Source organism: Podarcis cretensis (assembly GCF_951804945.1).
Source record: "Podarcis cretensis genome assembly, chromosome: 8".
Lineage (NCBI taxonomy): Eukaryota > Metazoa > Chordata > Lepidosauria > Squamata > Lacertidae > Podarcis > Podarcis cretensis.
Window position 1 is genome coordinate 34,768,425 of NC_137177.1, and position 224,775 is coordinate 34,993,199.

Sequence of the window (224,775 nt, forward strand, 5' to 3'; positions counted from 1 at the left end):
TTCCGTATCATGCTTGGTTGCTTAATTTTATTTTTTTATTCTTATGATCCCTTGCATTTATATCCTACCTTTTTCTCAAAGGAGCTCTAATGTAGCATACAGTACATGGTTCACCTCCTCATTTAACCCCCATAACCACCCTGTGAGGTAGACTCGACCCAAAGCCACCAGAGAGCTTCATGGCCTATTGGGGATTTGAACCTTGGTTTCTCCCAGGTCCTAGTCTGATATAAGCATTATGCCACACTAACCCTCAAGTGCCTCAAAGTAATAAACAACAGCATTAAAGTAGATAAGAAAGGGCAATAAGGTCACCCCAAAATACGTACAGTACATTTCAAAGCCCTTCCCACTAAACTTAATGTCTGTGCCCTTTGCTTTGTTCATCCTTTATCTACCTGCCCTCCCAATAAAAACAAATCCTGGGTAAATAATAATGTGTTCCCTCATGGATAGGCTGAGTGAGCCAGATTCACTCCATCTGTTCTTTCAAGTTTGTCTTATTTATTACATTTATACAGTTTACCAACTTTTCCTCCACGTTGTTCAAGGTAGTGTATATGGTGCTCTCCCTCCACATTTTATCCTCACAACAACTCTGTGTAGTAGGTTAGGCTGAGAGGCAGTGACTGGCCTGAGGTCATCCAGTGAGTTGCATGACTGAGTGGGGTTTATGAAGCCTGTTATCCCATACCTTAGGTTTTTCTTTCATAGGTCAGCACTCATAAGCACTACACTATACTGGCTCTAAAAAGAGGCATGGACAAAAATGTGGACAAAAGTGCCATACAAATCCATAGCAGCAATGACCAGAGAAAATTGCACAGAGCTGGAACCTAATACCTAGAAGCCTAGGCTATATAAAACCGATGAGTTCTCCCATGTGTTGGAGAGGATGTCCTACTATAAGGACATACAGTATCAGCAAATGTGGTGGAGTGTCCAAAAACTGAAAAGTTATGGGAAAAAGTATTTACAAAAATATATTTGATTACAGAAACATCTTTAATTACAATTACAAGGCGACAGTCCCCATGACCCCAGGACTAGCTCTACTTAACTCATGTCATCACAATGCAATATGTATTGTATTGTAAAAGAACTCATAACACATCTGTTAACTGCAGCAACAACAACTATTGCCAGGACGTGGGAATCATTACAATTAACTATGGACCAATGGTATAATGCAATTTGACAAACTACATTATTGGAAATAACATATTATTTAATTAATTAAAAATTAAAAGTTGTAAGAGGCCAAAAGAAAGTCAACAATTTTTATTTTTATGCATTCTGGTGTGACTTTACTGATTACACAAATAATGAGGCATATGGTAAAACACCCATATTTTATAGCAGTCTGTACATGAAGTACATATTTTTCCCTCCCCCGCTTGATGTTTTACAAACAGTTTTTCTTTATATATAGATATATGAACTGCAAAGAGATGCAGCACATAGAATAACCCAATTTATTAGAATCAAGTTGGTCATATTAGTTCATGCTGATTTTAGTAACGTTTTGTACCGTAATTAAATCTGTTTACAGTGGTTTTCAAACTGTACAATGGTTTGTGTATATTTTTGGAAACCACTTTTGGAAACAATTTCTTCAAAGGAGAAACTTCAAAAAGGAGTCTATACACATTTTAAATAAATAGAATAGTGAGACTGCAAATTGCACTGTTAGTGGTCACCATGTTGGGACTTCACATCCTTGATCTGCTATAAAGCTCAGTAGGTGACATTGAGCTAGTCAGTGCCTGAATGCAGTCTACTTCACAATTTATTATGAGGATAAAGTGAGGTAGCCCACATACTTGTGTATGCCATGCTAAGCTCAATAGAGAAAGGATGTAACACAAAGGCAAACAACAGTAGACCATATAGGAATCAATGCCAGCTTCCGTTTGATGGTGGTTTGGGGAGGGAGTGCTTGTAAAAATTATGAGGATCCATGAAGGTCCTGGTCCAGTGCCCTAACTGCTGCACCACACTGACTCTCATTTTGGCAACACATTGGAGCAGTATTGTTGTTGTTGTTTCGTCGTGTCCGACTCTTCGTGACCCCATGGACCAGAGCACACCAGGCACTCCTGTCTTCCACTGCCTCCCGCAGTTTGGTCAAACTCATGCTGGTAAGAAGAAGAAGAAGAAGAAGAGTTTGGATTTGATATCCCGCCTTTCACTCCCCTTCAGGAGTCTCAAAGCGGCCAACATTCTCCTTTCCCTTCCTCCCCCACAACAAACACTCTGTGAGGTAAGTGGGGCTGAGAGACTTCAAAGAAGTGTGACTAGCCCAAGGTCACCCAGCAGCTGCATGTGGAGGAGTAGAGACTCGAACCTGGTTCCCCAGATTACAAGACTACCGCTCTTAACCACTACACCACACTGGTAGCTTTGAGAACACTGTCCAACCATCTCGTCCTCTGTTGTCCCCTTCTCCTTGTGCCCTCAATCTTTCCCAGCGTCAGGGTCTTTTCCAGGAAGTCTTCTCTTCTCATGAGGTGGCCAAAGTATTGGAGTCTCAGCTTCAGGATCTGTCCTTCCAGTGAGCACTCAGGGCTGATTTCCTTCAGAATGGGTAGGTTTGATCTTCTTGCAGTCCATGGGACTCTCAAGAGTCTCCTCCAGCACCATAATTCAAAAGCATCAATTCTTCAGCGATCAGCCTTCTTTATGGTCCAGCTCTCACATCCATACATTACTACTGGGAAAACCATAGCTTTAACTATACAGGCCTTTGTTGGCAAGGTAATGTCTCTGCGGCATTTTAGAAGCTAGCCTACAGTGCCATTCTGGGCAGCAAAAACAATTGAGTGCAGCCTATTACTAGCAACTACTTTGCAAGGAGTTTGGCTCCCCCATCCCCTTTGAGTTTGAAGCTTCCAATGTAGAAAATTTTCCCAATGCAATGCCATCAAGTCACCAGACGATGGCAGCATTGAACAGTGAGTTAAACTTAAGCACCCTAAACAATTCATTGGCACCCATTGACATGCTAGTGCTGATCAAACCGAATCAAAACTATTGTTATTTTGGGGTGAGATTTAATCACATACCCGCAATGCATGTAGTACAATTAAAGCTGATCTGGAGCTCCTGCGAAAGAAACCTGCTTTACTTTAAAACTGGGCTTTTTACAATAAGGAAAGTGGTTGGGAAATGTGCTGGAAAGTTTGGGATAACACTTGCTCAATGCAACTTCATCTAATTTCCTCACGAACAAATCAGGATGAATGTTCATTATATAGCCAAGATCCTCTAAGCTCTCTGCAAACAAATAAATCTATAGATTCATTAAACAACTCTGTTGTTGTTGTTTTAAAACACACACAACAACAACAACCCTGCTTAGGGAAGTTTTTAATATTTAATGCTGTATTGTTTTTAACATCTGATTGGGAGCTGCCTAGAGTGGCTGGGGAGACTCAGCCAGATGGGTGGGGTATAAATAAATTATTATTATTATTATTATTATTATTATTATTAACAGGAACAACAGGAACATTAAGAATACTATCTCACATTTAAGACCAAGACTCCCTGGGTTGTGAGTGAGCTTATAAGTTACTCAGAATCTTTTATCAGACAGTATGCTAAAAATAAAAGCAAAATAATAAGACGAAAGCAAACACCAGTTTGGGGTGGGATGGGATTCGGCACTGCCTGCAGTTTGTTTGAAGTCTGAGATGCTGTTGGAGGAAGTTTGTGCAGATGAAGAGGATCAAAATCATGCCTTACCAAGTTACAGTTAAGTTCAAAAACATGGGTGTCTTATGATTCCTATTCTTATTCTGCATAACATGGTATTAAATAATGGTTGAGTATTTCTCCATGATCCTAGTGCAGCCTAGTTATATGCTTGTAAGGTCACAGGAAGGAGCAGTGCTGCCAATCAGGTAGAGAAGGGCAACTACCTGGGGGTAGGGCCAGGACCTGATTGGCAGGCAACTGACCAATCAGACTGGCACAGTTTGGAGCCCCCAGAAGCAGCCAGACCAATGGGAATGCTATATCAGGAACCTTAGAAGCACCACTCTCTGCCTCACCTGCTCAGGAAGTCTAATTTCCCCTGGCAGTATTTGAACCAGTGCTCCTGGGAGTATGTCTGCATCCTTGTTTTAGTGTATCCACAACTTAACTGACTATCCCCTTTTCAATTAATGATGCCTTGCGGGAAAGAAAGAATTGAATTGGCAGCCTCCTGTATATATTTATGTGGCTGTTCTGCAAACTGTACATGGTGTCACATGAACCAGTAACTTCCCCAAGGTGTTGATGGCTGCTTTAACAGACAACACCACAGGGCTCCTTTGGCTGTGCTGGTGGTTGCGTGTAGTTCTGTGTTTCTTGTCTGTTGTAGGTGTGGTGACTTGACAGACATGGCCACAGGGTGGCCTCTGTTAGTTGGTTGGTTGGCTCCCTCCATCCATGTGTGGCATAAGCGACACAGTCCCTAATTGGTGGGCATGTATGCTATCTTTACACAACTTGTGTACTTTCTGGTGGTGTTGTTTTTCCTGATCTGCCTGCGCTGAGCATGCATTGGATTTAGCAGCTGTCCTGGTGTGGTATAGCTTTGGTTATAGAGTAATATGAATACTAGAGCTTAATTTCTGTCCTAGAACATGTAAATAACAGTACCACTGAGTATGTGCAGAGTCTTGCTTCCTGGTTATGCCTAAACTGCTCCCAATAGGAACGAGGGAAGCTGTCTTTTACTGGTCCATCTTGTTCAGCATCTTCCACACTGACTGGTAGCAGCTCTGCAGAATTTCAGGAAGGGAATTTCTCCCAGCCCTACCTGGAGATGTCAGGGATTGAACCTGGGACCTTTTGCATGTAAAGAAGATGCTCTACCACTGAGCTACTGCTTTCCCCCAAGAATGGGGCATACTTTGCAAATACTTTGTTGAGCTATTGCAAAGGGGCCACTAAGATAGCAACAGGTTTGTTTTTGCCCAACGGCTTTTTACTGGAAAGGATAAATATGGATTAAACAGGCTGGTATTTTGATGCCAGGTATGTGTATGGGCGTTGCACTTTTATTCTTCTTGTTTGTCTGCATGCAGAGCGCCGATTTCACGATAAACACCTGTCTAGAAGCCCTGGCACTTGTGCCCCAGCAGCAGCAGCTCTGCACCTCCAGCTGGGCTCGCCCGCTCCCTTGGCAGCAAGGTGGGCTAACGCGAGCAGCTCCCGCGGAGCGAGCTGCCGTCTGCCCCCGCCCCCTTGTGCAAATCCAGCGCTCCTAATTGGTTCGGCTTGTGGCACGGGCGGGGCTCGGGGCGCCAGACGCGATATAAGGGAGCGAGCGAACAATGCGCCTCGATCCCGACTGGGTCGCTTTGGGGGGGCGGGGAAGCGGGAAAAGCCGCGATTTCGGGAGCGGAGTGGGCGAGCGAGCGCAGAAAGGCTAAGCTACCAAACCAGGCGGCGGCACCGCCTTCTTAGTTGAAAGAGCCCGGAGCTTGCACTTTTCCAGGCGGAGGAGCGCGCCCGCCCGCCCGCGCGCTGCGCTCAGGTGAGCTCCGGTCGCAGGTGGGACGCGGAGAAGCCATGGAGCTCGACCCGCCTCAACTGCCTCAGGCGCCGCCGGCGCCGCCCTACTTCTACGACCACCACGAGTCGCCCGGCGACGACTTCCACCGCTCGAGCGCGCCCAGCGAGGACATCTGGAAAAAGTTCGAGCTGCTGCCCAGTCCGCCGGCCTCGCCGCTGGCGCCGGGCCCCGCCGAGGACGCGGCCGCCGACTACCTGCTGGAGCCCGGCCGGCTGCTGGGCAACCTGAGCGCCTTCGTCCTCCGCGACTGCATGTGGAGCGGCTTCTCGGCCCGCGAGCGCCTGGAGAAAGCCAGGGGCGAGAAGCTGACTGCCAAGCCGCTCGCTCAGGGCCCGCCAGCCGCCGCCCCCACCGCCGCCCAAGCGCCGCACGACGCCGCGCTAGGCGGGCTGTGCGTGGCCCCCGGCGCCGTCTTCGCCTGGCCCGCCGACTGCAAGCTCCCGCCCTCCTCCGGCTCCGAGAGCCAAAGCGAATCAGGTAAGGCTGCCTCCGGGCCGGGGAGCGGGGCGGCGGAGCGCACGGCATCCCCCAGGGGCACCCAGTCCTGCAGCTCTGGCTGGGCGCCGAAAGTTTCTCTCCCGGGACAAAAGGCTCCTCTCGCTCTTAATTTCCCGTGGCGCCCCTTGGACTGCGCCCCCTGTCTTCCCAGGTCTCCGTGCAGAATTCTGCAGTCCCCTTGGAGGGATCTTTAACTGCAAACTTCTCCGAGCTCTTGTATTTACTCTGCCCCCCTCCCGGCCCACTTCTTCACCAGACGTTCTACTTTCAGGGGGAAGTGTGCATTGCCGTCCCGGCCCAGCTTCCCAAGGCTGCTGCTGGGACTTGCATAACGTGGTGAGCCCAACCCATCTGTCTTGCTTCCTCCTCCAACCTCTCCCAATTTAGCACCCTTTAGCACAGCCGGCGGGGGAGGGGGGTGCCTGCCTCAGGACCGAAAAGAGAAGAAAAGACGCCGCTTGCACAACTCCCTCCACCACTCCAGGAGGTTGGGTGGGGGGACCCAAGATAGAGAGCATTTCTTTGAGAGGTTGCATTTCAGCAGGACGGGCTTCTTCAGAGTTTCCTGGTTCAGGTTGTAAACGCTGTCTATAAACCTGTGTTTATTGAAAAAGTTTGGCTTGGTTGGTGTTGCAGGCTTCTTATGCTTGTGGCGTTTGGAGGGTTGCCACAGTGGACCTGTGATAGACAAAGGCTCTGGAAGGATTTAACCTGGGAAATACAAGAATTGTCTTGCAAATCCCCCTCCCACAAAATGTTGAATGCAGCCTCATGTCAGGTTCTGCAGCCAAGGGGAACCAGCCATATTACGCATGTTATAAAAGTTTTGTTGCGTAAGTGCCCACATCTATGCTTATAAGTGCATCAGTGGACATGTAACCACTACTTTGCTGAGTTTGCTAACCTAGATCAGTCCAAAACAGCATCTCCACTGGCTGGTGCTGGTGGGAGTTGTAATCCAAAACATCTGGAGGGCCCAAGGTTGGGGAAGCAAAGTCATTCCCATTTGATTATTGGCACAAGAGTTGCTGTTAAGCTACCCTCTGATGGAGGCATGCAGGGGCAGTGTGTGTGTGAATGGGATCACAGATCATAAAGACCACCTTTCAGTCTTTGAAGTGCTCTAGGATGTAGGAACATTAGGGCACAGAATCATAGTGTTGGGAGGGATCCAAAGAGTCATCTAGACCAACCCCTTGCAATGCAGGAATCAACATCAGTGGGGAAGAACTGTAATTCTTTGGTAGAGCATCACCTTTGTATGGAGAAGGTTTGAAATTCGATCTCTGGCATCTCCAAGTAGAACTGAGAATCTTCCTTTCAAATCCTAGTAAGCTGTTGCAAGTCAGTATAGAATCTAGACAATACTAACTTGGTACAGTATAAGGTAGCTTCCTATGCAGGATTGAACTACTCACAGCTAGAGGCCTGCCTCTGTCTTTTCAAGTCTCTAAGGAAGGAAATTTCACAACCTCTTCCTTCTCCCCCAGCCCAGTTTGTCTGGCTAATCTGATCTCAATGCTTTTAAATCTTAAGTTTTTAAAATGCTTTCATTTTGTTTGGATTGATGTACCGTACCTCGCTTGCACATCCAGTCCTCATTTGTAGGCAAACCACAGAATAATACCAGGGGTTTCTGTACACACCAACATATTTAGGGGGCAATCTTCTTTGTGAGCCTCTAGCAACCTTTGCCAAGCTGGTCCGTCGTCCCCCCCCCCCCCGCAAACTCTCACCTGCTTCAGGTTGTTTGGACTGCAACTCCCAACAGCCCCAACTAGAACACCACATGAATATTGTGTTCAGGGTTAACATTGCTATAAATAAACTTGTGGCATGTGTTATCCCTTGAAAAACTGACATAGCCTTGAAATGGGCACACTTTCTAATACTCTGGCCTTGTTAATCCTTGTAGGGCTGAGTCACTGAGTAAGCAGTGGCTGCTTATATGACTCACTACAGAGCTTGAATAAGGCTTGGGTTGAGAAACAAATTGGGTATAAGATTTAATTACATTAGGAGAAGCAGGTCTTAATCTCAATTAGCAGAAGGGGCGGGGAATGTTATTGATTTATTGTGCTTGCCCTTGCTGACCTGGACTTTTCACCCCCATCAGCATCTAGGCTCCTCCTTCAGATGCTGTTTTTTTTCCCAGCCAGTCACATGATTCCTGGGACAAAAAGCAACAGATGCAAGTGTTTGTGTGTGTGCACTCTCAATAGCTCACTATGCCAATGAGAGATGGAGGGTAGGTAACAGCAGTGTTTCAAGCACTGCTATTGGCTGATTGCCAGGATGCTTGGAGAAGGTTGTTCTCACTGAGTCACATTTTTTTATTAATGGGAAAGTGCTGATTGTTTGCCCAATGCAAGTTTTAGAAGGAAAGCACTTAAAAATGCAAAGCAAGTGGGGGGAAGGCAAAGTGGGGGCATAGCTGGCCTATGTTCTTTATTTATAAATTAATGGAGGCAGAAACAAGGCTTAAACAATGCAATTGGGGGCACCAGATAGTGTGCGCTGTGGATGAGAACTTATGTGGAGGGCTGGGAGGGTGTGGGGCACAAGCCCTGCTGAAACTGAGCCTGCTGCAGGAGACCTTTCCCTGTCCATAGAATTAAGCAGTGCCCACTGTATGCTCTGCTGCTACCACTGTCTGGCTGTGATTCTCCATTTGCCATGGACTTTAAGGGCTTGGAACCTCTGGCACAGAGATGGGGTAAAATAACACTGCTGACTTCCGCTATGCCATTCTTCCCCAGCCTTGTGCTCTCAAGGTCTTTTGGACTACAACTCCCATCAGTGCAGGCATGCCAACTCTAGGCGGCCAAGGTGTCTCATTATTGGTTGGAAGGAGGCCAGTTGCACACCTCAGCTTCAGTGGCTGGCTTCTGCAGACGACAACGTTGCATGTGTGACATCACACAAGCACAATGCGCATCTGCACCCTCAATCTTGGATGTGGGTGGGTGGGTGGGTGTGCAACTTGCTGCTTCTGCATCAGTGCTGGCCATCATGAGCTGACTTGATAGAAGCAATGAATTCCTTCCACCCATGTTTCTGAAGAGTATTAAAAATTTTGCACCATTCTCCACATGGGGTGGTTTTCTTCTGCATATGATGGTGCTTAAGCTTTTGAAAAAGGAGGACAAGAGTATCTTGCACTCTCCTGGGGGCCTCATGGTAGCGAGCTGTCACAGAAGCTTGTAAGAATGGTTTTTAGACATTTGTCCCACAGAAAACTGTCTATGTGCCTTGTTTCCTGAAAGCAAGCAAGAGGACCCTTAGTAGGTGACATGTGAAATGCTGGAGACATGCTTTGAATGACTCCAACTCTTAAGGAGGCACGACGCCACCTTCTGTGTAACTTGAAATCATTTTCATTGTGTATTTCTGTGAAAAATGTGCCTCCTGTAGTTTTCTCCACAAGAGCCCTTGGTCAGTTTCTAGGAAACATTGTCTATGTGCAACCTGTCACAGGCTGTCTTAGGCATACAAGTTCCATTGTCCTCAGCAGAACTTAATTCCAGCCAACACAGATAGGGAGAAGCTTTCCTCTGAAAGCTGTTGCTGCAGTAAACCAGATGGCTGATTTCTTGCTCATGCAGACTAGCGGGACTTCGCTTTGTGAGTTCAGAACCGATCTCTTTGTTTTCTGCTGTGATAACCTTTCCCCTTAAACTTCTTTCTTTAAAAAACTCTGACCACTTTGTCTGAAGGCTGTATAACTTGAATCTTTTGAAAGTCACTCAAGCCTTCTGTGCAAAGGCCTTTAAAGGACCTTCTCTTCCCACCCCCTTCCTGTATACTGGATGGGGAGGTGCAGAGATCCTTTCTGTGCATCTCTGGCTAAGTGGGGAGGGCTGCCCACTGTGTGTGTTGGGGAGGTTGTTTGTGCAGGGGAATGGAATCCTTTGAACAGGATTTACTACTTCTGAAAAGTAGCAAATCCCTCCTGAAGTGTGAAGCTGTAGGGGCAAAGGCCATCTCTCCCCATTCCCTGCTTCATTTACAATTCCAATGAGCAATGAAAGAGCCTTGGGGGGTGGAGGGTGGGGGAGAGATAGAGCTTTAGCAGTAAACTTTGTTCCAGGCCAATGGTGACTATTGCCCCCAGTCTTTTTAATTGGGGATGGGGAGCATAGGAATGCCTTGATGATGGCCTGGCCTTTTGTCCCTTACAACTGCCTTTGGTAAAGCCACCCCCTCCCCTCCAGGGACACAAAGACAAAAAACCTCCATTCCATTGCAATTGTTAACAGACCCTTGGGGACAGAAATGTTCATCCCTCCCCAGAATTGAAGCTCCTGGTACCACAGGATTCCTGCAGGAATTACATTTGCTCAGGACTTTGCAATAGCACCAAGTCAGACTGCTTGAGAGAAGGTAGATCAGACCGCTCATCCTTTCGGTAAATGCTAAAGGTTAAGAATCTAGTCTTTGCCCTCAAAATAAAGCAGCTTACAGGGTGAGATTTGAATCTGGAACCATGCCCAACACTTTATGGAGTGGGCAATAAGTACATTAGGATGCTCTAGTAGTAGATTGGGAAGGACTTTTCAGTTTGCCTTTTAAAAAAGAAATGAAAACCTTCTGGTTGGCCATGAGCTAATGACTTATCTTTCATCTTGGGTGTTCTTCATATGAAAATGAGCACTACTTGGTGGATTTTGATTTGTGTTTAGAGCTCTGTTTACCAGCTTCTGAGTTGTGTATCTTCAACGTTAATTTAAAAGCATACTTATTCTGCTCTTTAGGCAAAAAGATAAATGAAAACAAGGAGGGGAAAAGAAAACAAGTGAACTTGATAATCAGTTCTTAAAGCTAGTTTTCATCTCTATATATGGCTTATGAGGTGCAGAAGGAACCTGGCTCAGCAGGTGCATCTTAAATGACCCAATTGCCCTGCACGTCACCCCCTGGCTTGTGCATCTTCCTAGTCCTTTCCTACTTCAGCCTCTGCTGTATGTGGTAGCTTCAGGAACCAAAAGAGATGAAGAGACCCACCTGTCCCCAGTTGGCCTCAGTGCTCAGTCGTAAGACATCAGTAGACGGGCTCTTTGCTGATGCTGCAGAAACAGATTTCATAGAATCCCTGGAGCCAGGGATTAAAAGAAAGGTGGGGCTTTGCCTTGCCCTTTTGTTTTCAGTCCCCTCACCCACCCACCCTGTCCACAACATTTGGTGCAGGTCCCCATCTCTTCTTCATCATTCTCCACTGATATTTGAACAACCTTTGTCACCACCCTGTGTGTGTGCATGTGCAAGTTCTCCATTTGGGATTCAGGAAGGAGGAAAAGTAGAGAGGCTTCAGTAGAAATCTTTAGGAAGCCTTTGATAGCTCAGGTCTGGGAAGGTGATGACTTGCCCCAAATGTGCTGCTCCTTCTGTGATGCAGCTGATGTTGGTTACTGCTTCCCAGATTCTTATTTAAAATGGAGCTGCATGGTTTTATGCTCCTGAACACCTGCTCCCCTCAAAATGCTTGGACCACTACCTTGTTACATCTTGCAATGGCATAGAAAGATTGGTCCCTTTGTTAGACACCTCATGCAGTTCTGTTTAGAATAAGGAACTGGGAATCGGTCCCAGACCCTTTGAGGAATCCAGTTCCACTTGATGTACAGAGCTGGCTTTGAAGCAAAGCAGGTTGAGTCTAGTCAGTGAGGCTGCCTTGTAACCTCAGTACAGCTTGAATGTATGTATGCTGCCTTGATTTTCGTGGGGGTAAAAAAGTGGGGTGATAAAAAAGTGGGCTATAGTTCCCATCATCCCTGTCCATTGGCCAAGCTGGCTGAGGCTGATGGAAGCTGTGGTACAAAACATCTGGGGGGGCACCTGGTTGGCTGCATGAAACCCACCCTGGTGTGTTAACTTGTGTGTTACTGTCTGAAACAGCCTGTGGTGTTTGCCAAGGTTTAATGGCTTGTTTCTTCTTGTTTGTACACAGAAGGGGAAGAAATTGACGTGGTGACGGTTGAGAAGAGGCAGTCGCTGGGTATGAGGAAGCCGGTCACCATCACTGTGCGGGCTGACCCCTTGGACCCTTGCATGAAACGTTTCCACATATCCATCCACCAGCAGCAGCACAATTACGCAGCCCGCTCACCACCCGAGGCTTGTTCCTGCACGGCTGCCTTGGAGAAAAGCAGTCAAGAGGAAGAGGAGGAGGAGGAGGAGGATGGTGGTGCACAGTCCCTGAGGCAAGTGGCAGAGCCTTCCTCTCTTGAACCTTTCCTCCTGAAATCCGGGAGCGCTCCCAGTTCAGACAGTGAAGACGTGACCAAGCGGAAAAACCACAACTACTTGGAGCGCAAGCGGCGCAACGACCTCCGCTCGCGTTTCCTGGCGCTGAGGGACCAGGTCCCTGGTCTCGCCACCTGCCCCAAAACCCCCAAAGTGGTGGTATTGAGCAAAGCTTCAGAGTATCTGCAGTCACTACTCAAAGCAGAGCAGCAGATGGTTGCTGAGAAGAAGCTGCTAAAATTGCATCAGCTTCAGCTGTTGAAACGGATTTCGTACCTCAAGAGCGCGCATTAGCTGCCAGGAACTCCAAACTGCTTGTCAGCTTGATCTCTGCACTTTTTTGTGGGGAGGGGGGACCAAACAAAAACAAATTGGTTTGTTGACTTGCAGATCCCAGAATGCAATGCAGCTGGTGCACACAAATGGGGGCTTGCATTCCATACACTATTTTCCACCCTGGTCTTCTCTCTTAGCCAGTTATGGGTGCTGGAGAATCTCCTAAGTTGTGCAGGAGTGATGATGATCAGGGCAGTGGGGTTGAGCGGGGTTTAGCTACTCAGACTTCAGCTTCTACAGCAAAATGCTGACTTCTTCACAGGCTGAATGAACCTCCATTCCAGTTGGGATCAACAGAAGCCTGAGTGCTTCTCTGGAAAAGCATTTTGTGGAATACTTCACAATACTTTCTGACAGAGGGGCCTGAGTCAACATTTCTAAAGCTGGGGCAAAGATGGACCCTTCAGTTGTCTCTCTCAAGAGGCTTCTTCTGTTTCCCCCAGTCAAAGTTGGATTGTAAACACTGGCTATGGATAGTTCTACATACCCTCTTTTCTCCCCAGGCTCTGCTTCTTGCCACTGGCATTTAAGAAGACAGATAACTTGTGCAATTTGTTTCTTTTTTTACAATGGTCCTACGCAATAGACTTTTTCCCACCCCCAAGCACACTCCCCCGCCCTATTTTCCAATGTTGTTTAGGATTGACAGCTCTCTTCCCTTCTTGGAATTTATTATGGGTGAATTTTTAAATGTCGCCACCTCTGATGTCCTGGCTAGGGCTTATGGGAGTTATAGTCCAAAACATCTGGAGGTTACCAGGTGGAGAATGTCACATTATGTGAAGTTATTTCACAGCTGACACTAGATAACCCCTCAGGCTAAGATCAGTGCCTTTCATACTTGAGGTGGAAAAAAATATTGGGCAGATCTACACCATACACTTAAAGCACATGACTTCCCCCACCCAATCCCCAAAGAATCCTGGCATCTGTAGTTTCTCACAGAGCCAGAATTCCCAGCACCCTCAACAAACTAAAGTTCCCCGGATTCTTTGGGTGAAAACACGTGCTTTAAAATGTATGGTGTGATTCTGCCCTTAATGGCATCAGCATAATAGATTCCAAAGTGGATTGATTTCAATGGGATTAATTCAGGTGAACTTCTAATCAGTTGTGTCCAGTGATGAGACCTGACTGTTGTCTTGCTGTGTCAACCTTGAATCTGCCCCTCGGGGGTAATTCCTCTTTCTGAGATGGAGGGGTGCAGAACCTTCTCTCAAGAACTGTTAGAGGCTTGATGTGTACATTTAAGACATTCTCCCCCCCCCCCACAACTGCTCTTTCACTGGAAATGCACTGAGATCACCTTGGATTTCATTTACCTCATACTTATTTTTCCACTTGGGCAATGCAGCTGCTTGTCTTTGGTTTTGTATATCCTAGAATCCATTGTTGTGACTGCCTGATTCTTTATACTGGATGGCTTTTTTAAGATATACTATTTTTATACTTTTTTTAGAAATTATTTTGTAAAATACTTGTTCTTTCTTTCCTCCCAGCTTTTCAAAGATAAAACGGTGGGTAGAGGGCTCTCAGTACTGCTTTGTAGATGAGATCGTTCAAACTGAGATTCAGCAGGAAAAAAATACTTCTGTTTTGACTAGAAAATGATTTCCTAAGTCAGGGGTCTGGTCCCAAGTTTCAAGCACCAATAATGAGACTATTAGACATCTTAAGGGTGTTTGGGTAGAGAGGGTGGGTAAGGGAGTCCCTAGATGGGAACATTGTAATTTCAACTGCCCCCTATAGAGAAGTTTTCTACTGAAGGTGTCCTACTGATTCTTAAGACTAAGAGAAGCCTTTCCCCCTCCACCTTCCCTTTCTCTGGAAATAAAAGGGCTGCATGAATATATTTTGGGGAAAATGTGCAGTGTGGCGTTAATTGATGTTTACTCACAGCTAGGTTCCACTGTGTCGCCCCCAGAAAAGGGAGCACCTCAGTCCCATGCATAAAGAGAAAGAAAGCAATGATAATGTGGTGATGTGTTTTTTGCTCTGGTTTTGCCAGGTCCTTAACAGCTTTTGTTGAGCTGGCTGGGGCTACCCCCCTCTCCCTCCTTCCCTTTTATGCAGATCCCTCCCACCCATCCTCCTTTGTCTCTTGGGTAGGGAGAGGCCAGAGCTGGAGGTGATGGATGACCCTTTATCTTGGCTTGCACACAGTTTGGTGGGCGCAGACTGGTCTCCCACAATGCATTGGGGACTCCTTCAGGCATTCTTTGACTGGCCCGCTGGAGCCTCAACGCTGGGTGGTCAGACTTAGCACTTTCTTTGTTACCTCGCACTTCTTAAATAAACGGAATCTCAAAAAGGACAGGCTGAGTCTGCTTTTCCCCCCTCCCTTTTTGAGCCAAGGGATATATGTGAGACCCTTATCTGCAAAGATAAATCAGTTTTCGTGTTTGTAATTTAGTTGAATGCATGTTTGTTTAGTTATGTAGAGGAGGGGAAGAGGAGAAAGTTTGGACAATATCCTGGAAAAAGAGAACCAGGGGAGCATGGTTCTGGCATGGGATCCGAAGGAAGAGCATGGGAAACGGAGAAGTAGGAGAGCTGTCATAGCCCACAGCTGAATCAACCCATCCACATGCAGCTAATAAGAGAGAGTGTAGGCAGGAATTCTTTCTGTGCTGCTCTTGATGTGTGGTGATTCTTTTATGTTTATATAGGACCTGGGGGGATTTTACAGTATTCTATAGGCTTATGATGATCTTGGGATAAGAAAAAGACATAAATGGAAGACAATATTTCAGCAGCAGTAGTAGAAAATGTAAAAAGCTGTGTGTTTGAGGTGATTAACTGTATTTGCACATCATCTTTCCTCTGCTGGGAGATGGACCAGACCCTCTCTGAAGCATTGAGGCTAGATGAACTTTGGGATGCTTTCAGCTCTGATTCTGTCAGAGCTATCCTGGTTCTGCTTAGCTCAACAACCTCTAATAAAAAAGAAAAACCCATCACTATCAGAGGCAGGCTCTTTCACGGAGAATCAGCTTGCACCATTAGGAAGTTCATCCTTGTGTTTAGTCTATACAGTATTTCTCTACCAGGTCAGGTCCTATCATTGGAGCCAACAGATGGTGACCATTTGTTTCTATGACAGCCACCTTCACAGTTTTGAAAGGCTCTCCTGTCACATCTTTACTTCAGACTTCACCTACCCACTTCCTTCAACATTTCCTCACAGGACTGTCTCCAGGCCTCTCACCATCTTTGTTGATATTCTCTGGACACATTTAAGGTTGCTGATATCCTAAAACCATTGTATCCAGACAGAAAGCAGAAAAAGGTGGCTAACCAGGTGACCCGGAATCATAGCAGTCTTTAAATAGCTGTACTTGCATAGAAAATATGGTAAGATAAGAGGACTTTTACTCGAGAGGGGGTGTTTTTAAACAAGGCAAATGGGCCTAAGAACATTTGGGTTTTACTCATATCTTACCACAATGCATTAAAAAGCAAGTTTTCTTTCCCTCATTCTGAGAAGTTTTAGAACAAGCTGAACGGGTTGCACTTCTAGAACAGCAGCTGTATCAGTGTGTTGTACTAAAGGAAAATCCTCTCTGCATATGTAATTTGAGAATGGACCTGTCTAGGATTGAGCATTGCAATCTGAGGTGCCAGGATGAAAGAGTTTTTGGGCTGTATCCCACTAAGTCCTCTGTAGAATAGATCCATTGAAATAAATGGATCTGAGTCATGTTCATTATCTTCAGTGACTCTACTCTAAGTAGGAGTAGCATTAACTATACCCCTTCATGCCTGGCTCATTAAACTACACCCCTGCCCTCTCCTGGCATTTGGCCCTCAATCCTGAGGGAAGGTGGCCCTCAGCATGAAAACATTGCTTACCCTTGCAGTAGACGATGACTAAGCACTTTAGGAAAATCAAAGCATGAATCCTCCACAAGCAGATGGGAAAAGGTTTCTCTTTTATCGGGATTAAGGAGAGGCTGGGGCATGTCTGAGTCCCATTGCAAAATCAGGTATGTAGGTCAGGTGCCTCAGGACTTCAGTAGCTCTGTGGCTTCTAAAAATGGGCACCGCTGATGAAACAGACTTATTAATAAGTGCTTTACAATTCTGTTTGCTCTGTGTGAGGTAGATTACTGATATTCCCATTTTACAGGTGGTGTATTGGGTAGGAGGTTGTGATTTACCTGAGCCTCCCAGTGGCAGAGCTGGAATTTGGATCAAGGTCCAAAACAAAACAAAATGAAATATTGTCTTCTTAATGAAAACTGACAATTCATTTTACAATGGCACAATAAATGTCCATGCTAATATGTTGCATAGTGACTGCTAACTATAAATTATCTCAGTAGCATGGATTATACCTTGGGACCTATGAAGTACAAAGATGCCTTGCACCAAGTTAGGCTGGCCAACTGAACACTATGTTGCTGGCTCTGGTTAGCAGCTCATAAACTGAACATGCTGGGAACTGAACCTGAGACCTTCTGCATGTAAACCACATGTATCACTGAGCAAAAGAACCTTATACATCCAGCTCTTTGGTCATTCCATGGGCTTGTGTGGGTTTTCAGCTTGGGCAAATCATACCCTTATAGGAAGAAGAGAGCAACAGGATTCTCATGAAATGAAGTCTCTTAAAGTGGAGCTTTATTTGCAGGGTTTCTTCCTGCCTTTACATGCCAAAGTGGAGCACTTAAGGCTGTCAAACATGAAATAAAACCACACCTCTACTCATAACCAAAAACAGCATCATAATTCCAAAGGGAGGAAACTATAGATGGGTAGCCCTGCCAGGATCCTACCTAGCAGTCTTCACATGACAGGGTGGTAGTGTTGGATGTTGGAAGAAGACACCTCTATGTGGCAGGTAGGGAGAAAATGGCTTTGCATTGATCAGCCATTGGTAGGTGATCTAGCCAGGTGTTGGCCCTTCTGACTGGCAGCAACTTCCTAAGCTCTGGGGAAGAGGAAGGGTGGCGTTAAAAGTGTCAGACATGGTTAGACACCCACCACTGCCATGAGCCCCCCTCCCTTTGCCATTGTAACCAGCTTTTTCACCTGCCTCTTGCTCTAACCCAGAAGGGATGCACAAGCAAACAGGAGTGATGGTGAGGAAGAGGAGCTGCCAATACTTGCTCGCTCATTGATTTTGGCAAGCCAGCAAGCAGATTAAAAGCATGTATGCGGCAGATGCCACAATGGCGAGGGGCAGTGGAGGGATCCTTTCTAAGGGCCTTCCAAAACCTGGAGCCAGCACTGGGCACTGAAAGCTGGCTTATACCAAGCTGGGCCATTGACATCAGTGTTGTCTACACAGTGGTCATCCAGATGTTTCAAGGATGTTTGATAAACTCTGGAAGGCTGCAGGCTTCCTGTCCTTGGTCAACACTGACTAGTAGCAATCTCCAGAGTTTCAGAAGGGACCTTCTCAACCCTACCTGGAGATGTTGGGTACTGAAGTTGGGATCTTCTGCATGCAAAACAGGTAGCCTACCACTGAGATACAGTCCATTTTCTCAGTCCAGGTACCTGCCTTCCTAAAGTTTAACTGGACACACCAATGAGGATTGAACCTGGGAACTTTTGTGTGCCAAACCTATGCTCTACAAGGTAGTCTTTGAACCTCTTTTGTTTTGACTTCAAAGTGTAACCAGACCAGAAGCCCATTTAAAAAAATCTAGCACAGATCTTCCTTATAAAACTACCCCAAACATACTGCATGTATAGGCATATACACATAAACAAAGAAAGCCTGGTTCAAAGTCTTCCTCTATAACATCTTGAATGATTTTTCAGAAAGCATTGTTACTTATTTTCAGACATCAGTGTTATTTATTTTGGACACATGGGTGAGTAAAACTTCATGCATTTTTCATATCGCCTTGCATAAAGGGTGACGGGGAGGTGGGTTCGTGCCTGGGTTAGTAAATTATTGTGTCAGTTTGGCTGAGGCTGCTCTAATCCCATCTCTGCCAATGAGCTCTTCTGCTTTTGAAAAGGGATCCTTGCTCTCCCTCTGTTGCCATGGCAAGAGATGTGTGTTGCTAGGAGAAGAGCAGTCGCCTCCTCCCTCTGTTGTCATGGCAGAAAATCACAGAACCCCTTCTGTTACCCTGACGATAGCCTCCATCACCCTGGCAACTGTCTCCCTATCCTTTTTTTCTTCCTGACTCTGTTGCTACAGTAACAATTCCTTTTTCCCTGTCTTTGGTCACAAGTTCATCTCTTTATGCTTTTGCTTCCCACCCAGTTACCAATGTTAGATCCCCCACCTTCCAATATGGTTGCTATGGTAACATTTCCTCCCTCAACCTTCATTTTCATCACCTTGCATGTGGCTATAATCCCCATCAGCCCTCATCATAGACGTGACTAAAAAGAACCTTTTGGGTTTAATGCTGGGATGGGAAGCCTTTTGTTATCATTGATTTATTTGATTTACTGATATCCTACCTTTCCTCCAAGGAACTCAAGGTGGTATGCATGATTTCTCCCAGTCCCCATTTTATCCTCACAACAAACCTGTGAGGTCGGTTAGGCTGAAAGTGAGTGATTGTTCCAATATCATGCAACAAGCTTCATGGCTGAGTGGGGATCCAAACTCTGGCCCCCCGGATCACAGTCCAAGACTCTTAACCACTATCAAGGTTTCCCAAACTTGAGTCTCTAGCTCTTTGGACTACAATTCCTATCATCTATGACCACTGGTCCTGCTAGCTACGGATGATGGGAGTGGTAGTCCCAACAATAGCTGGCGACCCAAGTTTGGGAAACTCTGCATTACATCAAAGCTGTGGCCCTCCAGATGTTTTTGGATGACAGCTCCCCTCATTCCTAGCTATTGGCCATGTTGGCTGGGATTGATGGGACTTCAGTAACCCACAGAGGGCCACAGGTTCCTCATCCCTGGCTTAGCATATTGTTATGAGCTTTTCATATCCACTCAAGTGCCAAAATGCTGGGAAATCACAGATTTTAAGGGCCACAGCCTTAACAGGCACATTATTTAGACAATATTGGTAAGGTTCCCTATCCTGCAATTTGTTCCAGCTTCACCTCTGCATGCCTGTCCATGGCACAGTTGGACTGAGCCCAGATTTGCTTGTTCATCGGAACAGACAAATGGAGTCCATGCAACTGAAGCCATCGTTCAACAGGAGGTGCCATTCTATGTTACAAATAGCCAACTGGCAACCAATACCATCTGTAAACAATGATAAAGAGTTTAAGGGTGTCCTGAAGCTCACCCAGCCCACCCCCCTGCTCGGAGCAGGATACTGTAGTCACAGTGAATCCTTCCTTTGCAAAGGGTGTTAGCTTCTCTCCCCCCCCCCCCATTAATGCATCTGAGAGGAAAGCCGGTGTGGATTGATGGTTAGCGTGTCAGGATAGGACTTGGGAGATCAGGGTTCAAATCCCCACTCAGCCATGAGGCTCATTCGGTGGCCTTGGGGCAGTGGAACTATGTGCATCACCTTGAGCCTAAGTACATCAGAACAGCGGGCTGGATCAAGCCAAAGGAGGCCCACCTCGGCCAGCATCCTGTTCTCACAGAGCTCAATGGGAAGCCCGCAAGCAGGACCCAAGTACAAGAGCTCTCTTCACCCTCCAGCACCCTTGGCTTCATTTACTGCCTCCTCTGAGAAAAAGGCGGGATTTTAAAAATGCAATAAACAAGGGTTTTGCAAACTTGTATCTCCAGCTGTTTTTGGACTGCAAGTCCTACCATCCTCCCATAGCAGGGCCTGTGGTCAGGGATTATGGGAATTGTAGTCTTGAGACCCAAGTTGTGGAAATCCTGAAATAAACAGCCCGTTAGCCTCGACCACACAAGAAGACGCTTGCGCTGCTGCAGGCTATCGGAGAAGCGGCGCCCTGGACGCTGGGAATGTGCAGAGTATTATTATTATTATTGCAAAAGGAGGGCCCGTTTCTGCTGCTTTACGGAGGGCGACGCACATGCGCGGCCCTCCAGATCTTCCTGCTCCCCTCGGCAGGACCAGCGGCGATGGCCACGGATGCTCTCTGCACGCGCTGGGCCGGCTTGCCGCGAGGGAGGCGGGCACGGCGAAGGCACAGGCAGCAGCTGGTTGGGGCCCGGCAGGCGGGCGTCCCGGCCCCCTCGGCCGCGGCCCCGCCTCCTCGCGGCCTGCTTCTTCCTTCTTCTCCTCCGGCTACCGCAAAGCGGCCGAGGCCTTGCAGCGCATGGCGAGTTAGCCTCCCGCCTCGCTCGCCCGCCCGCCAGCCACAATGGCGTCTGCCGCGCGGCCGCTGCCCCTGGTGGTGATCCTGGGCGCGACGGGCACCGGCAAATCCCGCCTGGCGCTGCAGCTGGGCCGCCGCCTCGGCGGGGAGATCATCAGCGCCGACTCCATGCAGGTAGGGAGGGAGGGAGGCATCAGAGGGAAGGAGACCCCGTCCCTGCCTGGTACTAATTGGGAGGTGAGGGGGTCAGCAAGCGCGTGCAGAGCTCATTGCTCGCGGCAGACGGGCCAGCAAGAAGGAAGCGCCTCTGGTGGCAAGGGAAGAGGGGAGGCAGGGCTTAGCCTCGGAACCACATTTTTGTGCCAGGGCTCAACCCTGGGTCAGCAGCATTGCGATCCTTGGATGAAGGGATGTTATGACAGATAGATAGATAGATAAATTCTAATTTATCTATCTATCTGTCATGTGTAGTAATGGAGAGAGTGCTTCTGAGCATGCATGGAATGTGAAGGCCTGCACTGGCTCCTAATGCCAAGCATCACCTGCAGATTAAGTTGGGTTGAAGAGGTAAAGAGTTGTCATAGTAGGGAATTTGGGGCACTGGTTACCTTTGCCCCCAGTATCACATGCCAACAGGGCACAAACCTTCCCCGGGCTCTGAGATTTTTGTGGGAGGCCCTTCTCTCAGTCTTGTTTGGTGGGGAAAGATCCTTCTCAGTGGCTGCTCCGTGACTTTGAAACTACTTTCCTACAAAAGTTAGCACCTTCATTATACAGCTTCCAAAGGATGCTGAAGACACACCTCTTTACTCTGGCTTTTGACACACCAGCTGGTGAGCCTTAGGGCTGGGCTGTGGATTTGTGCAAGAGTGGACTAAGACAGTAAACTCTTCTTCAGTTCTTTGCACTTCCATAGTTTTGCCTTCTCTTTTTACATTTATGTCTCTCAATAATGGGGTCAAGGCGAAGGTTCCCCATTCCTACCTTGTACATGATGTCGTCTATAAGCTGGAGCATCTGGTAACAGTTAAAGATGGTCAGGTGAAATGTGCATATCTGCAAACTTGAAAATGTCAAAGTTGATCTCTCTGCTAATTTATAATTTCCGTTAGACAGTTTTTGTCCATTGAGATAGAGACTGTAACCATGAACCTTCTTCAGGCGTTGCAGTTAGGGCAGAGTAAAACATGGGGGGCGGGAGGGCAATAAGGCTCAGCACACTAACTCTGCGCCTGATCACTATTCTATTGTCTTCCAACTCCCTATGCTCTCATCTGCACACACACACAAAAAACCCTCCATGACCCTGATACTCCTCCTGTGCCCGCCAAACTTGCTGTTGAGTTTTCTTTACAGGTGATGCAGAAAATGATAAAGAAAGTCCTCACTCACTCCACACAAATAACAAAAACACGGTCACTATTGGTCAATTTTTAATGATGCTGGGGTTTTTAATAGCAAAAAATGGAAATTGGGCACAAGAAAAAGGAAACATGACACATGTACACCTCTAGAAAAAAATCGGCTCATAGTTTGTTAGAAGAGGGTCATGCAATGACAGAGAGGCAGGTGGTAGTGGAGGAGAAGCAAAGCCAGGATAGGTCAGGAAAGGTAAAGGGTAAAGGGACCCCTGACCATTAGGTCCAGTCATGACCGACTCTGGGGTTGCGGCACTCATCTCACTTTATTGGCCAAGGGAGCTGGAGCACAGCTTCCGGGTCATGTGGCCAGCATGACAAAGCCGCTTCTGGCGAACCAGAGCAGTGCACGGAAACACCGTTTACCTTCCTGCCGGAGCGGTAACTATTTATCTACTTGCACTTTGACGTGCTTTCGAACTGCTAGGTTGGCAGGAGCAGGGACTGAGCAACGGGAGCTCACCCCGTTGCAGGGATTCGTATCGCCCACCTTCTGATCGGCAAGTCCTAGGCTCTGTGGTTTAGCCCAAAGAGAAGAGAGCTAAATCTGCTTTAAGTTTTCTTCCTCTGCTTTTCTTTGTTTTGCTCTGATAATGTGTTCACCTCCTGCAGGAAAACACACCCTGTAAATTGCAGAAACCATCCTGTGTGCTAGCCATATCTGCCCCCTGCCCCAGGAGCCTCGAAGTTTCGCAGCAGAGCACAAGCCTGTCCCACACAAAGGAGGCCTCATCCTGTTCTCAGCTCTGACACCCACATTATGAGTGGACAGGCACCCTTTGCACATCATGTGCTTGGCTGGGTTTCCTGTGGAGGCTCCTTCTGACTTGCATTTTTCTCCGGGGACCTCTCAGAGCAGCCCTGGCAGATGCTGCCCGTTGTGCCCTGCCAGTGGCACCAGAGCCCTTTGTGCAAGGCCCTTAGTTTCAGGGACTATAGCACTAAAGAGATCTGTGTTGGTGAGAATGAATGCTGGGGCAAAGGCCTGTCGGTGGGACAATGGCGCTCTTTGGAAGAACTGCCTTGGTGGGTGTGGCAGAGAGCTGGCTGGCTTGTCCTTGCCAACTTCTCTTTCAGCCAGAGTAGATGGGGAGGGAAGGGGTCACGAGCACGACAACAGTGATGAAACAGGAGCAGCTGTTCCCCAAAATCTTTTGTAACTTATCAATGAATCCCTTTTCTTTCCCCTGTTTTACTTGCCTGACATAAATTGCAAGCTCTATGAACACAATGGGGCTGCCCCAGTGCCGTGCCCAGTGCTCCACAACTGGGGGCTACCTAAACCTCATGCAGTTTCCTCCCTTCTGTCCTAGGGAGTCTCTTATAGCTGAACTCATCCTTCTTCAGACTAAATTCTGGTTAACAACTGTATTTTAGCTGATAAAAGGGGGGAGTCTGGATCCAGAACGAGCATAATAAAACTGTCTCTTCAGTAGAGATGGAAGGTTCTGTCAATGTTGGTCCTCTCAATTTATCTTTATTCCAGTCATGAATTCACTTCTCCACATTGCTGCAGCAATTTGTAAAAAGTCTTGGGTATTTTAGTGTGGATTTCTTGGAATAAACACAAATCCTCCTAATGTAGTGCATTTTTTTCATGGATATATCCATTTTTATGCACTTTCCCCTAGTACATGCATGCACTGCATGCATTTTTTGTAAACATTCTTTAGTGAACTACATTGCAAAATTGGGATAAGAGAAAATTTTGATGGAGGGCTGCATTTCAGTTCTCATGTTGTTTCGGAAAGTGCATAATTGCTGGATTCAGCATCAAATGCAAACTGAGTGGCATTTATCCCCCACCCTCTACATCTCCAGCATCATTCCTCCCCCTCCCACATTGTCCTCTTATTGCTGATGTTTGGGAGCTCAAACTCCCGGCTGCCTTGTGCATGAAATGCCTACTGGCTTGCCCTGATGACATGCACAAATAGCGGCTTAAAAGTAAGCCTACCTTATTAGGTTCTATTATAAGGGCCTCTAATCTGCTGCGAGAATGTAAAGCCTTTTCCGAAAGGGGCTGTCCGGCCAGCCCTCTGAAGTGGCTCTCCCTTTCTTTGCTCTGCTGTGCCTGGCTGCCCAGAGGTGCCTTCCTGCTTGCTTTGCCTTCCTCCGTTCCTCTCCCTGCTGACTGTACCTGTTTGATCACCACAGTGAGAGTGGGTAGGACACCAAGCTCTCTGACAGACTCTGACCCACAATGGCACTCCCAAGCTCAGATAAGCACAACTTAGTTGTGGTTCCTTAATGGTGAGGGACTCTACAGGTATACATGCTCAGGATCACCATGTTTGTGTTTGCTGTGTTCTGAGGCTTGTGACTATTTTGAGGGCACACCCTCAGACATTGTAGGGGAGAATACCAGGTCTCAGTTAATTGCACCAGAAAGAGATTGTGAAAACAATTGTGGGTTTGGGGTGCCTGCCTGCTCATCTGTGTGGCTTGTGGCTCTGTCTGCAGACTCAACTCCAGATCGAACGCAGGGGCCACATGCCTCTTCTTCTAGGTCTGCCCCACCAAGCACCCAAGAAGATGCTGTTTTGACATGGTCAGAGGGAGAAAAGGAGAGCCGTGTTGCCCGAAAGGTGAACTTTGGGTCTTAAGCAGGGCAGGCTGACCCGGGCAAGCTGTGGTGTGTTGAAGCACTGGGTCATTAGGGCACATGTAAACTCATCATGAGCAGCAGTGCCAAGTCTTGCAGCTTGTGCTGTGATTGTCTCCAGTGTTGGCGCATCCCCCACTTGTGATGTCAAGAGACCCCCGCAGACAAAGATTTGACAGAGGAAATGTGGCTTCAGGCATTTCATAGTTTCTAGTGAGTCAAACCTCCTGCGGTGCAGGATTCACAACAAAAGCATCCCGGACAGATGGCCATCCAACCCTACAGTGAAGGATCGTCGGCCAGTTCCACTGCTGGACAGCTCTTACTGTCAGAAAGTTCTTCTTAATGCTTAGGAAGGGATCTGCTTTCTTGTGATTTGAATCTGTGGGTTCTGTGGGCCTGCCCTCTGGAGCAGCAGAAAACAAGCTTGGTTCTTTCTTCCTCTCTGGTTTCTCAGCCTGCAGAGCTTCCCTGCCTGCTTGCAAACAGCTGAGACCCCAGCCAGTGTGCCCCATGGCCAGGGATGATAGGAGTTGGAGTCCAACAACATCTGGAGGGACCCAGGGGTTGCTCACCCCAGAATTAGACCATAGGTGATGATTTTTCTCTTGGCACTTCCTGCCACTTTGCCTTCCTTTCTTGCCACCCTGCCACCCCAGGTGCCTCCAGACCATTTCCCCCATTTTACAGCCCAGTGTCATCTTCTCTGACTGCCAGCACCTCTCGAGGGTCTTGGGCATAAGAACACAAAAAGTGCCTGACTGCTGGATCAAGGCAAAGGGAGCTCCTCTAGTCCTGCATCCTGTTTGCATGGTGGCAGCTAGAAGACTGCAGCTGTGCTTTCCACACTTCTGACTCCCAGCAGCTGGTATACAGAGAGATACTGCCTCCAACAGTGAAGATGCAACATTGCTATCATGGCTTGCAGCTGTTGGGAGGGCCATTGCCTATCACTTATTATTATTTTATTTTATTTTAGAGGTGTAGGCAAGTGACCTGCTGTCACCTTCTGTAAATGTGTGCTGTGCTCCCCTAGGAACCCAGCCCTTCCTTCCTTCCTTCCTTCCTTCCTTCCTTCCTTCCTTCCTTCCTTCCTTCCAGTGGATCACAGTCCATCCTGTCCAGGAGCATCAGCAACCAACCCAAAGACCCCAAAGTCTTACTCACACATGAAGTCTGGTTCACAACCTGCATCTGGGCTGTGCCACTTCAGATTTCACATGAAGAAATGCTCCTCTTTAGGTACATGCAGGTTACCCCCCCCCCCCCGCAACACACACCTCCCCATCCATCGACCTCCAACTCCACACACCTGCCCACAGAGACACAGCAAGTCAGGATGCTGGCTTGGCTTGCTTCCTTCTTCCTGACATGCTAGTTTCCTGTGAAATGGATGTTTTATATTGGGGAGCCTTCAGCCCTGGGTGACCTGCAGCTCTGCAGTGGGATGGTCCAAACAGCAGCTGACCACCCCTTCTGTGAGAACTATTTACCATACTTTTCTGTGTATAACATGCCCCATGTATAACATGCCCCCTATTTGGGGGGATTTAAAATTAAGAAAATGGGGGGGGGAGAGATTCCCCAAAGCTTTTTGGGGGAGGATTGCCCAGAATTGCTGAGCTTTTTTGTAGAGTTTGGGGTGGGGGCAGAGCAAGCCCAGCCCACCCAATTGCTGTAGCAACAGCCAATCAACAACAGCCCTTGCCACAGCCACCAATAACAATCTCCAATTCGCTGCAGCAACCAGTCACACGTCCCCACAATACACTACCCATGTATAAGATGACCCCTAATTTTGAACATGATTTTTGAATTAAAAAAAAATCGTCTTATACAGAGAAAAGTATGGTACTTACTAGTCACTTCTTTTTTCTTTTCTTTTTTAGCAAAAGCAGCTTACAATAAGCAAGCAAACATATTCATTGAAAGCAGTATAAAACAAAACGGGGGGGATCTTATTTTATCTAGAAAACTAAGCCCGAAGTGAGTGTGAAAGTCTGCCTGTCTCTTTCTCTCCCTCTCTCAGGTGTACCAAGGCCTGGACATCATCACCAACAAAGCTTCTCCTCAGGAGCAGCGGTTGTGCAGACATCACATGATCAGCTTTGTGGACCCCTTGGTCACCAACTACACAGTGATCGACTTCCGCAACAAGGCCACGGCCCTCATATCCTTTCACAGGGGGAGTGTCTGTCTTGGGCGTGTGGCATCTGGGGTATAGTACAGGACAGAGACTAGGGGGTATCATCTGCCTTAGAGCAGGCAAGCGGAATTGGGGAACGATGAGATGTGAGGGGCTGATAATGGATGTAAGAGAACGGAAAGGAAAAAGCTGGAAAATGCTCATTTCCAGCTGAGATGGGCAGCTAATAGTCTGTGCTCTTCCTGGTGGATTCTTGTTAGGATTCTGTGAATCAGGGAAGTCAGCAGAGGAGGCAGAAATGCCTTTGATGAACCGTTTGTGGCCGGAAGCAGGATCTAGTAGGAAGGAGGTTGTAGAAAGATCTAACATCAGTATATACTGTCTGGTACAAATTGAAAAGTGAACTAAGTCACGCTAAGTCACCACTGACCTTGATCTTTTATAATGCAATACCAAGAGATCATGAGTCATGCTTTGTTTCTGGTCTAGATCAGCTGAGAAATTATGGAGAGAGAATGCCAAAATTACATGACCAGGAAGTTCTGGGAGATGAAATCTGCATATTCTAATACTTACAAATAAAAAATAACACTAATTAAGAAACATTAATTAAGCACTTAAAAAAGAAGTTTGGAAAATGACAGAAGCATTTAATGCATGCCTTTAGTAGTAGAGGAATCTCAGTCGGATGGCATGAAATCTAGACCAGACTGACTTTAAATTTGAAGAAGGATGGCAAGAATGATTCAGTTACTAAGAAGGAATGGACCTGGTTATATAAGAAGAATGCAAAAAAAAAGTTATCTCAATCACATTGAAGGAAAATGCCCATTAAATGCCCTTCAGATGATATCTTGTACCTGCTCTCCTGAAGAAGTAGAGTTTACAAGAGCATAATTGTAGAAGATTTTGAAATATGGGAGCAGGTATTATATATGTATTTTGGCCTGCCCCAAGGTTAGAACTCTTTGGCATGAAATATTGGAGATAACAGGAAATTAAGAGTATATAAAGTAAGCTAGGGTGGTCTGTTTGAAAGAAATGATGGAAGTAGATTTAGAACTTACAGTAGCCTTCTTGACTGCAGTTAGATTGGTGATTTTAAAATAAATGGAAATCTGAGAGCACACAGTTGTGCTGTGCACTTCCAGCTTCAACTGCCTGTTGTTCTTGTCCCAGTCTTGCTTATGGTACAGACTCTGCTCTGTCTGCACTGTTGTGAATACCACTTGCTGGGAAAACACAGGAAGGGAGAGGGCTCTTGTGCTCAGGTCCTGCTTTGGGTACTTCCCATTGGGGCATCTGATTGGCCACCATGAGAGCAGGATGCAGGACTAGGTGGGCCATTGACCTGACCCCACAGGGCTCTTCTTATATTCTTAGGCCCATGCAAAAGCACCATCATTTTTAGAGATGCAGAGGCTGGCACAAGGGTGCCAGCAAGTACCATGAGCAGCTGAGGATGACGAAGGCAGCTGCACTGAATGTGGGGAGAACAGAGAGGCTCACTGGCCTGTGTGAGGAGGAGAGGGCTCAAAAGACAAAGTGTGACTTTAGTTGTCAGGAATCTGCCATGCTCTGTTGCAAGGAATGTTCAATGCCTGCAGCTCAGAGATACAGCGTAGCTCATAGCCTCTGCTCTCAGGGCAGCCCTTGAGGGCAAGGCAAATTGCCCAGTTGTCCTCAGGGCTGCCTTTTTTCCTTGTTAAATGCAGCACTTGTTTTTCCTGGGGTTGTTCCTTGCCATTCTCACTTGTAATCCTCAATGGCCTACATTGAAGACATCTTCGCTTGCAAGAAGATCCCCATTGTGGTTGGAGGGACCAACTATTACATTGAGTCCCTGCTCTGGAAGATTCTGATTGACACCAAGGTATTTGTGGCTTCTTCTGCTGGCCCTGGGTTCAGGGGTTGATGCCACGCTCAGCAACAGCAGCAGGGGCTTTTTCAATAAGATGAGGGGTGTCAGATGGTATGGATGGAAGTGTGCTCAGTAAAATTATCACTTTATAGAAGGGCTTCTGGTCCACTCTTGGGGCCTCGCTGAGTGGCACATTTGGGACGAGAGAGGATTTTCACCAAGTGTCCTTTGGCTCTCAGATATTTGGCTTACTTGCTTGAGCCATTTATTCCACAAGCACCTTCTTGCAGGGCATTCTGTCATCAGCATACTGTGGCCTCTTGATGGGAGTTTTGACCCTTTCTGTTTTATTTTCGTAACATGCCCCCAGGTCCTATAAAATCTGCAGTTGCAGAATAATTTGCAAAATCCCTCAATTTTCTTGAATTCTTGCAGAATTCTGTGACTGCAGAATAACAAAATACTGATGCTGCAGTTCATTCTCCTCCAATGCAAGTTTTACCCCAGATTCTCCTATCTTAAAGAAGCGCTTTGTTCATTTGCTTGTGAGCCAATCAAATGTTCATTATTCATTCAGCTGTTCATAATACTTTCTGATTGCTGATGTTAAGCTCCTTTGTGAGCCTGTTGCTCAACTTCTGTCACAAGAAGAGGATGCAAGCTTCCAAGTTGCATGGACATTTTTGACAGCTCCATGTATTTAGAGAGATTTGCAGGGCCATGAGTGGTATTCAGTTAAGTCCTACTCAGAGCAGACCCATTGGAGAAGGGCCATAGCTCAGTGGTAGAGAGTCTGCCTTGCAAGCAGAAGGTCCCAGGTTCAATCCTGGGCACCTCCAGTAGGGTTGGGAGAGAGTCCTGCCTGAAATCCTGGAGAACCACTGCCAGTCAGGGTAGTCGATACTGAGCTAGATGGACCAAAGGTCTGACTCAGTATAAGGCAGCGTCTTATGTTCCCAATGAAATTCATGTTGGGTGCAACTCAGCTTGCAGAAAGGTGTTCACATGGTTTTTAAACAGATAGAGCATGGGACCTCCAGATTCCCAGACTATCCCTGTACCTTTAACCTCTCTGTTGACCTCTCTGTCCTTTAAAGTTTAGACTGATAATCTTAGGTTGCATCCTGTTTACAACTTCCTCCTCCTGCTCACACTTCCTCTGGACCTTGAGGCATGAGGTCATCTTGGATGTATTTTCTGAGAACAAAGGAGCAAGTAGGGCTTATTTATTTCTCCCGAGTTAGTTAGGAAAGAATTCTATAGTACTTCCTTGAATAAACTAGGCATTCTTTTTTCATACCAAGTCTCCTTCTGAATGCCTTTCAGTTATAAAGGAGTGCTCCAAGTAAGGATTCATTTCACTCAAGTTAACTTCAGCTATTGCATACCAACTCTATATGCTAACAATCAGCTTGAGTTAGTCGTGTCCGTTAACTTCACTGGGACAGTCCTGAGTAGCACCACTGCTTTTTTTCTGGGGGGACTCAGGGGTATGCATACCCCTAAACATTTTGTGAATCTAAGTTTGGCTTCATTGAGGGGCAGTATTTCAGTATGAGCAGGAAAATGAGAATACCCCTAAACATATTTTTTTAAGGGGAAAAAAAGCACAGTAGGAGCAACCTTGGAAACCATCCCATGCTGGTGACATTCTCTCACCTGGCTCTGGGGGCCCCTTTTGCCCAGCTATTGGCCCTTCAGCAGGACAGCCTGCTAATCCCTGAGGTGGGCGTAAGGAAGGGCCCTTTCCTTTTGGGTCAGCCGGCCCCCCTTGCCAAGAGTGGGAGGGCACCCCCTTGCAAGCTGCAGGTTACCTGGTTCTATAGTGATGTTCAGAAGCTTTGATGAACATGGTTTATAATCTTGCAGGAGGTGGCCAGGAGTTCAGGCCCGGCAGAGGGGATTATGGATCGGAAAATGGAGCTGGAGAAACTGGATGGCGAAGAGCTCCATCGCCGACTAAGCCAGGTGGACCCCAAAATGGCAGCCAAACTGCACCCCCATGATAAGCGCAAGATGGCCAGGTCTGTTTCTCCAGCTGGTAGCCACAGGTGCCAGGTAGACTTTGTTACCCCCTTCACCTGGTCACCTGTGGTCAGTGCAAAAGGGTGACTAATGGGCAGCTTTCTGTAAGAATGTAGCATCAGAAAGGCCTGCTGGTTGATACCCAAAGGTCCATTTCGCATTCTGTTCCCCAAACTGGTCAGTCAAAGGCCTCTGGGAAGCCCTTGCCCTCCACTGATGCTTTCCCCCAGCTTCTCTTATTCCCAGGTACACTGCCTCTGAGCATGGAGGCTCTGTTTCCTTGTTGCTATTAATAGCCATTTTAATCACGTAACTTATTCACCATGCCATGCAAGCCCGCAGCAATTATATGCTTTATGTTAATCCCTTGGTGTCTGCAAAAAAAACAGAGAGTTGCACACTCTGCCTTACATGTCTCCTCTCCTTTACAGGCTCTGGGGTTGAGCCTAAGTGGGAACCCCAGCTCCGCTCTCCCTGCCTGCACAGCCGTGACCACAAAGCCAGCTGTGGGGTTCTGCACTCTTCCTGCCTGGCCTACAGCGAATGCTCTTTCTTTTTTTACAGTCAGTTCTTCCTTCCCCGGTTGCAGATCCTCCTCCCTCCAGGGCTTCAAGCAGGCTGCCCTGGAGGTGAACTGCTTCCCCTCCCCTCCTGCCTTTTTGTTTCATGCACTGCAAAGCAGCCGCTGCACACACACACACACCCTTCCCGCGCCCCCCCTGCCAGCTGCTCTGCTCCTCTGCTGGTGTTGGCTGATGCTTTTCACTTCAGCAAGAGAGAAAGCCACCTTTCCGGCTGGACTGCGTGCCGCAGCTCTGTGGGAAATGGGGCAGCGATGAGCCTCAGCTTGCCGCCTTAGCCGGACCTGCCCTGCCATGCCCTGCCTGGGAGCCAGGCAGAGAGACACCCACCCCGTTCACATGGATCAGGGGTGCGTGTGGGATGGGACTGAGCCAGAGCCGTCCTGCATAGCCCTGGGACTTTTTGGCTGGCTGGCTGGCTGGCTGGCTGGCTGGTTGCTGGGGATGATTTTCTCCTGAGAATTTGGGAGAGCGGGGTGGAGCCGCCTTCCTCTTGCCTTACAAACTGAGCACAGAATCAAGGACTGGGGCTGTTTTATGCATGAGGCCAGAGTGACTTCTTTGTTCCCAGTTCCTTTTTTTTACAACAGCCTGAGTAAGGAACGGAAGTTTATATGCATATCCCAAATGAGCCTTGAGCTACCCTACGTTAGGGCTAGGCCACCCCCTGGAGACTGTCCCCTGTGAGATGCCAGAGCACACACTCTCTCTTTCTTGTGCAATAGGCCACACTTTAGGATCAGGGAACATGGGGAAGACGTCGTACCCTGTGCTCACCCCAAACGTCACACACCCACAACACCCACCATCAGAAGGCTGTGCAGCCTGTCTTGTGAGCTGCCCTGAGATCTTCAGATGAAGGACAGTATGTTAATTTAATAATTATTATTATTAAAGGCAAGATTCTTCACTCATCTTCGTGTCTGGGCCCAGCACTTAGCTTTTTGCCCAGCTGGGAACTAGGAGCTAATATCAACATCGACACAAACGCTGGGAATTTCACCGTAGCCGCTAAAGGCATCTCTGGTGACTTCACAAAAAGCTGGCTGGCTGTTCTGCTCCCTATGTTGGGGGTGGGGAAAGGCAGCAGCATCCGGCTGATTGAGATATCATGTTACTGGCCTGCTGGCCTCTGGCAGCAGTTTTTGTGTGGGCTCCTTGGGGCTTGTGTCACGTTGGACTGCCTTCCTTGGCGGTCTTGCTGTTCATGGTAATACCTGTTTTTTTATGTGAGTCCTGTTGCATGAACACTTGTCCACCAAGCTGCCTTCAGGGGTAGCAGTGTTCTCCATTGCTACAGCTCCAAAAAGCACCCCCCTGACTTGGGTACCGTGCTGCCCATCTGAGAGGAAGGCAGTCGTGTGAGCCCAGAAGGAGAATGGAGCTGAGTTGCTCCTCAGCTGAAAGGTGCTGCCTGCCCTTCTCAAGCAAAGGAATTTGCATATTTGAGAGAAGCTGTATGCATCCTAGGTGCCTTGTGGATTCCTGGGGCTCACAGTGGCCTGCTCAGCTAGCTTCCTTCTTCCCAGCGGTTGAGCACTTGATGCCCTCCAGATGTGGCTGGACTTCAGCTCCTGTCATCCCTGGATAGCATGGTCACTGGTCAGAGCAGATGGAAGCTGCATGCCAGCAACATCTGCAAGGGCCTCAGGGTTCCCCCCTGGGCCTCCCCTGGGCCAGCAGGTGGAGAATTTGTGCCCCCCCCGGCTGTTGCTGCCTGCAGTTCCCATCATCCCTGTTCAGTGGCCATGGTGGCTGGGGCTGATGGGAGTTGGAGTCCCACAACCCGCAAAGGCCTGCAGGTTTCCCTTCCTAGCAATTGTCAGGATTGGCTGTGGCAACAGGAAAGGAATGCTCTGAAGATATATTTTTGCATGTTCAAAAGCATCTCACTTGTGCCAGAGGGATGAGGGAGGGGATCTCTTCCTCGTGGAGGTCCTGTCTAAGGCAACCATGCCTGTCCCCCACCAGGCGTGAAGCTTGAGGGAGGGAGGCCAAATGCTCTTCTGCCCACTCAACCTGCCTGCCTGTCTTTCTCGCCTGCAGGAGTTTGCAAGTGTTTGAAAAAACGGGCATCCCCCACAGCGAACTACTGCAGCAGCAGCAGCAGGAAGAAGGGGGAGGGCCGCTGAGCGGCCCCCTGAAGTACCCCAACCCTTGCATCCTCTGGCTACATGCAGAGCAGGCAGGTAAAAAAGAGGGAGGGACTAAAGGACACAGCCCTTCGACTGAGTATTTCTTCCTGCTTTGCCTACACCTGTCCTCCACCCCCTGGGCAGTGGTGAAAATGTTGCTTTTCTGATCCTTTTACAAGACCCACTTAATCTGCATGAAAAATGTGAATATGCTTTTTTAGAAAATTACCTGGTCCATTTCAGGGGTTGGAGAGGTGGGCCACTTCCCCAGCCCCCAGTAAATTCCAAACCAACCAGATTATTCCAGAGAACGAATGGAGGAAATAGAAATGCTGCTTCCCTCTCACCCTCTGAGATCAGGTGGATGATGTGGCTTGGTGCCATGTGTGACCTGATTTTGCCCGTGGCATCCAGAGCGATATTTCCCAACCTGTTCCATGGGGTGGGGCGTCCCTTTGCATGGCTGCATCCCTAACCTTCTGGGTTCTCATCAGTTCTAGAAGAACGGCTGGACCAGCGGGTGGATGCGATGCTGGAGGCTGGGCTGCTGGGAGAGCTGCGGAACTTCCACCAGCGATATAACCAGGAGAGGGTAGATGAGAACAGGTGAGTTTCTTCCCATCTCCCCCCACAGCCCGCCTTGCCACTTCCTGTCCTGGCATTCATCCACCCAGGATGGGGATAGAGGTCAGAGACTGGGACTCAGTGTGGTTGCAGGATGCTGGGGGGGGGGAGTGGCAGAGAGCACCAAGCACCCATGCAGCGGTTTTCTTCTTCTGAAGTGCTGCGACTTGATCTGAAATGCACCCTGTGCATGGCTCATAACGGCTGGAACGGGTGTGCCTGTCGCCTGACGGACTGGCCAGCCTGGATCTCAGCCCCCAGTGCACAGAGGGGCTTGTGGTGTTTTGCAGATGGAGAACAGGCTGACCTGCCTGCTTCCCCCCCTTCTTCTGCCTCAGCCAGGATTATCAGCACGGCATTTTCCAGTCCATCGGCTTCAAGGAATTCCACCAGTTCCTGATTGCAGAGGGCAAGTGCTCAGAGGAGATGAGCCAGCAGCTCCTGAACCAAGGTAGGGAGCGGGCTGGCAGGAAAGGGGCCGCTTTTGCTGCAGGGAAGGGATGGGCAATGTTTTTCAACATTTGGCCAGCGAGTTTTGGGTTTCATGGCCATACATTTCGGATTTATGTATTGCAGATGGAACAAACGTTCTGCTGCTTTTGAAAACCCTACCTTGCATCTGTAGAGAACTGTTTTATACCAGGTCAGACCCTTGGCCCATCTAGGTCAGTGTAGCTAACACTGAGAAAAAATCAGAGAAGAATAATTGGACCTCTAGAAAAGAATTCCCAGCACCTGTGTGGCATGGGCAGGATTCTTTGAGGGAAGTGGCTGGCAGCTGGGCTGGTTTGAATTTGCAGTGTAAACGCTGCTTTGCAGTTTCAGACTCTTTGCGAGAGGGTGGTTCTTTTGGTGTTGTCTCCTCCCCAGTCTTGCTGAGAAGGATCTGTCCTTTGTCCCCTTGGGGCATCAGTTCTTGCAATATGTGAGCACTTCCCCTTTCCCAGGCTTGCTCCCTGCCCAGGGTCCTTGTCCTCTGTGACCTCTCCTCTGTTTATGATTTTAGGAATCCAGGCCCTGAAGATAGTGACCAAAAGGTACGCCCGGAAGCAGAACAAGTGGGTCCGGAACCGGTTCCTGAGACGTAAGTCCTTCTTTCCTGCCTCCATTCTCTCCCGCCGTTTTGCTCTCTGCCGGCTGTCCTCCCCTCCCTCTATTTCCTATTTCTGCCTCCTTGAAGTCTTTGCATTTCTCCCTCTTCCCTTGGCTCTTCAGTGGGGCCAATGCTCACCCGGATTCCTCTGCCCTCGCCTCAAAAACAGCCAGTGCTCAGTTTTGTGAAAATCTTCTGTTCCTTTGAGCATGTGCAGAGTGCCTTCTCCTCAAAGTGACATAGCCCTTACCCACAACCTACTCAAGAGGGTGTGGCTTTCCTTTCTGATTCAAGCCCCGCCTTTGATCTGATCCACTTCCCTGTCTCTCCCTATGCAGGCTGGGCCTGAGGCCATACCTAGGCCTGTGAATTGTAAGCAACTTGTTCCCTGTCAGTCACTGGCCAGGCAGAGAGAGAGAAATGTGTTGGGACCCTACGCAGACAACCCCCACACCCACACACTGTGCCCCCCCCACTGAATCATCCTGGAGTGAAAGACAGGGGGGCGGGGGGAGAGACAGCTGCCCTTCCCGATCTGATTGGCTCCTTCCTGGCTAGCTGCACAGCCTCCTCTGGCTGGGAGCCAACCGGACTTCCCTCCCTTTGCTCCAGGCTTGGAGGAGAGCCAAGATTGACAGCTGGGAGCCGAGCACTTGTTGAAAGGTCCTTGGGAGGTTTGCGAGGCAGGGTGAGGGGGGCAGGGGTGGGGAGGAGCCCTCAAGAAACCCAAGAAGGGAGGAGGAACAAGAAGAGGCTTTGGGTTGATGGCCCAGTCTTTTCCTGGCACAGGTGCAGCGCAGCCCACGCTCCCTCTCCAGCCAAAAAGCGGGCAGGTGCTCCCTGGGCTGGTGGTTTTTGTGGTCAGGGCATTAAGAGGCATCACCTGCTTAGGGTTTGGCACTTGGGAAGCCTTTTGTCTCATCTGGTGCCACTGAGCTTGCCCAGCCAGCTGGCAGTTGGACCTCAGAAGGGCAGGAGCTGGGGGGGGGGGGAAACCAGGAGTTGTTTTTTGGCTGGAGGCATCCTGCAGGAGGTGGAGGTAGGAAGTGGGGAGTGGGGTGGGGAAATCCACCTGGATTTCTCAGGTGGGATTTGAGGCTGCAGGCCCCATGGTACGAATTTGATGCAGGATTTGGAATTCCTACAGCAGAAGTTGTTTTGAAAAGAACAAGTTTCTAGATCTCATGGAAGAAAGCACAATGGTTTGCACCTTTCTTTAAATTGGGGTGCTGGGGGATCCTTTTCTTTTCTTTTCTGGGCAACATTCCAAGGGCCAGACTTCGGTGGTGGGTGGGGCCCTTGGTACCCATGTGGTGGTTTCCCCCCTTCCAAAAGATGCTTGACCACTCTCCTTTCCTTGAGCTTATGAATGTCCCTTAAAGGAATAATGTGAAGTTGTCCTCTCTGTTGCTTAGCCTTTTGCTTTTATGCCAGGCGGGGTGGGAGCAAATGGTCCTCTGCCAGACTGGCAAATGGGGTGAGCAGGCTGCTGACCCTCACTGCTGCCTTCCCTCCACCCCCCCCCCATTTCTTACCTTGGTCTCTCTAGGGCCCGGCCCAAACGTGCCCCCTGTTTATGGCTTGGAAGTCTCGGATCTCTCTCGGTGGGAGGAGAAAGTGCTGGAACCTGCCGTGCAGATTGTGGAGAGCTTTGTCCAGGTACGTGGTAGGCAAGGGAGCTAGAAACAGCATTTAAAAATGTGGAGGACCCTTTTTCAAATCAACAGAGACTAGGTGCTAGGAAAGTGGAAGCCACCTTTATGCTGAGTCAGCTCCCTGGTTTCTGTCTTGTTTGCTCTGACTGGCAGTTGCACTCTAAGGCCAGAGGACAAGAGAGATGCCTTTTTGCAGGACCTTGCCTGACCCAAACTCTGGGGAAGCCGTCTCTTATGAGTGGGGCTTGGAGTTCTGTGGAGAACCCTCAGGCAATTGAGGAGGACCTGCAGGAACCCACAGAAACCTCAAGGCAGCCAGAAGTGCCTCATCTCATGATTATGGATCGGTTTACATGGCAGGGGGTTGGGTTAGATGACCTATTGGGTGCCTTGCAAATCTACAATTCTGAGTTACAGTGAACTGCAGCTGCCATTTCAGTGCCCATTTGCCCAGTTTGGAGAGAGCCTTTGGGAATTCTTTGCAATCTGTTTTTTTGCCTTCTGAATCATTTGGTGTCATCCACAGAGTTGGCCACCTCACACCTCACCCCTAACTCTATAGATCATTAATGAAGAAATGAAAGAGCCCAGGCCTCATCTCTCCTACCCCTTTGAGAACTGCCCATTTATTCTTATTCTCTGCTACCTGTGTTTTTAACTATGGACAGATCCAGTAAAGGGCCTGTCCTCTTACCTCATGCAAACTGCTAAGTTTTCTCAGGAGCCTTTGCTGAGGTGTTTTTCATCCTGTCCATGGAGGGGCTGCATGTGCTGATGAGGGCAGACCCAAGTGCTCTCCCCTCCAAATGTCCCCTTGCTGCTGCTGAAAACCTTATTTCTGCTAAGCAAAGAAAGAAAATAACTAGCTGCTGACATTCTGTCTGGCTTCCTCCTTCACCTATACAGTATGGACTTTTCCAGGCTGAGAACCAGCAGCTCACAGATGCAACCTAGATGAGCTCTGATTGTATTTTTTTTAATCACCCCCAAGTGTTCTGCAGAGATTTGACCCTTTTGGCCTTCCATTTCAACTTCCTTTTTACCAGTTCTCTCATTTTCAAGAAGTTTCCTCTTTTGTGACTGTGGCAATCGTCCACTTCCACTTTATGCTGACTTTGGTAGCTCTCTGGCTACTGTTTCTATTCAGTTCAACAGCATGTCTCGCACAAGGTCCCGGGTGCTGGGTTCAATTCCTAGTGGCACTTCTAGAGACCCCTGTCAGAAATCCTGAAGAGTGACTGCCAGTCTAGACGATTTTGAGCTGGTTGACCAATGGTCTGACTCTGCATAAGGCAGTTTATTATGTGACTTGAAACATGCATTTGCCCATTTTATATGAGGGTACATAAATTTGCAAATAAATTGAAAGCAGTTGTCCAGGGGTTGTCGCACCTTAATGTGACCAAGAAATACCATTCAGGCTGGGGCTGCAGGGAGGCAGTGCAGATAGCAGCCAGCTTCTGGCTCCATTCTGTTCTATGGGGAAAGTAAACAGGCTACAGGCAAAAGATAGGATTTCCAGGGGCAGGCATCACCTCTTGGCCCTGGGTTACACACAGGGACTCCACAGGGCATGTGTGCAATGTCGCCTTCACCAAGCTGGTGCCCTCGGGATGTTTTCCACTGCAGCTTTCATCAGCCCCAGACAGTGCTGGAAGTTGTAGTCTGAAACATCTGGAAGGCACCAGGTTGGCAAAAGAAACCTGTGGAATGTTGAGTTCCTTCAGGGGTTCCTCTCTCGCTCTCTCTCCACACATATCCAGCCTGGCATTTTGCTAAAGAAGAGAGTGAGGCCTCTTGAGCCCTGCAGAGTCCAGTTTAGTTCACATGTAATGAGTTCCACTGACCATCTCTCCCCATATCTGGAACTGAGTTGTGGGGAAGCTTCACAGGGTGGGAAGAGGCCTGGCTTGCTTAAATTCTGAGGCCAGGGACCCGCTTGCCTTTTAAGGAATGGAGGGGCAGCCCCTCTGTCACCCTCTTCTTTTGCTGGACCTTTCTTCTAAGCCAGTGGTTCCCAAAGTAGATGGCACCACCTCCTGGGGGGTTGTGGGAATCCCTAGATGGGGTGCTTAAAGGCAAGGGGTGTAAATGACTATTAGGCTTTGAAAGCTAGTATCATGGGACCAAGTCCATTAATTCTGTTAAATTAATTAAACTAAATGCTTTTGATTCGGTTTTGAACAAATGCACCATTAAATGGTTCCTGTTTTGTATTTTACTGTGTGGTTCCCTTCCTTAGTGGGTCATACAAACCACTATTCTGAGCAATGCTTTTTAAAGGGGCATGGTAGGGGGCAGCTGGGGATGAGTCCGAGGGGACAGCTGGCAACCACTGATCCAAAATGTCATTTCCTCGCAAGGGGCGGCAGCCACCGGCCGAGCCCATCACGATGGCGGACGAGGCAGGGGAAGCCCAGGAGGGCAAGCGGAGGCGGCACATGTGTGAGCTGTGCAACAGAGTCATCATCGGGGATAGAGAGTGGAAAGGTGAAGGATTGCGCTTGCAGGAGGTTTTGGTTGGGGGGAGGGGGAAATCGTGGCCGGGGGGTGGGGTGGGAATGGGGAGGGAGCAAAAGGAACAAAGCTCTCCCAGTTCCCGGGAACAAAGCCCTTCTCCCCGCCCCCCAAATTTCCTCAACCTCTTCCTGCCTGCCGGAGTGATCAGCTCCTGGAGGGCTGTTTACAGCATTCTTATAAAAGGAGCCACTTTACAAGGGGGTGGGGAGAATCATAAACCCTTCCAGGAGCCGCCATCTGTCATTTTATCCTCCTCTCCCATCTCCCCCTCGCCCCCCGAACTTTCCACTACTGTAGCTGTAAAAGCAGTTTCCTCATTGGGTAAAGGGATCGTGAACCCAGCAATCGCATGCAAGGCAGGAGTGATCTACTTCTGTGTTAAATGTGGAGTGCGGGAGAGAAATTAGCATTTCTTCAGGGAGAAGCTACTTCCACCTGCTTAGAACAGCAGGAAGCTGGCCATTGAAGGTGAAAGGGATGCGCTTGGATTTTCTTGTCTGAGCTTGGCCTTCTCCAGGCGTTTTGGACTACGACTCCCATCAGCCTCAGCCAGCGGGACTGTGTGACGCTGGGGCTGATGGGAGTGGTAGTCTAAAACATCTGGAAGGCTGTCTGTAATTCAGTCCTTTATGAATGCAGTGGGAAGAGTTGAAAGTTTTTTTTTTTAGTGCAGCAGAAACAAAGAAGCCAAAGGCTTGTTTTGAAGGTAATGTCTGAAAGATTTATTTTTAAATGAGAGTCTGTTGTGGTTTGCACATGCCTCCAACTGGCTTGGTAGTGATATGATGGCATCCATCACTTCAAATCATGGTTCTCTTAAAGAACCCTCTTTTTGGAAAGATTTAAATATATGTATATACACACATGCCTCCCTACAAGAAGAAAACTGGCTCATGAGATGAGAACTGGCTGTGTTAGAACATTTCTACCTTTATTTGCAGGGATCCTTTCCAAAAGTGAAAATCATCTGGAAATGTCCTCCCCACCTGCTGTTTTACAATTCCCTCTACCAGCCCAGGAGTCTACTACCTTATTTCCATGCGTGTTCATAGGCCAGCCTAGAGCTGATAAACCTCTGAGGCCAGGCATAGGCAAACTCAGCCCTCCAGATGTTTTGGGACTACAACTCCCATCATCCCTAGCTAACAGGACCAGTGGTCAGGGATGATGGGAATTGTAGTCTCAAAACATCTGGAGGGTTGGGTTTGCCTATGCCTGCCTGAGGTAGTAGGTGGAAGTGGTGGAATCCTGGCATTTACCGTCTCAGATTGCCAGATTGAGTATTCAATGCTGTCCTTAATGGCCCCTTGTGTTTACTAGATGCTTATTCCATGAAGGAATATTACTTGGAACATTTTTTTAAAAAAAGGCAACCTCTGCAGTCTGAAGTGACTTTCTTAAGAATCACCTAACTCTTCATGTGGAGAATGCCATTCTTGAACGCTGCCCCATGTTAAAACAAAAACAAAAAACTTTCCTGCAAGTAAAGACAGACTAGGACCCCAGGCCTCTTTGTTCTGTGCCAGTTTTCTTCTTGCAAGGAGTTTTGTGTTTTTGTGTGTGTATGTTTTAAGTTGGAGAGCATTTAAAAAGTGCTATTCTTGCAGTGGGACTGTTAGCTCAGGATTCCTCTGTTATCTCAGACCTACCTGTGGCAGATGTGTAGACCTGGCCAAAATCATGATTGACCTTTACTGGACAGTGCCCAGTATATCCACACAATCATAGATTCAGAATAGAATTGAAATACAGGATGGAACTTCTGGTTAGCACTTTGCTTGGAGGATTTGGATAAGAGACTCTCAGACCACACCGATTTATCTGTAGTTTCCACCCCGAAAGGTACAAAACACATTCAGTGTGCGGAACGAGTGTGTGTTTATAATAAACAGTATTGTATTCTTATTTTTGCAATATTATATAAAAGCAGCACTGTTCATGGTTTTGTTTCCAAAATGACCTCCTGTTAACCTGTGTTGGCAGAGCACATAAAATCCAAAGGCCACCGTTTCCACCAGAAGCAGCAGCAACACCAGCGACACCTGACCGCAGATCCCCTTTCCACAAAGCGCCATGAAGAAAGTGCCACGACTGGTGGGAACGAGAGAGAGGAGGAGAAGGATGGGAGCGTGGAAGCCTGTGAAATGTAGACTCCATCTTTGGGAGGAGGTTGTTGGTGGGAACGCTGGCCCGGGAGGCAGGATCCTACCCTCACCAAGGATCTCTCATCTAGAAAATGCCGAGTCGCCTTTCTCCGGAGATGGACGGTTCCATTTTATGCAAATAATCGAGTTGATCCAGGCATGAATGCCAGCATGCTGCTCTACTTCCTGACTATTTTTTTATTTATATAAAAAGATAAAGGCTATATTTTTAAACATTCCAATACAGTGACTTTTTATTATTGGACCAGCGTGTCTGCAAAGTTCCACTGAGCATCCTCTTGGGGAATAGAGGAAGAAGACATGTGAGGAAACAGTCTGCTGCAAAACATCCCCAATCATTTTAAGCTGCTTCACCTTCTCATATTTTGTTCCATCTGTTTTTAACAGGGAAATATCACCATAAGGCAAGGTTCCCTAGTAACTTGGGGGTTGCTGCTAACCTGTTCTCCCTCCAGATATAGCTTGACTCCAGCACCCATCATCCTTGGCCATTGGCCATGCTGGTTGCAGCTCATGGGAGTTGTAGTCCAACAACATTTGGAGGACACCAGGTTGGCAAAGGCTGACTTAAAGGGTTTGAATGTGTCCCCATGAACTGAAACAAACACAAACATAGCTACAAGCTTCTGTAGTCAGTGTGTATTTCTCATTTAGTTGTATCTTTTTGTAGCATTGCATGTGGGAACAGCTTTCCTAAGTAACTACAAAATACTTTTTTGGGGCGGGGCCGTCACCTTCCTCTGTTCATCTCCTCATACAAGTTGAACACATAAATAGAGCCTTTTTTGGATGATATGATTTTTTAAAGGGTTTTCTTGGTACTACTTAGGATTTTTCCATGGCTGGAAGCTTACACAGCTGATGATGTTCCTCCCACAAAGTGTGTGCAGATTTTGGAGGGTATTTCATGTTTGGTCCTGACATCTGAATACCCTGTTGTGGTACTTGACTAGTATCTGGACTGGGTTCTGAATGGACTGATAGGAATTGCTTGAGAGAGCCAGTGTGGTGTGGTGGTTAAGAGCGGTAGTCTCGTAATCTGGGGAACCGGGTTCGCGTCTCCGCTCCTCCACATGCAGCTGCTGGGTGACCTTGGGCCAGTCACACTTCTTTGAAGTCTCTCAGCCCCACTCACCTCACAGAGTGTTTGTTGTGGGGGAGGAAGGGAAAGGAGAATGTTAGCCGCTTTGAGACTCCTTAAAGGGAGTGAAAGGCGGGATATCAAATCCAAACTCTTCTTCTTCATCCACCTGTATCTGAAACTTTAAAATGCAACCCTCTTCTTCTGGCCCTCTCCTCCAAACCCTCTGGCTGTAGAGGGAGATAAATCTCAGCCTGTGATAGGATTCCTTCTATGTGGGGTTTTCTGACTTTAAAAACCATGGTTCCCAAACTTTTTTGGGCCACTGCCCCTGTGGTTCCATAAACCCATCACCAGTGCCTCCCACCCAGTGCTATTTTTCTAGAAAAAGAGGTGCCAGAAGTCACCATGAATGCCTTCCTTGTTCCATTTGGAAATGGCGCCCACCTGAGAGGTGCCGGCACTGAGTTCTGGTGAGTTCCAGCTGAAAAAAAACCCTGCCCCTACCCTATAAAAAGTAAAGGTAAAGGACCCCAACTGTTAAATCCAGTCGCGAACAACTCTGGGGTTGCGGCGCTCATCTCGCTTTACTGGCCGAGGGAGTCAATGTTTGTCCGCAGTCAGTTTTTCCGGTCATGTGGCCAGCATGACTAAGCCGCTTCTGGTGAAACCAGAGCGGTGCACAGAAATGCCATTTACCTTCCCGCCGGAGCGGTACCTATTTATCTACTTGCACTTTGACGTGCTTTCGAACTGCTAGGTTGGCAGGAGCTGGGACCGAGCAACGGGAGCTCACCCTGTCGCGGGGATTCGAACCGCCAACCTTCCAATGGGCAAGCCCTAGGCTCAGTGGTTTAGACTACATTGCCACCCGCGTCCCCTATGCCCCTACCCTACAAAAAACATTATTCAGGGCAGCAGTTTACACGACCCACTAAAGAAGATAATCACACAATAAAGTTCAAAACAGCAACAGTTAATTGCACATTTATTCAAAACCCAATTAAATCTTTTTGGTTTAATTAATTCAACAAAAGCAATGAACTTGATCCAGTGATACTAGGTTTTCAAATTCTGATAGTCATTCCCACCTCCAGCACCCCCCTGCCGCCCCTTTGCCTCTTAGTGCCCCCCAGGGGCACTACTGCCCACAGTACTGCCCACTTTGGAGATCACTGCTTTGAAAGGTTTAGGCCTTCCTGTGGCTGCTGGAGAAATGCTTAATGGGGTCGAGAATGGAGAACTGCCCTCTTGGGAGCAGGCTTTGTTTCAAAGAGGCTTCCACCTGGGGACTGGGAGGGAGGGAAAGAGTTGTAGGTCTGTGGAGATGCAGGGAGCCCGTTGCTTTGCAGAGCAGTGCTGTGTCAAGGCTGGCACAGTGGCCTGGTGAGGGTAGTTTAGGCAAGCAGCTGTGCTGCAGCAGGACAAAGCTGTGTGAAATGGGAAGCCTGTTTGTGCCCAGACCAAAGACCAGAGCTGACTCTGTGCCCAGGCCAGGCCTGGCCCAGAGAGGGGGCAGATTCAGGGTGCCCTGACGAGAGAAGTGCCATGAACTGTGCAAATGTCCCCGTTGTGAGTTAATGGGAGCATTTGAGCTCCCTGCCTTAGGCACCCAAAAGTCTTGGAGTAGAGGAAGCTTCCTTTCACCTGTGGCCCATCTAGTCTCGCATTTACTTCTGTGACTGACAGGCAGGGAATTTCTCCCAGCCCTTTCTGGAGATGCCACTAGGGATAGACGCTGCATGGAGAATCAGTAGGTCTGCCTACTGAGCTCACAAAGGTAATATCCTTCCCTGCCCCTTACAGAAGAAGAAACAGCAAGGATCAAAAAGCCCTCTTGCATTTACTCCCATGGGCACAATCACCAGTTGTACTTTCTCAGGTTTGGGGCTGTTATCACTTGGAGTGCCTGTGTGTGTGGTGTGTGTGTGTGTGTGTGTGTGTGTGTGTGAGAGAGAGAGAGAGAGAGAGAGAGAGAGAGAGAGAGAGGGAGAGTAGCGAGGGGGTGGGGACTAGAAAGGCCACTTAGCTCCATCTGCCTACAGCTAATCCGCAGACAAATGCCAGCCTCCCATCTGGCCACCCTGTGCCCCCCCCTTTCTTTCCTCCAGCCACTTTAGCTAAATGGCTTGGGCCAAAGATAAGGTCATTAATTACAGTGGGATTAAAAGGCAGCGCAAGCCCACCATCACTGCCCCTCCCCTCTGTCTGTATCTTTTATGCAAACCCTGTTTTACACATGCACTGACCCCCAGCCATCCTCACTGCAGCCTCCCTTGTTGCAAATTGGGGGGGGGGGGGGGCGAGGTTTCAGTCTGAAAGTTCAGCTGCACAACCTGCCTTGAATTTTTAAAAAATGTGGCATAAAAGGAAGCAGAATGCCTCTGGGTGTGTGCAGAGTGGCCGTCCCTAAGTAGCCACTTTTAGTATGCGGAAGAAGGGAATTAAAGAGAGATGGGGGTCTCTGGCTAGCAGCAGCTTGAAGGCCTAGTGGCATTAAAATGAATGGGGTCGGGGGTTGGCTTTGTCTGTTTGTGTCTATTTTGTGACATTTATGCCTTGCTTTTCCTTAAAAAAAAAAAAAGTGCACTCAAAGCAGCATACAGAAGCACGTCTAAAAGGCGTGGGTTGTTTGCTAAGTTGAAAGAGGCAAAAGGTACCTGAGACAGGTCCCCAGATTAAATCTCAGGATGGTGTATAGGTGGTTGGACTGAACATTTGGGTAAGCAGAACAAAAAGCTCTGAAACTGTGGAAGGAGAGGTGGATAGTGGTTGTGAGAAGGAGGCCAGTGAAGTGGTCTAGGATAGATCTGCCACCCCAAGTCCCCAACCTGGTATTTGGGCACTACTTTTCTCCATCACTGCATTACTGTCCAAGGAGCTCCAAGTGGCACACACTGTTCTCTCCTGCTCCTTTTTTACCTCTCACAAACCTGTGAGGTAGGTTAGGCAGAGACTGATGGTCTTCAAACCCCGGCTTCACCGGTCTGGAGTGTTAGTAGTCCAAAGCATCTCGAGGGCACCAGCTTGGAGAAGGCAGGTCTATAGGAACCTCTCAGGGGTTGACACTAGAATAGGAACACTTTTATTTTTTTTACCCATTTACAGAAATTAGGCGCAATTCAGAATGACATTTCGAAAATGTTTTTAAGTGGAGGCGTTACAAATAATTCTTGCTGATTCTGTGTGCTTAGTATTAACTTCCAACGGCAGGAGTTGCCCCTGCAAACAGGTTGCAAAGTTTTGCAGCTGTGCAGCAATGGCTCACGTGCTATCTAGTGCTCTTTCTCTCCCCCCCCACAGCTGTTCTCCCCAAATGCTGCACTCCAGAGTGCAAAGCAAACACAGGCCCCTCCAGGAAGCATAAAGAGCAATTGTGTGCATTGTCTCAAGCCAGAAGTTTGAAAGCAAAACATTCCAGCTGTCTGACTGTAGAGCAGCTTTCTACAACCTAGTGCCCTAGCTGTTTTGGACTACAACTCCCATCAGCTCCGGGGAGGGGGTCAGGTCGGTGGGAGGAATATCAGGAATATCAGCACAAAGGAGCTATTGCAGGGGGAGGGGCTGAGTTGCTTATCAAGGAAGCTGCTGGTTTGAATCTGACTTCTGTGATTAACTCACAAGGTGGCCTGATGCCAACATCTCTCATTTCCTCCTTTCTCCCAGCCTACCTTTCAGGGTTGCTGTAAGGATTCTAAGCAGGTAAAGAATATTCAAGAATGGGAATTCAAAAGCATTATAGCCCTGCCTGGAGATGCCACTCAGGATTGAACATGGGACTTTCTGCATGCGAAACAGACGCTTTCCCCTGAGCCACGGCCCTTCCCTGTGTGCATGTATGGAGAATGTCCTGCCCTCCCCGGCTGCTGGCTCCAGGCCCAGCTCAACAGTTGGAGAAACCACCTGCAACAAAGAGTTCTCTCTCCCTTCTCCCTCCGCTCATGCTGGCCCACACCTGCCACGCTTTCCCGCCGTCTTCAATTTCCTATGGCTTTCCCTACCATTTGACGGAAGCTTCCCCCTTGCAGCCGTCACTCCCTCCCCCTGCCTGCCCTAACCCCCTCCACCAGTGGGGCAGGTCCAGTTCCCAATTGTTGCCAACTGACCTTCTGTCTGCTCCCAGCAGCCCAAGGGTCTCCTGGGGTGCTAGTGAAGGACCTAATGATCTGAGACCACCATGATCTGAGGCCGTTCTTGGGCTCTGGGTTGTTGCTTGGGCAAATGGGGCACTGCCCCGCCTAGTCCAACCTGCCCTCAGCCAGCCCCTACCTGCCTGCTTTTTGCCTTGCAACCTGGCCATGGGGAGGCTGTCAGCTTCCTTCTCCATTTCACAGCTGTCCTTGTAGAACTCAGCAGGGTGGAGGGAAAGCTGGGATAAGTTGGCTCTGCCTGTCATAGGTTCTGGTGCAACCTACTGTTGGGCTCCCTGCTTTCTGCCCTACCAGGCCCAACAGGCATGAGCCACCATTGCCTTGCAGTCCTGCCCTCTGCAGCTGGAAACTTTCAGATGGTCTGCTTGGCAATACCGTCTCTTAATCCTGGGAATCTGCAGTTTGGTCTGAGTTGAGGGAAAGGCAGTCTGCAGATGCCCAGGGTCATCCTTTGCCTTATTTAAGAGAGTTTGTGTACTGGTCCAGTAAACGCTTCCGCTGCGCAACCAGCAACAGTTCTCTTTGCAGAGCATTGATTAAGTCCAGTGCAGAGATTCTTGTTGCAGTACAAGCTTCAGAGTCTCAGCAGCAAGGAAATAACGACACAGGGAAGCCTGTCTTTCCAAAGACAGGTTTATTGCAGAAAGATAACAGAAACACCTCCGGAGCTTTCAGACATTTTTGCTTCACGCCCCACACAGGCAGAGAAAACAAACACTCTTTATATACTGAGCAACTTAACAACATAACGAGCTTGACTACTTAAAGTCACATAACATTGCTAACTTGCCAGCGTCTTAGGTTTCACACCCTAACACCCCCTCTCGCTGGCAATACAAAAACAAAATTACTTCAGACCCATTTCTTCACAAAAGTTTTCATGCCGCTGAAACCCAAGAGGTTTTGTAAAACCATCAGCTTGATTTTCATGACTGGGACAGTAATTTAATTTAACAATTCCTGCTTTTACCGTTTGACAAACATTTTGAAAGCGGATATCCAAATGTTTGGTACGACCTTTAAACTGCCCATTTTGTGCTAACTTAAGACACGGTTGATTATCACCCCATACAGTGATTGGAGTGATGGCCTTTTCATACATCTCTTGTGCCAAGCATTTGTAAAATTCTAGATCTCTACATAACTCAGATAAGGCACAGAACTCAGCTTCTGTTGACGACAAAGCAATCAGGTTCTGTTTCTTGGATCTCCACCCAATCAGAGAGTTACCAAATTTTATTACACAGCCAGACACTGATTTTCTATCCTTTAAATTTCCCCAATCACTATCTGCCCAAGAAGTAATCTGTGCTTGTCCTTCAGAAGATAATTCAAGGCAAAAATCTTTGGTGTATTGTAAATATCTTAACACTCTTTGAATTCCTTTCCATGCATTTACACTAGGTTTTGAAGCTTCTCTGCTGAGTAAGTTAACAGCGTAAGCAATGTCTGGTCTACTCCATTGCGAAAGATGAAGTAAGCTTCCCAGTGCTGACTGAAAGATTTCAGCACGCTTGAATTCAGCACTATCCTTGAACTCATTGTCTTTTACAAAACCTATTTCCATTGGCGTTCTAACACCTGCACACTCCGTCATGCCAAACTTTTTCAACATTTGCAATATCTTGCCTTTTTGATTCAGTAGAAAACTGCCATTTTTGGTCCTATCTATCTGAACACCAAGATAGACCTTTACATCACCAAGATTCTTAACTTTGAAGTGTTTATTTAACTCTTTGCCTAGTTTTTTTACTTGTTCTTGTGTCTTTGAAGTATAAATCAGGTCATCTACATAAACAAGCAAAGATTCTTGAGCATCTCCTGAACCTCTGAAATATAAGCAATTGTCAGCCTTGCTCCTGCTAAAACCAATGCCTACCAAAACGTCATTCAAACACTCATTCCAATTATGAGCAGATTGCTTGAGTCCATAAATAGATTTATGTAGTTTCCATACCTGATTTGATTTACCAACTTTCAATCCTGGCGGTAGCTCCATATAGAGCTCTTCAGCCAAGTCTGAATGAAGATAAGCTGTAGAGACATCAAATTGATTCACTTTGAACCCTTTCTGAGCAGCAACTGCTAATAGTGCCCGAAGGGTTTCACTCCTTGAAGTGGGTGCATAGACTTCGGAATAATGTAACCCCTCTCTTTGTGTAAAACCTCGAGCTACAAGCCTTGCTTTGTACTCTGGTTTCCCCATCGCTGTTGTCTTTATCCTGTACACCCACCTACAACTTACTGCCTTGGTACCTTCTGGCAGTTTGGTGATGGAAAACACACCCAGTTCTTTCATAGAATTCAACTCCTTTTGCATGGCCTCACGCCACCTACTGGCCTCCTCCTGGGGTAATTGCTCAACCTCTTCAAAACTTTCAGGTTCGCAATTTGCCAAACCAGCCCAAACACTAATAGCTTGGTACCTTTCAGGAGGTATACCTTTGTTGGTACGCTTGGAACGCCTTAACAGTTCCTGTGATGTTCCTTCAGTTTCCCCCTCTGACCCAGAATCACTAGTCGTCACCGGTTTATCACTAGTAGTTGAAGAACTTTCTGATTCTGACTTTACACGTCTCTCTTGCTGTACGGGTGAACTTTTAGAGCTAGAAGATTCTGACTTTACAGACTTGGGTGAACTAGGCGATTTCTCACCCTCGTCCTCAGACTCAAATTCCTCAGCCTGTTCTGGAACTAATACCTGCCCTGGGGCCTGAGTTTCATTGTTACTGTTCACCACATCAAATAGTATGTCAGGATTTCCATGAATTTTATTCCAACCATCCTGTTCACAAAATTCTGCACTTCTGCTGATTGTGATTTTTGTTTGATTGCCTTCTACATTCACAAATCTCCAACCTTTTGTGTTGGCTTGATAACCACAGAAAAGCATTTCTTTAGATCTAGGATCGCCTTTCCTACGTTGTGCCCTAGGCACCAGCACATAAGCACGACATCCAAAAACTCTTAGATGATCAATTTTTGGTTTTTTTCCAAGTAGCATGAAGTAAGGAGTGTTGCCTACTGTGCTATTGTACACTCTGTTAAAAGTATAATTCGCATACAGTGCAGCCTCAGCCCAAAACCGCTGTGGAAGTCCAGAATCAAACAGCAAAGCAGCAATGGCTTCCTGTAATGTTCGAAATTTTCTTTCGGCAACTGCATTCTCCTGTGGTGAATAGGGATTGGTAAGTCTATGAACTATACCTTTCCTTTTTAACCACGTCTCCAGCGTGTGGTTCACATATTCCCCACCACGATCTGATTGTATTTTACGCACCCTGGTGTCAAATTTACATTCGACTTCTTCAATCCAATCCATCAGGATGGAAGCTGCTTGTGATTTTTCTTTCAGAAAGAAAACCCAACTAGCCCTTGAAAAATCATCCACCAAAATTTGCATAAATCTCGCACCTCCAAGCGATTTGACTGGCATAGGGCCACACACATCTGTGTGCACAAGTTCAAAGGGTTTCTTGCTTACTCTATCAGATCTAGGATAGTTACATGTCTTAACCTTAGCATGTTTACAAGCACAACAATCCAGAAAATTTGGACAGGGTTTAATGTTACACTCCTCAGCTAAATCTGGCATCTTGCTTACATACTTAAAGCATATATGAGCTAACCTTCTGTGTAGTAGATGTGCACAACCTGTATGAGGAGCCTTATTTACACACTTAGCTTGCGCTTCACCTGTTGAACATCTACCTGCTGCTAACTGCTCTTCATCCAAAACAAAAAGCCCATCCTCACAGGGAATTTTAACTAGCTCCTTCCCCTGTTTCGAAATGGTGCACACATCATTTTCAAACTCAACCTTAAAACCACTTTTTACCAGGCATGACACACTCAAAAGCCCATTCTTCATTCCTGGAAGAACGAAAACAGGAAGGTTAGTTTGCAAACAATTAACATAAATTGTGCCTTTAAGGTTCATTTCTCGTTTACTATTGTCTGCTATAGTCACAGTTTTTGCAACTGGCAATGTCTTGCAGTTTATCAAGCTGCCACTAGATGTCGCTGGAACTAAACTGTGACTTGCTCCACTGTCAATAATCCACTTCAAGGTTTGTTGGCTCCTTTTAGGACCCTGTTGTGCTGCCATTGCAGATAGTCCCTTATCAGCACCTGCTCCCCCTCTGGATCGTTGATTCTTGTAGTTCTCACTTCGTCTTCCCCTGTAGCTCCGGAAACTGACCTTGGACTGTTGAAATTCCTGTTGCTTTTCTGGACACTTTGCTATCAAATGAAACCTGCTGCCACATCGAAAACATGACTTGCTGGCCATAGCAGACACTTGTGAGGCTTCCTTACAGCTCTGCCTGCTAGTTCCCCCACGCTCTATGGTGGCTCTATGGTGAATTCGCCTAAGAGCTTCCCAAATTTCAAATGCAGACCTTAAATTTTCCACATGAGGTAATTGGGAATCGTCTATCGATACCATCAACATGCATCTAGCTTTAGTGTCCATTTTATCATGTTCCCTGTTCTGAGCATGTGCAGCAGCCTGTTGCTCTGCTGTGGCATCTGCTGCAACAGCCACAAATGGCTTTCGCCTCTGGACATAGTCAGCCCACACTTCTTTGGCTTCCAACCAGACTTGAGCCCTCTTAGACCACTGCACGTAATTAGCAGAGTTCAACTTTGTAAAGGGAACCTGGAAATTTTCCACAGCCATTCTTGGGGTCGGCTGCTACTCCCTCTGTGTGCCCTTGCTTCTCTTTCCCCTTGGGATTTGTTTTACTCACTTTTCAGACGCCTCCAGCCTCCTCTGAAGCCTTTTAAACTTTTTTTTCCTCCGTCTCTTCACTAGCAACCTACCACCGTCCTCTGGTTTTATTAACAAAACAAAAACACAACGGGAGGTCAAGCTAGCCTTTTGCAGCTAATGAAGCTGTAAATCTTCACTTACGCAGCTCTCTCAACTTTCTGCAGCCTCTCAGTTCCTTTAAGAGCTGGATTTACGACCAAGCCGGTCTTCTCTCATCCGAAAGCTGCTTTCACTTTCTCTGCACACAATACAGCTGTAGAAACGTAGAAAACCCATAACCTAAGAGAGTTTGTGTACTGGTCCAGTAAACGCTTCCGCTGCGCAACCAGCAACAGTTCTCTTTGCAGAGCATTGATTAAGTCCAGTGCAGAGATTCTTGTTGCAGTACAAGCTTCAGAGTCTCAGCAGCAAGGAAATAACGACACAGGGAAGCCTGTCTTTCCAAAGACAGGTTTATTGCAGAAAGATAACAGAAACACCTCCGGAGCTTTCAGACATTTTTGCTTCACGCCCCACACAGGCAGAGAAAACAAACACTCTTTATATACTGAGCAACTTAACAACATAACGAGCTTGACTACTTAAAGTCACATAACATTGCTAACTTGCCAGCGTCTTAGGTTTCACACCCTAACATTATTAGCTATACAAATTGTCCTGGAGGGAAGGGGAAAGTGCAAGTGGGTCTGTCTTTTGAGGAGGGTTGGATGGTTTGTAGTCCCAGTTCTCCAACACCAAGTTCACAGGTTAAACCTAAGCACTCAAGGTAGGCTCTGGAGCCAAAACCTGGCGAGACCGGGCTCAAATGCTTTAGAAAAATAAATATTGATGTTCTTGTCCTCCTGGGACTTTTAATTAAAAATAGGTTCTGGGGCTAAGCCCACACTCTGGTTCAGACTTGCATAAAGATGCCCCCAGAGATGTTGGTGGCTTTGGTTTGGGGCAGTTCCAAGGCGAGGTGCTTGTTGTGTCAAACCAACGACAAAGATTCAAGAGAGCAGCTCCCTGGCGGGAAAGCCTTGGAGGTTTGGCGGCAAAACTCACCCACTGTATTTGTTTTGCATGCACGGTAAATGCAACCTCTCGGAATTTGGACTTTTGCCCTTCTTTGAAGCGGAGCGGGAGAGTGGCGGTTAGGAGAGCAAGCCGCCTGAGACCAGGAGGCAGCGCTTTGGGCTGGCTGCCTGGAAAAGTTTGCCGTTGTACACAGTGGAGTGTGTGCACTTTAAGGGAGTATCTTGCTTAGCTTCTCAGGGGAGAGGTGCTCAGGGCTCTGGGATCCCTGGAAACCAAGGCCTTGTTCCCTGGAAACCCTTCTCCCACATCCTGCTCATGCCCGGGAAGATGTCTGCGAGTGCCACCGATAAGCTTAGATCAGGGATTTTCCAAATACGTACTGTGGTACCCCAGAGAAGCTCAGTTATGGCAGGCAAACCTTTTGGAGAGTCAGCTCTCATCCCCTGCACTGCACAACCACAAGGGGGGCCTTGGGTGGGTGTAATCTGTCAGTTGGCTCAAGGCAGCAGGAAGGAGCTGAGCATGACTCAAATGCATACTATGGGTGGCCATGTCCCAGAATCCTTTGCAATGGGCAGAGGCCCCTCAGCAAAGAAATTGTCGTGGAAAGGTAGAAAATGTGGGAAAGATGAACATTCTTCATTGGGTGGTCCTTGAACTTTCATATGGTCCAACACAGTGGTGGGTCTTTCTCCTGTGTGATTGGAGAGGGGGCAGGGCACATTTTCACTTGTTTCTAGATCTGCCTACAATATGAACGAACAGTTGCACTGATTAGAATGCAATATTTTACTTTGGAGATCCATCCCACATTTTTAGTGTAGGATGTTGTTGTTGTTGGTGGTGGTATACCGGCCTTCATCCAAAGATCTCAGGGCAGTTTGGTAGTCCAAAACAGCTGGAGGGCACCAGGTTGTGGAAAGCTGGGCTTGTTTGTAAAAGTGGTGTAAGGGCCTTTTCACACATGACATGAAACCCAGGTTTGCACCAAGAATATATGGGTAAATACGCATGTTTGTGCAGGCCTAGAGCACAGCTCCAGTTTGGGCAAGAGAGTGCCACAGTCGAGGCAATTAACCAGCTGTTTGTGGTACCCAAGTGCCCCCTACCTGCCAAGGGAGGCAAGACAGGAGCCGGGCTGATTGAGCAAAACAGCGCTTGTAGCCATAAGCCACAAACCAGCATGGCGGCTGGTGCCCATTGGGACTGGTAGAACGGAAGGCAGGGATCCCAACAGGTGGCGCCAGAGCCAATAACAAGTAGAGCCAACTCATGCCAGTTTTGTCCCCATCCTCCTCCCAGCCATGTTCTACAAGGGCAGCACTGAGATGAAGGAGAAGGAGGAAACTGCCAGGCAGGACCACCCCCTGGACTAGTTGTAAGCGAGAAGGCAGGCAGGTATGGGCTGGCTGAAGGCAAGCTGAGGTTGGTGGGGCTGCCTCTACTACACCACAGTGTTGAGTTAACCATCACAACCTGATGGGTTCAGTTACAGATAGGTAGCCGTGTTGGTCTGCCATAGTCAAAACAAAAAAAATTCCTTCCAGTAGCACCTTAAAGACCAACTAAGTTAGTTCTTGGTATGAGCTTTCGTGTGCATGCACACTTCTTCAGATATCTGAAGAAGTGTGCATGCACACGAAAGCTCATACCAAGAACTAACTTAGTTGGTCTTTAAGGTGCTACTGGAAGGAATTTTTTTTGTTTTAACCTGATGGGTGTGAGGGTCCATCTTCTGACATATAGATGGCTCAAGCCACTGGGTTCTGCTGGTGGGGCCATTTTGACCATACCATGACCTATGGAGTCCTATCTGTGGGGGTGTGAAGGAGAGCCTTCTTCACTGTGGCACCTGTCATGCAAAAGGCTCTCCCTGTTGAGATCAGGCTGGCACCACCTGCAAGGTGTTTCCCCCATCCATTGGAGACATACATACTTGTTCACCCAGGTGTTCCCTGACCCTTTGTATTGTTAATACCAGGCATTTTGGCGATTATTGTTTATCAGCCATTGAGTTGCATTCTACTAAGTTTTACTCAGAGTAGTCCCATTCAAATGAACGGCCATGCATAACTTGGACCCGTCTGCTCTGAATAAAAGTTAGTTGACTGCAACCCTTTGTTGCTTTGTTATTGTGTCAATTACTTTGGCATTTCTTTCTGTAAATGAAAAGCAGTATAGAAACTTTTCAATAAATAAATAAATAGATCTCAAGGCAGAGGAAGCATCTTGCCCTTGTGCCCTGGATAACAATGGGATGTCAGTTAGTGGCTGTGGCTAATGGAGCCCAGTTGCTTTTGATTGGATTCAGTGTGATTGAGCTTTAGCCAGAAGAAAACTTAGCATCAACCAGTTTTACCAAAATATTGTCACTCTTTATTGACATAAATCAAGTGTCAGTGGAACAATGTGGCTGTGTGTTTTGTATCCAGAGGAAGCATTTGGAAATCCAGATTTTCCCCTCCCTCAAGTTGTGGCTCTAGCTTAAAACAACAAATAAATTACTTTTTTATTCATAGTCCAGTAGTCTCATATAGCCTCCCCCAACCAGGTACCTTCCACATGCTTTGAACTACAACCCGTTGGTCCCAGCCAGCACAGCAAAACATCTGGAGAGCACAATCTTGTTATTGATTAGTGGGTGAAAAGGGGTCTTTAAAGCCATTCATAGGCCATGATGGGCATTGAAAGAGGTGAATGGCCTTGAGATGCTAAACCCACTAATCAACAAAGGGACTGGTAATATTGTTTTGTTTTGTTTTTTAATCAAGAGTCAGAAATTAAGGAAATGTGGACCGTGCTCTGAAAGCTCTGAAGGATGAGTTTCCTGATTTGTAATAGCAGATGGTGAAGATAATATCGAAACACATCTACATTTTTAATCTTATTCAGGTGTGTGTGTATGCGCATACATTGCCCAGCTACATGAGCTATTAAGGCTTGATTTAAGTACTGACAATGTTTTGATTATGTATAATATCTCGATGTGAACCCTTTTTTCTGTTGTGCTATTATTTTGGATAAAGGAAAGAATGTGGCTTTTGTGCTCAGATCTGTGGGTCAGATTACACAACCACTTTAAATCTTGTCACTTTCTTCTCCCTATCCACCTAGATTACTCCCTACTCCTAACAAACATGTCTGAATAACGTGTTTGTGTGCACATGCACACAAATCTCACTTTTGATCACCTTTGCCCAAGCCTTGTTTGGAACATGAAATCATAATAAAAAGGGACCCCTCTGAGCATGTGCATTTTGCCAACATAGCAAAACAGACAACCAGGCAAGTCTCTCACACAACAGATTATTTTTTTCTTTTTATTTTATTTGACACAAAAATGTACAAAATAACAGGTGAGTGGATTTTAATTGTTTATATTAAAAATCTAAAAGGTGTGACTGAGCCATTTTGAATGGAATCAGTGTTGAAGATTTTAATGATGATGTCCACCATCATCATCATCCTGTATCAATCATCCTAGTCATTCCTGATCAACAGTCATTTCCAGACACATTATTTACATCTTAAACAGGAGAACATCTCTCCATCTTTCTCACTTAGCCCTCCACCCTCCTCTGGAGTCTGGGCTAGTTAAGGAGATCCATCTCTGGACCTCTCAAGAGTTTAGGAACAGACCATCCACCTGGTTCCAAGATGGTGGTTCAACCTCTTACCAGCTTGGGCCAAACCCTGCCCCCTTTGTCTCTCCTGAAGCTTGGTCAGACTCGATGTCAGCCTTTGAGGGCTGAGAACTAGACATGTCACATCAACATGGGTGGGACTGGGACTGGAACGGTGAAGAGGAATGGCCTTGGCAACATGGCACTTCTCTGGCAAAGCTGCACTTCTGCCAGAGTTGAACATGGAGTGTCTTGGGAGATGGGGCAGATTGGCACTGAGCTGGAAGGATTATCTCTCATAATTTTATATATATGTGTGTGTGTATGTATGTGTGCGCGCATATATATATATATATATTTATTTGTTTATATATATATATATTTATTTAAAATCTCCCCCCTTCTTTCTTTCTTTCTTTCTTTCTTTCTTTCTTTCTTTCTTTCTTTCTTTCTCTCTCCTTCTTCTTCTTCTTCTTCTTCTTCTTCTTCTTCTTCTTCTTTTACAAAATGACGAATATGATGGCCAATGGTTATTTATAGCAATATGTCAACATTAAAATTTCTGCTGAAGGTTCCATGGAGAAATCCCCTTCTTGGGTCTCTGGTGAATGCCACCCACCCCTCGACTGCAGGGGGTGCTCATTGCAGCAAGGCCCGGATCTGCTTGGATGTGGTGTCATCATTGAGGTGCCGGGTGGTGTACCTAGGAAGAAGCAGGGAGGCAGTGGGAAAGGGCATACCAGTTGTAGAGAAAAGGAGCCAATTGTGCTGGCCGCTGTGGGAACAGGTGCAATGCATGTCTAAGCCCCTGATCAAAGGTAAAAATGTGGGATTTCTTAGTAGGGACTAGTTTGGCAGAAAGGAAGCGTGGATATAGGGGGAGTTTGCCGGTGAGTAGAGGGTAGGAACCTGAATGCCCAGGTGTAGCCAATAGCTTAACCCCCAGGTGCTGTTGGACATCAACTCCCATTAGGCCCAGCCAACATAGCCAATAGTCAGGGTTGATGGTAGCTGTAGTCCAGCAACATCTGGATGGCCAAAGGCTGCCCACGCCTGGACTAAAAGGTAGGTTTCTGTGATGCTGGCCAAAGCAATTAAAGTGCCAGTTGTTGGGAATGGGGAAGACGCAGTGTCCCTGAACAGCATACAGTGGTCTGAGTGCTGAGAAACTGCAGCTCCCTTGATACCAAAGCACCGGCTGGTGGGCATGAGCTAGTTTGGAATCCAGGACTCAGGCCAGCCCCTCCTGTGTGATGCACACTGGAAGGGCTGCTGGCCTCAACTCCCCAGCTGTAAAATGGGAATAATGGTCTGCCCCACAGGATAATTGTGATGTGAGGGCAATGCACGAGGGAGTTCCTTCTGTGAAGCCAGGTCAATGGTCATTTAGTAACAGTCAACTTCTCCAGTTCCTGCCACAGCACTCCTTCAATAAGAACTGCTCATGTCTACAAAACCAATTTCAGTTTCTGAAAATCTTCCACGCTATCTATCTTCAACTCCAGCACATGCCTAGGCTGCCAAAGTCATCCCAGTGCAATCCTGGTGCTTGTGCAAGGTGTGTGTGTGTGTGCGTGTGTGTGTGCATATGCATGCGCTTGCAGTTCTTTTTTGAGAGTTGCAGCAGACGTTTTCTGGCTGCCAAAGCCCATTTCCTCAAAGGTGCCTCTTGGGCTGCCTTACCTCAGTGCATTCAGAAGGCCTTCTGTGCTGTTGGAAGGCTGGTCTTTCAAGACCTTGATACATCCTTTCATCTACCGGCATTAAAACAAACAAACAAAAAAACACCCTTGTTAGTCAAATTTCAAAGGGGGAAAATGTTGGAAAAGTGCACCCACTTATACTGACAACAGTCCCTTTGTCTGTGAGCAGATTCACGAGATTTGAGAAAGGCAAAATAGGGTCTTTCAGAACATGTGGATATGGGAGGTGCAGCAAGAGAGGGGGAAATCCCGCATTTAAACTGGAATGGAAAGTCCCACCCAGCGTGGTTCTTCTGATGCTTGGTTGCTCCTATGGATCTTTGCTCCTCCTTCCCTTTAAAAGCTAATTGAGGATCAATTGTCACTAAAAACACTGGAGGCTCCAGCCTTCCCCTACATGGTGCCCTCCAGGTGTTTTGCACTACAACACCCATCAGCCCCAGCCGTTAAGGCTATATTATTCTGAGGCTGCTGAGTTGTAGTCCAAAACATCAAGAAGGTCAAGGTCATCAAAGGCTGGCTTGTCAGCTCCCTGAGTTTCTCTGATTGATGTTTCTATATGAAGAGAGAAATGTCACTCACGTCAATTTTGGAGGTCTTGGCGAAAGCCCCCACAGGATGGACATGGTCATAAAGAATGATGACCCCCACCATCACCCGCATGCAGAAAAGAAGAGTTTCGGTGTTGGTGAAGCGGCTCCGATATTCCCTGTTGCAAACAAGAAAGAGCTTCATGAACAAGCCTCCTTGGACCAGCTGTCATGCCCCACATTTCCTTCCCAGCTTTCCTGGAGAGCTCATACCATGGTACTGCTTAACACAGCCTAAAGACTCTAAAAAGATGTGATTTCCGGTATGGGTCCCTTAAAGTCATCTAGTGGGTGGGGGCTTGCTACAGATGCCTGGGTCCAGAGGTCAAAATGCTGGTGACCAGGAACAGGGCCTTTGCAGTGGTTGCCCCTCTGATGTGGAATTCCATCCCTAGAGAGGCTCACCAGGTAAGTTGCTTTGCGGCATGTGGAAGGCTGACCAATCCCATTGTATGGTGGCCCTTGGTGACTCTTTGTTTACATTTTTGCACATTCATTTGATAATAATGATAATAATAAATGTGGTCCCAGTGGCCACTCCCAGTCATCAGTCTAGCAGCCACTTTCTGGATTAATTGTAGTTTCTGAGTACGGTAACCCCATATTTTTAACATGGGGTCTCAGTTTAGTCGGGTTTTAATTGTCAATTGTGTGGCTTTTTAGACTGCTGTACGTGTGCAACCCACTTATGCTCAGTCTTTGGAGCCTATAATCATGTAGGGCATTGTACTCACGGCGTTTCCAGCATCACCCGGCAGACACAGGCCATGGTGCTCAAACAGTCAGTCGTGTCCTCAATGGGAAGAGTTTTGTTCTGAAAGGAGACCCAGTTTGCATGCTGATTACCCCCTGCTCTTCCTCCCCAGGGAGAGAGCAAGCTGAATATCTGAAGGGAGAGAGGCAGCCCCAGTCCCTGTGCCACCACAGCACAGATTCCTTGGCGTGGGTTCTGCCCATCAACCCACCAGCCATTGTGCAGTGTTAACCTTGCATGAACAGCCAAGCAAGCCTGGACTTTGCAGCAGGCTGTCACTTTAAGGTGGTCTTGGCAACTCTTGCCTCTGTCTTCTCTGCGCCTTGGGAGGCATCACTCACCTCTGAAACAAATTTGGTCGTGGCATTGCTGAGAGTCTTCAGCATCGGGGTGGCCTCTGCGTAGAAGAGGGACATCCGGTTGGCCATTTCGTTGTTCACCTCACTCTCAGCGTCTAACTGCAGGGCAGGAATGGAGATCAGTTGCAGCAAAACGTTGCGGCATGGAGGGCTTCTGTTTAAGGTCCCAGCCACTCTACTCCATCAGTTTTTCATCGCCTCCCCACCAAAACCAGCCAACATTCCATGCCCACTGGGCATGCTCAGTCCTTACTAGGTTGTTACTGTTGTTACTTTTGTGTGGGTGGGTGGGTGGGTGGGTGGTAGAGGGTGGGCACCATGTTGCCCAGCCCCAGCTACCTTAAAATGTTGAATTTCTATGTTTATTTCTATGGACAGCTCTCATTTCCATCCCTGGGGACATTTAAAAATAACTTCTCAGTGTGAAACAGGAAACCACCTATCCAGACATGATAGTTCATTTTACTCTTTTTATATCTATATCTCTCTCCTTTTCCAGTCATTCCGTTCCATTCCCCCTCCCACTTGGCTTTCCGTTATTCTTTTTCTTGACAGTTAGAGCTCATCCACACTTTTGCTTGACCCCTAATTTGATTGTGTTGTGTGCTGATTAATTCTCCCAGATCCGAGAGCTTTTCTCACTGTGTCTTGCGAAAATCCGATCTTGCCTGCTGAATCGGATATGCAGAAAATCCAAAGAGTGATTTTGCTTAATTGAGCTTCAGTTCAGCAGGTAAATTTGGATTTTTGCAAGGTACAGCCATGGAAGAACAAGAAAAGCTCTTGGGCCAGAGGGAATTACAGTAATCAGTACCCAAGGCAATCAAAATATGGGTCAAGAGGAAGTGCGGATGAGCCCTGGCTCTCAAGTGAACATACTCTGTTTGCTCTGGCATCTCTGCACATTTACACTTGCATTGCAGCTTCGAGTTCCCACCATTCCTTTGCCATTAGAATTTCCATTCATTTTGCCCAGCCTGGGTTTTTACTCTGCCTCCCAGCGAAAGGAAGGCACCGTTCCTTACCTGCAGGTTGTTGATCCGGTTTCGACTGATGGTTCTTCTATAGTAGCTAAAATCATTCTGGATGGCAGGGTTGGTCATCTGGGAGACAGAGAAGGGAGACTTCATTCAGGGATGATGAAGAAGATGAAGCAGAAGACTTTTCTCCACATATGGGAGGGAAAGGGATGATGATGGGTGTGTGTGTGTGTGTGTGTGTGTGTGTGTGTGTGTGTGTGTTTTGCAGGCTACATCTGCACCTGTGCCAACCATCCAGAGTGGGTGTTGTGCAAAGTGCCTAATATTGTTCCACAGGAGCAAGAGTCAGAAGCCCCTGTGGGAGTTTTTTTTACTTGTTATTATGCTCAGATCACATTCCCTGCTGCCGCTGGACCAACCATTGTTGGCAGCTGCCTCCTCCCACACATACCTTGAGCTCGTCAAAACTGAGGGTGAAGTGTAAGATTTCTGCAAACTGTTTGGCGAGAGCCTGTTCCCTCTCCAGGTGCTGAGTCGGGGCGTAAGGTGGGCTGGTGAGAGCTTCCAGCAAGCTCCGCAAGGCATTCTCTGGGAGAGACAGAAGGAGGGAGATGGTTAAGTTAGGCAGCAGCCCCCTCACCCGGCCAATAACTGCACAGCTTGCAGGATTAGTGCAATTAACATTTTAATGTGAACCTGCCAAAGCTTTGCTTCTGGAACCAAAGCACAGCTTCTCCTTCAAAAATTCACACCAAAAACGTTTATAGTAATGAGAAGGGAATGCAGAAGCAAGTATTTGCGTGAAATCACCATAAGGAAATGCATTGTATTAGGGACAAATTGCCTCTTAAAAATGTATATGCTAAACAAAGCCATGTACCCAGATTGGCATATTAGGAAGAAAGACATTTTCATGTGGCTCTGTTTCCTTATGTTAAAAAAAAAAAGAGGTTTGCAAACTAATGTGGAAGTGGGTTGAACTGGACTGAAGATGAGAAGAATGAGAAAATGAGACTTGTTGCTGAGATGGGGGAGGGCACTTACCAAGTCTAAGGGAAAACTCATAAAACCGCTTCAGCTTTGCCACAAGGGGACACACGGCATTCCATGCCTTTTCTTGGAGCTGCAAGTCACTGGGGTTTTGGATGGCCTGCAATAAAGTAACACAAGATGCTAAGTTTTCTTCCTGAAATGTTAGCTTTGCAAAAGTACAAAAATCATTGTAGGGAGAGGGGGGGAAATCCAGACCACTTGCTAGCATTGCTCCTAGCTCTGGAATGTGGGGGTCAGCTTTGGGAAGGGCTCAGGTCATACCATGACGGTTATGCTCTGCCCTCCACAGTCCGAGGCAGCAATGCTTCTAAACACTAGTTGCTGAAAGCCACAAGAGGGGAGAGCACTCTTGTTCGCTTGCTGGTTTCCCACTGAATAATCTGGTTGGCCACTGTGAGACCAGGATGCTGGACTGGGTGGGCCACTGGCCTGATCCAGCAGGCTCTTCCTAGTACCTCTCTGATCTCTTGCCCAGCTCCAGTGTAGGACTGCAGTTCCGCCAGAATGGTCTGCGCCTCCTCTAGGACAGCGTTCACCTGGTTCCACACAGCTGTCTCGGCTTCTGTGGGCTGTGCATCTGCAGTGAACCCCACCCAGAGAGAAAGGGAGAGGTCAGGACACTCGTGCTGCAGGACACTTTTTCAGCCCAGCCCCAGGGGGAAGGGAGGGAGGGACACTGGGATGGCTTGCTTGGAATGAGGGGGTCCAAGAGCTCCCTTGGCCTGGTCAGGGGTTGGGGGGGCAACCCAAGGAATGTCAGGGGGACCAGGGGAGTAGCCATTTGCAACCAGAAAGTTCTGCCTCCCCCCAAACCCCTTGGCATCATGGGCAAGGCTTGTTGGGTGTACCCAGGTCACGTTGTGCAACCGCCTGGGGAGGGGATGAGGTCTTGGGCTGCCCCCAAAGAACACTGGGAAGCCATGGCCCGGCCTGTGAGCTGCAACAGAGCCCCTCTCTTGCATGTTTTTCTATGGGAAGCCCACAGACCACCCTTACCGTCTGTAGCCCTCCAAACATTTTGGACTACAGCTCCCATGAGCCTCAGCGAGGGCTCATCCACAAATGGTTAAAGAGTGGGTTTCCCCAAAGAAAACGGCCAAGCAAACTGAAAACCACTTGGATGTGTGCCTAGAAAGCATGGGAGAAGCAGAAAACCTCCCAGACATGTGCTTCCTTGCCACAGGACAAACGTCAATATGGACAAACCCTGACTCATACAACCATGCTGGCTGGGGCTGGTGGGAACTGTAGTCTGAAATATCTTAAGGGCAACAAGCTGGGGAGGGCTGCCACAGACCTTTGGCCCTTAGCTGTACCGGGAAAATATTAGAAAATAAATATACAGGAGGACCAAAAAGAAACCACAAAGTATAAAAAACAAAACACTAGGAGGCCCTAAACCAATGGCATCCTAGGCAGTGAGCTGCCCCCCACTCTCCTCCCCAAAGCAGGGCTTCAGGGCTGTTGGCCTGCCTGTCTGGCCTTATCTAGGTCTAATTCGTCTTCCATGCCTCTCTCCCCAGACGGCATACCTTCAGCAGTCCTAGGGCCCAGCAGTTCTCATGCACACACAGAATGGGAGCTTGAGAAGGGGGAGGGGGTCAGGCACACAGAGCCCACCTACAGCAGTCGAGGTCCAGGCTGGTGTCTGCTTGTGAGGAGGTGTGGCAATGTGCCATTCAAACCCTGAAAGTTAATTGTTTGGCAGTGCTGCCTGGACACTGCAGGGCTGCTAAATGCCTCTTCACTGAGAAGCTAGCACAACTCTAACAAATCCTGGAAATGTGGCTGCAGTCAGGCCGTCACTCTGGAGGAGATGCAGACTGCTGCCGGTAGGACGTCTCCAAATGTGGGAGCTTCTGAGCGCTTTGCTGGAGCAGAAGCCTTACTTTCTGGCTCATCACCCTTCCCTTCAGAAAACAACTGTCCACTATCCAGGGTTCTGAGAAGGTCCACCAATCTCTTCCCTTGCCCCACCTCCTTTGCTCTCAGTGTGATTGGCTACTGCCCTTTCCCACTGCTATATAATGATCATCTTGCCAGAAAGAAGGCATTGCACCTGCAACAGAAGCATATTTCTGCTGTGCACAGCCCAGCAGCCATTATCTTGTCTGGTTGCTGACTCCCTCCTCTGCCTCTCTAGATCTCACCCTGAAGCTTCTTGGGGAATTCCACATGGCAGTTTATTGCTGACTCGGTGCTGCTCATTCAGTAATGTTTTTGCAGCATCCACATGACACCCACCTCACAAAAATACTGTCCCATATTATTCTCCTTTTTAATATGGAATTTTTGTTTTGTTTTTTACCATATCCATGAGAAATCTGGTAAGTAAATAACTTGTGGAAGTGGTAAATCTGGATAGGGACATGGGATGGCATTTTGGTGAGGTCAACATTGTGTGGATGCTGCAAAAAAACCATTTGTATGCCTGAGCAGCACTGAATCCACAAGAAACTGCCCTGAGGATACAAGCCCTTGCCTCTACACCTCCACACAAAACGAAATAAATCAATTTTAATCATGAATTAAATCAATGAAAGAAAGTAATGAATGAAAACAAAGGCAAAAAAATAAAAAAATCCCTTCTCACGTTCAAAGTCAAGGAAAAAATTAGGGCCTTGGTCAAGCTCGTTATAAGTCAACACTTTAAGAAGGTTCCCCATGTGCTACCTGCAAGAGAAGAGACAAGAGGGAGAAAAGCATGATGGGTAGTGAGGTGGGGAAGGAAGGAGAGGTCTGTGGGAGAATGTCACTGGGAAAGGTGCCCCTTTCTGGGTAGCAGGAAGAGTCATTCAGCAAACAATTTCTACATTCAAATAGGACCACTAACCAGACGTTACGGCTTATTTGGCTGCAAGTGCTTGGTGATAAGGTGAACATGCCCACAAACTTTGTAGCATTCAGAGGTATGTTTTAGTCAGTTCTCAATTAATTGGACCAGTCTCTGCCAGCCTGGTTCTTTCCTGGTGTACTGGACTACAACTCCCATCAGCCTAATGGAGTAGTAGCCCAAAACACCTGAAGAGAACCAGGCTAGTGAAGGCTAGACTAGAGGGGAAGAAAATAAACAACTGTTGGTGGTCCACGTTTGAGTATAGAGAGGCCCACCCCACCTCTTCCTGCCCCTGAATGGAGATGTGCATTGACTGATGGGGAGGAAGACCAATGATAAGGAACAGAGGAGGACAAGAGTCACTGTTCTCCAACCAGATTTGGGGGCTAAGGGGAGCGTGGTTGTTCAACAGGACCTATGGCTGGCAGGTTTGGGAGAGTCTCACCAAAGGTTTAATTTATGATGGCAGCCAAAGCATTTGCCCACATAGGGGCTCTATTTAGCCATCAGGCCTTCGTTCAGCCCACACATTGGCACAAGTGTCAGTCATGTTTGCTTAGCAGGACCCAATAGCCTTGGCGGCCATAGCAACAGGCCAGAAATGCTGCAGGGCCTTTGTGAATCAGTCCTTACCTCTTTGGAAAGGGAACAACAGACAAAGCCCTGCAACAGCTTTCCCCAATCTGGTGTTCTCCAGATGGTTTGGACTCCAATTCTCATCAGCCTCAGTATCATACAGATATGCTGCTGGGGCCAATGGGAGTTGTAGTGCAAAAAATCTGGAGGGCACCAGGTTGGGAACACAGAAAGGGCATAAGAACAGCTGGCACGAAATGGTTTGCTGCTGCCCAGATCAGAGGCTGCCTTTTCTTTTCCCTCTTTGATGAGTCCAAGATGTCACTGACCCTAGAGTTTGGGGATTAGACCCATGAGTTCAAGGCCCAAATCTCTCCTTGGCTATGAAGTTCCTTGAGTAGTTTTGGACAAGTCTCTCAAACCCTGGCATTCCTTGCAGGTGTATTGTTTTTAAAATGCTGTTGATTTTGTTTCTGTGTTATTGATAATTATTTTATATTATTTTATGTATGCCACTTAAAAGATTTTTATTATTATTAGTCAGTCTATGGATTTCTTCTGAAGAAAGAAATATTGTGAAGACAGTCAACTGTAAAACACTTGGCAAATGTTTGAAAAGTTGTGGAAATTGGCCCTCAGACAGAGAAAGATATTTCTATCCAACTCCTCTTGGAAACAATAATACTTAATATAGTCCTTTTAAGTACTCAAGAGTGATTCAGATACACTTTCACAGTAATCCTTTAACTGTTTCTTCCAGATAAATTAATATCCACATATTACAGATGGAAATTCCAAGGCCAATAAATAGTAGTCTGAGTGTGGTGAACACAATTTGAAGGAGGGACTGCCCAGTTCTCAGCTCACACTTTAGTTACCACACCTGACTGGGAACACCAGGGCATGTTGGATGTTGGACGGGCTGGTCACAACTAATATTCATCCTATTGCTTTCAACAGGAAAAGTGGAACTTAACTTTCTATGCAAATAATAATAATAATAATAATAATAATAATAATGTATTAATATTCCCTTCCTAAGTCCCACTTTTGCAAGGTTAAAGTTCTTCTTAGGCTGTGTACACATGATTGTCTACTCTGACCCTAGTGCACTCCCACTGCTGGTGTTTGAAGCTGTGTACACATGATATTAGCCACAATCCATATCTATTCTGAAGCTTCCTGTGAAAGACTGTGGTTTGATGCATCTTCCCTCAAGCCAGCTTCCACCCCATTCACTTTGCAGTTCAGCAAAGACAGCTTGGGGGAGGGGCCAGTTCCCAGGATTCTCTGGGAGCAGCCATGGCAGCTAAATTGCAAATCTGTAGTGTAGTTATGCCCAGTCTGTTACAGTGTCTGGTTGTCACTGCCTGCTGCTTCCCAACAAAGTCTTCTTATTTTTTTAAAAAAGTATATTGCCACCACCTCAAATATTTATATAGTAAAGTGTGACCCCCAAAATTTGTGGAGAACAGCAACTCCTTCTGTCAGTAATCACAGACACCACCCCCGTCCCTCCTTTGCGCATGGGACTTACTTTCAAAATCCAGGAAAAAATGAGGACAGTTTTCTAAATCTTTGCCCAATACCTTTATCAGGTTGCCCATGGCCAGCAGACCTGAGCGGGAGAAACAGAACAGAAGATGGAAGAAAACAACCGAGGCAGAGAGAAATAAAGAGAGATTGAGAGAGAGAGGAAGAGAAAGGCTGCAAGAAAGCTCCTCTGAGCACAGAGTTCCTCTAGAGAAGAAGGAGCAGCTCATGTGGTACCTTCCAGGTGTGGAACTCCAACTCCCAGCAGCCCCCATAGCCAATGGTCAGTGAGGGTGGGAACTGGGAGTGAGGGAACTTCTGGAGGGCACCACACTGGCTTCCCCTACTCAGAAACACTGGTCTTCAGTTGAGGGGTCGGAGCCCACAATTGGGTCACACGGCCTGTTCTAAGGTGGGTGGCAGCAGCACCACTTCCGCCATGTAGATGTATGCTACAAAATTCAGAAATGGGTGTTTACTGAGAGCCCCTTTTCCAATGGGGTCCCTGTCCATAGCCCCTTTCTGGCCCAGTGTAGATCCTCCTCCTTCTCAATGCTTCTCACCACCACCTTTCTCCTTCCTAAACCATCCCGCCCACAGCACCCTTGGGAAAGCAGGACCTCCCAGCTTACCTGCTTCAGAGAGAGCCCTCTGTCCTCAAACAGGTCCTCTCTGAAGGGCTTGAGTGAGTGAAGAGGGCACGTGTCACTGCTGCTGCTGCAGGCAGCTCAGCTCTGTCTGTAAATCTCATTGCAACCTTGTCTGTGTGGAAATCCCACAACCACTTCTATATTTTCTATTTTGGACTCCCAGAGGGAAGCAGAGTGTGCTGTGCTGCACCTCAGACTTCCTGTGAGAGCTTTCTGCGTGCTTCCAGAGCCCTCAGCCTCCACTGGACTTCCCCTTCCTCCCAGCTCAGCAGCAGAACAACCGTAGCTCAGCAGCTTCAGTTCCACCACGCAATGCCTACAGCAGGACTGGGGAGCCTGTGGCCATAGACATCTTTGCTGGACTACGACTCCCATCATCCCTGGCCATTGGCCATGTTGGCTGGGGCTGATGGGAGCTGAAATCCAACAACATATGGTGGGCTACAGATTTTCCCACCCCTTGACTAGGGTATGAATGGGCACTCGTTGCCAATGAGAGACCACAATCTGATCCTGGCAGTAGCCACCCACTAGTCCAGTTTGCTCTCCTAAAGCTCTCTACTGGGGCAGCTCTAGGTTTTGGGTAAGGCACTTTCAGTGGGCCCTCTCCTCCACAGCATGTCTGCCTGCTCACTTTGTCCTCTCTTTCCAGGCCCAATCCATACAATCACCCAGAGGGAAAGCACAAGGCAGCACTGAGGGTGCTGTTGCTGCTGCTCCTTGCATGCTCAGAGGAGGCAGGTGACAGCAAAGAGGAGTTGCAGCAGGGCTAGGAGTCTCCAGAGAGTTGCAGTGGCTCTCCCTGCAAGTGTGCGGGCCTTGGCAAGTGCCCAACAAGGTCTATCCCTGACACCGTACAGGGTGATGTGAAGCCTTTCTTGGCATCATTAACAACAGCGACCCTTTTCAGTTCCTTGTGACTTCATGTGAGTTGAGCCTGGTAGTCATAGATTAAGACCGGCCTGGGACTGGGAGAAGGGTCTGTTGCACTTTGGATAAACAGTGAGCCTCTTGGTCAATGACCTGTCCTCCTGATTGGCTCTCTGCTCTCTGCTTCCTTGCTACTGTGCACCAATGAATGCTTTGTAAGCCTGACCTAACCATACAGCGAATGAAGCAGTAAAGACTTGATGACTGCAATACACTCAATGTGGGGCTGCCCTTGGGCCTTGTCTGGAAGCTCTGGCTGGTGAAAAATGCTGCAGCTAGACTGTTGGTGGAGACAGACTATTGCCAGCACATAACTCGTATTATGCCCATATGCTACCAGACCAACTTAAAGGTTATGGTGTTAATTTACAAGACCCTTAACAACTTGGGCCCAGGACACTTAAAAGAGTTATAACTTTTCCTGATCATGGAGGTCTTTGAGGGAATCACTGCTAGCAACCCAATGTAGTAATTGGTAATTACAGAGTTAAATATTGTCTCCAGTTATTATGGGCTAAGAATCAATCCTTCAGTTTCTTCTTGTGGTTACTTTCATTTTCCTGTGTTAGCCAGCTTGTGGATAAAAAGCCACTTGTTTTGGGCCTACAAAGTGAATATCCTTGCTTTATCTGTCTATATACATAGAAATGTAAAGTGTTGTCATGCTCTGGAGTTTGTGTGGCTTGCCAATAGACAGCCACACCAACCAATGGGCCTGCAGCAAGGTTTAATGGAGGACAGGAAACACATCACACAGCAGTTTAGCAAGCTGCTCTGTAAAGCACTTCACTCTCCTTTAAAAGGTGGTGGGGCCTGGGGTGAGCTTGGGTGGGGGAGGGTGTGCAGAGTGAGCTGTGAGAGAGCACAGGCAAGGGCATGGGTGAGGTGTAAAGCGGGGGTGTGTGTGTGTCAAGTGTGGGGAAAGGACTGTTGGCAAAGGGGCAGGTGGAGTTGGCAAGTGGAGTGAGCAGGGGAGGCAGCCCCTAGCATTAAAGAAGAACTTAGCACCATTTGTGGCTCAGATATGCATGGCTTGTGTCTCTTAAGGGCCAGGCAGTCCATATTGTGGGCCTGATTCTGTGGAACTCCCCACTAGTTGAGATCTGACAGACCCCTTCTCTACTGGACTTCAATCAAACACTTCTCAAGGACCTTTCTATTTTAGCAGGTATTTAAATAATTGTACATTATTCAAGTGTATTTGTCCAAGTTCATTTATTCAAGTTATGTTTTTATCTGTGATTTTGGTTTGTGTTAAACTGATATACGAGGAAGTGTTTTATTGGTTTTTGCAAAAACCTCTTTGTGACAATCTGTGGTGAAAGGAGGTCTGTAAATATTGCAAATAAATAATAAATAAGTTGTGATGTGGCAGAATGGATGGTTATAATTTCAGATTGCAAATATCAAACTGCAGGTGGGGGAGGGGAGTTGTCACATTTTAGAAATACTTATTTGCACCCCCAAACTCATGTTTTGATTGCAAGTTCTTTACATAAGAGTATTCTTTTTATTAAAAAAATATTATGTTCCATCTGATGTGGCACAGTGCACTCCACTCCCTCAGGATTCTGCCACCTTGTTCTGCTACATGTTTAGAGGAAGACCTGCCTTTACACTTGATTTTCTAGGCCTCACCCAGCACCCTCTGAACTCTAAGACTGGATAGGTCCCTGCATCACACAAGCAGCAAAGGGGGCTGTATTTTTTACCTCAGTTTGTGATGCTTCAGTAACCTCTACAGCAAGAAGCAGGCTTCTGTAGGGTTCATAAAACACTTCATTAACTGGGAGAATCCTGCAGCATGAGAGAGAAGGGGGTGGGGGGGGAGAGAAAACGCACTGTTAGGCTTCCAGATTTAGACCATTCTCATGAGCTAAGCAATTCGCATTCAAATTGCTGATCGAAGGTGCCTGAAATGAAGCTGTGTCCTTGATGGAAACCTGGAATTGTGAAAACTGAACCCCATGCATGCATGCCAGAGATAGGGAGAGAAAGTATTCACTTCATCAAGTGCATTGCACAAGAAGGAATGGAGAGGGTGATGACCAAAGGCCACAGTGTGGCTCTTTGACCACAGAACAAGTCATTTTATTCCCTCACATTGCCACACGGGCCAAGGCAAGCATTATTCAGTAGAAGCATGAAGTACTTCTTCCATTCCTGGAGTTATTCTGCCATGGTGGTTCATCCCTCATGACCTATCAGTTTACTATTTGGATACAGTCCATGAGGAGGTCCCCCACATCACATGCCCCATTGGGATGAATGGCAGGTACACAGGGGCTTGTTATAAAGGGCCGAGGCCTTGTCTTTTTATCTGTTCCTAAGGGCCTGCACTGGCCATTCCAGCAGGCTAAAAGGCATTTCCTTCCCAGCAGTAGCATTCCCCTAATCTCTGATGTTTTGTAGCCAGCTCTAGCTATGCAGGGGTCTTTATGCATTTAGAAAGGCACTGCTGTCCAGTGGCGTAGCGTGGGTTGTCAGCACCCGGGGCAAGGCAAGTAATTTGTGCCCCCTAACCCGTGGATTTGCGCCCCCTAACCCTACCCCTAACCCCCAGATGTTGCGCCCGGTGCGGCCAGCCCCCCCTGCACCCCCCACGCTACGCCACTGCTGCTGTCTATATCCACATGTCTAGAGGTAAAACAGGACAAGGGGAGAGAAAGGCTGAGCAGAGTTTTAATCCACATTCACACAACAATATCCAAAATGCATATGTATCCAATATTACAAAAGACTCCTGTTTGGTGCCCTGTTTCTCAAACTACCTTCACACTGATCAGAGCCCTTAAGCTGATCCTGATTTGTCTCTTACCAACAATTTTGTATAGGGTAAATATATCCCTGCCCACTGCTCCCCCCCCCCGCTTTGCCCTGGTGTGTACACAAACAAAAACAAATTGAAGCCATGTTGATGTGAACAACTAGCAGGGAAATTGCTGTGAAATTCACCCCCCTGTCAAACTTCAGTGCATTATCACCCTCAGTCTACTGCTTCCCACCCCCCTTTGCTTCTGGCTGGCAACATTTTCCTCACCTGTCGTGAACAGGTCATTGGAACTGTTCACTGTGGACTCAAGCTGCAACTTTCCATACAACTGTTCAGCCTCTGGAAGCACAACATGGGCACAACATGTTGTAGCGAACAGTGAATGCTTGAAGAAGCCACTTGCTGTAAACTCTGGCCCAATCCAGGCTGGGGTCTGTGTTTGCTTTACCAGGCTAGCACCACTGCCCGCCGTTTCCTCTTTCTTATCCATGTCTATTTCTCCTCTGAATAACTTTGAGATTCCTGAGCCTCCCCTTCCCAGATTCAGTAGCCTTCTCCTATGGGAGCAGCTGTGGAGAGGGCAGGAGAGACGCACTCTGCAACCGACTTGAAGACCTGCCCTCTCTCTTTCTCTTTGGGAAGTTCTGGAGGAAGAGGCAGAGTTTTATCAAGCTCCCCAGCTGCAAGATCATGGCTTGAGTGGGAGGTTAAGCTCTGACCACCAAGCAGTTCTTCTGCCCGTTCTCCTGATAATGTGTACAGCTACTGTTGCTGCTAACATCACCAGCAACAAACCCAGCCACCTTGCCGGGGTCCCAGCAGTTTAATAGAGCAAAACAGAGCTTTAGAAAACTACACACACATATGCAAATATTTATGCAAACACACACAGAGAGACAATTCAGAAACCTTTTGTAACCATTCAAACCACTAGGATTTCAGAGGTCAATTAAGGATACTGGGCAAGTGTATCAAAAGAGAGCTGTCCTACGCACCTGGCCACCCAACTTTGTGGTACATCAGCTTGTCTTCTGCTCTGCGCACCCCCCCCCCTTGCAGTGTGCAGAATGGCGTCTAAATCTCTCTCCTGATTAGTCTTCTCAAGAGCTCTTTACTGCTACTTGACCTACTCAGACTGAGCAGCTGCTCCAAGGCAGTCCCTACAAGGCCCACCTTGGAGGATCCCCAGATGATGCATGGGAATGTACCAATGTGTGCACAGACAGGATGGACCTGTTCACAACATCTGAAGGTCCTTGACTGCAAAAACCCATTTTGCCAGGTTCAAAAAGGCTTCCACTGTCTTGTTTCATACCACAGAGCACTTGCTTCATGAACCTCAACCCTTGAACTTTATCTGCAGCCTGGCTGAAAGTTAGCTAAGTCCTTCCTGGCCTTTCCTGAGCTTTTCTTCAGCTTTTGCAGAAAGTGGTGGCGGCAAGGGTTGGTTGCTTCTGACACCATGTTTCAGTAACTGAGCAGAGGCAGGTCTCATTTTTCAAACTGCTTTATTTCTAGGCTCACAGACAATGCTGTCCCCTCCTGATCATTTCTTTCTCTTTTCACATTCTACTCCAGACCTCTTGCTGGTGTAATATAGCATTGATGAAGGTTACTGCCAGGGCTACATCCATAGAAGTCAGTGGCTCACAGCAAATATCAGGTTAAAATCTTCTTATTTTCTTTTTAAAACCACCCTCATTGATTGGGGGGAGGGAGGAAAGGGCAGCTAGGCCCAGGGTAGTGCCAGGGTTCTTCCAACACATTTTTGTAACATTCTTCTATGCAACCAGTATCAGGAGCTGTGAGGCTTGAACCAGGTCAGGCACTGGCTCCATGGGTTGGAGGAAGGAACCAGAGGTAGCTCCAGTGGGGGCTATGCACAACGTCCCAGAATCCTCCTGGGCCAGGGAATCAGGTGACAACTGAGGGCCAATCCACTGCTATTGCTACTTTGAAGTTCCCAGTTCTTCTCATTTCCCTGAGTCTGGGAAATTCATTAGCAACGTGAGCAACTTCCTTTTTCTCTGCAAGCCTGCTGGTCTTCTTCAGCCTCCCGTTTCCTGAAGGTGTGTGCCCTGCAGTTTCAGCACCTAGCAGCAAACTTGTAAGAAAGACCAGTAGATGAAGAGGTAAGCCCTGGCTGCAGGTTCTTCACAGTTCTTTGTAATTTTAAAAAAGAGAGGGCTTGTCCACGGGTCCGAGCGGTGTTCCACTTGTCACATGCTTTCTAGGCATGGCTCCGAGCAGTTTTGCCGTTCCCCTGCTGCTTTGCCCTGGAAAACCTTCTTTTTAGTACTAAATCAGAGCAAATGTCAATTTGGAGAAAACCCAACCAACATTTGCTCCAGTTCAGTGCTAATTATCAGGTTTTCCCAGGGAAGTGTGGGTGAGCCCAGAGAGTGTGGAATAAGAGGGTGGGGGAAATGCAGGCTAACACTTGGGTAAGGATGACATCTTGTGGACAATGCAAAAAGGCATGCACACCTAGGACACACAGTTTTAAGCTGCTGTGTGAACTTAGCCCCAGATGTGTCTTAAGATCTATCCTAAACTGCCTCTGCTGCAGGGTGAAGTCACTGAGGCTGGTGGCTTGGCCTGCCTTTCGTTCCCCCTCCTTTCTGCACAAGCAGTGTCTCTTGTGAAAGTTGAACAGTAAACTAATGATCAGTTTATTTGCATTGTTTACAGTGATTTAACTGACTTCAGGGGCTTGTGAGGGGGGAGAGTGTCTTTAAACATGCCATAAGGCCAGACATGCTCTGGTGAGTCCTTTGTGGTCCCCATTCTGAAGGGCACAAGGAGGGCTTTCAAAATAGAAATTTGCTTTGGTTTTTCAATTTCCTACATCAGTACAAAATGGAGGGGAACTACACAGACCCGCATTATGCATGCTCAAATGTTAATGGTTCTGTGCTCCTAATTATGCCAACTTTTAGGAGGTTGTTGGGGGGCTTCCGAAATGCGTCCATGGTGCAAAATGAGCCCACTGGCAACCTTGCTCATGAGAAAATGGTGTGAGTGGGAGCTGGAAATGAGAGGGAAGTAAAAGGTACTCTGAGAGAGGTGCTGGGGCTCATGCAGCTTCCTAGCCCTCAGTTCCAGTGCATGTGAGCAAGCCAAGTGGTGAGACATTTTGCACATGCTCAGAGCACTCTTGTCATCTGAAAAGGGGAAACAGAGCCAGGAGCTGCATGCAGGTGTTGTGACTTGGTCCCAGATCTCTCCAATGGGGATGCCTTTGATAATTGCTTTGATCAGGGAGAGACGTGGCTCAGTGGTGAAGCATCTGCTTTGCATGCAGAAGGTCCCAGGTTCAGTCCTCAATCGCATGTCCAGTTAGGGCTAGGAGAGAACCCTGCCTGACAATTTGGAGAGCTGCTGCCAGGCAGCGTAGACACTACTGAACTACATGGAGCATTGGTCTGACTCAGTATAAGGCAGCTTCCTGTGCTCCATTTTGAGTCAAGATTGACAACGTGGAAGGTATTGTGACCCCTTGAATTCACTAGAATTTGGAAAGGGATATACTGACAGCCTCCCTAGTGAGAAGTAGGACCTACTGGTTGCACCTGTGACCTTTCAGGTGAGGAGTCTGTCTCAGCCTCTCACCTGTTCATCAGATTCCTGCAATGGACACTATCCATGCATTGCCGCCATAATTCATGCTTCTGTTCCAGTTTGCTGTGCTTGTAAATGCTTGGTGGCTTCCTTTGCTGGGCACCATCTATGGGGATTTTGTGAAGTTTCCTTCTGTGCTGCTTGGGATGTCTCCCTTCACCTGCACCACCCAGTTCTGACCAGCTGCCTGGAACCTGCTTCCTTGCTCTAGATCTTGCCCTGCTTCTGGTTTCACTCTGTTCTATGTCCACCTTCTCTAGACTTTGCCAACTACCTTCTGTGCTTTGCAAGGGGTGAGGAGATGCAGGAGTCAGCCTTTGGGAGAGGAGAACCAAATGTTTTGATCCAGGAAGGTAAATTCTGGAGGAAGCAGTCTGTCCTGAGAGCTGGGTAGAGGAACACAATTCATGGTCTCTGCAGGGGCTTCTAGATGGGGACAATATTATAAACTGGTTGTTCAGATATCACAGATGAGCGACTGGAAACAGGTTATGGTTTTGGTTTTAAAAAAACTTATCAGAATTCCCTTCAAAAGGGTGAATGTGGATTAAATGGGGTGGGGGACACAGGCCGGCATTTTGATCTGATGGTGTCAGGTGGAATGCATGAGGAGCAGACATCCCACAACAAACCCTTGTCTGGAAGCACACCACATCATAGGTTTTATGCCACCCAGGTTTTCTTGGTCTGTTTTACACACACACACACACACACACACACACACACACACACACACCCCTTGCCTCTGGCAACCAGCGCTAAGATGGGAGAATGGCATGCATTGCCTTGTCACCCCTCTGCTTCTCCTTTCCTGCTCTGCCAAGGAGGAAGGGAGTATTTCAACTCAGAGGCAAATAAATTCTGCAGGTTCACACCTAAGTAGTTTGGGAAGGGGGGTGGGTTGGAGGAGCAAACTGACTGCTCACAGTCTGAGACCTTCCCAGTTCACTGTCACCGTGCTCTGCAGCCAAATCAGGCAAGCCTACACTTTGCAGCCGCCACCTTCCTGCACCTGGTGCTCTCTGCAGCTGTGCTGGCTGCGTTCCTTTGCCCATTAGGGCAGCAAAACATTTGGAGGGCACCAGGATGGGGGATCAAGACTGACCAAGATGGTGCCCTCCAGATGCTACAGTTCCCATCATCCCTAATCATTAACCATGCATGGATTTGGACTCTGAATTGTTTGGAAGAGGGAACCAGCTTTGGAGAAAGACTGGCTTCGAGGGTAAAGGAGGGACCTGGCTCTGGGAAGAGGGGAAATGGCATTAGTGGCTTGGATCCTCAAACCCTGGAGATCTACTGCCAGTCAATATGGACAGTACTGAGCTAGATTGGACCCAGTTTAAGGCAGCTTCCTCTTTTTCTATTAAATCAGCCCTTCATTCAGAATCTTGAGTTCCACTTTGTTTGATACCAGGAGGCAAAGGCTCCAACTCCAGGCCCACCGAGCAAAGCCTGGCACCTTCCTCCAATGTGTTGTGGACCAGCCTTTGCTGCTACCTCTTCATCTCCATCTAGGAGCATATGCTTCCTCTGGTCCAAGATGTGCAATCAGGTTTTGCTCATTGGGGCATCAAAATCCTTTGCATATGCTGTTGGGGCCGTTTTGCTTCTTGTCTAGGAAAGCGCCTAGTGCCCCAGATCTCACGTAGCCAACACCAAGCCTGAATCATGCACCTTGTTCTTCTCACCATATCAAGCGAATGCATGAAGGAGACCAGAGTCTGAGATTCTGCTCTTGTTTCCAGACAAAGAATGGAAGAGGGGGAAACTACAGAGGAGACCACTCAAAGGCTTCAAGAGGTTGTGAGAAAGGAGACACAAAGCTGGCTGTGGAAGGAACACACTCATTCAAGTTCCATCAATGAGTGACCTAAATCAACCCCAGGCAGGCCTTGGATTTTGAGCAGATCTGTTTCCCCCCCTTTTTTCCTTAATGAGTTATCCCAAGAGAAGATCCCATAGTGTAGATTTCACTGCAGCATCTATAATTATCCTCCCAAACAGAATCTACTCCAGACATCCAACAATTATTGAGTGGTTACGACCTATTCCTAGGGGCAGTTGCCTGTAGCCTTCATCCAACTGCGAGGGAGATGCACCTGGAAAGCTCTTTGCACATATGAACATGAGCATCCAAATGACCTTAGCAACCACCTGGTCCGGCCTTCAACAGGGGACAGCTCAATGCTTCTAAGGGTATGGAGGCAGCTTGCCTATCCCCCACACTTCAGAGGAAGTCTCCCTTCTAGGAACTAGTAAAGAGTGCTGGGGGGGGGGGTGCAGTTTGACAAGGGAGACCAAACCTGAATCTTCATTCATTATTACAGAATAGACAATAGACTCTCTATATCTATCTGCTCAGTATCCTAGGACACTTTGACCTCTGTCTGGACCAATGTCAGTGGGAGGAAGACAGAGCTGTACAGGTGAATTTATATGCTGACACACTCTGATAAGTCCATCCCTTTCCCAGGTTGCAATAGTCACCCTTTCCGATACACACTCACCGGTCAGCAGCATCACTTGCAAGGTAACCAGCACCTTGGACCACCTGGGTACCGATTTATGGGCAGAACTTCTGGACAAAAGCCCATTGCACTCCAGCACCAGGAGCTATACCCTTCCTTGGCCAACACACACAAAAGAATCTCACTGAGCAGACCCAGCTATTTTTTAATCCCCCCCAGAAGAGGCAGAGAGAGCCATGTGCTACCGCTGCCGCTGGCATCTCATTTTCTGCGACTGCAGGCAGGGAGGGGGAAAAGAAAATTCCGCAGGGGGCTAAGGATGAAGCAGCGATGAGTGCCGCCTTGCAGGAGAGGGGCACAGGCACAGCACATCTCCCTGCGCTCCACCCATTTCACAGATCAGAGAGAGACCGAGACCCTGGCCTTGCGCGGCGCAAAATGGGGAGCGTGCTCTTGCTTCCAAAGGCAGCGGCTACCCCACAGCGCCGTCCCTGCCTGCACATGGGAGACACGGAAGGGGACCAGAGCGCCTTTGCTCAGCGCCCGACGGCAACAGTAAACAGGGTGTGGGTCGGGAACAGAGCGCTGAGGCTGTGCAACCCTAGAGCGAGATGGTGCCCAGGTTTTCAACATAGAAAGCCAGTGGGCGAGCAGGTGGCGACCTGCATAAAGAGAGCTCAGAAAATCTACTGGGGAGACCCTGACCCCCACCCAACTCAGCAGTTCTTCCCCCCACCCTCCCTGTCACTGTGTAGAAAGGGTGCCCCGGCCGCCAGCCAGGAAGATTCATGAGAAATCCTGTTTTGGACTGCTCTGGAAATACCAGGTGCTCATATGCATCTTTTGTTCTTGCAAAAAAATAATAATTAAAATCTCTATTTCAGTTCGTCTGATTCCGTCCTCGCACCCCTCCTCCTCCCCACTTGCCAATGGAAGAGACACCCACCTTTCTGCCGAGGACGACAAGGCAAAGCCAGAGATCTCAGAAAGACACGCTGGGGAGGATGCAATAATATTTCTCCCAATCTTCTGCAGATCCTTGCTTGTGCCTGGGCAGAGTAGCCCCTTTGCAGAGAGAGAGAGAGATTGCAGAAGGAGCGCTGCCCTCCCTGTGTGTGTCAATCCAACGAAGGGAGCTTTGCTGGTGCAGCTGCTGCTATCAGTATAAAATGCATCACAAAGACCACCATAGACCACTACTCGGCCCCCTCCCCTCCTTCTAAAACATCTGTGACGTCTGCAGTGCAAGGAAGCCAGGGCAGATTAACCCTTGCCTTGCTGTGCCAGGCCCTCTTTTCCTCTCTCTCTCTCAGTCTCAAGAGCCAGGCAAGGGAAGCCTGGGTTCAGGATATGGAGAATTGGAAGGCACCCAAGAGGTCATCCAGCCTGTCCCTCCTGTCCCAGACAGGAGCTGTACGCATAACAACCCCAAATCAGAATCTTGGTTAAAGGGAGATCTGTGGCCTGTTGTCAGTGTTTCACTCGGGGTGTAGCCAGGATTTTTGTTGGGGGTGGGGCAGCCCAAGTTGTTGAGTTTTTCTAGGCACAGCTCTGGGATTTAAAGCTCCATGTCCAAACAGTTTTGTTTTTTGTCCCAGTGCTTTCCCCAAGTAAAACCCATGTTTTACTGCTGAATCCAGTCTTCTGTAGATTGTCATTTTCTCCTATTCAGCACTAAAGAGCAGGTTTTCCCAGGGAAAGCACCAGGTCAAAATAATAAAAATGCTCAGACCCAGAGCTTTAAAGTGTGGACCTGTGCCTGGAAAGTGTGGCACAAAAGGAAGTCTGGATGAGCCCTATGTCTCATTCATTACTTATATTTTTGGGAAGGGCTGCAGCTCAGTTGCTTCTGACCAAAGAGGGTCCATTTAAGTCTCAGAGCTTATATTTTTCATGAGTTTGTCTAATTCCCTTCTTAAAACCACCAGATCCTGTGCAGATGGACATGAGATAGCAAATGAGGTGAGAAATGAAGCAAAATCAAGCACAAGTCAATAAAAAGCAACTTAATTAAAACCTTGCAGGTGACCCAACAAAAGGCATAATTCTGAGATCCATCTCAGCCAATGATAGGCCTGGATTAAGAATTCCAACATATTCACATCTTCAGAAACTAACTATTAAACATATTAAAACTTGTCCAGAAGTGTCTTCACATGCCACTGCCACCTGCCACAGGTAGCACCATTAGGAATTCACGAGCTCTGAATTCCTTGTCAAAAAGAAAAATTATTGTTGGCACAATTTTTAAACAGATCCACGTGATTCCTCCTCCCCCCACTCCCTTGTGTCACTAAACAATTGAACAGACAATGTCAAAGATCCTTGACCTTGTCTCATCTGTAGTGGCAGAGGCCACAGATTGCCATGCACAACCTGGTGCCTTCCAGGTGTTTTGGACTGCAACTCCCATAAACCACGCCGACTGGGACTGATGAGAGCTGTACTCCAAAGCACCTGGAGGTTAGGTAAAGGCTGTTGCAAGACGTCTTTGTTAACATTCCTTCATTCTGTGGCAGCAAATTCCATATTTTCTGTTTCCTGACTAGAACCTTCAGAGCCAGTCACAAACTTTTTGCTGCCTGAAGCAAAAGACAAGATTATGCTCCCTCCCCATCTAGGTACAGAAACTGACTGGATTGCCAGTTAACTCTTATTTCAACACTGTTGATGGGACATCATCCACCACAGCAGGAGGTGGGTGAAAAGAAGGTTAATTTAAGGTAGTGTAGGCAAGGCACACCTCAGCATCTCCTGGGCACTGCTGCCCCGCAGCATCTGCCGCCTGAGGCATCCATATTACTCTGCTTAATGGTAGGTCCGGCCCAGTGAACCTGGTGGTGGTGAAGTGTCAGTGGGTGATCCTGAGGTCTGGTTTAATGCAAGTGAGGAAAGAAGATTACTTCTCCCACATTTTTCTCCTTTTCTAAATTGCTTGCATGCATTCCCTCCCGCCAGGCTTCCAGCTGTGCAGTCTAGAGCAACAGCCCTCTGGACACACCCTGGTGATGATGACAACAGCTGTCTCTGAAGGCGGTTAGGGATGCTCAGCTCGTGGTGGGCATCCGCTTGGAATGAAGGTAGCAGGAAGAGGAGGCTGGGTGATCTGCAGAGGCTGGAGTTTTGCTGGCTCATCCATTTGGGTTGCAAATGCCACGAGGAGGGAGCGGCACGGAAATCTGGGGCACAAAAGCTGCCTGCTGTCGCCCAGAGAGGGAAAGGGAAGCGTCTTGGCCCCATTCCCAAAGCACGATGGTCGAGGAGGGAACGTGGTGGGGAGGGGGCTGTTTCCGCTTCTCCGGGCCTGACATGAATGCATTAGCCTCCTGAACCAGATCTCTCATCTTAGGCAAGTGGCAACCCAGGTGATGCTGATCAGCACTGACAAGCAGCCACTACTACTCTCTCCGCCTTTGAACGTAGCTGGCGATGCAGAACGCATGAGTTGCCCCACAGCGAGGAATAATTAGTTTCTCTGGGTAAGATGGAAAGAAGCATGGGCTAAGCCTTACAGGGTCTGACTGTAGGATGTAGGGCCAGTGGAGTGGATCCAAGATTGCAGATTCTGAGGAAGAGGCAAGATGGCATACCTCTGACAGGCCGAGAAAGCAGATATCTAGGACTTGAATTCCCTCGCTGAAGCTCCAGTGCTGATTTTAATTATTTGGTTAGATATAAGAACGTAAGAAGAGCCCTGCCAGATCAGACAGAAGGCCCATCTAGTCCAGCATCCTGTTCTCACAGTGGCCAACCAGATGCCGGTGGGAAACCCACAAGCAGGACTTGATGGCGGCAGCGCTCTCCCCTCCTGTGATTCCCAGCAAGTGGTATTCAGAGAGACGTGCTACCTCTGACAGTGGAGGTAGAATCCAGGCACTGTGGCTAGTAGGTACATATATAGCAAACTCTGCAACTGGGCATATCAAGCCACCTGGCCCTTGGTCTGGATTCTATCTGAAAAATATTGAACGGCGATTGATGCAGAGTAGGGTGTAGTGAAGGACCCTTTTGGGTAGACCTGGAACAGAGACCTTATTTGCAAACAAGGCTGAGTCCCAGAGCTTGTGGCACAACTGAAGAAGTGAAGTGGGCTTTCTCCACATCACTCAGGGCTCATCCAGATGTCCTTTTGTGTAGCGCTTTCTCTGCACAGGTCCGCACTTTAAAGCTCCATGCCTGAGTAGGTTTTTTGTTGTTGTCCTGGTGCTTCTCTCAGGAAAACCCACATTTTACCACTGAATTGGGGCAAATGGCCATCCACAGAAAACCCTGGGGAGAAAGGAAGCCAGCTTTCCCCAGATACGGTGACCCAGTCCACTCTGCCACTCCTAGGAGATGCACTACTGCAGCCTCTCTGCAGGTGCTCCACCAGGATCCTCTCAGGGATGCTGTGGGTGGTGGGAGCCAGTCTGAGAGCCCTCCAGTCTGAGAGCATCCTTCCTTTGCAGCATGGCCACAAGCATCAGGCTACTCCAGGTAACTATTTACAGAGCATCCATCCTGATCTGCTTGCGCAAAGCTTACACAGAGGTTAGGCTATGTCTGACCTTTGGTGAGCATTTGTTCATGCCACATGTTTCAGTGCATTTACCTGTCACATTCCACCCCGCAAAAGGTCTAGGTTGCGTGTGGTGTTTTTTGGGATTTGCTACCTATTGTCTGTATTAAACTGGAACTCCCTGCCTACTGAGATTAGCAGGCTGTACTCTTTTTGGTGCCTGCTAAAAACTCTTGTTTAGACAACCCAAATGCTTAGGAAGTTGAAGTAATTTTAATCTGCTTTAGTATTTTAACTTTTGCATGCTTTAACGTAGGGTTGTGAATTTTTCTCGCTATTATTATTTTATCTTTTTGTAAACTGCTCTGAAGTGTTTTTTTTTTACTATCAGGTGGTGTATAAACATTATGAAATGAATGAATGAATGAATGAATGAATGAAATGCTTTGATCCTCTTTAATTGTGCAAACCTAAATCTGATATATGCTTGAATTCCTCTTGCAAAATAGTGGCCGTCAGGAAGCACTCATTGATACCCTTGGGCACCTCTCTGGCACGCACTGTTTAAATCCAGATACTGTTGCCCTCAAACTGCTACTTGTATTGCTTCTGTCCATAGTCAGAGCACGCCTGTCCTCAGGATGCTTCCCACACACTTTCTTGCAGGCTGCAGCATCCAACCCACCTGAACTGAGAAAGGCAACTTTCCCCTTTGCCACACCTGTCACAAACCCCCTTACTTGGATGCCCTGATGCATCCTGGCAAAATGCATCTGCCCCCTTGGAAAGGCACCAGGCAGGCAGGCAGGGAGGCAGGCAGGCAGGCAGGGTGTGACTGGCCGTCCTCCTCCGTGCCTTGCTCAGCATCTCTACTGGTGGCTCGGTCAGTCCTGTATCTCCATGGAGACAGCCAATCATGGGCAGACATCTTCTTTTCTCTCTCCACCCTGAAATTCATCACTGCTTGGTCCCACTGGGGTGTTTAAAGACAAAATGCAAATTGTTGCCTGTGCTGTAATTATCGATGTGAGGTGCAAAGGGCTGCATTTCTAGGGACATCCTAAGCTCAGGATGCATCTCAGCAGTGAAACAAACAAACAAAAAATTGGGAGGGTGTTCAGTGTCGGGATTTTCAAGAGGGGATAAGGCATAAGAGATTATGCTCCTGTGCAGAGGACATTGAAGGAGATGGAGGCCAACATGATGGGCAACGTGGTCCTAAGCCAGCCTTCCTCAACCCGGTGCCTTTCAGATGCTTTGGGCTACAGCTCCCATTACCCCACAGACTGAATGACGTTGGGGCTGATGATGACTGTGGCAGATGGGAATCCCAGTCCAAAACATCTGGAGGGCACCAGGTTGAGAGAGGCTTCCTGGTCCTGTCTCACTTCAGTGAACAAACGTGTTACTCCTCCCTGTTTTCAGTCTCCAAAGGATGAATGCCGCTGGGCTTTCACTTGCCTGAGCCTGCTCCCTGTCCACAAGGCAGAAAGGGGTGACTTTGGGAGACCACCAAGTTCTGCCTTGCCTGCCTAGTACACTCCCTTTTCCTGATGCCCACACTGCGGGTGCCCCCTTACTTTCAGCTGTACACGTCAGACTAGGAGCCATGTGGAATGTGATATTATGGAGGGGGAGCAATTTCAGTTTCTAGGAGGATGAACTGCATGCTATGGGCTATGAAAGCTTCTCTCCAGGTTAACCACTCTCCATTAATGTGTTGTGATATTTGCACTGAACTGGAAAGACCGCTAGTACATGAGCATTACTATAAGGACATAAGGTGAGCCTGTAGCAGGACCAGGCCGATGGCCCACCCAGTCCAGCAGCCTATTTTTGCAGCAGCCCACTCAATGTCTGTGGGAAGCCTGCAAGCTGGACCCTGCCCACCCGCTGTTCTCAGCAACTAATATTCAGAAGCATAATGCCTCTACAGTGGAGGTAGAACAGAGCCATTGCGGCTAGTAGCTGTTGATAGCCTTGCGGCTGGTGAATTAGGAAGGCTCCCCAATCAAATCTCACCCTCCCACCTGCAAACCCACAAGGTGGCCATAGGTAGGCTAACACCTTTCCCTGTTTTGAAGGCTTGTTGGGACGCGGGTGGCGCTGTGGTTTAAACCACAGAGCCTAGGACTTGCTGATCAGAAGGTCAGCGGTTCGAATCCCCACGACGGGGTGAGCTCCCGTTGCTTGGTCCCTGCTCCTGCCAACCTAGCAGTTCGAAAGCACGTCAAAGTGCAAGTAGATAAATAGGTACCGCTCCGGTGGGAAGGTAAATGGCATTTCCATGCGCTGCTCTGGTTCGCCAGAAGTGGTTTAGTCATGCTGGCCACATGACCCGGAAGCTGTACGCCGGTTCCCTTGGCCAATAAAGCGAGATGAGCCCCGCAAATCCAGAGTCGGCCACGACTGGACCTAATGGTCAGGGGTCCCTTTACCTTTACCTCTGAAGGCTTGTCAGAACTGTAGAGTTGGGAAGACCCCATGAGTAATCTAGTCTAACCCCCTGCAACTGTGGTTAAGTATGTGAAGTGTTTTAAGCACTCTAGAAGCACCCTCTAAATGCTAGCTCCTGCTTGCTATTTTTGCTGGGTCTTGTTCTGTACCCTTTCTGATTCCCTCAGTTCCCTGTACTCGGAAATGGACAGAAGTTTTCTGAGGCAGCTTTTCTCCATGAGCACACGCAGCAAGAAGCAATCCAAGGGGGCCCTGCCCTGCCCTCCTTGGGGATACAATACTACTAAGGGGAAGGCATTGCCTTCTGCTTGGAAGGAGCTGACTGTGCGTATAAAGGAAGCTGCACAGTGACACAGAAAACTGCCCACCGGGGACCCCCTCCTCTCTCTACCTCAGATGCCGCCGCCGCTGTTGCTGCTGCTGTGAGCCAATCCTCAACTATCCCATATATGGTCATAGCTGTGCTTAGCAGAGCCCTGCAAAAAAAGATTCATCCGTGTGCAACTGATGCTGCAACCTATCAGGAAAGAGGCTTCTAGGAAAAACCAGGTCAGATCGTGGCAGGGTCTCCTCTCTCCCACCCCCACCGACACCCTTCCCTTCCTCCTGGAGGGTCCTCTCTCAGCTCTGCAGCTTGACCCTGGAGGTTATCTGTACAAGATTCCCTTCTGACTTCTGGCTCCAGGATACCTCTTGCTACTTGCCATACTCCCAAGGAGAGGAGGAGGAGGAGGAGTGCTAAGAGACACCAGGGGATGGTTCCATTGTGACGCTCTCTCCAGTGATAGTCCTCCCTCCCCAATATCTTTGGAATAATTCCTGGGAAGGAATGCAGGTGGGAGGGGGCTTGTCCTTCTCCCTGCTTTCAAGCCTTTAACAGCCACTTGGTGGATAAACATTTAGCAAGAGGAACTGTTCCTGGCATGGGGAGAAGTAGCAGCAAAAGATACCACTTGTTTCTTTTCTGCGTCTCAGGCTACTATTGGAGGGAGAGGAGCAGGGCCGGTAAAAACGTTGGCAACCGACCATGGGAAAAAGGATATGGTTGTGTTGGGGCTGGTTCTCTCCCCCCACACTTGGGGTGCCTCCAGTATTTTGCAAGAGGGATCCAAGCGGATAATGCTCAGTTAAAGCAGATTAAAGGGTTATTATTATTTATTGAATTTATATACCGCCCTATACCCAGAGGTCTCAGGGCAGTTCTGTAGCTCTGGTGCAACATTCCACTTTGAAAAAAGCAACAGCAGACCTTTTGCTGCAAAAAATAGGCAGGGTGAAGGAATGATCAAGGGGAAGGTCTGTAAACAAGCAAATGAGGACCAATGCAGGACATTGTTGTGTAACTGCCCCAGGACCAGATGCTCAGACCAGACAATAAAACCCTCCCCTGCCTTGAGCCAATCAGGAGGAATGCCCAGATCAAGCCTTCTTCTCCCAGGGCCTGATGCTTGAAGAGAGACAACGCATTAGCACCCTGTTTGACACATCCCAGTTCTTGGGTTTTTTTCTTTATTTGTTCAATTTGCACCCCCTTTTCCCACCATATGCTCCACAAGTTGGCTAAAACAACAATACAAACCCAATACAATCTATTAATTATACAGCAATCAAATGCAAAATTAATAAAATAAAAATAAGGCAGCTTAAGCATCAATGAAAGTAACCATTTCAAAGCAAGTTGGGGGTGGATAAATCTGTCATTTTCTGCTTCTCATCCTCCTCCCCCCCCTCATTTTCAGTTCTCCCCATTTCCCACATAAATTTGCTTTAAATAAATAAGTAAAAGACCTAACCATTCACCAATATTTTAGTGCCCGTGTCTCCTAAGAAATACATTTTTAATGTAATTTTGCCTGATGTTTGCATTTTTGCTAATAATTTCCCGTAATATAATGCATTTCTGTATGTTATTTTCACTAATATATGCATTTTTATGCACATTTCCTCCCAGTTCACACATTTTTGTGTTCCTGTTTTGGTTGGAGAAGTGCACCACAAAATTCAGAGAAGTGCGAATTTCAAAGGATAGCTGTGTTTCCATTCACATATTGTTTCAGGAAGTATGAATTAGATAGGTTTGCATTCTCTCCCATCCTTAAACAAAATGCAAAATATTTTCAAGTCAGCTTACGGGCCAAAGGCTGGTCTAAATAAAAAATCATTTGGTTGCTAGCAAAAGGTCATTGAAAACGGGACTAGCCAGGTTCCCTTGGCAAGGAGTTCCAGAGCCTGGGAGCAGCCACCAAGAAGACCCTCCCTTGAGTTCCACTAGATGTGCTTCAGATATCGGTGGGGCAAAAAAAAGACAAGCCTCTCCTGGCAAACTTGTATGGAAAAATGCAGTATTTCCCATGTGTGTGTATCTTTTATTATAATTTTTTTATTTGATTTTCAAAAAAAGAGAAAGAGAAAAAAACAAAGAAGAAAGGTGGCAAAATTACATCAAAATGTGTTACACATTCACGTATTGAGATTACTCTGAATCTCCTGACTTCCCCCGTCCCATCTGTGGGTCCTCTTAATTCTGTTTTCATCTGCATATCAGTACCCTCCAAAATTTTCATCTTCCTAAGTTATCTATAGTTTCTATTACATTACAAGTGTATTTAAAATCCTGCTAATGTTTTAAACTGTTTACAATCATTTTGTATAAACATTTCCCATTCTTTTATAAATTTCTTGTCTTCTTGGTTCCTAAGCTTCCCAGTTAATTTTGCCATTTTGGCATAGTCCGTCAACTTGGTCTGCCATTTTTCTTTTGTCTGGGTTATCTCTTCCTTCCATCTCTGGGCTAACAGTATCTGGGCAACCGTTGTAGTACAGTGGTACCTCTAGTTATGAACTTAATTCGTTCCGGAGGTCTGTTCTTAACCTGAAACTCTTCTTAACTAGAGGCGTGCTTTTGCTAATGGGGCCTCTTGCTGCCACTGCTCCGCCGGCACATGATTTCTGTTCTCATCCTGGGGCAAAGTTCTCAACTTGAGGTAACTCTTCCAGGTTAGTGGAGTTTGTAACCTGAAGCGTTTGTAACCTGAGGCCTTTGTAACTCGAGGTACCACTGTATACATAAATAATTTATTCTATTCTTTTAGAATCTCGGTACCTATAATTCCTAGTAAAAAAGCTTCTGGTTTTTTAACAAAGGTTAATTTAAACATTTTTTTCATTTCATTATATATCAATTCCCATAATTTTTTGATTACAGTGATACCTCGGGTTAAGTACTTAATTCGTTCCGGAGGTCCATACTTAACCTGAAACTGTTCTTAACCTGAAGCACCACTTTAGCTAATGGGGCCTCCCACTGCCACCGCGCCGCTGGAGCACGATTTTTGTTCTCATCCTGAAGCAAAGTTCTTAACCTGAAGCACTATTTCTGGGTTAGCGGAGTATGTAACCTGAAGCGTATGTAACCTGAAGCGTATGTAACCTGAGGTACCACTGTACATTACAGTTCCACCTCATATGATAAAAGGTAACCTCTTTTTCTTTACATTTCCAGCATATATTGTTACTTGTTCTATACATTTTTGCTAGTTTTACTTGGGTTAAGTACCACCGATACATCATTTTCATGCAGTTTTCTTTCAATTAAGAGCATGCCATAAATTTCAGATCAGTTTTCCATAGCCTCTCCCAATCCGCCATTTGTATATTCTATCTTTCGCCCATTTTATCATCACAGATTTTGCCTATTCATCTTTTGTATCCCATTCCTGGAGCAAATTGTACATTTTAGACAGTAGTTTAAAGTTATTTTCCAAAATCTCTTTTTGAAATCTTGATAATTCATAACTAGAACCTTTCTTTTTATCTGTTTTTAAAAAGTAATTTAATTGATGATATTGTAACCAGTCTGTTACCTGTTCTCTCACCTCTTCAAAATCTTTTAGTTTTACGTGGTTTTCTACCTTGGTTAACAGCTCTCTATATGTTGGCCAATTTGTCCTCATATTTACTTTCTTCACAGATAGTGCTTCTAACAGGGAAAGCCACCAGGGTGTTTTTTGTTCTAGTAAATCTTTATACTTCTCCCAAACTTTAAAAACTGATTTTCTTATTATATGATTCTGAAAGCCTTTGTGTACTTTCACTTTGTCATACCATAAATATGCATGCCATCCAAATCTATTATGGTGTCCTTCTAGATCTAACACATCTTTATTTTTCAATATTATCCAGTCCCGGATCCAACAAATGCAAGATGCCTCATAGTATATAGTATAATCTCAAATCCGGCAGGGCGAAACCTCCTCTTTCTCTCATATCTGATAGTAATTTATATTTTATTCTTGGTTTCTTCCCTTGCCAGATAAATCTAGAAATATATTTTTGCCATTCTTTGAAGCATCCCATGTGTGTGTATCTACTATAAATTTTGGAAAGTTGTTGGTCCATTTGGAGATATCACCAAACTTGGTACAAGGGTTCTTGGGGTGGGGGCAGTGGTCTTTGTAGACTGGTATGCCAGGTGCCATTTGAATCAAGATGGTGCACTGAAATTGACTTTGGCGTGTTATCAACTGATTTTCGGTGTGATGGGCCAAACTGCACCAATTTGGATAGCTCTGAAGACATTGTCACCACATTTGCTGGGACATCACCAAATTTGGCATGATGGTCCAGACCAATGTGCAGCAATTCACACAGTTCTGAAAATATTGTTGCCCAATCTTCTGTGACGGTTCCAACCTGTGCCAGTATGGATACATTTGAAGGTATCAGGGCCCAACTTAAACTGAGGGTTCCTGAGGGGGAGACAATCTTCCTCTGTGTTTGGTACTGGGCTCCATTTTAAATCAGGACAGCAGACTGATGCGTGGCTTTGTCATGATTTTGCCCAATCTGGCATTGTGAGTCCAAGCTGTGCCAACATGGACACACATGAATATGTAATCACCCAGTTTGATGTGACTTTCCCCAATTTTGATTAACAGGTCTATACTGTGCTGAACTGGATGGCTCTAAATTCAACTTCTTGGCTGAGTGGGGATTTGAACCCTGGTCTCCCAGGTCCTAGCCCAAAACTAATCACAACACCACACTTGTTTTCCACTGTAGGATTTTGTAGGTCATGACTAGCACCTTGAATTGTGCCTGGAAAACAGATGGGTCACCAGTGATGCCATTGTTTTAATGCAGAGTGTCATATGTTCCTTATAATTTGCCTGCCTACAACATTCTGAACCTGCTGAAGTTTCCGAAAAGCCCTGTGTAGAGGTTATCACTGTACTCTAAATTAGATTGTTTGTTGATTACATTTGTTAGATGCCTGCTACTACTAAAAAAAAATGAGATAGTGATGGCCACCAACTTGAATGGCTTGGCTTAGGCAAATTCATGGAGGGCAAGTGCCCTCTGACTTCTGGATGCTTGAAAATAGATGGATCAGAATCCCACCACTTTTTGCTTCATTCCGTAGAAATGAGCATTTAAAAAACTCATACTGTAACTACAGTATGTCCTCCTGCACCCTCTGCTGGTCTCGCCTTGGTCATGACATCCTTTCAAATATGGCTCTAACTTTGAGGTTCTGTTTTGAAAAGAGAGGGGTATTTTGGAAAAATAAGAGGGAGGACTGCCTCCTGCTGCTGTCGAAGGCCAGCCAGCAACTGCAGAATGTCTAGAGCAGGATGAAAACTACCTGGCTTCAAAATATATTTGATAACACATCTTGTCTAGAACTGTAATCAGGTAACAGATTACTGCATTGTATCCAGTGCAGACTCTCCGGCTTCATAACTAGCCAATCTCTCTCTCTCTCTCCTGCCTCCCATTTCTGGAGTTCTGGAGAGCTCAAAAACTGGCATACCCTTTTGTGGCCTAATAAAAGTCACATTTTGACATTTTTCTTATGGGCTCACACAGCTACTTCTACTTTTCAATTCAGTATTGATCCAGTGTCATGGCAAATCAAGTGTCTTCGAATTTAAGCATCTAATGTAGTAGATTATTTACTTTTCTTGTGGAAGGGCTGAATGTTCAGTCCTTGGCATCTCCAAGTCAGGACCCTTGCCTGAAACCAGGGAAGCCAACCAGGACAGTACTTAGGAAGGTGGACCAATGGCCTGACTCTGTGTAAGGCAGCTTCCCTTTCCCCCCTTCATTTCTGTTTTACGAAACATTCAGGGCAGCTAACAAATATTTAAGAAGGCATGAAATGCTTAAGATACAGATAATGAAACATGGATGAGGCAAAATGTAATGAGTTATTTTTAAAAATCTATCTTCCACATTTTTAAAGCAAGCTGGAATGGGTCACACAAGTTTTAAAAAACAGGAAAATAACATAACAAAACTATACTATACAAACAGGAATTACTTAAAAGCAGCCACCACTTTCATATTGCACCAAGAACCTGAATTAATGTATGTCCACCAAAATAAAATAGAACTAATAAATATACTATGTTAATTATAACAATAGCAGTAACCCTGAAGACAACCTAAGAGAGTAAACCAGACTGTGTATCACAGGAGTGTGCCAGTCAGTGATCACACACTTCAAAGATGGAGTTAACTCTATATTAGCAAAAACATGACCTCCACAGACTTGGCAGAGTGTCAGGCCTAATGAGCAGAGCAGCTCATTCCCAGTGGTCTTCATTCATGAAATCAGTTGCCATGACTTTTTCCAAGCAATTGCAGGCAGCCAACCTCTCCTCTGCCCTTTTCATGCCTCTTCTGGTTCTGGGAGACAAGGGAGGAGACCCTCATGACTCCACCAGCCCAGCTGATCTTTGCCTCTTGGCCTTCCCCATTCTGCTCTCCTGCTTCAGCTTCTGCTCCTGCTTCTTGACTGCTCTCTGTCAAAGACTCTCCCAGCTCACTAAGCCCTGTTACCTCTTCAGCTTCCTCCTCCCAGTATTTTCTTATCTTTCCCCTCTTACTATTCATCATTCTCCCACCACCACTCCTGAGCTCTGAGCTCCAGCTGCTTCCTCCCACCATTCCTCTGCATCCAACCAGTCCATGACACCAGAGGTGTAGCAAGGTCAGGTGGTACCCACTGCGATTTTCTTTTTTTGTCACCACCCCACATTGCAATTTTTGGGAACGTTGCCCAGAGTTGTTGACCTTTTTTAGGAAGGGTTGGCCCGCCAGGGGTGCCAACGTCACCTGGCAATCACAATATTTGTGCAATCAGCGGGCGGATTTTCACATCGACTATTGCGCAAATTGTGAAAATCCGCCAGCCGGGGGTGAGAGCGCCACCACGCTAATCCGCATGGGGGGATTTTGTTACCCCCCCAGGCATGACACTCAGGGTGGAATGCACCCCCCTTGCAACACCCCTGCATGACACCCTGATTCAGGGTGATTGTTTGTAGCAAAACACAATTGCAGTACCAAGTGTGAAAAAACAACATGGGATGGAGACTTCTAAGGGCTATTGTGGCTTTTACAGAAAAATTCCTCTTGCAGATTCAGCTCATTTTATTCCTTCCTGTCCAATGCAGTTGTGGGAGGAGTGATGAATAATCCCTTAATTAGTCCTCTTCTATTGAGAAGGGGGGGACGCAGGTGGCGCTGTGGGTTAAAGCCTCAGCGCCTAGGGCTTGCCAATCGAAAGGTCGGCGGTTCGAATCCCTGCGGCGGGGTGCGCTCCCGCTGCTCGGTCCCAGCGCCTGCCAACCTAGCAGTTCGAAAGCACCTCCGGGTGCAAGTAGATAAATAGGGACCGCTTACCAGCGGGAAGGTAAACGGCGTTTCCGTGTGCGGCTCTGGCTCTGGCCAGAGCAGCGATGTCACGCTGGCCACGTGACCCGGAAGTGTCTCTGGACAGCGCTGGCCCCTGGCCTCTTAAGTGAGATGGGCGCACAACCCCAGAGTCTGTCAAGACTGGCCCGTACGGGCAGGGGTACCTTTACCTTTATTGAGAAGGGGACGACAGAGAACGAGATGGTTGGACAGTGTTCTCGAAGCTACAAACATGAGTCTGACCAAACTGCGGGAGGTAGTGGAAGATAGGAGTGCCTGGTGTGCTCTGGTCCATGGGGTCATGAAGAGTCGGACACGACTAAACGACTAAACAACAACAACAATTGAGAGACAATTCACCACTGATCCCCCAGTTTGCACTCCACAGGAAGCAATAAAAAGGGCCAAATCTGAAAGTAAAAAAAAACTTTTAACTAATATTGCAACGGAACTTTGCTCCATGGGACAAACTGTTGAGTATACATTCTAGACAGATATTGGCTGTAGCAAAAGGTGTTGCCAAACATAGTGCTTGCATTTTAATTTTGCATCTAGCTGATGGATGAAAAGCAATGCCTTTGCTCTGCTGAAAGACTGTAATATGAAAACAAAAATAATCCGCACAACCACCCTTGCATCCTCCTTCTTCCATGCTCTTGGGGAATGTGTGTGCTTTGCTGGCAGAGAAAATGATCCAGTAGCCAATGATCTATTGACCTCCAGAAGTGGAGTGGGGACAACAAAACACAATCCACCTTAATTGTTAATGCTTTGGAAGGTGGATCCTGCCTCCCCCACCCCAACAGTCAGAGATCCTGGATTCCCTTGGCCTCACAAATTATCTGATTCAATTAATCTTTCATAAATATTTCAAGGCTTCAGAGGATCATGTAAAGGGGGGGAATGTTGTGGGATTTTTAATTGATAGCTCTCTTTCCCCCCTCTTTCACGAACCTGTTGGTAACACCAGTCCACACTTTAAAGTGCCTTGTCTAAGTAGGTATTGTTGTTTCCCCTCACAACCCCACTCTTTGCCGCTGGATCAGAGCAAACGGCAATCCATAGAAAACCTGAATTGCTGTTTGTTCCTATTCAGTGTTACTGAGCAGGTTTTTGAAGGGGAAAGCAATGGAACTGTCTCATCGAAGCTAATGGACCAGCCAGCCCTGGTGTGCACACACACTCACAATGGTGCAATGGTAAATTTTGAAGTGCAAGAGTTCATCATGACAGCCCGCCCCCCATGGCAGTCCAAAAATGCAGGCAGCTGGGTTAATTACACTTGATATACACTAAAAGCTACACCAACCATCTTTGGGTCCCCAGATATCGTTGCACTACAATTTCCATCAGAAGTGCCAACTTGAATAAAATATGGGGAGGAGGGGGTCAGGTAAGCCAAGCCCTGCATAATCAGCCACAAGACAATGCGCATGCACACCATTTGAATGGCAATGCCCATTAACTGGGGGGGGGGAGCAGTCTCCTCAAATACTTTATTGGGGGGAGCTGAATGGACCTTGACCCTTAGGAGTTGGCTCCTGTGACTCCCAACATCCTGGACTACTGGCTAAGGTGGCTGGAGCTGGTGGGAGCTGCTGTCCAATAACACCTGAGGACCCAAAGCTAAAGGAGGCTTGTCCACAGGGGCCAGCACCATCTCTCCAGAGGTTTCCTGGTCCCATGCCAAGCTGCCACCAGGTGCTCTATCCCTGAGCTACGGTCCTTCCCACTGAACTCTGCATGTGTTTAGTGAACGTATGAAGCCTTCAGACACTGAGTCTGTCGTGCCCCAAATTTCCTGCTTCGTCTAGGGTCTCAGGCAGGGAAGGGCCTCTTGCATCCCCTGTGACTGCACCCTTTTAATCAGCAATATCAGAGATGAAACTGAATGTCTTCTGCATGCAGAGCAGCTGTTCTATGCCTGTGATGGGCCCTTCCCTAGTCTTTATGGCTGTCCTCAGGGAGATGCGCCTTTTTGCCATTTCTACTGTCTCGGTTGGGACGCAGGTGGCGCTGTGGGTTAAAGCCTCAGCGCCTAGGGCTTGCCGATCGAAAGGTTGGCGGTTCGAATCCCTGCGGCGGGGTGCGCTCCCGCTGCTCGGTCCCAGCGCCTGCCAACCTAGCAGTTCGAAAGCACCTCCGGGTGCAAGTAGATAAATAGGGATCGCTTACCAGCGGGAAGGTAAACGGCGTTTCCGTGTGCGGCTCTGGCTCTGGCTCTGGCCAGAGCAGCGATGTCACGCTGGCCACGTGACCCGGAAGTGTCTCCGGACAGCGCTGGCCCCTGGCCTCTTAAGTGAGATGGGCGCACAACCCCAGAGTCTGTCAAGACTGGCCCGTACGGGCAGGGGTACCTTTACCTTTTACCTTACTGTCTCGGTTGCTTAAATGTTTCTCTGTGACATTTCGAACAGGATTGGCTGGCTTTGGGGGGCCAGGGGAGGTAGCCCGGCCCCCTCCTTCTGTTCAAATAGATCCCTTTTGGTTATAAAAGAAGCTCCCCCTCAAAAAAAAAATGTCTCTGTAACCTTCAGGATAGGCTGTTGCAGCGAAGCACTGAGGAGGAAGGGGGGGAATCTTCCATATCATGGGCAGTTGCCATGGAAATGCTTCACATTTGTTTCTGAAATCTGCTTCTCCCTCTTTTTAAAGATCATGACGACAGATTTCTCACAAAAGAAACTGTATCTCCTTCCCTCTGTCTGAGCCTTGTGTAGTGATGGAGCAGGTGAGACCTCAGTCCTGCCCAGGAGCTGAGTGGAGAGTGAAGCTGCCTGGTCTCAGAGGGCTCCTGCTGATTGTGACAACAGGGGTGCAAGGGAAGAGGTAGTTGATTTTCCTCACACTCAAAGGGTGGGAAGGACCAGTCCATCCAACTGGCATGGATTCCTTAAAGGATCAGAGTCAAAAGGGAAGATACATTGCCCATCCAGTGACCTTCAGGTCATGGGGTATCTACGGGACCTGCTTCTGTTGCCTTTGCTTGTTTATTAACAACAGAGTAGTCTACTCAATTTACTTTTCGCTTTAGAATTTCATCAACAAAGGGTTCCTTCCCCAAAGAAGTTACAGAGCAAATGCTGACTCTTGAAAAGGCATCGCGGAGGGAAAGGAGAAACTAAACAAGGGAGTGTGCAGGAGCCCAGCCTTCCCAAACCGGGTGCCCTCCATATACTTTTTGACTACAACTCCTACACTGGCTGGGCAGTAGATTGGGGAAGCTTGCTCGAGATCCTGTACTGGGCATTAAATTTGTGTGAGCCAGTGTGGTGTAGTGGTTAAGAGCGGTAGACTCGTAATCTGGTGAACCGGGTTCACGTCCCCGCTCCTCCACATGCAGCTGCTGGGTGACCTTGGGCTAGTCACACTTCTTTGAAGTCTCTCAGCCCCGCTCACTTCACAGAGTGTTTGTTGTGGGGGAGGAAGGGAAAGGAGAATGTTAGCCGCTTTGAGACTCCTTCGGGTAGTGATAAAGCGGGATATCAAATCCAAACTCTATACCATCATTTCCCTCAGTCTTGACACAACCACACACCCTATCTTGTAGATTCCCATCCACCTGTTCTGTTGCAGAACTCGGAATCCCAACTTCCATTTTGGAAAAAGAGTCCAGAGCTTACTTTACCCAGAACTCCTGTTTGCTCTGTTGCCATTCCTTGCCCAAATATTCCAGCCAGATTCAAGCAGGAGGAGGGTCTCACCTCCAAGGCTCAGTTAACTAGCCAGTGTGGTGCAGTGGTTAGAGTGTGGGACTAAGATCTGGGAGACCAGGATTCAAACTCCCACTCAACCATGAAACTCACTTGGGCCAGTCACTCACTCTCATCCTAACCCACCTCACAGGGTTGTTGTGAGGAGAGGAGAAGTATGTACACTATTTTGAGCTTCTTCGAAGAAAGGTGGGCTATAAATGTAATGTAACGTGACTTTAGTCAGGAGTCACGCCACTGCATATCTGCAGTGCCAACACATCCTTAGACTGGAAGTCAAGAGTGCCTCTCAGCATGTGCAGAGACACTGCCTTTACTTTAAAGCAGGCATGGGGAACTTCTGCCTCTCCACATGGCGCTGGCCTACAATTCCCATCAGCCTCAGCAAGCATGGCTAGTGGCCAGGGGTGGTGGGGTTGTAGTTCAATGACATCTGGAGGGCCAAAGGTTCCTTAAAGGTAAAGGTACCCCTGACCATTAGGTCCAGTCGTGGCTGACTCTGGGGTTGCGGGGCTCATCTTGCTTTATTGGCCGAGGGAGCCGGCGTACAGCTTCCAGCCGCTTCTGGCGAACCAGAGCAGCGCACGGAAACGCCGTTTACCTTCCCGCCAGAGTGGTACCTATTTATCTACTTGCACTTTGACATGCTTTCAAACTGCTAGGTTGGCAGGAGCTGGGACCGAACAATGGGAGCTCACCCTGTGGTTGTAGGTCAGTGGGGGAGCACATGTTTTGCATGCAGGAATCAATCAATCTATGGCATCTCCCAGACAGATCTGGGAGAGACCCCTATCTGAAACCCCAGAGACCTGCTGCCAGTCAGTGTTGGCAGTACTAAGCTAGATTGAGCAATGAACTAACTGGGGATAAAACAGCTTGCTTTGCCCCTCTGCCCCCTTCCACAGCATGTAACTGTGACTGTATGTGAGTATCAGGCTAAAGAAGGGCTGGAAAGAACCCTGATCAGGGAGAGCTGAGGCTTTTTAGAGGATGTCTTTTCAACTGTGTCTAAGGGCTTCTGGGTCCTGAGGGCAGCAACTGAGCCTCGGCACTGGGGCTGGCAGCCTGCTGCAATTACTTTCCTCCAAGCACTATGCATCTGTCTCCAGCGCTGTGACTTATGAGCATCCCTTGTTGTCCAAAAACAAAAGGGTCGGGCGGGAGAGGCCTTCAGGCAAGCAGGCTGGGACTTGCCTGATGCCAGGCGGGCACCGTGCCCTGGCAGCTCTCCTTTCAGCCTTGGTCTGGGCTGAGGAACAGGAGCAAAAGGCAGAGCCCCACCTGGAGCAGTGTGCACTGACAGGCACTCGCTGCAACCAATGAGGCTGAGAGGCAGGCCAGTGGGGCCCCTCCCTTCTCCCTGCTAGGAGGGGCACATACTGATACAAGAGGAGGCGGAGAAGCAATTCAGAAGGCAGAGCAGGTGAAGGAGGAGGAAGAAGGTGCCAAGCAGCAGCAGCAGCAGCAGCAGCAGCAAGAGGAGCAGTCAAAACAGCAGGCAGCATCTCCTTCAGTGGATGGCTTAAGCGCTCCCTCCTGCTCTTCAAACTTCGCACCTGCGGTGGGCATCCCCTGCGGGCAGGCAGACCCACCAAGGTAAGCAACAGCCCTGGTGACCCCAGCAGTCCCAGAGGTTTGGGAAGAGCAATGGTGTCTGTGTGTGTGTGTGTGTGTGTGTGTCAATGCTTTTACAGGGAAGGCAATCCCTATCAACAGTGCTGCATTTATGGCATCTGCCTTGTCCTCTCTCTTCTGTTCAGGGCATCTCCTGGTTGTCTATCCTTTAATTCAGGGGGATGCAGGTATCACCCAGGTGTCTAGCAAGCACACAGCTTCGAAGTGAGGTCCACTCACCTGTTTCACCACAATTATGCCAGGAAAAGCTGTCTTACCCCAAACCAATGGAAAATACCAGATGCTTTTAAAATATGCTTAATTCCTCGGCAGAGAAGTGAGTGGGTGGGTGGGGGGTTGGGATCAACTTTTATTGGAAGTCCTGCCACCCTAATCCCAAACAGATAGGAGTGGGATGGTTTCCCTTGCCTGGGAGGAAAAGCTCTCTGCACATGCTTAGGGATACCCATGACCTGATGCTTCTACCGTTGCATGTTCTAGGACTGTCATGTGGAATTCAAAATGGGTTCTGCACATTGGCTCAGATGAAACCCTCCTTACAGTCCACCCCACTGGCATACTCCCTCCATCCAAACCCCTTGCTGCCCCTGTAGCAATCCCCCCCCTTCCCAAATTATCTCTCTTCCCCTCTCTCTTCAACACCCCCTTTCAAAAAGAAAACAGACTTTGTGGATTCCGTGTCTGAGCGTATAAAATCTCAGAGTGGCTGGCACTGCAGTGGGGGGGGGCAGTGAGGGAGAACGTTCCTCCTTTAGGAGCTAGCAGATGGGGAGAGGGAGGAAGGAAGCGAAGGGGGAGGTGTGTGATGTGGCCTCCTCTCTGGGCAGGGAGAGGGAACTGGCAATTCAGTTTTGCAGTTTGACTGTGCTCTCCAAAGACTGAGGGGGAATCCTTGTGTCCATTCTGCACTGATTTCCAACACTGCACAGAGAAAAATAGGATTGCTTGCCTGTACTTGCAACACCCCCCATTCTCACGTAGCAGTGCCTGAACACCCCACCATTCAACCCCCACAGGTTGCTGGAGGTGGTTGTGTTCCTTCACTTTGCAGTGACCTCTCCTGTGACTGCCTTGGAAGCAGGCGCTGCTAAGCAAAGTGGCCCTGGCAGTTTCCTAAGAACATGCAATGGAGCATTTAATCTTGGGATGGATCTGCCTGGACTTGTGAAAAAGCGGGTGCTCGACACATTCACCTTCAGCAATACTGGATAGGTGTTTGGAAGGTTTCAAAAGGAGACAGGGCCTGGGCATTTGCGGCTGCCGTGCATGTGTTGATACACCCACGTACACTCAAGTCAAAAGGTCTCCATTCTGCCTACAGAGACCTAATGACCCAAAAGAGGGGGGCTGAACCCTGAAGAGCAGAAGTATGGCCAGGATTTGTTGGGAGGGAAAAGGTGAATCCTGACATTTCCCGTAAAAAGGCTAATGATTTATCTGGGAGAAGTACCAGAAGACAAGGGCACTTAAATAGGAACATTTGTGTGCACATAATAATCTCTTGGAGCTAAAGCCTTGGCACATTTGGTTTTGTGCACTCATGAACATTGTCTTACTCATTCAAGTGAACAACTGGAGAGGTCAGTAGACTGTTGCCCTTTTAGGATTCCCTCTCTGTCCTCCATAAAAATACAGTTTCAGATATCCTTGCAAGCAAGTCTGCAAAACCTACTAGACAACGCAGGGCTGACTGAAGCCATTTACGGCACACCAATGGCCTGAGGAGAGGGAAAGCCAACTCACTTTCAGAACGCAAAACACTTCTCTGCTTGGAAGCAGCCCTGGTGTCCCAGAGGTTTGTCTTATTCACCATAGGTGAGTATTTACAAGCCAGAACTAAGACCAGAATAGCAGGCATCAAATAAAGACCAGTCCTCTGCAAAATAGAACCCACAGTCAGACTTGTGAGGGGTTTCGTAAGGGATCAAGCATTTTTTGTGAAAGGAAGAAGTGGGGGGTTTGGAGCTCTGGGTTCAGTCCTCCAACCTTGGAAGAAATCTTGGTGTGGTTCTGAGCTCACAATTTCTCCCATTCATTTCAAATAAGCCTGTGCAGGAGAACTTCCCAGTGGGTTGTGGCTCATGTTGCTCATGTTTATTATTGGCACATATGACTGGGGCTATTTGGATGTTCTACTTTCACTACTGAAAGGTTGTTGGTCTCCATTCTCCTAGAGGTAATCTTGTCCTCAGCAGGTTTGCTTGGAGGAAACTTTCATTGATTTTGTGGGACCTCTGCGCAAGAATGCTTAGGAGGGCAGCTGCCCTAGGTTGACTCCCTTTTCTGCAAATTGGGAAATAGCGGAGGCAGATTAGGAAAGTGCGACTGGTTCGGTCACAGTGGGTGCAGAGCCTCAGGGGTGCCACAGGGGGTGCTGCAACCATGATATAGAATGGAAGGTGAGAGGTGGGGTGGACTGCTGAATTTTGGCATCGCATAGGGTGCCACTGAATTTTAAGACCCCAAGATCTGCCACCGGGAATAGGATGGGGAAATGGGAGGTGGCCAAACAGCAGCTTCCAGGATAAAAGCCCACCACTTTGCAATATCCACCTCCAAGGGGAGGATAGTGGGCTGGAGCAAAGTATTTTTTGCTTTAAATCTAAAGAGGAAGTGGTAGGGGTGTTGTTAGGCAAGGACCTGAGCCCTGGGCCTTTTGCACCAGGATTGTCTGACCCCGCCCACTTTAAATATAAGCTGAAAATCAGTTTATATGTGCATCCTTACATAAAAATTAGCATATGCATATGTTATGCAAATATGTGTTATAGACTGGCTGAGTCCCACGTCCTTTAATGACTTAGCAACACTCCTGAGGAAGTTGCCTGAGACCAGTTAGAAAAATGAGCAAGCAAAGCAGGGATGGGGGGAGATTTTGGAGGTGGGCAGGATGTGCTTGCAGGTGGGGGCTCAATACTGTGAACAAGTTATTGAGATACACCTCAGGCATGGATTTCCCCCATAAAGGCTAAATAGGGTGGGGAAAGAGAGAGATGCAGGCTGGCATTTTGATGACATTGATATCATATAGATGCTGCATAAAACTTGGGTACATGAGGGGCTCCTATCCCAAAGTAAAGAATTGTCTTATAAGATGTGGTGATACCTGGCTTGCCAAGGAGTACATGTGAAAGGGATTTAGGTGCCTTAGTGGACCACAAACTTAACATGAGCCAACAGTGATGCAGCAGCAACAAAAGCTAATGCTATTTTCGGCTGCATCAACAGAAGTATAGTGTTCTGATCAAAGGAAGTAATAGTTCCACTCTCTTCTGCCTTGATCAGGCCACACCTGGAGTACTGTGTCCAGTTCTGGGCACCACAATTCAAGAAGGCTATTGACAAGCTGGAACGTCTGCATAGGAGGGCGGCTAAGATGATCAAGGGTCTGAAAACTAAGCCTTAAGAGGAATGGTTGAGGGAGTTGGGTATGTCTAGCCTGGATAAGAGGAGACTGAGAGGAGATATGAGAGCCATCTTTGAATATCTAAAGTGCTGCCACATTTAAGACGGGGCAATCTTGTTTTCTCTTGCTCCGGAGGCAAGGACTTGGATTCAAGTTACAAGAAAGGAGATTCCGACTAAACATCAGGAAGAACATCTGACAAGTTAAGAGCTGTTCAACTGCGCAATGGTCTCCCGCAGAAGGTGGTGGCCTCGCTTTCCTTGGAGGTTTAAAAACAGAGGTTGGGTGGCCATCTGTCATGGATGCTTTAGCTGAGATTCCTGCATTTCAGGGGGCTGGACGAGAGGACCTATGTGGGTCCCTTCCAATTCTACAATTTTATGATTCTATGAAATGGGGAATATTACTTTAAGGGCTTTTCCCAGGCACAGGCACAGGGAGAGTGGAAGGACTTCAATAAATGATTTCCCTCCATGGGTGGATGTTGAGGAAGTTTCTCTTCCTATCAGAACAGGGTCCCAGCAAACAAAAGAGGCAGAAAGCAAAATCTTTGACATTTGTATAATGCTTTAAGAGTCTCCTGTGTCCATGCATTATCTTGTAATCCTTACAGTAACGGATGGGGGAGAAATTTGATTCAGGCCTCATCCAAACCTCTGCTTGTCGGGTGCCTAGAAAGCATGGGTTCCAGTGGTTTGCCCCATGTCCTGCTCCTTTCCCAGGGAAAACTTGCTCTTTAGCTCTAAATCAAAGCAACTGTCAATCTGGAGAAAACACAAATTGCCATTTGCTGTGATTGAGCACTAAAGAGTGGGGGAAAGCAGCAGGACAAGAGGAAGTGTGGTTAAGCCCTCAGCTCTCATTATAAAACCAAATGTATCAAATTCACACTTTCCGAAACAGCATGAGAATCAAAATACAGAACCACCCTTCAAAATTCACACATATCTGAATTTTGCAATGCAATTCTCTAACTAACCAATGATTACAAAAATGCATATATTAGGGAGAGATGGGTATAAAAATGAATATAATACCAGTGAAAGCAACATACAAAATGCATTATAGTAGGAGAAATTGCTTGCAAAAATTGCATAAGTTAAAACTAGGCAAAAATTTATTGGTTGGGAGAAATTTGCACTAAAATGCTGAAGAATTTCCATGAGGATTTGAAAAAAGAAGAAATTTCAGAAATTGCTGCATAAACCAGGAGAAGTGCATGTAAGATTGGAAAAATGAGAAACTGAGAAAAGGGAAACTGACAGATCCTTCCATCCTTACTTACAACACCTCTGCAAGGCAGATCCGTGTTGTTCTACTGTTGCAGATGGGGCAGAATGGTTTCTCTAAGCCAGCCTCCCCTAAGCTGGTGCACCATAGATGTTTGGCTGGGGCAGATGAGAAATGTAGCCAAAACAGCTGGAGGACAGCAGGTTGGGGATGGCCATATTCAGCTGTGTCTCTCCTCTGATCTGATGCAAACTTTCCAACTTCCCCCTTGTCATTGAGGGTTGTCACTCTTGGTAGTTACCTCTGCATCTGATGTAGCAACTCTGGTACATGTAAGGAATTCATAGTCAACCTAGTTTAACTGTAGTTAACAGCCCTAATGGTTTCGTGGCACTGGTGGAGAACTGTGCCTTGCATCCAATTATAATCTGACATCCCGGTTAGTGGTTTCCTTCTGTTTGTTGCTGTGATTAACTTACAGCTTGTTGAGGGCAATGGACATTTCTTGTCCTCTAAGGTTTCCCATAATGCAATTGCATTTTCATAAGCCATCTCTGGCCCAGTTTGAGATTCTCACCCACCTATATTGGAGCTTCCTTTTTCCTACTGGGGGTTCTGGGAAGAGAAAGGGGTTGAAACCTCACTGACCTGCCTTCTCCATCTTTGAGGTGTTGGTTTATTAGGTATGATGAAGGTGGTGTTGGTATTGGTTTTAATTTATTACCCTTACTTCACCCTAAGGTCACAGGGTAGGTTGCATGAATTTAAAATGTAATATTAAAAACAGTTTAGGGCAACTTAGCGCTCACAGAAATAGAGTGGGTCCCAAAAATGTAGATTTCAGGTGTCAAAGGCCAGGGTGAAGACAAATACACCCCTGTGAGGAGGGCATTCCACAACTTAGGGGCTGCCACAGAGAAGGCCCTATTCCAAGCTGCCACCATTCCTGAACTTCCGAGGGCAGCAGAACTACCTGCTTTGCTGATCTTAACACCCAAGGGGGTCTGTAGGGAAGGAGGCGGTCTTTCAGATATTTGGAGGGCTTTAATACAAACACTTTGAATTGGGCCTAGAATTGAACTGGCAATCAATGCAGCTGTATTAAAACAAGGGTTATCTGAGATCTAAACAGAGCACCAGCCACTAATCTGGTTCGCTGCACTTTGGACCAGTTGAGGTTTTCGAGTCCTATTCAAGGGCAGCCCCACATCAGGGGCGCCCTGAGCGAGGACAGAAATTGGCACCCCCTAGCTTAGAGTAGGTACCCATATAAATATAGGTTTGATGATGATACTGATCATTTTTCACCCCCTCAGTTTGGTGCCCTGTGGGGGAAACTCTCGCACTTCCCTAAATCCAGCGCTGCCCACACAGATTGCAGGAGTATGGGGTGTGGTTACTTTTCCCGGGATCTGGAGCAAGACTATTTTCTGCTACTCAAGAGGGTAGGACTCAAACCAACGGATTCAAATGGCAAGAAATTAGATTCTGACTAAACATTAGGAAGGGCTTTCTGACAGTAAGAGCTATTCAACAGTGGAATGGACACCCACGGAAGGTGGTGGACCATCCTTCATTAGAGGGTTTTTTAACAGAGGTTCAATGACCATCTGTCAGGGATTATTTAGCTGTGGTTTCTGCAACACAGGTGGTTGGACCTTTGGGCCCCCTTCCACCTGTGCAAGTCTATTATTCTGGTTGGTTGTTTCTTTGCTTTTAAGTTTCTGTCCCTCATGGCTACAGAGAAAACGTTTAACAAGTTAATGCTTAGGATTCAGAGGAGGGCTCAGATAGGATATACCGTGGTTAGGTGTAAAATCTCCAGACCTCACACAGCTTTCTGCCCTGCCGTAATGTGCACATGTGCTCCTTAGTTAGCTCTGTGCCTCTTGCCCCATCCCACTCTCCAGCATCCCATACCTCTCATCCTCACCTAACCTACACATTAGAACTGGGACAAATAATCCCTTTTTGAACAGAAGTAGATTTTCTTCAAAATGGTGCCTCACTTCTCCCGCTCCTAAAACTTCCAGTTGATTAGGCTCATGAGGCTGCCCCCCCCCAAATCACAGCCACCTGCCCAATAACTGGCATCAAGTGTGACATCAGGTGATGGGGGAGGTAAAGACATGGTGGGAATTCTACATCAGGAATTCCCTAGTGCAGCTAATGGGGCCAATGTCAGCGCTGACCAGCTTTTGAGCATTAAGAGGAGCACCTTTGAAATCATTTGGTGCCGTTTCACCCTCTCCTGGGATGGAGAACATCTGTGGCCCTCCAGATGTTGCATGACTACAACTCCCATAAACCCTGGCTGAGGCTGATGTGCGCTGGAGGGCCAGTGGGGGGGGCACAGGTTCCCCACCCCTGCTCTATTTTCAAGGTAACTCAAAAAGCCACCTTTCCCAGGCTAAGTTCTGCATCTGAGAGGGTCATGCAAATGGTGCCTCCTTTACAACAGGTTTCCTGTTCTCTTATGCAAATAATTTCCCCCTGTCCCAGCCAACATAGAAGGGCTGTGTGTCGACCAGAAAGGGAGGCAAATTTCTGCAGCTCACACACTAGACAGAGATTCCTTGAGTCCAGCCGCAAATCTGCATTCACACCCCAGCTGTTGGTTCTGCCTTCGCTTCACAGTAGAGGCTTTGGTGCATTGCGAGAAAGAAATAGACAGAGGCACGTGTGGCAATAAGCAAGGTAAGAGCATGGAAAAAATACGACCATAATGTATAGTGGCCTTTGTGTGCTGCGGGACCAGAGGACTTTTTTTCCTTCCCAAACTGGGTGCATCCAGGTGGTTCTAATTTGGGGGAGTGAGAGGATTTCCCTGTCTGCAGTCCAGAAACGTGGGCACTACATTCTCTGGGTCAGACCTATCATGCAACAAGGTGAAGTCTGCTTCAGGAGCTACCATGGTGGGTGTTGACAAAGGTAGGAATTGGTGTCTGACCCTGGGAAGAAGTGTGTTTGTGAGATGAGAGCGAGAGAGGGAGAGAGAGAGAGATTTGAGCATCATTACAAGGAATGAAATGTCTTCAGCTGTGGTGTCTGTAGTGTCGTTGCTGCATATGGCTGAGAGACTCTCTCTGGAGGGCCATCATGATTGGCTTCAGCTTGGACTACAGCCCCCATCAGCTCCAGCCAGCACAGTTGAATGATGCTGGGGCTGATGGTAGTTGAAGTCCAAAAACATCTGGAGAGTGCCAGGTTGGAGAAGGCTGGCTTAAAGAAGTCACCCTCCTTTCCATTTCCAGCAGACGGCAAAACGCTCAGTTTGATGCCTCCTGTTCTGAAATATGCTCACCCAAACGTATATTTTCTTTTGGCCAGTTTCACCTTCATTTTAGCTCCCAAAAATATTGACAACATTTATATCAGCCTTTCCCCAAGCTGGTGCCCTCCAGATGTTATGGAGGACAATTCTCATCAGCCCCAGCCGGCACAGCTGTTATTGCCAAGGGGTTCTTGCCATGAAAGCACAACTTAGCTTATTTGCCAACAAAGCAGAAGAATTTAGAGAAACAGAGTAGAATCATGAGTTCAAAGGGAAATGTCTTATGCTCGACCACATTTAGAAATAGAGTGAAAAATGCAGCATTTACCTCCTGAGTTTTACTGGGTTCGTTTTAATCTTGGCTGATTTAATAGCGGAGAGAAGCAAAAGGGGAGAAGGAAGATAAAAATTCCCTCTTCTGAATGTTCCCATGCATACAAGCCAGTGACATGACCTTGAAGCAACACCAGCTATTGCAGCCTTCTGGCATTTAGTGTCGTCTGGGTGTTTTGGACTGCAACTCTTGTCTAGCTGGGGTCGCTAGGAGTGGCAGTCTTAAACATCTGGAGGGCACCAGATTGGGGAAGGCTGCCCTGTTGAAAAAGTAAACAGGTGCTCCCTTCCATGTATTTCTTGTTTGCATTCCAATACCAAACCCTTACAGCTCATCAGTAATATCTGGCGCAAAAGTAGCCGGTGGGTTTGATTTTCTTCTTCGTCTCTTGAACTTGCTGCCTGAACAGGTTTTTGCTTTTGTTTTAAAGAACAAGAGTAGAGAACCTTTGGCCCTCCAGCTGTTGTTGGAAAATGATTCCTAGCTTCCCTGACCCTTGGTCATGCTGGCTGGGGCTGGCTGGAGGGCTGCAGGTTCCCCATCCCTGTTTGAAAGAGGGAGAATGAGAATATACTGTATGCAGCTGTTGGGCAGCCCTTTCGTGTGACACGAGCACTGAAATACATATCAGCTGGATGCAGCTTGGTTTTAGAATGTGGGGAGACAAGCCGTGCTTGAGGGTCATAGAGAAGGTGTAACATAATAACTGCTTGCAGGGTGGGATCAGAATGCTTTTGCTCGCTTCTATTCATGTTCTTCCTCCAAAAGAAAATGAAAAAAATGGCTTAATTGTGCAGAGGGCAGGGGGCCTTTTTTGGCTGAATCAAAAAAGGTCTGTGGAAGGAAGATGGGGGAAACAAATGGGGAGACATGCAAGGATGAAAGAGTTGGCTGGTAGCTTCAGGGATGTGCTCTGCTGCTGCTGCTGCTGCTGCTGCTAGGAACAATTTCACTACAGTGCAGCTGTTGCCATGGCAGCCTCAGCACCCGTTGCTATGTGTAGCAAGGATGGGTATTGAAATGCTTGTCCCTTCTCTTCTCTGCCCCAAATCTCCTCCTGAACATAACACCCCAGTGAAGGAGTCGGGGGGGGGGGGATCAGAAAAGCCTGAAAGGGAAGCTGTTATTCATAATCTCTTTATTGTTAATCAAAAGAGGTAGCTATTTTGGTCTGTTAGAGCAAAATCTACGGAGACGGTGGAACAGAGGCGTTATTAGGACTGGCAAAGGTTCGCAATGTAGCTGCAAGCTTTTCAGTTACACAGAGCTCTTCCTCAGTCTGGAAGTAAGGATACCCTCTTCTCGAAATATCTACCGTATTTATTCACACAAGTGTGTGCCTGTGTGCATTATACAGATATGTAACATTTTGCCTGAGGTGGAATACAGTGCAACACATCATGTCACCTATAGAGCTTTTCAGAGCCCTTTAAAATGCATGTCCCATTTTGTTGTGGCGAAACGGATGTGAGCTTTCACGCTGCCTGATCTGGAAACTAAACAGTTCCTGCCCACCTCCAAACCCAGCAGTCTTTCAGCTGCACCATGAGCAAAACCTACAACATTTGGAGCATTCTTGTTTAGAAAGCAGGTGATGGGTGGAGGGGGCGGGGAGGAATGGGACATGGCAGAGCCTCACAACTTCATAGAGGATAAGACTATCAGTGGCTGCTGGTTGTGATAACTCTATAGAATGGTGTTGTGGTTCAGTGGTTAGAGCATATACTTTGCATGCAGATGTTCCCAGGTTTAATGCCCCAGGGCATCTACAGGCAGAGCTGTGAAGCCTCCCTTTCATAATCAGAGACTGAAATGCAGGGTGGGTGGGTGGCTTTGATGTGTGCTGTGACGTTTCACTAGGTGCCTGCTCCCATTTTGTTTCCATCAGCCCAAAGGAAAGGATGCTGCATGAATGACAATTTTATTTTTATTTCTGTATTATAAAAATGCAGCTCTTTCTTGCAAAACTGCTCTAGCACAAAACAGCTGTTTGTTTTTTACAAAAACCCCAAACCATAAGATTTGCTTCGTGTGTGCAAACAAGCGAGAGCAGCACAGACCTAGAGTGCGGAGGTGGGGGAGGCGAGCCGTCTTTCTGGCGATAAGTATATAGAGATGTGACCAATTTTCAATTACTCAATCTGCAAAGGGGCTGGAACTCAGGGAGGGTGGACAATAGCACACAGCCCAAATACACCCCAGGGTGGACCGGCCACTCCTGTGCTTATTAGGGTCCTTCAGGAGGAATAAATACAAAAAATGCGATGTGAAGCGGAAACATCAAGATTGAAAGCACTCATGGGTGCATGATGGCACACAAATGCGCACATGGGAAAATTGGCCCGTGCATGCATTAATGCCCTAGTGTGGACACAGCCTCAGGATGAGGCAGCTGGTATGTTCAGAAGGAACCTACCTCTGAATCGTAAGGCAAGGGCTGCCTCTGGCCTTCCTGGGGGGTTCTGACTGGCCACTGTCGGAAGCAGGATGCAGAACCAGGCCTTTGATCTGCTCCAGCTGGGCTCTTATGTTAACCTTTCTCTGCAGAAAATATCCCCCACTTCTCCACCTCTGGTGCGTATGGAAGGCTGCATGGATACATGATTTGTGTTGGATGTAATAGCTGGGCAGAGACAAAGAAAGAATTGGGCTTCCTGTTAGGGTCTCCGGCCATATCACCCCACTCCTCTCTGCTGGCTGGCACACCTTTTTCAGAACACAGCAGTTTATTGTGTGCTTAGTGCTTCTCCTGCATGCAAGCTTTGCCGTGTCCATATCACATTTTTCTCATCAAAATGTATGTTATTTCCCCATTTGATCTGGATCTACCATTTCCATGGAAAAATTGATAAGTAAAAAAACAACAATAGCAAAAGCAAACCAGTGACAACCTGGATATGGATTAAATGGGGGCAGGGGGTATGGGATGGCAGTTTTATGAGGACAAGGTTGTGTGAGTGCAGCAAACAACCACAACACTGCCTGCCTCTAAACTGCTGCACGGAAGCACTTCTGATCCCAGCTGCCTTCAAGAGCAAAAACCGAACCGAAGGATGGAATCTCTCCTCCCAGCCTTTGATTTCCCTGAAGGTCAACAAAATAACTATCTCTTGAAATGCAAGAGGGGAGGGTAAAAATGTGAAGTGTGCCCTCGTCAGTTGCTTGGCACCGAGAGAGAAGTGACAGAGGGGAATTTAACTGGCTAGGGAAGGGAAGGATTTTGCATCTCCTTTGCTTGAGCAGGTGGGGAAGGGGGATGTGGGCAAGGGGGTCACCTGCCTCCACCTTTTGACACCTTCTTCAAAACACAAACTCCAATTACGAAGTCAGGCCATTGGTTCGTGCCTATCTTTGTACTGCAGCCTTTTCCAACCTGTTGCCTGCCAAGGCTGCGGGGGGGGGGGGATGAGGGCAGCAGAGGAGGGAGACAGATTGGAAGAAAGCTGCAATGGGAGGCGCTGGTTCAGGGCAGAACTGCATTATTGCACATGTGAACGCTAAGGGCACCATCAGGGCTGCAGTCTGATGCTTGCTTACATAAGAATCAGCCACACGGAACAGACATTCATTTAAAGAACTACCATTCCACAGCCATATCTTCCCCCAAAGATCCCTATGCCCCTCACAGAGCTACAGTTTCCAGTGTGACTTGTATCCCTCTTTCACAGGGAACTCTGGGAATCGTAGCTCTGTGAGGGGAATAGGGGTCTCCTAACAACTCCCAGCACCTGTAACAAGCTACAGTTCCCAGGATTCTTCGGGAGATGCCGTGACGCTTGAAAGCGGCATAATAGTGCTCTCCGTGTATGGTACATTGGATGATGTGTGTGTCGTGTGTGTCGTGCTGTAACAGTGCACAAAAGGCCGCGTTTGTCACGAGTGAGAGAGAGACTCATCCAAGCAGGGGCTTTTTTTTCTGAGCTAACTTCCAAGGGAAGAAATGGAGAGAGAGTCCCATGCAAGGATGGCAGAAGCGAGCACCTTCCCGTCAGCCATCTGTTGTTCAGAGTGAACTAGTGAGGAAGTGCCAAGGCTGCGTGGGAGCCCTCGCTGGCGATGGAGGATTTGTCATCTCTGCCAAAATAGGCCGCCTGTTAAACTGTATAGGAAGTCGAGGGGGGGGGGATAGCACCCTTTTTTGAGCTGGTGGCTTCCCTTGTGGTCTGGGCCGGTCCTGCTATTAGCCAAATGGAGGAAACCACCTCAGGTGTCAGTCCTGGAGGGGCAGCAATGGCAGACCCCAACTGTTCCCCTGAGGCTGTCTCTAGCTATTCCTCTTTGTTGGGGGGCAGTGCTGTGTACATCACATGTCCTGCACCCCCCCGCCCCCCAAAAAACTAGCCTGCACCCTGCAGGTGCAGTTGAGGATGCTTGTACTGAGGAAAGAATCAGTCATTCTCCGTATACAGGAAGGATGTGTGATGCCATCTTGTCCTTTGCCTCAGGCAGGAAAATTTCTTAGTCTGGCCCTGCCTGAAATATATAGGTTGATAGGTCAAGGGGGAGAGAAATGGAGGGGAGAGCTGTGTGACAATGCATGTTTTTCTCCAGTGGATGCTGTGAGTCCCCTGATGAAGGGAAGTGGTGGCAGAGGGCCAAACAAGGGAATAACATGTTGTTGTTGTTGTTGTTGTTGTTGTTGTTGTTGTTGTTGTTGTTGTTGTTGTTATATCTGTTGCACATAGGCCAGGGGTTTACTATCGCTGATGACATGTCGCTCTTTCCCCAGAACCAGCAATGGGCAAACACAACAGCAAACTGGCTCCAGAGATGCTGGACGACCTGGTGAGGAGCACTGAGTTCAATGAGCAAGAGCTGAAGCAGTGGTACAAGGGCTTCCTGAAGGACTGCCCCACGGGCATCCTCAATTTGGAGGAATTCCAGCAACTCTACATCAAGGTATGGTGGCGGTGGCAGGGAGTCCGTGGTCTGCGCAAGGATGCAGGGGCTGCCTTGGTGGGCCTTGTTGAGGTCCTGCTGTCTGAGCCTGGCACAACAGCAAAGCTTGTTCCCATAAGACAGGGACCCTCAGGCCCTCCCAGCAACTGAATGTGGGCCTCTCCACACACTCATTGTTTTTGCCCGGCTGGAATGTGTCTTTGAGCTGTAATAATGTCCTCAAACCTCAGACTTTTACAATGGTGGAATCTCCTTCATTGGAGGTTTTTAACCAGAGTTTGGATGTCTGTCTGTCAAGGATTCTTAAGCTGTGATTCCTGCATTACAGGGTGTTGCACATGATGACCCTTGGGGTTCCTTCCAGCCCTACAATTCTATGATTCTCTGATCTCCATGTTGGGAAATTGCCCCATGAATACAACAGGGGAAAGAGCAGAGCATGAATTCTGCAACCTGCTTGTGATATTTTCTGCAATGTTGCCTTGCCATTGTCAGCTGCTGCTGGTATAGCTTGTAAGCAGAGCTTTCCCATCTAGGCTTTAAACTGGAAAAGGCTTGAATCCAATATAGGTGGCCTATGCCAAGTCTTTGCCCGGTTGTTGCCCACTGGCCTCCCAGATTGCTGCTAGCTGCTTTCCCTCTCATGGCTGCTCCTATCCCATCTTATCTCCTTGTAGTTTTTTCCCTACGGCGATGCCTCCAAGTTTGCCCAGCATGCATTTCGCACGTTTGACAAGAACGGGGATGGGACCATCGACTTCCGGGAGTTCATTTGCGCTCTCTCAGTCACCTCCAGGGGAAGCTTTGAGCAAAAGCTGAACTGGGCCTTTGAGATGTACGACTTGGATGGAGACGGCAAGATAACACGCTTGGAGATGCTGGAGATTATTGAGGTATGGGAGGATGCTAGCAATCTCTGTGGATGTGTTTCTTCCTCAGTCTTGGTGGATTAGATTAGTATAGCGCAGGCTTCGGTAACCCAATGCTCTCCAGATGTTAGGGCCTATGTGCTGGCTGGGGCTGATGGGAATTGTAGTTCAAAACTTCTGGAGGGCCCTAAGTTGACAAAAACTCATTTGGGGCATGAGCACTACATAGGAAGCCTCCTGTAGACAGCCAGGTAAGCTCTGTTCCTAGGATGGCAAGACACTGATAACAGCAATTACCTCTACCTGCCCTCTGAGACTAGTCCCAAGCAGATATCTCCTGGATGAAAAGACATCAGAGAGTCTCTGAGCCACAGAGCCATGTCCTCAGTCCTTCCTCCTTTGCCTTCCAGGCCATCTACAAGATGGTGGGCACCGTCATCATGATGAGGATGAACCAAGATGGGTTGACGCCGCAGCAGCGTGTCGACAAGATCTTCACAAAGATGGACAAAGACAAAGATGACCAGATCACCCTGGAAGAGTTCAAAGAAGCCGCCAAGAGTGACCCTTCCATTGTCCTCCTGCTGCAGTGTGACATGCAGAAGTAGAGGGAGGGTCCCAATGCACAACTCACCCCCCACCTCCCCTGGCCTGGCCTACCCATCTTTGCATCTTTCCCCCCTTCTCCTGGGGAGCTGCAGACTCCACTCCCTGGGACAGGAGGCACTGTGTTTCGCACAGCCTCCTGGGCCCCAAACAAGGCCCCGCCATGCAATCCCCTGGGGCCTGCAGCTCATAATTTGCACAGTTCCTCTGGCCATTGCTCTTGTGACCTCACCAAGGTCATATTAGAATGAATTTCTTCCGTCTCAACCCTCTCGTCCCACCATCTCTGGGGCCCGTCATCCCTCTTGCCTCCCCCTTTGCACCCGGACATTCCCAAGAACATACAGGCCAACTTACCTTTCGATGGCTTGCCTATATATCCATGATCCTTGACAACTGCAAGGTCTTGTAATCCTCAGAAGTCTGTTATCCTTCACTTCAGTTGTAGCTTTTAGGATTAGGGCAGATCTCTTCCCTCCAGTGACCCTCTAACGTAATCTTCAGATGTGCCCCTTGAACAGCAGCTCTGGGGCAGCCATTTCCCTCCCCTGCCCTGTAATCCCCCCTGCCCAACACACACAGCTTGAAGCCCCAAATGGGGAATAGGTCATTTCTCCCCTCAACACCTTTCCTGCCCCTTTCTTCACAGCCATGAATAATCAATGGCAGCAGCAAAATGTCCTAGCAATGGGTCAAAGGTATTCTTCCCCCCTCTAGACTCTCCTCCTCTTCCTTCTCCCTTCCTTGAAAATAGAGTGGCACCACCTGCCATTGAAAGGGATGCCATTGCCAGAGGTAAGAAGTGTTTCTGGGTAATCATAGGGCAGCATTCTCCAATCTGGTGCTGGCTAGTGCTGATGGTTGTCGTCCAAAACATCTGGAGGGCACTGTGTTGGGTAGCACTGTCCTAAGATGGCCCTGTTGAAAATGCAGGGTGTTCTGTGTTTGCTCTTCCTGAAGCCTTTGCTCTTGCCATCCCATCTACTAATGTGCAAGGGGAAGAAACACCTGCATTTCAAAAGGGCTGAAGAATCAATGATAGGTGGGGAAAATGCTATAGGATTCTGGGATTCTGGCATTCCATGTTTGAAGCATCTCTCCTTCTTCCACCCAACATGAGACAACAGTCAGGTTTTTTGGTGGGTAGGGGATGCTTAACTGCATTGCAAATATAGTTATTGTACATTTTATATTTGGCTGCAAAGGGAGCCCCTTTGAAACACAGAACCTGAGGCTTGCATTTTTAGGGTCCAGCTTTGAATGCTGGCAGAAACCTAATGCAGAAGATCTGTGGTTCTGCAGGTGTTGCTGTGGTCCCCAACTCCCATCACCTCTGACAGATGGTTTTGCTGATTGAGGCTGATGGGAGTCGGAGGTCCAGAAGCATCTCCAGAGCCTTCTGTTCCCTACTCTTGACCTGATCACCTCGGTCTGGAAGAGCAGGGCCAGCCCTAGACCTTTTTGGTGGCTGACACACTGCTGACACACACACGGAGAGAGATCCAGGCCTGCTGGAAGGAGACCAGCAGTAATGTAGCCAGCACCAGGTTGGGGGAATGCTCCCTTTTCACCAAGACTCTCCCTGGCTTTGGCTTTCAGCTGTGTCTTTGGTTTATCCAAAACTGAGATGGAAGCCATTGCCACCAAGGCCAGAGAAGGGTGGCAGCTGGAAGAAAAATGGCAGCGGGGATCAGGATCTCCTGTCTCTTGTGGAGCATGCTGCCCATTGCTTCAGGTTGCCTCATTGGTGCACTGGCGGTGTGGAAGATAATGCTGGGTTTTGTTTTGCTATTTTACTGTAGGCGAGGAATGCATTTTGCCTCCAGGTTGAGCAAAAACAGATTTGGTTTGGAGCCAAACAATCCTATGTTAGAATTGCTGGGGCGGGGGGTCCTGGTGGGAGGGGTCTATGCTTTTTGCTGGGACAGTGCTGCATGTCCCAGACAGCCCTCTCTTCTCCCCCTACCCACCCCCTCTTCTCCCACCCCTCTTCCAGCTTGCATTTGGCCTGTTTCAATGTGGTTGTGTGAAGCTCTTGGCCCGGAGTGAGTGAGTGGGCTGTGTGCCCTCTTGTTCACTCCTTGAAAGTTTACAATTTTGCAAACTTGCACTGTGACGGAAGCCGCGTTAGCCCGTTTTTCCAGGCATGAAATGTGGGTGAAACGTAAAGAAAATGCCCCAATTTGAGCAAATAGAAGAAGGCATTGAAGAAGGCAAGACATGAAGGGTAAAATAAATATGGGGATCCTCTGTAATGCCAACTAGAGGAATCAAGTGGAAAAAAAATATTACTATTGTTATTATTTTTGGGACACTCTTGGCAGGGCACCTGGTGCAGGAGAAGACCTGGGAGGTGGGAGTAGGCTGGCTATGCTGAGCTCTCCAAAAGACTCAGCTCCAAAGCAATGAAACTGCATAGAGATGAGCCCTAAGACCAAGGTTCAGACCTAGTGCTGAGCAATAGTTTAGCCTTAGGAGGATGAGCCACAGCAAGTCTCCTTACACACTCTCTTCTCCCCCCTTCCTTCACCTCCTCTAGCAATTTGCATGGAGGAGTTCAGAAGCTTCTACTTCTGATTAACTGCAGATTCCAGTGTCATCTGAAACTGCCTAAATTACCGTATTTTTTGCTCTATAAGACTCACTTTTTCCCTCCTAAAAAGTAAGGGGAAATGTGTGTGCGTCTTATGGAGCGAGCAAATGCAGGCTGTGCAGCTATCACAGAAGCCAGAACAGCAAGAGAGATTGCTGCTTTCACTGCACAGCGATCCCTCTTGCTGTTCTGGCTTCTGAGATTCAGAATATTTTTTTTCTTGTTTTCCTCCTCCAAAAACTAGGTTCGTCTTATGGTCTGGTGTGTCTTATAGAGCGAAAAATACGGCAACTCTTAACGATAGTTAGCAGAAACAAGCCGACTTCAAACCATAATTTAGGAATCTGGTTTCTGTCAATTCAAACCACATTAAGATTAACTGCACCATAAGGTTTGGATGGCACACTAAACTGTGGTTAAGCAAAATCTAAAATGGAAGCAGAAGGTTTGACTCACCTCTTTGCATCTGCACCAGAGTGGAGAGTCCTTGGGCTTGAGGCTCACCTAGGCTCACTCTTGGAACACCAAGCTGTGGTTTAGCTTAGCACTACATCTGAATGCAGCCACAGTATGGAGCCACAGCCAATCCCCAGGTCTGCTACCTCCACCCTTCATTGTCCCCATCCTGAACTGAAGATTATTCTTAGAGATCTTGTCCTGTCTGCTTGTTGTGGTTTTTGAATATTGTAATAATTGTTTAGAAACTGTGATGTTGTTTATAAATATATACATACATAGTCTTTTTTTAAAAAAAAAAATTACTTGGGGGAAATAAAATGTGTCCAACACAGTGGAAGTTTAGAACTTGTCCTCTTTTTCTTAAAAAAAAAAGAAAGAAAAGCAATTATTTGTTTTATTTATTTAACAAGTTTTATATATGATAATTTAATAATTCTCACAACTTATATAAAATGGTCTTAAATATTTGTTAACATTTTCATTAACATTAGACTTTTAAAACAGTAAACATAATAAAATTATCAAAATATAGGTAAAATCAGCATATTTTAAAAAACAAATGTACATGGTAAAATTACATTGCCTTAGAAAAGGTTTTAGGAGGCGCTGAACACAGTACAATGAAGGCACCCGCCTAATCTCAATAGGCAGGAATTTCCAGAGAATAGGTGTTGCCACATTAAAAGAGTGATTTCTCATAAGTATGGAACGAACACTGTGTGGCTCTCGGAGCTTCTCTTGCATGACTGGGGAAATGAAGGGGAAATTTTCAAACCTTACTTTGGACCCAGGTTATGGTTATGGTTTAAGCATTGATACTGCATTATCGCTGTCTGAGGGGCTGTAGCACAATAAATGCAGGACAAAAATACAAAGCAAAAAAGCCAACCCCAGAACATTTGCAGTATGAAAAGTGATACAGCTGCTGTTGGTGGGGAGGAAGGCAAGGAGGCCCAACAGTAGGTGGCGCCAGAGCCACTGGCAGGCAGAGCCAACTCATTCTGGCTTGGTCCCCATCTTACTCTCCACTGGGTTCCACAAAGGCAGCGGTAAAGGCAGGGGAAGCTGACAGCTGGGGGCAACTCACCTGGACTGGATGTCAGCAAGAAGGCAAGCAGGGGGAGGGCTGGCTGAGGGCAAGCTTAGATTGGTGGGGCATGGTTCCACTCGCCCTCAGACAATATCCTCCTCCCCTGACATGCAGGCTCCACTGTCACTTCTGCTGGCCTCCACCCTAAAACACAACATTAATACAGTGGTACCTCAGGTTAAGTACTTAATTCGTTCTGGAGGTACGTTCTTAACCTGAAACTGTTCTTAACCTGAAGCACCACTTTAGCTAATGGGGCCTCCTGCTGCTGTGCCGCTGCTGCACAATTTCTGTTCTCATCCTGAAGCAAAGTTCTTAACCCGAGGTACTATTTCTGGGTTAGCGGAGTCTGTAACCTGAAGCGTATGTAACCCGAGGTACCACTGTAAAGCCACACTATCCTGTGGGCATGGCTTTTAACAGCCACTAGAGGGCACTGGAAACTACGGAAAAGGCCAACTCCCGGCCTGAGGGCAGGGAGCCAAGGAATTGCAAGCTGGGAGAAAGCTGTTACACTCAGGTCCTGCTTGCAGGCAGAGAGGCATCTGGTTGGCCACTGTGTGAGCACAGGACGCTAGACAAGATGGGCCTTTTGGCAGGGCTCTTCAGATCTGATGCTGTCCCACGTGGGATCCTTTTCTGGCCCGGAGGCAGAACTGATTTTCCAACGTGCTTTTGGGCGGCTGGAACTCAAAGAGCTGTCTGCTTTGCAACCGTGTCTGTGCTGCTGCGTGTCACCATTTAGCGCAGGGATGAGCCAGCCTTGAGAATCAACGTCTTTCGTCGTGCCTGCCTGCCTACCTGCTCAGGGTGACTCACCAGAAGCACAAATCACACTTTCCATCCCACGTTCTGCCTCCCCCTCCTGCGAGAACATTTGTGGCAATGTTGAAGGATTCCCAGGACTCTCCCCCACCCTGCACACACCCCCCCCACCCCCGTGGGATCTGGATTTGAGCTGTGTCAATTGTTCTTTCGTTCAGCCAACATCCCTGCCAGCAAAGATGTGTGTGTATATGCGCTTGATGTGTCATGTTTGCGGACACCCCAATCTCCAAGCGGCGAGAGACTACAGGGACACCTGCACTTACCTGGGATTTTTGTTTCCTTGGAAAGGAGGTCAATGGAGACTGTGGTGTTCTTGGGTTGTCTGGTTTTATTGACACATATGTACAACCTGAGAATGAGATGGGTGGGCTCCCAGCATGAGCACACCAACAGCTTTTATCTCCCCATTAGGGTTTCAGGGAAGCCCCTACTCACAGTTCTGGGTCCAGCACAGAGCAAGACAGTCTAACTGTTTCCCTATTTGACAGTGAGCTGGTGCTGTCAAAACAGTTTGTTTATAGCTCTGAATACACTACAAATTATTTGACACACCTTGTTAAGCACCTCTGCCCTTCTGCCTTCCACTTCCCCTCTATTCCCCATTGCTTTGGTAGGAGAAGGTTTGAATCAAAATGGTCCAATCATTCTGGTAGAGCTCTTGATCATATGATCGGGTCAGCAGGAGATGATTTGATCTGGAATGTGGAAAAGGGTCGTAGTTTGTGGCTTGTGACAGAGGATCTGGTTTGCATGCAAAAGGTCCCAGGTAGGGATGGAAGGAACCACCCATTTTGGTTCTCTGTTTTTCAATCCCAGATTCAGTTCTCCATATATAAGGCAGTTTTCTATGTTCCTAACACATGCAAAGGATGTTGGGAAAGATGGAGGGCACAAGGAGAAAGGGACGACAGAGGATGGGAGGGTTCGACAGTGTTCTCGAAGCTACCAGCATGAGTCTGACCAAACTGCAGGAGGCAGTGGAAGACAGGAGTGCCTGGCGTGCTCTGGTCCATGGGGTCACGAAGAGTCGGACACGACTAAACGACTAAACAACAACAACGTGCAAAGGAACAGCAAACAAAAAAAGTGCAGAATACATTTGCAGCATCGTTTGGGGGGCACTACTGAGCCCTTTGCTTCTGAGAAAAAGGTGCCGTTGGCGGGGGTCAGCAAGCTTGAAGCCTTGTCAACTCTTTTGAGAAGCAAACTACAGCTGGAAGCAGATCACCTATATTTAAAGGGAGTGAAATTGAATCAGTGGGCTCAGATAGCTGGATGTGCAAGAGGGAGAGGCATCTGGAGCTTGCTCTGAGTTTCTTCCTCTCCCTGGCAAATTCTAGGCCCATCCTTCTCACCAAAGTGGTAAACTGGCCCACTTCCAAAATGGCCCACAGCAGAGTGCAGGAGCAGGGAAGGTCGCTAAACAACACATTAATTAAGCTCCTCCACTAAGAAATTAAGTAAAGAGAAAGCAAGCATGTCAAGGACAAAGGTAGCTTTCTCCCTGGCATGCTCAATTTCTATGTGTGTGTGATTTATGTAGTTATTGTACAGAGAAATATTCAGTTACTTGGACCCACACTTTGGCACAGCCCAAACAGAAGTCCAGAAATTCTGACTTGGGGGCAGGGATTTTATTTATTTGATTTTATTTATTACATTTATATCCCACCTTTTCTCCAGAGAGCACAAGGTAGAGCACAGTTCTTTCCCTCCCGATTTTATCCTCACAACAACCCTGTGATGTAAGTTAGGCTGAGAGACAGTGACTGGCCCAAGGTCACCTAGTGAGCTTCATGGTTGAGTGAGGATTTGAACCCGAGGATTTGAACCCTGATATCCCAGGTCCTAGTCCAGCACTCTAACCATTACATCATACTAGCTCCTGTGAATGGCCCAATACATTTTAGCACCTGAGGCGAACCACAAAATGGCACACACACACACAACTCACTTCCAGATAAAAAAAAGTTGAGTGAAAATCTATATCAGGAACAAAGCGGGGGGGGGGGGAGGAGGAATGCTTTACATTGGAATCTGCTGCCCCTGTAGATCCTGCTGTCTGAGGCAGTCACCTTACCTAGTAACCTCATGGGTGGGCCAGCCATGTCTGTTGCACAAGAGTGCCTGAATTTGCCAGTATGTAACTGAAGCCCGGGACGCGGGTGGCGCTGTGGGTAAAACCTCAGCTCCTAGGACTTGCCGATCGTCAGGTCGGCGGTTTGAACCCCCGCGGCGGGGTGCGCTCCCGTTGCTCGGTCCCAGCGCCTGCCAACCTAGCAGTTCGAAAGCACCCCCGGGTGCAAGTAGATAAATAGGGACCGCTTACTAGCGGGAAGGTAAACGGGGTTTCCGTGTGCTGCACTGGCTCGCCAGATGCAGCTTGTCATGCTGGCCACGTGACCCGGAAGTGTCTCCGGACAGCACTGGCCCCCGGCCTCTTAAGTGAGATGGGTGCACAACCCTAGAGTCGGACACGACTGGCCCGTACGGGCAGGGGTACCTTTACCTTTACCTAATTGAATCCCACCCTAAAAGAGTTGCAGTCTGGAATCGCCCTAAGGCTGGGTCATGGAAGAAATGATGAATAGCTCATCAAGAGTGGGAGCTGGCTCTTTGAAGAAAAGGATGGTTTGGGGGCTTGAATGCAGGGGTCAGAGTGGAGCAGCAACCTTTCCTTCTGCGTCCCCTGGTCATCCTGGTCAGGTTGCTAACTGTACAGCCTTCCCCAACCTGATGCCCTCCATATATTTTGGACTACAGCTCCCATCAGCCCCAGCCAGCATGGCCTGAGACTCTGTCAGATTCACGGAAGGAGAAAAGATGTGTGTGTGTTTATATATGTGTATACAAACATATCAGAGAACCCATTTCTACTGTTGCTTAATGACAATATTCAACACTTCTTGTCCCTCTATTAATTCTCCACTATCTATATTATGTTCTCTTCCAAATCATGGCCTTCCCACACTTCCCCCTTCCTCAATCCAGATTGTCTCATGTGCTTTTTTGATATGAGAAAATCCAGTCTGAAGGAGTGGGATGTGTGGGAAGGCAGCACTTTGGAGGAGAATGTCATATGGACAATAGAGAATTAAAGGAGGAACAGGAAGCTCTGACTATCCATGTTAAACAGCACTATGGACGAGCCTTTAGTAAATACAGCTTGCTGCCACTGATGGTCTCAGTCACTCTGGTGTCTGCTTAAGGGTAGGAGGCAGGGACGTGCCCCACAAGGGCTACTGGTCGCATTTAAGTTTTTGTCCATTAGTGGAAATCCATCTCCTCCTATCTTGTTTCAAGATAGGATTAATTAAACACCCAGCCACCCACCCCTATTATGTTCACTTTTCTGGATAGCCATAAACGCAGGCACCCTTTGATGGTGGTGGGGGGGGGGAGTTGCCACCAACATGATTCGTGAGGGGCCCCTCTTACTATCTGAGTTTTGTTAGGGGCCAAAACTACTTCTTGGTCCAGGGTCCTGCCAAGTGCTTCCATCCCGATCCTTTAATTCAGTGGTTCCGAAATGGGGCAGTTTACCTCAGAATGAGCACAAAGGGGGCGGCAGGGAGTGCTGGAGGTGTAAATAATGGTCAGACTTTGAAAAACTGGTATCACTTAATCAAGTTCATCAGTGTTGTTTAATTAATTAAACTAAACGGTTTTAATTGGATTTTGAATAAATGTGCAACGAATTGTTCCTGTTTTGAAATTTATTATCTTACTGTCTTCCTCAGGGAGTTGAGCAAACCTATGTTCTGAATACAGTGGTACCTCTGGTTAAGAACTTAATTCGTTCTGGAGTTCTGTTCTTAGCCTGAAATTGTTCTTAACCTGAAGCATCACTTTAGCTAATGGGGTCTCCCACTGCTGCTGCGCCGCCGGTGCACTATTTCTGTTCTCATCCTGAACCAAATTTCTTAACCCGAGGTACTATTTCTGGGTTAGCGGAGTCTGTAACCTGAAGTGTCTGTAACCTGAAGCGTATGTAACTCAAGGTACCACTGAAGTGCTTTTTATAGGGTAGCGTAGGGGTTGTTGGAGATGAGTTTAAGGCCAGAAAAGATTTGGGAACCCCTGCTTTCATTCCTTGCCCCCTTCGCTTCTTGGTAGAGGCACCATGCTTTCAACAGTGGCATAGCCAGCCAGAAATGCAAGAGGTATTTTCTATTTATTTATTTATTTATTTATTTATTTATTTATTTATTTCCCTCCCTCTCCCTGGCAATCACTGCACCACTAAACGTGATGCCACCCCCCTCACGCTCCTCGTGCCAACCAGGTGTTCAATGCCCAGAGCTTGTGTTGGTGAAAAATATATTCTTTTGGGTGGGTCTGTGTGTGTGGAGGGGACAAAGAGAGAGTGACTGTGGCGAAAACTTATTTACTGTGGTTTTATCCTAATGAGAGTGTTTTAGCCGTGGAAAATTAAGCTCCTTTTTATATCATAAACTGGACTGCATTACATAACCACATACCCTGCAGGGATTATCATTGGGCAGTTGCATCAAAGCATCTGCTATTCATTCTCCCGGGTAGCGCAGACACCAGCCTTGTGCAAAGGGGGAGAGAGAGAGAAAAAGAGAAAGCAGGGATTTTTGAGGGGAGGGGGGTACTGCAACCCCACACCTGCCAAATTATGCTATGCAATGTCCCAAATAGACTCCTCCAGTAGAAGATATGTATGTTGTACATCAAGTCTTTTGTGGAGCGTGAAAACTATCTACAGGTTATGGGACAGGCTCTCAGGGGACCCACCCAGATGGTGTCCGGGTGTTGAAATTGGATGCAGCAGAGGAAAGGGCTGTGGGGTCCCCGGGGCTAGCCAGACAGCACTTTGTGGGTGAAGGGATCCTGCTGGGGTGGCTCTCTGGGGAGCAGCCAAGCAGGTCTGGCTGGGTTGGATTGTTATGCAGGAGAGGGAAGGATCTTGGCAAACATAGCCATCCTTGGCATCTTCTTCTGGGCAGCACCTCTTAAAGATGCAGCAGGGCTCAGTCCTCATCAGCTACACCAGCTGTACAGTATCTGCTTCATTTCGCATCTGTGCAGTGCACACCTGTGGGTGCCTCTGGCTGTGCTGGTCTCCAGGTGGGTGGCAGGTGGCAGTAAGGGAATGGTGTGAGCTACAGAGTCCATTGAACTGCCTGCAAGGCAATGTGTGAGGCAGAAAAGCTCCTGGGGCAAAGCGAAGTATCTAGAACCAGCTAAATCACCTTAGAGCTTTTGACAATTAAACAGTATACAATTTTGTATCAATAAACTGTGGTGTGTCTCCCAGGCATATCCTTGCAAGGGCTGCGTCTGGTATATAATGCAAAATTCAGCATCTTGAACATTTTCATTTGCACAAAGCATCCAGCTGGCAGAAAGTGGTTGTCCCATCTTTGGCAAAGAAATTAGACCCTTGCTGTAGTGCTGAGAGCTTATTCTGGCTAGATTGAAAAGAAGAGGGAGGAAAAGTGAATTCACAGAGAAGATGTCTAATCAGCAGCAACTGGCCAGGAAATGAAAGTGGAGCCTCTTGATTCAGAGGCAGTCTACCAGATACTGTGGAACAAACAAGAGTGTAGGGCGCTTTCTTCTATGTCCCACTCGCGAGCTGCCTGGGAGCATGTGCCTGCCTACTGAAAGGAAACAGATTGCTGGACTGGTTGAACCTTTGGTCTCCTCTTGTTATGTTGTGTCTGAGCATGTGCAGAGTATTTTCTCTTAACAATGGGTTATCCCCACAGCCAGAGTCCAACTGGATCAGACCAAAGGCCCATCTGGCCTGACATGTCTGCTTCCACAGTGGCCCACCAGATGCCCCGAAGGGAACCTCACAGGCAACCCCCCCCAACTGATATTTCCCACAGGTGTAGAGAAACCTTTTGGGGGCATTGCTCCTGGTAACCTGTGTCAGTGGGTGGCCTCTGACATTTACACAAACACAGACCCTTCAGTACACACAGAGACACTGGCACACGTAGCACTCAGACACCGAAAGAAGATCTGGTGGTTGGGGGGGGGGGGGAGAGAATCCTGTCAATCCTAGAAGGTTGTGCAGAAAGATCAAAGTCACAGCCATACCTTATCGAGTCCCTTCTCATTTTACTTGCCTGAACACTCCTATCAGCCTTCTAGCTCACACATTCCCATTGGTAGTGGGAGGCACCAATAGCCATGCAGCTGTGTAATCCCCTTTTCAAAGCCATTCAAGTTGGTGGCCATCACTGCACCTTGTGGCAGGGAGTTCCACAGTGCAAGCTGTGTGAAGAAAAGCTTCTTCTGGTCAGCCTTGACTCCCCCAACTTTCACTGGATCATCCTGGTGCTTTCTAGCATTATAAAAGGGAGGAAACCCTCTTTCTCCAGCCTAGTTCTATAATAGGCTAAACTAGTTCTATTCACCTGCTCTCATGCTTAAAACATGAACGGAGCTTCCGGTTCAGAGACAGCACACTTTCCAAGCAGGTGTGGGTGCAGCCTCTCCCTTTTAGAGAAGTCTCTCTCTTTCTCTCAGGAATATATTATTTGCAGTGCCCAGCTCCTTTTAACTGCGATTGCATGTTAATTTGCAGTGAAACACTCCAGATTGCCGGGGGGGGCGGGACACACTTCCCTGCAACAGGACCAGGAACTGCTTGCCAGTACTGTACTGTAGCTGCAGCAGTTCCTGCCCTGAGGCGGTTAAGTGACTCGGCCACTTGATCTGGCAACGAGGGACGCCCAGGAGGTTCATGGGATCCCTTATAAAGAGCTTTCTCTGAGGGACGGACACTCACGGCAATCTGTGCACACGTGCCTGCACTCCCCCTCTCCGCCGCCGCCGCTGCCGCACACACACAGACACAGCGACTTTGCTGCTGCCTGATTCATCCTCGTTTGCTGAGCTGCATCCAAAGGGCTACCGGCTCTTGATCGCGGGCGGGCAGGCAGTCCTGTGACAAGAGGAAAACAAGCTGCTCGTTGCCATCGCCACCCTGCTCCCCTGGAAGGGCAGAGAGGAGGGAAGATGGACCCGGCAAGAGCTGGGCCCCCAGAGAGCAGAGGAGCCCCCCGAGACTCCGGCAGCAAAGCAGCCAACGGCGGAGGGCAGCCGAAGCAGGAGGGATGGGAAGATGCCCGGGCGTTTTATGAAAACCTTTCCCCCAAAAAGAAACCCAAATCAGTAAGAGATTTCTTTTTTACTGGGGTGGGAGGAAGGGTCAGCAGGTGGCCTGCCTGGCAGGGTGGCTTGTTTACTTGCATGTTTGTACATATAAAGAATATGACACTCTGGCTGGGTGCAAGGAGAAAGAGAGAAAACCCATCCTCGGGAATAGGAAATGTCAGCTTAGGGAACCTGTTGAATCTCCCTGCTTGGCTACCTCCAACTGTAGAGTGTTGGAGGGCTGGGAGACCAGGGTTCAAATCCCACACAGTCCTGAAGCTCACTGGGTGACCTTTTTAGCCAGTCACTGTTTCTCGGCCTAACCGACCTCACAGGGTTGTTGTAAGAATAAAAATGGAGAAGGGGAAACCATGTATGCCCCCTTGAGTTTCTTGGAGAAAGAGGTGGGATGCAATAAATAAATGTAATAAATAAAATAAAAATAGGTGATGTATGGTGGAGGGAGGCCCACCTGCTGTGGCCACAGGGAAGGAAGAGCCCTCGGCTCAAAGGAGGAACACAGATTTTGCAGGCCCAGCCTGCAGCATGTCCAATTAAAGGATTGCAGAGGCCTGGGAAAGTTGCCCTCACACGACTCCCACCAGCCTGGATCAGCAGCTGGGAGTTGTAATTGGAAGTATCTGGAGGGGACCAGATTGGGGAAGGGTGCTTTAGACTCAAGGGGTCTACTCTTAGACAGAGCAGACAAGTCTATACTCGATCTATGATGGTTATTCATTTCAGTTTTGAATTGGTTTCTATGAAGCACCTCAAAGTGAGTTCACAATATGAAGAAAACATATAAATACAATTAAACACAATCCAATACCAACTGGAATGGACTGATGGTCCGACTCAGTATATGGATCAAAGGCACATGTTGTACAGCATCATCGAGATAACGGGCATTCAGCAAAGAATGTTATTTTTCCTGGAAGATGCTGTTCTCGCTTGCATGGAAGAGGCCCATGACAGCTGCAGAGATAAAGCAGGAGAAGGGAGTAGGGAGTAGATGTAGCCATGAAAACAGAGTGTGCCCTCTTCCTTCTGGGGACCAAGGTCAAAACCTTGCGGGCTGAGACACACATTCCATCTGTTAAGACCCCTTTGCAGTTCATATGCCCAGCAGGTGGATGTAGTCTGTGTGTACATATACACGCGCGCACGCGCGCGCGCGCGCGCGCACACACACACACACACACACACACACACCATGTGTCATGGTACCACATCTACTTTTTCTAACAGCAGGCTTAAAAACTGCTACTCCCAAGTATTATTTCTGGATGATGTGGTGGATCATCACCATCTGAGGCTGATCCTTCTGTTAACTGCAGGAGAGTGCCAGATGTCTCAGGGTAGCCCAAGTATCAGCGTTTTTTTCTAACATGACTGCTGGAGACAGCCAGTCCAACTGGCATCACCTGACAGACTAACCTGGGCGAGGACCTGCCAAGACCACCTATATAAACCTTACCGAAATGGATTTGAATTGTGCCGAAGTGCTTCACAAGCCATGGGCAGAGCCATCACTCACACCTGTCCATCTCCAAAGTTTGTGATGTCACCACTCCAGCCATCTGACTGTTTGGCTCAGGGCAGGCCCTATCGTTATGCAGGTGGAAAATGCTGTATTAGCTGTCCATTTAGTTACTTCACACATACTTTAACAGGCTGCAATGCTCTTGCAAGGAGAGAGAGTAAGATCTGGCCTACATACATCTGCAACAGCCTGTATTGATTTTCTACTCATCATTTGCTTCTCTGTGGCCCCATGTCTCCTCTCTAGGGTAGTGTTCACACCCCTGTTTACTGTGCACACACGATGTTATCCAAAATGCACATGTATCCTGGACTTTGTTATACAGTACAAGACTACTGCTTGACGCCATGGTTTCTCAAACCAGCTTGGAGTACTTAAGCCACTCTTAATTCACCTCTAGCCAAGGTGTGAGCACCTTGGCATAGGGTAAAGACCTTGGTGTATACACAAACAGATATGAATCTGACATTAATGAAGCTGTGCTGATGTGAACAGCTAGTGGGAGAAAGAGCTGTGAAACACAATGGGACTCCAATCTAGTACCCACCAAATGCTTTGGATTACCACTTCCCTGAGCAGGGTTGGGCCGGGCCGTTTTGCTGTTCTGCCTCCTGAGGCGACTGCCTCATCTTACCACATGGGAGGGCAGTCGCTGTCCATGAATCCCAGCATCATAAGGCTAGGAAAGACAGTTTCCTTTTGAATCAAGCTTGAAAGGCCCAGTGCTAACAACTGTTGGCATAAATACATTAGTTTTTATCTGAACTCATGGCCAAATGAAAACCATGACAGATTTTACTTTCCAGAACAGTGAATGGGTAGGGCCTTAATTTCTGATCAAAGTGAGGTGGCGGCACTGCTCCAGTCAACTCCCACCTGCAAGAGAAATGCTTCCCCTCCTGCACTCCTCTGACCAGATTTGCACCTCCACAACCTTTTATGGCAGCCTTTCAAACAGGAGGCTGTTTGTGGGTTTTTCACATCTAGTTTTGCCCTGTACCTGGTGCTTGTTTGGGGCACTCCCTTGCAGTTTTTTTTAAATTCCACATCTCTGCAGATTTTTAAGCTTCTGGTGAGGCAGGTTCCTTCCCTCCCCCCTCTCGGTTCCCAGCCCAAATGCTGCTGGCCTTTGCCAGCTGGCTGGCCCTTGTGACTCGCAAACTGGCTCCACTTCAGCAATGCTGAAATTGGACTGCTGAAAAACAGCCCCCCACCCAAGGCCCCCAGGCTCACCTGAAAGCTGGCCATAGGGAGGGAGGGAGGAAGTCCCAGCACCATCCAGCTCAGGTCCAAAGTGTGGGCCTTTCTTGATAGGTAAAATATACAGAGTGTAGGGCCATTGGAAAAAATGGGCATAAAATGTGCTTATGCTAATTCATGCAAACGGATGCCTTTATCTAACTGATGCAAATTTAAATGCCATAGAAGGCCAGGCAGCTAATTTCTCATCCAGCTCACCCCAGATAAATTCTTAAATTAATTTTCACAGACCAACTCACCCCAGGTCAGTTCCTCTTCAATTAATTTATCCCCCATTAATTTCCCCGTAGATCCTATTCAGAATCATTTCAGTCACCACCACCCCATTCACTGCTGCCAAATCATTTCGAGATGAAGTCATTTTTACTCAGTTTGGTCCCCAAATTAATATCCTACCCAGTTACCCTGATCCCTCCCAGGTCAATTTGCCCCAAATTCATTGCCCTCCCATGATCACTTGTGACACTAATTAGTGGGCGATAATATTCTGTCTTTGTGTATTAAATAGAGCTGCCATACACCTGGAATTTCCGGACATATCCAGGATTTGTCCGTCAAAAATAGTATCTGGGCTGAATTTTTGAAAATCAGGAAAAATGCCCAGGAAAACCCGGGCTTATGGAAGTGCCCCCCCCCCCAAGAGCTCAACAACTTTTGTGTCTGGATTTTCACATTTTGAAATATGGCACCCCTATATTAAAAAGCTTCTCCTGTTGATTTCTGCAGATCAAGCTGCTGTTAAAAGTCAAAAGAGTAGCCAGGCTGGGTTTGTGGTCATTTGGCAAATTATTCCCTCCATACTAAGGGCTCATTCACTCTTACTTTTGCTTTGCATTTCTAGGCACAGGCCTGGGCTTTCCAGGTCTGTGTGTGAGCACTCCCACAGACTCTCCAAGTGTCCCTATTTTCCAGGGGCAGTCCAGGATTTACAGAAGCCGTCAAAATTTCTGATTTGATCCCAGAATGGCCCACTTTCCTTAGGACGTCCCTATTTTCATTGGAGAAATGTGGGAGGGTATGGAGTTATGCGACCCTGAGCCAAGGAGATAAGTGGTAACCGTACAACCTTTAGAAGACATCTGAAGGCAGCCCTGCATAGGGAAGTTTTTTTAAAAAAAAAAAGTTTAATATTTAATTATTATTTTTATATGTTGGAAGCCACCCAGAGTGGCTGGGGCAGCCCTGTTAGATGGGCAGGGACTAAACAATAAAATTATTATGATTATGGAATAAGATGTCCCTATTTTCACTGGAGAAATCTTGGAGTGTATGCTCCCCCCTCCCCACACCCAGCACTTTCCCCATAAACACCTGCTCTTGGAACAAAAGGCAATCTGCAGAAAACCTGGATTGCTGTTTGTTCCATTTCAGTGTTAAAATGTGGGTTTTCCTGAGGAAAGTAACAAAACAAACAAAACAAAGTGCTTGGACACAGAGTGGGAAAGCATGAACCTGTGGTTCAAAAGGTAAGTGTAAATGAGCTGTAAGCTCAACTACAATTCCATCAGCCCCAGCAAGCGTGGCCAGTGGCTAGGGGTGATGGGAGTTGTAGTTCAGTAACATCTGGAGGGCCAAAGGTTGCCCACACTTGCACTAGAGCAATGGAGCACTTCAGCTCTCCAAACATTTCTGGTATGTTCTTGCATCCCTCCTGCAAAATACAGTCTGGGTGTGACCTCCACAATCCCTATGCACCCACCTGACACAAGGTTTTCTGGCTGGAGGCCTTTTCCACCCCCACTTCCATACCTTTGTTTTTTACTCCCAGGGGCAAATTTCTCACTTGACTATCTCTGCACTCCACATTCCCGGAGGCTCCTGGAGTTAATAGGATTAATAGAGCACCATTTCTCTGATCTAGCACTTCCATTCTGGCTGCCTGGCAGCTTTCAGCTGTGAAATAGCTTGCATTCCTTGATGGTAACTCTGCCTCCATGTCTCCTAGTACAATGCAATGGTGTTCTGATCTGTTTTGGGATGCCAGGCTCTGATCAGAAACCCAGCAAATGCAACCAAACCGCTCCCTTCTCTGTTCCATTAATCTTTCTACTAAACTTAATCCTCCACCCCAGTCAAGAGAGTGAGGAAGAGGATGGTCTGGAAAGGAGCTGACCTCATTTTTCTCTCCACCCCAATTTCAGTCTGCCAGGTTCTGTTTGCATTTATGCAACCAGCCCCTTCCCTCTCCTCCCTGCCAGCCAGGGGCTGCTTTCTAGATCCAGACATCTCATTGGCGTTTCCCTGACCTTGTGCAACCTTGGCTGTTGCTAGGATAAATGGGGCTTGTTTGGAAGTATTGCCATCTCCTGCATCCATGCAAGAGCTTGCTGAAGGTCACACGTGCACTGGGTCACAGGTCCTGAGGTTTGTCTGCCATAATAAGAGGGAGCCTGACAAAGAGAGATTAACGCAGGAATAAGACTTGCATGGTTTTCTTAACTAGTGAAATGCCTGTTATTACAAAAGGCAAAATGGGAATGTAGATGGAGAGCCTGTACTGTACATTACTGTTGATATAAGAAAATAGGCGTGGTTGGCTTTTGCTGCCTAACTCCCCAAGGGACCAAGGCCCCTAATTCTATGATTGGTCAGGGATGAATGGATGGAGGCAGGATGCAGTGAAAGCAAGCCAGATCTTTATCTTTCTGTTGCAACAGAGTTCCCTCCCTTCGCAAGGAGGCAAGAGAGACCCAGAATCAGAAAGAAACATCTCTTTTAAGGGTTTGCATTTTGGCATGGAGAAGGAGGACATCCCCTCTACAAACAATCAAAAATTACATTGATTATAATTTCCACGAGAACTAGTATTTTGAGAGAGGGAGCAAAACTTTGTTTCTATCCACTTTTTCCATGCCATGTCAAATTTTATAAACTTCTGTCATGTCACTTTTATAAGGTCAAGGCTCAAAAACAGGACCTCAAAGGCAATTGGTGCACTGGGGTGGGGTCATCCCAGCAACACACACAAAGCAAGATCAGTTATTTTTCAGCTCTGCCAACTAACAGGCTCATTTGCCAGACAGAGACAACTAAACCAAATTATAATTATTTTTTTGAAAGAGCTCTCAAGGCAGCCTAAAACAAAAATAAAACAGACACAAACAAGTAAATCAAATAATTAAAAGGAAAAAAACCAGAGGGCTAAAAACTAGAGCAACGCTAAAACCGTCTGTAGTAGCAAGGAGAGGTCAGGGGAGTTATGCCTATGGCAGGGATAAGAAACAGGATTTGGTGGCTAGGCTGGATACTAACCTGTCCCAGCACCCAAGGTCATTTTGACAGGTGGGCAGGGCTGTGAGGCACTCCAGAAAAGGGCACTGCAGCAGGAAGCCATTATTGTTATTTATTATTCAATTTTATTCCTTGAATTTGTATCCCACCCTTCCTTTCCAAGGAGCTAGGGGCAGCAAGCTGATACACAGTTTGAAAACAAAGCAATCCCCCCCCCCCAAAAAAAAAACAGTTAAGGCATTAATAACAACAACAGCAATTGCAACTAAAAACATTTATTTCCTGGCACTGGGAATACTCTGTGGTACAAATTGTCAACTTGGGGGCAAAATCTGGGATTTTGAGAAACTGCTATGGGTGTCAGTAACAAGATGGCTGCCGTGGGGTGCAGCATAACACAAAATGGCTGCCACATCCAAGAGAACAGAGAAGGGGACTGGGGGAAACGGTGTCAGCGTAGTCCGTCCGGTGGATGTTGAATCCTGGCATCCAAGAAAATTTGAGCATGCTTCAGGCGAGAAGGTGTTCAGCGCTGGAGAAGCTGAGTCAGTGCAAACTGGAGCTGTGCAGGAAGATGAAGGTCTCATATGAGGATCGTAAAACTTAATCGCCCTGCAACCCCTGAAGAGCTATTAAAATAATATTTTAGCTAATTAGTAACTCATGGCTCCCACATTATTGAGAATTATTGTTAGCAGGGATGTTAATAACTAGTTAATAGTTGACTACCTTGAACAACTAATGGCCCAATAATGCCTCATATTTTGCCTTTTTGAAATGTGGAGAGGTGGTCTTAGGAAGGTGTTTCTACTTTTACACAGATTTCCCAAGGTCTTTGACCTCTGTTTTGGTCTTGCACCTCAGGTGCCGAGCTGGGTCTGAATTAAGCTTGCAAAAGAGCAGGTGGGGGTAAGAAATGGGTTGCACTGTGTGCCCCATCCATGTCTGGTTTAAAAGTCCTTCTTGCCTGTCCACATTAGCACTTGCACACCAGGCAGGATCTCCCAACAAACAGGACTGCCAGCTTCAGGGCTGCTCTATCAGTCTGCCTTCAAGAGCTGTCCAGTCAGCAGCCATTCAGTAGCAGAAACATTCGCCTCTGTCGTCATTTTGTTGCCTAGTTAAGGCTTTCCTTTTTCAGCAGGTCTTTGCGGTGAATTTTTTTTTATCCCAGTCTGCATCTATATTGCATTTAAAACTGTTTTAACTAGGACATTGTTTATATATGTTTTTTTATTATTAAAGCACTTTGAAATGTTTTATAGGAAGTAGAATCCAGTGAATAAATAAAGCCATCATGCTGCTATTTCAAAGGGCAGAGACCAGCCTCATGAAATTGCAGGATCGTACCAAAGAAAATGCGGAGTAATTTGCAGTGTTGCACATATTATCTCTCCCAGGAGTGTCCAGTTCAAACTTTTTGACCCAAAGTGGCAATTATTCTAAAGGGGGGGGGGAGATTGTAGCTCTTGACTTTCACTTCCTGTACTGTCTTTGGTCTCTTTCCCAGAACAGAGAGTGTGACTCCTGGAATGAGTTAATTCTGCTCATGCATGGGAGACAAGCCATATCTCTAGTATGATATACAGACTCTTCCTCCAGTTATCAGTCAGTGGGGGTTAGAGGGGGTTGGTGGGGCTGGGAAAAATTCCTGCCTGCAGGGCCATTGTTAGGTACTTGGTTATATAGTTTGCTTTCTTCTTGTTTGTATGCTGGTTATTTATACATATCTGTATACATTTTAAGTTGTTTTAAACTGTTCTTAATATTGTGTATCATTGTGTTTTAATATTAATGTTGTGTTTTGATGGTTGTAACTCATCCTGAGACCTGAGAGTGAAGGGAGGGTAATAAACTGTAATAATATTAATGGTTTTCAGATATAGGATACACTTGGAATTTTGCTAATTGAGCTTTTTGGCAGCTCCCCCCCCCCCCCACCCAGGAGTCTTGTTTTTCATTTGGTTTTATTTGAGACATTTTTATTAATGCATTTTAAGTTATCTTCCCTATTGTTTTTACAAAAGCAACTTGATATGTTTTTATTCATTTACCATGAGATAATGAGAAAGTGTTATACATTATTATATTTTGTAAACACTATTCCATTACTTTTTATGTTGTTCATATCTGTATAATGCCCCCAGGCAGGATTTTAGTTTGGCCTGAAATAAATTATATTTCAAGCCCCCCATTTTTTCTCCATGTCAGGGCTGCTGCCCTCATTTTTGTGGTTGGCTTTCAACCACAAAATTTGCATAAAATTCACATGTGCTAATTTATATATGTGGATCCCTCTGGGAAATTATGATGTTGGGTGGTGGGGGTATCACCAATTATTACATTTATATCTCACCTTTCCTCCGAGGTGCTCAAGGTAGTGTACATGGCTCTCTGCTTCCCCATTTGACCCTTACAACAACCCTGTGAGGTAGGTTAGACAGAGAGACTGTGACTGGCCAAGGTCATCTCTGAAAGTTGTAGCTGAGTGGGTCCTAGCTTTAAGTAGAAGGTGTGGGTATGACCTGAAGTTCTTGATTATATTGCTACTGAAAAATATGCAGGCAGTGTCTTTCCTCTACATAGCAAAAAGATTCCTACATTGCAGGGGTTGGACTACATGACCCTCATAGTCCCTTCCAACTCTATGATTCTATGACAATCAGTGTGCTATATTATTGAATTAAATCAGCCTTCCCCTACCTGGTGCCCTCCAGATGTTTAGAGCTGCAACTCCCATCAGACCCAGCCAGTAGGACCATGGGAAGTATAGTCCCAGACATTTGGAGGTTACCAGGCTGGGTAAAGCTGAATTAGAATAATATAAAGTACCGTATGTACAATTTTATGACATCAAATTCCATCAGAATGGCCTTACTGGATCGAACTGAAGTCCATTCTGCATCCAGCAGTGGCCAGTCAGATGCTCTGGGATGTTGACAAGTTGAATATGAAGCTGATGGCCATCATCTCTTGATATTTGTCCTCAACAGGAGCACCTGGTGTTTAGAAGCTCCCTTTGGGTGCCATAGGCAATATGGCTGTGGATAGGCCTGTTGTCTTTCATAGGGCACTACTATCACTTTCTCTTTCTCTCATGCAGCCCAAGCCGCAAAATGCCATCACGATTGCTGTGTCATCACGAGCCCTCTTCCGTATGGAAGAGGAGCAGAAGATTTACAATGAGCAGGGTGTGGAGGCCTACGTGAAGTTCCAGCTGGATCACGAGAATGAGCCCTTTCTGCCTGGAGCAGCCTTCCCCTTCGTCAAGGTCTTTTCCTTTTCTGATGATTTTGTTCACCTCCAGATGGAAACATCAGAATCTGGGTTCAAAATAAGGGGATGAAGCAAGTGCTGGTTGTAACTTATCAGTAAATTAGCCCAGGCGGAGGTTTTATGATTGATCCAATGAAATGTGGGTTGTGGTCTGTTGCAATGCCACAATATGCTTGTGCTAGGTTTCTCCCTGAAGGTCTAATATAAGACTCCGTCCGGGCACTGGAGAGTCTGTTGGGGTTTTTAATGCCATACTGCCATCTATGTGCAAATACTACTAAACACCAATATCCTTCTTGTGAACCCCCCCATTCCAAAGGGTACTGAAACCTAGCAAGCACTGGAACCCCTGAAACTTCTCTTTGCTTTGAGAAATGGGATCTGCTTAACAGTGCTTTAGGGAGGGACCTCAGTCGGAGAGCCCATGGTTTGCATTACAGAAAGTCCCAGGGTCAGTTCCGAGCATTGACCTGAAAGGATCAGGTGGCAGGTGAGCAGGAAAAGGAACTTTCTCTCTGCCTTTGGGGAACCACTGCCAGTCAGAATCAATATTGAGGTAGATAGAGGGACCAACCCATATAAGGCAGCTTCAGGTGCACAATCAGGGCTTCCCCTGCTTTTCTTTTGCATGATTTTGATTAAAAAAGGATGTAAAGTATCTGAAAGATGAGCTGTTCACCTGACAGTAAGTACTGTACTGATGGTTTGGGGCCTCCTTCCCCCACCTGTTTATTGTTTTATTTAAGGAAGTCCGGTTGTGTTCTTGGCCAGACTGCTCTGCCATCTTTGACTTTCTAGGCACTGGAAGCTGTTAACATGCAGCTGCGGGTGCTCTACCCAGAGAGCGAAGAGCTCTTCGACATCGTCCTCATGACTAACAACCACGCTCAGGTGGGAGTCCGCTTGATCAACAGCATCAACCATTACAGTGAGTAACCGGAAGCCGCCTCCCTTGACCAGAAGCACCCAAGCAATTGATGGGGTACTTGTCACCTATTTACAAACTACCAAGTTGTCTTGCTTCTATACCAGTCTAACTGTCTTGAGTCCCCATCCCACAAAAAACCCTGGTAAATGTATCTCAGTGATGGTGTTAGAATGGGGTGGTCCAATTCACAGCCCAAGGGACACATGCAGCCCTTCAGGCCTTTTTTGGTGGCCCTCAGCAACATTTGACACACCCTCACAGCCCTCACACTGCCTTCCCAAAGCTAGGTAAGCTTTGGGAAGTAAATAAGGTAAATAAGTACATCAGAGTGCTGCCTTTGAAAGATGCCACCTGGATTCCCTGAGAAACAGCTGAACGAAACTTTGGTGTCAAAAGGCAACTGGGGAACCAGTGCAGGTTCTACATCCGCTGGTGGATGGCGCTTCCCAAGGCCTCTCTCTTCCTCCCCTCAATGTTTTCTTCTTCTTCCTCTCTCTTCCAGACCTGTTCATCGAGAGGTTTTGCATGACAGGTGGGAACAGCCCCATTTGCTACCTGAAGGCCTACCACACCAACCTGTACCTGTCATCTGACTGTGAGAAAGTGAGTGAAGCCATAGAAGAGGGTGAGTGAAGGTGTTTGTTATCCTTCGCCTGCTGTTGGAAAGGGAGTAGGAAGTCACCCGTGTGTGCGAGTGTGTGGTCTGTTGGCACGTGTGGGTTAAAACCGAAACTATTTTTTCTGTTGTGACTCTCCCCCCTCCATCCCGGAAACCCCAGGTACTCTAGTTTTGCACATGTAGTCTTGTAGGCTCTTTGAACTCTGTTTCCCATAGCAGACTGCATGATCCTGGGAGGGCTCACAATAAGTTTATGAGGCTTTCCCATTATGATAGAAGTAGGTAGGGTGTCCGCCTGTCGTATGAGATGAATTTGTGGGATGGATGCCTGGGAAGCAAGAGCTTGCTTACTACATGCAGAATCAAGTTGCCTAGAAGAAACGATTGAGGTTAGGGCTACTTCCTTTTGAGGATGGTGCTGGGTTGCTTTGCTTCCTTGACAGAATCATAGAATTGTAGAGATGGTAGGGACCATAAGGGTCATTTCATCCAACCCCCTGCAATGCAGGAATCTTTTGCTCTAGTGGGGCTTGAACCCACAACCCTGAGATTGCCAACTGAGCTATTCTCTTCAGATAAGCCTGACCACAGTCCGTTTGACAGGTCCCCACGCCTAACACTTATCACACACTCTGACATATACACCACATTGAGGATATTGTTTAGTTATGCTCCAATATAACTCATATAGCATTTTGGGTTTTACAGACCTTTACATATTTTTTAAAAAGCAGAAATTGAAGTGCGAGCCACCAGGAGGCTGAGCTTCTAGAAAGTGCTGCTAGATCCTTTTCTTCTTCTTTCCCCAAGGAATTGCTGCAGCCACCATCTTCAGCCCCAACAGGGACGTGCAGGTTTCAGAGAACCAGCTGCGTGTAGCCTTCGATGGAGACGCCGTGCTGTTTTCAGATGAGTCTGAGCAGATTGTGAAGGCTCATGGCCTTGACAAGTTCTTTGAGCATGAGAAGACTTATGAGAACAAGCCTCTGGCTCAGGTATGACTGAGAATACCCAGAAATGCATTATCGGGAAATGTTGGGATGGCCACAAGCTGGTTGAGCTCAGGTGCCAGGCAGGTTGTTTGATTCCCTGTTTGCTTGCTTCTTCGGCAGTGTGTGTGTTTTTTGCAAACCACAATGAGGAGGAAGAGGAGGTGAATTTATTTCTGAAATTTATTTTTAGTTGATTTGTTACGGTTTTTAAAACAGTTTAATCTTTCAACCATAAGAGCAATTAGGCTAAGGGTAGGCAACCTAAGGACCGGGGGCTGGATGCAGCCCAATTGCCTTCTCAATCTGGCCCATGGATGGTCCATGAATCAGCGTGTTTTACATGAGTTCAATGTGTCCTTTTATTTAAAATGCATCTCTGGGTTATTTGTGGGGCCTTCCTGGTGTTTTTACATGAGTAAAATGTGTGCTTTTAATTAAAATAAATCTCTGGGTTATTTGTGGGGCATAGGAATTCATTAACCCCCCCCCCCAAAAAAAAATATAGTCTGGCCCACCACATGTTCTGAGGGATGGTGGACCGGCCCATGGCTGAAAAAAGGTTGCTGACCCCTGAATTAGGCTATGAAAATAATATGGGGGGAAACTGCATCCATTCAAACCTTGCTTAGACTGTCTCCCTACTTTAGCCAGTACTTAGCAATAGAGCCAGTGTGGGCAACCTTTGGCCCTACAGATGTTGCTGAACTACAACTCCCATCATCCTTGGCCAATGGTCACACTTGCTGATGGGAGTTGTAGCTCAGCAACATCCAGAGGGCCAAAGTTTTCCCATTCCTGCCATAGAGCAGCTTCTTTCAGATCATCCTTCTTCACAGACTGTTCATCTTCTTGTTTCTTCTCTCCATGGAGCCCAGGCTCTCTGCAGCACTCTACATCCTGACTTCTAGTTTCTACCTCTCTACTCTCCCTCTGTTTGCTTTACTTATTACATACACCATTCCAGCTCCCCATCTCAACCTCTTCACCAATGAGAAGGGCAGGAGAGTTGTTTTACTAAGTAGTTCCAGGTTCCCAGAGTCATTAGGATTCCTTTGCCACCTCCTCGTGCTTGTATTTTAGTTTTGCCTGTGAAGGAACAGCCTCCAGATAACTCGGTGTCTAATCTTTAAATTAGCCATTTGCCCTTCAGATGGAGCTGTACTCAGACTCCCATCATCCCTGGCCATTGGATCTGCCTCTTGCAGGGTTGGGAGCCCCACAATATCTGGAGGACGACATATTCACCAGCCTCTGGTCTTACAGAAAGCAGCCATCCTGAAAAAAAAAGAACAAATACAAAATGGAGACTCGTCATTATTCTTTCACAGAAGTATTATGGCAACAGCCCCTTGCAACAATTGCAGACTCTGTGTGTGTAGCCAGAGAGGGTTATTTTCCAACTGTATGGAGAATGGGGAAGGAAGTTCTGGTTGACCTTGTCTGTTCACCTCTCCAGGGGCCGCTGAAAGGTTTCTTGGAAGCTCTTGGGAAGCTCCAGAAGAAGTTCTACTCCAAGGGGCTGCGCCTGGAGTGCCCCATCCGCACGTACCTCGTCACGGCACGCAGCGCGGCCAGTTCTGGAGCCCGTGCCCTAAAGACTCTCCGGAGCTGGGGGCTGGAAACAGACGAAGCCCTCTTCCTAGCCGGCGCCCCCAAGGGACCCTTGCTGGAGAAGATTCGCCCGCACATCTTCTTTGATGACCAAATGTTCCATGTGGAAGGGGCAAAGGAGATGGGTACCATCGCAGCCCATGTCCCTTACGGGGTGGCTCAGAAATCCAGGCGCTTGGCACAGGGGAAACAAAATGAGAATAGCAAGTAGCAGAAAAGAGCGGGACTGGGCTAGGCCAGCCTTTGATACACAGAGAGCAACATCTCTATGGAGAGATGAAAAGTTTAGAACACCTTCCATGAGGACTAGAACCAAAAGGGTTGGGATGGCGGGTGTCTTGTTTGGGGTAGGTTGTTTGGGAGAAGGCTTCCTTACACCTACCTGTACACATTGCACTTTACAGAAATGCTCTTCCCTCTGCCTCACCATAACCTTGCGTGCCCATCACACCATTGCTGTCAGTATCTGCTGGTAGACTTTTGCTTCTGCCCTGCCATCCACTCACAATGCTTCAAGGTTGATTGTCACCTTTTGCTCTTGAATATTCATGATACGTACTGTTTTTTCTTGCGGGCTGCTGCAAGGGGGCTGTGTTTTATTACACGCTTCCACAGTTGCATTGTGCAGAATTTGCTAATGGTACCAATTTAAGCGTTGTGAAATTCCCAGCTTTCAACACTGGTTTTGAAAGAAAAAGAAGAAGAAGAAGCAATTTCTAGCTCTTATGTTTGCAAGGATGAGTGCAAAGCATGTGTGCAATTCCTTGATGGAATTTATCTGGAATCAAAAGCCTCGGAGAGCAGGCATTGGTTGGGTGGTGAGGCTGGGCATGGGGTCACCTCCTGAGACTACCCCCAACAATGTTCCCCACCCACATTGAGCTCCCCAAAAAAGGTCAAAGGCAATGATGACCAATGGGGCCCATCACAAATGGATTGTCCAAGGGCCCCTCAAAGAGATTGACTGAGAAGGAGGCCTGCCAACAGAAAAAAATGCTCCATGCAACTCTTTCCAGGAAGAACTCTTATCAGGAAGGGCCACAGCTCAGTGTTTAGAGCATCCACCTTACATGTGGAGGGTCCCGGGTTCAATCCCTGGCATCTGAGAGACCTCTGCCTGAAATCCTGGAGAGCTGCTGCCAGTCAGAGTAGACAGTACTGGACTAGATGGTTCAATGGTCTGACTCAGTACAAGGCAGCTTCCTATGTTTCCTCCATCTCTCATGGCCAACAGAAACTAAATAATTATGCAAAACACACATATGAATGCAAGTTTGTGTCATTCGTGCCATCAAATGTGGCTTTTGTGAATGCCCCATGCGTGCCCCAACCTAAAATTTGCATCTGCTTCACCTCTAGCCGGCTTATGCACACTTACATTTTGCCTTGCTCTTTCCAGACAGAGGCCTGTGCTTTAATGCTCCATGTCTGAGCAATCCCCACCCCACCCCAAGCAAAAAGGAGAGAGAGCAAGCACAGGATGATCTGTGTTTTCTTTTTATTTCTCAGTGCTTTGAGAAAAGACAGTAAATGAAAGCTGTGTTCCTGAGTCAGTGTGCTGCAGTGGATGGTGCTGGATCATGGACTATGACATCGCAGGCCCAGATCCCCACTGAGCCTTGATGGTCACTGTCAGAGACTGAAAAATCACACCCCTATGTCCATACACCATCCTTAGAGGAAAAGCAGGCTATAAATGTGATAAATACACAATCTGGAACTTTCCCATTCCAAGTGTGTCTGGGAGCTTTCCACCACTTACCTCATGGTTTTTTCAGCAGGGCTCCAGAGGTCTATTGAATAATGTGGCATCTTCCGTTTTTAACCAGTGTTGCATTTTCCCTGCTGTGCTCATGGGCTGTACTGTTAACATAGGGCAATATCGGGGGAGCCGTTCCCTGCTTGACTGCCCATTTGCCACAGTGGAAGCTGCGAAAGGTCGTGCTTCTGTGTCTGCTGGTGGCTTTGCTTAGGAATGAAACAATGCAATCAATGCCTGTCTGTCCTTCTGGGTGTGTTATCTGTAATAAATTCTGTCTATGTTACCATTCGTTCCCCCTCCTGTTTGTGAACTCATCACTGGTATGTTGATAGCAAGCTGAAGTGCTCTTGAACATAAGGACTAGAAACTTGGAAGAGTGACAGGGAACTAAGTGACAGCAAGCACCCCCTCTAGAATAGTACTAATTTTCCCTTTCTTGTGAATCAAAACCTAGTTATCATACCATTTATTGGAGAATATCCACCACATATTGCCATTGGAGGGTTATTGGGCATTATTATTGGGTTATTGGTACACTGTAGACCAGGGTAGGGAACCTTGGGCATGGAGAGGGGTGCAAATGCATCTCTGTCTGGCCCTTGGACTCTACCCAAGCCACACCCCTTTCCCAGGCCCACCCTCCCTACTGGTCTTGCTTTACTCCCCTCTTGGTTGTTTTTGCCTGCCTTGAACTCTGATTGTGACTCTTGCTTGCCAGGATGAAGGACAGAGCAGTGTGTGTCTGCTGTACGAATGTAAAATGTACATTTCTTGTTCTGCTAGCTTTTGCCTTTGGTCCCACCCAGCACTGGCTTGCGGCCCTCAGAAGGAATGTGGCCCTTGGGCAAAAAATGTTCTCCACCCCTGCAATAGGCCCATAGTAGTTTAACAGAAGCAGTTCTCCAGTCTCGTTCCCCAATTTCTTACAGTATTGTTTTTTGAAACCTTTTTCCTCGCTTTCTAATTTCCTTATCACTTCCTTTGGCCTCTTTCCCTCAGAGGAAGAGAAGGAGGAGGGTGACCTCTTTTTCCTCCCCCTGCCCCTCGCCAACATCTCTGTCTCCTGGCCACCTTCACTTGGCACCCAGGGAATTGCTGGTGCTGGCACCCATTCAACTGAAAAACTATTGCATGGCCACAGGTGGGGGGGCAGAGGAGTGAGGAGCCCCCGTAGGCTGTGGCACTGTGACCCGCTGGTGGTTTTGGCCCACCATTTGAGAAGTGTATTCAAAGCCAACGTGAGCACAAATGCCACCTTTTTCTCATTGCCAGTTCTGCCTTTGGGTTCCGCCCTGAGCTAAAAAAACTCCCCACTGCCTCAGGCTTCCTCACATCCCAATGTGCATATTTGAATCCCACCCAAGCTCTGCCTATTTTTAGGTCTGTTAAATTTAGAGTGCCCACTCAGATTGCACACCCATATTTCTGAGAAGGAGCATCTGGCACCATTGCCTTTCCAGCTACTGAAACATTTGATAAGAGGCACGCTTTGTCATACACATGAGATTCAGAGGCCGTTGTCTCTGCTCTCTGCTAACTGAAGACAATGGCTTTCAGGGGCAGTATCCCAGCGAAACTCACCCCAAGGTTCCTCCTCATAATTCCTTCTCCTCAGAGAAGACCAGCAAAGGAAGACATGCTGCCCTGAAAGACAGCCTAGCCACCATGATCCATCCCCCCTGCATTCTGGATATGCTCTAAGGCAGGCATGTCCAAAGTCCAATTCAGGGGCCTAATTTGGCCCGCCGGTCGATTTAATCCGGCCCCTGTGGCAGTTTATTTCCTGGGGTAAAATCCAAAAAAAGCAACAACTCAACCCCTTCATCAAATCTGGCCCTCTTTGAAAAACGTTTGGACACCACTGCTCTAAGGAAAGACCACTCTCCATTAAGACCCCAAAATAGCTGGAAATAAATACTACAAGGGTGGCCAGACCTTTTCGCCCAAGGACTAAGCCTCCAAAGTTGGGTCTGGCCAAAAGATAGAGATGGAGGTGAAATCCCATTCAGTGTGCATTTAATCAATATATCAAAATTTCACTTCCCAAAACCGTATGAGAACCAAAATACAGCTGTTCTTCAAGATTCATGTATGAATTTTGCAATGTAGTTCTTCAAACAATATTTACAAAAATGCTTGTATTAGGGGAAACATTTTGCCTATGAAATGTTGGGCAGGATGCAAGAGGTTTGCTGAAGGTAGATGCCTGAGAACCACAGTTCTCCACAGGTTGTGCCAGTATTGTGAAGCAAGGAGACTGGGATGCCAGCAGCCCCATTGCACCAGGAGAAAGAAAAAGAGGCCTGGCTGTGCTGCTTTGGGGAAAGAGCATCTGAAGGAGACTGGCAGATGGTGGGAACTCTGCAGGATGAAAGATGGCACAGCACCAGGAAGGCAAGGGCAGCCTTGGCTTGCATCTCTTGCAAGATCACTGGAAGCCTCTGCCAGGCATCGCATTCCTGTGACAGTGCCCACTATTTATAGATGACATGATCCATGCCTTTGCCATGGGAGCATCAGAAAAGGCTTTACAACATGAGACTGCAAGGAAAGACCTCCTTTTCCAAAGCAAGGAAACGTATTCACACAGACAGTCTAACTTTGTCCCCATCCACCTCACTGCAAGGGGCAAAGCTGAGAATAAGGAGGAGGAAGCTGACAGGCACTGCCACTCTCTAGACAGGTTGCAAGTGAGAAGTCAGGCCAGGTGGGCTCTGGCAGAGGGAAGACTGAGGTTAGTGGGGCAGTGCCCCATTTGCCCTCATGGGCTACTCCCCACTGGTAGGCCTTCCTGTACTTGTCTCCTGCCGCACTGCAATTTGGCTTGGGAAAATGTCTTAGAACAAAAGGCTTATTTTGACCCTAATTTCAGCAGGGAGAGGTGAGGGCGATGATAGCTGTGGGCAACAGGGAAGACCTCTGCAGGTGAATGTGCGCTGGCGGGCACCATGTTGGTGACCCATGCTTCAAATCCTTCACTGGAGAGCCTCCTGTGGGTGCCCCTGCCATCTGATATTCTGTTTAAAGCTCAAGAGGGGACTCAACCTCTTCTTTTCAATACATTGCTGTTAACATTAAATTTGTTGCTTTATTGGTACAGAATGTATGATTTAAGGACTCTTCTTTTTACAGAAATGCCCAAAGTACTCTGGGCATGCAAATATTAAAAAATTAAAACCCAGGTAGTGAATAATTAACATGAAAACTGTGGAACTTAAAAAAATAAGGCAGTTTAAAGCCATCAAAAGTTAATGCTTTATTTCCCTGCAAGGCAGGACTATTGGACTGTATAAACCCACAAGAATTCTACATCCATTACAGTGGTACCTCGGGTTACAGATGCTTCAGGTTACATACGCTTCAGGTTACAGACTCCACTAACCCAGAAATAGTACCTTGGGTTAAGAACTTTGCTTCAGGATGAGAACAGAAATCGTGCAGTGGTGGTGCGGCGGCAGCGGGAGGCCCCTTTCGTGAGTGGTACCTCAGGTTAAGAATGGACCTCCAGAATGAATTAAGTTCTTAAGCCAAGGTACCACTGTAGTGATTTATTCAGCCGCCTTCTTGGGGGACAACACTTTTTCTTTTAAAATGAAAGCTCAGTCTGCAGCACCTGCCCACGGCACCACTGGAATCCTCCATTTGGCATTTGCCCAAAGCAGCCCTACAGGGGTGAGGTCAGGCTTTTGCTGAGATTAGCAAAGGGGCCAGGGCTGTCCCAGCAGATCCATCTTTTTCAGTCTACATAAAACAGCCAAAAAGATCAGACGCAGTTGGAATGAATTCTTAGCTTGCCAGCTCTGTGTTCTTTGCTGAGGCCTCTTGCCTGAGGACTCTTCTATTCCTGAAACTGGCAGTGGAAGTCAGCCTCCCAGTTGATGGTTGAACAACTCTCAAGGGTTTAAGGCAGCATATTGTATTCTGGCCCAAATGTAGTTGCAAATGCATGGAACAGCCTCCTCCCAAGCAGGTGGTCCAAATATACATGTTTTTACATATGCATACCATACCTGGAATGTAACCCCTGCATAAGATGTGCGTTACCTGCATACGTCAGCTAAAAGGTAAAGGGACCCCTGACTGTTAGGTCCAGTCGCGGATGACTCTGGGGTTGCGGCACTCATCTCACTTTATTGGCCAAGGGAGCCAGCGTACAGTTTCCAGGTCATGTGGCCAGCATGACTAAGCTGCTTCTGGCGAACCAGAGCAGTGCACGGAAACGCCATTTACCTTCCCACCAGAGCGGTACCTATTTATCTACCTGCACTTTGACATGCTTTCGAACTGCTAGGTTAGCAGGAGCAGGGACCGAGCAACGGGAACTCACCCTGTTGTGGGGATTCGAACCGCCGACCTTCTAATCAGCAAGCCCTAGGCTCTGTGGTTTAGACCACAGCGCCACCCGTGCTGTCAGCTAGCAGACCTGAATTAGAAAATCCAAATAGGTGCCACAAGAGGGTGCTGCTGAACCACCAGAAAGAGAGGCAGAAGGATCTGGTGCCGTTTGGTAAAGTTCAAGAAGAAGGGATTTAAGTGTTATTCCTGTCCTTACACTTTCATGAGAAAATGAAAAGAGCTAGAGATAAGGACAGGAAATGAAGGGAGGCTTCCTGTCAGGAAAGAGTGTGTGTGTGTGTGTGTGTGTTTGCATACAGGGGCTCATCCCCACTTTTGTGCCATGTTTCTAGGCTCTGGTCTGGGCTTTTCAGGTCCCGGCCCCAGCAGTTCCCCCCCACCCTTCCCGCTTCTGCTGCTTTCCCCAGGTAAACTGGTGTTTTACTGCTGAATCTGAGCAAATGCCAATCAGATTTTCACAGATTGCTGTTTGTTCCAATTCAGAGGTAAAGAACGTATTCTCAGGGAAAAGCTGTGGGGCAAATGGAAAACTGTTTTCTATGCGGCAGCCCTTCAGATATTTGAATATGGCTATTATATATATTAATATAATAAGTATAAGTATAAGGGACGCGGGTGGCGCTGTGGGTAAAACCTCAGCGCCTAGGACTTGCCGATCGTCAGGTCGGCGGTTCGAATCCCCGCGGCGGGGTGAGCTCCCGTTGTTTGGTCCCAGCGCCTGCCAACCTAGCAGTTCGAAAGCACCCCCGGGTGCAAGTAGATAAATAGGGACCGCTTACTAGCGGGAAGGTAAACGGTGTTTCCGTGTGCTGAGCTGGTGCTGGCTCGCCAGAGCAGCTTTGTCATGCTAGCCACGTGACCCGGAAGTGTCTCCGGACAGCGCTGGCCCCCGGCCTCTTAAGCGAGATGGGCGCGCAACCCCAGAGTCAGACACGACTGGCCCGTACAGGCAGGGGTACCTTTACCTTTACCTTATTATATATATTATATACCCAGTAGTGATGTATGGAAGTGAGAGCTGGACCATAAAGAAGGCTGATCGCCGAAGAATTGATGCTTTTGAATTATGGTGCTGGAGGAGACTCTTGAGAGTCCCATGGACTGGAATAAGATCAAACCTATCCATTCTGAAGGAAATCAGCCCTGAGTGCTCACTGGAAGGACAGATCCTGAAGCTGAGGCTCCAGTACTTTGGCCACCTCATGAGAAGAGAAGACTCCTTGGAAAAGACCCTGATGTTGGGAAAGATGGAGGGCACAAGGAGAAGGGGACGACAGAGGACGAGATGGTTGGACAGTGTTCTCCAGCGGGAGGCAGTGGAAGGCAGGAGTGCCGGGCGTGCTCTGGTCCATGGGGTCACGAAGAGTCGGACACGACTAAACGACTAAACAACAACAACAACATTATATATCATATCAGTTTTCTCTTTTCTGGGCTAAACATACCCAACTACCTCAACTGTTCCTCATACGACTCAGCTTTCAGAACCTTTAGCACGTTGGCCCCATCAAGGGGAAAATGTCAAACAGAGGTACCAACGGTGCGTGCACACACCATTTAAATGGCAATGCACAGCAACTTTGTGGGGACCCAGCCCCCTCAAATATTTTATTGAGGGGGCCGAAGCCCCCACAGCCCCTAGAAGTTGGCTCCTATGATGTAGAAAGTGTGCTTCATCTACTAGAACATCTCTGTCTCTTTCCTCTCATTTAATCCCATTGACAGCATATTTAATTTAACTGGGCACCTCCTTATCAGGCCATTAAAAATTCTCATTCATTCTCCTCTGTGGTCTCCATTGCAATTGAAGTGTGAGTAAACGCAGAGCAGTATCTGTTTCATATCATTACAAATACGAGCTAATCCAGGAGCGGGGTTGCTTGGCACATTGCAGGCTGGGAGCTCTGGCAGGCAGGAATGTGGATTTGATTATAAAGGAGTTCAGTCACTTTGCGGTCTCTGCTGCACTCATAACACAGAGTAATCCTAGAGACAACATGTAACCAATTGCACTGTAATTGAGCTGACATGACAAAAGTTCAGAGAAAGCCCAGAAAGGTTGTATGGGGAGGGCTGCTGGCAGTGGAGAGCAGCTCTCTTTCTGTCTAGAAGAAGGAAAATGTGCCATGATAATCAATCATATAAAGTGCACCATGTTTCTCAGGGAATGAGTTTTTGTTAGTACCCAGCTGGAGACAGGTAATGGTTTTTAAGGAAGCAGAAAGTGCTTTTGGAGGGAGGTTTTGTTTCCTGTGGTGGACACACACCTTATCCTGTTGTCCCACTGCTGCCTCTAGACAAACACATTTTTGAAACAAAATAAAGCCTGCCATGTTTCTTTACCAAAAGCAAAAATGAAAGAGTAACAACAGAAGCTGTTTTATACTGAGCCAGACCACTGGTTCATTTAGTTCAGTACTGTATTGTCTATTTTGACTGTCAGTGGCTCTTCAGCGTTTCAGCTTCAGCTGCAGTTAGTTGCCCAACTGCTCCCCCCCCCCGGAGGGTGGTACAGCCCTGCCTTGCATGCAAAAGGTCCCTTAGCATCTGCAGGTTGGGCTGGGAGGAAACACCTGGCGGGCTGCTGCCAGTCAGTGTAGACAACACTGATGGACCAGTGGGTCTGACTCAGTATAAGCCAGCTTCCTATGCCCCTAGCTGAAAGGTGCATCCCAGAGTCCTTTGAAATGCTGCTGAGGATCCTGGGGTACATGTTTAAGATTGTGCAGGGTTTATTTCCATTCTTGGTGCTTTGTAGCTTATGGTTGTGAAAGTACTCTCTCCCCTTAGGCCCTAATAGCTCCACCACCTTGGGGCCTTCTGTTTGTGCTCTCTAACTGATCCTGGTCAATAGTCCCTTGAAGAAAGTGTTCTCCTACAGTCAAGAGCCTTGAAAAATCTTTTTAAAAAATTATTCAACCTCCAGTCCAACAGAGTTGCAGAGACATGATGTGCCAGGTCTCTCTCTTCCACCCCCACCCCCAACCCCACCCCCATTTCTTTCTTTCCTTCTTTTCCTGAAACAACTCAGGGCTTTATCAGTCTCTCCTCTTTCCCACGGTTTTCTGTTGCCAGGATGGTCACTGATCCTTTAAACTGCAGCTGAGACCAATCAGTGGAGGCCGAGGGAGGGATGGAGAGGCAATTCACACAGGCTGCTCTTTTACAGGAAGATCCCCCCCCCCCTGGGATTTCCACCAGCAAGAGGAGAGGGGGGAAAGCAAAAGCAAGCCAGTAATCTCTCACCCCTGGGAGGGAGCGCCTTCACTTACCATACAGGAAGGTTAAAGATGTGCTGAGAAAAGGAAGGGAAGGCAGGAGTGGCGAAATCTCTGAGTGGGGGACAAAGAAGAGCCCATTTCTCTATGTCTTGAAGAGGGGAGATCTTAGCACCTCCCTGTGCCCCTTGGAGGAGGGAAAGGGAAGTGGTGGCCCATGTCCTTCTGCCTGCTCTGGGGAGAGTAAGGAGAAGGATGTTTGTCCACTGTTCAGGTGCCTCAGTATGAAGAGACGCTGCTGGGAGGAGGAGGAGGAGGAGGAGGAAGGCCACGACTTGTTGGACACAGGCTTGGATCATGCACCCATTGTGGTGGGAAAAGAGGAGGAGGAAGAATGCAGCAGGTAAGGGGACACCTCCTTGGTGAGGATGCCAAATGGATGGAACTGCATCATTTGGAGGCTGGAGGTCTGGTACCAATGAATGACCCATGCCCAATTGCCCAGGAAGGAAGCTGGTAGAGGGAAGCCACTAGAGGCAGCTTCAGCAAACACACTCTCTAACGCGGAGCTGTTCATAGATTTTGCTTTCCTTGTGTTATAGGAATTTTTTTCTTATAACACTTGGCACTGATGGGAAACTTATTTGCATGAGTGTCTTTCATTTCCCTTTCAGGGGCAAATGGTGAGTATTCTGAACTCGGATGGGAGTACCAAGTTTTTTCATTTCAGCTTGTGTGAGATTCCTAATTTTCCTACCATTGAGCGGAAGATATATCCTCATGCAAGCTGATTTAGGGCCACACTCCATTCAAATTCTGGACCACCAAATCAACTCTCTTGGCCTAGCAGCAGCTTCTAAGCCAAGGCTGTGCATCTTTTCATACCAAGTGGGCTGCAAGAGTACTTTGACACACAACTTGCGGGCCCCACACTGAATTAAATTTCCATATCGTAAATTAAAGTGTACGTAGTATATTTCATATTATTGAATATACACAGTTAATACATTTAATTAAATATATGTAATTAAATACACAATATATTTAACTATTAAACAAATTTAATACACAAACAGATGTATATGCCTTCGTTAACAAAAATGAAGAACTACCCTGTTCTAAGCAGTATTTAAGGGCAGCCCATGCATGGAATCATAGTCTAGTCAAAAAGTGCTAAAGCCACAAATGCTTCTTACTGGATCTGTTGATGTTGTTTCTCAGTTCGCCATCCCCCACAAGGATCTTTCATATACAAGCAAGAAAGAAGCAGAGAGGGGTGAGTGCTGCATGATCTAAAACCTGATTTATTTTTATTTTATTTTTAGAATGGTTTTTATTTGCAAAATAACTTGCATTCCTTTTTGTTAGCCCTCACAGCAACCAGTCGGGTAAGCGGCTATCATTTAGATTTTACAATGAGGAAATTGGCTGAAATATAATGACTTTCTTTAAAAAACCTCCCAGGAGTCCACATATGGAGAAGGGGCAATTCAAACCCAGGTCCCAAGACCATCCACTGTTTGATCAGAATTGCCAGACCTCAATATCTGTTTATGGTCCTCCATCCCCAGGACTTTGCTGGAGTGGGGGAGTGAATTGCTGCCTCAGAGCTCTCTACATGGCCAGGCACCCTTGATAGGCTCCACTCCCACATCTTTGGAATGCCCTCTCTTGAGAACTTCAACTGGCTTCCTCACTTCAGGGTTTTAAGTGGGCCCTAAGGACAATTGGCCAGAGTGATCTGATGCTGGTGTTTATTGTGCTGCTGTTCTACTAATTAATTATGTGGCTGTACTGAATTGTTTCTACATTTCTGACTGTCTTGGAATGGTTTGCCTTCAAAAGTGGCTTGCAAATAGTTGGGTGGTTACACACAAAGTTCTTCTGAGATTAAATATTAAACAGAGTGGATAAAGATTGATGATGTATTGATTTTTAATTTTAAAACATTTTTATATTTTAAAGTGTTTGTATTTCTTTTTTTGAGTTTCAGCAGCAGTGAATTTCTCTTTTAAAAAATGATGTAATTTTAAAATGAATTCTGAACTTAATGTAGACATCAAAAACTTAAGGCCTACTTAATGTCTACTCAAAAGGTAAGTCCTCTGGACCTCCGTGAGGCTTACTCCTGGGTTAGTGTCCAGAGGGTTGCAGCCTATTCAAAGAAGTGCATGGTGCAAATGAATGATGCAGAGTTGTCCTTTTCCATGATGCCCTTACAGATAATCGAGAAACGGCGCAGGGACCGCATTAACAGCAGCCTATCTGAACTACGGCGTTTGGTTCCCACTGCCTTTGAGAAGCAGGTAAGTGCATCTCCCTGTCAAATTCCTGCCCCCCCACTCCAAGTTCTGACATCAGTCTCCTCCAGAATACATGTTCATTGAACATTCATTCTGATTTGCTTGCACACAGCTTATGCGGAGGTTAGACTATGTCTGGTCTTCATTGAGCATTTGTTCTGATTGGTTTGCGGGGAGGTTATACAACAATGAGCATTCATGCTGCTTTCATTCTGATTTGCTTGTGTGGTGTTTATACATCTTCCCATTAAAGAATTGTCCACCGCACACTTTGCAGTGCATTTCCCCATCGCTTTTGGTATGGTCACATTAGTGGCTTAAACGCAGTGAAGTTGTCCCCCTCCTGCTGCAGTTCAAGCTGCATTGGCATGACATTGTGTACTTCAGAGGGGGGGGGGGATGTCTTCAACCCAATGTGCACGACCTTTTTGGTTGCATTCATTAAGCTTTCATCTGCGTATGGATGTTCAATCCATTCATAGGCAACGGCAGTCTTAAATATTCACACCATTCCAAAGTACAAAGTGATGATCATGTACGTTTTCTTATTGAATTGAAGCTGCTTTGAGAGAGAAAAACCGCATCGAACAGTGGTATTTGTCGATAAACTGAATGTTTCTTATGGATTCTGGCTAATGTTGTGGGAATGTGGTTTCAAAGCAGTGGGAGCCCAAGGGTATGGGCAGAGTATGGGGGTGCCAAGTTGAATAAAATATTGAGGAGGCCCAGTTAAGTCCCACCTCACATAATTGATCACAATACATGGTGCACGCACACTATTTGAATGGCAATACCCATCAATTTGAGGGGAGGGGTCAAATATTTTTGGGGGGGGGGGGTTGAAGGGACCTCAGTCCCTTGGAGTTGGCTCTTATGGCAGAGTAAGTGGCAGTGTGCACATAACTATTAGTATTCCCGAAAAGCAGTACGTCCTCTTTTTAGAAAAAAAGAAATGTGGATAGCCATTGTGGTGTAGTGGTTAGAGTGGTTAGTCTAGGACCTTGGAGAGACCTGGATTCAAATCCCCACTTGGCCATCATGAAGCTCACTGGGTGAACGTGGGCCAGTAGCCTAACCTTACAGGATTCTTTTGAGGATAAAATAGAGAGGGAGAGAGTCAAAATTGCCACCTTGAGCTGCTTGGAGAACAAGGTGGGATATAAATGCATTATGTGTGTGTGTTGCACTAGGGCAGTGATGGCCAAACTTGGCCCTCTAGCTGTTTTGGGACTACAACTCCCATCATCCCTAGCTAACAGGACCAGTGGTCAGGGATAATGGGAATTGTAGTCCCAAAACAGCTGCAGGGCCAAGTTTGGCCATCACTGCACTAGGGCAATGGCACACTTCAATCCACTTAAGTTGTGCACCTCATGCCATGCCCCACCGCTGCCACTATGTGGTTCCCTGACACTACCCTTAGATTCTCCTCAACTACCCTGGACCACCTGACCACCTGAGCTGGCTTTCTGATGGGTATTTCTATCAACTCCCTTTATTTCTGCTGCCATCACAGATACCAAGTATCTGAATATTTCTCACCTTAGCGTCGCCCAGTAAAGAGACATGTGTGTATGAAGCTATAATTTATTTTTTTAAAGGTATAATCAAAGGCTGTATGATCACTCAGTATATATAAGTGTATGTTCCGTTTTTGGTTACTTAGGCTCATATAATACAATAAGAAATAACAATGCTGACCCTCCTTTATCAAACTAACCCAGCCATCATCCAGATACCTCCACCTCTCATACCAGCTAACAGCTGTAAACTCCCAGCTGCCAGGCACACATTTTGGAACTCCCTTTCAAGCCCTTATCCCATCACCTCTCACTTCCAATATTCCAAGCATGCTCTTTCCCCTCCCAACCAAACACATCTAATTCATCTAATATGCCTACCTACATAAATCTCACATATTAATTTTACCTTAATTACTCTACTATACATATATGCACACAATATTGTTTATGTATAACCCCAGCAAATCCCAGGGCACATCTAACTTTCTGGTATGTGCATGGATCCCTCTGCATAGTACTAGTGTTCTGGAAGCAGCCACTATCACACATTACAATCTGTGTTCATATAATGGGAGTCCTCTTTTTTCCAATGAACAGGGCTCTTCCAAAATGGAGAAAGCAGAGATCTTGCAGATGACGGTAGATCACTTAAAAATGCTTCATGCCATTGGAGACACAGGTAAAAAAAACCACTGACTCTGCTCAAGTCTTTGCCATCCATGTTATGTTATTGCCATCCCATGTATGGAGGCCAGTCAGATGCTGCTGCTGCAATTAGCAGTGCCAGCCCTACCATTAGGCAAAGCAGTGCAGCTGTCTCAGGTGGCAGAAGCTGAAGGGTGGCAGCAGCAGAAGCAGCTCTCCTCCCTCTTGCCATTCTGTCTAAACTTCTCCAACGATCTTTCGATCATAGGGTACAAGTAACTCCACATGGGTATATCACATACATTAAAAAAATGAGATAAAGCATGTAAAAACCCAGAGGATGCATTGGGCCTCATAGCAAATATCTAACTTCAGTTTTTTGGGCTTTGGGGTCCCCTATCTTTGGCCCTGCAGGAAGATGAGGCAAGCAGCACAGTAGCATGGATTATGTTCTAGCTACCTCCTGACATAAAAGAAAATGTTCCTTTAAAGCCAGTTCTGGGCATGTCTGGGAGTACTTTGCTCCTTGACTGGGCTGTGTGGTGTGGTGTGGTGTGGTGTGGTGTGGTGTGGTGTGGTGTGGTGTGTGTGTGTGTGTGTGTGTGTGTGTGTGTGTGTGTGTGTGCATTTGCTGCTCTGCCTCAGGGGCCACAAAATGTCTTCAGCCAACCATAGAAGTTAGCATGTAGCGCTATGCTTTGTGTAAATGGCTCCCCAGCACTAATCTCACTCTATTGTGTCTGAGGTCAAACTAGATGTGACCCCAATAAGCAATTGCTTGAATGGATTTACAGAGTGTGTGTGGCAAAGGGTTAAAGTCCCCCTGCACCTCCATCCTGCTGTAGCCAGAGTCCTGACCGTATTGGCAGACCTGCTGCTGCATCTGCCTGGTCCTCTTTTTCAACATTTAATCAGATAATCGTTGCTAACTGCACAGATGATGCCACATTGCGTTTGACTCTGCCAGTCCGTTTCAAGTGGCATCTCCTGACAGAAAGTACCTTCAGGAGGCAACATATGTGCCTTAAACTCTCTTGCAAAGTGCATTAGCCGGCCAGGATTGCCTCCAAATCCCATTTTAGAGGGCATCAAAGTCATGTGTGTCCTTCTGGGGGAAGTAATGGCGGTGTATCTGTTTTCATTTTCAAAACACTAGATGCTCGAGTGCTGGCAGTCGATTACAGGACGATCGGTTTTCCTGAATGCTTTACAGAAGTAGTGAGATACTTGGGCACCGTCAAGGAGCAGAGTGGCACCGATTCTATCCAGCTACGGCTCCTCTCCCACCTGAACAACTATGTGGCTGAAATGGAACCTCCTCCTAGAGCAACATCCTCCCTCTTGCCCTTCCAGTCCTGGCCTTGGTGGCTTTTCCATAAATCTATAGCTCCTTCTCCCCCCCCCCAAGTCCATCTCCCCAGGAGGGAGGGCAACCCTGGCTTGGCTGTCCTGGCTGCTTCGTCAGGAATCTATCTGGGCCCCATGCTGGGAGGAACACCCATTTGCCAAATTCCAAATTCTCTCACATCAGTCTGCTCTAACACCTTGTTTAGTAGAACTTCATCACCCCAACAGAGTAAGCGTCGCCCACTGATGACAACAGCCACCCCTAGTAGTGCATCTAGTGAGAGGCCGAGGGAGGCAGCGGCCCTCAGGAGCAGCCAGTTTGCAGCCCTTCTGTTCTCTTCATCCTCCTCCTCTTTGGCTCACAGTCCAGCAGCACCAGTTTACATGCCTCCACCACGTCCAGTTCTGAACGCTTCTGCTCAAGGACCAGGAATCAAAATCGGGAAAGCTGCTAGGCTCTGCCATTCCTGGACTATGGAAATTGGACCTTTGTGATCCTCCCCCCACCCCCAGAGAGAGAGAGATTTTCAGCGGCCTTCTCTTGAATAAAAACAAGAAGTGAAGCTGAACTCAACCCTCAGTCCTGCTTTTTGCATACATTAGAAGAACCTTTCCTGGCAATTTGTTGATTATGTTGTGGACACAGTCTATACAGTGGTACCTCGGGTTAAGAACTTAATTTGTTCTGGAGGTCCGTTCTTAACCTGAAACTGTTCTTAACCTGAGGTACCACTTTAGCTAATGGGGCCTCCCGCTGCCACTGTGTCGCCACCGCACAATTTCTGCTCTTATCCTGAAGCAAAGTTCTTAACCCGAGGTACTATTTCTGGGTTAGCAGAGTCTGTAACCTGAAGCGTCTGTAACCCGAGGTACCACTGTATAAGGAAAATGCTCTTTCCTCCTGACTACCATGCCTTCATTGCCGCTGGGACTGGGAGTGCTCTCTGGGCCATATGCATGCAAGTGCCAAGAGGACAGGAACATAGAGTGGGTAGTGCTTGGACAATCTGCACTGTTTCAGCTTTATAAACCCTTTTCCTTTTTCATGCTTGTTAGTGGCTGAGCATGCTGTTGTGGCACCGTAATAGCAAAAAGTCACCATCTGCTGCTGTACTTCCAGTAAAAAATAATACTGTTGTTTGCCTTTTGCTTGGTTCAGCTGATGTACTTCCCTCTAATTTTTTGGAGCAACACAGACACGGGGAGAGGGAGGAAATGGTGTTCACTGCTTTCATAGCTCCCCTTCTGCATCTTCTCCCTCTTCAGCAGCGGTGGGCAAACGTTTTCAGCCCTGGGATCACTTTGGGACACCTTTCAAGGGCAACATGCCCATGGTGGGTGGGTCCAGAGGCAAAAGTGGGTGGAGCAATGAAAGTCAATTTTACCTTTGTACAGTATGCTAGTTTCTACACATATTCGCACCCCCTGCTTTCACCTCTATACAGGTAAGCAAAAGGCATTATCAGGGTTAAGGCAGCTCCTACAATTGCCTGCAATGAGCTTGCTTCGTGGAGTGCTATTATGTCGGAGGGGAGGCTTCCTCTCTGCAGGCCTCCTACCCATTGGACCAGGAGGCTGGCTGGCTGCTGTTTTGACTGGGATCTTGGAGCCTCCTTTGCTGCCTGCTTGGCAAATGGGTGCCCCTTACTGGGCTGCTGCATGACTGTGCAAGGAACTTGAGGTGTTCTCTATAAGGGGTCACCCTGAAGGTTCTGGCTACAGGTGGTTCTTTTGCTACCCTCCCCTCTTCTTAACTAGGGAGGTTGTGTTAGGAGAAAGGCACTCCTCTGTCTGGCATCTTGGTGTGTGTGGAAGGAGTGTGCACTGGGCAAGACAACATCATGGGCATCATTTGCTGCTGCTGTGATTTCATTGGCACCAGAACATCACTAGAGCGTGACATTGTGTTTGGGGGGGTTGCCCTGCTGGGGATGCTGTGGGAGTGGCTGTCAATGCTGCTCTGTCTGTTCTTGGGGGGCAGAGGGAGCTGCTACATCTCAGGTCTGGCTCAATCTTGTCTACACAGACTGACAGTGGGCCCACTGAGCCATGGCTTCCACTCACATAAGCTATACTTTGTTTCCTGCTTTCCCGTTGTAAGTTAACAGGATGATCCCAGCTACATTATGCCTAAGTGTGATATGCACAGTGGAATCACAGGATCGTTTTGGCTCTTCAAAAAATGTATGAAGCCTACGATTTGTCTCCTGCTGGCAAAGCCATGAAAGACTTGGAAATGTTGGAGATTAAAATTGTAGCACCCTGCTTGTGGTTAACGCTTAGCTGGAATGAAATATTCAATGCAGCAATAGAGAAATTAAAATAATAATTTATTTGTCAGATAAATAAATATGAGGCACAGTGGTATATGGTTACCAAGCTCTGGCCTGGCCTCCTGCCATTCTGGCCAGCACTTATATTTCCTTAATCCAGCCCCCTTGCTCCTCCTGTGGCTGCCTCTGTCCAATCAGCCTGGTTGAAATTCCTATTGGTTGTTTGCTAGAACCAATCACAAAAGATACACCCATTTCCTCTTGTCCTTTTATGGGAAACAAAAAGCTATATATTCTTCTATCTATAAATGACAAATAAGTAGTAATATATCTTACATGTGTCTCAACAAGGAACCTTAATTACCAGCTCACCTCGCCCTATTGCCCTCCAAAACAAATGGTTTAATCTTAAATTTTTATCTTAAACAGATGTCAAGGATCATCATTGAAAGATCTCCTTCCTTTGGAGGTCTCTAAACAAAAGCTTGACAAATGCTCTAATGATGTTTCCTGCTTGGCAAGGGGGGCTGGGCTGGTGGCTGATGGCCCCTGTGATCTCTTCCAACTATATGAAATAAGAATCTAGCATAAGGATTTAACATTTCTTAGCTTCTAATTCCTTTGCATAATTACATTTAAGCCAATATATTTAATACACAACATAGATAGCTTTTTAGAAGAATAAACCTTTTCAAAGTAAGGAACAGTTTCCAGCCTCAAAAATAGAAAGAAAACCTCTTCTCCAGCCAAGCCAGTTGCCTTTTTCACTGCTCTTGACCTTTCAACCTTAGGAAAATATGGCTCAAGTTTAATGGGAGGCACATGGTTTTATTTTACTATTTACCCACTCTTAATTATGTTTATCTCTGCTTTTTTATCTTCTGTAATATGTAGGGTCAGTGTAACCTTGGCTGTCAGCCTGTAATTCCCTTTGACTTTGAGAGTTGTTTTCAGCTATAAATCAGGGGGCCCCCTTATCCAGGAGAATAAACATCTTGCCAAGGTTCTTAGGCAGCTGCTCTTCTGCCTGGCATGAACATTTGAAAATCTTTAAGCTCATTTTAAGATACAGGCCCTGATCAAAATATAAGCTTGATAAAAATGCAGGCTTATGATTAGATGCCTCAAAATGAGGTTGAGTTCCTCAAGACGACCCATTTATTCAGCATTTATCCTGATTTGCTTACACAAAGCCTATACAGAGGTTAGATTACAGTATGTCCAGACTTTACTGAGCATTTGTTCTGATTTGTTTGATGGAAGGTTATATAACAATGAGCATTTATTTTGAATTTATCCTGATTTATGGGATACTTCCTGTTAATCATTTGCCCAACTCATATTTATCCGTGTATTTCCCTGTCCTTTTCCTAACCCCTGACCTTTTGGTGGGTTATTTGTACTAAGCCAACAGAGCAGTTTAATCCACTTTAAGTGTGCTAACCTAAATTTCTGGTATGTGCTTGAGTCTCTCCCACAAAATACTGACAGCCTCTATTTCAATACAATAAGCGCAACAGATAAGAACAAACGCATTATGTCATCAGCTGCTTCAGGAAAAAATCTAGTCCTGAAATCTTTGGACAGAAAGTGGGTTATAAATATTCTGAGCAGCAATAATATTGAGATTATTGGCACCCAATTCTTCCCTCCTTGCTTGGCCCCCCTGTCTTTTCAATGCCAAACCATGGACCATGTTTTTCTGACAGAAGGATGCATCTAAATGAGGAGTGGGGTGTTTGAGTGAGAGTGAGAGTGAGATTAATATATGAGGAGAGAGAAGCCAGAAGAGCTACACCACACATCCAAATTACACCACTTCCCCCAAAGAATGCTGGGGACTGTATTTCACCTCTCGCAAAGCTACAATGCCCAAACTACAGTTCCCATAATTCTTTGCGGGGAAGTAACGTGCTTTAAATGTGTACTGGATGTGCCTTAAATGCATGGAGTGCATCTGTCCCAACACCATACATTTCATGCTGCACCCTGCCTCAGCCACCTGGGAACTGTAGTTTCCCGCTCACAGAGCTACAATTTTCAGCCTCCTTAAGGAACTACGTGATTTCAGGGAGAAGCCTCCCGCCGCCTTGGCGCGACGAGTGTGAGGGAGAAACGGGCGTGAGGAGAGAGCCTGAAAAGCAGCGCCGCCGCCGTCTCCTCATCCGGCCAGGCGGTGGCACTGCAGCTGGCGGCGGCCCCTCCGTCCCGCTCCGTGTGCTGCTCTTTCTTCCCCGCTTTCCTTGTCGCTGAGGCGGCCCAGAAGCCCTCGCGGCGGCGGCGCCGGCAGCACGAGCAGCAGCGTCGCCCTCGGCCGGCGGCCCGCCTCGGCGCGGCCTATAAAGGGTCCTGGTCGGCCAGCGCTGCCCCCTCTCTGCTCGCAGCCTCCGAGGAGGGAAGAGGAAGGGAGGGGGGCGCGGGGGAAAAAACCCTAAAAAGAAAAAAGAAAAAAGCCTTAAAAACAGCAAAAGAGAAAAAAAAAACCAAAGGAAAAAATTGATTATAACAAACAGGAGTAAGGAGGAGGGTAATTAATTTAATAATAATAATATAATTAAGCAATTGTTAATTGCGCGGGGGCCGCTTTTGGCTGACGCTTCTCTGCCTGTCTGTCTTTGCCTCTAATAACCCCCAAATCTGCCTCGTGATTTTTCTTCCCCCCTCAATCGTCTTTGGTGTGTCTTTTCCCCCTCAAGACCCCCTCCGTATTTATTCCTATTTATTTTCACCTCGCCTCTAATCTCCTTGCCCCACCTTCCGCCACCCTAGAATCGCTTTCCCCCACGCGGCCCGCCCAGAGTGGGTCGGAACCCCGTTTCTTTTCTCCCCCGGTTCACCTTTCTTGAAGCCAGAGCCCAGGTTTGCCTTGCCGCCTCCCCAGTTCATTGCCGCCCCTGCGCCTCGTCTGCAGGTGGTTCTCTTGCCGCCGGCGCCCCACTTTCCGCGCACTTTCTCCTCTCCTACCACTACCTTTCGTTCTCCCTCTTAATGACTGCAGGTCTCTCGCTTCGTCTTGGTCTGCTTGGCCTTCTGTACTGTTTTCCTGCCCTTTAAAAATTGCCCTTTAAAAGTTTTTTTAAAAAAGCACTAAAGCCATACCAGGCCTTGGTAGATACATATTGTTGTCTTTTTAAACCAGATTTTATCTGTGTTGCAAAGTAGTCTTATAGGGGCAACAGCTGTTAGTTAGTAATTTAAAATGGCACAGGGTTATTGACCCCTGCTCCTAAAAAGTTACCCTTTTAATATCTGGAAGACAGGGAAAGAAGTTAATCCAGAAGTATTAAACTACAAATTTAAAATACAATCCACAATTGCTCGTTTTGCATGGGAAAGATATACAGGTTTTTTTAAAGGCAGAATTGGAAATTTCATTTTAAAAAATACATTTAAACAGCTTTTTGAAACATTTCAGGTCCCTTACCTTAGTTTTCTGTACAAATTTCCACCCAGATCTGATTCAGTTCTCTTATCAAGTCAAATATTAGTTATATTTTTGAAATTTGCACTGCATTTTTCTCTTATAGCTGCTTTCCCTTATTTTCCAATACTTTCTAGCATTTCTTCAGCCTTTCCTCTTAGCTCTGACCCCATTCCTCTAAAAGCTAGTGAAGTTTTTTTAAAAATATATATTAAAAAATACTTTTTTAAAAAGTTTAACATAAGCATCTGGGCCTCTGAGTGAAAGATGAACACAGCTGCTAGTAGCTACCCGATGGCATCTCTGTATGTGGGTGACCTGCACCCTGATGTCACAGAAGCCATGCTGTATGAGAAGTTCAGTCCTGCGGGTCCTGTGCTCTCCATCCGTGTCTGCAGAGACATGATAACCCGTCGCTCCCTAGGATATGCATATGTTAACTTTCAGCAACCAGCTGATGGTAAGTACAGTATGGAGCAAATCAAGATTATTTCTTATGGTATCCCAATGTTTGCACTCTGCACACACCACTTGCTTCTCACCATTTCCTTCCAGCCACGTGGTCTCTCAGAAACAAGCACTGGCTGAAACTAGAGTTGTCTGAGCATTGCAGTCTACAGGGGAAGGAACTAAAGGAGGCTGCAGTTAGGCAAATGGGCCCAACAGTTGGGGGAAGTTGAGAATAAAAAGCAGTTGGAAGAGCTGCAGTACCCTAATGACTGATATACAGAGTTTTGGTGAGAGAGCATATTGACTATCCTGGAATGAATACTGTGTGAGAGAAGCAGACCTAATGTAATTATTTCATGTAAGTTCACTGAGGAGCTTTCTGCATTGAAAAGCTGGATATAAATCAAATAGATAAATGCATGGGTACATCATCTGGAATTCTATTTTGTAGAAGCTCAACTTGAATATGATGGAGGTTTGTAGAGAAAATGAAAAGCATTTTTCAGTAAGTGTTTCAGAAGACTGCCAGTCCATCTGCTACAGTGCTGTATAAATATGACTTCGAGCATGGGGGAATGTTTATTTTACAGCAACATCTCAAAGCCCATGGTCACATGCTGCTAGGGAACCTCCGCAGGGCAAAGGGTCCAGCATATTTATGGTGCAACAAGTGCTGTGGTGGAACCTCTTGTTGCATGCCTACTTCCAACTGTTCATCCCCTTTCAGCTGCAAGTGGTTGCTGTGCTTGCCAGCACATGTCTTTGGAGCACCTCTTCTTGCTATAAATAAACGCTGCCAAATTTGACTAGCTGGGCTGAGGTGCCACTTGAAATGGAATTCTTTTGGTTAAAGCAACACAACTGAATCTTCCCTTTCAACTAAAATCATGGTGCCTCCCCCGCTTTCGGCAAGTGATTGACAGTAAGGGAATGGAATGAGAGTAAGAGTCCTTGAAAATTTCAGCCATGGCTCACTCTTGGGTAGTGTTCATGTCTTGCTCAGTAGGTGCTTTCAGTACCACCTGCCTGGTAACGTGACCTGGAGTGTTGGTGGAAGCAAGGCGCCCCTTAAGCACTACTCGTGACAGCCCTGGTCTGCATCATACTATGATGCAATGGGCAACTTGAAACACTAGGCAACAACAGCAGGTGGTCAGCCAGTGAGGGTTAATTTTTAAGAGTTCTGTGTAGTATTTTGGGCATACTTGTTGAGAACTATTTAAAGGGGAAAGTTACTTTGGGAAGGCGCTGAAATGAATTGATGGCAAAAAAGACAGCCTTGCTACCCCTTGAGATGCAGGCAGTTTAATATTAATAAGGACATGCATTTTGAGGTATAGTCAAGAATGATGAATGATTCATTAAATTAGCTAACTTTTTCCACCCAGTCTCCCTATATTTAGAATATCCTATATCAGGGAAAAGAATCCACAGGTGTTTAGTTCAATTTGGCCAGGCAGCTTTCTAATTTTGTAGGTGAGGTCTTGGTAAAGAAGGCATATGATTAGCTTCATAAAGAGTACTTCTGAGGACACATGTGAAATCTTAAGCCTGTATTCATTCATTCTCTCCTGATTTCTGCTGCCTGTGCTCCCCCCTGCTTTACCTGGGCTCTTTTTTTTTTAGGTGAGGCAGCTAGGAAAGCCCTGCATGGGTTCCTCCCCCACCCCCAGTTGGGACAGTTTTGCCTTTTAGAGGCAAATAGGTGGGTAGCATATCAGGTAGCACATTCTCATTCTAGCCTCAGGCTTGCCTGCTCTCTCCTTCCTGCTATTCACTTGGCGTGCAACTGAGTCCCAAGCCTCTGAATTTTATGAACAGGATCCTGGTGTGTATATGTCATCATCCTTTTAATATGCTACTCAGTACAGAAATAGAATCCTGAAGGAGGATTAGTGTGAGTTAAGGGAGAGTCTACATTGCTGAAGCTTTAGAATACGATGGATGTGATGCCCTACTTAGTTTGAGTAGGACTTCTCTGATTCTGTATTGGCATAGGGTGGCGAAGAAAGCAGTGATGCTGAAGTACACATGGTAATACCAACTTGGTTCCAAGTCTTTTGTTGCTGTTTATAAAAAAAAAACCTGGCACTGGCAAGTTTTGGATATGCACTAAGCATGTTTCCTGCCTGTCTCACCTGGTTAGGGAAAATCTTTCCATCAGTATGCTTGCTACTACATACACTAGGTGCAGTATTTGCACTGTGCTCCTGGACCTGTCTGTATCAGTGCTGATGTACTGAATTACCTGGGACGTGGGGGGCGCTGTAGTCTAAACCACTGAGCCTTGGGCTTGCTGATCAAAAGGTCAGCGGTTCGAATCCCCGCAACAGGGTGAGCTCCCGTTGCTCGGTCCCAGATCCTGCTAACCTAGCAGTTCAAAAGCATGCCAAAAAGTGCAAGTAGATTAGTAAGTACTGCTCCGGTGGGAAAGTAAATGGCGTTTCGTGTCCTGCTCTGGCGTCAGTGTTCCGTTGCGTCAAAAGCGGCTTAGTCGTGCTGGCCACATGACCTGGAAAAACTGCCTGCGGAGCGGTCAAATGCCAGCTCCCTCGGCCTGTAAAGCGAAATGAGCGCTGCAACCCCAGAGTTGTTTGCAACTGGACTTAACTGTCAGGGGTCCCTTTACCTTTACTGAATCACCTGCAGAGGTCATAGTCAGTATTGGCAATAGTCAGATGTTGAGTATTGCATAGATGTGCATATACATAAACACACCTTTCCACCCCTTCTCTCAGTCTTCAGGTGGTTTGCTGCTTAGCTGAAGGAAATACTTCATTTATTTAAAATACAAATTATCAAAAAAAAAAAAAAGGTTGCCTAAATGTGTGATGTGGTAGAGAAATTTAGAGACACCTGCTTGTGAAGGATTGCTTCCCTTTTTCTCAAAGGACAGTCTTTTTATTGCTTCTCATCCTACAGCTGAGCGAGCCCTGGACACCATGAACTTTGATGTGATCAAAGGGAAACCCATCCGCATCATGTGGTCTCAGCGTGATCCTTCCCTGAGGAAATCAGGTGTAGGGAATGTCTTTATTAAGAACCTGGACAAATCCATAGACAACAAGGCACTTTATGATACTTTCTCGGCTTTTGGAAATATACTTTCTTGCAAGGTGAGACTTTTTATCTTCCCAGGATTCTAGGAAGATCTGCTTATATGTATTTTAACATATCATGAGGTGGTTTGGGTCTTAAATGCATGTAAAATGGAATAGGATTTGTGTGTGTGTGTGTGTGTGTGTGTGTGTGTGTGTGTGTGTAAGTTAAGTTACAATATGGAAATCTAGTAAAAAGATAGCTTAAACGATCTGGAGACAAGAAGTTCCTGCCAGGTGTTCTAACTGCATTTCATTTCCTTTCCTTGATTGGAAACTTTGCTTAGACATTGAACAACAGCTCTTGTGATTTCATTCACAATAAAGGTAAAGGTAAAGGTACCCCTGCCCGTACGGGCCAGTCTTGACAGACTCTGGGGTTGTGCGCCCATCTCACTTAAGAGGCCAGGGGCCAGCGCTGTCCGGAGACACTTCCGGGTCACGTGGCCAGCGTGACATCGCTGCTCTGGCCAGAGCCAGAGCCAGAGCCGCACACGGAAACGCCGTTTACCTTCCCGCTGGTAAGCGGTCCCTATTTATCTACTTGCACCCAGGGGTGCTTTCGAACTGCTAGGTTGGCAGGCGCTGGGACCGAGCAGCGGGAGCGCACCCCGCCGCAGGGATTCGAACCGCCGACCTTTCGATCGGCAAGTCCTAGGCGCTGAGGCTTTAACCCACAGCGCCACCTGCGTCCCTTCATTCACAATACTGATGCAAAAAAACTCAGTTTTTTTGAAGCTCAGTTCAGGTGAAGAGAAGTGAGCAACCCAACACCTTGGGGTGCTGGTACATGCTGTTCAGTTCTGCCCAATTGCCTTGCAGGTGGTGTGTGACGAGAATGGCTCTAAGGGCTATGCCTTTGTGCACTTTGAGACACAGGACGCTGCGGACCGAGCCATTGAGAAGATGAATGGCATGCTGCTGAACGACCGCAAAGTGTGAGTGTCTCGGCCAGAAGCAGCGGCAGCCACCGCATAAGCCGTGATGCATCTCAGTAATAACCCACAAGGCTGCTGGTTCTCCTGGCCCAGCTTTGGCCTGCTGCCTCTCTACTCCAGGGCTGGTGAGTTTCCCTGCCCGAGCCACAGCCTACTCCCCCTGGCGTAGGGGCCTGCCCCTCACTTTCTGCCTCCCTGCTGCTGGGCTTAGTTGACTCCCTTCTGGTTTGCCCTGTTGAGTAGCACTGGGTGGGTGTTTTTGTGCTGCTGCTTCCATATCAGGACTGGATTTTTCCGCTTGGTCGTTTACCCTATTTATTTCTGCCCTTCTCACACCTACCTGCTGCCTGTTTTTTTGTTTGTTTTTTTAAACCTTTCTTTTCTGTTGTCGGCAGGGGAGCGTTTTTCATCTTAACTTTTCTCTTTTCCCCATCCAGATTTGTTGGGAGATTTAAATCCCGTAAAGAGCGTGAGGCAGAATTGGGAGCCAAAGCAAAGGAGTTCACCAACGTCTACATTAAAAACTTTGGGGATGACATGGATGATGAACGGCTGAAGGAGCTTTTCAGTAAATACGGTAAATATTCCAGCAGCAAGTTGTTAGCAATCTGAAGCCATCATAGCTGGTACCTTTTTGTTGACTCATTTTTGATTTTATCATCTGGGCTCTTGGGTGCTGTACATGTGAAGCATCCTCACATAAGGACAGTCAAGAGTTTGGTTTCAGGAAGCCACAATGATCCCTTACGGCTAAGCCAAAGGCTGAAAGAGCTTAAAAGATGCCAACAAAGCATCCTTGAGTGCAGGGGGCCATTCTTCCTACTTTCTTCATTGCTGTTGCTTTTAAACTATCTGAACTTGAAGGGTGTTAGATACGCTGAATTGATAGTTTTAAAAAATACGTATATATAGTTTGTCATCATATTATAATGCTTCATTAACTAAGCTTTTATGGAATACATTGTTTATGACTTCACTTTTTAGTTAGTATTTACAAGTTCCCCCCATTTTAAACTGACTTTATTTTTGTTGTAATTCTGGCTCTTTGGTTACTGTCCATGTACTCACTGGAGCAAATTAATATAGAGAGAATTGAGAACTTATTTTTCAGCACTTGGGTGTTCTTTTTGAGAGCAAAATTGTTTAAATTCTTATGCATAGGATTATTTAATAGTTCTTGGCAATAAAATATAATAAAGGGAAAAGGAAAGAGAGATTGCAAAGCAGAATAAAATAGGGTGTTTCTCCTAGGAGATATTGTAAATATTGGGTCTCAGCCTGGCAAATTTGAAGCATCAATGTTGACTTGGTGTGGGGAATAATCCTTAAGCTACAGGTTTTCATTTTGAAAGCTCTCCCTTGAAATTTTGCTGTAAACTACCTTTGCTAACTCTCTTCTCCTGGTAATAGGTAAGACTCTCAGCGTTAAAGTCATGACAGATCTCACTGGGAAGTCAAAAGGCTTTGGTTTTGTGAGCTTTGAGAAGCACGAAGAAGCCAACAAGGTATATGGGTTACAGAATATGCATTACCTCCTTCTGGATTGGAAAACAGGCATTCAGCAAATGTTTATGGGTGGCACCCAAACACAGAGCCAGTCTTATGCCTTGGAACTCTTTTCCACTATCTGTCAGCTGTTTTCCTGCAACCACAAAACAAGGTGGTTTTGGACTTTAAAGAGTTTTATTTATGGTTAAAATGTGGTGGATCTGCAATTATTTTTAGGGGTGCACATGAAAAAAAGGAGCCCGCTTTAGATTGGGGGCTTGGATGGACTTTGCCCTTTGCTTTCAGCCCAAAGGGTAGCCTCACTCTGGTTTGTTTCATATAGCTTTGCATGTCTCCCCATTGACTGATGGGGAAATCAACGTATGGCTATCCTTTTTTAATTTTTGGCAGAACTGGAAGATGTCTGCCACTACTGAGTGGATGAAGCATGCCAAATTTCAGATGGGGTCGTTAGTCCAGGAGAAGAAATAGGAGTGTTAATAAGAGTGTTTGTAACCAGTTCAGCGTCTTAGAGACATTTACTCTCTTGAAATCCCTTACAGGCAGTGGAAGAAATGAATGGAAAAGATATCAATGGGAAAATGGTGTTTGTGGGCAGGGCACAGAAGAAAGTGGAGCGCCAGGCAGAGCTGAAAAGGAAATTTGAGCAGCTAAAACAAGAGAGAATCAGCCGGTATCAGGTAAAAGGAATATGCTCCTCATTTGATTAGGTTTCTAACATTGCACATTTGTGGAGTGGAACCGTTAATGGTGTGTTTTGTCTTAGATTGCCATCTGGGCTCTGTTCTCCTTGTACATTCTCTGTTGTGTCAAATAAGATGGACACTGTCAAATTAAACAGTGACACTTAGTGGGATTGACCACGTGTGAAGGTTTTGGTTCTATGAGTAGCGGCTATCAGCTGAAGGTCCTGTTTGAGTAAATTCAATAATTGGATGGTAGTAACAATATGTGGGTTGTATGTAGCATAGAAGAAAGTCAAATCCAGGGAAGGGGGCTGATGTGAGTTGCATCTGAATCTTTCCCGCTCCTTGCTGTGAGGTGCAGGCCCGGGGACATGTGATGCTAAAGCAATGCAGAGGAAATCCAGGCAAGTTTATGTTCTCTTACAAGAGACTTGCCTCTACAACTCTGTAACATTTCAGGGTTTTTTTTTTCCTTCAGCAGGTGATGGAACATTATTTGTTTGTAAAGATCAATCAGTACGTATTGGCTTTGCTTGTAGTTTACTGCTTGTAAAGATGAATTATTGTCCCCTTCTGCATTGTTACTGTGGCATGCCAATTTCTTCTCTCTGTTTTAGGGAGTTAACTTATATATTAAGAACCTGGATGATACAATTGATGATGAGAAACTGAGGAAGGAATTCTCTCCTTTTGGGTCTATCACAAGTGCCAAGGTAAAGACTGGATGGAATTTAACAGACACAGAGTAAGGCTTCATAACTGAAAGTCCCTCAAAAGTAGGAACTGTTGAGGAATCTGCCTAAGGGTGCAATCCTAAATATATTTAGTTAAGACCTGCTGAACTCAGTGGGACTTAATTTCAGGTAACCTGCTTTGGATGGATCTTGTCCATAAAACAAGCTGCAAGAGGATAGTGAAATTACCTGCAGCTTTGCCTCTGATGATTGTATGATCCATGCTGCTGTTGTTGTGAGAGGGTTGCACCTGAATCTTTCCCAGGCCTGGCAGAATATGTGTAGGTCTGGGGACACATGGTGCTAAAGCAATGCAAAGCAAATCCAGACAAGTCACTTCTCTCTTTGTTGAGGTCTTGTCTCTACAACTTTGCAACACTGGGCTTATGCAGGGCAGTTTCCTGGATTAAGTTCAGCGGTGCTATGCAAATCACATGATGAGGCATAGGGGTACCTCAGGTTCTGCCATTTGGGTGTTAAAGCCTGCAGTGGTCCTGTGGTGGTTTTCATCTGCCCTGTTAATTAGCAAGTGATAGATCGGGGATAAAGTTACCATCCATGTGTGAACTAAGGGCAGGGAGAGGGCTGGCTGGGGTTATTGAGCAAGCCTGCTTCCAAAGTGCTATTCTTCTATGTTCTGTTTGTGGTTACAAACTTATCCCTGGCAGAAAGCCAGTGGGCAGAACCGTTTGCAGAGTGGTGTTGCATGAATTCTCTTAACAATGGGGCTCCTCTAACATTGCTATCTTGAGGTGTTCCCCCAGCTTAGGCAACTTGACGCAGCATCAGTGCAGAAAGCATTCTTTCCCTGTGTTGCTTTTAAAAACTACCTTTGTTTAGGTGATGCTGGAAGATGGGCGAAGCAAAGGGTTTGGCTTTGTCTGCTTTTCCTCTCCGGAAGAGGCCACCAAAGCTGTAACGGAAATGAATGGGCGCATTGTGGGCTCCAAACCACTATATGTTGCATTGGCACAGAGAAAGGAGGAGCGGAAAGCCCACCTCACCAACCAATACATGCAGCGCATTGCTGGAATGAGAGCCCTGCCTGCCAATGCCATCATCAATCAGTTCCAGCCAGCTGCAGGAGGGTATTTCATGCCAGCTGTGCCCCAGGTAAGTCTCAGCAAAAATGGGTTGTGGCTCTTCAAGGATTATAGCTACTCTGTCCAAAATACTAGCTTTGATACATGATCTGTCTATGGTATATTGAACTACCTGAAATAAGCAAAACTTATCACCTTTTAAAATTTATAGGTTCTTGGTCACTGGATAATGAAGCATACAGGATATTTACCCCCACTTTTCCTGCGAATTGGGGGTTGGAACATATGAACAGGGGCATTTAAACCTGCTTAAGAACCATTTATCAAGTTGCTTTGAGACTTTTTCCTTTGTCTAAAGCAACTGATAAATGTTAATAGTAATTTTGCAATGTGACTGCATGCCCTGCTCTGCTTTTCAGGCTCAGAACAGACCCACTTACTATGCACCTAATCAGATGACTCAGATGAGGCCTAATCCACGCTGGCAGCAAGGCGGGAGACCTCAAGGTGAGCTTGAAGGAGCCACTTGGACCTTGGAGGCAGAGGCAGGAAACCTTTTCTCTCTCTCTCTCGGGCCACATTTACCCTTGGCCAACTCTGGGGGGGGGTCACATTTCGATGGTGGGTTAGTGTGGCTATCCCACATTCTCACATGTGAAGACAACACATGTATACAGGAAAAGTAGCTGTCCTGTGCAGATCAGCTGAGGAAATGAAGTAGGGAGGGGGCAGTTTGCATCCCCATCAGGCTGCTGAATCCACCCACCCTGTGCAAAAATACTCTTGTGTGGCAGGGAGAAACATTTGCTTGGGGCAGCCTTATCAGGCCCGTGAGCCAGGAGTTGATCACGCTTGTAAAGGCAGTCATCTCCTTTTTTGTTCTACCAGGATATGGTAGCCTGGCAGAAACTGTGTGTCACAAATGTCTAATTCCTGTGGTTGTCCTTGCCACAATTTAGTTCAGTAGTATTGTCCTAGTGTGATTGACCAGTAGCTTTGTGCTCTCTTATCTCTCTGCCTCCCCCCCCCCAAAAAAAAACACCCCACTCTAGGCTTCCAAGGAATGCCAAACACTATGCGCCAGTCTGGACCAAGACCAGCCCTACGCCACCTGGCTCCAGCGAGCAATGCTCAAGCCTCACGTGGCATGCCTGGTGCAACCCAAAGGGTTGGTAAGTGACTGGACTTGCAGGGTTTCCTACTGGTTTATAGAAGCTGATTCGGGATGTGGATAGAAGGTAGATCATTCTGTTTTCTGGTGTGTGCAAAGTGTGGTGGGCTTTTGCTGCCCATTCCTTCTGAGGGCACCTGATAGTGTTGCATGACACTTGACAGTCAGTAAGGTAGATGCGTCTGCCTATAGACATTTTGGTAGCAGAGAATTTTAGTCCTTGCACTTAGTACAGTACTATTATTGATCATTAATTTTGTAACCTGCCCTTCATTCCCAAAGGAACAGAGGGTGACAAACACTTAATAGGCCAATCTTATAAGAATTGACAGATAATAGCCCCAGTTTCAAATAAACTTGCTTAACAGGACTAGGATTGGGGACACCAGGCTCAAATTCCGCACTCGGCTGTCAGTCCCAGTCCCAGCTTGCATGTCACATTAAAGTTAAAACATAGTTTTAAAAATCTGCATGTTAATGCGACTGAGCAGCATGCACCAGCAAATCGTGAACAGTGAGCCACAAACAAACCTTGGTTACCACTTCTCGTTTGGAGGAAACAAGCCATGAGCCCAGGTTCAGACAGCGTCACAGCTGGACTGTAGCTCGTTTTGTCAGCAGCAGGGGAGCAGCAGCACAGGAACGTGTGAGAAGCATGCATTAGCACGCTGCTCATTCCTATTAAGCCATAGTTTGCTTTACAATCTGGTCTAATGTGATCTGCAAACAGTTTACTTGTGAAGATAAAGTGAGGGTAGTGGGGCTATGTTGTCTTGAGCTTTTGAGAGGGAGGTGTGATACTGTTGACTTTTTTTAAAAAAAAAACCTTCTGATTCTCCATTTTGTATCTCTTTCTTAAAAACACCCCAGGGGTTCCTGCCACAGCTCCAAATTTAGCGCCTCGACCACCTGTAGCTGCGCAAGCTCCAAGGGCTGTTCCGCCATACAAATATGCCTCCAGTGTCCGCAGCCCCCACCCAGCTGTACAGCCTTTGCAGGTAACACAAGAAGCTTCGCATGAAAACATCAGTGTTAGACTGCAGGGAATATCTGTGTTCTGGTTTTTCCTCTCGAGCTCAGGAAAGTCATGGTCAGGTCTTTCAGTCTCAGGCTGAAACAGTGTGTTCCTATCATGCTGGTTCAGACCTGCTTTTCTTAAATTTAATGTGGCAGATTGTTTTCTCCCCTTTGTTTGCAATGCAGCATGATTCTGAATCTCAACCAAATCTGTGGTCAGCAGGCAGTTTAGCAAGCATTCTGTATGTAAGCAACTGTTTTCTGTTTTGACATATAAAAATGGCATATAATTCAGACAGTTTGCCATAAACATGTACAGTCTGGGCAGAAAGCAACAGTCCAGCTTTGTGCAGAGTAACTGAGTTAACCTAAAGAAACTCCTTCAGGTGCTTGCTCCACTAGCTTCAAGGGAACTGTGTTATGTCTTTAGCATAATAGGACAGGGTGAATAAAACAATAAAGTGAAGTTACCTTGGGACTGTTGGTGCGGGCAGACTACTGCCAACATATAACACCAAAGCTTAAAAGCTTGCAGTGGCTGTCCCATGTGATTGTGGGACAAAGTCAAGGTTCTGAATTTACAAGGCCCTTAATATGTTGGGTCTAGGATATCTTAAGGACTGCCTGATTCCTGACTCATCACAGTTATTTAGGGGAGTCTCTGTTAGTGGTTGTTGATGGCTCAGATGCATGGCTTGTATCCACCAGAAGCCATTATGCAGTATTGCGGCCCTTCCAGCTGAGATTAGACAGGCCCTCCTCTACTTGCCCTGTTAAACTTCAGGCATTTGACAAAGACCTATTCCATCAGGCATTTTATGGAAGCTCTGTTTTTCCAGCAGCCCCTTCCTGCTGTTGTATTAAAGAACTTTGCTGATAAGATTCAGGCATTTCCTCTTACGTCCCCAGTTTCAAAGTTTGAGGATTTTGAGAGAAACTTTCTCCCCAAACTATTCATATTTGATTATGTAGTTCTATTCCCTGACTTCAACAAGTTCTTTCCAAAACTAAGATAGAGTTCTTGTAAGGATGATATACTACTGTTGTGAACATTTTAGTCAATATATGACTTCTAAAAAGAGAACTTTTGGCATATAATTCTTTGATAAGTTTATTGTTTTAAAACAAACGAAGAACCGATTCCCTTTTCACTTTTTACTGTGTTGTTTTATTTATTAAATTTATATACTGCCCTTCATCTGTAGATCTCAGGGTTGTTCAAAACATAAAAGTTTTCTTCTCTTTTACAGGCCCCTCAGCCTGCTGTTCATGTGCAAGGACAAGAGCCTTTAACTGCATCTATGCTAGCTGCTGCCCCTCCCCAGGAGCAAAAACAGATGCTGGGTAAGCCAAACCTTTCTGTCCCTCTGAGATTTGGGGCACAAGTGCCATAGGCAAAATCTTGTAAAAGCAAGTTTGTCTACAATATGTTAAGCACATGTGTACAGAAGTGACAGGGTACATAATAGCTTAATATCTTACTTCTCAGATTGTAAATGATTATCTGTACTGGAAAGCCATAGATTTTACTTTGGTGGGGTGGTGGGCAACTCCCATGTAGAGCTTTTCCTGGGAAGCTTCATAGAGGACCAACAGAGTCTTGTGTGTTGATATCCCATGACACTTAATATTATGATTTAGGAAGATACCTGCTTTCTGTGTTGATCTCCAGTCACGGTCCCTTTGACACAGTTGATATATATTTCTATGCTGCTTATGTGTATTATATGTTACATGACACCTGTGGCATCAACTCCCTGCTGAAGGTTCCTTGGGTTGGTTGGAGGTGGGGCAGCACAGGTGAAATGGAGTCTCTCACCCTTCACAGTTCTTCCTCTGGAAACAGCTCCCTTATGAAGGGAGGATGGGACAGGGCAGGTGGAAAAAGCCATTACTGTACTTGCTGGCCAACACAGTGTCTCTCACCCATCATCTAGCTGACTGGGTGGTACAGAAACTCAAAATACCTTCAGACTCAAGGATCTCTTCCCCCCGCATTGCCCTGGCTGTGTGAGCCTGAAGTTGACACCCTCCCTCTTGACTGGCTTAACTTTTGCTTCCCTAGGAGAACGTTTGTTCCCGCTCATCCAAGCTATGCATCTCAGCCTTGCAGGAAAGATCACAGGAATGCTGCTAGAGATTGACAATTCAGAGTTGCTGCACATGCTAGAATCCCCAGAATCCCTCCGTTCGAAGGTAATGGCTCTCCCCATTCTCTTTGCCGCATACATTCAAGGGGGAGTATCCTTCTTTTTAGGGACGCGGGTGGCGCTGTGGGTTAAACCACAGAGCCTAGGACTTGCCGATCAGAAGGTCGGCTGTTCGAATCCCCGCGACGGGGTGAGCTCCCGTTGCTTGGTCCCTGCTCCTGCCAACCTAGTAGTTCGAAAGCACGTCAAAGTGCAAGTAGATAAATAGGTACCGCTCCGGCGGGAAGGTAAACGGCATTTCCGTGCGCTGCTCTGGTTCGCCAGAAGCGGCTTTGTCATGCTGGCCACATGACACGGAAGCTGTACGCTGGCTCGCTCGGCCAATAAAGCGAGATGAGCGCCGCAACCCCAAAGTCGGCCACGACTGGACCTAATGGTCAGGGTCCCTTTACCTTTACCCTTCTTTTTGCTTTCTTGGGTGATAGTGAACCTGGTTTCTTCCTGTCCCAGGTGGAGGAGGCTGTGGCAGTGCTGCAAGCTCACCAAGCCAAGAAAGAAGCTGCCCAGAAAGTGGGCATAGTTGCTGCTACCTCGTAACTAGGGAGGCTGGTAAGTATTCCAGCTGGCCTGGTTCTTCGCTTTGCTCACCGCTGTCACTTGCCTTTGAGAGCGGATATGGAGAAGCTGTGGATCTTTCTGTCTTGTATGTGCCAAAAAGCTGCATCAAGAAAGCAAGTAGGTTTGGTTCTAGGCTTACCCGATAAGGATTACTTGTCTTCTGTTTGCAAAAATGAATGTTAAAATTGTCCCAGGTTCCGTGGGCTATCATTACATCCTTTAAAAGACCAAAATGTTTGCATAAAGATTCAGTTGATAATCTCAAGTAATTACTTAAAATCAGTAGAGAATTTAACTTTAGCAGAATTCAGGGTTGATTCCTCCTCCCCATAACCTGTACTTCACCTTGATCCATAATTGCTTTGCAAAGTAACCCTAAAATGTCTATGTTCTTCTTAAAACCTGTGAGGTGCAACAACATACAGAATTACACTGTCTGAAGAGTGGGTAACTAGAAAGAAATTGAGGAACTAATTCAGCATTACAGCATTCTTTCTCTCTCTATAGGTTGTAGAAAGCCAAATGAGCCCCCTGAAGAAATCACCTGAAGCTGTTTAGAAAATAACATTATACTGCACATTTCAATATCATGCAACATAATTCATTGCCAGTGTGTAAAAAAAGTTAATATGCCTTATTTGCAAAAATAAAAATTAAAGAAAAATCCTCTACTGCTTTTGGTTTCCAAGATTTAAATATGCAAGTTTTCCTTCTTGAAGCCAGGGTTGCAGCTACCTTGTCTTCCCATGAACAGGCACTTACATTTTTCTGACTGAACATTTTCATTTGTGGTTCTTGGTTTTGATCAAACAATCTTGTTTGGAAAGTCTGGAAAGTGTTATCAATAAAATAATTAAAATATTTCAAGTAATTGCCCGAGTCTTCTTCAAGCCTCCTGATAATGTGGCCTCCAGGTTTCAAATTATTCTGAGTGCAAACCCCTTTAGGTAGGAACCCCGGTGAAAGCTGGGTTGAAGTGAAGGAATTATATACAGTACAAACACTTTTGAGGGTGAGTTGCTTTTGCTTCCCCTTATTTTCATGTTGCCACACAGCACCAACTTGATTGACATTAGCATTCTATTTTCAAGGCTGATATCTATGTGGGTAGTATAATTGTGATCACAAGCTGAACATGAGTCCATAGTGCAGTATAGCTTCTTTTTTAAAAGCCTGTGCAATATTGGACTGCGTTAACAGAAGCCTAGTGCCCAAATCTGGAGGAGAAAAAGTTTCATCAGAATGCGGCAGAGGGAGAGATTAGAAGCAGGGGTATTCTGTTGGCTCTGCTGAGAAACCAGATGCATTTTGGCTCTTAACTCTTACCTAGCAGTAGCCATTCCACAGGCTGCCTCGAAGTGCTTCTAGCCCACCCAGTTACAGTGGTGCCCCGCAAGACGAACGCCTCGGAAGACGAAAAACTCGCTAGACGAAGGAGTTTTTCGTTTTCTTAGCCGCTTCGCAAGACGCATCTCCCTATGGGCTTGCTTCACAAAACGAAGCTTGCCCCGCAAGTTCCGGGGATAGCAGGGAAGCACAGCACGTCTTCCCCGCTGTGCCCGGACCTCTTTTGAAGCAAGGGGTGGCGGAGAGAAGATTGCTTCTCCCCGTTGCCTGCCCCGCAATCTCCAGGAACAGAGGGGAAGCAATCTTCTCCCCGCCGCCCCTTGCTTTTACCAGGTCCGGAGACAGAGGGGAAGGCGCGCGCCTTCCCCTCTGTCCCCGGAGATTGTGGGGCAGGCAACGGGGAGAAGCAATCTTCTCCCCGCCGCCCCTTGCTTTTACCAGGTCTGGGGACAGAGGGGAAGGTGCGCGCCTTCCCCTCTGTCCCCGGAGATTGCGGGGCTGGCAACGGGGAGAAGCAATCTTCTCCCCACCGCCCCTTGCCTTAAACAGGTCCGGGGACAGAGGGGAAGGCGCGCGCCTTCCCCTCTGTCCCTGGACGGTCTCCATAGGAACGCATTGATTGATTTTCAATGCATTCCTATGGGAAACCGTGCTTCGCAAGACGAAAAACTCGCAAGAAGAAAAAACTTGCGGAACGAATTAATTTCGTCTTGCCGAGGCACCACTGTATTTTAAGAAATGGTAACTGCACTAAGTTTTTTCCTCCTCCCTCTCCCCCTTTTGTGTCATCTTATTAATTGTAAGCTTGAGAGCAGGTACAGATGTGTTTTACTGACATAAAGCTGGTCTAGCAGTCCACTTGATTGTGTGTCAGGCCACAGGTGGAATACTATTTATGGGCCTCACATTTTAAGGACACTGACATGAGTGTCTCCAGGGGAGGGTGAAGACGGTGAGGCGCCTGGGAACCAAGTCATGATTGAAAGAGCTGGGAGAAGGTTACTGGAAGATGTGGTAGCAATCCTCAGTGGTCTGAAGAGCTCTCATGTGGCAGACTAGAACTGTTGGCTTAAACATTACAAGAAATTTCCTAATAGTAAGTGCTGATGAACAGTGGAACAGTCACATATTGAAGGAAGTCAATATGTGTATACGTATGTAAAGATTATTATGATGGCATGGTTTTCTTTGTAGGCGTGGTTTTTTTTGCTTTGTTTTTTTTTTTTTTGGATTTTATGTTTGTGATTTTTGTTGTAATTTTGCATTGAAAATAATAATAATAAAAAAAACCAATGGAACAGTCAGTCTCAGGAGGTTTTGGGATCTCCCTTGCTTGGAGGTATTTAAGCAGAGGCCATATACCTGTTAGGTAAAGGTAAAGGGACCCCTGACCCTTAGGTCCAGTTGTGACCGACTCTGGGGTTGCGGCGCTCATCTCGCTTTAGTGGCCGAGGGAGCCAGCATACATGTGGCCAGCATGACTAAGCCGCTTCTGGCGAACCAGAGCAGCGCACGAAAACGCCGTTTACCTTCCCGCCGGAGCGGTACCTATTTATCTACTTGCACTTTGACATGCTTTCGAACTGCTAGGTTGGCAGGAGCAGGGACTGAGCAATGGGAGCTCACCCCGTTGGGGGGATTCAAACCGCCAACCTTCTGATCGGCAAGTCCTAGGCTCTGTGGTTTAACCCACAGCGCCACCCGTGTCCCTTATACCTGTTAAAATGTTGCAATTTACACCCTGGATTGGGATTAGATGACTTCCTAGTCCGCTTCCAACTACCAGCACTGCCCAGGCTGCTTGGGAAGCCTCTATTTTAGCTGTTTTGGGACTGCAACTCCCATTGTCCCTAGCTAACGGGACCAGTGGTCATGGATGGTGGGAATTGTAGACCCAAAACAGCTGGAGGGCCGAGTTTGGCCATGCCAGTGTAACCTGAGAAAAGATACCCAGTCTCTGATATTTAAGACCTAAAGAACCACAGGTAGTTCTGCATGCCTTACAAATCTGTTTCTTTGTATCAGACCACTATGGAAACTGCAGAGGCCTTTCAGAATCTTGTTTGAAATATAGCTCAGGGCCCTGCTATTTTAAGAGGCAGAGGAATCCTATGGCATGCCCAAGCTCTCCTGGGTGAGCTTATTAATAGCTCTTCGGATCCCCACCTATGCATTTCAACAGTGAGCAGATACTTTGGGAAAGAAATCAGTTGGCTACAGCTTAGGAAACTAATGAAGTTAACATTCTGTATTATTCTGTTCCTTTTGTCATTATAGAAGACAATTGTTCAAATTATAGAAGACAATTGTTCAAATTTGTTTGTTCAAGAAAGATACGCAAGAGGCGGCTACTGGGTCAGACCAAATGCCTCTCTGGCCCAGTGTTCTGTTCCCACAGTGGCTGACTAGATGCCTCCAGAAAGCTCCAAAACAGTTGCCCTCTGGAATCTGAAGGTAGCATATAGCCATCATTACCATTGGTAAAATTGTATCCTGTGCATTTTATCCAATTTCATTTTAAAGCCATCTTAAGTTGGTGGCTATCATTTTCTGGTTTCCATACTTAGCTACCCATCTTCATTGGGTACCCCGATTTCTAGTATTGTGAGAGGAGGAAGCTCCACATACTTTCTTTACCACTCATCTCCTTCCTTAGCTGCCTTTCCTCCCTTTCTCTGAACTAGCCGCCCTGCTGTCAAGTTTTTAGCTTTGCTTGTTAGGAAGGTGCGACAATCCTGTGTTTACATCGGTTGCCTTTTTCTGCACCTTTTCCAGTTATGGGCTTATTTGTGAAAAACGGAGTAATAGTATTTCATAGGCTGCCAATGGAAACATCTCTCCCTGCAGGCATGAACAGCTGCCTGTTGGGCCCCGGGTGACCCACAAACTTTTGCTGTACCTGTTGGTGATACAGAGTCAGACTCCGGGTCCCTCTAGCTCAGTGCTGCCTACACTGATGGGCAGCGGCCGCCCAAGGTTTCAGGCAGGGCGCTTGGAGAGATTCTAGTCCTCATGGCTCTGATCAAAAGGGCCGAAGTAAATCGGAACATGGGAAGCCGCCTTATGCAGACTCTTGAGTCCCCCCAAGCGCAGTGCTGTCCACGCTGACTGACAGCAGTGGCTCTTCAGGATTGCAGGCGGGGGTCTTGGTCCCGCCCACCCGGCCCCCTCTCCCCTAGGGCTGGGCACAACAGCGCTCCGCCCTGCCCGAGAAGCCCCGCTGCACAGCGGCTTCCTGGGGCGAAGGCGCGCAGCGATGACGTTTTACTTCCGGAAAAGAGGATTGTGGGAAAAGAAAAAAGATGGCGTCTACCAAGAGGGTGCTCTATGTGGGTGAGTGAGAGCGCTGGAGGCGGGGAAAAGGGGCGGCGGCGGGGAAGGGGGAAGGGGATGGCGACCCCCGGGTCCCTCGACTTAAGCGCGTGGCCTTCGTGCGTCTTTCAGGCGGGCTGGCGGAGGAGGTGGACGAGCGGGTGCTCCACGCAGCCTTCATCCCTTTCGGCGACATCACGGATATCCAGATCCCCTTGGACTACGAAACGGGTGAGGAGGAGGAAGGGGGCGCTTGGCTTCGTAGCTACAGCAGCAGCAGGCTCGGCGGCCTTCTAGAGGTTTTGGACTACAATTCCCATCAGCCCCTGTGGAGGGAGGAGTTCCCGGGCGTTGGGGAAGGCTGAGCTGGAGGGCGGGATTTTTCTCCTGCATCTTGAGCCGAGAGAGGATTCCTGCAGGTGATAACTTTGCCATGCGTGGCGTACGGGGATCTTCTCAGCTGCAGGGCTAATGCTGAAGGTGCAGGAGCTCGTATCATGGCCACCCTCGGCATGCAGTGATTCCTGTTGCTTTGAAAGGCGTTTCCCTCTGGCGTGGGATATGTTTTTCCCCCATATCCCTGCTTGCCCCCTGCAAGTGGGTTTGAAAATGGGCCCTGTGTGTTAGGGTGGGCAGGATGCCAGAGAGGATAGAGATCCTGCACCTTGAACTGTCGTGTAAAAGAGGGGAAACACACCTGGCATGAGAAGCTGTGCCTGTTGAAATGGCTCTGTTTGCACAACTGCTCAAGATGCTGGAGCCCTGTCCTCTCTTGCATCCTCCTACTGGAGGTCTACCCATGGACAGGAGCGATGCTTTGGATTCCTAAGGGAATACTTGAATTTATAGGCCACCACATTACATTTGATATTGTATGCCTTAAGTGGGGACTCTAATAGCAGGTGGCTCAGATTTTTCCAAACTGTGACAGAGGTGAGGTAGCCTTAGGTTTAGTCATGACAGCATAACATACTGTACTTGTTCTCAAATGAGACTCATGAGCTGCAACTGCTCATCGTAAATCCTGAATGACCCACTGAGTTCCTCTTTGGCTTTTTAGCTTCTGGTGTATGAGCTCCATAAACATTTTTTCCATAAATGAAATATGAAAAAGAGTGTACCCAATGTTTTGCACCATCTATAATAATTTCACTCCACAGTGTTTGTTAATTATTTAATTGCGTTGTTCTGTTCCAGACATTTCGATCTTAGATTAGTTCTAACCCATCCAGATGGGCAGAATATAAATAAATTATTATTTTTTACTTTAGTATTATTAGGAGTTTAGCTCTGAATTCCTACTTCAGCATGATGCAGATTGGTTTTAGATCTGTACTTACGAATTGATCCTGACCAAAAACAGAACTTCTTATGGAGAACTTTTAGTCTGTGATCTTTTTTTTTAAAAAAATAATTTTTATTAACAGACCAATCAAATCAAATCAAATCAAATCAGATCACATAAATTCCAAATTACAGAGCCTAATTTTAAATTTTTGTTAGGGGTACCCATATTTCAAGTTCCGAAAGGGATCCAATCCTCTTGTTGCTGCTGCTTTAAAAGTCCACAAATCTGTCCAAATAATGTTCACAATTCTGTCCAATCCTTTCTTGCTGTTTTCCACATCTCTTCTAGTTGTTTTCATATATTTTTCCTTTTTCTTTGTCTTTGTCTTTGTGGCCTCTGATAGTCTCCATAAGCGGGTTGAAACAAATTTGTATTCCTGTGTGGATTTTTCCATTCGTCCAAGAGTCATATTTCAGACAGCTGCCGTATTTCATCGCTTCCATAAAGAAAAACATTCTTGCTGTCTACTCGTTAACTTTTCACAGGTCTGTCCCTCTTTCTCAGTCCTCAAGGAGGTTCTACCAGGAATCCAATATAAAAACAAAGCTTCCTCCTCCCGATCATGAATCTTTCGACAGGACCTGTCAAAATGGCGACTCCCTTTTTGTTGCTGCGCCATCAAAAGCCCTTGTTCTTTTTCTCGATCTCACAAGCCAAACTTTTGGTAGTAAATCATTTCCACACAGTTTTTAATCATCCTGCTTAGGTCGGTTATGCGACGGTTCTTTTTGAGGAGGGGTTATTGGTTAATCACATAGAAGAAAAGAAAAAAAGTCCCCCCCCCCATCCAGTCCCGCTCCGGCATACTGAACCTGATATATTTTCTTCATGTTGTATTCCATTAATTCCAACCCGTTGCTCTTGTTTCACAGAGGTCACTTCAATTAGCAGTCTTCACTCCCGTTCTTCACTTGAAATATGTGCATTTGCTTCTTTTCCATTTATATATTTTGAGCTGATGCAGCCAGTGCGCTATCAGAGACAGCATCCGGGAGAGCCGGACCCCACCCGAGGGCTTTGTGCCTAGTGCCCTCACCCCCTTCTTTCGAATCCGGGGGTGAATTATGGACACAGCAGGCAAGGCAGCGTTCCCCATTCCCTTGGGGCAACGAAGGGAGGCTGCATACTCCCATATCAGCCTCTTAATTACCTCGTGTGGGTCGGAGAGATGTTATTTTCGGCCATCTTCCAATGCGCCCCCTGGCGGCCCCCCTACTCCGTGACCTTTGTGGTTTCTTGCTTCCTATATTCTCTGAGAAAAAACAGCATCCAGGTGGTAGCATGAAAGTGAATTTTTGAGCACTTTACTCCTGTTCACTAAATGGTCTGTTAGTAACATGCCATTAATCAATTGGACGGGGCTTCTGACATGTCAGTGTGAGACATTTTGCTTCTCTTTGCAATCTTGTGTTTTTTGTCTGCCTTAGAGCCTTTGAGTGCTAACTTTTCCCTTGTATTTCTGCAGAAAAACATCGAGGTTTTGCTTTCATTGAATTTGAGCTGGCTGAGGTGAGGAATAGCAGAGGGGGGAATTTTGAGGTGGATTTTCAGATTTGTTGAACTTTTCCTCATCCATTTTCCCTCACATTTGCTGAACCGCTGGTGGGGTGGTGGTGGTGGTGGTGGTGGTAAAAAAGGGTGCTGACTTGGGTAGTGGCTGGGCTTAATCAAAGAAGGAAGGGTTGGCCATTAGATAATCAAGGCTTTTGAGGGCAGGGGAAACTTCTTGATTTTCCAGGAATATATTTATAGTTGCTTGAATAATTAAAACTGAATGAGCAGTAAATGTAAATGTATCTTGGGTCAGAAAGCAGTGTTTGAAGGCACCCTTAGGATTACAGTGGAACAGAAGCTTGTATTGCTTAAACATGCAGAATCATGACTCTTCCTCATTACATTTCTGCTGCTCCAGTTAAATTTCAGAGCATGCGACTGTTGAAACTGTGAATAGGCAGAATTGCAGACTGGTGTTCAAAAGTGTATTTCTGTCTTTGTAAGCCTGTAGCGATAATGTGCCTGACTATCTGCTGCTTCTTGTGGGTCCTAAGAACAATTTATCTCTCACACTTAATACTTCTTGGCATATGGACACCAAGCTGGAGTGAACTAGGTGAGCAAGTAAGCACCTAGTAAAATCTATATTTTTCCTTTTAGGATGCTGCAGCTGCCATTGACAACATGGTAAATTGATCTTACTTACTTTTCTGGAAAGTTCAAATGATGCCCCTGCTCTGGATTCCATTTCATAGGAAGAAAGCAGCCCAGACACCTTGGGCCTCCCTTTTGGGGTGCTTTACACAGCCTCCTCATGGAAAAATGTTAGTTTCAGGTGGCCTTTGAGAACTAAGAGTTGAAAGATCTGTTATCTCCTTGCTATGCATTGGCCTGATTCACACAACACTAAACCAGCTGTTTTTATTAATGATTAATTTATATACTACTTAATTGGCAAAGTGACTTCTTTGTCACCCAGCGGGTGTGATCTTGGGCTAGTTGCTCCCTCTTAGCCTAGTCTACCTTACAGGGTAGTTGCGAGTATAAAATGAAGAGGTGCTGCTCTGAACTCTGGCAGAAGGGTGGGATAAAAGTATGTCATTAAATAATACTGTCCCCCTTTCTAGAATGAATCTGAGCTCTTTGGGAGGACTATTCGTGTCAACCTGGCCAAGCCAATGAGGATTAAGGAAGGATCCTCCCGCCCAGGTGAGGCATGGAACTGAGATTGGTGCCACAAGCCGATAGTCTTAGCTGTTGTCTGTGAGGAAACCATTGTATTTTACCTTGATGGCAAAAAGATCAATACTAGATTCTTTTTTCTCAAGAACGCATTATGTTTCTCTTTGACAGTTTGGTCAGATGATGACTGGCTGAAGAAATTTTCAGGAAAGACGCTGGAGGAGAATGTGGAGGAAGAGGGGGCAGAGCCTGCCCGATCAGAGGCCCAGGAGGTACATAGGCATTATCTTGGCTTGTGGGTGGGAGCATGCAGCGCTCTGTAGTTGCAACATCTTTTTGGGGACATAAGTATTGAGCCACATCTACACAGGGGGCTTGTTACTAATAATCTGTTGCACTTGCTGAGCACTTTCAGTCCCCCTTAAGTTGCAGAGTACCCCAAGTTTAGCCTGCACAGCCTCTTTGCCTACCTGCACAATGGATGGTAGTGTTACTCCAGTGCACACCAGGTTGCCTGATAACTGAGTGCAGCTTGGAGGCATGGCATGCTCTTCTTCCACATCACACACACCTTAAGATGGGTTTCTTTGCTTTCAGAGGTGGCAAAATTCACTTAGAGATCACAGCAGCAGCAATAATAATACATTTATAAAGTGCTTTGAAGTATCTAGTTGCTTCCTGTACATTATCACAGTAATCCTTACAACAATCCTGTTAAGGCTGGTTACATAGAGATAGCGGCTTTGCTGAGGTCACTTTCAAACTCATGGTTGAAGTGACTAGGGTTTTGGACTTGGAAAAAGCTCTGTGTTTCTTCTAGGGTGAACCACCAGCAAAAAAATCAAGGGCAAACCCCCAGGTTTACATGGACATCAAGATTGGAAACAAGCCTGCTGGTCGATTGAACATCCTGTTGCGATCAGATATTGTACCTATGACCACCGGTAAGAAAGGGCTCCTTTTTGTATAGTGGTAGGTTGGAAACCCCATATTTCCCCCCGTAGTATTTTAGATCAATTGCCTAGATCCGCCTCGCTCTGCTTTTTGAAGATGGAGGACAACATTTCAGCACCTCACCCGTTCTCTTAAGAATTCCCATAGATGGCAGGCACTTGCTGATATCCAATGTTCATTGCATTCAGAGTGGACCCATTGATTTCAGTGGGCCTACTCTGAGTGTGACTATTATTAGATGTCACACAGCAGCTCTGAAGTAACATCTGTAAGCTTCCTTTGGCCCTGGAGATTTGATTTCAAGTAGTTACATGTTCTCTAGCATTGTTTCTTTTATCCTGGGTTGCAAATCCCCCTGCTTTCCCAGTTGAGCACAAGATTGAGTCAAAACAGAATCATTTTGTCTTTTCCTGCTTTTCCATTAAAATTCTGCCATTTCCTGAAGCAGCAGACTTATTCCCTTATTTTCCTTCTTGCTCTGAAGTGAGCTAAAGAAGCCCCTCTCCTTTACTGTGTTCTACATCCTCTGCAAACAGGGGAAAAGGCCATTTTACTTGTCTCTTTTTCTCCTGCAGTGGAAGTACTGGCATTGCTGTTTATTTCTGCATATATTAGATACTGTTGCTTTGTTTTTAAATTGTTTTTAAATTTTAGAATACAGTTGGAATTCAGTTAAATTATCAATATAGTCAGGGCTTTTTTTCCAGCCAGAACTAACCAGAACTCAGTTCTGGCCCCTCTCAGGTGGGTGCCATTGCCATTATCAGAGAATAAGTGAGGTGTTCATGGTGAGTTCAGACACCTTTTTTCTAAAAAAAAGTAGCACTGAGTATAGTAGAATTATTCTAAAGAAGACTGAAGAGGCTGAACTATTACCGTATTTTTCATCCTATAGGACGCACTGGCCCATAGGACGCACCTAGATTTTGCGGGGGGAATAAAGGGGAAAAAATACTCCCCCCCCCCGGCGCGGGGCTGGGGCGGGGGAAGCCCGAGCTTCCCCCGACCCCAGCCCCCAGAACAGGCAGTTCTCCACAAGCCGTGGGAGCCCAGCGCGAAGTCCCGCCAGGCTCCCACAGCTTGCGGAGAGCTGCATGAAGCCCGCTCTGGGAGTATGTGGGGCTGGGGGAGGGGGAAGCACGAGCTTCCCCCGACCCCAGCCCCCAGAACAGGTCCCAGAGCGATGCTGAAGCTGCGCGCAGTTTCGGCATTGCTCTGGGAGCTTGCGGGGCTGGGGGAGGGGGAAGCCCGCCGCCTGCTTCCAAACCAGGTCGGGAGACAGTGGGATGGCGCGCTGTGCCTCCCCACTGTCCTCCAAGCTTGCGGGGCTGGCGGTGGGGCTCTCCTGAAGCCTGCATTCACCCCATAGGATGCATACACATTTCCCCTTCCTTTTTGGAGGGGAAAAAGTGCATCCTATAGGGCGAAAAATACGGTACCACATTCAGCTACGTTTTGTTGTATGAAATGAGGCTGTCATTAGGCCTGGGCGAAATGTAGCTGTCATTAGGCCTGGGCACACCTTGCTGGCAAAGGCGAAGGGAGCCTTGCAAACTAAGTCTGTCACAGGGCTCCCTCCATCTTGGGGAATGGAGGGCTAGCTTAGCTGGGGGGACGGGAACCTTCATTGCTGAAAGCACCTCAGCTCCTGCGCAGTGAGAGCTGAAGTAGTCTCAACTGGGACCTCGCATGTTGGGGCCCATGCAGCTCTTTTCAACTGTGACGTTGGGCTGGTGATGTTGAAAACCTAATATCAGCCAGCCCTAGCTGCCATAAGCCGCTTCATTGTCTTCCTTAATTTTGAACTTTTCTGTTTTGACCCTCCTGGATTGCAGAGAACTTCCGCTGCCTGTGCACACATGAAAAGGGCTTTGGCTTCAAGGGGAGCAGCTTCCATCGTGTCATCCCTCAGTTCATGTGCCAAGCGGGAGATTTTACCAACCACAATGGCACTGGGGGCAAATCTATCTACGGGAAGAAATTTGATGATGAAAACTTTATCCTGAAGCACACAGGGGCAGGTAAGTAACAGAGTTGCCGGGGTAGAGGGTGCATTTATTTGCCCTCGAGTAGATCAGGCAGTTAGGAGTCGATGTTCTCTTGATCTTTTGACTTGAGCCTCCTGCTTTAATTGCTGTGTTGTTTTGAATTATTTTATTGTGTATTTTAATTATGGATGCTTATATTTTAATGTTAGCATAACCACTTTATAATTTGTAAATGACTTAGAAGCCTATTTTGGCAGATGCATACATTAATGAATACTAATAATATCCAGCAGGTTTGTGCCAAGTTGGAGCATGCCCCAGTGTCTGCTCTGTGGTGGTGCAGGGATAGTTGGGGTGTTGTTATCCTCCTGCCTCTCTTCTCTTCACTCCAACCAGCCACCACCATCAAATAGTCAAGTGGGCTTCCTAAGGCCATCTTGCCCAAGACACCTGGTCCCCCACTTCTTGCATTGAAGCTAGCTCTGCACAAAAGAATCCAGGTTCCTCAACACTGCTTACTGCAAATGAGGCAGAATTGTTTCTTTTACTTACCTTTATTCTAAGAGTGTTTGTTTTTACATAATCGTCCAAATTTCAAGTTTCCAGGCAAAGAATTAAAGGAAGTGGGAGCTGTTAGATTTTGGGGCAGGGTGGGTGGGGGGGAATATATTGCAACAATGCAAAGTGTGAAACGTTTATATCTCCCAAATGGTGGTAGTTGGCTTTTTTAAAATATATAATTAAATGCAGCTTTAGAAGACGCTACAGTATCTTCTAGTCTTCCAAAGCTGGAGGTGCAGGAGTTCAGCCTCAACTCCTTGTCTTGTCACCTGTTCCCCTTTCCTCAATTTGTTTTAAACATGCACACACACACAGATAGTTTTTTTTATTCCAGCATAGGAGGAAATTTAGAAAAGGATGGCTTGTGTCTTTGTAGGCTTGCTGTCCATGGCCAATTCTGGCCCCAACACCAACGGCTCACAGTTCTTCATCACATGTGATAAGACTGACTGGCTGGATGGGAAGCACGTGGTCTTTGGAGAGGTGACGGAAGGGATGGACGTGGTGCGGCAGATCGAGGTTAGAAAGCCAGAGGGACTGAAATGTCCTGGCACGTTTTTATTTCTTCCTTTAACCTGACTTTAACATCTGTTCCTCTCTCTCTTTAATTATAAAGGCCGAAGGCAGCAAAGATGGAAAACCAAAGCAAAAAGTTATCATCTCGGACTGTGGTGAATATGTGTGAATGTTTGTGCAAGCAGACGTGAACTGGAAATACCTAACGAAATGAGCAGAGCACCACATTCACTTGGTTACAAAAAGTGTATTTGTATGTCCTTACTGAGATCTGTAGATTCTAAAGAAATCTATTTTGTACAGAACTTTTCCTCCTATAAATAAATTATAGCTATTTTTTTACACCTGGCCTTTTAAGAGTTTAGCTTTTTAAACTTTTTTACCGGTTCAGCCATGTTTGTCTTTCTGAACTACAATTAGAACTTTTTAGGTTAAAACACTATAGACTTCTCTAACCGAACTCTTTCAACACAGGCAAAAGCCTCCCTGAGACATTACAGTGTCCTTTTTCAAGAGATTGAAAAGGTACTGTGGAGATTCTTTAGATCTAGGAAAACCTGGCTCAGACCTGATGAGACCTGGTGCAGTTAGTCGACTTCAATAGATGTTTGAGGCCTTAACTTTAATATCCCAAATCTACAGTGAAGCTGTGGTTTGTCTTACCAGCCTAAGTCCTGTGCCAAGAAGATGCCAGCATGGCCACCTTGTCACCACTAAATCTGGAGAGCTGGTGGTTACATTCATATACAATGTTAAATGATAATCTAGTGTTTGTTTTCTTATTTCAATTTATTTGTTGATTGATAAAACATTCCTAGGTGACACTGATTGTGTAGAAATCATTGTGAAATCACGCTGAGAGGCCTTCTGTGAATGGGTCTAATGCCCCTCTAAACACTCTATAGGTTAGCCATCCTAAAATAACTCACTTAAAAGAGGTTTAGATCTACTTATGCTCCCAGTGGTTATCAGCCAGGGTAGAACCTCCATGTGCCAATGCAGCATACCCTTAAGTACCAGTTTCTTTCACCACATGATACATTTCAGAGTATGGTTGGCTCCAGCAAACTTGGTGGGGTAAACTGCCACCAGCATCTCCTTCCCAGCTCCCTGTCCAAGTTTTGGTGAGCTCTTGCAAGAAGGGGTGTGGGTGGAAATTGGAGTAGCCAGAACACACATGGTTCATTGTTCAAAAAAAAAATGTAATCCAGACATGCTGCATATATCCAGTAGAGAATCTGATTGCTAAAACCTTCTGAACAACCAAGGGAAAGGATTTTTTTTCCACACAATGTATAATTATGGGGTTTGTTGCCACAGGATGTTGTTACAGTCTCTACCATAAGTGGCTTAAAAAGAAGATTAATACCTATCATCTTGGAATCATCACTGATGGCTAAAAATGAAACTTGTGTCTAGAAGCAGCAATGTACCACTGAGGAATGGATTCAGGAGCAGACAGGCATGGACTGTTGCTGCAATGGCTGTGAGATTCCAGGGAAGTGAACCTACGTTTGAATGGGTCTATGGCCTAATCCAGCCGGGCTCTCCCTACTTAACTTCTTATGCGTCACTGGAGCTGTAGCAGACTATGCCAAAGGGAGTGAACTGAGGCCACAGGCCCACAGGAATGGGTGTGGGCTACCGTGCCTCTAATTGCTGGGGAGAGGAACTGGCTCTTCAGGTGTATGAAAGGAGATGCCCAACAGATCAAGCTGGAAATACTGAGGATTCTGCACAATCTTCCTGGCCTACAGAGAGATTGTGGTGTGGGAGTCACTGAAAGATCCTCTGCTTGGGGACAGTGAGTAAGGGGGTGCTTTGGGGCGCTTGAGAGACGCGCGTAATTATTCTGAGCAAAGCTATGTGCAAGTTGCAAAATGGTTCCTTGTTCTCTTTAGGAAGGGAACAAGCAACCCCCCTGGCTGCAGATGTGCTGAACAAGGCAGTCGGGAAAGCTGGTTGCTGAAAGAGGTGGAATGAAGACATTTCTGTGGGTTGTGGCGTCCAAAGGAAGGCTTGCTGCAAAGAGGAAGGCCTGGGGCAAGGAAACTGCTCCATATGCTCGGTGCCCTTAATCATTTGCTCTACTTCAGGGAAGGGGGTGCAGCTCCCACTTCTGCTTGGATGGAACTCCCAAAGGGCATTAGACATAATTTTCTTCTGCATGTAGCCAACACCTTCCAGATTGATTATACAACCTGGTTCTAGCCTATGGTGCACCTCCAGCAGAGAATGGAAACTAGCAGACCTAAAAATGCCCAGAGTCCCCTTTGGCTGTTAATCCAGGGTCAATCCAGGTGTGTGTGAGGGGGGAGGAATGCCTGCTCTCTGGAAATGCCCCAGATGATTTGAACCCATTGGCTACTTTATACACAAAGAGAAGAAGTGGGTGAGGAGAGCCACATTCTCTAGCCCATTTCACCAGAGGGACACTTCTTTGACCCGGGACAGGGTTAGTTAGGGTGTTCTATATTAAGGGTGTTCTATATTAAGGGGACGCAGGTGGCGCTGTGGGTTAAAGCCTCAGCGCCTAGGGCTTGCCGATCGAAAGGTCGGCAGTTCGAATCCCTGCGGCGGGGTGCGCTCCCGCTGCTCGGTCCCAGCGCCTGCCAACCTAGCAGTTCGAAAGCACCTCCGGGTGCAAGTAGATAAATAGGGACCGCTTACCAGCGGGAAGGTAAACGGCGTTTCCGTGTGCGGCTCTGGCTCGCCAGAGCAGCGATGTCACGCTGGCCACGTGACCCGGAAGTGTCTCCGGACAGCGCTGGCCCCTGGCCTCTTAAGTGAGATGGGCGCACAACCCCAGAGTCTGTCAAGACTGGCCCGTACGGGCAGGGGTACCTTTACCTTTATATTAAGGAAAACCTCATCCTCCGCTGAGCCTTCCAAAAGGTCTCTTGCAGACCTTCCTTAATGCCACATGGGAAAAGGTCTGACACTGTCAGCTGAAGCCCTGGGTTTTGAGGGGGCACCACAGAGCAGTCTCCCCTACACGGTGGCAGCCCCCAATTGCCAGGATTGTTCCTTGCCTCTGGTCCGCCTCATGTGGACATGGTTTGCATGGAAGCCTGAAATTTGGGACCCTCAGGGTTTCAAAGAAAGTGTGGCTGTCATGTGCAGAGCCAAAGAGAGATCTGATAATGTGCAGGAGGACTTATGAAAAGCTCCAGCATCCCCAAAGGGCAAAGGCAACACTCCCCAGGTGTGTTCCTCTCTCTGGACTGACCAACACTTGCACACGCTGTTCCTTGCCAGATTTTGGACTGCCTTCTGTTTCAAAAGCCCTGAAAATGTCAGGGATGAAATAAATTGTACAAACAGGGCACCCTAATTTGCATGCTTCTCTACCGTGGCTTTTAAAGTTTAATTTAATTTACAGTGCAGGAACTGGGCGGGGTTTTGGCACAGAATACAAAACAGGCCTATGCGTGCAGCCAGATCATGTTTTAGTTTGCTTGGCAAAGGTTCCTCTGTGGGGGATTGTTCAGTTTGTTGAGGATGTGAACCAACTGACCTCCAGCCAAACAGCCTGAGTCTGTGTCAGCTCAAGGTCAGGCGGGAAGAGCCGACTCCTTCACTTACTGCATAGTGGCAAGATTTTAGTCCCCTTCCTCTCCAGCAGGTGCTCAGGGCCCGCAGACTGCCAGGGCTTCCCTCCTGCCTCTTTCCTGCATGCAGCAGCAGTCCAATGTCCACCCAGGCATCAGTGGCAGCCACACGTCTTGACCACCATGTTGCGGTGTTTCTTGAGGATGACGTTGTTGTTGCTGTCATAATAGAGGACGGAGGTGGCGCTGAGCTTGGTGGGTGCGCAGCAGGCCTTGGGGACTGTTTCAGGCTTCATCAGGTGAACCTGAAAATGGAGTTAAAGGGAGATGCAGTCATTGGAGCTCTCCTCCATCGGAAATTGTCCGGCTTGGTTGGAGCGTTGAGTAACCAGCCCCCGAGGTCCAAAGGCTGAATGTGCACACCCCCAGCCTCCCCCCACCCTAGCATCTTGATTTGGAGAAGGAAAAAACTTCAAAGCAGCACTTGTTTATACGGAGAAAAGGCATCAATTTCCATGAGTAGGTTATTTGTCCGCATTGGCAAAAATATTTATTCAAAACCGTTTGGCAGCTTGAGTTGCAGTTTATGTTGGAGCCTCTCTCAAGGCACCATCGCTGGAAGGAAACTATTGACGGGCTGGAAGTCAGATTGCAGCGGCTGTTGCTTCCACTGCACATCTACTTTTATCCCATTGAATTGCAGCTGAAGGGGAGTGGGGGATTATCATGATGTCTTTCGAGGGATCATGATGCAACCTGGAACTGCCTCCCCACCCCAATGAAGTGAACAAGAAGCTCTTGCAACAGAGGGGAGAACTGATTGGAGAGCACCTGCTTTGCAGGGAAAGATGGCCTCATGCTCAATTGCCTGTCTAAAGGCCCAATGTATGAGGTCTCTGGGGTTGCATTGGGTCCTGAGAGTAAGTGAACTCATTTCAGCTAGAAAACAACCTTTGTGCATGGGAAACAGCTTTTGTAGCTGGGGTGAGAGATACAGCATCACAAGCTTGCTCCCTCTGCCTCTCCTGACTTGTCCCCTGCCCATGCAAACACTAGGGCAATTGTTTTGAAACCCAGTCAGTTGGAGCCAGAGCCCTACTTGCTGGGGCTGATGGAAGTTGTAGTCCAAAGATACATCACCAGGTGCATTTCCACCAGGCACCAGAATTCCCTGAGGGCTGCAAGAATGAGGGCCACCATGGCATCTATACTTCAGCTTCACTAAGGGCCAAACTATATATAAGATGTGTGGCTGCATTTTATAGATCTCTTTGTAATTAAAAAAAAAAAAAGCCAGGGAAAGGAAAGACGTGATCAGGTTTGGGGTTGAAGGGAGCATTAAGGCTTTGGGTGAGGGGCGTTAACACAGGAGGGAAGATGCTGCAAGTGAAAGGCTGGGACCTGGCGCATCTGCCGCACTTGAGGGACAGATAATTAAAGCACAACCAAGTCTCCCGCTGACATTGTGGCATCAGGTGATTTGTCAAGTGGGCAACCCTTCTCATTCATCAAACTGTAGGAGCTGTAGGAGAGAGAACTGCCCAGCCCAATCCAGTTCCCTACGCTACCAAGTGTACTAAAGGCATCAGTGAAAGCTACTGACCTAGGGGGAATAGTGGAACAAGGGTGCACCCCACTTCTGATCAGAAAGGCACAGGAAGCTGCTCAAAGTCCATCTAGCTCAGTACTGTCAACTGGCAGGAAATCTCCAGGATTTCAAACGGAAGTCTTATCCCAGCCCTACCTGGAGATGCCATTGGGGATTGAACCTGCTCTGCTCCTGAGCTACGGGCTTCCCCAACACCTACAGACAATCCCCTCTAGCTTGCCTCTCTTGTTCCAAGGTGCCCTCTGCCATGCGGAGACACTGACCAGGGACTGAAGGATGGCATGATTTGTGGCATTCATGCAGGAGTCCAAAGGGAAAGCGCAGTCCCCTGCGCAGTAGAAAGCGGAGTAGCCCCGCGGGGCAATCACCCAGTCCTGGAAGAACAAAGCAAAATGACTTAGGAGAAGGTGTGGCTAAAAAAGCTTACCTGCAGCAAAGGCATTTAAAGAACTCTCTGACTTTACCAGTTTTCCTAAAATTAGGCTTCAATCTTAGGGTGCAGTTGGTTGCTGCATTTGAGTTTCTGCTTGAAGTCCCCAAAATATCAGCAGCTGTCTCCACAGCAGCTCCGAGCAGGGATTTCAGTGTGACTGCTCCTCTTGGGTGGAACAGCATCTCCACTGAGATACAACAGGCACCTGCTATCTGCACCCTCCAGAATCAGTGGAAGACATTTATCTTTTGAGAGGCTTTTTCACCTGGGTAAAAACATCTCTGCCTCAGGAGTCTTTTGGTACTGTTTTGAAACCATTTTAGTTTTTATGGTGTGTTTGCAAATGGCCTTGAGACTCACATGAAAGGTGATGCATTAAACAATAAAATGTTAATGATAATGAGGTCAGGGAGAGAGATCAGACACCACTGGATTCCCTTCCCCATCACCACAGAAATGTCTGTGACCCTGGCTCTTCAGACACCAGCTGTCCAATGTTGGCGAGGTTTGTGTTGGGGGCAGTGTGGGGTATGTTGGAGGAGGAATCTGAAGAACCCAAGCTTTCCTAGCCCCCAAACCCAGGAGAAATCTGCAGCAGCCTTTCACCTTTATTTCCCTTTTTTTGTTCCCAGTGGAAGGGAAATTAGGGGTTTTTTTTAAAAAAAAAAACCATCCTGAAAGGGATGAAGGAGCTCATTTCTACCCTGCTGGCATGAGACCACAGGCAAGGGCACTAGCAGAGCAGTGAAACTACTGCCAGCTTCACCCTTGGCCTGTACTAGCTCTAGGACTGCACTGGTAGTCTTTTTTTTTCTTTTTAAGAGATCTACGTGAGTCCCCAAAACTTCTGAGCCACACCTTTTCTTTGTAAGTTGCTGATCAGAATGAGACACACAGAGAGATCGGTACTCTGCCACAGCAATGTGGGTTAGGGGTGGTTTCCTGCATGGGAGTGTGAGTGTGCTTGGGTGCACACAAGCTGGGCTTATGGGAGCAGCGATTCACTTCTTTGGGATGCCACCTTGGGAATCCCTGAGAAAATATGCTCTATATAAACCTGCCATGACTTTGAAAGAAATGGGTTCAGAAAGACTGAAAAGATTGGAAAGGAGAAGGGGAAGGTGGTGCTAAGATATTTAACTTTTCTGGGGAAATGACTTATGTAAAGAAGAACATTTTTAAAATAGTTACCATCCATTTAAGCTCTTGAAAGTCGACATACATCTCGTGCCTTCTGCACACTTGCCGCCCTTCAGAAATGTGGACATCATCTGGGGGGGAAGGACCAAGAATGTCCATCAAAAGGCAGATGGTTCTCTATCATTCACTGAATGGGCAATAAGCCAAAGGGAAATCTGCACCATGGAAGGGCAGTGATGGGCAACCTCTGCCCCCCAGCAGGCCATTTGAACAACACTGTGCCTACTTGCCCTTTGCCCAATGATGTTGGGTCTAGGGCAGGCACAGATGGGGCTGCATCCAAAGGAGTTTACAGGCACTGCTGACCAGCTGATGGACTCAGCTACCTGCCAAGCCCCGGCAGCCAGTTGATGAGCCTGGTAAGCCTCAAAGCCACAATAGATGGGAAAGAAGAGGAAATGTGTCTCCAGCATCTTTTTCAACGTTACTAACATTATTAAAACAACTGCCGGGGGGGGGGGGTAAAGTGGACCAGGACCAGGAACTCTATTCCCACACCATCATCCTGATGATCAAAACTGTCGCTGCTACAGGTAACAGCACAATGGATGCCTGCAGGTTCCCCTCCACCAGCCGCTAATAGTGGTTCCAGGGCGGGGGGGAATTTGAATTAGGGGTGTGGCCTGAGGGGCACAGCTGATGCCAATGAGACTTGGCCATTCTCTGTGTTAGTGCCCACCTTGAGGCTGTTCAGAAAGAGCTAATAGCCATGATCTCTGTGCTCTGCCTCTACAACTGGAGACAACAATGCTTCTGAATATAGCTGCTGGAAACTGCAGGAGGGGAGAGGGCTCTTGTGCTCGGGTCCTGCTTAGGGGTTTCCCACTGGGGCATCTGGTTGGCCGTATGAGAACAGGATGCTGGATGAAAGGAGCCATTGGCCTGATCCAGCAGAGGTCTGCTTATGCTTTTAGGTTTCGAGCCAATTGTTTTTCTCCTTGGCACTTGGTTGCATCAGGATCTTTCTTGTGGTTTTTATCATTCATTTTAACCTGGCGTGGTTTATATTTCACTAGCCAGTGCTGGGCAGTGCCTTTATTAGGACCAACCCAAAAGCCACAACAGAATTCTCCAGATCTCTTCCTAGGTGCTACAGAAAGTTCTGTGTGTCACAGGGGATGGAATAAAAAATCAGTCTGGAAAGCCCTGAACTCTGCATCCAGATTCATTCCAAAGACCGAGGCTGGGCACAGACTGAATTGGTCTCTGCCAAGTGCTGGCAGGCATCAATTTACAACCTAGGATTCTGGGGTGAAGAAGCAATGGCTCATTCCCCATTTCTTAAGACCCAATTCCACAATAAGCTTCCAGGTGGAAGCATCCTAGGTCCCTTTGTTGCTAGCAGCCTGCCAGTCACCTCGCAGCACTGAAGGGCCTGCTGGATGCCAGGTGCAGTAGCCTGCTTCTGAGTCCATGCTGGGGCTGCATCTGAAGAAGACATGTGCCTGAGTGACAGAACAAATGACCCTCTGTGGCCCAGCCTGGGGGCGAAGTCTGACTGTCCTTCACTAAGCCGATTCCCTAGCTGCTTCTCCAGCCCTTCTGCTCCTTACCAAACGCTCCTGGGAGCCTGTTTGAGTGCGGGAAGCTATAGCTCTTCTTGTGCTGCCTCTTCCTCAGGTGCTTGGCTGCACGCGGGACTCTGACTTGGTTTTGGCTTGCCCGGAAAAATGTCACCACGAAGGGCTGCTTGGAGCGTGGTCCGCGGCGACCCAAGAGGCCAGCTGATCCAGGATCAACACTCTGTCCTGCAGAATCCAAAAAACAAACCCTTTCCACTATGTTAATACTGCTGTACATCAGATTAATAGGTGGGGGTGTTAATCTGTTTAGGGGTCATTGCCCAGGGCACCCCACTAGGGAGGACAAGAATCCCAAAGAGGGAGAAAGGGAGAACAGGCACACAGAAACTCTGGTGCTTTCCTTGGCAGTTAGCAAATGGCATTTTCAAGTTTTCAATGACTAGATAGAAATCGGATTACAGTCATAATGTGCTTTGCCTTCCTCGAAAAGTTAGCTTCCATTTTTTGAGGCCTTTCCAATTTTGATATGTATCAGACTACACATTTAATCTTATTTGCCTGTTGAAATTTGTATCCTGCCTTTCCACCAAAGGGTGCTCAAGGCTTTCCAAATGTCTCATATTATTGCCCTGCCAGCTGCTCTTTCTTCCTAGAGTTTTGCTGCTTAGGCTGCTTGGTAAGTAGTGTTTTTTTTCTTTTCATATAACGGGGGCTATATGAGATCTAAATGGAACCCCAGCCAGTAATCTGGCTGCTGCCTTTTGGACATATGGATACTTTTGTAAACCTATTTGTTATTTTTTACGCTATGGAGCGATACAATTTTTTAATATAAATAAATAAGCCGTACGTGAACAGAGGATGGTTCCATATGCAATACCACCTTATCAAGTTTGCTGCTCTTGTTCTCTACAACCAATATAACAACTCTTACCACAAAATGGGATTCCTAAAAACTGCAAAAAATCAATCAAAAATCCCATTAGCCTTACCGTCCTCTGTTTCCACATAGAGCCTCAAGCCCAAGTTGTATTTGCGGTGTAACAGCCAGTGATTACTTGCAGCTGCGACGTCGAACACCAGCCAGCCCTCTGTCCCAGCCAGGATATCCTGGAGGTCCAAGAGAAGCAGGTCTGAGTCCCTGGAGTAGCAGAAAGCAAGTATAAGCACAGCTGCTCCAAGTACAAAATGCTTGGCTTTTTTAAAAGAAACAACAACACTGTGATACAAGGCAGCCTTCCCCAACTTAGTGCCCCACTGGAAGACTTGGGGTACAACTCCCATCAGACCCAGCATCATCTGAATGTGTTATCTGGGGGCTGATGGAATCTGGAGGGCACTAGGTTGGTGAAAGCTACTATCTGGCTTCCCCAAGATTTTATAGATTTCCTGCAAGATTTCCTGTAAAGGAAATTTTCTTTGCAGCAGTTACTTCTTATTTTCTGCATTTGTTCACTTAATATTTGTATGAATGGTGCACCTGTAGTGTTGGTGCATTTATTTGAAAGTTACTTCCTATCTCACAGGGGATTCTCCCTACCTAGTAAACCTTTTTGCATTCTGTTTTTTTTTTTTTGTTGTTTTTTTGCAGCAAGCACGGGTATAAAATTTTATTGAGAGTTTTAATAATACAGTAAAGAAAAAAAGACAGAATAAACAGAAAACATCGAAAAAATAAAACAAACATAGGATTTTACATCTTGTAGTAACCATTTTTTCTTCATTTTTCCCTTTTGGACTTCCTCATGTCTCTCGCTCCTACATTCCAAGTTAATAAAACTTTAGCCAGCAACTTATCACCTTATTTTCATTCTTATTGTACACAATTCCAATATTTTATCCCTAACTTTGAATATTTTTATCAAAATCTTAAATACCTAGTTTTAACATGATATTCATTCAAAATTTGTCTTTCTCATGAAATTCACTCATTCTCATAGTCTTTTCAGCTAACTTTATGGTGCCCTGTTATTTTCAAATCTCTCATCCTTCTTCTTTTTTTTTTTTAATAAAGATTTTTATTGATTTCCAATTTTTTAACATAAACAAAAACAACATAAAAACAAACACAAAAAACTCATATTTTCTTAACCTTATTTCCATAACCCTCTTTTCCCGGGCTTCCCCATACCTTTCCCTTTTTGCATCCTTAATTTAGAACCATTATTCAGCAACCCTTCTTAACCAATTAAATATAAATTCATTCTCTTTTTCGATTCCACCCTAAAATTAAACACAATTTTCCGCTGCAATTCTACGTCTTCTTTTCCCTCAGCATTTTAGCACTCCTCAATTTTATAATAATTCTTAAGATACATCTTAAATTTCTTCCAATCTTCTTCCACAGTCTCTTTCTCTTGGTCGCGGATTCTGCCGGTCATTTCTGCCAGTCCCATAAAGTCAATCACTTTCGCCTGCCATTCCTCCAGCGTGGGTAGCTCTTGTGTCTTCCAATACTTTGCTAAAAGAATCCTTGCTGCCGTAGTAGCGTACAAAAAGAAATTCTTATCCTTCTTCGGCACCAACTGGCCGACCATACCCAAGAGAAATGCCTCTGGTTTCTTGTTAAAGGTGCACTTAAGCACTTTCTTAATTTCATTATAAATCATTTCCCAGAAGGCCTTAATCTTTGGGCAGGTCCACCAAAGGTGGAAAAAGGTACCTTCAGTCTCTTTACATTTCCAACATTTGTTATTGGGCAAATGATAAATCTTCGCAAGCTTGACTGGGGTCATGTACCACCTGTAGATCATTTTCATAATGTTTTCTCGTAAGGCATTACATGCCGTAAATTTAATACCTGTGGTCCATAACTGCTCCCAGTCAGCAAACATAATGTCATGACCTATGTCCTGTGCCCATTTAACCATAGCAGACTTCACTGTCTCATCTAATGTATTCCACTTCAACAGCAAGTTGTACATTCTTGATAAATTCTTAGTATTGGGTTCTAACAGTTCTGTTTCTAATTTCGATTTCTCCACCTGGAAACCAATTTTCCTGTCTTGTTTGAAAGCCTCCATTATTTGAAAATAATGGAGCCAATCTCATACCTTGGACTTTATTTTCTCATAACTTTGTAGTTTAAATTCACCACCTTCTTGTTCTAAAATTTCAGAATATTTCGGCCAATTGGTTCTCATATTAAGTTTCTTTACCTCCTTGGCCTCCATAGGTGAAAGCCACCTGGGAGTTCTATTTTCCAATAGATCTTTGTACCGTATCCAAACATTATATAGTGCTTTCCTGACAATGTGATTTTTAAAACCCTTATACACTTTAACCTTGTCATACCAGATATATGCATGCCAACCAAAGTTATTATCAAATCCTTCCAAATCTAGAATGTCTGCATTTTCAAGAAGTAGCCAATCTTTTAACCAGCAGAAAGCTGCCGATTCATAGTAGAGTCTTAAGTCCGGCAGGGCAAACCCCCCTCTTTCTTTAGAATCGGTAAGTATCTTAAACTTAATTCTGGGCTTTTTGCCCTGCCAGACAAATTTAGATATATCTTTCTGCCACTTCTTGAAACAGTCCAGTTTATCAACAATTTGTAATGTCTGAAACAAAAATAACATTCTAGGCAATACATTCATTTTGATTACTGCAATTCGACCTAACAAGGAAAGTTTCAGGTTTGACCATGTTTCTAAATCTTTCTTTATCTCAGTCCAGCACTTATCATAGTTGTCCTTAAATAAGTTTACATTCTTAGATGTCATGTTAATCCCCAGGTATTTTACACTCTTTGCCACCACTAACCCAGTTTCCTCTTGGAATCTATCCCTTTCAACATTTGTTAAGTTTTTTTCCAGTACCTTAGTTTTTTGTTTGTTCAACTTAAATCCTGCGACCTGGCTGAATACTTGAATTAGTTCTAAAGCTCTTTTGGTACTAGTGTCTGGCTCTTGCAAGGTCAATACTAAGTCATCTGCAAAGGCCTTTAATTTGTAATGTCTGGCTCCGACCCAAATCTCTCATCCTTCTTAACACTCATATAATTTACAGTGTTTTTGAAGATAGTCCTTAAATTTCTTCCAATCCTCCTCCACTGCTTCTTCTCCCAGGTCTCGGATTCTGCCGGTCATTTCTGCTAGCTCCATGTAGTCCATCAGTTGCATCTGCCATTCTTCCAGCGTGGGCAAATCTTGAGTTTTCCAATGTTTGGCAACAAGTATCCTTGCTGCTGTTGTTGCATACATAAATAATGTTCGGTCCTTCTTTAACACCCTCTGGCCAACAATGCCCCAAAGGAAGGCCTCTGGTTTCTTAGGGAAGGTATACTTAAATACCTTTTTCAGCTCATTATATATCATTTCCCAGAAGGCCTTAACCCTAGGGCAAGTCCACCAGAGGTGAAAGAATGTTCCTTCAGTTTCCTTACATTTCCAACACTTGTTATCTGGCAGGTGATATATTTTAGCTAGCTTGACTGGGGTCATGTACCACCTATATATCATTTTCATAATATTTTCTTTCAAGGCATTACATGCCGTAAACTTCATACCGGTAGTCCATAACTTTTCCCAGTCAGCAAACATATTATACCCAATGTGCTGTGCCCATTTTATCATAGCTGATTTAACCGTTTCATCCTGTGTATTCCACCTCAGCAGCAAGTTATACATTCTTGAAAGTAATTTAGTCTTAGGTTCTAACAGTTCTGTTTCCAATTTCGATTTTTCCACTTGGAATCTTAACTTTTTATCCAGTTTAAAAGCCTCTTTAATCTGAGCGTAATGTAACCAATCTCGCACTTTATCTTTAAGTTTCTCCATACTCTGCAATCTCCAATTGTCTCCATCTCTTTCTAATATTTCCCAATATTTCGGCCATTTGACCTCCATATTAGGTCTTTTCACAGCCTTAGCTTCCATAGGTGATAACCACCTTGGGGACCTTTTTGCATTCTGAGTCTGGGATCTGTATGTGTAAATTTTAAAATAATTGGAATGACCTGAGAATACTGGGCAGGGCAGTAGCTTAGTGGTCAAGCATCTGCTTTACATGCAGTAGGTCCCAGGCTCAGTCCCTGGCATCTCCCGGCAGGGGTGGAAATGTCACCTTTCTGAAAACCTGCCAGTCAGTGTAGACATTACTGAGAGATGGACCAATGATCTGACTTGGTGTAAATGAACTTCCTATTCTGTAAAAATGACTGTATATATTTGGAGGAAGGAATATAGCTCAGTGGTAGAATATCTGCATTGCATGCAGAAGTTCCCAGGTTCAATTCCCAGCATCTCCTGGAAAGTCGCTGCTGAGCTAGATGGACCAATGATCTGGCACTGAGTAAGGCAGCTGTCTATGTTCCTAACCCATAAGGAATGTCTCCTGTATGACTCTCACTAGAAAGTTGTTACCTGCAATCAAACATGATGTAGGAGTTCTTCCTGTGGGATACTGCCTGTAAGTGCAGCCGAGGGGGAGTTTGGCCCTGTGCGTCTAGTTAGGCTCACCAGGCCTTCTCATTTAGCCCACAAGGCCATTTGGGGCAACCAACATGTGACATCATCCTATGCCAATCCCAGTTACTGTGGCAATTTTGGGGCAATTTTTTTTTTTGCAAAGCCAGACTTTCTACAACTTTCCACATATGCTGCCATGCAAGGCATGGCTTGAGAACTGCTTCCCAACTTGACTAAGGCATAAAATTGCTGAGCTGCTCTCTTCTTATCCAGGAAGCAAGAGGAAGTGTCTACCTCTAAGGATGCTGCTATGAGCCTGAAATGCTATTTGGTGGGAGTCTGCAATTGGATATGTGGTTTTCTACTGCATTAAATTCCAATATGTTCTGTGAGGCTCATGATGAAACTTTTGCAAGTATGGTTGAATGGAATTGGTGTTTGGGAGGATGTTTGTTCTTTGATTTGGCTTGGCTTTTTTAAAAAAATGCCTTACCCACAAATACCTTACCCTACCTGGTACTCAGCAAATGTTTTGGCTGGGTTTTAATTCAGCCCTTGGGCTACAAGCAGTTCCCTACTCCTGCTCCAAGGGGATTGTAATGTTGAACAGTGTTATTAGTCCCCATGGTAGTTGTGTGTTCTGGGTCAGAAGTTGGTTTGCTCTTACTGTACCTGTTAGAATGTTCTTGGACAATCTCATATATGCTGACGTGAAGGGTTTTGTTGACATGCCAACTGAAGCTTTGCATCTTGTAAATTCGGAATTCAGCCGCTGTTACAGACTCCCCTGTTGGGATCTGTGTCAAGTCGAACCTGAATTCCTTCCAATAAGGCTTCTGGTGGAAGATGTCCCAATCTAGTTCAACTGGAAAGAATTGGGACATGATTACACACACGCGCGCACACACACACACACACACACACACACCCAACACATGGATTATTGGGACATCTTTAAGCCACATTCTCTATTGTTGTTGTTTACTGAATTAAGTCGCTTTAACTTGCCCAGTGCAACCCAAAGTGACTTACAACTGAGGACAGACAAAAAACCCCACGTAGATAGCTTAAAACAAAGAGCAGAAAGAAATACATTAAAAATATCCCACCCACTTCTAAAAGGCCACAGATAGCTAAAGGATAAAGGCTTGGTTATAAGGGAATGTTTTTGCATGATGCCTAAAGATATATGATGGCACCAAGCAAGCCACCATAGTTATCACAGTGTTGTATACTTTTAAAGACAAACCAATGCAATGATCATTTAAAAGACCAGAATGCTAAACACCAGTAAAATTTTAATAAAATAGCCAAATAAAATATCATTTAACTAAAAAAATGGAGGTTATTTATTTTATTAATTTTCACTACACAGTTTGATGCTGTCCTTTTGCTATGCTTGGAATGCACTTTAGCCTTCACTCCACATTACTCAAATCTTATTTATTTACTACATTTCTATTTCACCTTCCCACAAAGGAGCTAAAGTTGGTTGTTCCCCTCCCCACTTTATCCTCACAACAGGATCCCCACTTTATCCTCACAACAGCCCTGTGAGGGTGAGAGACTGTGACTGGCCCAAGGTCACCCAGTGAGCTTCACAGGTACCGTATTTTTCGCTCTATAAGATGCACCAGACCACAAGACGCACCTAGTTTTTGGAGGAGGAAAACAAGAAAACAAATATTCTGAATCTCAGAAGCCAGAACAGCAAGAGGGATTGCTACGCAGTGAAAGCAGCAATCCCTCTTGCTGTTCTGGCTTCTGGGATAGTTGCGCAGCCTGCATTCGCTCCATAAGACGCACACACATTTCCCCTTACTTTTTAGGAGAGAAAAAGTGAGTCTTATAGAGCAAAAAATACGGTAAGTAGGGCTTTCCACTTCCCTCTCCCAGGTCCTAGCCCAACACTCTAACCACTACACAGCACTGGCTCTATTTACTGAGTTTAAAATACATTCAAGTTTAGCACACACCCAATCTGCCAGGAGAAAATGCCTTCTGAAAACTTTGTTGACTGAAGGTTGAGGGGTGGCAAAGGCAATGGATCTGAGTCAATCTATGTAACATAAAACACATGTTCTCCTCCTAAGGAGGGAGGTAAAGCATCATAAAGTTATGGGTCACATTTTTCACAGGGAATTTCCCCTCCTGACTAATCAATATGTCTCACAATTCTTCCATGGCTTAGAAGCACAGTCCTCATATGGTAAAAGACAGATAGATACAGCTGCAGAGATGCAGCATTAAAACAATAAAATAAAATAAAATAAAATAATGGCAGAATCTCCTTTGGTTGCAAGCTCTTAATCTATAACACACGCTATAGGAGTAACAGAATAAAACTGGCCCTGGGCGAAGCCAGGATTTTTGTTGGGGGGCAGGCCTTTTGAGGGGGCAGAACCTCAGTTAGCTATGTATTTTTATTGGTTTTTATTGATTTAGGGGGGCAGATGCCCCCTTCCCCTCCCCTTGGCTACGCCCATGAAACTGGCTCTCAAAACCTGGCAAGGGGAACAAAGGATGTACAAGAACAAATGCCATTGATCCACTTTATTTTCAAAGAAAACCTCTGAAAGCCGTCTCTCAGGCCACACTAGTAAGATCCCCCAGTACCTTTCTTGATTTCAGCTCACAGCAGTTCAGCGGTCAGGAGAATTAGGAGAGAATTGCACTCCCTAGCGTTCCATAGGGCATCCTTCGCCAACCTGATGCTCCCCAGATAAACATCTGGAGAGCAGCAGGTTGGGGGAGGCACTTTAGCATCCTGGAATTTAGTGGTTGTTAAGTAGCAGTGCAGAGGCCTGGCGGTTAGCTGGGAGAAAACAGCTGCTTTCCTCCCCCCTTTTTGGTGTGTGAAACGGGCTCGACTGTCTGTGAGGTGCCAGGAGAGGTTAGGGTGGGCTGCGGTTTCCAAAGGAATACTTCCCTTCCCAATTAAGGGAGCCGAGGCAGAGAGAACTTGATGGGGGTTGGACTGCTTGTGTTTGTTTTTATTTCCAAGTCTGACAAACATCTTCAAGTTTAGGAGCTGTCTGCTTAAGCCAGCCACACACACACACTTTATCCTTTCCTTGTTTTGCCATTTTTCTAGCCATCTCAGCTACACTGACAGAAACCCCCAAACCGGGAAGCAGGTCTGGCACCTGAGCAAAGCGTTTCCCGCCTTCTGCTGGCATCCAAAAGGTGTCCTTTGCACCAATCAGATGACCCAACAGGAAGCCCCAAAGCACAACCTGAATGCAAGAGTATATTCCTGTAGTTTCCAGGAACTGGCATTCAGAAGCATTGCTACCTTTGACTGCTGATGCGGAGCATAGCTATTGATAGCCCTCTCCCCTGTGAATTTGTCCCATTCTCTTTTAAAGCCATCCAAGTTGGTGGCCATCACTGCCTCCTGTGGGAGCAAGTTCAACAGTTTAACCATGTACTGCATGAAGAAGTCCTTTCTTTTATCTTCCAACATTCAGATTCACTGGATGGCCACGAGCTCTAGCGTTTTGGGAGAGGGAGAACTTCTCTCCGCCCACTTTCTCCATGCCCAAGGAATCCCAGCTAGTCCTCTTGAGTTGTCCTCCTGGTGGGGATATGGGCTTGGCTGAGCTGGCCTAGTCATCTTCCGCTCCCATGTCATACATGGCAGTGCTGGGAAAGGCCCCTGGCCAAGTGAGCAGGCAGAGAGGCAGGCAGCACAGGCCATACTCTCCAGCTGGCCCCATGTACGTGAATGTATTGCTGCTTTGTTTCCACGGCACATGTGGGTGTTGCCTCTGCAGCATTTGTCTGGCCAAGCAGTGTGATGAACAAGAAGCAAGGAGATGTTGGAGGACAGGGCTCACCTGTGCATACGTCACACTGCTTACCTGGCAACCCCTAAGCTGGCCATATGAGATAGATGTCTCTGCCTTACAGCTAGTGTTGAAATAAGATTCAGCATCTTGTCTGCCTCAGGCAGAGGAGGAGGAGGTATCTTGTTTGCCTCAGGCAGCAAAACATATTGGGCTGGCCATATTTTTATGAACTTGGCAACTACATTTTTAGTTCTCCTGGCTTTCTGATCTCTCTGATCATTTAACATCTCTGCTCTGATTGTTTTCTGTGCTGCCCTTTCCTCTTGGGAACACTGTTTTAATGTCATTTTGCTGCCTTTTTGTAACCTACTATAAATTGCCCTGGGACTTTTTAATTGAAGGGTGGCATTAAAGCAAGCAAACACAGTGATAGTTGGATGGATTCAATTTTATATTTGTTCAGGGGGTGAGGAGACAACAGTCTCAAAAGCTTTGTGTGCTCCCAGACTACCACCCCTGCATCTAAGAATGTGACCATATTATAAAGCACAGGAGCATGTAAAAACACTGTTTTTGCACTCATGGGCAATTTCTAAAAACAGAAGTTCTGGGGGGTCAAGCCAGAATAGAAGGTTAGATACCTTTACCCCATGGGGTGTGTGTGTGTTTGTGTGTGTAGCTCATGATGATTATTAAAAGGAAAGGCAACCTTCATGTGCTCAGATGCACTCTTTACTTTAATCTGCCCTTTATTTTCAGGCTGAGACCTGCCTCCTGCACATTCCAAAAAATGCTGTTACGCCACTAATGGTGCCTGCAGGCCAGGCACCCAGAGAACATTTCTCACCTTGGGGATTGTAAATGAAGTTCATTAGTACTTTGCAAACACTGAAAACAAACCTAAACCAAACCCACATGTTCTTTCCCATCTGTTTACAGGATTATGGGAGTTTAATAGAGATGTTATTTAGCTTTGAGGCACTCTGTAATGAAAGGGGAGGGGAACCCCTTTTCCTAGAAATGCTTCTTCCTAACCAACTGCCAGGGCAGGATGGAGGGTTGTGAGGGGAAGAACTTAGGCAATAACTTCTCTGGGATTTATTACTTAAAGCAATCATGTGCTTGTTTGTAAAAGCAAAGGGTTAAGAACATACATCTTCACATCCCAATGCACTTTGACCCAATAAAACTGGTTAGGCAAATATTTTTATCTTTTAATGTACACCCAAGCACTATTCTCCTCCTACTTTATTTCATTGATTTATCTGATGTGGAACTACTACTACTACTACTAGTAATAATAATAATAATAATAATAATAATAATAATAAAATTTATTTATACTCTGCCCTCCCCCCGACCAGAGCCGGGCTCAGGGCGGCTAATATCAGTAAAATTACAGTAAAAAACCTAACAGGGGGGGAAACCCCCAATTTAAAATACAGGTTAAAATGCAATCTAAAATGCAGCCTCATTTTAAAAGTAGCCCATAAATCAAAACCATAAGGAGAGGGAAACATAAGGGTCAGACTGAGTCCAAACCAACGGCCAGGTGGAACAGCTCTGTCTTGCAGGCCCTGTGGAAAGATGTCAAGTCCCTCAGGGCCCTAGTCTCTTGTGACAGAGCGTTCCACCAAGTCAGGGCCAGTACTGAAAAGGCCCTGGTCCTAGTTGAGACCAATCTAACCACCTTGCAACCTGGGACTTCCAAAATGTTGTCATTTGTGGGGCAGACCAGGACAGGCGGTTCCGTAGGTACATGGGTCCTAGTGGACTTTGGCTGTCTGTTGTTGGAGAGTTTAAGCTGTGTCTCCATCTATATCCCATCTGTGCCTTTGTAAATAACCACAAATATTACAAAACACCCTAAGCCTCCAGTGGCTGCTTTCCTCAAGGAAACCAAGCCTGGGGGAGGGCCATACCCCATAAGCTTCTCATGGTTGGAAGGTGAAAGAGAAGAACAAACAAACAAACAAATGAACGTGTGTTTGTGTGTGTGTGAGCGCTTGCGCACGTTCTCTCTCTCTCTCTCTCTCTCTCTCTCTCTCTGGACTGCCTTTCAGGGATGCTTGATGATGACAATTATTCATCTACACTGGGGGATCCTGATAATCACTTGCTGCTGCTCTGAAACACTCTGGGCGTCTCCATGCAGGCTTAATTTGCAAATGGGCCATTGTTATGTCCCAAACAGAACCTTGGCAACAGGCTTTTAAAAACTCTTTGACTTTTCCATGGAAAGGGGATATCTGGATTATGGGCTGACATTTTGATGCCAACCATGCCATGTGGGTGCTGCAAAAAGATGGCATGCACGATGCACCCATCCCACAATAAACACCCATCTGGAAGCAGCCAGCAAAAGTCACCAACCTAAGACACTGGATGCTTTGAAAGACAACCAAGGAACATTGAGAGGGAGAACAGAGCCTACACTGACACCTGCAGCAGAAGGTTAATCCATCTGGTGACCAAGGACATCCCACCTAGCCCTGCCTTTACAAATGGAAATTTTGAGACCCCTGTAGGCATCCTTTGCATTGGACACTGATGATTTATGCTCATGATGATATTGGAGCAGCTACATGCAAACCCACTTCCAATGCTGTTTGTACCTGCATATGTTTTGAGGTGGATAGATGGCTTTTAAAATGCAGTAAATTGGATATGACTTATAGTTTTCTGATAAGGTAACTCTGAAGCCATTCCAGCATGGCAGAGAGGCCCTTGTGTGGTACTACTGAGGCACAGGAGAGACAGGTCCATGCTCTGGCAGCACCAAAACCCTGATGCTGTGTACTCGGCACCAATTCCTAGCTTCTAGCCATTGCTATCTTTCTCTAAATCATTTGCTAATAAAACCATGCTAGATGGAAAGTCCTAGGACCGTGTCCTTTAATAATGAAATCAAAATAGTTTGAGGCTACAGAAAACACAGCTTGATGTTATTTGGCATGTTAATTGCTTTTGTGTTTGCTTCATATTTCCCACTCTCTTTTGTTAACTCTGATCATCATGTCAGGCTGGATGTTTACATAAGGGGAGTGAGCGACGGAGGGCCCTTCTCCCAAACAGAATGCTGAGATTTTAATTATGCATCTCTGTCTTTTAAAAGTCATTCCTTCCAGCTACTGGGTTCACCACAAACTCCTCATTTTGTTTTTAAAGAAAATAAAGGCGACTCTGGCAGGGTGCCCGACCCTGGGCGGATGCGGACACAGCGCTCTTCCTGGCCAGAGGTCTGGGCCTGGCAAAGAGGGATGGGCAACTCTGCTGCCACTGAAGGAGAGGAGGAGGAGGAGGCAGAACTCACCACAGGCAAAGGAAGCAGCCAAAACATTTTGGGAGTGCTGAGGGTGTTTCAATGAGAACATAAGAAGAGCCTGCAGCTGGATCAAGCCAAGATCTAGATTGGCATTCTGTTCTTGCAATGGTCAACCAGATGCCTGTGGGGAAATCTGCAAGCAGGATTTGAGCACAGTAGCACTCTCGTGTTGCTCAAGCGCACACACATTTTTACTGTCCTGTTTTGAGATTGGGGGTGGCGAGTGGGAGCATCCACAGGCTTTCATCATGGTTCAGTTTGAGCCTGGGCACAGCCGGGCTCTCATGGGCTGGACTACCACACTGCGCCCTAGGTGGGGCTGCCTTTGAAGAATGTTCAGAAGCTGCAGCTGGCACAGAACAAAAAGAAAAATGGTTAGCCGTGTTGGTCCAGACAAAAAACTCAGATCTATATTAGGACTACACCTAGTTTCAAGTTCCCCACAGCTCTTCATTAGGCTGGATGCTAAAGAAAACAAATTCTTTTGTTACCATCAGCTAAGATGTTCTCCCCCACTTGCTTTGTTTACTATCTGGCCTGATGTTGAGCTCTGAATAATTCAAAAGATTGCCTGCTCTTTCTGTGATATTTTGGTTGGCCTAATAACGTGGGTGGTTTTTTTAATGTTTGATGCAGAATGGAGCTCTCGGGATGCTGACAGGAGCTTGCTACTCAGAGTATGTGACTCCTTTGTCATCTAAATCGGCTCTCAGTTTGGTTCCAAGCCCACTCTAACAGCTGGCTGTCACCTTTAAAGTCCTATACCTGGTACCCTACAGATGTTCCAGGCAACACCCACCAGCCCCAACCAGCACAACTGTAGAATGCTGAGGCTGATGGGAGTTGTAGTAAGGTTACCAGATTTTTTTCAATGAATCCGGGGACACTTTTCAACTTCCAATAGATGGATTTTGTCAGGGGACTGATTTGTAAATCTGGAGACTGTCCATGGGAAACGGGGACATCTGGTAACCTTAAGTTGTAGTTCAAAATACCTTGAGGGCACCAGGCTGGGGAAGGCTGCCCCATATAGATTGATTTCAGGGTATCTAAAGGACTACCTGCTCCTCCCCAATGATGGCCCACCTCTTAAGAGATCCCCGGGTGGCTTTGCTCTGTGCCCCACCATTGTCTGCAGTGCAATTGGGGAATGCAGGGTGGGGAGCAGATAGGCACTGATTTCTCAGTGGAAACTCCCCCTCTCAGCAGCTCTATTTAAGTGTGCTTTTAATATCATCTCATATTTGTGCCCCACTGTATCTCCAAGGGCAGCACCCTTTTTTTGTCCTCACAACAGCCCTGTGAGGAGCCTGGCCCAAAACCAGGGTTTCATAGCTAAGGGTAGATTTGAACTAAAAGCTTCTCCACAACAGCATCAGCTCCTGACCAAGTATTAATTTTGAAAGCTAATTGTATTTTAGTTCATATATAGGTTTGAGAAGTGCAAACTAGGTAGTTTCTCATTAAAATGCAAACAAAACTCCATCCCTTCCAGCACCTTTTCCATTTCTGCAGATAATTCCAGTATATTTATTTTCTACATCTTCCAGTATGGCCCATAAAAAAATCTCTGCAGGTCTGCACACAGGATGTCTTTTACACCCCTGCCAGTATTTTTAGCTTCAGCCGTGTGTGTGTGTGTGTGTGTGTGTGTCATTTTATTCTATAAATTACACCTCCACTGTAATTATACTAGTCCCTGCTGCCTCAGAGTGGTCCATGTGCCTTTTTCGGACACTAAATTAAAAGGAAATTCTGGCACACCGAACCACATAAAGAATCTGAAGTCTTAAAATATATTTGAATGAGATGCAGAAAGAACTCTATCTATCAGAATCCATGCCAAAAAAATAAGCCGAATGCAATACTTTGTCTGGAAGGGAGAGTGTGGAACACTTCAGCCCCCCAGCCTTATATAAGCTGCTTACACAACCAGACTTTCATGGGCAGAAACCATCTCTCTCGCTCCCCCCCTGCGACTTAACAGGTACTTTGAGGTACATACACAAAGATGTATCTGGCCCCCCCATGATGAGCTGCCCATCTTCCCAAGAGCAGACATAGAAAAGAAGAGGCTTCTTGACCTGAACTTCTCTTCCTGTAAAGGGCCTTTCTAGCTTTCCAATATTCAGGGTCAACCCTGTCATAAGGCAGAATGGGGCAGTCGCCTCAGGTGACAGATGCTGAAGTGTGGAAAGTGGATGGGCTTGCTCTGTGCCTCCTCAGTTGAAGACAGTGGAGGATGTGATGTCCCACACCACTACCCCTGCGGTTAAGGATCCCATTGCCAGTGGTGGCAGGTGAGGAGGCACCATCTTGCCCCTCGCCCATAAACAGCAAAATGTCTTTGGCCAGTGGCCCTAGGGATATTCATGACACAGGTTAAGCAAGTTTTCTATCATTCCACAGCTCAGTTTATTTCCTGCATGGTTTCTTCTCATAGCAGCGCTGGGACGCCCCCAGCACTAGACCACTGAATACCATTCCTTTGGCTTCCAACCTCTTACCACACATTTCCCACATGCTTTCCAGCTCACCCTTATTAATCTAAACAAACAAAAAAAACAAGCATCAAAAATTCCATACGTGGTACAGGAAAAAACCCAGACAGCTGAACGCGCCTCCTTAGCTTAGGGAATGCCAACGTGGTGCCCTCCAGATGTTCTTGGCAACCCAGCTTCCCTCATCTCTGACCACTGGCCAAGCTGGCCAGGGCTGATGGGTGTTGAGAGTCCAACAAGGTCTGGAGGACACCACAGTGGCTGCCTCTGACTTCCCATCCTCCCTCGTTCTTCATGCTGGTCTCCAGAAATTTAAAATTCTTCTCGGCTTCCTTCGAGGCCTGGATCCCAAGGAAGTTAGGAGTTGCCAGTATTGGCATTTGAAAAAAAAGCTTCCTGTGTGCCATTATGTGGAGAATATGGGCAGAGTTTTCTCTCTTGTGGGTAGGAAGAATCTTTTCCCACTTAATCAGTGCAACCATAATCCTCTGCTATCTGCACTGAGGTTTGTTCCGCTGCCTTATGTGCAAAAACAAGAGGCCAGACCAAATCCAGCTGAAGCGCAGCTGAAGACCACCAGTCAGCAATTACACTGTCTCTGAGAGGCAACCATGTTGCCTGCCAGCTTGCCAAACACCCACTATGCTTTCCCAGGAGACCCTTCAGCTGTCGGTATGAGAGAAGTCACTCTAGCCAGCCTCAGGCTTTGAAAGAACCAGGAGCAGAAACAGCACCTGCTGTAGACATCGGGCCTGGCTTCCCACCCCAACTGGCAGCTGCCTGCCTGGGAGACTCTGAGGTGGAGCCCTCTTAACTTTAAAGGATGAGGCAGCAGGTGGGTTTAATTCAAAAGCTGCACTACTTTGTTCTGGGCTGTTCACCGTTTATTTCAAATATAGTCTGGTACCACTCCTTGCCATTGCAACAGTCAGAAAATGGGGGGGGGGGGGGAGGAAGGAGCAGCCTGCCACAAGGGAATCTTGGCAGTGGCAGGGGGTGGGGTGGAAACAACAGAGGGATAATGCAGAATTCACAGCCACAAGACGTGGTGGTGGATACTTGTGGCCTCAAAAGCAGAAGCACTGGCTTGCCACACTATGAAGTAATATGCAGGACCATCTAAAGGGGGAGGCTGCAATAAACCAGAGTCCAAAATGACCCAAGTGCACCACAAATTCATAAACTGGAAGACTACGAAAGCTGCCTGGGGTCTCCATGGTGTGAGGCAGCCTGCCTCCAAATGCCAGGATAAAGAACTAGGGAGGCCATCACTGTCATACTTGGGAGCTTCCGCCCTGTCCCTGCTGAGTGAAGAAAATGCCAGCCCTCTGTGAAATGTGAACCTTAAAATTGCATGCCGAAGTCCAGACCTCCCTCAAAGGCTTAATTGTTCAAGGGTTCCAACTACTGAGCGGGGAGATGAGCCGGATAAGCAGCACTGCAGCTCAGGGGCAGAGCAAAAGTCCCCAGGTTCAACTGGAGTTGGAGAGAGGTTTAATCTCAAAGCGGGGCTCCAGTCCAGCAGCTTGTTAAGCTTTTAGCATTGGATAACTTTCACAAGTTGTTTCTTTGTACATCAGGCCAAAATGTTTCAACATGTTGAAGCAGGTAAACAACGATCCCCATTCAGCTATGGGGCAAAAGTGTTTGAATGGGCTTAATATCAGCAGCACTACTACATGAAAGCTAGATTCCCCCCTCAGTAGTTAGTGCATGTGCACAGAAAAAGGCTAGGAAAGCATCTGTTAAATGTTAGAAACATTCAGATTATGTCTCATTCTTTTTTCTATGTACTTTATTTGTGTGTTGTAGTTTTCCATTTTTATTATGGCTGGTGCCTCAGAAGCGGCCTGGGTCCCTCTGGACCTCTGAGAAGGCCTGTCTCCAGGTAGGGCTGGGGAACCCTCATTCCTGAAATCCGTGAGAGTCATTGCCAGACAGCGTAGAGAATACTGTGCTCAATGGACCATTGGTCTGACACTGTCTAAGGCAACTTCCTGTATTCCTACAACTAGGGGGGTGGGGGCAGAGGTGGTTTTAGGATAGGACAACTGGTTTGAACACACTGGGTGCCGATGGCACCCCAACAAGATGTAGAACGAAGCGTGAGCCCCCCCCCGAATTTTAGCATTGCACAGGGTGCTGCTAAATTTGAGAGCCCAAAGTCTTCCACTGGTGGGGGGGGGGAAGCTGTAGAATAGCTTGGCAGGAGTTTGGACCCTGCAAGGAGGAAGGGTTCAGCCAGTGGTACAAATAGGTGAATTTGGACTTAATGGCTTTAACCGACCCTGCATGTTACTTCAGTTGAAAATCACACTGTTAACACACACACACAAACACCACAGAACAATTGCTTCTACCTTCCTGGTACATCAAAGCAAAAAGAAAAACAACAAGAAGAAAAATTCGTCGGCCCCGATTTTTTTTAAAGAAGAAAAACTATTGAGTATGAGCAGATTTGCATTGTAAAGTCATTTAAATCATAGCACCACAATGGCTAGAGGAATAAAGTAGAGCTTGCTTCAATAAAGTAGAGTGGCCTGGTGCTAAAGACATTTACTTGGGAATAAGCATCATTTTGTTGTAGGAAAGGATACTGTACTTTAAAGAACAAAAAAACCCCAAAAAACCCAAGCACCTGTAACTGCGTACATGCCTATCTGCCCCCCCCACACACTACAGTGAGCAGCACCTGTCCAGGAATGCCCAAACTAGCCCAGGTGCTGATGCCAGGACTGCATGCCACTGCTCTTTTCTTGTGCTGCTCTCTGAGAAACAGATATATTTTGGATATTATATATTAAATATATAATACAGAACACTAACAGGACTTTTTTCGAGCCAGAACTTACTGGAACTCAGTTCCGGCACCTCTTAGGTGGGCACCATTGCCTTTATAAGAGAACAAGAGAAGCGTTCATGATGAGTTTCGGCACCTCTTTTTCTAGAGAAAGAGCACTAAACATTAATATCCATTTAGATAGATTGATATTAAATTCCTGGAAGTTGGGGAAATAGCCACAGTTTTTAGGCAGTCTCGCTGGCCTTTTAAGAGTCTGCTGCTGTTTTCAAATTACAACTCTGCTGAGCTATGGAGGCAACAGCACTGCTTTGACAGAAGGAAGATTATTGGCAGCTGCAGCTCCACCCACAATGGCAGCAGAAGCAACCACTGATTATCCAATTGCAAAATTCAGCCACGAGGAAGCAGATGCAAACTCCCACTCTTTTCTGGATGGAGGGGGTGCTTGTGCAGGTGAAATTCCCAAGATTGTGCCCAAAGACTTTATTGGCAAGACTGCCAAGAGCCCAGGCAAGGCCCATGCAGCAGGCCCAGCTCCATCATTCCTAGGACATAAGCAAGCCATTAAACTGGGTGGCTCCCCCAAGCTTTCTGCGTTGCCCAAAAATAGTCGCCATGGACAGCGAGCGACTCCCAGAAGACAACCTCAGTTTCCTCTTGGCATTTGGTCCAAAGCTCTTGCGGTTGAGGCAGGGAGCGCAATGCAGCTGCCCTTTCCGCTGGAAATCAGGGCGGCTAGCGAGAATCCTAAATTTAAAACGTCCTCAGAATTTCTCTGGTGCAAGAGGCCTCCCATATGTTTCCTTGTTGGGAGGCTACCAAAGATGAACTCGCTCTGCACTGAACAGGCGTGGACAGACTGGCATCTTTTATTAGTACCATACATAAAAGGCAGTATGAAAGATAGAGAAATTCATTAGAACGGGTAATGTCTGATGTCGGCGTATTTTTTTCCCTTTGAATCTGCTCAACAAAAAAACCTGAGCCTATTTAAGTGGTGTTGTGTAACAATGGAAATGAGGTGTAGTATAGAATTATTAACATTTTTGTTTTGAAACGCCGTCAGCACCACAAGATATACAATGCCTTTCACCAAACAAAAGAAAGGGCAAGTTTCGTGTCTATGAAAGAACTCCAAAATATATCTGTGTCTTTCTCCTTCCTTCTTCAATCCTTTTCTCTATGGCCCCTTCCCTTCCAAGAATTCTGGAATGTTTAAAAACCAGGAACAAATTATGCCAAACAAAATGAGGCTGAAGTTGGTTCTATTTCCTAGTTACTAAAGTTTATGCTAACATATTTTGCTAGTCCGTGATCAGAATTTGCTCCCCATCCCCCCACCCCCCGCAACATTCAATGGTGAGCATAGCTGGTTTGTAAGCCATGAAGAGATAAAACCCACTAATTATGGTTATCAAGAAAATTAACCCACGTTTCCAGAGCACGTTGAGTGTGAAATTGCGGTGTGTTAAAACCTTTTGGCAGGAGCCTGTTGGGAAGCAACCAATTTGTTCCCGAAGCACTCCAAACCCTAAAAACCAGCAAGTGATATATGAGCAGGGAACCAATCTCATTAATGGTCTCGGGTAAGAGGGTGGTTTTATTCCCTTCCCAAACACTGGAAGCTGCCTTATACCAAGTCAGGCATATTGCCTACACTGACTGGCAGCAGCTCTCAAGAGTTTCAGAAAGGGGACATTCCCAACCCCACCTGGATGCCATTGGGGAATGAACCTGGGACCTTTTGCACGATGAAAGTGCAATGCTGCTGGTACTGCTGGAGTGAGCTACAGCCCTCTGTGCACTCTGCCCAGATGAACAAGCCACTGTGTTGATAGCCAAAGGAACACCAGTTGGTGGGAAGACTTGAACCTGTGTTGTCTCAGAAACTGCTACAAACCTGCATCACCTCACAAACTTGGCAAAAGGGTAGATGTGCCTTCCTTTTTGCTAAATGATGAATACAGTGGTGCCCCGCAAGATGAATGCCTCGCTAAACGAAAAACCCGCAAGACGAAAGGGTTTTCCGATTTTTTAGCGGCTTCGCAAGACGAATTTCCCTATGGGCTTGCTTCGCAAGACGAAAAACTCGCAAGACGAAAAGACTTGCGGAACGAATTAATTTCGTCTTGCGAGGCACCACTGTAGTAGAGTTTGAGGGTTTTGGGGTTTTTTTCTTTAAATGCAATTCATCTTACACGACAAATTCCAGTCATCCAAGGTCTCCCAAAGGTACTTTTCACAGGAAGCTGTGGAGATCTTGAAGTGTTGGGCTAACAAAGTGAGACTTAATCTGGGGAAGACAGGTGACAAACTGGCGATTGGGATTGGGTTGTGCTCCTTTTGAAGACGAAGTTCACAGTTAGGTTGCAGTCTGCACCTGGATATATCCAGGTAGCGGCTGAGGCTCTGAACGCTCCAGGTGCACCAGTAGACTATACAGTGTGGGAATATGGTCATTTGTCCATAAGAGCATGGGCAAAAGTTTATTATCGCAAGGATGATTTTATAGCAGAAAGCATTGCTTGGAGCATGATCAACGCGTGAAGAGCTCATGCTGCCCGATGATTGGTCTACGTAGCATAGCCTGATCAAATGCGTGGTCTGGTGTGAGAACATGAGACTAATGTATTGTATTGTCTTTTATCTGCTGACTGAGGAAAAGCTCTCTCCTTGAATTTGTATCTTTTCGTGGACACACAATAAAGGCTGTGCTACAGCAGCTTCTAGAGCAGAGCTGCGGCCAGATTTCTACAACCCATTTTGGTGTGAGACTGATTATTTACGGATGGCGAGCGGGTTCTCGTCATTTGGTGCCCCGTGTGACTACCTTCGGATTCCACGTTGTTTCTCATCGTCCAGCGCTCACCACACCCTTTTCATCCGCTTCGGATCCCAGTGAGTGCTCCCTGTCCTTCTGCCTTTGTGGGGCAGTCTCTTTCGGACTTCGACTGATTTTGGACTTCACGATGCTACGGTTCTCTCAGCACCCACCACGCCCGGCACGGGTTTCAGGCGCCATTCATCCTTCCTAGGATCCCTGGTGAGTGCCCCCTTGTTTCGCTCCTTTTCATCCTTTGTGGATCCCTACTCTCACTATCATGGGGCTGTCTCTTTCTGCACCACAGAAGAAATTTTTTGATGAACTTAAATTCCTCCTGGCCAGTAACAACCTTGTTGTCCAGGATGCCGACCTCAAAGCGCTTATATTAGCTCTGGACACCCACTGCCCCTGGTATCCTCAAAATGGCACTTTGAATTTAAAAGACTGGAAAGAAATAGGGCAAATTTTCCAGAACCATCCTAAAATTGATGTCAAAGTTTTGCATGCCTGGTGTAAAGTCTACAAAGCTATGTCGAGCTTAACTCCTGCAAATATCCTCCTGGCTGCCTCATTGCCTGTTTCACCTGTCCTTTTGGCTCCTCCTTTGCCTCTGCATCCCACGTTGCCTTCTTCGAATCCTCCAGTTTATGTCCCTCCAAAGCCCCCACCTCCTCTGCCCAAGGCATCTGGCACCGCTTCCACCCCACTTCAAGAGGCCCTTCGCGCCGCTGCTCCGTCGCTGGCCTTTGATTCTACAACTCCTAATCTCTTTCCTGTGATTGCTCCTGCCACCCCGGGGGGAGGCCCAGCCCGGCACGAACAGTTTGATTTGAGATTCATAAAGGAAGCTTTGTCTTCTGTAAGGTAAAGGTAAAGGTACCCCTGCCCGTACGGGCCAGTCTTGACAGACTCTGGGGTTGTGCGCCCATCTCACTTAAGAGGCCAAGGGCCAGCGCTGTCCGGAGACACTTCCGGGTCACGTGGCCAGCGTGACATCGCTGCTCTGGCGAGCCAGAGCCACACACGGAAACGCCGTTTACCTTCCCGCTGGTAAGCGGTCCCTATTTATCTACTTGCACCCGGAGGTGCTTTCGAACTGCTAGGTTGGCAGGCGCTGGGACCGAGCAGCGGGAGCGCACCCCACCGCAGGGATTCGAACCGCCGACCTTTCGATCGGCAAGTCCTAGGCGCTGAGGCTTTAACCCACAGCGCCACCTGCGTCCCTTTTGTCTTCTGTACCTGATGACAAAAATGAGCGAGATGGCCGTTGGGGCAGCGTCAGACAGGATCCTACAGAGCCTTCTGGACAATTTGTCGATCGCTTGTATAACACCCTTAAGCGGCAAGTTCAAGACATAGCAGCCCAAGAAGTGATTGTTCGCCAGCTTGCGTTTGATAATGCGAATGAGGACTGTAAGTATGCACTACGCCCTTTGATGACAACTCCCAATATAGCCATTGCAGATATGCTTAAAGCCTGCCAGTCAGTAGGCACTGAGACGCATAAAGCTCGCCTTTTAGCAATGGCTCTGACTTCCATTGTGTCCCAAAATCCTGCCAAGGATAAAACCTGTTTTGGATGTGGCGAAGTGGGTCATTTTCATGCACAGTGCAGATCTATCGCACAGCAATGTCACCCCAGCACAAAGTGCCCCATCTTTGATACAGGCCAGGACTTGTCAATTTTATGAAGCACATCTTAGATCTCACACTGGCCACCCTGGGTATTTGGCAGAGGGGATTTTACGCCTGCTGAACTTCACTTCGTCTTCGCCCAAGGAGACACCAGCGCCTTGCAACCGTATTTTACGCTGTCTGCCTGTGGGAATCTGCCTTCTGACCTCAACCCGCCCTGCAGCTGGAGACATCGCCACATTGACGTGCCCTGGATGGAGTCACCTTCTACAGCTGTTCCAGTGTTTCCTGGCATGTTGAAAGGCCATCTTCGTCTCTGCCACATTGGCCCCCCTTTTCCCTGGGACGCTACTTCAACCACCAAATATCATGACAGTTTTGCTGCTTCTTGTTTGGGAACTGAGCCTGGCTTTGAAGGATGCCCTCGTTATATTGGCATCGCTTGGATTTTACCCCCCAGATCTCTTCTTCTTTTCTCCTCCCTCAGGAGTCCTGCCCCATGGTGTGTTCCCCTGAGCATGTACAGAAAGCTGTCTTGGAACTATTGTGGACTCTTGGCAGGACAGGGGGTGAGGGGATTTCAATGTGTTCCAGTTGTTTCATTCTTGTGCTTTGGCATGGTTCCCGGACAGAAAGCAAGTTGCAATGCGGTTCTTTAGCAGGGCCTGAGAAGACAATGGGCTCTGTTCTCTACCTTGTTGCAATCTTTTAGTTACAGCAAGCGGGATATGCTTGGCTAGTGCCAGTTGGCTGCTGAGAAAAATAATTTTGAAATAAATGTCAGAAATAAGAGATGTAGCGCTTAAAATTTTTTATGTAATCCTTGCTTCCTAAGATGGAGTTTGTGCCTTGATTCATTTTCATTGTTGTATGTATATATCTGATCAATTGAGTAATATCTCTGCTATTACTGATCATATGGAACAAATGATAGCTCATAATCCTTTGAACCCACCCGAAGGTTTTGATCCATGGGAATGGCTTTCTTCTTGGTTGCCTAATAGAACATGGTTAAGAAAAATTTTGCTAATTGTAATTTTGCTTGTTGTAGGATTTATTGTGTTGTGCTGCTGTATTCAATGTTTGCCCTCTCTGGTTGCCCAATGTACTGCATGGTGGTATCGACCTAGACCCACCACAGGGGTTACAAGAGGAATTTATGTTGCAAAATATAGGCGCTTAGGTAATGAGATATATGATTCTGCTTAAGGTTCCCTCTTATAAAATAAATAAGAAAAGAGGGGATGTGGGAATATGGTCATTTGTCCATAAGAGCATGGGCAAAAGTTTATTATCGCAAGGATGATTTTATAGCAGAAAGCATTGCTTGGAGCATGATCAACGCGTGAAGAGCTCATGCTGCCCGATGATTGGTCTACGTAGCATAGCCTGATCAAATACGTGGTCTGGTGTGAGAACATGAGACTAATGTATTGTATTGTCTTTTATCTGCTGACTGAGGAAAAGCTCTCTCCTTGAATTTGTATCTTTTCGTGGACACACAATAAAGGCTGTGCTACAGCAGCTTCTAGAGCAGAGCTGCGGCCAGATTTCTACAACCCATTTTGGTGTGAGACTGATTATTTACGGATGGCGAGCGGGTTCTCGTCAATACAGTAGGTGGACTATAAAGGCAGGTAGGCACAAAGCTGCCCTGCTTTCCATGGGGAAATGCACAGCAAGCTTCCAAGTCAGGGGTTGGCAACATGGTCATGCTCGCTAGCAGTGGCAGCTAGTGCCCACTGCAACTGGTAAAGTGGAAGACAGGGAGGTCAACAGTAGATGGTGCTAGAGCCAACAACAGGCAGAACCAACTGACTCTACTTTTGTCCCCTTCTTTCTCCCTTCCTTAGTTGTGCAAGAGCAACACTGAGACATGGCAGGCAGTGCCACAAACCTGGAGAGGTTGCAAGTGTGAAGGTAGGCAGGTGGAGGCTGGCTGAGGAAAAACTGAGCTTGGTGGGGCAGATGGGAGCGGGACTCCTCTTCTAAGCCATTTATGCAGATTTCCCTCCGGAGGCCTAAGCTGGTGCCTCTTGTGCATTCTGCACACAAAGCAAGCACCTTCGTGCATTTGGGCTAACTCCTCCATACAATAGTCTTTATGAGCGCAAGAGCCCCTTCATAATAGACCTCTCACTTCTGGGAGCTTGCACCACCTCCCTCCCATTAAAACAGGGGTAGGCAGCCCTCCATCTTGCTGGACTACAACTCCCATCAGCCCTAGCCAGCTTGGCAACTGGCCAGAAATGATGGGTGTTGTAGTCCAAAAACATTTAAAAGGGCTCATTGTCTTCCTTCCCCTCCTTTTTTTTGCCAGAACCCACAGAAAGGCACATCAATGTTTCCCCATCAACCTTTCCCACAGTTACAAATGTCACCTGCCTCTTATGTGGATTCTTCCCACACACTTCAAAGCTAATTAGGATATGTGCTTTAATTAGCTTCCTAGTATTGCTTGGGGGATTTGGCACCAGCTACAGGGCGGGATTCCCGCTGTGGGGTGCAGTGAGAAGGAAGAGAAGTACTCCCCACTTCCCGTATCTGGAATGCTAATATGTACCCCCCACTTCCAGTATCTGGAATGCTAATGTGTAACCCCCACTTCCCGTATTTGGAATGCTAATATGTGCAAATGCAAGACCAGAGCTGGATCAGAGCCTGTGTTCTGCCACCCAAGGCGGGCCTTTTAATCATTACCCTATTTTTCTCACTGCTTGGCAAGAGCAGGAGCAGAATAGGCAAAGCTAGACCAGGATTGTGCCACTTTAACCAATACTATGGGCAGCATACGCAAGTGGCGCTGTGGGTTAAAGTCTCAGCACCTAGGGCTTCCCGATCGAAAGGTCGGCGGTTCGAATCCCTGCGGCGGGGTGCGCTCCCGCTGCTCGGTCCCAGCGCCTGCCAACCTAGCAGTTCGAAAGCACCTCCGGGTGCAAGTAGATAAATAGGGACCGCTTACCAGCGGGAAGGTAAACGGCGTTTCCGTGTGCGGCTCTGGCTCTGGCTCTGGCTCTGGCCAGAGCAGCGATGTCACGCTGGCCACGTCTCCGGACAGCGCTGGCCCCTGGCCTCTTAAGTGAGATGGGCGCACAACCCCAGAGTCTGTCAAGACTGGCCCGTACGGGCAGGGGTACCTTTACCTTTACCTTTATGGGCAGCATTCACATGCAATGCTGAATGGTTTAAATAGGGCAGTAATGCAAGCTGGCATTTTAATAACAACCACCTCATGTGGGTGCTGCAAAAAAGCTTGCATGAGCAGGGACCCCCCATCCCAGAATAAAGGCCCACCTGGAAGCACCCACAGATTTGCCCCAGGATTGACTGTGCTGCTGGACAATGAATGTGGGGAGGATTGTGTCTCACATAAATTAATGGGACAGGGTTGGGAGGGAAAGAAGCCATTCAAGGCTGCTTCCTTCAGGCCAACTTAGACATTTCAATCTGATTGCATCTATTTCATACCGGTTCTTGAATTGTTACCTACCGCGTACCCTCAGGAGAGGGCCAGCTCAAAATTGAAGTATCACATGAGGGATGCAGGTTAAGGAACAGCCGCTTCATATACTGCTCACACAACCAAGTTTCAGTAAGTCAGCAGTTCAGAGGCACAAGAACTGGCTCAACAGGATTCCAGTGCCTCTTTGCTTGCCACCTGGAATGGGACTCCTTGGAATCTTTGCTCCAAGTGTCACAAGGCTGCGAGCCCGGTCCAGCCAGAGGGGAAGCCCCACCTTGGCTCTCAATGCTTGATCCACCCCACTTTCCTTCCTCTTGCCCTCGAGTGCTGATGGAGCAGTGACCCCCATCAAGAGGGATGCTTGGCAGTAGGTGGCAAAGAAGCCCTTGAGTCCCCTGCTCTCCATCCAACACATTCTGGCTTGGCCACATTGCTCTTCCTAGTTGTGATAAAAGGCAGTTGTGCTACATTTCACCATGAGAACACCCCACCCAGGCTCCACCAGTCACTCACTGCTAAAAACCACCACCTGCAAGTTACAGAGGGGCAACATGTGCATGAGGGCAGGTCAGGGCGCAATCAGCACAGTTAAGTCATCAAGCTTATCAGGATGCTGGTCCTGATGTGGCTGCATGCTTCAACATCCCCATAAAAAAACAGAATGCAGAAAACAACGGCAAAAAGCACCAGGCTAGTCTATACACAGGGAATTGGAGGGAGAGAATCATTTGAATGTACTGTACTAAGATGTAGCACAGGGTGGCCACAGGACCCCTTTGGCTCCTGAATGGACTGCACAGTGGTCCTTCAAGGACCAGCTGTTTGCCCCCCACCCCCCAGGCTGCAAACAGCCAGAGAACATTATACCCTAAGATGGATTGTGAATCTGGACTAGTCCTATAATCCTCAAAGTACAGACAGGTTGGAATTCTGCCACCCAGACTGATATGCCTCCCCAAAATAAAGCCAAAACAATGATATGCCATCAAGTGGTAGGGAAGTTCCTGAAGCCTTCAGCTTGTATAAAAATGCATGCAGTCTCTCTATCTCTGCCCCCCGTGCTTGAAATTCTGATACTCATAGGAGCCAACTCCCAGGGGCTATGGGGTCTTCACCTCTCCAATAAAATATCTGAGGGGGCCAGGACACCCACCCAAAAGTTGATGGGTATTGCCATTCAAAGGGTGTGAATACACCACATCATGTGATTATGTTGGGGGGCTTACCTGTCTCCCCCAATATTTTGTTCAAGTTGGCCAACTCTGCCTGTGGGGGGCTTCTTTCATTTACTGTATTATTCCAACTTGGGACAGCAAGGGTGTTGTTGCTGTTGTTGTTAATGATCACATTTCTGCCCTGCTCTTCTTGCCAATGGAGGGTGACGTGTGCGTTTTCCCCCTCCCCCAATTTTTTCTGCAAGATTTGTTGGAAGTAGGTGATTCCTGCTGGCCCCACATTTGGAAGGTGGTACCTGAATCATGTGAAGGGAGGTTTGCTTCCTTTATTTGGTGCTTTCCCTCACCCCAGTGCTCAGTGAGTAGCTTAAGTTTCCTCTAGGACCCCCTGAAAACACCTTGCTGCCCTGTCTGCTTTCTTTTCTCAGGGTGAGATTTGTTGCCACTGTCAGTCTCCCTCCTGCCCCACGCAGGTCTGGTGGAGAGACTGCTGGGTGTACTGCCTTGCTTGGGGTGAAGGGCTTTCCCACCCCATGGATCCATCCCTTTCAACAAACGGCTTCCTCCCCAAAGTCGGTCTGGGAATGAAGTGTCATGACATTTTGTGGGGCTCCACCGTACCACCAAGATTGCAATCCTATGCACATTCCCAAAAGGTGCAAATTTACTTCATTCTCTGTTTGCCACTTGCACAGCCTAAAATCTGCAGACCTTGAATTCCACCTGGCCCTTTGCACACCCTAGACGAGGCCAAGGATGGGCAGACTTCCGGCTTCTAGGATCTACTTGCTTTTTTGACTAGAACCCGAAGGTAACTCAGCTGGATCCAGGAACAAAATAATAGTTCATTTCCCTACTGTACTGTACTGTAATTCAGAAAACGGGCTACCTCTGCCCAGGAATTCAGAAGCACCCAAGAAGAGCCAGTCGTCCTGACACAAACAAAACCTTATTTCTCCATGCTAGTAGCCGAATTCAGGGGTTTTGTTATTATTACTGGTCCGCACGGTAGTCCCCGGCTGCAGACCACCCTGTACCCACCCCGGCCTCGCCCACCGCTCGGATCTCAGCCCCTGGCGTCGGAGGGCGGCCGCTCTCCCATGCCAGGTTCCTCGAGAGCAGCGCCGTCGGAGCTGCGCAGGCAGGGCCTCCCGGCTCGCTTGCTCACTCACCCAGGTTGACGAAGCTCATGACGGTGTCGGCGCCGTCGGTGGCCCGGCTCCGCGGGGGACTCCTCGCCCAGCTCGGCGTCCAGGGGCTGCCCTCGTCGTCCCCGTCGTCCCCGTCGTCCTGGCTTGCCATCGCGCGATACAGGTCGAGCATGAAGAGCGGCGCGGCCGAGGGCGGCTGCCGCTGCTGCTGCTGCCGGGCGGAGGCTTTGGTGCCCGTCGGGGCGGGTCGCGTCCGGGGCCGGGGTCTGCCCGGCAGGCCCAGCAGGGCCAGGATTTCGCGCTGCATCTCGCGCCGCTCTCGCCCGCTGAGCCGGCGCTGCTGGGGCGGCTGCTGCTGCTGCGGGCAGGAGGCGGCGGCGCGGCTCGACGCCCGGCGGGCCCAGGGCTCTCCCGCCAGCAGCAGCAACAGCAGCAGCAGCATGGGGAAGAGCAAGGGGATCGGGGCCGGCGGGAGCCGCATCCTGGCGCCCAGCTCGGCGGTGGCAGCAGCAGCAGCCCGGCCAGGGCGCAGGCGGATCCGGCGCGCCGCGGCCGTCGGGGCGGCCCTTTAAGCGGCTTGAGGCGGGAAGCACGTGCTGCTGCTCGTCGGACGGGCTGGGCGGCCGCTCGCTTGCTCCAGCCCTGCCCTCCGCCGAGCGACGGTGAGGGGCCCTGAGCGCGTGCAGAGTGCCTCCCCCGTCCCTTGGATCGGTTCCCAGGAAGGGAGGCTCCCGAGCCGCCGACGCGCCCCGGGAGGCCCCGGGAGGAGACCGCGCGGCTGCGAGGGCCACCTCCCCGCCTTCTTTCACACAGAGCCGCCTGAGCCGGCACCTCCCGCCTCCTCGGCAGCAGCTGCTGCTGCTCCGCTGCTGGGATCCCGACAAGCAGCGCCTCGGGGCAGAGACCGCAGTTCTTTTGCCACGAAGAGGCAGAGCCATGATGGCGGCACAAAAGTGCAGCTCGGTCGCGGCCTGAAAGGGGGGGTGGCGTGTCTGCCCCCTTTCTTGGGGGGCACCCACAGAGGACAAGAGAGACGGCAGGGCGGCATATCTCGGGGACTAGAGCTCTCTGGGCGAGCAGGTGCTGCTACCTTACGATCAAGGGTCCCGAGTGCAAGAAGAACCAAGAACCGCCTGCGCAGGTGAAAGGTATCGTGGGTCTCTTGGACTCCATTTCCCATTAGCCCCAGCCAGCATTTCTAGCTGTCGGGGCGATGGGAGTTTAAGGCTGTGCTCACTCACACTCCTGTTCATTGACTGCGTGTCCGGTGCTGGGGTTTTCACACGTGGTCGCAGTTCTCCAAAATGCACGTGTATGATATCCCGTACTTTGTTATAAGAGACTGCTGCTCGAAGCCGTTGCTTCTCAAACCAGGCAGCTTCACGCCGATTGGAGTCCTTAAGCCACTCCTAATTAATCTCTGGCCAAGGTGTGAACACCTGTGCAGAGAGCAAAGGCGCGCCCCGCCACAAAGGGACTAAGCTGTGCTGATATGAACAGGTAGCGTGGAAAGAGCTGTGAGACAACTTCATTGCCCTCCAAGGGGGTAATGTGAGCACACCCACAGAAACTTTGTCATCCTCTTTTAACTAGCTTATTAACCGTCTTGCTCTGAATTGCTTGGTTGCAATTCTGCTTCTTCCCGACCGACAGAGGACCCTCCCCGGGAACTCTCAGCGCTGGTAGGACTTCTCAGATTGGTTCTCCATGCTGAGTTTATAACAATCCTCTCTCCCTGTGCTCTTTCCTTTTATGATATGTCTCATCACTAACATTTGCAAGCCATTCAGGAAGCTCTTCACCACCAAGATAATGCTATATTGGCACCCACCCACCCCTCTGCAATAAGTCCATGATGGTCAACATACTCTGCTACAACAGGATAGGGGGACACAATGTAGGGGGAAATAATGGTTTTAGACTGTTCTGAAACTACTATCCATAAATATCATCACTCAAAATTCCAGTATTATATGAGTGGGCCAGTCCCTGTTCCCAACATTTAATCAGGCTTGGGGAACCTGCTGAAATTGACCTTGGCAAATTCCTGTAAGAAATAACCTGATATTGGATAAAATGTGGGGGTGGGGGGACAGAACTTAGCTATACATGGGAGTTTGCACTTCTCTGAGTGTCATGACATAGTTGGCGACAGCTTATACAGTATGTATCAAAACACATTTAAACACATACTTATGAGAGGAAATTCATATTTAAGTTAGGGTTGGCTGAACGATTTCTTGTTTGTTTCACTTACATTGATATCAACTGTTTTGTTTTGGCAATATTTTGGGGGATGAAACAATATTCTTTGATGGAGAAGGGAACTGGAAAATCTGCCATTTTGTTTCCCCCAGAAATCCCTGTTATGAGGTGCTGTTTGAATTCTGAGGAAATTGTAAAAGCTGCCATCTTAAAGAATGGTTGCCTCCTTTGCTGTTCACTTGGAGGTGCCATTATAGTGGACAGCAGAGTGTCTGTGACACAATGTACACTTTTATGGATTCATTGCCCCCGCCCTGGCAACTCATTCTGAGAAAAGAAAAAGACAGGAAAAATATTTGTCAACAATAACCATATCCTGTAATCCTATTATTAATTGTTAACAATTTCTTCTTCTTCTTCTTCTTCTTCTTCTTCTTCTTCTTCTTCTTCTTCTTCTTCTCTTGTCAATTGTATATCACAAAAATAAGTTTGTAGTAATATTAGTGGTCAATGTATAAGTTATAACTTATACATTGGTTCGTGAATTGGTTTAAATGAAAGCAAAAAGGAAACAGGACAGAACAGAGTTAACAGATAACATTCAACATCACATGGCTAAATGTCTAATCAGGAGCCCTTGTGGTTGTGCTTAGATTCAGTATGAGTATAATAGTCATTTTTCCTCTTGTGTTACTAATGAAACAATAAAGATTTGGTAGTGATGAAAGTGAGATGGGGGTTAAAAGTGAAGATAATAATTTATGTTTAAATTATTTTATAATTTAATTATAATTAATTATAACATATAATTATTTTATAATTTATTACATTTATTTCAACCAGATTGAGCCAAATGCTGCTTGTTCATTTTCTGGAATACTAGCATATGTTATGAAATTAAACCACACCGGAATAAAGCCATCTTTCTTGATCTGTCCACATGTCAACTGTTGTTTATTTGTTATATCTCAAGGAGGGATGGTTCCCAAACTGTTTTATACCAATTGTCTATTGTTGTGTCAGAAAGGTCTTTCCAGTGTCTGGTTATGTTGTGTCTTGTCACTTGTACTAAATGGCTTATTAATCCTTTATTATGTAGATCCAGATTGTTGTCTTGAAATATATTTGATGAAGCTAATTCTGGTTTGACTTCCAATTGTTGTTTTGTTACTTTATTAATTTCTTGGAATATCACATTCCAGAAAGGCTGGGTTTTTGTAAATCCCCACCTCATGTGGAGAGTTGTACCGGGTGTTGGGCAGCCCCTCCAGCAATGTGGTGAGGCACCGGGATGGATCATTGCCAGCTTCCTAGAGGTTAATTCTCTATCACTCACCAAAATAAATAGGTTTTTTGTCCATTCCATTGAGCTGGCTCAAGGTTATAGCCAAAATTGCATTCATGTTGATAGGGTCAAGTGAACCCACTAATGCACTGAGTAGAATTTTATAAATGTTATATCTGGTCCTTGTCCTTCTGGGGATATTACAAGGGTGGCTGCTATACTGGTAATTGGGCTAGCCAAAAAAGTGTGGATTTGGTGGAGTAGCAGCCAAGGGGTTTGTAAGTTTCTTAATTTAGTCTGTATTTCTTGATCTGATAGTGGTATGTTTTTGTTATAAAAGTCACATGATCGGTATTAGACCTTTAGCTAAATGTGAACTATTTTGTGCCTCTACAGCTTTATTTAAAAGGTTTAATAGGTGTTCCATATCATGGGGGAGGGGCATGGATGGAAGAGAGGAAAAGTTGAGCAGTAATGTTTGATGTATTACAGTATTTTAATATTTTTTGGGAAGCTGCCCAAAGTGGCTGGGGAAGCCCAGCCAGATGGGTGGGGTATAAATAATAAATTATTATTATTATAATAAAGAACTACACACTGAGATAAGCCC

The 224,775-nt window shown here is 46.9% G+C and overlaps 9 protein-coding genes and 2 long non-coding RNA genes across 19 annotated transcripts; 8 read left to right on the top strand and 3 right to left on the bottom strand.

The window, feature by feature from the left end:
• The first annotated feature begins 5,353 nt into the window (after positions 1-5,353).
• On the top strand, positions 5,354-14,960 carry MYCL (MYCL proto-oncogene, bHLH transcription factor). Its single transcript, XM_079988609.1, has 2 exons — positions 5,354-6,046; positions 12,015-14,960. The coding sequence occupies exons 1-2, from the start codon at positions 5,566-5,568 to the stop codon at positions 12,602-12,604; spliced, it is 1,071 nt and encodes a 356-aa protein (XP_079844735.1). The 5' UTR covers positions 5,354-5,565; the 3' UTR covers positions 12,605-14,960.
• A 5,478-nt stretch (positions 14,961-20,438) lies between these two features.
• TRIT1 (tRNA isopentenyltransferase 1) lies at positions 20,439-41,876 on the top strand. Its single transcript, XM_079988598.1, is given in 12 exon segments — positions 20,439-20,855; positions 20,857-21,001; positions 26,880-27,019; positions 28,770-28,869; positions 30,727-30,881; positions 33,510-33,652; positions 34,093-34,204; positions 34,561-34,673; positions 35,229-35,306; positions 36,865-36,974; positions 39,334-39,460; positions 41,474-41,876. Coding segments are annotated over 12 exon segments (1,605 nt in total). The 5' UTR covers positions 20,439-20,640; the 3' UTR covers positions 41,641-41,876.
• Positions 41,877-55,984: 14,108 nt separating this feature from the next.
• LOC307222972 (CYFIP-related Rac1 interactor A-like) lies at positions 55,985-78,452 on the bottom strand. 7 transcript variants are annotated; one of them, XM_079988612.1, is made up of 13 exons: positions 78,077-78,451; positions 69,978-70,062; positions 66,690-66,770; positions 64,334-64,413; positions 62,196-62,317; positions 61,732-61,837; positions 61,139-61,275; positions 60,733-60,810; positions 59,690-59,806; positions 59,329-59,408; positions 58,587-58,713; positions 57,985-58,055; positions 55,985-57,004 (listed from the first exon to the last, which is right to left on the bottom strand). In XM_079988612.1, exons 4-13 carry the CDS (start codon positions 64,404-64,406, stop codon positions 56,941-56,943), a joined length of 975 nt encoding a protein of 324 aa, XP_079844738.1. In that variant the 5' UTR covers positions 64,407-64,413; positions 66,690-66,770; positions 69,978-70,062; positions 78,077-78,451; the 3' UTR covers positions 55,985-56,940. The 7 variants fall into 7 exon arrangements, with proteins under 7 accessions (XP_079844738.1, XP_079844741.1, XP_079844739.1 ...); XM_079988615.1 differs by lacking the exon at positions 78,077-78,451 and adding an exon at positions 77,170-77,345; XM_079988613.1 differs by lacking the exon at positions 66,690-66,770 and having other exon boundaries at positions 78,077-78,452.
• Positions 73,038-115,141, top strand: HPCAL4 (hippocalcin like 4). Of its 3 annotated transcripts, none has more exons than XM_079988628.1 (4): positions 73,038-73,170; positions 110,108-110,277; positions 110,955-111,170; positions 111,557-115,141. In XM_079988628.1, the coding sequence occupies exons 2-4, from the start codon at positions 110,116-110,118 to the stop codon at positions 111,752-111,754; spliced, it is 576 nt and encodes a 191-aa protein (XP_079844754.1). In that variant the 5' UTR covers positions 73,038-73,170; positions 110,108-110,115; the 3' UTR covers positions 111,755-115,141. The 3 variants fall into 3 exon arrangements, with proteins under 3 accessions (XP_079844754.1, XP_079844752.1, XP_079844753.1); XM_079988626.1 differs by lacking the exon at positions 73,038-73,170 and adding an exon at positions 96,874-97,095; XM_079988627.1 differs by lacking the exon at positions 73,038-73,170 and adding an exon at positions 104,315-104,467.
• An 8,239-nt stretch (positions 115,142-123,380) lies between these two features.
• NT5C1A (5'-nucleotidase, cytosolic IA) lies at positions 123,381-139,364 on the top strand. Its single transcript, XM_079989234.1, has 6 exons — positions 123,381-123,877; positions 132,997-133,164; positions 133,968-134,097; positions 134,600-134,722; positions 135,527-135,711; positions 137,165-139,364. Exons 1-6 carry the CDS (start codon positions 123,722-123,724, stop codon positions 137,528-137,530), a joined length of 1,128 nt encoding a protein of 375 aa, XP_079845360.1. The 5' UTR covers positions 123,381-123,721; the 3' UTR covers positions 137,531-139,364.
• A 4,679-nt stretch (positions 139,365-144,043) lies between these two features.
• On the top strand, positions 144,044-153,853 carry HEYL (hes related family bHLH transcription factor with YRPW motif like). The gene is made up of 5 exons (XM_079988610.1): positions 144,044-147,058; positions 147,877-147,931; positions 148,878-148,961; positions 151,079-151,160; positions 152,283-153,853. Exons 1-5 carry the CDS (start codon positions 146,940-146,942, stop codon positions 152,966-152,968), a joined length of 1,026 nt encoding a protein of 341 aa, XP_079844736.1. The 5' UTR covers positions 144,044-146,939; the 3' UTR covers positions 152,969-153,853.
• A 3,716-nt stretch (positions 153,854-157,569) lies between these two features.
• On the bottom strand, positions 157,570-157,818 carry LOC307222750. The gene is made up of 2 exons (XR_013841868.1): positions 157,685-157,818; positions 157,570-157,651 (listed from the first exon to the last, which is right to left on the bottom strand). It is a non-coding gene; the product is annotated as an uncharacterized lncRNA (long non-coding RNA).
• A 615-nt stretch (positions 157,819-158,433) lies between these two features.
• PABPC4 (poly(A) binding protein cytoplasmic 4) lies at positions 158,434-172,448 on the top strand. The gene is made up of 15 exons (XM_079988197.1): positions 158,434-158,627; positions 161,540-161,733; positions 162,538-162,653; positions 163,091-163,230; positions 164,064-164,158; positions 164,705-164,842; positions 165,466-165,561; positions 166,423-166,695; positions 167,045-167,132; positions 167,678-167,797; positions 168,667-168,794; positions 170,064-170,157; positions 170,879-171,009; positions 171,474-171,572; positions 172,089-172,448. Exons 1-14 carry the CDS (start codon positions 158,435-158,437, stop codon positions 171,558-171,560), a joined length of 1,893 nt encoding a protein of 630 aa, XP_079844323.1. The 5' UTR covers position 158,434; the 3' UTR covers positions 171,561-171,572; positions 172,089-172,448.
• A 3,720-nt stretch (positions 172,449-176,168) lies between these two features.
• PPIE (peptidylprolyl isomerase E) lies at positions 176,169-184,625 on the top strand. The gene is made up of 11 exons (XM_079988619.1): positions 176,169-176,261; positions 176,373-176,471; positions 179,054-179,097; positions 179,743-179,769; positions 180,210-180,291; positions 180,436-180,536; positions 181,085-181,208; positions 183,054-183,239; positions 184,144-184,286; positions 184,384-184,451; positions 184,488-184,625. Coding segments are annotated over exons 1-11 (906 nt in total). The 5' UTR covers positions 176,169-176,230; the 3' UTR covers positions 184,489-184,625.
• A 428-nt stretch (positions 184,626-185,053) lies between these two features.
• On the bottom strand, positions 185,054-221,171 carry LOC307222966 (bone morphogenetic protein 8B-like). The gene is made up of 8 exons (XM_079988605.1): positions 220,697-221,171; positions 198,680-198,872; positions 193,592-193,740; positions 192,630-192,824; positions 191,068-191,147; positions 189,707-189,817; positions 187,152-188,139; positions 185,054-186,769 (listed from the first exon to the last, which is right to left on the bottom strand). Exons 1-7 carry the CDS (start codon positions 221,154-221,156, stop codon positions 187,990-187,992), a joined length of 1,338 nt encoding a protein of 445 aa, XP_079844731.1. The 5' UTR covers positions 221,157-221,171; the 3' UTR covers positions 185,054-186,769; positions 187,152-187,989.
• Positions 199,534-203,112, top strand: LOC307222985. The gene is made up of 3 exons (XR_013841934.1): positions 199,534-199,616; positions 199,878-201,348; positions 201,385-203,112. It is a non-coding gene; the product is annotated as an uncharacterized lncRNA (long non-coding RNA).
• Positions 221,172-224,775: the final 3,604 nt, after the last annotated feature.

Excerpts from the sequence above, each read along its gene's own strand:
- MYCL (XM_079988609.1), top strand. The coding sequence starts at position 5,566 with ATGGAGCTCGACCCGCCTCAACTGCCTCAGGCGCCGCCGGCGCCGCCC. Across the intron at positions 6,047-12,014 it reads CGAGAGCCAAAGCGAATCAG|AAGGGGAAGAAATTGACGTG; the intron begins GTAAGGCTGCCT and ends GTTTGTACACAG.
- LOC307222972 (XM_079988613.1), bottom strand. The coding sequence starts at position 64,406 with ATGGGGAACCTTCTTAAAGTGTTGACTTATAACGAGCTTGACCAAGGC. Across the intron at positions 62,318-64,333 it reads TTTTTTCCTTGACTTTGAAC|ATGCACAGCCCACAGAAGCC; the intron begins GTGAGAAGGGAT and ends GGTTCACTGCAG. Across the intron at positions 61,838-62,195 it reads CTGGGCAAGAGATCAGAGAG|GCCATCCAAAACCCCAGTGA; the intron begins GTACTAGGAAGA and ends ACTTTATTGCAG.
- HPCAL4 (XM_079988628.1), top strand. The coding sequence starts at position 110,116 with ATGGGCAAACACAACAGCAAACTGGCTCCAGAGATGCTGGACGACCTG. Across the intron at positions 110,278-110,954 it reads TCCAGCAACTCTACATCAAG|TTTTTTCCCTACGGCGATGC; the intron begins GTATGGTGGCGG and ends ATCTCCTTGTAG. Across the intron at positions 111,171-111,556 it reads AGATGCTGGAGATTATTGAG|GCCATCTACAAGATGGTGGG; the intron begins GTATGGGAGGAT and ends TTTGCCTTCCAG.
- NT5C1A (XM_079989234.1), top strand. The coding sequence starts at position 123,722 with ATGGACCCGGCAAGAGCTGGGCCCCCAGAGAGCAGAGGAGCCCCCCGA. Across the intron at positions 133,165-133,967 it reads CAGCCTTCCCCTTCGTCAAG|GCACTGGAAGCTGTTAACAT; the intron begins GTCTTTTCCTTT and ends TTGACTTTCTAG. Across the intron at positions 134,098-134,599 it reads CAACAGCATCAACCATTACA|ACCTGTTCATCGAGAGGTTT; the intron begins GTGAGTAACCGG and ends TCTCTCTTCCAG.
- HEYL (XM_079988610.1), top strand. The coding sequence starts at position 146,940 with ATGAAGAGACGCTGCTGGGAGGAGGAGGAGGAGGAGGAGGAAGGCCAC. Across the intron at positions 148,962-151,078 it reads CCACTGCCTTTGAGAAGCAG|GGCTCTTCCAAAATGGAGAA; the intron begins GTAAGTGCATCT and ends TCCAATGAACAG. Across the intron at positions 151,161-152,282 it reads TCATGCCATTGGAGACACAG|ATGCTCGAGTGCTGGCAGTC; the intron begins GTAAAAAAAACC and ends TCAAAACACTAG.
- PABPC4 (XM_079988197.1), top strand. The coding sequence starts at position 158,435 with ATGAACACAGCTGCTAGTAGCTACCCGATGGCATCTCTGTATGTGGGT. Across the intron at positions 162,654-163,090 it reads CTGCTGAACGACCGCAAAGT|ATTTGTTGGGAGATTTAAAT; the intron begins GTGAGTGTCTCG and ends TTCCCCATCCAG. Across the intron at positions 168,795-170,063 it reads CAGCTGTACAGCCTTTGCAG|GCCCCTCAGCCTGCTGTTCA; the intron begins GTAACACAAGAA and ends TCTCTTTTACAG.
- PPIE (XM_079988619.1), top strand. The coding sequence starts at position 176,231 with ATGGCGTCTACCAAGAGGGTGCTCTATGTGG. Across the intron at positions 176,262-176,372 it reads CAAGAGGGTGCTCTATGTGG|GCGGGCTGGCGGAGGAGGTG; the intron begins GTGAGTGAGAGC and ends TGCGTCTTTCAG. Across the intron at positions 181,209-183,053 it reads TATTGTACCTATGACCACCG|AGAACTTCCGCTGCCTGTGC; the intron begins GTAAGAAAGGGC and ends CCTGGATTGCAG.
- LOC307222966 (XM_079988605.1), bottom strand. The coding sequence starts at position 221,156 with ATGCGGCTCCCGCCGGCCCCGATCCCCTTGCTCTTCCCCATGCTGCTG. Across the intron at positions 191,148-192,629 it reads CAGGCTCCCAGGAGCGTTTG|ATGATGTCCACATTTCTGAA; the intron begins GTAAGGAGCAGA and ends CTTCCCCCCCAG. Across the intron at positions 188,140-189,706 it reads ATGCCATCCTTCAGTCCCTG|GTTCACCTGATGAAGCCTGA; the intron begins GTCAGTGTCTCC and ends CTCCATTTTCAG.